The 215,995-nt window shown below is 40.8% G+C and overlaps 1 protein-coding gene across 1 annotated transcript; it reads right to left on the reverse strand.

The window, feature by feature from the left end:
* Window positions 1-9,457: 9,457 nt before the first annotated feature.
* Window positions 9,458-134,705, reverse strand: soga1 (suppressor of glucose, autophagy associated 1). The gene is made up of 14 exons (XM_059980704.1): window positions 133,701-134,705; window positions 112,560-112,784; window positions 96,577-96,735; window positions 68,577-68,639; window positions 64,740-66,026; window positions 60,649-60,795; window positions 44,100-44,225; window positions 33,363-33,593; window positions 32,280-32,444; window positions 30,378-30,545; window positions 19,660-19,911; window positions 15,586-15,656; window positions 13,083-14,526; window positions 9,458-11,294 (listed from the first exon to the last, which is right to left on the reverse strand). Exons 1-14 carry the CDS (start codon window positions 134,472-134,474, stop codon window positions 11,157-11,159), a joined length of 5,250 nt encoding a protein of 1,749 aa, XP_059836687.1. The 5' UTR covers window positions 134,475-134,705; the 3' UTR covers window positions 9,458-11,156.
* Between the last annotated feature and the right edge of the window lie 81,290 nt (window positions 134,706-215,995).

A 215,995-nucleotide genomic window follows, 5' to 3' on the forward strand; every position in this document is an offset into this window, starting at 1 on the left:
TTAGGCACTTTGCGTTGAGACCCTTAATCTAGACTGCACCCTCTCAGTCTTTTCTCATCAACCTTGTTCCTCCAACACATGCCCCAGCACTCCCATCATGCTGTTTCTTTTCCTCCACCACCTGCCCACCCCACCTCTTTATTTGATTCCATCTTCTGCAGCTCTTTATCGCCTCCACCTATCATGTCCCAGCCTTTGTCACTTTTTCCACTGATCATCTCTCTATTGTCCTTCCTCACCTGGACCCACGTTTTCACTTGCCAGAGCTAACGCTCCACCTTTCCGTACAATCCCACCTCTCTCAGTCCAGATAAAGGGTTTCAACTTAAAACATTGCTATTTCCCTCTGTGGATGGTGTTCGGTTATCCAAGTTCCTCCAGATTTTCGTTTGCTGCTTTAGATTCCAGCATCTGCCATCTGTTGTGACTACAGAAGAGACATTGTGTTCCAGTTACAGATATGAGAGAGGGAGAGGGAGAGGGAGAGAGAGAGGGAGAGAGAGAGAGAGAGAAATAAAGGGCCGTCATTTTGATTCTTGGGATGATGAATTTGTTATATGGAGATTGGTGTGAACAAAATTCTTAAGACTTGACAGTGTAGATGTGGAGTTGTTTCCTTTGTCTGAGATACTGAGAATAAAAGATTCTAGAAATAGTCACAAAACGAGAGGTTAGCCATTCAGAACATATGGGAATAAATTTCTTAACTGAGGTAATTCACCTTTGGAATTCACTGGGCAGAAAAACTGAAAGCTCAGTTGCTGAACACGTTCAGGTCAGAGATTGATGGATTTTTATATAGTAAAAAATTTCTGTAAGAGCAAGAAGAATGGCATTGAGAGAAAGTGTCACCAGTGATCTTATTGAAAGTATCAGCTTTATTTGTCACATGTACATTGAAACATAGTGTGAAGTGCATCAACAACCAACACAGTCCGAGATGTCCTGGGGCAGTCTGCAAGTTTTTCCATGTTTCAATGCAACTTAGCACGCCCACGACTTACTAACCCTAACCCATACATCATAGGAATTTGGAAGGAAACCAAAGCACCCATGAGGGTCACAGGGACACTGTATAAACTTCTTACAGACAGAGGCAAGAATTGAACTCATCCGCTGGTGTTGTAATAGCACAACGATAAGCACTATGCTACCCTGTTGCCTAGAACAGTGTAGCAGTGTTATTGAATAATGGAGCAGGCATGAGCCGGTGAAGGTCCTCTTTCTGCTTCTATTGCTTATAAAATATTTCCACTAGTATTGTATTGCCAATTTCCACTGCTTGAACCTTAGGCATTTGAAATCAATTCCAAAATAAGCTTCAGCTTTGCTACACCCAACTACTGTTTTCTTTGTATAATAAATCTTCCTAGCTGCGTTTCTGCTTTTAAATTCAGTTGACTTATCCGAATGTGGTTGCTATGCAAAACTTGTGTTCAGGAACACAGTAATAGTATAATTGCACATAGAAAGCTTAAATTGCTGAGGTCTTTTCACACAATATCTTGTTCTTTGCTAATTTGTATTTAATAATGACTTCTGCATTCTGAGTGGAAAAGGAATTTCAATGCCTATTTCTATATAAAGACACAGTTTCAAGCTCTATACAACAAAGTGGTCTAAATTGGGAAATTTCACCCAGCTATTTTTAGAGTTACCTTACTTGGCCATTTTGGATTATGGATTGCAGCTGAAAATGTTAAGTTTCTTTATGATGATTTTTTCATATAAACCCTAATTCCTTAATTTAGTGATCAAATTATCAGCTATTTATAACTGAGTTAGGACACAGGAGGAGAATTAGGCCATTCAGCCCACTAAGTCTGCTCCACTTGTGTCCAATCATGGCAGATTTTTCCCTCTCATCTCCATTCTCTTGCCTCCTCCTTCCAGCTGTTGAAACCATTACCGGGGCAGCATGGTGGCGCATGGTGTTTAGCACATTTCACAGTACAGGCGACCCGGATTCAATTTCCGTCACTGCCTGCAAAGGATTTGTACTTTCTCCCTGTGACTGCATGGGTTTCCTCTGGGTACTCTGGTTTCCTCCCACAGTCCAATGACGTATCCGTTGGTAGGTTAATTGGTCATTGTAAATTTTCCCGTGATTAGGATTAGATTGGGGGTTGCTGGGTGGCATAGCTCAAGTGGCTAGAAGGGCCAATTCCATGCTGTATCTCAGTAGAGTAAGAGTAAAAATTAAGTACTTATCAATCTCCGCTTTAAATATCCCCAATAACTTGTCCTCTGCAGCTAACTGTGGCAATAACCTCCACAGATTCACCACCCTCTGGCTAAAGAAATTCCTTCTCTCATCTTTTCTAAAGGGACATCTTTCTATTCTGAGGCTGGGCGCTCTGGTCTGAGACTCTCCTACTATTGGGAACATCCTTTGCACGACCACACTATCTAAGCCATTTATTATTTGGTATGTTTCAATGAGATCCCACCTCATTCTCCTAAACTCCTGTGAATACAATGGTTATTTGTTAACCCTTTCAATCCCTGGATCATCCATGTAAATCTCCTCTGGGCCTTCTCCAACGATAGCACAACCTGTCTTAGATATGCAGTCCAAAACTGCTCACAATACTCCGAATGTGGTCAGACCAATGTTCTATAAAACCTCAGTATTATATCTTTGCTTTTACAATCTAATACTCTTCAAAATGAAAGTCTTCCTTATTACCAACTCAGCCTGCAAGTTAAAGGGACTAAGACAAGCCTCTCTGTACTTCCGAATTCACTCACCATTCAGAAAATAGTCTATGCCTTTATTCCTTCTACTAAAGTGCATGATCATGCACTTCCCTATGCTTCATTCCATCTGCCACTTCTTTGCCATTCCCCTAATCTGTCCATGTCCTTCTCCAAACTCACTCTTCCTCGACACCACCTATCATCCACAAACCTGGCCACAAAGGCATCAATTCTGTCATTCAGATCATTATCACACAACACGAAAAGAAGTGGTCTCAACAGCAGCCAACCAGAAAAGGCCCCCTTTATTCCCACGCTTTGCCCTCTGGCAGTCAGCCAATCTTCCATCCATCCTATAATACCACCATAAGTTGCGATGTACATGTGATAAATAAGTCTGAATCTTATCAGAGGACGTTCACAAGAATGATTCTAGGAAGTAAAGGGTTAACCTATTATAAGTATTTGATGGCTCTGGAGTTTGGAAGAATGGGGAGGACCGAGTATTGAAATGTCCACGATAGCGTGGATATGGAGAGGATGATTCGCATTGTGGGAGACTCCAGAGGGTGGTGGAACTCTGAAATGCATTGCCACAGGCAGCTGTGGAGGCCATATCATTGGGTATATTTAAGTAAGAGGTTGGTTAGGTTTTGAATTAGAAAGATCGGAAGGGTAGAAAAGAAAAATAGAAAGATAGACATGATGGAATACCAGAGCAACTCAATGGGCCAAATGGCCTAATACTGCTCCTATGTCTTATGGTTTTACCTTGTTTAGCAGCCTCGTATGTGACACTTGTCAAAGGCCTTCTTAAAATCCAAGTAAACAACATACACAGACTCTCCTTTGTCTATCCAGCCTGTTACTTCCTCAAAGAATTCCAGTTCTTTCATCACTGATACTTACTTAAATACAAAAGGAGAACAAGGCAGCAAAAAAAGTACTTTCAGGAAACCACAAATCTGTCTGCTGATTAACTGGGACACCAGCTTAAATCAGCATTTCATCCTAGCTCTTAGAATTAGGAAACGGTTAATACAATTTGAATGCACCACTTACGATGCCAAAAGGACAGGAAGGAACGTCGTACTATTTAGAATAGTCAGTTTGTGGGTTGCTCAAGTGACCTCATCTGGATGAGTTCATTTCCTGAGGAGTCAGCTGTATCTTTGCCTTCATTTCTATTTCTGAGTTGAAGGCCACTTTGGATCATTTTCAGAAATGTGCTGAAGCCCTGCATTTGTTGATTGGGCTGCATGAAATAATCCCTTTGTTGTAAAGCTCCTTTTACCAACGGCAGCAGCAATTGCATCATCCTCAACACACTAGCATTCTTCATTCTAAAAAATGTGCTTTTATTCAAATCCTCAAAGCAGTTCAGTTTCATGGCACCCTCAATTTCAAGTCACAAGTTCCATTTACAGGGGCACCATTTTATAAGGAAGCCTGTGTCATCTTTTGATTCTATCACAGATTCTAAATAATGTACTAAGGATCTTGTTCCATATCCTTGGATGGCACAAGTTGATTTGTTAAGGTTGGCAGAAGCAAGTAACCAATTTCAATTACACAAAAGTGGGGGTATTTCTGCAATTATATTTAATTGGTTGCAAATAGTAAGTAAAAGAATCAGGACAAGGGCTAGGGAACGAAAAGGCAGTTGGGCCTATATCTCACTGATCTTGGTGTTACATTTCCAGGCTTTATTGCCTCCTGAATTAGTGAGCTGTGGTAACAGAATAATGGGTTGTGTTTGGTATTAGATACAAACCTTGCATCCAAAATGGTCCTAACAGTGCAGTGAGAAATATTTAAATTTTGAGGGAATGATATTTAAATAGTGTATTTATAAAATTATATTTATCAAGACCAAACTGCCCTAGGACGGGTTTAAATGTTGGCACTACATTTATATTATTGGGACTGCAACCAGGCATATAAAAGATTTGGCTGATAGAACATGCTCTGGAAATGTGTACAGGGAAAAATGCACTTTTAATTTTAAGAGTCAGTATAAAACAGCTTTTCAACAGAAATAATTTTATTAAGAAAACACATTACATAAGTTTTGCACTGTGAACTCCTTGACTTTAGCATTCTCTTTGTGACCAAAATTATCAATGGCTGCAAAGCAATCCTCTTCAAATTCTATTCCAAAATATGTGGATTAAAAGTTATCATTTCTTTTTAAAGAATGCTTATTTGATGTTTTCTCCAAGACATCAAAATAACATTAACCACAAATTTCACAGAGAATACAACAATTAATACATAACAATGTTATGTCACAATGCTTTTTGAACTTACACTAAGCTGTTAAATTAGTTTTAACTTGTTTCTGTAAACAAGCCCCTTTCTGTTTAAATAATTTACCACAAATTGATTGATTTTGGAAGTTACTTTAACAACAGCTCACCATATCGTTGAGTTCAATGTTGTTTCAAGGAGATGACAGGGTTTCGGTATTCTGGACATTGCAAGCAAAAACATGCAGGTAAAATGTTATACCATCATACAAAGACTGTTAAAACACTGGCGTGCCAGAATGGCCATTGAGTAGGTCTTCAATGAAATACACCTGACAGTAAATTAAGATTTTTTTGGTATTACCTTTGACCAATTATAGCAATGACTCCACCACATTTGTAACCAATGCTACTTATTTGTCCTTTTGGGATAAATACTATTACAAACAAAATGGTCCTATAAACCTTTCTCTTCATTTCAAGATATACAAAGACGTTAAGCTCGTAAAGCAGTTTCTATTTCATATTAAAAGTCACAGTTTATACTATACAGTTTCAAAAAATACAAAATTGTGTACAGAATGTAAACTCAAATGTAGAGAAGAGCATTTCAGTTTCTGATCTCCCGATAAATGCTACATAAATAATAATTGGTGTGTATCTCAATACACATTTGCGATAACGTAAAACCTGAAGAGTCAACTCAAAAGCCATTTTGGTTATACCAACATGTCCACTTCTTCCCCTGCACTGAGTAATGGATAAATGAAGTACAAATACCTAGATATGTTTTTCTTTCAATTATTATACACAATTTATTTTCCTATGAACAGTATAAATAATTAAAAGGCATTTTTTTTTTACAAACATATGCTGAACTTCTTAATATTAAAAGATCACCTAAAAACAAACATTTAAAAATCTAGTCTTACATTACAGAAATTAAAAACTAATGTTAAAAAACTTAAATACATCAACGATTATAAATGATAATCAGGTTTTCTGGAGTTTAAAATAGTTTTCATATGTACACATGACAAAGACTTAGAAAACATTGAAGCTTATAAAACTGATATACATTAATAACCTTTTATCAAGTAAATAAAGAATGGTAAGAGCAGTCTTACTGCTTTGAGAAGAGTATTTGTGTTTGTACTCTTCCTATAGTCACTCAAATCACAGCTCTATAATCCAACTACATTTCTGAATCCTGATAAATCTCAATCCGAAAACATGGAATCACTGTATAATGTAAAATTTACAACAAAGGGACAAATCTGAAATTGATTTTTAAAAAATTGATTAGTAAATGCTGTTGGATTGTTAATTCTGATTTATTGAGGTGAGACTGTTTTAAATTGCAGTGGCTGTCAAAATTAACTGCTCTCTTACATTAAGCTTTGAACACTTGGCCTTAAAAGCGATCTGATATTCTGAAATAAAATTTGAATGACTAGTTTGTGTGACTAGTTGAAATAAATCCATTCTCAACTGGATGTAGCATCATCCAACTGAAAGAAAAGCTTTTGATTTATTAGTGAACATACCTATGAACAATAGTAAATGTCCATGTTATCTTCATGCATGATTTAAAAAAAATATTTAATGTGATAACTACATCTAGATTAGGCAGTGCCAAGCATCATTGTGAAATTATAGTATTATGGTAAGTCATTTATTTGTGTAAAGTAGGGAACAAAATGAATATTTTTTAATCACTGTCTAGGTTACATATTAGATTAAACTCACATATTAAATTAAAGGGAATAACCAGTATCCTATCTGATATTAATTACCTACACTGACAGCTAGAAGGTAAGAGACTAGAGTATTGAGATGCGAGATCCTTCTGTGAAGGAAAGTAAGCAGGGAGAGAAGAGGTAGAAAAGGATAATGAAGACAATAAAATGTTAACAGGCAAGGAAAAATCTGGGCAAATTAGAGGAGAAAGGGGAAGATGCAAGAAAGAGTAAAATTGGAAGGATTACTATTGATAGAATGGAGAAAAATGAGTGGGTTAAGCTCAGGGTAGAAGGGAGCTCTGGTAGTAACTCCGATAGAGATAAGATTCATTACAGCTGGTATGAAACCTGGGAGATTTTTTGGGAAACGACAAGTGACAGGATGATGGGAACACAATATTGAAAATAAAAGGAAGTTATTGCTCTACAGAGTTTTCAGAACCCTTGTGGGAGGACTGATATGAAAACATTTCATTTCATTCTGGGTTTGGAGAAGCAATCCTCTTCTTTCAAATCTGCCAAGAAAGTTGTACCACAATTGCTTCTGCAATCCAGATACCATGCCTTTACCATTTCCTTCAGAGAGCTCAAGGGTGAAGTGACAATTGGTCCTAATGATAGCATACAGTGCATTGGGAAGAACCAGACAATTTCCAATTAGTCTGTTTAAGAGATGCTCACAAAACAAAGAGCGGTGGAGATAATGGCAAGGATTATCAACGGGAGAAACAGTAGCAAGGGGAGACAATGAACAAACATATAAAATGGATTGACAGAACTGAGCTTTTATGGAAAGCTTGGAGAACAAGCTAGTTCAGTGTGAACGGTCAGAAAACCAGCAGAGGTCATTCCATAAGAACTAAAGATAAATGAAGCCAGCCTTGTGAAACATCTAGAAATGAAGCAATGGGAAGATCACTAGGATAACCAAGAAGGAAAGAGACTGGGTGAGGGCAGGGGGCTACTGTAGAGGAAATAAAGACATCCAACAAAGATGAGTTAAGAAAGGCAGACAATTTAATACGAAGTAATTTAGAGAAAGAAATAAAAGGAAACCATAATGGAAAGCCAGCCAAAAAAATGGTTAGAATGACAACGAAAGTAACCCAGAGAGAAAAGAAAACTATTGAGGTGACCAAAACAAAGTCAACAAAAGGGAAAATCAAACAGCGGGACAACACCAAGGCAGCTGCTGACAATGCTGGTAGGGAGTCAGTTCTGTGAAAAGGAGAACAGGGGTGTGGTAGCGTAAGTTGGGGATGGGGCGGGGAAGGAGTAGAGAAGAACTTGTACATTCAAACAACAGAGGCACCAGCCAGGAGGGCTAATAAAAATGGATGAATAGGACAACGTATTCTGAAGGTCAGCCAAAGTAGAAAATATAGTGGGGCAAAATCAGCAAAGTGACAGAGTGGGAGAAACTAAAAAGAAAATGAATAGTGGCCACAATAAAATCTGAAATGCATGAATGCTGAAATAAAAACAAATACCAAACAGCCAAGCAAGAGAAGGTTCATGGTCCTTCACCAGAACAGGAAGAAGTTAGAAAACAGCTACATTCCAAGTTCCAAAGTAAAGAACAGGTTGTAAGAAATAAGGAAATGTCAGGAATTATGTGGGGCAGCATGGTAGCATAGTGGCTAGTACCACGCTTTACAGTATCAGCGACCCGGGTTCAATTCCTGCCGCTACCTGTAAGGAGTTTTACATTCTCCCCCAGGACTGCATGGCTATCCTCTGTGTACTCCCAGTTTCCTCCCAAGGTCCAAAGACATAGCAGTTGATAGGTTCATTCTGTGATTAGGCGAGGGTCGCTGGCTGGCATGGCTCAAAAGGCCGGAAGGGCCAATTCTGTGCTGTGCCTCAATAAAAAAAAATTAAAAAATAGAATCAACACTTATATTAATGACAACTATATTGTTGGTGGGGGCTGCAAACAATGGGAGAAGATGAGGATAGAGGAGAGAATCACTGGGATAGTCTCTCTTTCTGATAGCTGCTAAATACTGCCTCCCACAGTTTCACACTGTGGGATTTCCCTTCTACCTGTCTTCATTTACATCTCCACCAGTCAGAATAGTTGCTATAAGTATTCAATTTCTTCTTTCTTGGTTCCCAGTGAATGAAAAACATTCCCTTTGTTCTCTCTATCTGCATTTTAAACTATTCCGATTTTCTAACAAAGAACAAAAAAAACAGGGAACAATTACGGGGTGAATTAGAACTGGATAAGCCAAATTAATGCTAAAGTCAAAGAAGGGAACTGCAAAGTGGACGTAAATGAGACCTGGAGATGATAGTAAGGAATGATAGGTTAGGAATTTCATTGGAAAATAAAACAACTAGGAAACTTTAAATGGTGGCAAAAGGGGAGTTTGATTGGAATGAGTTAATTTGATTGCATTGGAAAAGAGAAAAATAAAACAATATATAGCTGGTCCACTGAAGAGTACTACCCCCCCCCCCCCCCCACCTCACAGATGTCCAGACACTCTCCAGAAGTTTTCCTACCTGATCCAAACAATGAACAATTGGTCCCCTCCATTCCCAGATGTGCAGCTATTATTTCCTCAAAGACCCATCTCCCCAAGCCACTCCCTCTGGTGTCATTGCAGAAAACTGCTTTATATTAGCAACTACTATACCTGTCTCCCCATGACTTCTCCCTACCACTCTAGGAGGGCTGGACTGATCTCCCACTTCACTACATGAATTCAAGAGTGCACCGATGAAAACCCCTCCCCTCACCCTCCCCCATGGCCAAAATCTGGTAAACGTCACTGGAGGCTTCAGTCACTCAGAAACCTTGATGTGGTGAGACAATGGCCAAAATAGCTGTTCCATCACATCAATGCTACTCAGAAGCTCTGCGGTTCCCAAGAAGTTACAAGAAACCAGAAAAACAGCAATAGACTACAAATTGGAGCTTTCTGTGAATGGTGGACATTGCATGTGAAAGCAACCATCAAAGACCAGGAGTGGAACATGGGCAAGAGCTATGGATCTCTGTCAACTCCCAGGTGAAGACGACTCAACAGTGGCTAGAAATTGCCTATACTATTTTGGTATGGTTTTGCAATGAAATCAATACATTGAAAACTTACCTTTCCGGTGGCAGCCTGTGGTAGCTTCTGTAAGAACCAATATTAGACCACAGCAACTCAGATGTAACTGACCTAGTGAGTTCCTCCAGCACTTTTGTGTGTGCTGCTATTTACAGTATCTGCAGAATCTCTGATGTTAATGTTAGACCGCCAAGGTTTTCCTTAACATTAACTGGCTCAATGATCTTTAGGGTAATGCAATAATCTACAGGGATATTAGGGGCACCTTATTTGAATGTATATAGAACCTAATACCTACTTGTTACATACTTGTTTTGCTAATACCAGTTGCAACCCATTTCTGGCTCATGTGAGCTCATCAAGGCCAATTTAAATTAGTAACATCTGCAGAAGCAGCACTGGATTAACACTCCTAATTGTTTACCAGGCTCTGAATCCAGAAGAAATGTGGGTGTGTTTATTCTTTTAAACACAATCAATTTATCACCTCTAGATGAAATACTTTGTTCAGAAAATGTGTGAAAAGCTTATCTATGACTGAAGCCTGCAATTTACAAGTTCTTTCAGTCAGACAAGTTTTCTATTGAACCAGAACTGCACCGTCTTTAATGAATGTTTAAAAATCTGTTTCATTACCTTACAAAAACACTGTGCGGTAGAAAAATGCTGCGCACTAGGCCAAAGCCAGTGGGATGAAACAGGCCACTTGATATCCGGTCGCGCTGACTCCAATAAATAGCAGGTGTAACAGGAGGCCACACAATACCGTTCCTGCTTAGTTTTCCCTTCCATTCATCTTCTAAGTTCTCTGACTCAGTAGCTACAGTGCCAGGGGTGACATACACAGGCATTTGTAATAATCTTTATGCAAACTGCACTCATGTCCAATACAACTGGTGGGTGGAAACTCCAAATTTCAGAATGGGGAATCCGGAGCACATTTCATCAGCAATTAATAATTTCTTGGTTGGATACATCTGTGCAGTGGCACAAGCGATTTTGGTTCTAAACACCTCTTGCTCCACGTACACCTGTAGGTCACAGAGTAGAGTCGTTTGACAGCAATGCTGTTGGGAGAATGTTTGCCGAAAGAAGTGAAGGATGATTTAACATTTGCTATTGTATGAATAACTAGGCAGTGCTATTGTAGAAATTATTCAACCATCTAAACAGTGCAACCCCAGATCTCTTAAGGTTTTTTTTGAGATTTAAAACAAATAGTTTGCTTCTGTTCTATAGTTTCAATTTTGCAGTCTACAGTGAACTCGACAGTACAACCTGAATATCTTCTACACATCTCCTCAAATTTCACCTAGGCTGTCAGATAAAGCGCAAGGTGCAACAATAGCTTCGGAACACGGATCCATGTCACTGCCCGGCTATGTGGCACAACTCACTCTTCAGCCTGATTTTTCATCCGAGGCATTTGGATCTGAAGGCAAAGAGCGTGATTTACACTGCGATAACGAATGTCGTGCTGATGATCTGGATGGAAAGCAGGAGGTGAGTGACTGGGATGCACAATCACACGATGCTTCCTGCACAAGAACACGAATGAGATTCAATGTCAAAGTTAAGCCAGAAAAATTTCACCTTACAAACATGTTCAAAATCAAAAAAGAGCTTTAATGTTAATTCAATATCTAAGCTTAGTAACTACTGTTGGTGATTAGCCACTCTCAGGACGGAGGAGCAACACTTCATAATCTGTCTAGGTAGCCTCCAGCCTAATGGTACGAACATCAACTTCTAGTTAATTTTTTTACCCCTCGCCCCTCTTCTACTTCCCACTTTGGCCTTTTACCTCTTCTCCTCACCTGCCTATCACCTCCCCCTGGTGCCCCTCTTTCTTCCCCTTCTCAAATGTTCGCTCTCCTCTCCTATCAGATTCCTTCCTCTCCAGCCCATTAACTTTATCACTCATCTGGCTTCACCAACCACCTTCTAGCTTGTCCTCTGTCCTCTCCCCACACCTTTTTAATCTGGCATCTTCCCCCTTCCTTTCCAGTCCTGATGAAGTGTCTCAGCCTGAAACAATGACTGTTTATTCATTCCATAAGATAGAGGAGCAGAAGTAGGTCATTTGGCCCATTGAGTCTGCTCCACCATTCAATCATGGGCTGATCCAATTCTTCCAGTCATTCCTGCTCCCCTGTCTTCTTCCCACACCCTTTGATGTCCTGGTTAATTAAGAACCTATCTCTGCCTTAAATGCACTCAATGACTTGGCCTCCACAGCCACTCGTGGCAACAAATTCCACAGAATTACTACTCTCTGTCTAAAGTAATTTCTCCGTATCTCTGTTCTAAATGGATGTCCTTCGTCGTGCCCTCTTGTCCGAGACCTCTCTACCATGGGAAACAACTTTGCCAAATCTAATCTGTTCAGACCTTTTAACATTTGGAATGTTTCTGAGATTCCCCCCCATTCTCCAAGGAATACAGCCCAAGAGCTGACAAATGTTCCTCATACAGTAACCCTTTCATTCCTGTAATCATTCTTGTGAATCTTCTCTGAAACCTCTCCAACGTCAGTATATCCTTTCTAAATTAAGAAGCCTAAAACTGCACACAATACTGCAAGTGTGGTCTCATGAGTGCCTTATAGAGCCCCAACATTACATCCCTTCTCTTATATTCTATATCTCTAGAAGTTAATGCTAACATTGCATTCGCCTTCTTCACAAACGACTCAACCTGGAGGTTAACCTTTAGGGTATCTTGCACAAGGACTCCCAAGTCCCTTTGCACCTCTGCATGTTGAATTCGCTCCCCATATAAATAATAGTCTGCTTGTTTATTTCTTCCACCAAAGTGCATGACCATACACTTACCAACATTGTATTTCATTTGCCACTTCTTTGCCCATTCCCCTAAACTATCTAAGTCTCTCTGCAGGTTCTCTGTTTCCTCAACACTACCCGCTCCTCCACCTATCTTTGTATCATTGGCAAATTTAGCCACAAATCCATTAATCCCATAGTCCAACTCAATAACATACATCGTAAAAAGCAGCGGTCCCAACACCGACCCCTGTGGAACTCCACTGGTAACGGGAAGTCAGCCAGAATAGGATTCCTTTATTCTTACTCTGTTTTCTGCTGACCAGCCAATACTCCACCCATGGAGTATTTTTTTAAAAAAAAGCTAGCACAGTCACGATAGGCTGAATGGTACCTCAGTGCTATTATACACTGTAGTCATATCTTGGTTCAGGAATATTAAATACAAAAAGCAGAAATACATCCGTTGAAATTCTGATGGATGTAGAGTAGCTTTAAGACATGGACATTTTAAAGGCAATAGAACTGCAAATACGACTTTACCTCAAACAGACCAGAAGCTCCAGTATCCCGTGCATCTGGATCTTTAGCTCCCTGGGCTGGAGTGGGTGTTGGTGGTTTTTGGTCCTCTTTGCTTGGTTGCTTGGGAAGCCTTTTGTTAATGCCACGGGACCCATTTTCTACTTGTGCATGGCCTGACGGAGTGGTCAAATCAGGCTTTCTGATGCTTTCATCAGAGATTGGGACTTTTATCGGTTTGTCCGCTCCATTTGCCGGACTCTGGGATCTGCCACACACATTCCTGAAAAACTCCTGAACAATCCCATACCTCGATGTATCCGCTTTTGTTTTCGCTTCATGCTGGCTTGATTTCCAAATTGAGTCAACACTTCCAGATGGGTGCTCAACAACGTTGAACAAACTGGAGAGACCATCGTTGATGGAACTAAGCACGGGACTATCCCTGGTGGTTGTTGACCTGGCCCAGGCAGACTCATTCTGCCCTCTGTGAGACATGGCCCATGGACTTCTCTCTCTTGCATGATCTATTTTTGACGAGCTTCTTCGCTGCAGCTTGGGAGAGCCGTATTTTGGTGAACAGCAAGGACGCTCAAACTTAGCTGGCACCTTTTCCAGAGACGAAGAGAGTTGTTTGCTACGGGAACTCTGGGTTGGCATTAGCAAGGAGCCTCTCGACGCCCAGGATCGGTGAAGACTGCTAGAGAGTGATCTTGGGCTCTCCGTTTGCAGCCCGATGCTAATAGTCCGGGTGGTCTGAGTACCCACACTGACAACTCCAATGGTCTGGCATGCAGTATCGTTAACCTTCCTCTCTAGTGGTTTTGTGCACATAACGTTCCTGACACAGTTGGCCACCTCCTTCATGTCGTCACTCATGTTCTCTGATATCTGCAGATCACGCAAGGCAGATGAAAGCCCAGAAGCTGTAGCAGCAGGAACCGAAACTGGTTGATCTCCGCAGCCATTTTTCAGGAGATCCTGGTGCTTGGAAAAGTTATTAAACCACTTTTTGCACACATTTTCTGAGCCGAGGTCTGAGCTGCCTGTTTGTTTTGGTTTTGCCATGGTGAACAGGAAACCTGGCTCAATCATAATTTTCCCTTCATTGTTTTGAACCAAAGAGCCATCCATCCTGCGTACGACCGGCGGACTGTAGTAGATCCGAATGCCCGTTCTGTCTGGTGCTGTGTAACTCCTCTGCATCTGTTTTTTGTTGAGTTGTGGATTAACCAGGTTGCTGGCTGTGGTGAAGTCCCAGGATGAAATTACAGGCATTTCTGTTTTTGATTGCTTTATTAGCTTGACCTCAGATTTCTCATATAAGGAATCGCCATCACCAGTTGTGTGTTTCCAATTCTTTTTGTTCAACTCCTCCAGATTCTTTAAGCTTTTTGGTGTGGGTGGTAAATATGGAGATGAATCGAGCAAGCTCTCAAACTCAGACATTGATGAAACTGACTTGGCTCTAAAAATAATGCATTTAAAAATGAATTACTTTTCCTTGTACAAAAGCATAAGATAATGAATAAATCATAGTGCAAACCTGACTTTATATTGGATTTGGCAAGGTCAAGTTACCAGGAAATTATGTGATTTACAACTGAAAGCATACCTTCTCTTTATTAAGAAAAGTTTGGACAGGTACATGGTAGAGATATGGAGGGCATGGTTCCAGTGCTGGATGATGGGAATAGGCAGCCTAAGCGGTTTCAACATGGACTAGATGGGCCAAAGAGCCTTCTTCTGTGCTGTACTTCCCTATATTGCACCGCTTTTGTAAAGAAAATTACAAGCAATCCTGTTAACTCCAAATCCTTTGCAAGAGTGAACTTCCTATGCCACTAAAGTCTGGATGTAAATGAAATAACAGCGTAGGTAGGTGGAGAATAGGAACAGAGGGTGATGCTGATGTTATATGGTGATGGAGAGATTAAGCTGCAGGAAAATCTGCTGTGGTTCTTTCAATGTACTTAGCACACTCCCACATTCATTATAGTTACTGACTCAGTATTTGGCTTACATAAAGGGGTTTTGTTGTTATTTCTGTAAAAAGTTAAGCATTGTTATAGTTGAAGTTGTTAAAACGATAAAGCGATTCCAGTGGGTAGATGTGGAAACAAATTCCTTTCATGGCAAATCTGCAAGTGCAATCGTAAAATAATGGTCAGCAGAATTTCACCCAAGAGATAGTGGAGATCTGAACCACAGTGCCTCGAGAGGGTGGAATGGTGCGTCAATTGAAAATTTTAAATCAAGGACTGTCATATTCAAAAGGGAAATGGAAGTTGGAGAATAATTGGGGCTGACCTATTGATCACCCAGGAGCGACTGCATGATCTACTTCTATTTTCCTATGGACCAGAATTTTTAAATTTTTATGATGATTCGCTCAATGCAAAGAAAATGCAAGTGAACTGGATTGTGGCCAAGTATTAATTAGGGTGAGCAAAGAAACTGCCTGATAGTGTTGATTTATGATAACCACATATGCTTACAATCTAATTTCTTGATCTACAATATTTACCGTTGTAAATTAGTTCCCTTTGCCTCCAATGCATCAGAAGTTTCCTTTATGCTGTTTTTGTGCTGCAACATCTGAAAAAAATTACAAGCAGGCAGAAATAATAAAATGGCTGCTTACAGGTTCTGGTTAATCTATTTTGATTTCTTCAAAACTGCAGAGGTTACATTTGAAGTCACTGAGCATGTGCAAAACCCACCTGATCCTTACACTAGGCTGACAATAAAACCCTTAAGTACCAATGCCACAGGGCTCCTGCAGGTCTTTGATCTCTGCTTTATTCAACTGATGCAGCAATTATTCTTCTAAGACATTCACCTCAGGGTCGAAGATGACTTAAATGCAGCAATTACACACAGCAGAGCTGAGTGGGGAGGGGGAGGATATCCCCTCAAATGCTGTATAATTTTCCAACACTATCTAAACCCATTTGCAAACAGTGCAGAGGAAATTTTCCACTATACTCTTTATTTTAAAAATCTGATTTAAAAAGGAAAGAAGATCTGTGATGTTCTGTCTTATGACCTGTGGGAATTAAGTGTAAACAAGACAATGCGATTTGGCACGGTGATGGATTTGTTCCCCTTTTATTATTATTTATTTATTGAGATACAGTGTAGAGTCAACCCGACCAGTCCTTTGAACTGCGCTGCCCAACTGTAGCCTAATCACGGGGCAACTTACAATGAAAAATTAATCTACCAATCAGTTTGTCTTTAGACTGTGGGAGTAAACCAGAGCATCTGGAGGATGCCCATCTAGTCACGGGGAGAACATACAAACTATTTCCAGACAGTGGCGGGAATTAAATCCCGGTTGCTGGTACTTTATAAAGCATTGTGCTAACCACTATGCTATTGTGCCATGCCAATATTACGACGGCAAAGCTTTTTGTAAATAACTGATAATCTGCAATGAATTTAAGCATTTTCACATATCTCAAAATTCCAAGTGAACTATTACAGAGAAGAAATGTGAGATTCCATTCCCAACCTCCCAATAAATAAGAAAATATTCATTGCATTGTATCTTGGAAAACAACATCTTGTTCTCATCTTCTATGCTGCAATCTTGTAGATTCTAAATATTCCTAAAACAAAAGTATTACTGTATTACTGTGTTGAACACTGGATATTTCCAAGATGACATAGTCATTTTTTTCCCTCCTTCAGAGAAGAGATTTTCCTTTTAGTAGATTTATTGCAATGCTCAATTTCCAAGCAAAGGGAAGAAACTTTACTTCACTGGGATCTTCACTGCCACAAATGCAACATGTTGAGACCTGCCTAGACAAGATGAAGACTCCGAAAGCTATGAATTGAAAGCAGGGGGAGTACTGGCAGTCTCCAATCTAACTGTTACTGCTGTTGAATCTCAGCAACTTCTGGCTGGTGGTTAGTGAAATAAAGAAAACAACTTCGTTAACTTCATTAATCACTCTTTTTCTAGTTAAAAAAAATCATCACAAACAATAGCCTGCAACTTCTCTTTGGACTTGGAAGCAATTCAACGTAGCAGGACTGAAGCAAGGAGAGGCAGGAGGCTCCTCACCGAGAGCAAGGAAGATCTGAGGTTTGATCGATTTAAGAGTCTGGCCAAATAGGAAAGATTGGGTACAGGCTGAATTGAGGCGGCAGTGTCCAGACCCCAGAGCGTACTAAAGTGAGTGAACCCGAGGTATGGTCGACAATTTAGGTGCTGGGCCACATTGAAAAGATCAGGGTGTCAGGAATGGAGCTGAGAGATGGGCTGGTTCAGTTCAGTTCTCTGCTCTGTGCTGAACTAAGGGTCTGTGGATGGACTCGCTTTGTGGACTTCAGTTCCGAACTCTAAGAGCCTGCGTTTATTTTTTTTTACATGATTTTTTTTCCCTCTCTTTCTGCACATTGTGTGTTTGATGGTCTTTTGTTTTAAATGGGTTCTTTTGGGTTTCTTCGTTTTAAGGCTGCCTATAAGGAGACGCATCTCAAGATTGAGCAATGTATACATACTTTGATAATAAATGTACTTTGATCCTTAATGCTGAAGGAGAAAGGCCCAGGCTCCTGAGGAAATCAAGGTACAGGAGCAGACTGAACATTGAAAATTAGACTCTGGCTTCCAAGAGTTAGTTTTCTAAGACTGCCTCCCTTACAATCTTTAAAACCTCAGGACCATTTAATTGCCATTTCCCGGAGCAGCTGGAGAGAACGACTGCAATAGCCAAGAACAACAGGTGCATTTCTCCTTCCATCGCGACTGATATGTGTGCCAATTCAATGCATTCCCATTAAATTAGGACACTGAGCAAGAATTTCCACAGAGTAAGAATGCTTTGCTTATGCTGTGGCAAAATACGTCAGGTCTTACTATGGCACGATACATATTCACTCTACATAAATACACAAATAACTGACAGGGAAATTAAAATGGGCAAATAAAGCTGTGTGTTATTTATATTTGCACTGGTGCAGTGACACCTATGATGCCATGTCAACAAGCAAAATGACTGAGTCACTTGGCCCTTTTTATATTAAACAATTATGAATATGTATGCTGCACAATATTGGATTAAGTGGAAATGTGGCAAGTTCATCCATTTTGTGACGTGTAAGTGCTGACAGCTTGATATAATAAAGTGCTGTCTTTTTGTGAACTTGGTCTCAAATATGTCAAATGTATCCGATCACTTATAATTAACTCCTTGTCAATACATTATCCAGCTGCAGGACTTCACTTGGTATTTTAGTGGCCTTGAACACACAGCTCAGCAGTAGATACAATGACTTAGATGCTAAACTTTCAACATGCGGAGCATGTGAGTGGTTTTTCCTGTGTCATCAACACATTTTCCTAAAAAGGTGGTGAGCAGTATTTATCCAGCAGCACTTCTGCCTTTTTCTAAGCAAAGTGTACACATTCCATTACTCAATAATGTTGCTGCATCAGCACTTGGCTAGACATTGTGGTAATGCTTATATCTAGTGGTATTAATTGCAGATAAATATTAGGATAACTGCACCATAATGAGACAACTCAATTTAGTACTGCCCGTCACATCAAAACTCTCCAGAGAACAGAGTTTAGTGACGCCAACAGTGTGGGGAAGATCAGCGTCTTGGGATACAGCGCACAGTGAGGACTGCCGAGCGCATCATTGGAGCCTCCCTGCCCTCTATTGTGGACCTGTACTTCCAAGTTGAAGAAGAGGGCGGGGAACAGCATAAAGGACTCCTTCCATCCTGCGCATGGACTGTTTGAACTGCTTCCGTCTGGTAGGTGCTTCAGATCCCTCCAGACTAAGAATAATAGGCACTGGAGAAGTTTTCTCCCTACTGCGGTCACTTTGCTGAACAGTTAACTGCCGGTTACCTGTCGGCTAACTATTACTTGGATTGCACTATTTGTCTGTATAATCTATATTTTCATTTATATTTATCATTGTTATTGTTACGAGCAGAGAGACAACATCTGCCGGAAGTAAATTCCTTGTATGTGCACAGGTACTTGGCGATTAAAGTCTGATTCTGATTCTGATACTGTAGTGCCTTCCTAAAGCATGTGTATTCCATTTTTTATAAATTTATTAGGAGGCAAAATCTTGCAGTAGCAGTGTCTTTTCTGGTTTGTTCCCTTTGTGCGATTCACTGTTGGGAAAACAAATTTGCAAACTCCACCCAGAAGTTGCACAAATATTAAAAACTAAATTAAAATCCACAGTGAGACAGCCTCTCATGCCCATAAAATAATGTAATGTTTATTATCTACTGGGTACACCTCACCAAAGGCAACAGCTCTTCCACTGCAACACATGGGGCCCTTGGTGTGGCTGGGAAACATTCATTGCTGTGCTGTTCCCCACACCAGCATTCAGGGCAGACAGGTTTATACATGATGGGAAACCAGGGAACCTTGGCAAAAAGCAGCGATCTTGAGTTTGCAACTGATGCTGCTGTCCGAACCAGCACCCCCATATATATATTTTGGGGGCCATGATTCTGGAAACTCAGGTTTCTTACAGAAAATGTTTACACACATCCAGAAACTGTCTGAAAGCAATAATTTTTCTTAATCAATCAGAAACTCTTTTGTACTTACCTGATTGATCTTGAGTTGCATTTCCTTCAGACGCTGCTCACTGTGGCTCCGTTCATTGTTAAATCGATCAAGAAGCTCCAACTTTTCCTGACTCCAGTTCTTCTCACTGATTTGAAGCTGCTGCGTTAGATCCATGACTGCGCTGTACGACTCTGCGAGTAGCTGCTGATGTTCCTCCCTCTCCCACTTCAGGGTGGCCTTCAGATCACTAGGAGCCTTCTCAGAAGCCAGTTTCCCAGCCCTACCTTCCAGCTGTTTAGGGACAGTTAAACATTCAGTTCCTTACTCTGAATCCCTCACAATTATACTTCGTTTTTTTTCCAAATAGCTCCCTACTTCTAAACTTTAACAGTCTAATGACAATGTGAACTGTTTGGCTCTTGTGATTTGATGGAAAGTATTCTATCCCTGGTGAGTTCCAGTGCTTTTCTGTACCTCTGTCACTTAAATAAAATGGATTGATTAAAACACACTTCTTGCTTTACTACTTAAAATAACTTTGTTTACTAATATAAGATAAACTCATGTACTTCCAACAATTACTGATACCCACTTATCTGATTATTCCAGAGTAAACCCTGGAGCCTTCTTGCTAAAAGCAGGGAACAGCAATAATGGAGGGGCCTCTATAATTCAATTGATCTGGTTCCCACTGCTGCAGTTACCATGACTTAAACATTTTCCCTGTGATATTCAAGGGTTTCCTTTGGGTACTCTGTTTCCTTCAATCATCCCAAAGATATGCAAGGTAAGTGGCCACTGTAATTGCCTCAAGTTTGTAAGTGGCAGAATCCTTTGGGGGCGGGGGCGGGTAATGTGAACATGGAGAAAATTAAATAGGGTTAGCACAAGTGGGTCGATGGTCAGCACACTCTCAGTGGGGCAAAGGACTGTTTCTGGGCTGTATGAATCTATGACAAATCCAATGTCCCTGATAATTCCAGGATTAGATTTTTGGCTCACCACATCCCCGAGGACAGAGTAAAATCTGTTAACTTTCAATGCACAAGTCCCTGTATTTGGAAGCAGGGCCTGTGATATGTAAACCAACTTGATTATTCATTGACTACAGGATATTGTCTGACGCCAGAAAATTACCTTAAGAACAAATTAAATTAAATGATTAACTTCACAAAGAATAAAATGGTGAGTAACTGAAATCTGCTTTGGACAGTTTCAGAACAAACCTGAGATACCTCCTCACTCACAGAAGTGACCCTCTACCACAAACAGGTGGAGAAATTCTCAGCTGACGTGGTAAGCTCACGGGCCAGGAGGATTTTCTACATTCACATTGACACAAGCCCAAAATTAACTGCAAGAGTGCATCTTGCATCATGCCACATTCTGTTTCAATGTTTAGACTCGATTTTTTTTTATCTCAGTGAAACTGCTCTCAAGAGAATGCATGCTTTATCCATTTCTAACCATGAACAAGTCTTGGATGACATCTGTTTTCTTCTGACTCACGCTTTATTGCCACAAAAATCCCTGATGAAGTCATCCAAGAAATGGAATGGTTTTGGCTTTTAACCCTGAACTACAAGACAACAGAGTAAAAGACCAATGTGTGGTGCTTTACATGAACTCAAGACATCACAAAATCCTTCAGATTGCAATGAAATGTATTTGATGTGCAGTCACCATGTTCGTCATAGGCAGTCTCTCAGGATCAAAGATCTACTACTCTGGTTTTGTGTACCCTGAAAGTACTGACTGTAATGGGTAAAATAACACAAGTCTGCTTGTCCTCCCAATGCATAGATTCAAGGACTCTCAATATCATGGTGAATACTCCTTCACTTTTAGAGATTGTGGGCCAGAGATTTACAAACGTCAACACCCTTGAGCCTTTCTCACTTAAAATCTCTCCCCGGAACAGAGCTTGCAACATAGTGTCTGTTTCAGGACCAAGACAACTGCGCTGCTCCAAACAGCAGGATATGAAGTCATTCTTACCCTCGGCCATTAGGCTCTATAATGAGTCGACCTATAGCCAGGGAAGTGGTGACCATTTGTTAGACAGATTGAGGTAACTTATTTTTCATTCTTTTTCATCTCTTCAAATATTTGTATATCTGTGCACTTGTAATGCTACTGTGACACGGTAATTTCCTTTGGGATGAATAAAGTATCTGTTTATCGATGAAAGTCAATTTGCCTATAAGGAGTTTTTCTGGACAACAGTGTGATAATAAATATCTAAATTCCTTTTAGCAATGTAGATAGAGGATGAAATTTTGGCCAGTATACTGGAAATATTTCCTTTCCTCCTCTTCACAACTAGTGCAAGGGATCTTTCAAGACCATTAGAGATAGCTGATGGGTCTACGTTTAAGATCTCATCTGTGAGATGGCAAGACTGATAGGACTTCCTCAACACTGCTCTGAATCATTGATCTAGTTTTCTAACATGACTTGAAAACTAGAACTTTCAAAGGTGAGAATGCTACCTATGGATCTATGAGTAGATACTATAACCATATCATATTAGCTATCATGAAGCAGAATGGATTGATAACTATTTGTTTCAGATTGAAATATTCTTTGTGGGAATGGAGTGAGGGAGAAGGTGCAAACAGTCTATGATTTTGGGTATATTGTCCATTTTAGGGCAGGATGGAAATGCAGGCATGTAATTATTTACAGCCTTGTTAGTTTAACATATAATAAACTTGAATATGTTTGGTTTGTCACATTTGGACCCAACCAAAAAAAAAACTATTTCGAAAGCTGCAAGTAATAAAGATATATGCTTGCATCACAATTTATACCAGGAAAGGCCGAATATGAATGCAAATTTAATTCTGCATTTATTTTCAGCATCAAGATCTTGATATTATAAAACTTCTCACAGACAAATAATGAACAGTCTTAGACTGTTTCAATGACTTTGTGGTTTCTTTTGTTTCTTGGCTGTGGGAGGACAAATCTCAGGACTGTATATTGCATATATACTTTGATAATAAATGTACTTTGAGTCTTTGACCTTTGATAAAAACGGTTTAGTAATCATAAAATAGATCAACTAATTTGTTGGAACTCAATGATCTAAAATCAAATTGTTCGAATCAATTTACAAAACGAGCAAATGCCTGGCAATATGGAAAATTAACTAGTTATCTCCTATTCACAAAAAGGCCAAATTCAATCCAGCTACTTATAGTCCAATCTATTTATGCTCAAGCATAAGCAGGCTGATGCTGCCAAAGATGGACTAAAGAGATGAATCTCAGCAGTGGAAGTGGGAGTGGCTGCTTTAACATCAAGGAAGCAATGTGGTGTTATAGATTGCCAATGAAAAAGAGTATCAAGACAAAACACTCTAGTTGTTGAGGTCGTATGTCAGACAAAGTAAGTGGATTATTGTTAGTGATTGATACTTCCAGCCACAGGATATCACTGAAGGAGTTCCTCACAGGATTGTCCTGAGCCTAGCATGAGAACGACCTCTGTTGCGGGACATAGAGAAAGTGAATGGTAATTGTCTATTTCCTGGGTAGGGGAGTCTAAACTAGAGGCACAAGTGTAAGGTGAGCGGCAAAAGATTTAAAAGGGACCTGAGGGGCGACTCTTTCCACACTGAGGGTGATTGGTACAAGCTTCAATTACGAAGTCTAAAATATATTAGGAGAGACATAGTGAGACATAGTGATAGGAATGGCTCAGATGAATATGGGTCAAACATCAGGAAATGGAATTAGCTTAGGCAGGCATCAAGGTTGACATGGATGAGATGGGCCAAAGGGCCTGTCCCTACTCTGTGCAACTCTGACCGGAAAATGTTTAATACCATGCCCACAATCTTGGACACTGTTCAGAAATAAGCTGAAGTTGATGCACTTTACGTTAAGAAACATACATATCACTGAATTGCCAGACAATGACCACCCCCAACAACACAGGATCTGACCTTTCCTGTTCAGCAGTATTATCACTGTTGAGTCCTTCAGCAGCAGCATCCCAAGGGTCGTCACTGACCAAAACTCAGCAGACTAGCCACATAAGTACCAATGCTACAAGACAGAGGCTATGTATCCTGTGGTTAGTGACTCACTTCCTGAAACATCCCCTAGAGGCGTGAGTCAAGAGAATGCTGGAATGTTCTCCATTAGACCAGGTCTAGCAACACTCAGAAGCTGGAAAAGCAGCCCATATAGTCAGCATCTCCTCCATTACCCTCATCAGTGCTCACTGGCACTTTTTTGATGGTGATTCCAATTACATTAGTGCAGCAGGCACATAGGAACATCACCACTTTCAGTTTCACCTCCACATTGCTGTTGTTGGCTCTAAGTCTTGGAACTCCCCTCCCAACCACAATGCGGGGGTACCTTCACTAGAAAGCTGCTGGTGATTCACACTGGCAGTTCACCACCATCTTCTCAAGAACAATTAAGGAATGGGAATGAACATCAACACAGTACACATATCAACAAACTATTGCCTAAAGTCTTGACTGAATATCAGCAGACCAATATTTCACCAACATGAGATGCTGGAGCAACAACACAGAATGCTGGAGGATCTCAGCTGTTCAGACAGCATCTATGGAAAAGAGTAAACAGTTGACGTTTCGGGCCATGACTAGTACTTCTAATGCAGTAATACTCCTACATCTGATGCAAACCAGCTAAGCGAAGAGTTTTTACATGACTTAAACCAGGGCTTCCCAACTTTTTAATGCCATGGAGCCTTAACATTAACTGAGGGGTCTGTGGACCCCAGGTTGGGAACCCCTGATTAAAACATAATGTTAATGCCCAGGCCTAGCTCTACCCAAACACATTCAAAATTGAAGCTAACTTTGATATAAAACAATAAAAGGAGTTAATTATTTTCACACTGATGCAGTTGTACATCACTTGGTTGCCAGGGTAACTGAAATTGATCAGATAATTGCATTTTACCCTCAGTGCCATTAAATTACAGTGTGGATAATGAAGACAGTCTGGTGTCACATGACACGGAGTCAAGTGGGACTCATTGTTAATCTGCACCAAATGTAATTGTGGGCAGATCAATCAGAGACTGTCAAAAGCTGATGTCTCAGATCTGCCATGCTCCAAACTAAAGCACAATATATAATCTGAACTTACTGTACTTGTTTTGCTATTCCTTTTGGCATATTGAGTGGAATTTTTGCCATTTTCGTAGTGTTTGACTGTTTCTTTGCGAGGCGGAGTTGCTAGCTCATCACTCAACCCAGCATGGATGGGAAGTGTAAAAGGAGCAGGCCAGAATCGAACTCTGGACCATTTGCCTTGAAGTTCTGTGGTGATGCCACTACACCCCCTTTGCTCTACTGTGCAGCATGGAAAATCTACACAGTACAGAAAGGAAAATCTACACAGTACAGAAAAGATGAGTCTCTGTCCAAGTTCCCTTTTAAATGGTTAGCAGTGATTATCGTGTTACCACTATTACAACTCATTCAGGTTTCAATTATTTGGAGAGTTTAGGAATGGTATTCTTTTATTTTTCAATCCCCTTATTTTCTTAAACCACATGTCATTTCCCTCACCAATTCTTTTCCACCTATGATATTGAACACAACAGTCGGAGGCCTCAAATGGTCACTCTCTCTCTCTCTCTCGATGGTGAGATTAACAGCATGAGCTTTCTGCCGATTCTCAAGTCGGAGAAACTTGAAGTAGCGATGCTGCAGATTGTAAGATCGAATCAGCGAGCTAATGGTCTCGCTCGCTGAGGCTGGAGTGATACCTTTCCCTCTCTCTCTCTTGTGCGCATGTGCGCGCCTTTGGCATGTCAAACTTGGGCGAACAGAGGTTTTTGACGGGACTCTAGATCATACTCTCTGGAGTTTTGCTACTGCCTGCATGCTGGGTGGGGGCTGATGTTTTTGCTGAGGCAGGTGGGGGGAGGAGGGGGACATTTGATGCTTTGCTGCTGCTGGTGCATGGGAGGGGGGTGGTGGGCTTTGGAGTTCTGAAGTTTTCCTGTCATTCATTCTTTTTTTTCCCTTCTGTTTTGTGGATGTCTCCGGAGAGTAAGAATTTCAGGTTGCATACCGTATACATTTTCTGATATTAAATGGAACCACTGAACCGTTCTACTTTATATTTCCTTCTGAATTCTTGTGCTGTTAATTTCACAATCTTTTGACCAGAGCAGGTATAGAACTATGTGGTTACTTAGGTGTTCATTATGGTACCAAATGGAGTGTTTTCTTTGCTGTTCCATTAGGAGATTACACAGAAAACTGCCACTATAAAAAATTAAACATGCAAGGTCAAGACTAGCTGACCTGTAAGTGCTGTTGGATGCCCTGGAGCATTGAAGAAAGACATAATGTAGAATAAATGATTTAAATTAGTGCTTCTAGCACTGACATTTGCTGTGTGAACTTTGTTAATGGAAAGAGAACAGTGACAAGTTCTAATGTGTAAGACTAGTCTTTTTTAATTTCTACCCAAGTCCTGGTCGAACAATCCCAAATGGATTGTATTTCTGCAACAAAATGAACAATCTGTCTTGAGGGATAGATTTCTCACAAGGCTTGCCAGACTATACATGGCGTATAAATTTCCATCTGAATCACAGCATTTCCATTCCCAGTGCTGGTACACGCAGCTGTGCCTCTGGGTCAGGCGAACGAAGGAAGCTGTGGTTTACTGAACTAAACCCTTGTAATAGTATGGTTTAGTTATATCAGTCAACACGTGTATGTCATTTTATAAATCAGTGCAGTTATCAGTGGGAAAATGAATGAGGGAGATGATTCCACGAGCAATAAGGCTGGAAAAATCCAGCATTTCACTTAAAGTTACCAGTTTGGACAGATACAGTACACAAGTCTTTTGCAACTTTAAATCAGCCACAAAATCAGCGCCCTAGATTTCCCATTACTTTGCTATGGTTTGGCCAGTTAAATTACCACGTTAAGCTTCAGCAAGAAACAACACCTCTATTTAATATCTTATGTCAGACATAAAGGAAGGTCGCATTAAGTTGGCACAAACAGTACAGTAACTTCAGACAAAGGCAGCTGCTTGGCTAAACCCAGACATCTAAAACACTGTCTGCCCAACTTTTGCCTCTCTGATTTTAGCCAACACAATATTTTACTGCCAAATAAATAACTGAACAATTTGAAGTTGCTACACTTACTGGCAGATATGCTAAACTCCCTTTTAATTAAGGGATAACTGTTGATTCTCTCCAAGTGAAACTACTTAGCACTGGAAAGCAGTTAATATGAATGTGGAAAACCATTTGTTCAGATCTTCATTGTTGGTGAAGCACATCAGCATGTCAAATACAAAATGGAGCAAAAACTACTGGAGGAACTCAGTGGGTCAGGCAGCATTGGAAGGGCAAAGCGACAGTCACTGCCGTGCGTCAAGATCCTGCATCAGGACCTCTGCAGGGTTTTGACCCAAGATGTTGGCCATCTCTCTGCCTTTGTAGGTGCTGCCTGACCTGCTATGTTCCTCCAGCAGTTTTTTTTTTACACCTAGATTTCAGCATCTGCAGATCTGTAACACAAAAACAAAATGCAAATTATATTTGAACTTGTTCTTTGCACCCTCTCTCTCCTCTCTCTGAATCTGCATTTTCCCTCCTGTTTCTCTTCCCACATTTGATTTGTCGTTGAATTCAACACCACCATTGCAGCAGCTGAGCAGCTTGTGTCTGCAGTCCCATCAATCTGATTAGTTAAATGCATGCACAGTTGATCGCTGCGTTTGCTCAGTTCTCAGATGACTCAAATCACTATCGAGTTTTACTTTTAGAAACTTGCCAAGCAGAAGTTTAAAAATTCTAAACAGGGCAAATCTAATTCACTGGAAACGCCATTGGATGCCTTGCCATAGCAAATCCCATGAATCAGCAACACTATGATACAACTGCAGCAGGAGGATATTCACATTTATGGTCCACGGTGCCAGCAGAAAAGACTCGACTAAATTGCACTTTAACATCACTATTGATCATCATCAATTTTATGCAATTTCACATTTTTCGCTTGTGATGTGATTTTAAGCTAAATGTTCATTAACCTGATAAAGCTACTTTCTTTATATTCCTTTTAAACTGATAAATCTTGCAATACTTAGCTGCAAAGCAACGTTTTTTTTTGGTTGCTTTGTAAATGCTTAATGTACCAAACTTTGCCTACATTGAGAACTGCGGTCAAGCAGGAACTCCTTGCTCTGAGGTGCTTTGGGATGCTCCGAGGATACGATGAGTCATTGTGTAGATTTGGAAACTTCTTCCAGAAATAATTTCTGGCAATATTAGAGAACAGTATTAAGCAGCACCGCGCAACATTTGCCTACTTTCTATGCAGGGGAGAATAGAATCTTGTAGAAATCACTGTAAATTCACCCACTGAAATCTGCAAGATGTTTTTAACTAAAGATATTGGTCATTAAAAGGAATCAGTCAAAATAATAAATCTACATAAACACTTAGTAAAAATACTAAAATACTGATCTGGATTTGAAGAATTACCCCAAAGTAAACAATAAAAATATAATTGCAGAACAAAGTTAAAGTGTGGTAGTTGATAAGAATCATTTATTGAAGTAATAATTTAGAAAATACATCTGAACTGAACATTAATTAAATAGTTGTTTAGAAAAGGAAAACTGGAAATTTACTCAATCACATGGTGTGTGGTGAGAGGCTGCCAATGCAAGTGGTGGATCCGGAGCTGATTTCAAAATTGAAGAGAAGTTTGGATAGGTACATGGATGGGAGGAGTATGGAGGGCTATGGCCTGGTGCAGGTCGATGGGACTAGGCAGATTAATGGGTTGAAGGGCCTGTTTTGGTGTTATAGTATTTCTATGACTCTATAAATAGGATCATTTTGGTCACCCACAGAGACCCTGGGCAAGTGCAATAAATCTGTTATCGTAAAAATAAAGCTGGGAAACAACAATCAATAGGTTTCAATAGGTCAATAGGTGCATTTAATGTCAGAGAAATGTATACAATACACATCCTGAAATTCTTTTTCTTCACAGACATCCATGAAAACAGGAGTGCCCCAAAGAATGACAGTTGAAACGTTAAACCCCAAAGACCCCCCAGCCCACCTTCCATGCACAAGCAGCAACACGGCAACGACCCCTCCCACCCCACCAACAAAAAAAGCATCAGCACCTTCCACCAAACTCTCAAGCATGCAGCAACGCATCATTAAAAACACAGATTTGCAGTACCCAAAAACTACACGCTCACCAGCATGATAATATGGGCAGTTACTTTTAACACGGACAATCTAAGTTACTCTTCAAGAGGATATAGAGCTGGAAATTTCCTGACCTTGAGAAACTCGAGCAGCGGCTGATAAATTCACATACATTATTACACTGCTTCATTTGCTCTCAGTTATTCCACTGGTAACTTGTTAAAACTTTTAAAATTTTAACCCCAATTGCTACATGAAACACAGTCTTAACAGTGATGTCATATGAAAAACTTGGTTACATTTTGTCTAAGCAATACACACAAAATGCTGAAGGAACCCAGCAGGCCAGGCAGCATCTGTGGAAAAGAGTAGACCATCAACATTTTGGGCCAAGGCCCTTCATCAGGAATGCAAAAAGCGACGAGGAGTCAGAGTTAGAAGGTGGCGGAGGGGAAGAAGCAGTACAAGGTGGTAGGTGGTGGGTGAAACCAGGAGAGCGGGAGGGATGAAGTAAAGAGCTGGGAAGCTGATAGGTGAAAGAGATAAAGGATCAGCAAAGGGGGAATCTGATAGGAGAGGGTAGAAGACCATGGAAGAATGGGAAGGAGAAGGATCATCAGAAGGAAGTGAGAAGGTAAGAAAGGGAAACAGGAATGGGGAATTGTGGAATCGGGGGAAGGGCAATTATCAGAAGATTGAGAAATCAATACTCATGTCATCAGGTTGGAGGCTACCCAGACGGAATACAAGGTATAGCTCCTGAGTGCGGCCTCATCGTGCCAGTAGTGGAGACGATGGACTGTCACGTCGGAATGGGAACGGGAAGTAGAATTGAAATGGGTGGCCACTGGGAGACCCTGTTTCTTTCTGGCACCTCCTGGTAGGTGCTCGATGAAGCAGTCTCCCAATCTATGTCAGGTCTCACCAATATACAGGAGGCCACACTGAGAGCACCAGATACAGTAGATGATCCCAGAAGACTCACAGGTGAAGTGTCGCCCCACCTGGAAGGACTGTTTGGGGCGCTGAATGGGAGTGAGGGAGGTGGTGCGGGGACCGTCATCGCACATGTTCCACTTGCAAGGATACATTTTACGCATCTTAATTCAGATCCATAATACTAATTACGAGATGCTTAAATCTTTAAAGTCTTTGCTGAATAGATCATTAGGTTTGGACAAACATTGGTACACCTGCAACGTACAAGTTGATCGCAAATCTCTTTTTACCATCTCAATCCCTTTTTTAAACCCACTTAAAAATAATTATGACAGCTATCAATTAAACACATAGTTGATATTCAGAAATACGTTTATTTGAAAGAACCCTTGCTCAATTAAGAAAGACACTGCTTCTCTTTTCCACTATGCTAATCCCGGTTATCAGAATAAAGCCTCTAATAAGCAAATTAGGAAAGTACCTGATTTAAATCAAAACAATTTCAAGGAGAAATGTTCCTTGATTTGCATTATATTAAAATACCTGTGCAACATTAATTGTGGCCGGCTGTTAACACAGTACAAGTAGCTGGAAGTCTATTCTCAATCTCTGCTTACCTGTGCAACACGACTCTTGAGTTCCACCCTTTCTATTTCCCAGGCTGATTTGGCATTTGCAAACTGAAGCTGAAGCTCATTGGTTCTCCTTCTCTCCTCTTTCAATTCTGTGCACAGGTCCTTTAAAATCATTTTAATGTCTCCGACAACCCTGCTGTATTCATTCGACTGGAAAATATAAAATCAGCCCAAAGTATTATTCCTGCTAAAGTAAACAACATTGCTATAACGTATATAATATTTAAAGCTCGCAATGCTCAGAATTACAAATACCACTCAACTGAATGAAATAGAAAAACCTACAGCTGAACTGCATGATAGCTGAACAAGCATCAATATTAGGCTGCCTTTATCAAACTTAATGACCCGACAAGCATATTTGATATTGGAATAATAAAATAAAAAGTAATGGATAGCATGGATAGGGGACTTAACATAAAAAACATTACAAACAAAATTCCAATGCTTCCCTGGACTATCTGAAAATGGAGTGGCGTAGTGGTTAGCTTAACGCTACAATCCAGGCATAATTCCGCTGCAGTCTATAAGGAATTTGTGTGTTCTTCCTATTACTGTATGGATCTCCCCTGGGTGCTCTGGCTTGCTCCCACATCCCAAAGTGGATGAGTTAGTAAATGAGCTAACCCAAATGAGTTAGTACGCTAAGTGGTCGTAAGGGTGGAATTGTGTGGTGCAGGCTCATAAAAAAAAAACCATACTTTACAAATCTAAAGCATCTAGAAGCTGCAATAAGCAGGATACTGGAAGGAAGAAAAACGAAACTGTATTTACTAGTACATTACAACAGTATACAGTACTAGAATATTACAACAGGAACTGAACTTCACTGTATGAAAGTCAGAAACTAGCTCACGGAATCCAAATAAAAAAAAAACTAGTTAATATCGTGAACTACTTCCAAAACATCAGTGAATCAACAAACACTCAGGAATCAACGGCTTATATCCTGCACTTTCTAAACCACACAAATAATATAAGTAAATAAGCTTGTTAATGACATTAATAAGTAGGACAAACAGGCAGTGCTATGACATACCCAAGACAATTGAATCTTTTATTAGGTGACAAAGGAAGTTTGCCAACAGATTTAGTCATCCAACTATAATGAAATCACATACACTCAGTGGCCACTTTATTAGGTACAGGAGTGGAACCCGGTGTTGTCTTCTGCTGCTGTAACCCATCCACTTTGAAGTTCAACACGTTGTTTGTTCAGAACTACTCTTCTGCACACCACTTCTGTAATGCATGTTTATTTGAGTTACTGTCACCTTGAACCAGTCTGGCCATTCTCCTCTGACCTCTCTCATTAACAAAGCATTTTCGCCCACAGAAACGCTGCGCACTGGAGATCTTTGTTTCTTGCACTATTCTCTGTAATCGCTGTAAATTCTGGAGACTGCTGGGTGTGGAAATTCCAAGCAATTAGGAGTTTCTGAGATATTCAACCCACCCTGTGGCACCAACAGTCATTCCACGATGAAAGTTGCATTACATTTCTCCCCCCTTCAGTCATTTGGTCTGAACAACAACTGAATCTCTTGATCTTGTCTGCATGCATTTATGCAATGAGTTGATTGAGTAATTAGATATTTGCATTAACAAGCAAGTGTACAGTTGTACCCAACAAAGTAGATTCTGCATATATATGCTGGAATAATACCTGCACCCTGTGGTTTGAAAACTCTTAAAAAAAAATTAATGCTGATATACATCAAAATTAGAGTAACAGTAACACACAATTGCTATCAAAGTTTAAAAAAGTGTCAAACCTACTTGAGCTTATAATTCAGATGAACCAAGTATGTACTTAAAATTTGATATTGGTACATGATAGCAAACATTCCTTAGAATTGTGATTATTGACCATTACTGTTGTACCTGCTTTGGATGTGATGCAAGGACAGATTTTTCCACTGGAAGAGTCAAAGCTCCCTCCAAGGTTTTCTGAGACTGATCATCTGTTGTCACTGTCTTATTGTCCACTTGGCGAGGGGTCAGCTCCTCTTCTTCAATCAGCAAATATAAATCCTTCACACTGTTAACCTGCCAAGCACATTGAAGCACGGGGATTGTTAACACAACCTCAAGAAAGGACATGAATCACACAGCACAGTGCACTCTGACACATCAACAATGGCAGTGAATCTTTTGCCATAGTGTGCAGATATACTAATGATCAATTTTAAAATGAATGGAGCTTGAAAAGAGGAAGTACTTCAGACTTTCTGCTCCTTAGTGACAAAAATCCTCTGCCAAAATTAATGAAGAATTTTAATGCACAAAATTACCCATTTTGATCAGAAATCTGTTCATTGTGTTCACAGAACTTTTCCTGAGTCTCTTTCAGCAGAAGTCCCAGTTCCCTCCACTTATTAGTATTTGTTCCTTGTGCTACATGCAGACCATGAGTTCAATCTTATCACTGTACTTCACTAAACTTTAATTTGTGCATCCATTTATTTCCCTGATAATTAGATGAATTAACAAGCAGATAGGAAGTTACACTTGTATTAATCAGTTAGTTAGTTACTGCCTGCTATGCCACTGGCATTAAGGGAAGCAGTGAAGGTCTTCCAATCTGTCTGTCCTTGGCCATCTTCTCTATTGTGAGACTCACAAGGATAGGATTCTTCATTGCTGTTTCCGTAACAAATTCTTTGACCGGCCATGGATTGTTAGCCCTGAGCTGAACCCCTGAACCCAGAGGAACGTTAGACCTCTCTTAGTCTGGCTTCTACACTTTGACCTGTTTGGCATGGGTGACTCTACCAAGAGTCAAAGCACAATGCCCTGCCTTCATCCAACCCAGGTCTCCAGATCATTGAGGTGTGCAAGCCTCCAAACCCAGTGACTAGTTTGTGGTACTTTTGGAAGTTGTAATTGCATGTATTTTATTGGATTGACATCGTGCCATTGGATTGAGATTTTGAAAAAGATTTTTTAAGAATTGAAATTATGCACCTCTAGTAAATCATCCCCATCATTATCCATCTTCTTGCCACATTTCCAGTGTTTCAAGAACCATTTCAGCTTCATATAAAGCAGGAAGAGGTTTTGCTTGAACTGATCAGCTTCTTTCACAAACATGTTTTTCTCTTGGCTCCAGAATTTCTGCTCAAGTTTGGTCTGCAAATTCAGGCTCTGCAGCTCAAAATCTCTTCGCACAAGTGCCTTTTGTTGCTCCTCCTTAAGCTATGGAAGGAATCATGGCAAACAGAAAAGCTTTAATCAGATTAGCAGTGAAAGCAACCATCTAGGTGTTCCCTATCAGCAGCTCACTTTGTTGGATCATGGTTCAGCGTATAAAACAGGTTTTATCACTATTGAGAACCAGTAGTCTCATTGAATTCCTGAAGTTCAAGCAGAAAAGAAAAAGCATAAACATACCTGTCCTGTTTCACATTTTGGATATTCTTAAAACAGAGATTAGTGTTATTTGGACAGAAGGAAAATTATCTATAAATGGGGTTCTCTGTGCTACAAATTTCCATGATTCTATCCAGCTGAATTTTACAGTCGTGAGATGTCATTTTCCTTTATTTATAGGACGTGCACTTTTTAATTGCCATCCTTAACTCAAGAAGTTGGGCTATTTCCAAGAACTGTTAAGTTAACTACATTGTTGGCACCTGAAGACAAGGAATAACCAGGTCGAGAAAAGACTAAGTTTTCCTCCCTTAAGAACATAAATAATCTAGTACTATACAGCCATTAATATTGATGAGGCTTTAAAAAAATTCTTGCAGATTTATCTGCTTGAGTCTAAATATTCCTCAAGTCACATAGGGGATTTCAACTCTTGTCAGCTAGTCCATAATCTAACAACATTGCCCTATCTGAAAACAACCTCAAAATGGATCCACAAGCCCGTCTGCCATTTAAGGAGATTAAGGCCGATCTGACCAGGTCACAGTTCTTGGGTATCTTAATATGACTCTTTGAAAAAAAAATGTATCCAGCTTCTCTTTAAATACTTACATTGATCTAGCCTTCACAATTCTACAGGGGGAGAATACTGAAGATTCTCTGCAAAAAGAAATTCTTATGCACCTCAGTTTTAAATAACAACCTCTTTATCTTGTAATGTATCCTTGCTCAAGACTCACCTAATAGTCTGTCCTGTTATGTTCAGTTAGGATCTTGCATGTTTCAACAAGAGCATCCATTATTCTCTAAACTCCTAAAAAAAAATACAGGTCTGATTCCAGCTGCTCATAATAAGGCAGCAACGCTCTGCCAAAGGCTCTATGTAATTGCAGAATTGGGAAATTAGTACGACAATTGGAAATTGATTCCCTAAGTGGTTTCTAAAATACTGGAAGTGTGGCGAATGATCCCTATCAATGATGGGATGATTTAATTGAGGTACATTAGTCGTATCTTAAAGACCACCATTGGCATTGCTTTCCCCAATCACCTGATTGCCCAAAACTTGAAAACACAGGAATGACATTTGTTTTCCTGATTTTCTTTCTCGTCTCATTGTTCAATGGATTCTAGTCATTCATAGTGTGTCACACCACACAGTTAGCCATTCTTGTCTGGCGCGTAGTGTCAGGGTTGGTCTCCTTTCGGATTAACTGGGACACAGTATGAACGTTTCTGACTCGACCCTTGTTTGTTTTACAAGGCCGAGTGGCTAGCTTGGCACTCAACTCGGCACAGATGGAAAGCATGCCCGGGGGGGGGGGGGGGAGGGGGACTGGGTTTGAACTTGGGAGCCTTCGCTTTCGAAGTCCGGTGCTGAAGCCACTGTGCCATCAGCTGGATTCTGGTAACCCAATGGAACTTCAATTCAATGCCCATTCTTATAAGTGGAACTTTACAATGAGAAATTTAGGTGCCCAAATCCATTTGCAGGAATCCAGAATTAAGGACAACAATCAAAAACTAGTTCAGCCTTGTGATAAGTAGGGTAAGCATCTAGGATTCTATAACAGAGTAATTACATTTTCAGAAATCAGATATTGAACTTGCCTACATTGTCCCAAATAGCCAGTGCAAAATTGATTTTCATTTTTTTAAAGATAGAATCATGGGAAGATATAACCCAGGAGGCCACTCAGTTGTCACATCTGTTACAGTTCTGAGTACACCAATTAACAACATATTAGAGATAGATTTGATGACCCTTCAGTAACCTGAAGCATTGTCTGTTCTCTGTATAACTGCCTTGTGATATGGTGAATAGTTCTATTAATTTCCATTTTTCTTCTAGATTTCTAACAAAAGTAATACTATGGTTATAATGAAGCTCAGATCATCTGATGAGGATTTTGCAGGATATGAAATAGAATAGAAACAAGAATGTATTAGGACATGACAACAGAGCAAAAGGAGTATTGACAAACTGATAGACAACAAGCTTGTATCTGAAAGCATTTGATTATACAAAACTACCTAGTCTTTGGAACAAAATTTTGACAAAGTATTCAAGAACAATTTGATATGTTGGGCAGAATTGATTTTTAAGTAAACATAAGCTATTTGACTTTTACTTTACAAAAGTATTGAAGAGCTCAAACTATGATCACTAGATTATTAAACACCTTCCAGTCCATTAACAAAATTAGGTCAAGTTTTCCCACAGTGCAGTCCAAATTCCTAAACTAAATGCTTAACATACACAGATCTGAATTGACGTAGAAATGCCGAGTGCTAAAATATATTTTGGTCCAAACACTCAAGGATTCTCCAACTGTCCATCTGTGCTTTGGCTCCATTTGCTGGAAATTATCATTACGCTGTTAGGGTTCCTACCATATAATAAAAAGAACCAAGACTTGAAACTGTGACTTGAAATCTTTGTCTCAATAAACTTCCGTCATCATCATCATGTGCCATGTTGTATGATGTGGATGATCATAGTATTATCCATGAGAATGATTCTTCTTGGCAAATTTTTCTACAGAAGTTGTTTGCCATTGCTCTCTTCTGGGCAGTGTCTTTACAAGACAGGAGATCCCAGCCATTATCAATACTCTCACAGATAGTCTGCCTGGTCACAGAACCAAGACTTGTGGTATGTCCCAACTGCTCAAACGACCATCCACCACTTGCTTCCATGGCTTCATATAATTTTAAGATTTCTTTCTTAAAAGTGGAGTGCAATGGCCAAATCCATTTTACTTCTTGAGAAACATTGGTGCATTTTGTGCTGCAAGTTCCAAGTTCAAACACCATTTTGTAAGGAATCTTGGTGGACAATTCTATACCCAATACCTTACCCAAATTAAAGACTGATTACCAGCATTAAGTGAAATACAGTGGATTCCGGTTAATTGGTCCATTGGCTAATCAAGCAGCTGCTTATCAGGGAAAACTCTTAAAGAACAAAAACTAATTGAGAAAATCACTGGGATTCCCTTTGTTTATTTGGGACACTATGCCACTTAACTGGAACAGCAGATTGTTGCTGAATAGTATCTAACTAGCATCAGTCGCATGAACTGGTGTTGCTATAAGACACTACAATGTGTTTACAGTGAAATGTTTTTAAACAACACAATTTACATGTGTGTTCAGAAAGCAGTGATTTTTGTCACTGATTGTTGGTGAGAAGTAAGTGGTAAGGCCACTTAGAATTGTTTTGCTCACTGTGGTTTTAAACATTCAGTCTTGGAGATGTCAGAAATGGCCAGGAGTAAAAATGAGACAATTTTACTCCTTCTAAGAACTACCAAGGATTTGAAGGAAGCAATCATTATATGAAGGCAGTCCATTATCTGCACTAAGCGTCTGTACTAATTTTGTTCACTTACAGTCAATCAAAAAACATGGCAGTGCGTAAGTTGTCTGTTGTATCTGATGATGACAGTGAAACCTGTGCTGGAGAGTTTTTAAAGTGGAAAAGCCATTGCACTGGGATAGTTCCACTCTCTGGACCTCAGCAGTCCAGATCCAATGGTACCAATAGCCGTCACAAACTGGGGTCTTCCTTGGTCACAGAGGGTAACCCTAACATCTTTTGTGCCCTGTCGTGCCTTTGCTCTCCTTGAAGTGTTGCAAAACTGCCTTCTTGGCTGTGGATCTCAACTGTCTAGTCCACTGGAGCGGACTTCTCATGCTAGGACAGGCATGTCACCTATGACAAGGTACCACACATGAGGCTGCTTACCAAGTTAAGAGCCCATGGTAATACAGGAAAGTTACTAACGTGGTTAGAGCATTGGCTGATTGGTAGGAGGCAGCGAGGGGAATAAAAGGATCCTTGTCTGATTGGCTGCCAGTGACTAGCGGTGTTCCGCAGAGTCGGTGTTAGGACCACTTACTTATGCTGCATATAAATGATTTAGATAATGGAATTGATAGCTTTGTTGCCAAGTCTGCAGATGATACAAAGATTGGTGGAGGGGCAGGTAGTGTTGAGGAAACAGGCAGGCTGCAGAAGGACTTCAACAGATTAGGAGAATGGGCAAGAAAGAGGCAAATGAAATACAATGTTGGAAAACGCACGGTCATGCACTTTGGCAGTAGAAGTAACTGTGCGGACTATTTTCTAAACAGAGAGAAAATCCAAAAATCTGAGATGCAAATGGGCTTGGGAGTCCTTGTGCAAAACACCTTAAAGGTTAACTTGTAGTTTGAGTTGGTGGTGAGGAAGGCAAATGCAATGTTAACATTCATTTCAAGAGGTCAAGAACACAAGAGCAAGGATGTGATGATGAGGCTTTATAAGGAACCGGTGAGGCCTCATCTTGAGTATTGTGAACAGTTTTGGGCTCCTCATCTTAGAAAAGATGTGGTGGCATTGGAGAGGGTCCAGAGGAGGTTCACAAGGATGATTCCAGGAATGAAGTGTTATGAAGGATGAACAACTCTGATGGGCAGAAGGGTACAGAGTTGCCTATATTTCCCCCCCCCCCCCCCCCCGGGAGAATCACAAACTGTTTCTGTTACCATGCTGCTAATGAGAGAGAAAGAGAGACAAAGGAAAAACATACTGGGACTGGAACATCTGCTTCAGACAAGGGAAAGATAACACCGGGGGAGAGAGACTTGTTGACCCACCTTATTATGACTCCTGAAAGACTTATGGCTCCGGAGAGGGCTGTTTACTTGGTTCCATTCTGTTCATTAAAATTTCTCAGTGGACAGCCGGAGTGAGCTGGTTTGATGGACTAAGCCATTCAAAACTGATCGACACCTGAGACCCCGTGAGTAGGGATAAAAGTGAGGTCTGGGGAGACACCACTCAGACACACCAGGAGACACACTAGTGAGCACTGCTTGAGTGTTGGAACCCACAAGAAGGTGTGGAACATCAGGGACCGAACAAATGATCGGTCAGTTTAACTCACAGGGTTTATAGCAGGGCCGGTGGGGGCTTGTGTGTGTGTCCACTCATGCCAGAGTGATGAGTCCACCACAGAAGAACGGTCTAGCTGAAGGACAGAGGGGTCATACCTGAATGGCCACAACACATTGATGGATCAAGATCGTAAAGGAAGGTTTGCCCGACTGTAGCTGTCACCATTTGCTCACTCTCTCTCTCTATATCGATTAAAATACAAGAACCAACTCCCTCAGCACGTATGAACTGAACTGAACTTTATATTCACATATGACAATTCATTATCCCCTAGACATCAATAGAGCTTGTTTATTATTGATTATTATTATACCCACACTTTTAGGTTTAGTATTGCTAACGTGTATTATCTATATATTTGCATTGTTGATATTGATTTGTATATTTTACTAATAAACACTGTTTGAAAATAGTACCACCAGACTCCAACGGATTCTTCTATCTTTGCTGGTTAGACACCCAATTACGGGGTACGTAACAGAAAGGGTTATCATACAAGGAACATTTGATGGCTCTAGGTTTGATGTTGTTGGAATTCAGAAGGATGGGGGGGCGGGGGGCGGGGTCTCATTAAAACCTTTCAAATTTTGAAAGGCCTAGACAGAGTAGATGTGGAAAGGATGTTTTCCATGGTGGAAGAGTCTAGGACAAGGGGTGTTCTCTTAAAACAGAGATGCACAGAAATTCCTTACACCAAAGAGTGGTGAATTTGTGGAATTTGTTACCACATGCAGCAGTGGAGGCCAGGTTATTGAGTGTATTTAAGGCAGAGATCGAGAGGTTCTTGATTGGACATGGCATCAAAGGTTATGTAGAGAAGGCCAGGAACTGGGGTTGAGGAGGAGAAGAAAAAATGATCAGCCACGATTGAATGGCAGAGCAGACTCGATCGGCCAGATGGCCTAATTCTGCTACTATGTCTTATGGTTTTATTTTACCAGGTATAAGGCCCGTTGGCTACCCTCACCTGGTTTAGCCTGCCAGCTAAAGCGATGTACCGGGTGTGGTCACTGTCGCATACAAAGAGCTACCTGGGGCTCAGGTGAGAGCTGAGAGTCCAATGGGGGTCATGGGTGAGTGATCTGTCACAGACTGGACACGACAAGCCCCCTCACCAGAGGTGCTACTCCCCCCCTGCACACCCCCCACACAGCAGCGTACACCGTTGATCATGAACTAATACAGTTTTACAGTTGTGTGGTAGCATTCGTTGTGTTCTAATTTGTTCAGTATTTCATTTAAATACATAATTTGTTACTCAGTTAAATGCTATTCTGTCTTTTCTATACCTTTTTAACTATTTCCATGAAACGTCAGCTAATTGGGGTAGCTGTTTAATTGGGCCAAAATGAAGTAGTCCTGATGTGTCTCAAATAACTGGAATCTACTGTATCTGCATGAGATGACCTACAACTGTAAACAGACAAAAGCCCAAGGGCCTCCCGTTCTCTATTTGGGATAAGGGTTCTTCCTCCTTGAATTCCCCAACTTACACTCTGTGACCACTTTATTAGGTACACCTGTAGTCCTGCTCAAATATCTGTTCAGCCAATCCCATGCACGCAATTCAATGCATAAAAGCATGCAGACATGGTCAAGAGGTTCAGTTCTTGTTCAGACCAAACATCAGAATGGGGGAAAAGTGTGATCTAAGTGACTTTATCTATGGATTGATGGTGCCATATTGGCGTAGTTTGAGTGTCTCAGAAGTCACATATCAAATGCATAGAAATAGAATAGCACAGCACAGTACAGGCCCTTCGGCCCACAATGTTGTGCCGACCCTTAAACCCAGCCTCCCATATAACCCCCCACCTTAAATATACCTGTCTAGTAGTCTCTTAAACTTCACTAGTGTGTCTGCCTCCACCACTGACTCAGGCAGTGCATTCCATGCACCAACCATTCTCTGAGTGAAAATCCTTCCTCTAATATCCCCCTTGAACTTTCCACCCCTTACCTTAAAGCCATGTCCACTTGTACTGAGCAGTGGTGCCCTGGGGAAGAGGCACAGGCTGTCCACTCTATTCCTCTTAATATCTTGTATACCTCTATCATGTCTCCTCTCATCGTCCTTCTCTCCAGAGAGTAAAGCCCTAGCTCCCTTAATTTCTGATCATAATGCATACTCTCTAAACTCTCTATACTCTGTACCCTTTCCAATGCTTCCACATCCTTCCTATAGTGAGATGACCAGAACAGGACACAGTACTCCAAGTGTGGCCTAAACAAAGTTTTACAGTGCTACATCATTACTTCGCGACTTTTAAACTTTATCCCTTGACTTATGAAAGCTAACACCCCATAAGCTTTCTTAACCATCCTATCTACCTGTGAGGCAACTTTCAGGGATCTGTGGACATGTACCCCCGATCCCTCTGCTCCTCCACACTACCAAGTATCCTGCTATTTACTTTGTACTCTGCCTTGGAGTTTGTCCTTCCAAAGTGTACCACCTCACACTTCTCCGGACTGAACTCCATCTGCCACTTCTCAGCCCACTTCTGCATCCTATCAATGTCTCTCTGCAACCTTCGACAATCCTCTACACTATCCACACCACCATCAACATTTGTGTTGTCTGCAAACTTGCCAACCCACCCTTCTACCCCTACATCCAGGCCATTAATAAAAAACACGAAAAGTAGAGATCCCAGAACCAATACTTGTGGAACACCACTAGTCACAACCCTCCAATATGAATGTACTTCCTCCACCACGACCCTCTGCTTTCTGCAGGCAAGCCAATTCTGAATCCACCTGGCCAAACTTCCCTGGATCCCATGCCTTCTGACTTTCTGAACAAGCCTACCGTGTGGAACCTTATCAAATGCCTTACTAAAATCCATGTAGATCACATCCACTGCATTACCTTCATCTATATGCCTGGTCACCTCCTCAAACAACTCTATTAGGCTTGTTAGACACAATCTGCCCTTCACAAAGCCATGATGACTGTCCCTGATCAGACCATGATTCTCTACATGCCCTCAGGTTCTATCTCTATGAATCATTTCCAACAGCTTTCCCACCTCAGACGTAAGGCTCACTGGTCTATAATTACCCGGACTATCCCTACTACGTTTTTGAACAAGGAGACAATATTCACCTCCCTCCAGTCCTCCGGTACCATTCCTGTGGGCAATACGGACATAAAGATCCTAGCCAGAGGCTCAGCAATCTCTTCCCTCGCCTCGTGGAGCAGCCTGGGGAATATTCTGTCAGGCCTCGGGGACTTACCCATCCCAATGTACTTTAATAACTCCAACACCTCCTCTCCCTTAATATCAACAGGCTTCGGAACATCAACCTCACTCATATTGTCCTCACCGTCATGAGTTCCCTCTCATTGGTGAAAACTGAAGAGAAGTATTCACTGAGGATCTTGCTCACTTCCACAGCCTCCAGGCACACCTTCCCAACTATACCTCTAATCGGTCCTACCTTCACTCCTGTCATCCTTTTGTTCTTCACATAATTGAAGAATACCTAGGGGTTTTCCTTTACCCTACTTGCCAAGGCCTTCTCATGCCCCCTGCTTGCTCTCCTCAGCCCCTTCTTAAGCTCCTTTCTTGCTACTCTACATTCCTCAATAGACCCATTTGATCCTTGCTTCTTAAACCTCAGGTGTGCTGCCTTCTTCAACTTGATTGGATTTTCCACCTTATTTGTCACCCATGGTTCCTTCACCCTATCATTTTTTATCTTCCTCACCAAGACAAATTTATCCCTAACATCCTGCAAGAGATCCTTAAACATCGACCACATATCCATAGTACACTTCCCTGCAACATCATCATCCCAATTCGCACCCGCAAGTTCTAGCCTTATAGCCTCATAATCTGCCCTTCCCCAATTAAAAATTTTCCTGTCCTCTTTGATTCTACCCTTTTCCATGATAATGCTAAAGGCCAGGGAGCGGTGATCACTGTCCCCCAGATGCTCATCCACTGAGAGATCTGTGACCTGACCCAGTTCGTTACCTAATACTAGATCTAGTATGGCATTCCCCCTAGTCAGCCTGTCAACATACTGTGACAGGAATCTGTCCTGGACACACTTAACAAACTCTGCCCCATCTAAACCATTGGAACTAATCAGGTGCTAATCAATATTAGGGAAGTTAAAGTCACCCATGATAACAACCTTGTTATTTTTGCACCTTTCCAAAATCTGCCTCCCAATCTGCTCCTCGGTACCCCTGCTGCTACCAGGGGGCCTACAGAATACTCCCAGTAGAGTAACTGCTCCCTTCCTGTTCCTGACTTCCACCCATACTGATTCAAAAGAGGATCCTGCTACATTACCCACCCTTTCTGTAGCTGTAAGAGTATCCCTGACCAGTAATGCCACCCCTCCTCCCCCTTTACCTCCTCCCTATCCCTTTTAAAATACTGAAATCCAGGAATATTGAGAATCCATTCCTGCCCTGGTGCCAGCCAAGTCTCTGTAATGGCCACAACATCGTAATTCCATGTATGTATCCAAGCTCTCAGTTCATCACCTTTGTTCCTGATGCTTCTTGCATTGAAGTCCATGCACTTTGGCCCTTCTACATTACTACTTTTACACCCTTTATTCTGCTTCTCTTTCCTCAAAGCCTCTCTATATGTTAGACCTGGCTTTGCTCAATGCACTTCTTCTACTGCTCTATTGCTCCAGGTCCCATCCCCCTTGCAAATTAATTGCTGATTTCCTGGGGTTTTCATGCACAATAGTCTCTATACTTTACAGGGAAAGGTGTGAAAAAAAAATCTAGTGAGCAGCTGTTCTGTGAGCAAAAATGGCAGGTTAAGGAGAGAGGTCAGTGGAGAGTGCCCAGACTGGTTCAAGCTGAGAGGAAGGCAACAGTAATTCAAATAACCACGCCTTACAACAATGGTGTGCAGAGATACTTCTCGGAATGCATGACACCTCGAACCTTGAATTAAATGGGCTATGGTGGCAGATGGCAGCAAACATACACACAATGGTCACTTTATTAGGTACAGGAGGGTAACTAAAAAAGTGGCCACTGAATGTACATTCCCACTGTTGGTTACAGAGTTCTATATATTCCCATTTCAGTCCCTCTCCCTTGCTCCTGCGGGAATGCTAGAGATTGATGGGTGAAGTTATGCTTTTGCCCATTCTGCAGGTGAACTATTATGAGGACAACATTGTCTCGGATAGATATTTCAATGCTTTATAACAGGACAATTTTCCTGAACGCATTGTGTTACTCATTTGTTCCATGTGAAATTAAAGAGAATTACTTAACTCCTCTAGAATTTGAACTGCGTAATAAACTTGGCAAAAAAATTATTTTCTTCAGTGTCTCTTATGAGTCACCTTATAAATCAAAAAATCGTATCACACACAGTTCAAAGAGCTCTTCTCAAACTGACCTGTGACATTTTCTGTTGAAATCTTTCTGCATCCTCATTCCGAAGCTCCCTTTCCTGAGCAAGCTGCTCCTGCAGTCCTCGGATGGTTTCCTTAGCTTCAGATAGATCAAGCTGGAGTTCTTTGACCTAGTTAAATAAGTAATCAATGTGAGTATGGCTGCAGAGAATTTTTTTTTCCAATAGTCTTCCTTTATCTCTCCATATATATGACACTGTCACTTCTTCTCGCAGACTAGGCAGGCTGATGTTAGCCACAATATTGTCACAGGCACTGCACAGGTTCTGAGATTATGAAAATGGAATTACTTGTGCTGAGGTAACTTTCCCATTTAATGACCAGCTGAAAACCAATGCTCCTGCAGCAAAGGTAGATAAAGAATTTTCAATGTGAGTCTATACACATTCAGTGTGATGAAAAATGCAGAACAAAATGCACTTAATCCCCTGCAAAAGGTCATGAAATGGCACTTCTGCTACACGCTCATTTCTTTGATTTTTGCTTCAAAGTGTTAATTTTTATTCAGTTTTGATTCTGATCTACTCTTTAATGCATGAAGAGTTTATTGATGGTTCTGGGCTTGTACTCACTGGAGTTTAGATAAATGAGGGGAGAATCTCATTGAAACCTATTGACTATTGAAAGGGTTAGGTAGAGTGGATGTGGGGAGGAGGGAATATAGTGGGGGGGGGGGTGGGAATTTTCCAAGCACAGAGGACACAGCCTTAGAATTCAAGGACATCCATTTAAAATATAGATGAGAAGGAATTTCTTCAGCCGGAGGGTGGTGCATCTGTGGAATTCATTGCCACAGGCTAAGTGATTGGATATATTTAAAGGGAGGTTGAAAAGTTCTTGGTTAGTAAGACAGCCTAAGGTTACAGGGACAAGGCAGAAGAATGGGGTTGATGGAATGGGGAAATTGACTTGATTGGTCTGTGTTCTTTTTGCTTCTATTCATTTCTTCGAGCTGCATTTCTGCAATGATTATTTAAATCTCCCAGCTTTTCTTCCTGACAGCATCTGTTAGTGGGATGTAATGAGGATTTGAGGACAGATGAGAGCAGGTCTGATTACACAGAAGTGCAATTCAATACTTCCAACCTCTATGGAGTACAGTTGCAACATAGTCAGGCGCTTGACAGCATCAAGGACAGAGATATATTGGGGTATGTATTATCTACATATGAAGTGAAGCAACCAGCCAAGTGTATTGTGACATTATCTGTTTTATAACTGCAAAACACAACAACAGTAGCATTATGGAAATGCCATTACACTCAAGTTACTTTCCAACTGCTCTGTGCCACAATTCCCACATTATTTATGGGCCAATATCTGTAATTCACAACCAGTGCCATCATCACCTAGAACTACAAGAGCAGCATTGAGAGCATCCTGACCAGCTGCATCACTATCTGGTAAAGGGGGAAGGGGGGGGGGGGTTGGAGTTGCAATGCAGCTAACTGCAAGACCCTGCAAAAAGTCTGCACCGCGGCCGCCTGCTCTCTGTGTGTTAACCCAGTCTTCAAGAAAGTTTTCAAGTTCGGGCCATCTGCTATGATTACCTCTGAAAGCTTTTGTCGTCTTTTTGCATTGACTCAGTTCTTCACGCTGGCGTCTCCACTGTCACAACATCAATTAATTTATGCCAAGATTATGTGCAGCAGCTCGATTTCCTTCTTCAACCGCCAGATTGATCGCCTTTAACTTAAAAGCTGCATCATATGCTTTTCTTCGAGTGTTTTCCATGTTGATGAGGGTGAGTACAAGTGACTGATTTACAATAATTTAATTGTGAAAGTGCGCTTGATTTATCGTACAATTTCATTGGACCTCTGTGAACTACTCATCAATTTTATTGGTCTACTGTTACGAGGCAAAATGTTTTTGGCGGCATGAAAAAAAACATGCATTAGCCGCACCGTAGTATAGACCGCAGTATTGCCGCAGTGTTCAAAGCGTGGGAAAAAAGTAGCGGCTTATAGTCCGGAATTTACGGTACATAGATAATGGGATTACAAACATACAAAATTAAAATGAACATAAAAGGATACATAAGCAATAAGTACATTATAGTTGTCTTCCCAAATCATGAATGATACAAATATCATATAAACGAGACAAAAAAAAACTAATTAATTCATGTTGAAAAAAAACAGAAAAGAGAAAAAGAAAAAAAAAATTAATACCCTAAGAAAAACTAAACTATTAAGAAAAAAGGAAGGAGAAAAAGAATTAAAAAAAATAAATGTGCTGCTTATAGTATCTATAAAAATAATTACAAAATCATCAGTGTCCCTAACTCCGATCCTCTCAACATATATATAAAATCAAAACCGGAAAAACAAATAGGATTGGAACAGGGTCAACAGGGTCAAACTACATCATGTGAAAATATTGAATAAATGGCCTCCAAATCTTTTCAAATTTAATAGAAGGGTCATATACGACACTTCTAATGTTCTCCAAATTTAGACATAACATAATTTGAGAAAACCAATGAAATATGGTAGGGGGATTAATTTCTTTCCAATTCAACAAAATAGATCTTCTAGCCATTAATGTAAGAAATGCAATCATCTGACAAGCAGAAGAAGATAAATGGATTGACTCCCTCATTGGTAAACCAAAGACTGCAGTAATAGGATGAGGTTGTAAATCAACGTTCAATATCGTGGATATAACATCGAAAATGTCTTCCCAATATTTTTTCAAAAGCAGACATCACCAAAACATATGAGTTAAAGAAGCTATTTCAGAATGACATCTGTCACATATAGGATTTATATGGGAATAAAAACGAGCCAATTTATCCTTGGACATATGAGCCCTGTGCACAACTTTAAACTGTATCAATGAATGTTTAGCACATATAGAGGATAAATTAACTAAGTGAAGAATTTTATCCCAATTCTCAATAGGGATAATAAAGTTAAGTTCTCTTTCTCAATCATTTTTAATCTTATGAACACATTTTCATAATTATATTGTAAACATTTGATATTACACCTTTCTGAAAAGGATTTAGTTCTAACAATTTCTCTAAAATACCCAAAGAATCAAGATTTGGAAAGGTAGGAAGTACAATGTTTAAGAAATTCCTAATCTGTAAATATCCAAAAAAATGAGATCTGGGCAAATTATATTTATTAGATAATTGTTCAAAAGACATAAAACAATTATCCAAAAATAGATCAGAAAATCGTAGTATTCCTTTAGTCTTCCAAGCTGAATAAGCTTGGTCCATAATAGAGGGATGAAAAAAGAAATTGGATACAATAGGAATAGTTAAAACAAATTGATTCAACCCAAAAAATTTCCGAAATTGAAACCATATACGTAAAGTGTGTTTGACTATCGGATTGTCAATTCGTTTATGCAATTTAGAAACAGCAAAGGGAAGAGAAGTCCCTAAAATAGAACCCAATGAAAATACTTGTACGGATTTAGTTTCCAGATTTACCCAATGAGGGCTAGGAGATAAATCCCAATCCCTTAACCAATATTTCAAATATTGAATATTAATTGCCCAATAATAAAATCTAAAATTAGGCAATGCCAATCCACTTTCCTTCCTTGCCTTCTGTAAATATCTTTCTCCTAATCTAGGATTTTTGTTCTGCCATATATATGAGGAAATTTTTGAATCAACATCATGAAAAAAGGATTTTGGAATAAACATTGGTACCGCTTGAAATATATATCAGAACTTGGGTAAAATAATCACCTTAATAGCATTAATCCGACCTATCAGAGATAAAGACAATGGTGACCATTTAGTGAACAAACATTTAATCTGATCAAATAAGGGTAAAAAAAATTAACCTTGAATAACTCCTTATGATTTTTTGTAATTTTAATCCCTAAATATATAAAAAAGTCATTAACTAATTTAAAAGGTATATTTCCATAAATTGGAACCTGTCTATTTAAGGGGAACAATTCACTCTTATTAAGATTCAATTTATACGCAGAAAAATTACTAAACTGAGCCAACAATGATATAACTGCAGGAATGGATTTCTCAGGATCGGAAAAATATAAAAAAACCAGTCATCTGCGTATAATGATAACTTATGTATATCCATCCCCCGAGTGATGCCAAAAATGTTAGGTGATTCTCTAATAGCAATTGCCAAAGCAATTCTCAAGCACGGTAAATAAATATGGCCATTCAACTCTATCAAATGCTTTCTCCGCATCTAATGAAATGACACATTCTGAGGTGCTGCGTGAAGGAGTATAAACAATGTTCAATAATCTCCTAATATTGAAAAACTAGTGATTTTTAATAAAACCAGTTTGATCCTCTGAGATAATTTGAGGTAATACCTTCTCCAGCTTGGTTGCCAGTAACTTGGAAAAGATCTTGGAATCTACATTCAATAAGGATATTGGTCTATAGGATGCGCAATCAGTAGGGTCTTTGTCTTTTTTCAATATTAAAGAACTGGAAGCTCTATAAAAAGATTGTGGCAATTTACCTAGTCTAATTGCTTCTTCAAAAACCTTGCATAACCAAGGAGAAAGAGTAGAGGAAAAACACTTAAAAAATTCCACTGTATACCCATCTGGACCTGGTGCTTTCCCAGAATTCATAGAGGAAATAACACCTTTAATTTCTGCATCCGTAATAGGAGTTTCTAATATTAAAAGTTCTTCTGATGATAATTTTGGAAAATTCAATTTTCCAAGAAAATCATGCATGATATTATGATCATGAGGAAATTCAGAATGACACAGAGGTATAAAAATCTTGAAAAGATTTATCTCATCATAGTCAACTGTCAGTTCACCATTCTGTTGACGAATCTTAATAATTTGATGTTTAACCGAAGCATTTTTCAATTGGTTAGTTAACAGTTTACTCGATTTATCACTATGTACATAAAAATCAGTTCTGGTTTTCATTAATTGATTTTCAATTGAAGATGTAAGTAATAAACTGTGTTCCATTTGAAGCTCAAACCTTTGTTTGTAAAGCTCTTTACTAGGAGCAATCGAATATTTCTTGTCAATTTCTTTAATCTTATCAACCAATAAAAGAGTTTCCTTCTTAATACGTTTTCTCAAACCAACAGAATAGGAGATAATCTGTCCATGTATATATGCTTTAAAAGTGTCCCAAAGTATTCCACAGGAAATTTCATCTGTGAAATTAGTTGAAAAGAAGAAATCAATCTGTTCCTTCATAAATTTAATGAAATCCGGATCTTGCAGTAAGGTAGAATCAAATCATCATTGCTTAGTACTAGAAGCTGTATCCATTAATTTAATAGAAAGTTTCATTGGAGCATGATCAGAGATGGCTATAATGTCATAATTACAACCAGTTACAGATGGAATAAAACTATAGTCAATAAAAAAATAGTCAATTCTCGAGTAAGAATGATAAACATGTGAGAAAAATGAAATCTCCTTAGGATGCAGAAATCTCCAAATATCGAAAATTCCATTATCAGTCAAAAAAGAATTGATGAAGGTGGCCGACTTATTTGGTAAAGTCTGAATGGATATAGATCTATCCAGCAAAGGATTTAAACAACAGCTAAAGTCACCACCCATTATTAACATATATTCATTTAGATTAGGTAGAGAAGTAAATAAAGACTTAAAGAAATCAGGATAATCCACATTTGAAGCATAAACATTAACCATAGCAATCTTCTTATTAAAAAGTAACCCAGTAATTAACAAAAATCTACCATTCGGATCCAAAATACTGTTGTGTTGAACAAAAGCAATAGAGGAGTCAATAAAAATTGAAACTCCTTTTACTTCAGCATTCGAATTCGAATGGTACTGTTGACCCTTCCAAAACCTAAAAAAACATTTTCCTCACGAGTTTCTTGTACAAAAATAATATACGCATTCAGTCTTTGGAATAATTTAAAAATCTTTTTCCGTTTAATTGGATGGTTTAAGCCATCAGTATTCCAAGAAACAAAATTAGTGGTCTGAGCCATATTTCTAAAATCAACCCTTTGGTATATAGAGTTAACCAAATATGAACTCATGCACCCGGAAGAGGAACAAAAATAAGGGCACGTCCCAGAAATGACGACACAGCGGACATTTTAGTAGCTTGAAATCAGCCCAAATGAAAAAACTAGAAAAACTAATAAAAAGAGCAATAGAATTAAAAGACAGAGCCTGAAAAAGGACAGGAGAAAATGAAATTGTGAGACTAAATCTACCCCCATGTCTCCAGAAGGCGACTCCAGATATATAAAGGAGAAAAAAAAAGATCCACCCAAAATCCTAAAAAGTAATTAACACTATACTAAAACAGACTTCTTAATATAATCGCTAGTAAAAAAAACCCAAGAAGAATATAAGCACTGGTAACTTATAAATTGGGTTAAAAACCAAACAAATAAAGGTTAGGATGTGGTAAGAAAGGCATTATAGGAAGAAGACGACAAAAAAAATGGCGAAATTAAAAAAAAGGCAGGAAATATTTTAGAAAAGAAACTGCCATCTTAGTTACACAAAAAATGAAAAAGATATATATCAAAATGTTTAAAAAAATTCGCCTTCAAAGGATTAATAATAATAACCAAAAATAAAATACAATGGTTTGTTACGAATGAGGAGCAACTCTGATGGGCAGAAGGGTGCAAAGTCACCCCCCCCTTTGCAAAATTGCTATTATTTCGGGTCTGATACCAAGGATAAACAGCTCATGTCAATAATGAGAGAGAGAGAGAGACAATGCAGGGATACACAAAGGTGGAATGTCTCCTCCTAACAAAAGCAGAACGGAACCACTGATTACTGCTATTGTCTCTTGGAGAAGGAATTGTGTATTGAGTACTGTTCTTTTCATCGAAACCCCTCAGGGGGCAACCAGAGGGGGCGGGTTTGATGGGTTGCATCATCCCAACCTGATTGACACCTGAGACCCCGTGAGTGGGGATAAAAGTAAGGTCTGGGGAACACCCGTCGGACGCACCAGGAGAGATGCTACGAGACCGGTGGGGGCTTGTGTGTGAGTCCACCCTTGCCTGGGTGACGAGTCTTCCACGGAAGAATGGTCTAGCTAAAGGACGGAGGGGCCATACGTGAATGGCCACAACAACAACCCATCGACGGATCAAGATCATAAAAGGAAAGTCAGCAAGTCAATAGCTGTTACTCTCTCTCTCTCCAACAATTGCAACACAGTGATCAACAACTACCGCAGCCTGCATGAACTGAACTGAGCATTGTATTTCCATCGGACAATTCATTATCCCCTAGACAACGATAGAGCTTATTTCTTATTGATTATTATTATACCCACACTTTTAGGTTTGGTATTGATGACGTATATTATCTGTATATTTGCATTGATATTATTTTTGTGTATTTTTAATTAATAAATACTATTAAAAATAGTATAATCAGACTTCAATGGATACTCCTATCTTTGCTGGTAAGATACCCAGTTACGGGGTTCGTAACAGGTTCGTAAGTAAATTAAAAAGATTAGTACGTCGATAAAGAAAAACTTTAATTGGAACATAAAATGTAAAATAAACCTACACCAATAGTCAGAAACAAAATCTGGTTTTGGAAACAAAAACTATCTTGTAACGATCAAAACCATACATTTATTAGAGATGAGAATCCGAAATAGTAGGACAGTTCTCATCCAGAAAGCTTTGAGCATCAGATGTGGAGAGAAAAACACGACGTGGTGCATTAGAAGGTGAGATTCTAAGTTTTGCAAGGTATAGAAGCGCTGGTTTTAGGTTCTTCTCATAACATTTGGACATCAAAGGTTTAAAAACGAGCCGTGCCTTCATTACTCCAGGGCTGAAATCCTCCATAAGCCGAAAGTGGAATTCTCTCAATTTAACCATCCCTAAACACCGAGCCAAACGAATAAGGTGCTCTTTAACATACACATAATGAAATCGAACAATTACAACCAGTGGTTTAGATGAAGAACTTGGTGATTGGCGCATAATTCTATGGGCACGATCAAGTAACTGTCTGGGAATACAGAAGGGAACGCATCATTTAAAAGTTGAGCGAAATACTTCGAGGGGTTCCCTTGTTCGATACCTTCCGGGAGACCAAGTATGCGTAAGTTCTGTCTTCTAGACCGATTTTCAAAATCGACACTCTTGGCTTTAAGTATTTCCAATTGTTTAATCGCCGACGATAATTTCTGCTCCAGTTTCTCGATTTTCAAGTCTTGCTTCTGAGCATCCTCTTGGAGTTGCGATTAAAGTTTGATGCTGTTTAACTTCATGATCAGTCTTATCCTGAGAATCCTGGAAAGCCTTTAAATCTGCTTTGAAAGTTTGTCGTTGTTTTTCAAATTTTTCATTCAAGAGCTCCAATATCGCATCATAAGTCAATTCAGTATGCTTAGGATCAGTCTTTTTTTTCTTTTCATTGCCGTTAGAATCTTTCCCAGGGTCTCGCCCTTTAGATCTTAAAAGCCATTTCAGTACTCATTTCTTCAAAATTCAGAGTACCTTCTCAAAGATAAGTCCAAAAAAGTAACAAAAATCTTCTGGTGTAGGTAAAAATAAGTTAAATAAGGGTGATCATAGGTTAATAAAGTAAAGGTTATGGAGCGAATCTAAAACAGTGCTCACTCCATGAGCGTCTCCTGGTGACCCCTTTGATGTTTTACCGCGCTCTCCTCAGTGGTAAAGCTGAGGCTGTGTTGTGCTCCGGCTGCTCCAGGCCTAGTGTTTGTGAGCTTTGTGGTGATTTGCCCCTTGGTGTGATGAACGGAGACTGAGGCTAGGGGCCTACCCCAGCTGCTCCAGGCTTCGGTTTTATGGACTCAGTTTTGGTATGAATGCTGATGCTTGCTTTATTGTTTGCGTGATTTGTTTTTTTTTTCTCTCTCTCTCTTTCTCCGTGCATTGGGTGCTGGTCTTTTCTTAAACAGGGTTCTTTCAGGTTTCCTGTTTTGTGGCTGCCTGTAAGCAGACAAATCTCAAGGTTGTATAATTTATACACACTTTGACAATAAATGTACTTTGAATCATTTGGTTAGACAGGGAGCCAATACATGGAAGAGAAGGTAAAGCTGGCAGGTTTATGAGAGTAATTAATTTTAAGATCTACAACATAACTTATGTTTGGAAAACCCAAGTGGAATACCCAAGATACACTCTGGATGTTCACAGTCAGCTGATAAGGCTGCACTTATGTATGGAATTTGCATATTCTTCCTGTGACCACGTGCATTTCTCGTTGGTTCAAGTTTAAGCTTAATTGTCATTCAACCATACAGGAGTACAGCCAAATGAAATAGTGTTACTCTGCGGCCAAGATGCAAACCATGGTACCAGCAATCACACACAGCACAAGGCACATAAGATAGCAAGCACATATAATATAGTGAGAGCATAATAAAATATCAGTAAAGCATTCACACAGAAGAAATACAGTCCAAGACCCTGAGTTCATGAATGCTGCAGCAGTTTGCAGTGGTACACAATACAACTCGTCTTCTGCTGAGTGAACACTAGGGTGCAGCGCTGATTCCAGCATGGACACCATACCACACTGCCTCCGGTGAAACCCACCGACTATGACATCGCTCTCCTCAGCTGCTGTAAACAGGCAACACCACGGTTTGAGGCCCACTCCTCACTACGACTGAGGCCACAGACTCGCGGCATTCCACACTAACAATCTCCAACAGGGTCTTGGGATCATAGGAAAAGCGACTGAGATAATCAATTGCTGTTAAGACTGCATGCTGCCTTCGTCCACTGGCTGTGCCTTCGCAGGCAGCAGCACCATCCACACCAAGTTCAGCTCCTTCAGTTTCACAGCCAGCTAGCAACTCACTGATGGGGTGGACCTGCAGTACTTTTAAGTTCTTAATGCGCAGCAGGGTCTCGCGATCGTAAAAGATATATATAAAAATACAATAGCATCTATGGTTGGCCCCGTAGGAGCCACAGCAACTGAACACTCTGCTATCCTACTGGAAGTATGATGCTCTGGCTCCTACTACATCGCAAAGGATCACTGTAAACTGCCCATGGTGTGAAGATGCAGGGTAAATCTAGCAGAGTTGATGGAATCGCGAGGAGAACAAAGAAGTAGGATTAGTATAGATGGGCATTTCAAGGTCGGCATGGACTAGGTGAGTGAAAGGGACCGGTTCCATGCTGTACGACTCACACAGAATGACACAACTAACATTTGTTGGAAGCTTATTTCGGGCAAGAAATCTATAAATACATGATTAATGATACTTCAGTTTTCACTCAGGCATTTGTAAAATTTTCCTTTTGCACATACATATGGAATAACTGGATCACTGAAATGATTTGCTTGCAGCCTTCATCATACAGTGAGCTGGTGACAGGAAGTACTTTGTGGCAAGTACACTTTACACGTTTATACACTGTCTTCTGGCTACTTCCAAAAAAATGGCAATGTACTAGAACGCAGCAGCTCCTATGGAGCCAACCAAAGGTGTTAATGTCTTTTCTAAACTTTTTTTTTTACAACGGACATTAAGACCTTTAAGTACTGCAGGTTACCCTATCATTGAGTTGCCCATTGGTGGAGAAACTGAAGGAGCTGGACTTGGTGCAGATCGAGCTGCTCCCTGCGTCAGAGAGGCATCAGAGGAGTCAGTGCACGAAGGCGGGGTGTGGTCTAAGAGCTAGTTATCGTTTTACTTGCGATTGCAAGAGCCCACTGCACATTGTTATTGTGGGATGCTGGTTCGATTTACTGGTTCCTTGGCAGATGGCTGGGGAGTGGCATGGCCTCAGTCATAGTGAGGAGTAAGTCTCAAGCCACTGTGTTGCCTGTTTACAGCCTCCCATGAGAGAGGCGGAGTCGGTATGCTCCATGGTGTGGCGTCCATGCTGGAGTTAGTGCTGTACTCCAGTGTTCGCTTGGCAGAGGACAAGCTGTATTGTGTACAACTGCCAAACTGCTGCAATGTTCATAGACTCAAGACACCCGGACTACATTTTTTATGTGTGTGACTATAATTTATGTTATCTTATATGTGCTATATGTGCCTTGTGTTGCTTGTGCCTGTTAGTACAGTGCTCTACATCTTGGCCCTGGAATAACATTGTATCGTTTGACTGTATTTAATGGTATTCATGTATGGTTGAATGCCAATTAAACTCGAATTTGAACTTGAATCATGATGGTGGTTCACCAGAGGCTGTGAACAAGATCCTCGTTTGCTCCAAGGCTGTGGATGTTAGGGGACCATATTCTCCAGTCTCTTTGTAAACCTTTTTCTCTGCCCCAGTTCTAGCATCTCAGGAGTTGCATCTAAAAATGGCCCAGTCCTTTTCATTTTGTTTATGAAACTGAATAAAATACCAAGATTTGCTGCATCAGACTTTGTAGCTGCTGAGATGAAAATAATGCACCTTTAGGACTATCTGACAAACAGGAAACATTGTTGCTCAAGACTCCAAATTCAGCATCAGTCTACACAGGGAAATTGTGCGTGCTTATTTAAAAATGTCAGAAGTTTGTGCAAAATCAGCCAGTGGGCGAGTACAAATGTCAATGAGGTCCAATAGGCTACAGGCCTGGACTGAAAAATCTTTTCTCATGTGTAGGCCCAACAACCATCATGTGTCACACCTCCTTAAAGGTAAATGGGTAGGGTTCACTGTTTGCTGGCAGGTCTTTCAGCCTTTTCTCCAAATATCCACTTTCTCTTCACTCAACAATGAGTGGAACTCCAACATAATCCTCAGGAGAGCCTATATAATAAAGTGCAAGTGAGAATTTTATACTTTCTCCTGGAGCATTTAGGTGGACTATAATTGTCTTTGGACAGTAGATGTAACTGGGATATATGAAGTCTGAATGGCATAGATTCTGACAACCCCGACAGCTGAGGGCCATTCTCTATATACTCCCATCATAAATGTGTAACTGAACAATGTCAGAAAATGAAACATACCTTTTGATAGCTTTCATTAACATATAATTTCAAAAGTCTGCATTTCCCTTTCTTTACTTTTCTAGCATCGTCATCCAACAATCCCTTGAGTTGTTAATGAAGGCCCTTAATGTCTTGTTCACCTTGTACAAGACAGGCATTCCACGATCCATGTGTGGGGCACTGAGTCACAGTCAATCCAGGCTGTGCTTTGGTTGGTTTGCCTGGTCTTGGAGACTCACATGACTGCTTTGTTCACCTGTGGCTGGTACTTGGAGCCAATAGTACAAGTGACCACCAGATGTGGAATAGACCAGGGTGATGTGCTATCCCACCGCTGTTCTGCATTGGCTTGAACCCCCTCAGCCAGATCATCTCAAAGAGTGGACATGGGTAGAGGGTCAAGAGTGGACTGATCATCAGCCACCTCCTGTACATGGATGACAGCAGGCTGTATGCCAGAAATGAAAGAGACATGGACTCACTAATCCACCTGACAAGGGTGTACAGCAAAGATATCGGGATGTCACTTGGACTGGAAAAATGCAGCCGGATCGTAGTGAGAAGAGCCAGACTCATTAAGATGGAAGGAGTAGAGTTACCTGAAGGCTACATACCAGATGTACAGGACAGCTACAAATACCTGGCGCATGGAAGCCACAGTAAGGACACAAGGAAGACTACAAAATCCAAGCACCTCTAAAGAATGAGAAAGGTCCTAAACAGCCAGCTGAATGGGAAAAACAAGATCAAAGCCATTAGTACATTTGCCCTACCAGTCATCTAATACCCAGCCGCAATAGTGTGCTGGCCAAGGAATGAACTGGAAGCCATTGACATCAAGATGCAGAACTACTAACTATACATGAGGATTCCATCCAAAGTCCAATGTTGAGAGACTGTACACCAGATAAAGGAGGACAGCGACTTGGAAGTGTCAAGGCCACAGTCCTGGAAGAAATGCGAAACATCCATGAGTACCTCAGGAAGACATCCCTTAAGGACGACCTGCTAGGAGAATACCGCAGACAGCAGGCCGGGGATATGGAAATGGAATTTCGTGAAGCAGAGCCAGAGGACCAGAGGCCATGGCAGGACAAGCCACTGCGAGATATCAGAGGTGGCTGACATGAGAAAGTCCTACCAATGGCCGGAAATGAGAGAGCTGGAACAGCACAGGGGCGCTGCTCATGGCTGCACAAGGACAGGTGCTGGACACAAAAGCAATAGAAGCAGGGGGTTATCTCACCAGACATGACCCAAGGTGCAGGCTGTGCAAGAAATCCACTGAAACCATGCTGCTCAGGGTAGCAGGGTGCAAGAACCAGGCAGGGACAGCATACACAGAATGGCACAACCAGGTTGCAGGAATTATGTACAGGAACATCTGCGCTGAGTATGGAGTAGACGTTCCACAATCCAAATGGCAAACACCTGAAAAGGTAGTGGAGAATGAGAGAGCTGAGATCCGGTGGGACTTCCAGATACAGACTGATAAGCAGGTACCAACCAGACATAGTGGTATTGGACAAGGAACAGAAGAAAGCAATAGTAATAGATGTGGGAACCCTGTATGACAATAACATCAGGAAGAAAGAATATGAGAAGCTGGAGAAATTCCAGGGCTTGAAAGAACAGATAGGAAGGTTAAAACCAGAATTATACTGGTGGTGATAGGAGCACTTGGAGCTGTGACACCTGGACTGGGAGAATGGCTCCAACAAATCCCAGGAATAACACCTGAGTCTTGGTCCAGAAGACAGCACGGCTAGGGAACAGGAAGGATATACTGCGCTGAACCCTCAAGCTCCCAGGCCTCTGGTAGAGGACCTGAGATTGAGGGCAAAATACACATACACACCACCCATAAGGGGTGAGAAAAAAATGTATTATATACAAAATAGTTAAATTAAATAAGTAGAGCAAAAATAGAAATTAAAAATTATAAGATAGTGTTCATGGGTTCAATGTCCATTTAGAAATCAAATGGCAATGGTTAAGAAGCCATTCCTGAATCATTGTGTGCCTTCAGCTTCTGTACTTCCTTCCTGATGGCAGCAAAGACAACAAGGCATGACCTTGATGATGGATGCTGCCTTTTTGAGGCTGTCCTGGATACTATGGAGGCTAGTGCCCATGATGGAGCTGACTTGAGTTTACAATGCTCTGCAGCTTATTTTGATCCTGTGCAGTGGCAACCCCACCCTCCACCCCCATTCCAGGTGGTGATGCAACCAGTTAAAACACTCCCCACGGTACTTCTGTAGAAATTCGCGAGTGTCTTTGCTGACATACCAAATCTCCTCAACCTCCTAATGAAATACGGTTGCTGTCAACTGACTGGAATTGTGTTTAATAGGCCAAAATGTTGTACATCTACAAAAACAGTGTGACCACCAGAAGTGCGAACTTGACTGTGTCTGTGTGTTGTCTGTGTGCATCAATACATATGATAATGAAAGTGCACATCTTATGTAACACATGCATAATCATATGGAAATATATTTTAATACAGGTAGTCCCAGAGTTACCAATGTCCGACTTACAGACAACTCGTACTTACGAACCGAGGAAGAAGAACGCCGTCTGCCAGTTTAAGTTGTTGCCGTTGACACTCTGTTGAGTGGTTAACTTTGTATTTGGTTTAAATTTTTCTTAGTAAGATTCGCCCTGACCCCCCCCCCCCCCACCCGTTCCGGTCCGCTGGTGGCACAGTGAGATCAGCACTGGGCTGGAGAATGGAGTTTCCCGAGTTCGATCCAGTGATAGACCGTTCCCGTGCCGGGTTGATGTCGATCCAGTGACTCCTGTACCAACCCTGCTGGGTAGATGTCGAGCTTGCAACTCGATCTCATAAAACAAAAACACTACCACCTCCAATTTAAATTCCCACACGGAATATTGTGGATGATCAAATACCCAAACCCAGCACAGCCCCCACTTATCCCATTTAGTCTGTCTCAATGTGGTGGTCCTTAGGACCCAGCAGACCTCGGGAGCTGGCGCCCGCAGTGTTTCTCTTCCATTGACGGGGAGCGATCGCGATTGAAAATAAAGTGGAAATAATAATGAGTTTGGAAAGAGGTGAAACACCATCGGTCATTGGAAAAGCGTTAGGCTACAGTCTGTCAATGATTGGAACAATTTTAAAGGATAACGGATAAAGTGAGAATAATGGAGCATGTGAAAGGCGCTGCCCCGATTAAAGCTACAATTATTACTAAGCAATGCAGTGGTTTAGTTATTGGAATACATACATTTCTTAAGTGTTTTATATGCATAGAAAGGTTAAAATATATACTATATACTAAGACAAACGTTTGAGTAACTGACGCTAAATAATACCGGATGTACTTGGTCCGACGTACATACAAATCCAACTTGAAGACAGACTCAGGAATGGAACTCATACGTAACCCAGGGACTGCCTGACCAGGGAAATTTACTGTAACATTAAAATATTTGTAATTTATATCTTTTGTCTTTGCACAGTATTGCTGCCGCAAAACCACAAATTTCATGTCATATTAGAATATAATTTCTAACCTGATTCATGATTCAAAGATTCAAAGTGCATCTTTTATTAAGAAATTTATAAGTTATATACAACCTTGAGATTTGTTTGCTTGCAGGCAGTCGCAATTAAACTGCCTTAACCCACTCTTCACATACGAACCCTCCACTCTCCAACCTGCGCCGCCAGTCCTCATTTACATCAGTTAGCCTTACAAGACCAAATTAGAAGAAATCAAAACCAAAAGTGCTGTCTGCTTGCAGTGAGTCTCCACACTGTCCACCTCACCAGCCTAACCCCAATCGTCAGAAGCAGCTTCTCCACACTGAGCCACAGGGCAATAAATTGTTTGGTTTGCCCAAATTTATAGCAGCACTCAGATCAGATAGCTTCTCTTCTTAAAATACAGTGGGGTATGTCAAGTCAAGCCAAGTTTATTGTCATTTCGACCAAAAGCTGCTGGTACTGTACACAGTAAAAACGAAATAACGTTCCTCCAGGACCCTGGTGCTACATGAAACACAAAACTACACTAGACAGCACAAGGTTACACGAGACTACATAAAACAACATAAAAAAACCGCACTAGACTACAGACCTGCACAGGACTACATAAAGTGTAAAAAACAGTGCAGGGCAGTACAATAATTATATAAACAAGACAATAGGCAGAGGGCAAATAACGATATAATGATAATAAGCGTCAGTCTGGACTCTTATTGAGGAGTCTGATGGCTTGGGGTAAGAAACTGGGGAACGTTCCAACTGGAGGACCAACAACACTATAACAAGTCAGCTACACGAGAGACCAGTATTTGATGAGAGAGATAAATTGCATTTCCTCCTAAACCAGTTGTAACACTGACTTATTTGCATTTTAATTTCATAAGTATGTACCACAACAAAATAAATTAAATGCCTGAACACTTTTCCAGTACTTTGAGTAGAAAGGTATTGTTTATTTCCAGACAGTTGGATCTTATAAACAAAAAAAAATTCTGAGACTAACATACCACATGTAGTAATATTCCTTATAAAAACAATGCATCTTCTCACCTGTTTTATATGTTTGCAACAGGACAACAAATGTTTCCACAATTAACTCATTTTATTGAAGAGATAAATAAAATTATGAAATTACCTCTGTAGCATAAGAGTCGCTTTCTTCACGGCTATAGATGTTAAAATCCTTGTTGCTTTCCCGATATTCCTTAGTGTTAGTTCCACAGTTCCCCGAGGCTTGACTCTCGTCTTGTTGCCAGTCCACTTGGTCCCTAAATTCAGGTTGCTGCATGCATGGGCAAGTTAATGAAAACAAAACAAAGGATAGGGAAGGAACAAAGAAACAAAAACTGGGTATAGTAAACATTGAAAAAACTACAAGACAAAGAAAAGTATGAAAAGGAAAAACATCTTTATTACAGTGGCATATGAAAGTGTTGTAAACAAAATCAAAAAGACAATGAGGAAAATTATGGGCTGATTTGTTTGACAAAAAAGAGAAAAGAGAAGAAAAGGTGTGCAAACACCAGTTACGGTGCTCATGCAGTGAATGATGCAGGGACTAAGCAGCAACATGCAGGCAATAGAGCTCTGATTCAAATCAAGAGTGTGCATGCACTCCTACGAAATATTTGCTCAATCAATAAAAGATTGAACTTGACCCAAGTTCAGGACTAAACTACAAAAGCAGCAGACTGGTTAGAAAGAAAGGCCAATATCCAGCTTATCCTACTTGTTACACTATTTGTTTGATGGTCAGGTTGAAAACAAATCTAATTTACAGTGCATTCCACTGTAAGTTTCATTTGCTCCTGTGTTAGTAGTAGGGAAAATGCTGGACTCTACTGAGCAACTGTAAACGGGCACATGGAAAATAATAGGACTAGACAGAAATAACTTAAATTTATTAAACAGTAATCATGTTTAACAGGTCATTTGGAAATTCATGGGGTGAAACTAACAAGGGATGTGTATTTGGACTTTTAGAAAAATATATTATTAAGAAAAATAGAAATCATGGCGAGGGCAACATTATGTTGTGGATTGAGAATTGGCCAATTTATAGAAAACACAGAAAATACTAGAAATAGACTAGTCACTTTCATGTTTCAGGTGATCAGTGGAGTGCAAAATGAATCAGACCTTATTGTTATAATCTATATCAACGAACTGCATGAGCCCATCAAGAGAGCATGCTAATAATACTGAGTGATTATCAGGAGGGCACAGAGATGCTTCATAGTCAAGCTCAAGAGAATGGGCAGGTGGAATACTACATGGGGAAAAATGTGATATCTTGCACTTGGTAGAAACTTAGAAGGTAATACTTTTAAACAATGGGTTTAAAAGATTTAGGTGTTTAGATATTGGTGTCACTGTACACAAATTATTGATATTAACATGTAGGTTTAGCAATTCATTAAGAACACAAACAACACATTGGCTTTTATTGCAAGAGAATTAGAGTACAAGAATGAAGAAAAACCTTAAGGCTGCATTTGGAACAATGTGTACAGGTCTGGTCTCCCAACCGAAAAATGAATATACTTGGAAAGATTCACCAAATTGGTCTTGGGATGTTGGAATTGTAACAGAGGAGAAATTACTCCAAACTGGGCTGACAGAAGTAACTCAATGGCTTTTAAAATTAAAGCCCAAAGAGCAAAAACAGATTTGAATTCTGTTACTTTAAAAGGTAAATTGCAATTTTTTTCTCACTACATTAAAAATATCAGCTAGCCCTGATGAAGGATCTTGATCCGAAACACCCTCTGTTTATTCCTCTTCATGGACGCTGCCTGACCTGCTCAGCTCCTCCAGCATTTTGTATGTAGAGCTAGCACCTGTTAGTATTTTTACTTTAAAAACTAAAATCCAAAATCAACACAAAGAAAATGTAATGACTAAGATAGGATTTTGAAATGCCAGTATGTATTTTGGTCAGCCAGGGAATGTAGGAGAAACACCAGTTTCATTTAAATCTAACGATTGAATTTAGGCTGTTTTTAACTAAAGTCAAAAAGCATCATCCAATATTTCTTTTACCTTCGTTAACTTTTTTCCGCTGTTCTCTTGAAGGTATTGACTGTATGCTGTAAAGCAATTTCCAAGAGTGCCATTCATTCTGAACCACCTTAAATAGATGACTATCATTCAAATGCAGCTCTCAACAGTAAATGTTAAGGTCACTTGAGCACAGGGGTAACTACAGACTGACTCTGTCATCATATAATGTTCATGTGAACATTATTTTTATAAACTATCTAACTGTGATCAAATGCATGAACTGGAGTAATTGCTGATCAAACATCAATGAATTTTTTTGTAATTAACTTAGTCAGATCACAGATAGTGGGGTGGAGATGTGTCTCTACCAAAGGAGGTAGGTGTAAGGCACTCTTTTCCTCTGTTAGCCTGCTGCTAGCCCCCGATTGGGGTCACGTGAAACCATGGGAGCAGGTGGTGGATTGTCATATGAGCAGCTGGTGCATATCACAAGGCAATCTCTGAAGAATACTGATAATGGCTGGGGTCACCTGACTTGTAAAGACACTGCCCAGAAGGAGGCAACGGCAACCACTTCTGTAGAAAAAATTGCCAAGAATAATCATGGTCATGGAAAGACCATGATTGTCCTTGTAGTACATAACATAAAATGACAAGATCTTGGATTTTTTTTAAATGGCTGAAATGTGACTAAACTTTGCTGGTTTTTCAGCTGTATCCTTTGACAGAGTAAAATAAAGTTCAGGTTTTAGTTCAAGTTTTAATTCAGGGTCTATGCGAGTTAACGAAGAGACATAGAGTCTTTTACTGTACTAATATTTGTCACGTCATTAACGTGTAGTTAAGGCTGAGTGCCATGTCTCCTAAGAGAAGCCATCAATTAAAGTAAGATCCCTGGTCTATGCTGAGTTATGTAATCTCAATAATGGAGGCATCATACTTTCACAGGAGATGGATATTGCCTTTTAACTATTCTGACAGGAGCACATCTTAATTGGCTTTTGTTTGTTAATTAAGTCATTCATGGAGAAGAATGAAAAATATCTAGTTTTTTTCTTGTCCTTATTTGTTAATTACAGAAAAACTTTTCATTCCACTATACTGGCCAGTGCAGGCCTTCCCAAAGTTAAATCTTTGCTTCATCTGAACCTGTTTATATTACAACTAATTGTAATTAATGCAACATTTTGAGGCTGAACCTCAACATGTTGATGAGAGAATAAAAATTGTACGCATTTTCAGCTGCCATTTTGAGATATTAATAAGTTGCTTTAATCAAATGATTAATGTAGCAAGTCGGTTTTATTTGCATCGTGTTTGCATGAGTGTTTGAAAAATGCAAATAGTTAAATCTGAACATTTGTGTTCGAAGTCAAGCACTGGCTGGAACAATTCTAATCCCATGTCAGGCATTATGCATGGGTCTGTTTCCCATTTGTTATTTTCTAGGCTGATGGGGAAGCTTCAGCACTGAATTTAAGAAAACACAAACTTAAATGCAAGTTGTACATGGGCATGAGATAAACAGAATGTACATCAAGGGAATTCAGGCTCTGATATACAAACACAGGGTCATTTTGTGAATTTGAGGTCTACACATTGAACCCTGCCTGCTGAAAGCATAGATTGGGAATTTGGTTAAAAATGCCAATTTTCCCAAATTCCAAATCTGCAAATGCTTAACTAGCAGAAGTCCACAACATGAGCACAAATTTGTAAAATGACATGAGCACATTCTACGATCCAGAAACTTACACTGAAGATTACAGCAACAGGTTTCAGAGCACTGAGACCAATCCATTTGAAATCAAACTGCTGGTAACTAAAAGAAATGACCGTCTAAAACAAAAGATCTAATCACCAAACAATACTTAATTTAGCAACAGTAGTAATGCAACTCAAGTGTTACTTTTGCGAACACAGTTATTAAAATCTAAAACAGATTTTACTAACAATTCCTGGCAACTCACTAGAAATTTATACATTTTCTACTCCTATGCATGCATCATCTTCTTGTACCATGCACACTTCATTGGTACAAAGCTCTATGCTGATTCAAGGTGTTTGTTACATGCAATGTGTTGTTAGTTTTTCTGTTAATGCCACCAAAGTTTAAATTAAGGAACAGTAATAGAAAACTTCTCTTAACTGGTCATTACACCACGTAACAGGACAAACCAAGGTGTTGCCACAGGTATTAAGAGCAAAGAAAAACATTTTTACCTTTAGATCAGCTGAAAATTCTTTTCCTACAGAATCCATGGGCAAGTCCTGAGACATTGAAGTCAAAGTGGACAAGAAACTTGCTGACTCCGTCAGATGGGGTAAAGGGGACAAACTCCTACTTTCTTCTCTGATGTTTTCACTGAGCCTATCAATTTTCTCTGTAACAGACGCCAACTCGGTCTTTAAGCCAAGAAGCCTTGAGTTAATGCTGCTCATTAAATTAGGATCGCTGACGTTGGTAGCTTCCTCGCTGTTCTCCTGGAAGGACTGTGTTGGTGTGTCGATGGCTGAACTAAGCCTGGCATCAGAAACAATTCCACTTGTGTCTGAGATTAATAGATCAATTACCTCGCTAACAAGTTCAGCTTGATCTTTAATGCCAAACAGAATTTCAAGATCTTTTGTTCCCAGTCGACCAGTGAAGTCATCATTATCAGCAGTTCTGCTGCTCCCACTTCCAGAGGTTCTCTCCTGAGTTTCTTTCAAATCATTTTCTCCTCCTACTGGTACTTCTCTTCTGGGCTGCGATGAAGAGATATTTAAAGAGTCACTAACCTCTGTATCAAATTCTTTGCAGCACTTTTGGCACTGGTAAGATGCCAAGTCGTAACGCTGAAGGTTTGAAACAAGCACACGATTTTCATATTCCAGTTTTTTGACTTTCCCATTGAGGTCAGTGATCTGGTGTCTTGCTGACACGAGCTCTTCTTGTGAAGGCTCGTTCAATGATGGACAACTGTCTGACCACACTGACTCTTGATTACACTCACTTTTGTAATGGTTTAGTTCATTCATGAGGTGCTTATTTTGGTCTTCTAACTCAATCAAGGATCGCCTCAGGAGTTCTGCCTCCTCTTCAACAAACTGAAGTTGACGCCGAAGTTCTCCAACGTTCTCCCCAAACTCGCCATAGCATGTGCTGGTGATTCCCAGTCTAATGTCCTGGCCTAAGGGTTCTTTCTCACAGTGACCTTTCATCTCATCCATTTCAGCTTTGAGTCCACGATTTTCCACCTCAAGTTCAACTATCCTTCGGCTTAAAATGTTGGCTTCCTCCTCAACCAACTTTAGATGGAGCTTTAGTTCAGCTTCTCTCACATGAGGAGACTCCCCAATATCAGCAACAGACACTGAGTTGTCTAAATCGCCATAGAGAGAGTTGTACTTCACCAGTTCCTCTCTCATGTTTTCATTCTCCTTTACTAATTTGGTCAGCTTTTTACACATCACGGCAGCTTCTTCCTTCGCAAAATGGAGCTGGCACTTCAGGTCAGCACTATCCTCCTGTTACAAATTATAAAGATAAATATCAATATTCACAAGAACCAGGAAATAATGCTCAACAGTTCAGAGCATGCTGCCAAATCCTTCTGGTTTTCAATTGTCAAACAAATTGAATGCATACAAGAATAATATATTGCAAAATATTGCACTGATATCTTAATATTGACAATGTCCTATCACGGGCAAATAGGGGCAAGCTAACTGAGGAGAGGGTGAGGAATCAGAGCTCCTCAGACACTTCACCTGCTAACTGGCTTCAAAACTGCATTGACAAGACAGTTAGGAAAAACAGAATATGGAAAGAAAGACAACACTCTCATCATCTTCATACATAAAAACATGAAAGATGTGTTATGCAAAGCCTTAATTGAAGTGTTGTTGAAAGATTCAAAAATAAAATCTGTCCTATTGTGTAAGCAAGCAACAGAAGACTAATACTGAGATCATGAGCTGGTCTTAACCTGCTGAATGTAACAAAAGGAGGATACAAGCATTGCCAACAAGTTACAAACTATCCATCTCATATTATATATGTGAAACAACTCATTTGCAAAAGTGAAGCCATGATCCTGCAACAAAAGATTTCAGGCATTTTTTTTAGGGTTTCCTAACTTCAACCGACAATTCCTACCATTTGGGCAAATGAACTTCTTATGTTGCAACCTAAACATTCTTGTAATAAGAAGACTTGATAATCTTATTAAACTGCAAAACTGTTGGCAACATGCCATTGTTGTATTTTAAAGAAGTTTTCATAGAACATAGAATAGTACAGCACATTACAGGCCCTTCGGCCCACAATGTTGTGCCAACCCTCAAACCCTGCCTCCCATATAACCCCCCACTTTAAATTCCTCCATATACTTGTCTAGTAGTCTCTTAAACTTTACTAGTGTGTCTGCCTCCACCGCTGACTCAGGCAGTGCATTCCACGCACCAACCACTCTCTGAGTGAAAAACCTTCCTCTAATATCCCCCTTGAACTTCCCTCCCCTTAACTTAAAGCCATGTCCTCTTGTACTGAACAGTGTTGCCCTGGGGAAGAGGCACTGGCTGTCCACTCTGTCTATTCCTCTTAATATCTTGTACACCTCTATCATGTCTCCTCTCATCCTCCTTCTCTCCAAAGAGTAAAGCCCTAGCTCCCTTAATCTCTGATCATAATCCATACTCTATAAACCAGGCAGCATCCTGGTAAATCTCCTCTGTACCCTTTCCAATGCTTCCACATCCTTCCTATAGTGAGGTGACCAGAACTGGACACAGTACTCCAAGTGTGGCCTAACTAGAGTTTTATAGTGCTGCATCATTACATCGCGCCTCTTAAACTCTATCCCTTGATTTATGAAAGCTAACACCCCATAAGCTTTCTTAACTACCCTATCCACCTGTGAGGCAACTTTCAGGGATCTGTGGACACGTACCCCCAGATCCCTCTGCTCCTCCACACTACCAAGTATCCTTCTATTTACTTTGTACTCTGCCTTGGAGTTTGTCCTTCCAAAGTGTACCACTTCACACTACTCCGGGTTGAACTCCATCTGCCACTTCTCAGCCCATTTCTGCATCCTATCAATGTCTCTCTGCAATTTTTGACAATCCTCTAACTATCTACAACACCACCAATCTTTGTCATCTGCAAACTTGCCAACCCACCCTTCTACGCCCACATCTAGGTCATTAATAAAAATCACGAAAAGTAGAGGTCCCAGGACAGAGCCTTGTGGGACACCACTAGTCACAACCCTCCAATCTGAATGTACTCCCTCCACCACGACCCTCTGCCTTCTGCAGGCAAGCCAATTCTGAATCCACCTGGCCAAACTTCCCTGGATCCCATGCCTTCTGACTTTCTGAATAAGCCTACTATGTGGAATCTTGTCAAATGCCTTACTAAAATCCATGTAGATCACATCCACTGCATTACTCTCACCTATATGCCTGGTCACCTCCTCAAAGAACTCTATCAGGCTTGTTAGGCATGATCTGCCCTTCACAAAGCCATGCTGACTGTCCCTGATCAGACCATGATTCTCTAAATGCCCATAGATCCTATCTCTAAGAATCTTTTCCAACAGCTTTTCAAGCAACTTGTCGCAATATAGTACCCTTGGAACCAGTTGACCAGCTACTAGCAGATTCTGAACTCCAGCAACAGCTGTAATACTGGCAGTGAAAACTTCTGTAACGTGGTATGCACAAGAATATTTCCAGATATGGATATCAGTGCCACACTTAATCACATCTGTCCATTTCAGTTTGCGCAGTCACTTTGCCAGGATGACACAGCAATGAACTTCTTGAAATATTACACCTCTATAAAGATGATCCCTTCAATTACCCTTCTAATTACAAGTCTGTGGCATCACTTCTATTCCAGTTTTCTTTACACATATTTTAGCAGATAAATTCAACAACCATCCTAACTAGCTTATATACAAGCATAAGTCATTGCTGCTGCCTCGTCTACTTGGAGGGTAAAGATTCCCACATGTAGCTTGTACAACTTGAAAAAATATGTAAAATGCCATTTCTGGTGTGAAACTGTACCTGTGGCAAGGGTTTCTTTTCTTGTTTTGTGGTGACACGGCTATTTCTCTTCTTCAAAGAATTCTGGAAAGAAGATTAAAAAAAGGGATGCTTCATTATATATCAACGGATTTAATCTGTCACAAAAGTCACCAAATCAATTGTCCACTGCTCACTTTCCACAAACTACGTCCCCTGCTTTCATTAAATCAAAATCATCTGAGCATACTGTAACAGGCCAGACCACTTAACTAAGGACACCAGCCATACACAAACTACACCGTGGATGCTCACTGAACAGGGAGGAGGTAAAAAGGCTGAAAGGATAAGTATTAGCTCATCAGGTTCTTGCAGAGCAGGGGTTCCCAATCTGGAGTCCACAGACTCCTTCTTAATGGTATTGGCCCATGGCATACAAAAGGTTGGGAACCCCTGTATTAGAGGAAGAGAAACATCACCATTTATTTCTGGTTGAATGTGATATAATACTTCATTTAGTTGTCTGACTGGTCATGGGCATCTGTAAGCATGGATAGAATACACAAAATTGGACTAATGATTTGTCAATCAAGATGCACTTGAACTTGGATAAACAAGTTTCTTTGATTTGTTCATAAATTAATCTGAGTTGTCAATTTCCACTGAAATCCACATGGTGACGTTGAGTCGTAACAGCTGCTTTAGTACAGGAAAAAGCTAGTAACTAAAAGCACATCTTCATAATTCCAATCATATAAGAAAGTGACTTTATAACCAAAAATACATTGGTATTCATTTATTATTGTCACATGCACTGAGATACAGTGAAAGGCTTCATGCAGATCAATTCATGGTGCATGGAGATAGAAGAAGGTAAAACAATAACACTGCGGAATAAAGCTTAAAAGCTACAGAGAAAATGCAGTGTGGGTAATTAGTGATGTTCAAGAGCACAACCAGGTAATGCCTAACACTTTGATGATGCTACACTTACTTTGAAACAACATGAGCAGCAGTGTAAAATTCTGATAATTTGTTTTCTTATTGTTTGGAAATCCTGATTGTTAGGCATTTGATTCATGCAGTTCTGTTTTCTACATTTCCCTTAAACTCACTGGGGACTTGTTCCCACAATCCCTGGAACTCACGGGGTTTACTGGAAAATTTGTTATGCTGTAGTGCTACATCTTTAAAAAAAAAGGGAATAAAGTGTGCTTATGTGTGATAGGAGTAAAATCCAGTTTGTAGTAATAATAGTTTGGAAAGTCCCCATTGTGCCTGATTAACCATATTACACTCTATTCTGAAAATACTTTAAGATATCCTCGTTGGTTTGTTATCTTTCCATCAACTCAACATTTTACTGGTTTGTAATGGAATAAATACTTACATCACATATATGCTCCTCTCTTTCATTTCTAATGATACAGCCAATATTTATTTAAGCTTTTAATTCTTTCCTGCTCAGGTGATTCATTTATTAGGACAACATTGAATGTTTTATGCCTACTTCTGCAAAAAGAACATCAATCATTGGTTTTGATCAATAAATTAAGGTGCACATGAAAAGAAAATGCTTCTGACAGATACCAATGGGCAATGCTTTACTGTTAAATGGGTCAAAAGAAAACTCAAGGTATTTTATTCTCATTACATTGCCTATCATTTTTCTGTTTGATGACAGACAATAGCTCTTGGTTTACCAAGTGCCTTTTTTAAAGAAATCTTTCAAGTTCAAATCACGGCATTATTTTGCTGCTGCTCGTTTTCTTAACCTTGGTGGTGCTTTTTACTTTATATTCCTTTTCATCTACTTTGACCTTATTGATTTCTTTGTCATCACTACATTCAATGACCAGAACCCAAGCTCTGGAACTTCTGCAGACAAAAGCCAAAAAAAAAGCAACAGCAGGCCATCTGGACTTCAAAATATTCAAGACAATTATGGATTACCTTCTCTCTCAATGTCATATTGTGCTCTCTTCACCTACGTACTGACACCTTGTGTTTAGAAATTTGTTTAACTCCTTAAATTTGGGTGGCAGGGTAGAGATTCATCTCTATTAAAGGAGGTATAAGGCACTTCTTCCTCTGTTTGCCTGCAGGTCACACTTGGGGAAGGTGTAGTACCCACCTAGCCACTCCCATTAGGGTCACATGAAACCATATGAGCAGGTGGTAGATAAACTGTATGAGTAGCTGGTGCAGATCACAAGTCCTAGTTATGCCAGGTAGTCGATCTCTCGAGAGTATTGATAATGGCTGGGGTCACCCATCTTGTGAAGGCACTGCCCAGAAAGCGGCAATGGCAAGCCACTTCTGTAGAAAAAAATGTTAAGAACAATCATGGTCATGGAAAGACCATGATTGCCCATGTCTTACGACACGGCAAATAACAAGCAGGGTGAACTGCCTCAATGTCTTTTCACCCAGTAGCACTCACATCTACTATGACAAAGTGCTTTGAGAGGTTGGTCATTGTGAGAATCAACTTCTGCCCAAGCAAGGACCTGGACCAGCTGCAATTTGCCTTTAGCCTCAAACTGTCTACAGCAGATGTAATCTCACTGGCTCTCCACTCGGCCTCGGATCACCTGGACAATAGAAATACCCACGTCAGGCTGCTATTTATTGATTACAGCTCAGCGTTCAGCACAATCATACTTTCAGTACTAATCAACAAGTTCCAAAACCTGGGCCTCTGCAACTGGATCCTCACCAGGTGATCCACAGTCAGTGCAGGTTGGAAATAACATCTCCCTGTTGACAATCAACACTGGCTCACCTCAAGGATGTGTGCTTAGCCCACTGCTCACTATACACATCACTGTAAGGGTAAGCACAGCTCAAATGCCATCTATAAATTTGCTGATGACACAACTATTGGCAGAATTTCAGATGATGACGAGGAGGCATAAGGGAGGGAGATAGATCAGCTGATTGAGTGATGCTGCAAAAACAACCTTGCATACAAAGCCAGTAAGACTAGGGAATTGATTGTGGACTTCAGAAAGGGGAAGTTGAGGGCAAACACACCGGTCTGCATCGAGGGATCAGCAGTAGAAGGAACGAGCAGCTTCAAGTTCCTGGGCAGCAATACCTCCAAAGACCTACCTGGGCCCAATATATTGATGCAATTACAAAGAGAGGAAGAGGTTTTGGGATGAGGGATCTGGGTAATATGCTGGAATGATTTTAAGAATTTGTTGACCAGCAAGTGGCTATATTTCATTATGATTTTGCGGAGAGTTGGTATGTCACCAAAGACTCTCGCAAATTTCTACAGATGCATCATGGCGAACATTCTAACTAGTTACATCACCGTCTGGTTTGGAAGGGCCACTGACAGGATTGGAAAAAGCTGCAGGAAGTTACTACCATCGGAAACATCTTAAAAAGGTGATGCCTCAAAAAGGCTGCATCTATCATTAAGGAGTTCCATAACTAAGGACATTTCCTCTTCTCATTGCTACCATCAAGGAAGTGGTACAGGAGCCCGCAAACACAAATTTAATGTTTTAGGAACAGCTTCTTCCCCTCTGCCCATCAATTATCTGAATGGACAATAAGCCCATGTATTTTTCACTCAATATTTTTTCCTTTTTTCACTCTTTTTTTGCACTACTTATAGAATTTAATTTTTATTTGTTTCTTACTGTAATTTATAGTTGTTCTTTGATATTATGTATTGCAATGTACTGCCGGCACAAAACATCAAATTTCACAACATATGCCAGTGATGCTAAGCCTGATTCTGATTCTAATTGTCACCAATATACGAGGGGTGATTAATAACTCACCTCCTTCTACCTTAGGCCACAAACTTATCAATCACCCCTGCTGGACACTTTCTGGAGGTCCAAGATCCGTATGCTCCACGGCCACTGGACTAAGTGTGTAAATGTTGAAGGGGACTATGTTGAAAAATAAATGTGCCAGGTTTTATAAAATTGACGCCGTCTACCTTAGGCCACGAACTTATCAATCACCCCTTGTACTATATGCCTCTGTAACAGATTGCTTTCAGAGACTGAAGTACAATGACATTCAGGTCCCTTTGTGCATCAACATTCTGCAAACTCTCACCTTTTAAATAATACTCTGCTATTCTTTTTTCTTTTCAAAGTGGTTAGTTTCAGATTTATCCTGATACTGAGTTTTGTAACCATTATACTTATACCTGCCTACGCTAGCCTCCTTGATTTCTCCTCACAACTCACAGCCCTATGAATTTTGCTTTACCGACAAATTGGAGAATATTTGGCAGCTTATTCAAGTCCATGATGTATATTGTGAGGAACCTGAGCCCACATACTGTAGTACCACCATAGTCACATTGTCAATATTTGGACATCCCATTTATTTGCTCTCTCCACTACAATAGACAATAGGTGCAGAAGTAGACCATTTGGCCCTTCAAGCCTGCACCGCCATTTTGAGATCATGGCTGATCATCTACTATCAATACCCCGTTCCTGCCTTGTCCCTACATCCCTCGATTCCCCTATCCATAAGATACCTATCTAGCTCCTTGTTGAAAGCATCCAGAGAATTGGCCTCCACTACCTTCCAAGGCAGGGCATTCCAGACCCCCACAACTCTCTGGGAGAAGAAGTTTTTCATGAACTCTGTCCTAAATGACCTACCCCTTATTCTCAAACCATGCCCTCTGGTACTGGACTCTCCCAGCATCTGGAACATATTTCCTACCTCTATCTTGTCCATTACCTACCAGTCAACAAAGTCTTAATCCATTCCAGCATATTACCCAAAAATCTCTCAGGCCAAACCTTTCCCCCTTTTCAATTTCAAGCTGCTGTGCAAAACCCATCTTAATGTTGCCTTTTTCTTTGGCTATTTTGTCTGACTACACTCCTGCAAAGTGCTTTGGATTGTTTTGCTATGTTAAAGGTGCCCAGAATAGCAAGCTGTTATTGATCAGACAATTGATAATGGAAATCATACCATTAACTGACCAGTTTAAAAATGTATTATCACCAAGCTGTTCCATTTTTTCAGTATTAAAGTTTCAACAGCAACTAAAAGAAATAAAAATAACCAACAGAACACTTGGGAATTTATATGCTATAAATATCTTTGTTCCCTGAGAAATATGTGATGAAACCTTTAACAATTTACAATAAGCATAACACTGGTGCATCTTGCCATATGTTAAATGAGGATTTCATCTCCCTAGTTACACAGCAGCAGCTTTGAGATGTCAGCTTGGCTCAGATCCCAGAAAATTGCTTGATTTTCTCCATACATTCTTATGCGGTGATGTTAAAATAACGTAGGTTTCAACTTGAAACCAAAATCTACTCACATGATCATCAAACTGTTCATTCAATGAACTAGACTATAGATGGGAAATTGCAAACGAACACATGCAGCTCCAAATGACACGCATATTCCTGAAATATCAATCACCACCAAATCCCAATGAGAAATTTAATACAAATTATAAAAATCTGCACAAGGTAGCTGAACTAAATATCTTATCCAATATCAGAAACATTCACAATTGTGCAGTCAGACATTTCCTTTGTGCATGTAACACTCTCAAGATAATAAATATTGATTGGCTGCATCATTTAAAGATTTGTGGTGCTTATGAGTCCGCAGAGATTTAGCATGACATCAAACTTCTATAGATGTGTAGTGGAGGGCTAATTACTGGCTGTATCATGGCCTGGTATGGAAACACCAATCCGTTGGAATGGAAAATCCTACAAAAGGTAGTGGATTCGGCCCAGTACATCAAGGGTAAAGCCATCCCAACCATTGAGCACATTGACATGAAACAATGTCATAGGAAAGCAGCATCCATCATCAGAGATCCTCGCTACTCAAGAAATGCTCTTTACTCGCTGCTGCCATCAGGTAGAGGGTATAAGAGCTTCAGGACTCATACCACCACATTCAAGAACAGTTACTACTCCTCAACCAGCAGGCTCTCGAACAAAAGGGGATAACTCCATTCACTTGCCCATCTACTGAAACGTTCCCACAACCAATGATCTCACTTTAAGGACTCTTTATCTTGTATTTTAATTTCTCATTATTTATTGCTAATTATTTATATTTGCATTTGCACGGTATGTTATCTTCTGCACACTGGTTGATCTTCCATTGATCATATTATAGCTACTAGTCTATAGATTTGCTGAGTATGCCTGCAGAAAAATGAATCTCAGGGTTGTATGTGGTGACATACATGTATTCTGATAATATTTACTTCGAACTTTTTGAACTCTGTATTTTAGAATGTCATCCAATTATTTGAGGGCAAGTTTACTAACCTGCAATAATCAAATGCATCATTCATAGATAGAGAGTTGAGAAGTAACAATGAAATGCTTCCCATTTACCACCTGGATCTTGGAGTCCAGTCAATTCAACTTTGTTTGAATAAAATCAAAGTTCAGATGCTGAAATATCAAAGGTTCAGAGGTCCAATTTAATGTCAGAGAAATGTATACAATATACATCCTGAAATGCTTTTTCTTCGCAACCATCCATGAAAACAGGAGTGCCCCAAAGAATGAATGACAGAACCCCAAATCCGCCCCCAGCTCCCCTCCCTCCTGCGAGTAAGCAGCAATGAGTGACAATCCCCCATCCCCCCACCAACAAAAAAAAGCATTGGCATCTGCCACCAAGCACTCAAGCGTCATCAAAGCAATAGCAAAGACACAGACTTGCAGTTACCCCAAAGACTTCACGTTTCACCCGGAATACAACATACCACAGGCTCTCTCTTTCTCTAATAAGGGAGAAGGAAGTGTCTTCGTTTTCCCAGTGAGTGGAAAGACATAACAAACAACTCGCTGGTTTACGACGTTACGTTGCTTTTTTCGAGCCCTTTGATAATCACAAAGATTATCAGATTCCAGACAGGCTGCTTTAGAAATTCTCTCCACAGAGATCATTAATAATGTTCAGAACAGTCCCATATTACATTCACATGCTAGAATTTATGCCCAACAGTATCACAATATTCCCAGGACTAAGCAAGAAAATGGCATTGTGTAGATGCATCGCTATAAATTTACTATACTTCAATTTGCAGTTCAGTCAGCAATTTCAGTAAATATTAGGTATAGTGTCTTTCTGGCTGAATACATGTGGTTATGTTTCTTCACATGGTAACATGAAAGTGGCCTAACAATCTAATAAAGTACCCATAAACCAAGGCTTTCTTATCCAAGTAAAAATAGGGGTAGTTATTCAAATTAGACCTCAATGTATACAATTCTGATTAAATAACAGCTTAGAGATTTAGTACTTTCTGTATCAGCGATGGGAAAAATTTTGTGGAAGGCCAGATATATAATCCAAACCACCCCCCAAAGTAAGACAAGAGAAAAGTATTTTAATTGTACGCAATTCCGATATTTAAAGACACCAGTTCCACTGTCCTGGAAGCTAATTTCAGTCTCCTCACTGCTGTTTTGTTGGCTTCATGCTGTCACACAAAGCTCTACATTTCTTGTGCTCCAATAGTCAGCAGGTCAGGGAGTATTTGAAGAAAGAAATACAGGGGTAAAGATTCAGGTCAATGTCTCAGCAAGAGAACAAACAAGTGGCCATCCATCAGGAGCTCTCAGTGTGGAAGTGGTCTGACAGACTGTATTTTCAGCATTTTGTTTTGCCTTTGTCCAAACTCGATTCGCTGGAACTATTGTTGTTCCTTTTCGCACCTTGTGGTCCATCGTTGCATTTTTGCTGTTTCTATAGCATGCAAGTGTTTTTTTTAAAATGAGGCCAAGTTATGAGCTCAATGCTCAATCCAGCACGATGGAAAGCACGTAAGGAGCCAGATTTGAACTCAGGACCATTTGCCTCGAAGTCCAAGGCTGATGCCACTACACCACCAGCCAGCATATGTGGAACTACTGAAGCGGAGATCACTCTACATTGTGAAATTAAACAGTTCAAACTAATTAAAAGTTAACTTGGTGTTAAATTGGCTGTTCACTACTTGCTCTTGGGGGGGGGGGGGGGGGCTAATGCTTCCCATTCCCAAGTTTTAGGAAGTGGTACCCATTTCCTTCCTGCCCACCCTCTGCAGTTCAAACCGGATTCTGAATCTGAGCATTAGTTCCTCCCCACCACCCCACAGGATCCCTTGTTCACAAACTCACACCTGTTTACATTAAGAGTAAACAAGGGGCTGATATTTGAAACAATCTTTCAACCCCAGACCTACACTACTAAATTAACTCCGTAAACCCAGTGAAATCTAGCATGAAATCTGCACTCAACAGTGTTATTCTGTCTCACCAGTACTGTATCCCTACCATAGTGACGTCAACTTACCACATCCCTATCATATCAACTACCATTCTCGTGTCACGTGGAAAAATGTCCATGTCTATCTGTACTGTATCTCTAAAGTAAAAAAGAACAATCTGGAAATACTGAGCAATTCAGGAAGCAACCTTGGAAAGAGATGCCACCAGACCTGTTGAGTGTTTTCAATATTTTCTGTTTTTAATTGTAGATTTCTCAACATAGAAGGACAGACCTGTGCCTGCCAGTGCAGTACATCCGTGTCTTGACATAGGTGCAGACCTAGATCTTACTTCGGGCAGAGGCGCCTGGACCAAGTCCAACATGGTCTCTGGGCATTTTAACCCTGTGCACCTGACTTCAAAACTAGTTGGAGTCCAGAGGACACTGAAGACAGCTAAGCTCTACCATCAATCTGCAGCTGCAGCCTCCAGAGTTGTCCCTCATACCCGTAACCTTTTGCTGATGGTGTCATCAGGACTTGCGGCCATCCTAGTGATTTGTGGGAACTAGCATGATGAATAGACAGCACCAAAGTGGATCTTGTGAGGCTACAGGGCCAGCCAATGGTAATGGACCACATGATCCTCCCCGTGTGCCGGGTAAAGCTTCTGGTTGTAGATAAAAATATCTCCACAGGCTTGGATTAGCTTTAGGTTGAGTCACTCAGGATCAGGAGAACCGACACTGACCTTGGACTTAAAGATATGGGTGTTATTTTAAACAGGGTCTTTTCATAACACCATCAGGATCCATCACCAATTATAATTTCACAACCTGAGCAGGAAACAGCATTTAACTATCAACTCAAGTTATAGCAAGAAGAGACCAAAACAAATACTTTAATGAACTTGGTAAATGAACACCAGAGATAAATAGCTTCTTTTTCCACCCTGCCCCTGCAGCTGTAAAATATTCCCTCCTGCTTCCTGCGACCTTATGTGTGGAACTATATGTTACATTTTTTTTTTGTAAATTGCCCGTCAAACTGGAGCTAATATTCCTGACTGAGTCATGCAATTGCTTACTGAAACAATGTTCCTTACTGAGTTATACAATTTTAAGTTCTCAAATGTGATATACACCTCCATGTTCCCCATTTTTTTTTAAAGAATTCTTCAAAATAAAACAAGGCTTAAAAACTGAATTACAGCATCATTCCTCTTTACATTCTGAGTTAGAATCTAGAGAATACCTTGTGGAACAGACTTAATGGGTCGAATGGTTTAATTCTGCTCCAAGTCTTACGGTCAATGGAATTGTTGTATGCTCTAAAGAAAGGACAATGCATAAACTTCATCTGACATATACATTTTGCCACACAGCAGTTTTGCTTCACTTCAAACATAACGTATTTTGTGTTCTGGGATGTATATACCACAAGATGTGGTGCTTTGTAGATGTAACTTATTCCTTTCTTATCCTTACAGTAAACCACTGCTGCCAAAAAGCTTTAGCTCAAATGCACTGTCATCTAACTAAAGGCTTTCGAATGACCACCCTGAAACCTAGATGTTTGGTTCACTTAAAGAGAACTATACCACTGACATTGAGAGCGAATTGTGCTCTTGTGATAAGGTTGCTTGAAAGAACGTGAATCATTGCTATCTTCAAAACATAATGAGAATGACAGCCAATTTAAAATTACAGCTTATACACTGGTGCATGAACAGAATTCATATGAGAGTGAATAAGAGATGCCTCACATAATATGCATGCCCTCTCACCCAATGTTAGTGAAGATAGCCACTTAAATTAAATGCCAGGTGGGTGGGTTGTATGCCAGGGGCAGGAGTTTTTAATACCATGGCTGAGATACTCAGAGGTATACAAATAATATTCAGTGTTCTTCTCTGACAATTTGCCTTTTAATTCAAGTTTTATTCAAACACTACTCTGAACTGATTCTACCACCCACAGGCTGTCTTTCAAAGACTCTTTAGAACTCATGTTCTCAGTGTTATTTTTATGTGCACAATTTGTCTTCTTTTCCACTTTGGTTGACGGTCTTGTCTGCTTATATACACTTCTTTTTGGGTAAATTTCTATTGTATTTTGCCTGTAAAATGAATCTCAAGATAGTATATGCCTACAAATACATACTTTGAAAATAACTTTACTTCAAACAAGAGAGAATCTGCAGATGCTCTGAAATCCAAACAACAGTGTAAAATTTGGCTGTTTTCTTCTTGATATTGCATAATTTCTGAAGGACTGGACTTTTTGTCAAAGCCTTTATTATTGTCATCAGAATTAAACTCAGAAAACAGAACAACCACTGATTCAACCAAATGTCCTCCCCACCCCCTTCCGCATTTATTTGGCTCACATTATGAAGTTGACTGTAAATATGTCCCAACTGTAGCGTTAATGTGACTCGGACACCGCAGTATTAAACACACACGTTTATTCACCAGACTTCCATTTTACAAAACCCTGCATTCTGACGTCATACGCACTCTGACCTACAAATACTCACATAATACATTACATTCCCCCTTCTCAAGTTTTTTTTTACAATACTGTGAATTACTAAAACAATGCCTCTAGGTATTACTTTCTAACATTACAACAGCCATGATATAAACTAATAAAAATCTTAACTTCTTATACTGTATTCTACATTGTATCTTACAATACTAACAGCAGTATATTTTCTTTTACTAACATAAATAAACCTTTTATTTCACACCTTGGAACATAACGTGTGGTTTTTGTCTCAAACTGTGCGAGACTGCAGGTAGATCTAGTCTCTATATCTAGCTGGAAGTTTGATTTGTCTCCCAGACCTTGTGCGATAGAACTGTGACTGTGCTTGTCCTTCAGAGTCAGTCTCTCGAGTAACCTCTGTGTCTGCATTTCCACCTCGGTCTGTCTGCGCCGAACTTTCACCGTCATTGCATCGTGGGGTTTCATCACGCCCTTCACTCTTGGTGTCATTTGTTTCCATGTCTGTATCTGTGGAAATGTCCTGTGTATCTGTACGTGGAAACTCCCTCTCGTCTGTCTTCAGCAGATGCTTCCTGTTCCTCCTGTAGACTCTTCCATCCGGCGTGCGAACTATGAAGGATCTTGGTTGCTGATGCCTGTTCACAACCACAGCTGGCTGCCAAGTGTCTCCTCTTTTATTCTGACATTTTCACCTCTATGCAGATCTGGTAACTGTCTTGTATGTCTGTCATAGTAGCTCTTTTGCTTTATTTGCTTGTACTTTTGCTTGTCATGTACTTGAGTATTACTTTCAGGAGTCAGTAGAGTTGTGGATGTTGGCGGTTTGGACTTCAGACGACGTCCCATCAACAGCTGTGCAGGAGAGAATCCCACACCTTCAATCGGTGTGTTGCGGTATTCAAGCAGAGCAATGTACGGGTCACTGTTGCTGCTTTGTGCCTTCTTGAGATGTTCTTGACAGTTTGTACAGTTCTCTCTGCTTGTCTATTAGACTGAGCGTGCCCAGGACTGGAAGTAACATGTTGAAATTCCCAGCTTTCTGAAAACTCTCTAAACTCACCACTGGTATATTGTGGACCATTGTCACTGACGACAATATCTGGAATACCATGTCTTGCAAATGTCGACTTCATTGCGGTAATGACACCTTGACTGGATGTGTCACTTAACTTGGTGATTCCCGGATATTTTGAATAGTAGTCCACACAAAGCAGATATTCTGCACCATTGTAGCGAAAGAGATCTGTGCCAAGCTTCTCCCATGGTCTTCCTGGTAGTGGATGGGGAAGAAAAGGCTCTCTTGAATTGCTGTTTTTATTTTCATTACAAACAGCACACTGAGACACAATGTCCTCTATCTGAGTTGACATGCCTGGCCAATAGAGAATGTCCCTTGCTCTTTCTTTACATTTCACTACCCCCAGGTGTGACTCATGAACTCTGTTGAGCATTTCCTGTCTCATTTGATTTGGTACTATGAGTTTTGCCACGTTGAACATTAGTCCTGATGCATAGCTAATTTCCTCTTTAAATGTCCAGTATTTCTGTATTTCTTTTGGAACATCTTTTCTTTCTGTTGGCCATCCATTCATTGTAATGTCTCTTAGCATTTGCATTTCAGGATCTTCTGCAGTCGCTTTCCTGAACATGTTCAACTTCTCCTCAGAAATAGGTAGCTGAGGTGTAACCCAGTTGACCTCCAACTCTCTTCCTAACAACTCTTCCTTTTGCTCTTTGAGGTAAGCACGGCTCAAAGCATCAGCAATGTACAGTTCTTTTCCTGGCTTATAGGTGACTGTGAGAGTGTACCTCTGTAGCCTGAGAAGCATCCTTTGCAGCCTCAAAGGAGCTTGATGAAGTGGCTTTTTGAAGATACTTTCAAGTAGTTTGTGATCACTCTCAACCTGGATTTCTTTGCCATATACATACTGGTGGAACTTCTCATACCCATAACCCATGGCAAGTAATTCCTTCTCGATTTGAGCATATCGGCGTTGACAGTCTGTAAGTACTCGTGATCCATACGCCACAGGCCTCCCATCCTGCAGTATAACAGCTCCTATTCCTTCCGAACTGGCATCCACAGACATTGTCACCGATTTAGTGACATTATAGAACTTGAGTGCTCGTGCATTGGTAACCAACTGCTTCAATGTGTCAAAACTTTTCTTTTGTTCATCTTCCGAATGCCATTCCGTGTTGCTCTCTAGTAGTTTTTGAAGTGGAGCACTGACCTCCGATAAGTTGGGAATGAACTTGGCAAGATACTGTATCGTGCCCATGAACTTCAAAAGTCCTTGCTTGTCTTCAGGTGGCGGTAGCTGTACCACAGCTTTTCATTATCTGGTTTTAGCCCATCAGCGCAGAGTACGTGACCTATGTATTTGATCTCTGTAGTTCTGATCCTACATTTACTTTTGTTCAGTTTTAGGTTGTACTCACGTGCTCTCTCCAGAAGCTTCCTCAATCTCTGATCATGCTCAATGGTGTCACCCCAGATCAGCAAATCATCAATGATACTGACCACTCCATCCAGGCCTTCAATCATTTGTGCCACTGACCTCTGGAATACCTCTGATGCAGAAGAAATCCCAAAGGGTAGACGCAGGAAACAATATCTCCCTATGGGAGTGTTGAAAGTGCATAATTTGGAACTTTCTTCATGCAGCTAATCTGCCAGGAACCTTGATTTGCATCCAATACTGAAAAGTATTTTGCATTAGGCATGCAGGAGACAACCTATTCAACCATGAGCAGCGGATAGTGCTCTCTTTTGATGGCTCGGTTGAGATCTTGTGGATCCATGCAAATCCTAATCTTTTTCTCTGTGAGCACTGTCACCATACTATTCACCCAGTCGGTCGGTTCTATTTCTCTTGTTATGACTCCCATCTGCTCCATTCTGTGTAGCTCCTCCACTACTCGATCCGAGAGCTACTGGAACATTCCTCAGAGTATGCACGACTGGTGCAACAGTTGGATCAATCTGGATATGGTGTTTCCCTGGTAAACACCCTAGTCCAGAAAACAAGTCAGCAAAGTCTTTGAGAAAGTCATTTTTTTTCTCAACATCACCGATTCGCTTCACCAGGCCTAGCTCTATGCAGGTTGCTCTGCTTAGTATTGCCAAAACATGCTGTTGCACAATCTCACACTCTATCTTGTGTTTCTGTCCTTTATACACACATGCGAGTGTTTTCTTTCCCAATGATGATCACATAATAATTACACCAACAACTTGTGTGTTTTTAAACAGGCAAACCAGAGAGTGGCAATGACATTTGGGGAAGAGCAACATCATAGAACATAAATCACAGAGGTGCAAACTAGAGGTCTCTACCCCAGGCTGGGTCATTGGCCTCATTACTACCATTTCCACAACAGTTCAACTTCCTACTTCCCAGCTAAAGAATCAAAAACTTCCCCTGTGAAGTAACGCACTGTTCATGTTGAGTTTGAAGCCACTTTTGATGAAGACACTCACTGAATTCCAGGTATACTCTATTTGTTTTATGTTAATGGAAAAGAAATGGGCATTTTCTGTAGCTGAGATACATCCCACCAACTGCAAGTAACATGCTGGCATACTTCTATATAACCATATAACATATAACAACTACAGCACAGAAACAGGCCACCTCGACCCTTCTAGTCCATGCCGAATGCTTACTAGGGCCCACAAGCCACTCGGTTCATCCATGAGAGCTACAAAGTGGGTTTGAGGAAATGTTCACAAACTTTTAAAATTAAATTGTCTTATGGGCAATAAACCAAGCTGGACCACTGCACATTCCTATGAACACACCTCATGCTGGCAGGCTTGCTACAATCAACACATAATCCCATAGTTATACAAGTAACATTACACGCAATGAACACTATTTTATAATTTTTCTTAAGAGATCAATAACCAATACAAAGGATATCAACAGAAGGATTTCAACTTCCTAAGCATCTCATCTGTCCACCAGTCGCTGGCTTTTGCTGAATCGCTCATTTAATACACCAACAATATGCCCTTCTGAAAGACTACAGTAAAGTTCCTACTGTTCAAATGTTATGTCTTTGCCAAGTCATGGTTTTATCAACGAAACAGGAAAAGAAATCTCTTAAATACAAAAAGATGTAAATGAGATAATGTCTGTGAAAGCTCTCTGAGAAAATCTCCTCAAAGGTTTGGTTAATATTATCAAAATTGCTCTGAATTGAGCCAGGAAGTGGTGTTAATCAAGCAAGCTTTGTTAAAGTAGAGCAGCGAGCCAGAATGGGTATTGGGCTGGGAAGTTTGAGGAAGTTCTATTGATTTGCAGTCTGTATATTGAGCACAGGAGATTTCCTTAAACTGAAGGGGTCATTTCCTGTAACAAAATTGTTGCTGCCAATTTAACACTGTTATTCAGATGACAGCTACATAATTTTTTTTAAAAAGTAAATATTATAAACACCCTTTTGTGGAAAAGTCTTATTTTCATACAAAAATGAATAAACCACTTCACATTTACTACCTTAAACAATATAGTGTGCAGAAAACTATCCCACCAGACCAAATAAATTTGTGCCCAGAATGCCAACGTACTAATATTTTGTGTCATATTGTGATAGTTTAATAATAATAATTGATGTTACATTGTGCATTATGACATATTTCCTTTGTAAATGTTAGGGTAATCTATCTCAACTTTCAAGTGCTACAAAAAGGAAGCTGTCAATAGAGGCATAAGGAAAGAGAGTAAAAGGAGATCACGAAAATGAGGAGGAGTCAAAAACAGAAAAAAGTAGTGTTTCTACTTTCTCAAGGTAGGAACACTAGAATGAGACCTGTATCCATGTCATTAGAACTGGATTTCAGGAGACCACCACCAGTGACAGATTACCAGCACAAAATATACAATTGGGAAAAAAATCCCTTTATTTCATTCTTTAACTTTCCCTTTCCTAGTTCCCAGCATTTATAATAGGGATGGCCTTGGAAAACCATTTAACTCCAGCAAAGTATTTACAGTTGTCACATTAGGTCTACTGTAGATTACAAAAGATTTCTAAAGAAACTTTGCAAGACATTATATACAAACCAATCAAACTAAACACAAAAAAATGTACAACACTGTACAGTAGTATTAGAGCTAGGGTGCCGAAGACTTTTCCACAGTAATGTAGTAATTTTATGTATTGCACTGTACTGCTGCCACAAAAAAAAACAAATTCATGACAGACATGAGTGATCTTAAACCTGATTCTGATATGGGTCTCTACTGTAGACTGAGAGTGGGGCAGAAGGCCAGTAGATGGGAATCATGGTTGGGAAAAGGGGAGGGGAGAGGGGAGGGAGCGGGAAGTACCAGAGAGAAATTCTGTAATGATCAATAAACCAATTGTTTGGAATCAATTCACCTTGCCTGGTGTCTCAGGGATTGGTGTGTCTACTCCTGCGTCTCCCCTCGCTCCTGGCACACCTTTTCTGCCACCTGTCCCACACCCCTCCTGCAGTACTCTACCCTCGCCATTCCAAACATTCTTTGCTCCCGCTAGTTTTATAAACTTGCCCTCCACTCCACATTGACAACACAGTACTGAGCAAATGTCTTAAGCACATTAGCTGTATACAATGCCAATAAAAAAGTATTCACCCCTTCCCCCCACCCCCGGAAGTTTTCATGTTTTATTCTTTTACAACATTGAAACACAGTGGATTTAATTTGGCTTTTTTTTTGACACTGATCAACAGAAAAAGACTCGTGTCAATGTGAAAACAGATTTCTACAAAGTGATTTAAATTAATTTCAAATATAAAACTCAAAATGATTGATTGCATGAGTACTCACTCCCTTCAAGTCAGTATTTAGGAGATGCACATTTTCCAGCAATTACAGCTTCAAGGTCTTTGAATTTTGTTTATAGGCACTATATATGTACCTAAATCTTTCATACAGTACTGTGTAGGCTGTCAATTCACAGGTATCAGCATATTCAACAGGAAATGCTTACTTTGACAGTGATGTCCATGTCACATATTTGATTAAAAAAAGCATGAAAAGAAACAGTTAATATTTAATGAAGTTCCTTCGTTCCAACAACGGCATGGAGTGACACAAACGTGTATCTTCAAGGTGACAGGATGTTACTCTATGTCATTTTAGCACTTCTCACACTCCCTTGAACTCTCAAAGTTGGCAGATGGCTGCACTTGTACAAGCCTCCCTAAACATGCATTAGGCATTGTTGTAAAGAGGAAGGGTGGAGGAAGTAAAAGCAGAGAGCACTGTTGTTTTGGGTTATTACTGTTAACTGGCCAAAGGCAACATTAACGGTGGGTGGGGAACTGGAAAACTGCCTTGCCAACTAGTTCACGAGAGGTAAATGTCTGGAGGAATAGGAAATGGGAACAATGGGGAAGGTCAGGCTGCTGAGAGGGTGTGATGGTGGTGGATATGGGCAATAGATAGAGGTGACTGACACATCAGGTGTTGGCTGAATCAGGAGGGTACAGCTAGACAAAAATGAAAAAAAATCTAAATGGCATGCACATGAAGCTTTCCAGTGGAAATAATGTTATCCAAGTAGTTCAAACAATGGAAAAATGGCCTGAAAACACATCCCATCTGGACATCAGTCTATGCTGAACAAAATTTTATTTTATTTTGTATAGCAACAGATCATAATAAAAATTGTATAGTAATTCATTTGTCTGCTGTATGAGATGGGATCAAATGTAGACCCAACTCAAGTTCTTTGATGGCTCCAAAGAAGATGCAAAATATTTCAGGAATTGGCATCTGCCTGCCTCATTCCTTCGAATGTTCAGACAATCACGTACTACCTCTAATGCAGAAAAGATCAATAACAGTACGTTGTATAAGCATCACTAAACAATAGTCCTTCTACTCATCACACTATTAATGAAATCCAATTGCAACAAAAAGTTATAATGCCTCCCTTTGACAGGGATGAAGTGCTGGAAAACAAACTATTTGATGAGAGTTTAATTTGTTTAACGGGAGCAAAGGCAGTTAAGGGAGGGCACAATATTTTGTTATATTGTAAGAGCAGAGCTGATTCAAGCATTCTGATTCAGTACTAAAGTAATCACTAGAACCATTCATTAGGTCAGGCAACAACTGCAAAACATTTGCTTTGACAGAGTTCTAATAGAAGATCTCTGTCCCAAAACATCAACTAATTTTCTCTTTACAAAGAAGCTGCATAACCTACTCAGTTTCTTCAGCACTTTTAATTTTCATTTCAGATTTCCAGCTTAGTCGTAGAAAACTACAGCACAAAAAAGGGCCCTTTGGCCTTTTGTCTATGCCAAACTATTGAAACTGTCTCCTCCCATCGACCTGCACCAGGACCACTGCCCTCCATACCCCTCCCACTCATGTACCTATCTAAACTTTTCTTAAATGTTTAAACCAAAATTGCATCTACCATTTGCACTGGCAACTCATTCCACACTCTCTTTCATCTTTCACCCTTGACCTCTAGTTGTAGCCTTACCCAATCTAAGTGGAAAAAGCCTGCTTGCATTTACCCTATCTATACCTCTTTCAAAATTTCCCTCAATCTTCGATGTTCTAGGGAATAAAGTTCTAATTTATTCAATCTTTCCTCATACTTCAGCTCCTTGAGTCCCAGCAACATTATTATAAATTTTCTCTGTACTCTTTCAATTTTATTTTCATCTTTCCTGTAGCGACGTGACCGAAACTAAACATAATACTTGAAATTAGGACTCAACAACATCTTATGCAACTTCAATATCCCATCTCCCATACTCAGTAATTTGATCTATGAAGGTCAAAGTACCAAAAGCTTTCTTTATGATCCTATCTAGCTGTGACGTCACTTTCAATGAATTATGGACCTGCATTCCCAGATCCCCTTCTTCTACTCCACTCCTCAGTACTCTACCGTTCACTGTGCAAGACCTACATTGGTTGGTCCTCTCAAAGTGCGACACCTCACACTTGTCTGCATTAAATGCCATCTGTTATTTTTCCAGCTGGTCTAATCTTGCTGCAAGCTTTGGTGGTCTTCCTTGCTGTTCACTACATACCCAATCTTTGTGTCATCTGCAAATTTGCTGATCAAGTTTACCATTCCATTATCCAGAATAGATAACAAACAACAATGGACCCAGCACCGATCCCTGCGGCACTCCACTAGTCACAGATCTCCAGTCAGAGAGGCAACAATTTACTCCCACTCTCTGGCTTCTCCTCCAAAACCATTATCTAATCCACTTTACTAACTCATATTGAGTACCAAGCAACTGAACCTTCTTGACCTACCTCCCATGTGGGACTTTTTCAAATGCCTTGAAGTCTACGTAAGCAACATCTACTGCCTTACCTCTATCATATTTCCTGGTAACTCCCTCAAAAATCTCTACAAGATTGGTTAGACATGACCTACCATACACAAAGCCATGCTGACCATCCCTAATTGTCCTTGTCTCTCCAAATACTCATGTATCCGGTCCCTCAGAATACCTTCCAATAAATTTCCCACTACTGATGTCAAGCTTACCAGCCTATAATTTCCTGGTTTATTCTCAACGCCTTTCTTAAACAACGGAATAACGTTAGCTACCTTCTAATCCTCCAGTTCCTAATCTGTCGCGAAGGGTGATTTAAATATCTCTGCTAGAACCACTGCAATTTCTGCACATGACCATACACTTCCCAACATTGTATTTCATTTGCCTCTTCTTTGTCCATTCCCCTAAACTATCTAAGTCTCTCTGCAGGCTCCCAGTTTCCTCAACACCACCCACTCCTCCACCTATCTTTGTATCATCGGCAGATTTAGCCACAAATCCATTAATACCATATTTCAAATCATTGACATACATTGTAAAAAGCAGCGGTCCCAACAGCCAGAATAGGATCCCTTTATTCTCGCTCTGTTTTCTGTTTTCTGCCAATGCTCCACCCAAGCTAGTAACTCCCCTATAATTCCATGGGCTCTTATCTTGCTAAGCAGCCTCTTGTATGGCACCTTGTCAAAGCCCTTCTGAAAATCCAAGTATACCACATCCACTGTATTTCCTTGGTCTACCCTGTTTGTAATTTCCTCAAAAAATTGCAGTAGGTTGGTCAGGCAGGATTTTCCTTTCAGGAAACCATGCTGGCTTTGGCCTATCTTGTCATGTGCCTCCAGGTACTCCATAATCTCATCCCTTACAATCGATTCCAACAACTTCCCAACCAATAATATCAGGCTAACAGATCTATAGTTTCCTTTCTGCTGCCTCCCACCTTTCTTAAATAGTGGAGTAACATTTGCAGTTTTCCAGTCATCCGGTGCAATGCCAGAATCTATCGATTCTTGAACGGTCATTGTTAACGTGTCCGCAATTTCTCCAGCTACGTCCTTCAGAACCTGAGGGTGCATTCCATCAGGTCCAGGAGATTTATCCACCCTCAGACCAGTAAGCTTCCTGAGTCATAAATTTCTTTGCACAGACTTCACTTCCTGAAACTCTTGAATGTCTGGTATACTGCAAATGTCTTCCACTGTGAAGAACGATGCAATATACACATTCAGTTCCTCTGCCATCTTTGCACCTCTCATTTCAATAACTCCAGCGTAATTTTCTTTTAGTCCTATATCTACCCTCAACTCTCTTTTACCCTATATATTCTTAAAAAAGCTTTTAGTATCTTTTTAGATATTATTTGCCAGTTTCCTTTCATAATTCATCTTTTCCTTCTTAATGATCTTCTTAGTTTTTTACTGAAAGTTATTAAAAGTTTCCCAATCCTCCATCTTCCCACTAGCTTTGGCTTTCTTGTATGCCCTCTCTTTTGCTTTTACTTTGGCTCTGACTTTACTTGTCCGCCAAGGTAGTGTTCTTCTTCCATTGGAAAATTTCTTATTTGGAATATACCTGTCTTGTACTTCCCTCATTTTTCACAGGAACTCCAGCCATTGCTGCTCCGCTGTCCTTCCTGCTAGTATCCCTTTCCAGTTAACCTTGGCCAGATCCCCTCTCGTACCATTGTAATTTCCTTTATTCCGCTGAAATACCGACACATTGGAATTTAATTTCTCCTTCTCAAATTTCAAAGTGAACTCGATCTTATTGTGATCACTGTTCACTAAGGGTTCCTTAACTTTAAGTTCTCTTATCACCTCTGGATCATTGTACAACACCCAATCCAGTACAGCTGATCCCCTAGTGGGCTTGACAACAAGCTGTTCTAAAAAGCCATCCCTTAAGACATTCTACAAATTCTCTTTCGAGGTCCAGTACTGACCTGGTTTTCCCAATCCACTTTCATGTTAAAATCCCCAACGATTATCATGACATTATCTTTCTGACACACCTTTTCTATCTCCTGCTGTAATTTGTAAGCCACATCTTGGCTGCTGTATGGTGGCCTGTATACAACTACCATTAGGGTCTTTTACCCTTGCCATTTCTTAACTCAACCCATAGAGACTATACACCTTCCGATCTAAAAGTTACCACCTTTTGTTTCTTGCAACAGTTTCCCTCCAATTTTTTTCCTCTAAGTCCCATGGACTGTTGGGTCATTATACCTTTCTTATTCCTCAGTTCCACTCATAAAGCCTCACTAGACAAGTTCTCTGGTCTGTCCTGACTGAGCACTGCTGTGGCATTTTTCCTGATTTGTAATGCCATGCCTCATCCTTTAATCCATCCCATCTATCACATTTGAAACAACAGAACCCTGGAATATTGAGCTGCCAGTCCTGCCCCTTCTGCAACCATATTAATGGCTACAATGTCATAATTACATGAGTTGATCCATGTCCTGAGCTCATTTGCCTTTCCTACAATACCTCTTGCATTGAAATATATGCAACTCTGACCACTTGTCCCACCATGCTCAACCTTTTGAGTCCTGAGGTCTTAACAGCATCTGTCTCCACAACTTCTCCACTTTCTGTTCTGGTTCCCAGCCCATTGCATCTGCAGTTTTGTTTTGATTTTCTTTTCATTCACTAAACTGTCATCTACTTATTCAAGAACATTTCCAAAAACAATCTAAAATTTGAACTTGAATTTATTTAAATTTGACATCCATCCTACAACTTGAGGGAGTAAAAATCTTGACATTATGACTCCATTGCAATGTACAGACACGTGAATTTATAAGTCTCATGGCTTGTAGAAAGAGTGAGTCCCGTAGCCTGTGGGTCCTGGCTTTAATGCTGTGATACTGTTTGTCAGATTGAAGCAGCTGAAAACAGTTTATGGTCAGGGTGACTGGTGTCCCCGATGATCTTCCAGGCCTTCTCTCTGCACCTGCTGATGTAAATGTCCTCAATGGAGGGAAGTTCACATCCACAGATGCGCTGGGCTGTCCATATCACTCTCTGGAGTGCCCAGCGATCAAGGTTGATGCAATTCCTGTACCAGGTGGTGAAACATCGAACACACACAAAATGCTGGAGGAACTCAGCAGGCCAGGCAACATCTAGGAAAATAGTACAGTCGACATTTCGGGCCAAAACCCTTTGGCAAATGATACAGACAGTCAGGAGGATCTCAATGGTGCCCCTCTAGAAGATCTTGAAGATTTGGGAGCTCATGATCCCATCAACAGTTGACCTACAGAGGTTGATGCTATCAGTCTTATTCTACAATGTCTCATTATTTGGGCTCAATTCCTGCTTTTAATATCAACTTGCTCATTTTACGCACCGTGGCAAGCATTTGGTCCGTGATGACAGTTGAGAAGAACTTCTTTATCTCAACTACTGATTTTATCGCAACAAGCACAAAACAGACAGAGCTCACTCACTCGGTGAGAACCCACTCAGTCACATACAGACGGGGCAGGTGATTACACACCCTGGTTACAGTCAGGGTGGCCCACAAAGACACACAAGCGAACTGTATAACCTGAGCTAAAATTTAACAATGAATCAACTTGAACATCTCACCATAATCCCATGAATGCATTCTAAAACATGAACAATAAGTAGTGCTGGCTGCTAGGAATGCTGGGCCAAGCTGTTGACCATGCCCAATAGTGCCACAATATATTTACAGCTTTGATAAGACAGCATGCAAGGTTGTACATAATATGGCCAGTAGAAACTTCAATTTATACTTTTATATTAAAACTCCAGCTTGCTTAGACCTTGACACTTGACATCTGTGAATACCTGACTGAATCGCTGAGTGGCTAAGTATACAGATTTGGAAGAAGCTTTTGCAATTGGCTATTTTTATCTGTTTACAGAATTCCTAGTTCAAACACACAATTAGGCTCCTAACTAATCATGAGCTTATTAGACTTTGATTGCATGCACAGACGTGTAAAATTTCACAATGTTTGTATTCTGCATTCACTTTATAGATCTGAAGATGAATGGAAGCACGCCAGGAAGCCTCTAAACTCTGACAGATAATTGAGTCCTGATAACAATCCTCACAAATTACTGATAAACTCAGCAGGCCAGACAGCATCTTGGGAAAGGAAAAAGAGGTAATGTTTTGGCTAGTAAGAAGCCAGAATAAGAAAATGGGGGGGGGGGAGAGAAGAGTATAAGCTAGAAGGTGATAGTTGAAACCAGGTAAGGGAGAGGTCGGTGGGTGGGGTAGGGAGGATGCGGTGGGAAACTGTGAGGTGATAGGTGGCGCAGGTAAAGTGCTGAAAAAGAAGGAATCTGATAGGAAATGAGAACAGACCATGGGAGAAATGGAAGGAAGAGGCACCAGCAGGGGAGAGATGGGCAGGTAAAGAGAAGAGGTAAGAGGGGAGCCAGAATGGGAAATGAAAAAGGAGAGAATGGAAAAGTGGGAGAAGTTACTGGAAGTTAGAGAAATCAATGTTGTGCCTACTCTGGATTTCCAGCATCTGCAGAATCTCTTGTGTTTTTGATAATAATACTACACCGTTCATAGTTTACTTCAGTTAAAAAAAAACACAAAAAAGAGGATGAAAAAATACTGAGAGGAAAGAGAAGAGAAACTGATTTGTAGAGGGAGATACAATGATTGTAGCTCCAACAATTGATAAGCTTACCATCATCAAGGATAATGTAACCAGTTCAAATAGCACCTCAACCAGATCTTAAACATTTAGTTCCTCCACCACTGTGTACTTACAGTGTGTACCAACTACAAAATGTTCTGCTGACATTTGTCAAGGCTACTCCATCAGTCAACTCCAATGACCTTTACCACCAGCAACGGCAGTGGATGCATGAAAATGCCTCAGTGTGCAAGTTGATCTCATAGCTGCATGCCACCCTGGCTTGGAATTATTCAGCCGTTTGATCAGCATCACTGATGGGTCTTAGGCAGCACTTTTGCACAGTACTTACTTTAAGTTTCAGAGCTCTTGATCTAACAGCATTACAGCTGTTCAAGAAGTACAGTTGCTCGCCAGCATCTTCTCGAGAATCAAGAAATGTTTGCTGGTTTGGCAATGCTGGTGCCCACATGGGGTAAATTAACAGAAAATATAAACAAAACAGAATCTACAGATGGTGGAAATCCAGAGCAACACACAAAAAAATGCTGGATGAACTCAGAAGGCCAGGCTGCATTTGTGTGTTGCAATGAACAGAAAGGCTGTACAAGAAATATTGAGAAAAGTTTAGAGAATGAAACAGAAAATTAAGGAAATGTGATAAACTAAACGTGACAGGGAAAGAGAACATGAAAGCAATGCTAGAATGGGGGGGGGGGGAGAGACAGAAAATTAATAAGAGGAACAGGAAGGGAAAGTTATGTTAAAAGTACCCTCAGTAATTTCTTTATTAGGTACAGCTGCTGGTTAATACAAATACCTAATCAGCCAATCGTAGCAGCAACTCAATGCATAAAAGCATGCTGACATGCTCAAGAGTTTCAGTTGTTCAGACCAAAAATTGGAATGGGAGAGGAGATGTTTTCTGAGTGACGTTGACCACGGAATGATTGCTGGTGCCAGACAGGGTAGTTTGAATATCTCAGAAATTGCTGATTTCCTGAGATTTTCATGCACAATGGGCTTGGTATGAAAAGCAAAGGAAAAGAATAGTGACTGGCACTTCAGTGGGCAAAGAAGCATAGTCAATGAGAAAAGTCAGAGGAGAATGGCCAGATTGGTTCAAGATGGCAAAAAGGTAACAGTAACTAAAATAACCACACGTTTCAACAGCAGCATCTCTGAACGCACAACACTTCGAACTTTTATGTGGTCAGGTTACAGCTGAAAACCATGAACATACACTCAGTGGTCACATTATTGGGTACATAAGGTACCCAATAAAGTGCCCACTATTGTAATGTATGTTGAACACCATTAAATGTACAAAGTCTTCAGTAACCTTCACTACAGGAAGGTGGTCTGTCACACCAGGAAGAACATCTGATGACACAGCTTCAGAATAGAGGGGCTTCCTTTTAGAACAGAGATGACAAGGAATTTCTTTAGCCAGAGAGTGGTGAATCTGTGGAATTCGCTGCCATAAGCAGCTGTGGAGGCCAAGTCTGTATGTATATTTAAGACAGCGGTTGATAGGCTCTTGATTGGTCAGGGCTGAAGGGATATGGGGAGAAGGTAAGAGATTGGGGTTGATAGGAAAAATAGATCAGCCATGATGAAATGGCAGAGTAGACTCGATGGGCCAAATGGCCCAATTCTGCTCCTATGCCTTATGGGCTTATCTCTAAGAATACAGAGTGAGGCAACTTTGCAGGGCAGAGTCAACCTTGAATATTTAGTTAATAACAGAAAACTCAATTTACAATTTTTTGCGTGAGACACCAAGATTAAATGTTATTACAAGGAGAGAGCTAGCTGCTGATCTGGAAAACCTACCCCTTGTTACTCATAACTGCAAGAGGTTTTCAGCATTTGTTCAACTACAATCACTCATTAGTGAAGTGCATCGTTTCATACAAGCCTCTCGAGAGTGAAGCTCCAGACAACAACAGCTGTCATACCCATGTGGCTGGCTGATGTTAAATAGTATAACAAAGGATTCACTGCAGATTGAAGATTTTTGCCTGGAAATATTTAACTACTTTGGAATTGAATGTCAAGCCAGTGCTCAGAATGATTGACAGGAGCATCTCGAGTCAAGATGAAGATAGAGATGGGCACACTACTACTGTCCCTGACCTCAGCTTCATTTCACTGAGAAAATTTGGAGAATAGGAAGGCAAATAACAGTTAAGAGTTTCTGTTATTCCTCTCCATGCCTTGTGGCAACCTTGCCATTTATTTAGCATTTGTCTTTTTTTTAAAATGAGGATGAGTTGCTAGCTTAACGCTCAGCCCAGATGGAAAGTGTGCAAGGAGCTGGCTGGATTTGAACACAGGACCACTCGCCTCAAAGTCTGGTGCAGATGCCTCTATACCACCAACCGGCAGTTCCTGTACATCTAACATATTCAAGAAGGCCTACCTTGATAGATCTGTAGGCCTTGAAATAGAAGTATTGGAAATAATTCTAGAGTTTGCAGTTTAGGCCACAATGTAGCACAAAGAAAATCAGGAATGGATTAGGAATCAATACTGAAGCAGGTCTATCATTGTCCAAGATGCCAAGTCTACAGAAATTTAAGGAGAAAATAATAAGGGGCTAAGCTAAGAAGGGGTTTGAAAATACAACTTTGTTCGATCTTGAAGTAATGTAGGTCAGCAAACACTGAGTTGAGACATGAACGGGACAAAGCTATGCTAAATCAGTCCCTGCCTTTCGAAAGCAGGTGTATCCCATCTCTCATAATCCCCTCCAGTAATTTTTTCACTGATTTAACTTCACCTGCCTGTAGTTCATTGGCTTGTCCTTGCAGCCCTTCTTAAATAAACACATATGTCATTGGTTTATAAATGGTGTGCCACCCTCTGCCTGGAAGAATATGTATACTATATCAAAATTAATTTCACCCAGCCTTTTCCCTTTACAAAATTTTGCCAAACGGAAAAAATTCTTGGAATGCATTCCATTTGTGAATCAAGCAATACATATTTCCTTCAAGTATTACAAGAGCTGAAAACTGATGAACACAATTGCTCATTTATCTAAACTGGTCAATGGACCAGAAGATAACAATATTTTTAAGGTTAATTATATAATTTAATTCACCTGATTTATAAATAAAACATATACTTTGTCCAAGTTGTAATCACAGCTTTCCTTCGGGTTTCTTTATAGATATTTAAAGTCTGCTTCTTTAAAACATAGCATTACATACAGTACAGAAACAGGTCATTTGACCAAAGTCTATGCTGGTGCTTATATTCAACTTGAACCTCCTCCCATACTTTTTCAACTGTGAGCATAATTTTGTACTCCTTCTGTCACATATTTTCATGAGGCTTACATTCACACACATCTAATTCTAACAACTATATTTCTTTTTTTTAAATTTTTATGTTTTTACAATGCAACAAAACAAAAAAGAGGTTTATACACTGCAAAACAAGCATATCAAAAGTACAGTTCATAACAATTAAGCAAAGCACCCATAGTAGAATCATGTAAAGTTAGTTAGCACCCCACCCTCCCACTTACCCAACTCCAAAGCCAACCTTACAGTACTTAAAAGTTAATCAGAACTATCTTACCATAGAACTGTATTTATAAAAAGGTACACTGCCTACTACCTAAACTATAATATGTTTACACATTAAAAAACCATAAATCTTAACCGTAAGAAGCTGGAAGTAAGGGATACAAGTATATTTCAAATCAAAGCAAGCTTTTCTGGAAGATCCACTGGACAGAAGAGTCTGGAATAAAGACACATACACAAAATGCTGGTGGAGCTCAGCAGGTCAGGCAGCATCTATGGAAAAGAGTAAAAAGTCAAACTTTCAGGCTGAGACCCTTCATCAGGACTAAGAAGAAAAGGGGGAAGATGCCAAAATAAAAAAAAGGTGAGGGGAGGAGAAAGAGAAAGGATGGAAGGTGATAGGTGAAGCCAGGTAGGTGGGGAAGGTCAAGGGCTGGAGAAGAAAGAATCTGATAGAAGAGGAGAGTGGACCATAGGAGAAAGGGAAGAAGGAGGGCAGCAGGTGAGAAAAATTAAAGGTCAGAGTGGGGGCTAGAAGGTGGGGGAGGGGGGTGTATGTTTGTTCACCGGAAGGAAAAATCGATATTCATGCCTTCAGGTTGGAGGCTACCCAGACAGAATACAAGGTCTTGCTCCTCAATCCTGAGGGTGGAATAAAGATCATTGAGAATGCTCCCCAGATTTCTAACAAGATGCTCCCAGTGGGTAAGGATCCAAGTTTGTGTTGACTAAAATAAAAATTGCCGTTCACATCAATATGATAATCAAGTCAAAATGGCAAGTGTAAACAAAGAGCCACATTACCTCTTTCATTTTGTCCATTTCACTCTGCAACACCTGCTTGGAAATGTCCATTTCAATTAGTTTCTGTCGAAGATCTTCATTTTCTCCTTCCAGCTTTACTCTTTTCTTCTCAATAGCTTCCAGCTCATTGTGAAGCCTTACAGAAACGTCTTTTGAAACCTGTACACAGAAAGTACAGTACTCAGAACATGCTCTGGCAGGCTGCCGTTTTTATTTAATAAAGCCTCATAAAGCCCCACTTGTCTAATGCAATACAATTAGTCATAAATTCTTTTCGAACCCCCAACTGAATTTCATTAGGCGCAGTCAGGGCAGGCATTTTGAATTTCACACACACAGACGACATTTATTAGTTCCAAAAGGATCTTGTTTTACTCCACTGCCAAAATTTGGTGAACAATGTGTGATCAATTGTTTAAGGTGGGAAGTTAAATTTAAATATTACAAAGATATAGATTGAAAGACTGACTTAAATGAAATAATGAAGCATCTGGGAATCTGTGCAAGTTCACAATCATTCTAACTGCATCACTTGACAAAGCTGAGTGACAATATTGGCATATAAAAAAGCCAAGACTCTGCCATTTGACTATGTGTAAACACATAGTTAATCTATCTCTGTGTTATTCAGACTTTCTGAGCTAAACTTTTCTCCCCCCCCCCCCCCCCCCACAAGTACAGATTTTGATGATTATCCTGGTCAGTTATCACGGGTTGAAAATTCTGCAGTCAAGAACAAAAAGGAAATGTTCTTGAGACAGAAGGCATGACATATTTCTCCTCAACTGATCGTGGAGCATAAATACAGCTGTCACAGAGTAATCCAGGCAGAACAACCATAACCTTCCAAGAGGAATAGTTTGAGACGGAGTGGTACAATCCAGAAGTTAAGACAAGGCCAAGTAATTTTAAAATAGATTAAAAAAATAAAAAGCTATAAAAACCACCCATGCAGACAATAAAATAGTTAGTAAAGTACAAGTTTCATAGGGATTGTAGTGCTAATATTCTTGTAATTATGAATCAATGATTTGGCTCTCTCCCAGAACACTTAAATCTGTGAGAATCCTGGTTGTTCCATTTCAAATTAAATTGCGAGAATTGCAGCTGTTGTTACCCTGCATGGTTGCTAATGTCCAGGTGTTGAAACAAGTTATAATATGTTTAATAGAAGAACAGCCATTTCACAGCTCCTGAGCTGAATCAATGTTGTAAAGAGGAATGCATATATTTTGGGTTCTCTTTTCCAACGCATTTAATACTTAAAGTGATGAGACAGTTTCCACAGACCATTTAACCCAAGTACATAACTATGCAAGTGAAAGCTGCCAATAATGAACTGATTGTGAATAAACTGACCAATCCCATAATAACTTGATTTAGATCAAAGCTTTGCAGCTGTGAATGATGGTAGACACATATCAGGGAGTATCATGAACATCCCCAATATCATTACAACCCAATATGCTAGAGGGATGACAAGGCTGAATGAAATCCACTGTCAAGCAGATGTAGTTAAGCAGATGATCTCACTCAATATGCTTCCAACAGCCCATTATCACAGAAGTTAGACCAAGCAAACATATTCACCCAATGAGACGTCAAGAAAGTTTGAAATAAATGCTATTGATCTTGTACCATCGTACTGTCCAATGAAGTCTTCGAACTCAAAGGGTGAAGTTGAGGTGCTAGCACAGCTGCTTCCTCACAGCTTCTGCAACTAGGATCACTAACTACGTGGAGATCACATGTCCTCCATGTGATGAGATGGATTTCGCCAGGGTGTTCTGGTTTTGACTCAGTGTAAAAGAAATGGGTGTGCTTCCTGGTCAGCATGGTGGAAGGAAGGACTTCCTTCTGTGCTGTACCTCTCTAAGGTTCTATACCACCATAACTTATTGCTCCAGTACAGCCGTCATGGCCTTTGCCAATGGGCAGAAGAGACGCAAACTGGCATTTGACAAAGTGTACATCAAGCAATCCCAGTAAATGCAAATTAGAAAGAAAACTCTCCAGTGACTAGAATAACAAAGACTAGTTTTGGTGGGCAGTAACAAGTTGTGGTTGCACAATCTTTTATTGCACTATCCTTGGCCCAACCACCTTTAAACATTCCACCAATGAACTATCTTGCATCAGTATATAAGGTTCAATGATGTCTGCGAAATGTTCAACTCTTCAATGTTCAAGAAATTCTCTTCTCGTCAGATAATGAAACAGTCTATTGTCTGAAATATATTCAGGCTTGGGCTGATAAGTGGCAGAGAACATTTGTGTGGCCAACGATTACAGTGAGAGTGAGAGAGAGAGAGAGGGAGAGAGAGGAAAAACCTTTCCTTCAAAATTCAACAGCATCATCATTCCCAAAGTCCCTCCAATATCATAGAGGAAAACAAATGGCCAGATGCTTATATAGTCTATGGAGATAAATACAATAGGTATTGAAGCTGGGTATTTTATGCAGAGTAACCCAGCCCTTTATTTTCCAAACCATTTCCACCATCTACAAATGATATGTCCGACTGTCTTGGAAAATTCTCAATCTTGAAGAGTGCAGCTTTGTTGAACGTTGAAGCTCAATGTGATATAGAACAAAGTCAGCACCTTATCCACCATCATGAACATCTTTCTCCACCGGTAAACTGTGCTTATAGATTCCTATAGGATTTATGTATAAGCTACAATGTACCCTGTAAGAACCTGCCAAAACCTCTTCAACAGAATGGTCCAAACTTACATTTTCTATGGCTTAGGACAGTGGCAGCAGGTATGAGTAGGTTATGTATGAAGATTGGGTTCCAAGAGATAAATCAACATGGTTTCAAAATATACTGAAACTCTTGTTATTGTGTCAGTGCCTTCAAATCCCAGCACAAGGGGCTGCTTTATCAGTATAGGTACCACAATAGCACAGCAGAGCCCAGTCAGTACGGATTGTCAACAAAACGGTATCATAGTTAGCATGATGCTTTTACAACTCGAGACATCAGAGTTAGGAGTTCAATTCCAGCGCTCTCTGTAAGGAGTTTGTACATTCTCCCTTTGCCCTTGCGGGTTTCATCAGGTGCTCCAGTTTCCTCCCATATTCCAAAGACGTTCCACTTAGTAGGTTAATTGCTCATTGTAAATTGTCCTGTGATTAGGCTAGGGTTAAATAGGTGGGCTGCGGGCAGTCCCGGATAGGCTTGTAGCTCGCTGTATCTTTTTTTTCCTCAGCAATATTTTTTTTTAAATCAAGAAAGCATAGTACAAAGGAAGTTTGTGCAGTACATAACAAATGTACAATTCACATCTATGAAAGAGATGCACCCATAGTACAATCATGCTTTGGTTCCTCCCTGCCCCAACCTAACCCTCCCAATTCCCATCTCCAAGCCATCATTGCATTAGCAAAAAGGGTTAAACAGAACCTTTATCCCTACAGAGCTGCATTGGTATAGAGAAGGTGTACTTTCCTAACACAAACTGTTGTACGTTTTCACGTCTGAGTTCATAGAATTTTACCGGAGAATGCTGAAAGTCAGGGAGTTATGTGCAGAGAAAAGGAAGAAGGGATGAACCTTTAGTTTGGCTGGGAATTCTGAAAATATTCAAGAAAGGGTCCCCACACCTTTTGGAACTTCATGTCCAGACTGAGGGTTGAATAATGGATCTTCTCAAGGTATAGACTGGACATGATGTCCCTAAGCCACTGAGCTTGGGTGAGCGGGGCAGCATCCCTCCACCTGAGCAAGACTGTGTGCCTGGCCAAAAGAGAGGCAAAAGACAGTTATGTGACATTTGGTCGGAGTTAGGTGCATGTCCCCCTCTCCAGAGGTGCCCAAAAGAGCAATCAAAGGGTTAGGTTGCAGATTGTAATTAAGTATTTAGGATAGAATTTGGAAAACATCTTTCCAGTATTTTTCCAAGCTAGGGAATGTCCAGTACATGTGAATAAGGGAAGCCTCGTCCCTTTTGCATCTGTCGCAGCAGGGATTAACGTCTGGTTAAATGCGAGATAATTTAGTTTTAGACATATGGACCCTGGGTAGGACCTTGAACTGTAACAGGCAGTGGCTGGCACATGAAGAGGTTGAGTTAACTAATCCCATACATTGTCTGACAGTGAAAAATTTAAATCTTGCTCCCAGGCAGTTTTAATTTTGTCAAAGGGGGCTTACCTCAGAATTGCTAGCTTGTCACAAATAGTATATATTAGACCTTTGCGCAATGGATTCATGCAGAAAAATGTATCAACGACGTTTGTGTTGGGTGCCTCGGGGAAGTTCGATAACTAAGGGCTGATATGTCTAATTTGCAAATAGTTGAAGAAATGAGTGTTGGGTAAATTAAACTTTGCAGACAGTTGTTCAAATGATGCAAAGCAGTTGTCTATAAAAAGATCTTTAAAGCGCTTGATGCCCTTTCTATACCAGTCTTGAAACGTTGGATCATGTATAGAAGGCTGGATGAGGGTTTATGTAGAATAGGACTTGAAAGAGAGAAGCCATAAAGACCACTATGCTTTCTGAACTGAGCCCAGACTCTCAGGGTGTGCCTGATAACAGGATTAGAAATTGGTTTAGGTGTAGGAAAGTGCGTGCGGATCCAAGAAGTGCAGAAATAGAGAAATTCTTAATAGAGTTCACCCATTATTGGGAAGTCAGATTGGTTGTGGAGCAAAAGATGAGATAGCGTGTGATAGCTGCCCAGTAATATAAGTGGTACTTGGGCAGAGCCATATCCCCAACACTTCTAGATTTTTGAAGATGGACTTTATTCAGTTGGGGTCGCTTGCCCTTCCATAAGTAAGATGATATGACTGAGTCTAGTGAGTCAGAGAAGACTTTAGGAATGAAAATTGTTATGGATTGAAAAAGGTCTAAGAATTTAGGAAGGATATTCATTTCGACAACATTAATTCGGCCCATCAGGGGCATGGACAGGGGTGACCACTGTGTTAGGCTCGGTTTTGTATGATTTAACAAATCAGTGAAATTTTCTCCAAAAAGACGCTTATAACTCCTTGTTACTATGATGCCAAGGTAAGTAAATTGGTGATTCACTAACTTAAAAGGGAGGTTATGGAACTCTGAAGCTTGTGCTTCTCCATTTATTGGAAAAAGTTTGCACTTGTGTAAATTAAGTTTATATCCTGAAAACTGGCTAAATTTGTTAAGGAGTGAGAACATGGGGGGGGGGGGGTAAGGTGGTGATCGGGTTTGATATAAAAAGTAAAAGATTGTCAGCATAAGGGAGACTTTGTGCTCAACTCCCTCCCTCCAAATCCGTCAGATGCACGCAACTGTGGAACGCAATCGCCCATGGCTCTATGGCCAGACTGAAAAGTAACGGGATTAAGGGGCAACATGGCGGGTTCCACGTTTGAGATAGAAAGGTTGGGATTGCTGAGAGTTGGTCAAAACAGAGGCAGTGGGACACAAATATAACAGTTTAATCCACGTGATGAAACGGTCCAAAATCTAATTTTTCTAAAACAGCAAAGAGGTAATTCCATTCCACACGGTCGAACGCTTTTTCTGCATCTAAGGAGATAACACATTCAGGAGATCCAACTGAAGGTGAGTATAAGATATTTAAACAACGGTGTATGTTAAAATAGGGGAGACGGTTTTTGACAAAACTGGTTTGGCCTTCATAAATAATAGGAGGTAGGATGTTCTCCAATCTACAGGCCAGAACTTTAGCTAAGATTTTGACATCAACATTTAACAGAGAGATTGGCCTGTATGAGGAGCACTCTGTTGGATCTTTGCCTCTCTTTGTTAGAAGAATGATGCTTGCCTCATTAAATGACGCTGGCAGTTTACCTTGTTTAAAAGAATCAGGTAAAACCAAAGTTAATTGAAGTGAGCAGTGATGAAAATGATTTAAAGAATTCTACAGGGAATCCAAGGGTTCCTGGAGATTTACCAGTCTGCAGTGGCGAGATGGTTGAGGGCATTTCCTCTAATGATATTGGCTCATTCAGTCTCACTTTGAGATCAGGAGAGAGCGCAGGGATATTTAAGCTATTTAAAAAAAAATTCTTGACAAAAATGTTATCATTTGGGGATTCAGAGATGTAACATCAGGAGTAAAAGTTCCTGAATGTGTCGTTGATTTCAGAGTGATTCGAGATGATGCTTCCGTTTTCCATTCGAAATTTTGTGATGTGTTGTTTGGCTTTGAAGCCCCTTACAGTCAGCCCTCCTTATTCGTGGGGGATTGGTTCCGGGACCTCTTGCAGATACCAAAATTCGCGGATGCTAAAGTCCCTTATTCAACCTGTCTCAGTGCGGTGGACGTTAGGACCCGGCGCCAGAGCTCTGAATACACAGTGTTTACGTTCACAAAAATAATCACGATCACGATTGAAAATAAAGTGGAAATAATAAAGCGATCGGAAAGAGGTGAAATGCCATTGGTCATTGGAAAAGCGTTAGGCTACGTTGGTCAACAAGTGGAACAATTTTAAAGGATAAAGTGAGAAAGGCTCTGTCTCGATGAAAGCTAAAATTACTAAGCAAAGCAGTAGTTTAATTATTGGGTTTTGGGTTTTTGATACTCCACATCAACCCGCCACGGATGGAGCGCGCACTCAGAAGTGGTCTGTCACTGGATCAAACTTGGAAAATTCAGTTCCCGAGCCCGGTGCTGAAATATACATTCTTAAATGTTTTATATGCATAGAAAGGTAAAATATATACTATATACTAAGACAAACGTTTGACTAACTGACGCTAAATTGTACCAGATGTACCCGTTCCGACTTAGTTAGTAAGAGAACTTCCAATTTTGTTCGATCCTGATGCACGATAACCCACGCACATCCTCCTGTATACTTTAAGTCATCTCTAGATTACTTATAATACCTAATACAATGTAAATGCTATGTAAAATGGTTGTTATACTGCATTGTTTAGGGAAAAGTAACAAGAAAAAAAGTCCGTACATGCTCAAACAACAAATGCTGGAAGAGCACTTCCGGGTTTTTGCGATTCACGGTTGGCTGAATTCGCACATGCGGAATCTGCGGATAAGGAGAGCCGACTGTAATTGTTTGGCTAAAATTTTACCAGATTTGTCACCATGAATATAGAACTGGCTCTTGCTCTTCAAGATTTAACTTTCAATTGGGTAAGTGGAAATAAGGTCAAATTTAGTTTGGAGTTCCACACGTTTTTTGTACAGCTCCGGATTTTTAATTTGAGCATATTGTTGGTCTATTTCTTTAATTTGATTGGCCAGGTCAAGTCGTTCTTTATGGTTCTTTCTTTTCACATTCACAGTGTAGGAAATTATTTGACCCCTGAGGTAGCTTTCAAAGCGTCCCAAACAATCAGGCTTGAGGTTTCAGGTGACATATTGGTATTAAGGAAAAAGATTAACTGGTCCTCCATAAATTTTACAAAGTCATTATCTGACAGTAAGGTTGAATTAAAATGCCAATGCTTATTTATTTGAGGAAGGTCAGGAAGAATTATAGACAGGACAACCGGAGCATGGTCTGATATACACAGGAACAGACCGATGGAATTAGCTGATTATCAATTAGAAAATAGTCACTTCTAAAAAAAGTGTGATGGATGTGTGAGAGGAAAGAATATTCTCTCTTATTTGGGTGGAGAAAGTGCCATACATCAGAGACACCATAGTTGGACAGGAAGGACTGAATTAATGAGGCAGATTTGCTTAGTACTCTGGGATTAGGAGACCATCGATCCAGCACTGGCTCTAATCAACAGTTGAAGTCTCCACCTAGTATGAGAGGGTATGAACTCAAATCAGGCAGCACAGAAAAAAAACGTTCAATGAAGTCCACATTATCTGAGTTAGGAGCATATATGTTAGCCAACGCTACCAGTGTGTTATATAATTTCCCCGAGACAATGACAAAACAGCCATTTGTATATGATATTTTGTTGTGGAGCTCAAAGGGAATGTTTTGATTTATGAGAATTGAGACCCCCCCTGGCTTTAGCCTGAAAAGTGGAGTGAAAAGTGCAGCCTCACCCATTGTGACATAAGATGGGAATTATCAGAACTGCGAATGTGTGTTTCTTGTAGAAATGCAATTGCTGAGTTAAACTGTTTGAGATGTGAGAACACTTTCCTTCTTTTAACAGGATGATTCAGCCCCTTGACATTCCAGCTCGCAGAATTTAACAGACTAACCATTCTCCTTTAAAAAGGATACAGGTTGATAGGCAGAAGCGGTGTCACTTTTTGGGTATTGGCTCTAAGGCAAAAGTGTAATACAAAGAGTAAAAGGGCAGAAATAAATCCTGTATAAGACTTCTAAGGTTCTTAAAACAAAACCGGCATTGGAGTACCCTCCCCTCCACCCCACCAACCCACAACAAGACAGCTGCCAGAGAACCTAGCAGCAAGCTCTTAAGAACAATAATCATCCAACAGTACAACTTCCTGTCACGCGTAGCGTCTTCAACGCTGTTATTGTTACTTAAAGGAAACAGTAAGCATTCAACACTCCTAAACTGACAATGTGCTTAATGAGAGATAAAACAATTCCCACAAGGTTTATTAGACATGGCTCTAAAAATTGAACAATAAAACAAAATATAAACTGATATTTGAAAAAAAAAACTGACTTTACCCAGTGCTCTTCCCACGAAAGGTTGGAGTTCACTGAATTGGAGGTTAAAGGAAACTCTCTCTCTCTCTCTCGAGCAGACAGAATGAGTATTATTCCACCTATCATGGCAGTGAATACCTAACACGACCAAGTCAGACCAGACCTCAGCATCCATGCACTGCAAACGTTACCTTGCAGAGGGTATGGGGAAAAATATATTTTATGAAGAATCCAGTTGTAGTGGGCAGGCTATCGATGTATTTCCGTGCTTCATCTACTGAGCTTAGCTGCTTCTGGTCACCGCTGGGAAGTGTAACGCAGAGCTATGCAGGGTACAGAAGGGAAGGGCTGAATCCTCGGTTGTACAGCTCCATTATTATTACTCTGCACTCCAGCTCGCTGGATCAAAACTTTGGGAGAATAGTCCTCCACAACCCAAATCTGCTGGCCACGGTATTCTAACTTCCCTCTCTGCCGAGCCTCTTTACCCAGGAGATCTTTAATCTGGTAGCGGTGAAGTCGAAGAATAACCGGGCATGGTCTCTGTCCTGGGGCTGGTTTAGCTGTTAGTGAACGGAGGGCTCTATCAATCTCCAGCAGGAATGGGAGCTTCTCCTTCCCAAAGATCTCACAAAGCAGGCTGGAAAAAACTTCAGTAGGGCACCTGCCTTCAACAGATCTCCGGCAGGCCCAGGATGCGTAGCTTCTGCTGCCTGGAGCAGACGTATTCCAGCTCACTGACACACTGGCTCAGGTCATCCATAGTGAGCTCGAGAGAGAAGGTAAGCAATGGCCATGGTCATCCACTTGGCATTGGATTTGATCAAGTTTTGTTTCCAGCAGGCTGAAAGACGACTTCAATTTGTCCGCCAACACCACGTGGTGTTGGTCTAGCAGCGTGGAGATAGCATCTACTGTCAGGCCAGCCGCTGAATCGTCTTTTTTTTCTGGATTTTCTTTGATGTCATTGTACAGCGAGTAAAGTTGCAGGCAGAGGGAAGGGTAAAAAAAGTCCAACAGTTTGGTATGAGAAAATGGGGAAGAAGGAGTGTGAAAATAGAAAGTAGGACCGAACGGATGTTCTCTGCGACTACTCCATTTGGCTGCCAACTGGAAGTCTTGCGGTATCTTTAAATCAGGGGTTCCCAACCTTGTTTACGCCATGGAGCTTTAACATTAACTGAGGGGTCTATGGACCCCGGGTTGGGAGCCCCTGCTCTAATAAAATAAATTAAGCAAACATTAAGACAGATCACCATTGTGTCTTCAAAGGCACTCCTGGACCGGTAATATTTGCTGGTCTTCTCAGGAAAGAATTAAAATGAATGACCGAATGGGTCATTTTGTAATACTTGATTATCTACATATATTAACATTTAGAACACCCACTCTCTGCTCTAAGTTGCTATGGATTTAATTCACCTCACATCACACCATCACAAAGCAGCTGACCTCAGAATCAAACTGAAACTTTGAATTTATGACATGGAACTCTCCCAGATTTTAATCCAGTCTGGAGAACTCAATACCACAGTCTGCAAATACATTTCATCCATCAATATTGAATTGTCAAGGTTTTATGAAGAAATCTAATAGATTGATAATTTATGGGGCTCTGTTATTTTAACCAAGAATTCCCACTTGGAAAAGTGGACTGATCTTGCTTTCCAACTAACATAAACATTTATCATTGTTTCCTTGCTTTTTTTTATTTTTTATTTTTATTTATTTATTAATTTTTAGAAATTACGAAGAATAAATGTAATAGTTAAATAGTAAGAAAGATAATATTAACACTCCCCCCTCCCCTTAACCCTTATCTAAAGAAAAAAAAAGAAAGAAGAGAAAGATTGCCTAGATATCGGAGGATCCCCACATGCTCCATGGAGTTCAAAATAATTTTGATATTTATTTTTTACTTTCCCCAATTACTATAATTTTATCTTCAAAGGACCTATGTATTTAATCCTATCTTTTGTAAGTATGGGAGCCAAATTTTCAAAAATATATCATATTCATTTCTTAAATTATACGTAATTTTTTCAAATGGAATACAACGATCCATAGTTAAATATAAATCAGATTTCCAACTAACTGCGATAATTTTTTTGGCTACTGCCAATGCAATTTTTATAAATTTTTTCTGATACTTGTTCAATTTAAGTTTCGGTATTGTCCCTTCAATGTCTCCTAATAAAAATAATAGTGGACTATTTGGGAGTTGTACTCCAGTAATTTGTTCCAATAAAAGTCTTAAATTCATCCAAAATGGTTGAATTTTAAAACAAGACCAAGTAGAATGTAAAATTTCATTGCTTCTGCAAAAATAAATTATTTTAATTTGAACAGTTGGGTCTTTACTGTGCTATTTAGAACTTTTCACTGGAAATGAGGAAATACTGGTTGTTCAATGTGCTCTCCACTATGACAAGTAGTTAACTGTCATTCCACAACTTGTCATTGTGGATAATGACGTAAATTTTAGTCCGCTTGAACCTCAATTTATTTAGAAGTGTATTTTTGCTAAGACGAATAAACACTGATTTTAAAGTTTATTTCTAGCACCAATGTATTGACTCTGAAATGTGGCTAATAGATTTAACACAACTCAGTGTAGTCGGTGTGGGAATGACTTCACTACAATATTAGTCCCCATTAGAGACTAATAATTAGTTAAAAAAAAAGTCAAAAGTAAAATGAGATTGCACAACATATAACCAGCATCTATTAGTTAGAACTCTGCAATTCTTCCTTTGCAATGGCTATGTATAAATTTTACTATGAAACAAAATAGTTTTATTAAAATAATACACAATACTTCCTGAAGGTGAAAATTTTAACCCAAACTATGACCATGTTGGTCTCCTTTAGTTTTCTGTTTTCTTGTTTGTCGCCGATTGGCATGTTGGAGGTTGGGGGTTTAATACTATTATTACCATTTTCCAGATGGGTGATATGTTAGGTTTTTGTTCGAGGGAGTGGTTTGGGATTTGGAGGTTGATGTTGTTGGTGTTCTATCATGTGGGCGATCTGTTAGTTTTTTTGTGTGTGACAGAGTGGATTGCGGGTTTGATGTTAATGCTGTTTTTTATCCCTCATGTGGGCGTTCATATTTTTGCAAAGGAGAGGGTTGGGAGTTTGAAGTTTGCAAGTTTTTGTTAATTTGACTTTTTTGAGCAGGGGGTGGAGTTGATGTCTTTTCTTCCAACAAGTACCATGGTTTTGCTGTTCATGGCTATCTGGAGAAGACCACTTTCAGAGTTCTATTCTGTATACATACTTCGATTAGAAAATGAACCTTTGAACAATCTGATTTATTAAAAAAAATCAATAACACTATGAATGGTAGGAGTTTGGTATGACATTAATTTAAATAATACGCACATTCTGACAGGCAAATTTACACACACTTATTTGGTGCCTGGAGCTGCCACTGTAGAAATTAAACCGGGAACTCATTTTTACTTCTGTTACAGTCACCTAATCTAAACTTATTTCCAGTGGGAGCATCATTAGGAGAGAGAGAATTTATTCATTAGAAAGTTGTTTAATTCAATTAGTTAAATTTGAAAGAAATTTGAATTAGCAAGACTGATATAAGAATAAGAAGCTATAAGAAATATTTCTTTTCGTTATTTATCCTGCTCGCAGTAAAACTGGTGAAACTGGTATAGCTTATCCTTGATAATTACTCCTTGGGGGTTACCACTCACTTTGCATTACATTATCTTTACAAAAATGGGCAAGGTTCAGTGAATACCACACAGTGTCCCTCAGTGAAATTCATGAGTTCAACTGTCATCCTTAAACATCTTTGGGCTCTTCGAATCTTACTTGTGTTTTCTGCAGTGTCAATGAACAAGCATGAAATGTAATGTATAAAAACAGTAATGAACTTTAAATCAGAAGCAACATCACCAGCATATTTCCTGGTAATTATTACCAACCTGAAGTATGAAATTAAATTATCATTTCAACATTTACAGTAATTGCTATCATAATCACTATGTATGAGAACGATTTGTATACCACTGCTTCAAAAGCTAACAACCCCAAATTCCCTTAATGTCTAGCAGTGTTCCTAAGATTGAGCAACCACCATCAATGCATAAATTGGACATCCTCAAACCAAGAGGCCCAGGCAAGAATACAGTTCAGTCTTTTGTAAATAGGTGGTGGCAGTAGAGGTTGCAGATTGTCTAATGAAGGGAAAAAGCAACTTAGTGACATGGCAACACACCAGCTCCCACTGCCTATGCAGGAAGGGCTATTTGGAGAACTTCAAAAATTCTATTTTGTTAGTTGTTGAAGAATCAAAGCAGATCAGTGCTCATGCCTGTCTCAATCATCAAAATCTCATTTGGAAAGGGCCTTCAGCAGTAGTTTTGGTCTTCATTAATGAAAGTAAGCTGCCCGCTGTATTTCTCAACAGTCAGTTCAGTATAACTAAAGGATCCCAAAAGTTTAGCAGTGGGACCACTGCCTACACAGATTGGGCCCCAGTCATTCCACAGAAACCATACTTCAGAGCAGAATGACAAATTAAGCAACTGAATTATTTGCTTAAAGCTTTGAACTTGGTAATTTAAAAACTTTCACATTTTTATAATTATTCCAGTCTAAGAAAAGGTCCTTAAAATTTAAGAGAATCTTTTTCACATTTTAATATTCAAAACTAGCATGTGTCTGCAAATCCAACCTGGTTAAATGCCAATTTGGCATAAGAAGTGAACCAGGATAGGAGTACAGTTGTGGTAATTCCAATTCTCACAAATCTCTGTGCAACACAAAAAGAAGGTATTTACTAGAAGATCTCTGCAGCAATTGTTATCGAATGATTTCTAACTGGACTACGACTCTTTGAATCTGCACTGGGAAGAGTGAAGACCATTATGAACCTTCTTCAAAGCCAACAATACGTTTGAAACTATCTTTGAGCTTTCAGCATCTTTAGTTGCACATCCCATCAATTCTCCCTTGAGCTTCTTTGCCATCCAGGGATGGCATTCCTTTAGCTCCATGAATAAGTCTGAGAACCAAACTCTCAATGCACTTGTCAGGAAAAGAAGAAAGAGATCGAGACCAAAAGCTCCAGCCTGCACTAGCCTGTTGAGGGGAGGAGGGGTATGAAAGGAGCAGTTTTTGCCAATTAAATCCAATACTTCAAAGAAGCTGGAATGTCTCAATCTGTGCTGAATAGATGTTTCCCTCACAATGTACACTGCATGGTATTTGTTGAGGAAGTACTAACTGTTGTAAGGCATCACTTGGATATCCAGGTTGTGAAAACTAGCTTATTAATACAGGTTGATGTTTACTTTGAGTGGCTACAAGATAAACGGTTGCGACTACAAGCTCTCAGTTGACGATAGCATATGTTGTTTATAACCATATAACAATCACAGCACGAAAACAGGCCATCTTGGCCCTCCTAGTCCGTGCCGAACTCATAATCTCACCTAGTCCCACCTACCCGCACTCAGCCCATAACCCTCCACTCCTTTCCTGTCCATATACCTATCCAATTTTACCTTAAATGGCACAACTGAACTGGCCTCTACTACTTCTACAGGAAGCTCATTCCACACAGCTATCACTCTCTGAGTAAAGAAATACCCCCTCGTGTTTCCCTTAAACTTCTGCCCCCTAACTCTCAAATCATGTCCTCTCGTTTGAATCTCCCCTACTCTCAATGGAAACAGCCTATTCACGTCAACTCTATCTATCCCTCTCAAAATTTTAAATACCTCGATCAAATCCCCCCTCAACCTTCTACGCTCCAATTGTTCAACCTTTCTCTGTAACTTAAGTGCTGAAACCCAGGTAACATCCTAGTAAATCGTCTCTGCACTCTCTCTAATTTACTGACATCTTTCCTATAATTCGGTGACCAGAACTGTACACAATATTCCAAATTTAGCCTTACCAATGCCTTGTACAATTTTAACATTACATTCCAACTTCTGTACTCAATGCTTTCATTTATAAAGGCCAGCAATCCAAAAGACTTCTTCACCACCCTATCTACATGAGACTCCACCTTCAGGGAACTATGCACTGTTATTCCTAGATCTCTCTGTTCCTCTGCATTCCTCAATGCCCTACCATTTACCCTGTATGTTCTATTTGGATTATTCCTGCCAAAATGTAGAACCTCACACTTCTCAGCATTAAACTCCATCTGCCAACGTTCAGCCCATTCTTCTAACCGACATAAATCTCCCTGCAAGCTTTGAAAACCCACCTCATTATCCACCTCCTACCTTAGTATCATCGGCATACTTACTAATCCAATTTACCAAAAAAAATCCAAAAAAAAGCTAATCCAATCCAGTTTATGGCTTTTGTGTTTGGAAGGTTAGTGGCAATGATCAATATGTTTTGATTTTGATGAGCTTTACGACCCATCATACAACTAAATCACATACAACTAAGGAGAACCAAATCCTCAGCTGTCTGACAACCAGCATGCAACTATAATCCGTTCAGATCCTTTTCAGAGTATATTTGGAGGGTATGTCACCTTAACGAAAACCTGAAGAATTGGGCAATATTGCCAAGGACCTGCAGCACTGTAGAATTAAAAACTAGATCTCATTATTGTTTTTAAGACATTGGGCTCTCTTGCAGGCCAGATTAGATATTTATTTACTAGCAAGTAAGTTACTTATAGGAGCCACGCATCTGTTTTCTATCTGCATTGTAGTCCGTTTGCACGTTTATTATGATAACTAGTCATGTGTGTGGGGGCATGTTAAAGAGAAGGGTATTCATGCTTTGTTTTGTGCAGTTTAGAGCTGGGGACCGCCAGGTGGGATATCTTGTTGACTGCTTAATTACATTTGAAATTACTTAACTTAACTTTGTTTAAGTCTGCTTAAGTATGTTGAATATTGCTAGTTTTAGTTTCATTAGCTTAATCACTTCAAGATTGGTTGTTTTGCTAGTAGTAATAGAAAATCGAATACATTTCTTCAACTTTTTGAATGAGAATATTGTTTCAGATTGGAGGGTCCATCGTACAGGATAACTCCCCGCACTTGGTCTCTAGCAATGGCATTGATTTTTGAATTTGGTTCCCAAGAAGAAAGCCAACCTGACCACTGAAAAATCAAGTAAATAACATACTCTCATTGGGGTTACAACAGCAGGATTTTTAAAAGTATGCCTAAACAATTCATTACACAGTATTAGCATTCACTCTTCTGTGAGCTTACTTATCGCAATAAAGCTTCCTTGACCAAACTCATTCAGCCACACTCTGTCAACAAACACTGAACAGGAAAAACATATGGAAAGATTTTTTACATAATTAAAGATGTGATATTTAAATTTTGCAAATAAAAAAAACTTAAATAAAGAATCACATGTTCCCTTTTGATATGATCCTAATAATTTTTCTTACCTTTACATCTTGTTCTAAACTTCGGATTAGTTCTCCATCAACTTGGCCCGTTTGAGCTGCTCTGAGGCTTCTCCGCTCAGTCTTTCGCAGTCTATATTGAAGGATCCGACACGTCTTATTCGCTCTGTCTAGCTCCTGACGCAGTTCCTGCAGCTGATACACATCTTCTTCCAAATAGATATCCCTCATTTCCAACATCTCTGCTCGAAGTTCTTCAATTTCATCCTAACATCAGGAAACATCAGTAAATTTTGTTTTAAAAACAAACTGAAACAAAAAATCTAAAACAAGGCAGAAAAATATTGTAATAATCCAAAGAACAATTAATTCAATGCAGTGTAATATTATTTTACATGTTATGCATCAATCCTCAAAGGTTGTTGATAATTTTAATGTTGTAATTGCATTTTTTCCAGTCCATCTGTGAACAGGAATGAAATAAGCAATATTAAGAGCATTAACAATTATTTAACTATAAAGAAAAAAACTGAACCATTTGTTCAATTGTTTGAGATATGCATGTAAAAGACCTAATTACAATTTTACTTTTCTTCACACTTAACTCAAGATTCTTAATTTTCCCACAATATTCTGTCACGTACACAGTCACGAGGGGATTGGATCAGAAGCTTATGGGATATCATCATAAAGTGTTAAGCTTTCCCCCCTCCATCATTCTGTACCTTTTCACTAATAATTTTTTTGTTATTTATTCAGTGAACGTGGATACCTCCAGCAATGCCAATGTTAGTTGTCCATTCCTAATTGGCCCTAATCCATTGACTGAGTTCAGCGTCAGCATACTGGTAGATCCCGAGCCACATATAGATCAAACGAGGCAAGGATAGTAGACTTATCTCCTTGAAGACATTGTTGAACCAGATGGAATTTTAACTACAAAATTCTAGTTTCCTTGCTGCTGTTACTGTGATGATTTATAATTCCAGATCTATTTGATTACTTGAATTTAAATCGCCTAGCTGCTCCTTGGATGAAAGTTGTGGCCGTTGCACCAAACACTTATTAAACAATTGTATACCCAACCACAATAATGCAAAAGGAAGGAAAACTTGCATGAAGTGATTTGTTGGTACTCCAGTATCTCTTAGAAAGGATCAATTGAAAAAAATAAACAAATTTAAGTTTCTTAAATTCTTAAAATAATTAAGCCACCAGATGGACGGTAAATTTCTTCAGATTGGGTGGGAAGGTGAATAGCAAAGTAATAAATAGCAGATTTAACAAAGCATGCTAATAACCTTGAGATGTCCCGGCTGCTTGAAATGCAATTAAATGATCGCGTGAGATGTGTCTTTTATGAAATGTCATCAGTACACTGAGCAGCGACGAGCATCACAAAAATAGGAGCTTCACATCCATGAACCCCACAGAGAGGAGGGACTGCATGAGAACAGACGTCACTGCCTCCTGTGATTAGCCCAGCTGTAGTCAGCAAGCAACTCAATATGCTTTTCATTTTACAGTAACACTGCACAATTTATTGGGGAAAAAGTTCTATCCAAATTAACCACCCATTAAAAGGTAAAGAAACTAGAATCATCATCTAACAATTGCTCCCACACTTGAGCTCATGATTTTTACTGGCTTTGAAAATTAATTCTACAGAACATCAAGTTATTGAGCAATGGAATCTTCCAAGGGACAACAAATCATTTTTAAATACTGAGCAACCAAATTTGAGTGCAGCTTTTCTGGCAGCCTAGCAATACCAGATGCACATACATTTGGGCTTTGTGTTGAAGTAGACAGAATTTAAATGATCACAGGCAGAATGATCAAAAAACCTCAAAACATACAACTTCCTGTGAGTGCAAGGTGGAATTTCAATGCCAAAGTGTGGGGTTAATTGATGAGGGCTACATTTTTGGTAAGGATTAGCAGATATGTTCAGGTCTATTCTTCAACTTCACGGAAATTAAACAAAGCTCCTATAAACAGTGTAAACACCAGGAGTAAGATTTACATTTAAAAGAATGCAGACTATTTCACAGACATGTTTCAAAATGATCACACGGATTTCTGCCGGGTTCTCCAATTTCCTCCCACATTCCAAAAGCAATCTAACTGACTACTGTAAATTATCCATTAGTGGAGGTTAGTGGCAAAAAAAACATCACAGTTGATGGGCAGGCCAAATAGAGTATGCTGCAGGACCTCAGGGAAGGACATAGCTGCAGAACAGGACTGATGGGATTTTCGCTTCTGACAATCACGACGGTGCCAAGGGCTGAATATCTTCTTTAATTTAAATGGAAGCTTGCCTTTTTTCTCTGCAAATACACAAATGTTTCCCTTTGATTTAATACCACCTTTAACCTCTCCTGTCATATACAGTTAAACTACTTTTCATTTTCTGTTTTGTGTCTCAAAAAAGAATGTAGACAGGCTACAAGCTATGCATTATTTCTTTAAGCACCTTAATTTGTTCACTGTCATGACATCTGACATACATTCATGAGTTAGGCAGATGCATTACTACAGCCAACCTGACCATCATACCTTCATAGTTTTCTCTGTTTAGACTGCAAACCCTGATTTTCGACTGAACATTTTCGAATGATGTAGAACCCTCTCAACATTATGGTCACTCTTTCCTTTTCATTAGGGCGGTACAGTAGTGTAGTCGCTTTACACCGCTAGCGCCCAATGATTGGGGTTCGATTCCCATCACTGTCTGTAAGGAGTTTACATGTTCTCCCCGTGACACTCTGGTTCTCTCCTACATTCCACGACGTACAGTTAGCGTTAGTGACTTGCAGCTATATTAGTGCTAGTTAACACAGTGACATTTGTGGGCTGCCCCAAGCTCAATCCTTGGACTGTGCTGGTCTTTGATGCATTTCACTGTATGTTTTAACATACATGTGACAAATAAAGCTAATAAAGATGATCCAAGATTTTCCATTATCCATTTATCATCGAGGATATATTTTTAAGGCAGGGCAGTGTATGACTAGGAAGGGTACTAGCAAGTTTTGTGCCCCTTGCCCTTTTTTTATTACAAAATCCTTTATTACAAATTTCGGTGCTATACAATATATACAAAACAGTGGCAAACACAATTACTGCACTACAAATAGACAATAGACATTACACCAGAATGTTGCCATCCCTATCTACGATGGCATTTACACCCCGCGGAGCCCAACGGTCTCGAAACTCCTCCAAGGCCGCTGTGGACTGCGCGTGTTCCTTTTCAATAGTTACCCGGGCACGAACATACCCCCTAAACATTGCCAGGCAGTCTGCCCGGGGAGATCCTCCCGCCACCCGCCCTTGGGTGTGGAAAGCACTGGCAAGGGAACAATGGGAAGTCACTGCAGTGTATCCTGTTAAATGTTTGGGGTGGCAGAGATTGCTTGATTTTTTTCCCGTTGGATCTGTTCGCATCTCCGCAAGTGGAAAGTATCCCAGGCAAATGGACAGGCAGCATTCTATCTCACTTCACACTTCTGCCTCGATAACTGACAGAAAGGCTTTGGGGAAATCATGAGGCAAGTCACTCAATGCAAGGACTCAATCTTTTGATTTGGTCTTCCAGCCATTGCATGAGGCTAGCCCAACTAATCTTTTGGCCAAAGGTGAGCACGGAGAGCTTGACCATTTGGTATGCTTCCTGATGCAGCCATAAAAGTCCCGTTTCTGCTGGTAGAATTGCATCCGATTCGGTTGACAACATCTTGGATTTCACCCAAAGTTGACTTAAATGATAATGATGCAGTAAGAATAATAGTTTCTGAAACGCTATTGTACAATAATGAAAACAAGTGCATCTACTTAACTGGTGAGATTTGATGGTTAAGAAAATAAACAAAGAACTAATTAGAATGTATTTAAATGAGCTGTAGAAGAAATAACAAGAGAAATATTACATTAGGGAGCAAAAAAAATTATTCAGATTCAGAAAAAAAATTTACAACAAAATAATTCTCCACACAGTTACAGGCAAGATTAAATAGACTGTCATAAGTAATTTTTATATTAGAACACAGGATAAGCCATTCAGCCTATGATGTTAAGTCAATCTTGATGCCAAATAATATTAAATGTTCACCGCCTGTATATCAACCAAATTGACTCTGGATGATCCCTCCAGCACATACCTTTTAGTAACACACTCAAAATGCTGGAGGAACTCAGCAGGCCTGGTAGCATCTATGGAAATGAATAAACAGGCTACATGTCAGGCCGAGGCCCTTCATCTTGAGACCTGAAGAAGGGTCTCAGCCTGGAACGCTGACTGTTTACTCTTTTCCACAGATGCTGCGTGGCCTGCTGAGTTCCTCCAGCATTGTGTGTATTGCTTTGGATTTCGAGCATCTGCAGATTTTCTCATGCATGTGGTCCTCTCCGAGTACTGCTGTGACATTTGCCCTGATCAGTAGTGCAGCCCCTCCACCTCTTTTACCCTCCCTCCCTCCCATATCTGAAACAAAATGCAGGAGCGTTGAGCTTCTGTCCCTCATGCAACCAGATCTTTGTAATGGTAACAACGTCATAATTCAACATACTGATCCAGGCTCTAAATTCATTTTCCTTATCCATAATACTCCAAATGCTGAAATAAATACATGAACCCCTGAGTTGAAATACGTTTATTAGCCTTGAATTTACCAGGTTTTCTTTCAGTTTAACTTGACATACCATCTCACTTGCCCTTCACCCTACCATCTACTAACTTGCTGTTATGGTTCCCATCCCCCCACTACTTTAGTCGACTAGTAATTAGCAAAACAATCTTATATGCATACTTATTTTACTCATTACTAGGAGACATCCTGTAGTGAACTTAATGGACATTTCTAATGCAAAATGAGAAGCTAACAGAACTACAGCAACCCACTGATGTTTAAATGGCTTACTGCAAAATTGTAAACTTTTCCATTAAAAGCTGCTGTCTGATTTGCATCTTATATAGATCATGTATCATTTATATGGAGTTAACCTTCCATCAAAATTTGGGCTAAAGTGATCTTCTAAATAAGTGAACAATTCAGCACAAAGTTATTATTAAATATCTCTGCTGTGCCGTGCCTAATAACCAGTCTTAATAAGTGAGCTGTGACTCAGATGGGAGCACCTTTGCACAGGTCAGGAGTTTGCAGGTTCATGCCCATCCCAGAAATTTAACAGCATAAATCTAGGTTAAAATTCTTTTGAAGGAATGAATGAGTCAAAGGTGTACTTCTTGAGCGAGATGTTTTACTGCCTTCAAGTGAAGGGAAGAGATCCCATGGCAGTACTTTAAATAGCAGAGGTTATTCCTGGTGTACAGCCAACATCACTAAAATGGATTATCTGGTCATTATCACCTTGTTTCCAAAGGAAGACAGCTGTGCACAATTTGCAGTTCAAATCAAGTTTATTGTCATTTAACTATATACACGTATACAGTCACACGAGATGTTTCTTTGGACCAGGGTGTAAAGCACAGTAGTACAGATAACACACAATAAATTGGGAAAGTAAGAATTAAATCTACAAATGATTTATGCATAAATAAACTGCATAAATTAAATACGTATTGTAGAGTAAAGAACAGAATCAGTGACTTTGACTGCAACGTGGCAGGGAGTTCAGAAGCCTAATATCCTGAGGGAGGAAGCTGTTGCAATCCTGACCTTTCTTGTCTTTATGCTTCAGAGTCTCCTGCCTGATGGTAGAAAGTCCAAGAGGATACTGGATGGATGGGTGGGATCGCTAATAATGCCAAGGACCCTGTGTAAACAACTTTCTTGCAAGTGTCCCCGATGGATGGTAGGTAGATCCCTATGATCCTCTTGGCCGTTCTAACAGTTCTTTGTAGGGGTTCCAGTCTGATGTTCTGCTGCTCCCATACCAGATGGGGATGCAGCTTGTCATGATGCTCTCAAATAGTGCTCCTGTAAAATTCAGTTCAGATTGGGGGGGTGCGGAGCCTTGTTTGCCTCAGTCTCCTCAGGAAGTGGAGGCATTGCTGTGCCTTCTCTTTTAGGGAGGTGGATATTGAGGGACCAGCTGAGGTAATCCGTGATGTGAATTTCCAGGAGCTTGGCGCACTTAACTCTCTCTATGAAGGAGCCATGTATTTGCAGGGACGGGTGTTTCATCTGCACCTTCCTGAAGTCCACGATCATTTCCTTTATCTTCTAAGTTAAGATTCCTTTGTTTCTTACTTCAGATAAGTGACTACTAGCTATCAAAACGACTTTGGGATGTCCAGAATGTCCAGAAAGACTGCAAAAAAATATTTTTGCTCTAGTAACACATTCAAAACGTTGGAGGAACTCAGCAGATCAGGCAGCATTTATGAAGGGAAAATAGCCGAGAAACTTAATCAGAAATCCATCAGCAGTGCATCAGACTACCCACCAGTGCCACATCAGAATGGAAATTCTCAGTGAATTTAAACCGCAAAAAACAATAAGAAATACCCATTTATGCATGGAGGGCTTTAACTTCGTGAGTTGGTTTGTCTGGACTAACATCGGAGGAGGGAATAAATCTGAAATGCTGGAATTGACCTTGAATATCCTAGCTCCTAGCTATTCATGGGGTGGATTCTGTAAAAGGATGGTTGCCTGTAATGCCCACAGTGCGCTGGTCCTTAACCTCTAGTGAGCAGAACTCCCAAACAAGTTCAGCAGGCAGTGCCTAAGGCAGCCAGGCACTGTATGTTGATCCTCAGAACCACTTCATAAACCAAACAAGAACTGAGCTAAGAAATGTCAGTTTTACAACTGAAGGAAGCACTTTTAAAAAAAAATTAACCTTGCAGCATCCTATATCTTCCTTTACAGCAGCACGTTATTCATCTCACCATGAAACCGAAGTTTAGAGGTCTTTCCAGCACCCTACCACCCTCCTTCAGACTGCACTCGCTCTAAATCACTTCCCTTCCTCCAACACCTCATGCCACTCTGTGAGTCCCCACTCACAGCCTAGACTTAGCTAGAGACTCCATTCAGGGGCCTCCTGCCATTAAGGGGATCAGGGCGCTGAAAAACTTCGATGCACTGTAGCTGTGTGTAGGTGAAGAACTTAATCTTCCAGCAACCTGGTTAAGTGGATTTGCAATGGACCCCTCTTAGGATATAAGGAACCACTCAGAATGTAGGCTGTTCACTGACCCCCCCCCCCCCCCACCCACTCAGGGGCAGGGGCAGATAACCAATGCAGCTTGTAATAAAAATAATCTACTCCATTACAAACAAATTAAAACCTTGACACATTGATAGTGATGTATGAGCCAACAGTGAAAGGTCATTGGTATTGATGGTGTTCATCAGACCAATAATACTCTGGAAAAGAGGGAAGAACCATCCCATCTGCAGCTACAATGCATCAGTAAACAGAACACTGACCAATACCTTGTATCAAATTCAGTTTGGAATAAATAATGCTGTTTAATTGTTAAACATTATAGCTCCATCATATGATACAAGGATATAGTACTTAAAAAATGGTTCCTATGTAAAATGTAGCAGGCTCCCCCCACTCCACAGAGCTGATGACACCAAAGGAACAGCACAGACTGATAAAGTTGTTGCCAGTCAGTGTTGAACTCAATGTGGGACTACCTTAGAGACTCCAGCTCGAAATTTCCCCCCCCTCAGGCTTTACTCCCGAAGCCTTCCCCATGAGTGGGTATAGCTGCAAGGCAGCGGAGGTTTGAGATCAACCACAGCTGACAAGCCCCATCTGCCTGAAGTGTCTGGTTTTAAGGTGCCAGTAATCTGCTTTTGCCCCTTCCTGTCAGTAAAAACAGTTCCGCCAGGCTTAGTAGCTAAGCCACATATGAAGGCCTGGCGCTGGACTTGGTTGTCAAAGGCTATTTGAGATGAACACTATTGGGAGCATTTAATAGGTGGTTAGAGCTTATCACCATTACCTCACCTGGCTATGACAACCTTAACAGACCACAGCAAAACTTTTACTATTCCAAATTTTGACTAGCAAGCCGTAGGGTTAGTATTGAAACTTTGTTAAATGCAGCACAACTGCCAAGATCAAATTTCATTTCTGAGAAACAAACATGTTAGTGGATGTCATTTTGGTTCAAAGAAAGAAATATTCATATGGATTCTTTCTTTTGTTTTGATTTTAAATAAGATACAACAATTGGTTATCTACTGAACAGTAGTATCATGGGGGGAAATCAAGACAACCAAATAGAAGAAATATACTCCATTTAAAGTATAAAACAATAAAATAAAATCTAACACGTCTAGTCTAAGTAGTGAGCCCAAAGTACAAACTCATTGTGATAATGAACATGGTCAAGAGCACTCTGACTCAGTTCCATGAACAAAAAAATCATATTTGAAGGATTAACTTTTGTGTTGCCATTTATCTGCTGGCTCCTACTGAAGTCAATACTTTCTCTTCCTTAAGCATATTTGAGTACAAGGTTGGCTGTGATAATTAATTAAGCACAGGAGGTTGGAGAGTGTAGATATCCATTCAGTTGCTGACTGGATATTAACACTCTAAAGTCACAGAGGTTGACAAGTTTGGGCTTCATTCTTCCCCAGTTTCTTCCTATCAAATTAACTTTGTGCCTCCACTATAACAACTTTTCAATTTAAAGGGTTTGATGTGAAATACAAAAGCCACATGAATGAGCATGTCAAAAGGTGTCAAGAAATTTTATCTGACAATACAAATGTGCTGCCACTAATGCCAAATGCCAAAATAATCAGCTACTTGTAGTTCTCTGAAGACATCACTCACTTTGCTTTTGATATTATGGTTTCTGACTAAATCTTAATCTTAACTGTTAAAGAAACGAGGCTATAAGCTCTAAATCTTTCATTGAAGACAAAATCTTTCTTCTGAATTTATATATTATATATATATAAATAAAATAACCCATTTTTGGTACATGATATTTTACAATTACCCAAGTCTTTAAACTGTATATTTACATTAGATAATTTTAAAACACAGCTCAGCAAGTCTCAAATAATATACTTTATAAAATGGGGCAACAATGTGAGCACCATCTAATAATTTTTCCAGCATGAAATATGGAGGGAAGGATATTCCCATTCTTAATATGAAAGAAAATGAAAGGAGATCAGAATCAGGTTTATTATCACCGGCATGTGACAAGAAATTTGTTAACTTAGCAGCAGCACTTCAATGCAATACTATGTAGATGAAGGGTAAATAAATAACAGTATATGTATATTGAATTGATTAAAAATAATGCAAAAACAGAAAAACGTATTAAAAAAAGTGAGGTAGTGTTAACAGGTTCAACATTCATTCAGAATCGGATGGTAGAGTGGAAGAAGCTGTTCCTGAATTGCTGAGTGTGTGCCCTCAGGCCTCTCTACTTCCTACCTGATGGTAACAGTGAGAAAAGGGCATGCCCTGGGTGCTGGATGTCCTTAATAATGAACATTGCCTTTCTGAGACACCGCTCCTTGAATATGTTCTGGGTACTTTGTAGGCTAGTATCCAAGATGGAGCCAACTAAATTTATGACCCTTTGCAGCTTCTTTCAGTCCTGTGCAGTAGACCACCCCCCCCCCACCCCATACCAGACAGTGATGCAGTCTGTCAGAATGCTCTCCATGGTAACATTTACAGAAGTTATTTGAAATGGTTAAAATCTCAAAAAGCATGCTATTTTAATACTGGCTCTCCTATGGTGTTTTAGGATAATAGCACTATAAGTTATTCCGTTTGGAGCCTTTTAGTTGTTAAGCAAAGATGAGAAAACCTGACGGAAGCTAATAATTTTTGTGTTGGAGAATTTTTAGATTGGGATATATACTTCAGAGCTCGGCTACTCAGCCTGCACTGATAGGATTATAAAGGTTCCAAAAAAATTATGTCCGCACAGAGAGGACAGAATGAGCCAGATCTTGACCAATGAAGTATCAATTTTGATTTTCTGTGTCATTACCTTCTGGCTTTGTTATTGCTTTTAACCAAAACCAATGACTTGCTTTATTAAAATATTGCATTGCAGTTACACCACTGAACACATTACCTCTGGTTAAAAGCAAAACCAAAGCCAAGAGTGGCCCGGTGAGGTGATGCATCTGGAAGTCACAGTTTGACTCCTGTTACCCTCCATTCACCATTGTGATTTGGATGCATTTTAAGCCTTCTTTCTGCCATATCAGGGTCTGATTGGGTGAAAATGACTAAACTTTCTACTCGTGCTTCCTTGATGTCAGCCTGGGCACTTTGTCATGTTGTCACTATGAGGAAACAGCAATTCATTGGACTGAAGCCAAGGTGGGGGCTCACAATTGACCAATGTGATTGAATTTGGAGCACAAAGCCAAAGAGAGAACATCTCCTTCTCCAAAGAAGATCTCCTTCTTTCTACCCAGTACTCCAATTTCTTCCAGGCCAAAGAAGAATTAACTTGTACTTTTTCCATGTTGGTACACACACTATGATCATGGCTCAATAATAGACAATAATAGACAATAGGTGCAGAAGTAGACCATTCGGCCCCTCGAGTCTGCACCGCCATTCTGAGATCATGGCTGATCATTCACTATCAATACCCAGTCCCTGCCTTGTCCCCATATCCCTTGATTCCCCTATCCATCAGATATCTATCCAGCTCCTTCTTGAAAGCATCCAGAGAATTGGCCTCCACCGTCTTCTGAGGCAGTGCATTCCACACCTCCACAACCCTCTGGGAGAAGAAGCTCTTCCTCAACTCTGTTTTAAATAACTGACCTCTTATTCTCAATCCATGCCCTCTGGTACTGGACTCTCCCAACATCTGGAACATATTTCCTGCCTCAATCCTATCAAATCCTTTAATTATCTTAAATGTTTCAATCAGATCCCCTCTCAATCTCCTCAATCCCAGCGTGTACAAGCCCAATCTCTCCAATCTCTCTGCGTAAGACAGCCCTGCCATCCCAGGAATCAACCTAGTGAATCTACGCTGCACTTCCTCAATTGCCAGAATGTCCTTCCTTAAACCTGGAGACCAAAACTGCACACAATACTCCAGGTGTGGTCTCACCAAGGCCCTGTACAAATGCAAAAGAACATCCTTGCTCTTGTATTCAATTCCCCTTGTAACAAAGCCCAACATTCCATTTGCCCTCTTCACTGCCTGTTGCACTTGCTCATTCACCTTCATTGACTGGTGAACTAGGACTCCTAGGTCTCTTTTGCATTTCTCCCTTACCTAACTCGACACCGTTCAGACAATACTCTGCCCTCTTGTTCCAGCTTCCAAAGTGGATAACTTCACATTTATTCACATTGAATGACATCTGCCAAGTATCTGCCCACTCACTCAGCCTATCCAAGTCTCCCTGTATTCTCCTAACGTCCTCTTCTCATGTCACACTGCCACCCAGTTTAGTATTGTCAGCAAACTTGCTAATATAGTTTTCAATGCCCTCATCTAAATCATTGACATAAATCGTAAAGAGCTGTGGTCCCAATACAGAGCCCTGTGGTACCCCACTAGTCACCTCCAGCCAGTCTGAGAAACACCCATTCACTGCTACCCTTTGCTTTCTATCTGCCAACCAGTTTTCTATCCATGTTGAAACCCTGCCCCCAATGCCATGAGCTCTGATTTTACTCACCAATCTCCTATGTGGCACCTTATCGAATGCCTTCTGAAAATCTAGGTACACAACATCTACTGGCTTACCCTCGTCTAACATCCTTGTTACACCCTCAAAAAACTCCAACAGATTAGTCAAGCATGATTTGCCCTTGGTAAATCCATGCTGGCTCGGCCTAATCCTATTTCTGCCATCAAGACGTGCCACTATTTCGTCCTTAATAATGGACTCAAGCATCTTCCCCACGACTGACGTTAGGCTAACAGGGCGATAGTTCTCCATTTTCTCCTTCCCTCCCTTCTTGAAAAGTGGGACAACATTAGCCACTCTCCAATCTTCAGGAACTGATCCTGAATCTAAGGAACATTGGAAAATGATTACCAATGCATCCGCAATTTCCTGAGCCACCTCTTTTAGAACCCTCGGATGCAGACCATCTGGACCCGGGGATTTATTAGCCTTCAGTCCTACCAGTCTACTCATCACAGTTTCTTTCCTAATGTCAATCTGTCTCAATTCCTCTGTTATCTTATGACCCTGGCCCATCCATACATCTGGGAGATTGCTTGTGTCCTCCCTGGTGAAGACAGATCTAAAATATGCATTAAATTCTGTTGCCATTTCCCTGTTTCCCATAACAATTTCTCCCAATTCATTCTTCAAGGGGCCAACATTGTTCTTAACTATCTTCTTTCTCTTCACATAGCTAAAAAAGCTTTTGCTATCCCCTTTTATATTCCTGGCTAGACTGAGCTCATACCTGATTTTTTCACTCCGTATTGCTTTTTTAGTTAAGATCTGCTGTTCCTTAAAACTTTCCCAATCATCTGTATTCCCACTCATCTTAGCCCTGTCATACTTCTTTTTCTTTAATGCTATACAATCTCTGACTTCCTTTGTCAACCACTGTGGCCCCTTCCCCCTCTTTGAAATGAACTGCATTTGCATCTTTTGTATTATGCCCAAGAATATCTGCCACTGCTGATCCACTGTCTTTCCTGCCAGGGCATCCGCCCATTTAACTTTGGCCAGCTCTTCCCTCATGGCTCCGTAGTCTCCTTTATTTAATTGCAACACTGACACCTCTGATCTGCCCCTATCCCTCTCAAATTGTAGATAAAAACTTATCATGTTATGATCACTACTTCCTAATGGCTCCTTTACTTCAAGATCACTTATCAATTCCTGTTCATTACACATCACCAAGTCCAAAATAGCCTCGTTCCTGGTTGGCTCAAGCACAAGCTGTTCCAAAAATACATCCCTTAGACACTCCACAAACTCCCTATCCTGGGGTCCAGCACCTACCTGATTCTCCCAGTCCACCTGCATGTTGAAATCTCCCATAATGACTGCATTACCTTTAGCACATGCCAATGTTCACTCCCTAATCAACTTGTACCCAATATCCACGCTACTGTTTGGGGGCCTGTACACAACACCCATTAGGGTCTTTTTACCCTTACTGTTCCTCAGCTCAATCCACACAGACTCTACTTCCCCTGTTCCCAAGTCACCTCTTGCTAAGGACTGAATCTCATTCCTCACCAACAGGGCCACCCCACCCCCTCTTCCCATATTTCTGTCTCTACGATAGCACGTATACCCTGGTACGCTCAATTCCCAGGCCTGATCCCCTTGCAGCCATGTCTCCGTTATCCCAACAATATCGTAGTTCCCCATTTTCATCTGAGCTTCAAGCTCATCTGTCTTATTTCTGACACTACGCGCATTCAAGTATAGAATTCTTAGCCCATTCCTCCTCTCTTTGCTTAAAACACTGTCTACTGTACCTAACCCAGCTCCTTGAACTTCCATCGGGCAAATTGCACCCTGAATTTTGAGGACCTTCTCAAGATCACCCAAACCTTGTACACATTTAACCCCATGCACCTTCTGACCAACCCTCTGGATCTGGATCCCTGCCCCCTGCACATCTAGTTTAAACCCCCCCGAGCAGCACTGGCAAATACTCCTGCAAGAATGTAGATGTAGACCATCCCTTCGAAACAGATCCCAATGTCCCTGGAACAAAGACCAATTATCCAAAAACCTGAACCCTTCCTTCCTGCACCATGCTCTCAGCCTTGTATTAATGTGCATAATCATTCTATTCTTCGCCTCACTCGCACGTGGCACAGGTAGCAATCCCGAGATTGTCACCCTGGAGGTCCTGCCTTTCAGCTTCACTCCTAACTCCCTGAACTAAGCAGGACCCCCTCACTCACCTTACCTACATCATTGGTCCCTACATGGACCACTACATCTGGGTTCATGCCCTCTTTCTCAAGAATAGCCTGCACCCGATCTGAGATGTCCCGGACCCTGGCACCAGGGAGGCAACATACCATCCGAGACTCCCGATCTGCCCCACAAAATCTCCTATCTGCCCCCCTAACTATAGAGTCCCCTAAAACTATCGCTCTCTTCTCTTCCCTCCTCCCCTTTCTAGTTGAGGGTTCAACCTCTGTGCCAGAGGCAGGACCACTACAACTCATTCCTGGTAGGTCATCCCCATCAACAGTATCCAGTACGGTATACTTATTGTTAATGGGAATGGCCGCAGGGGTGCTCTGCTCTCTCTGCCTGCTCCCCCTGCCCCTCTGGACCGTCACCCATCTGCCTACTTCTTGGTTTTTTGGTGTGACTACCTCCTGATAACTCCTATCTATCTCTGCCTCCACCTCCTGAATGATCCATAGTTCATCCAGCTCCTGCTCCAACTCCCTCACTCTGTCTGATAGGAGCTGCAGCTGGACGCACCTTTTGCAGGTGTGGTCATCAGGGACAACTGTGTTGACCCTGACTTCCCACATACTGCATACGGAGCACACCACTGCTCTGACCGTCTCCCCCATACCTGAACTGAATTAATAGAATTAGTCTAAAAAGCACCTAGCGACCTTACCTTCTTCCCCTCAGCGAGCAATCACACAGGCTTGCCGAAGCCCACTTAGCCAAAGCCCAGGACTCTGCATCCACGGACTCCGCTGCCCGCTCATGAGATGATCTCCTCTGCTCTTAGAAGTCGAACTGCTTGTCAGATTACCACTTTGTGTGACAGCTCCATTTAATTCACAAGCTCAACCCTGAGCTTCTGGAGGATTGCCACTTTCGTGAAGAGTCTCCGACCAAAGCATCAACTCTATTTCTCTTTCAACAGATACTGCTAGTCCTACAGTCATCCCAGCACTTCCTTTTTTTTTATTTCAGAATTCCAGCTGATACAACTGCCCAAAATGTTCACATCATCACTTCAAATTTTCCAGGCAGTTCCTAGTCCGACCTCCTACACATGTTCCAATAGCTGGAAGAGCAAGTTCATCTTTACAATTTCCTGGACACAAGAATGATTCAACACTTTTACATAATGACTCTGCTGTTTCCATTTATGTGATTTTTCTTAAGTTGTTCCATTATCATTGCATTTTCTCTTGCAGCGTCATCCCTTTTGTCATTTAATCTCTCCCATTTGATATAGAGCTTTCTTACTTCTCTTCTCCATCTTTCCCAACTGCCCTGTAAACTGTACGCCTGTATTTTATTCCAGTAAGTGTGAAAGGTACACTGTATTTTCCCACTCACAGCAGTCTCTAATATATATATATATATATTTTTAAATCACAGTTAATCAATGCAGAGTAAAGGGAAACTGGTGAATTAACTGAAGAGCCAATGCTGTTGTACCATTAGTAGTTCCTGCTACTGGCATCTTATTCCAAACGTCTGCTGTTTTTGGCACTTCTAAATGAGCCATTCAAGATAATTTGTCTTTAACATGACAGAATAAATGAAAAGCTTCACGGATATGTTCCAAAAAAAAATGCATAATACTAAGCAACATAGAAAGGTTCTAATAGAGGCAATCAAAAGCTTCATAGAGGTATTTTAGAACCATTTTAACATAGGAGAGGAAATATTCTAGAGCCATAGGTTTGACCACAAGACTTTGGAGCACAATTCAGCCATTCAGGCTATTGAGCTGCTCTGCCATTCCATCACGGCTGATTTATTATCCCTCTCAACCCCATTCTCCTGCCTTCTCCCTGGAACCTTTTGATGTCCTGATTTATCAAGAGCCTCTCAAATTCTGCTTTGAGACTCATTGACTTGGCCTGCACAGCTACCCATGGCAATGAATTAAATCAGATTCACAACCCATGGCTTCAATTCTGAGGGTATGCTCTCATGTTCAAGACTCCTCCATTATAGGAAACATCTTCTTCACATCCACTCTAGGCCTTTCAGTATTTGATAGGTTTCAATAAGATTTCCTCTCCCCATTCTTCTAAGCTGCAGCAAATAAAGTCCCAGCACCATCAAATGCTCCTCACACATTAACCCTTATATTGCTGTAATCATTCTCATGAACCTCCTCTGGATCCTCTTCAATGCCAGCACATCTTTTTCTTAGATAACTATTCATGATACTCCAAGTGTGGTCTAACCAATGCCTTATAAAGCCTCAGCATCACATCCCTGCTCTGATATTCTAGTCTCTCTTGAAATAAATGCCAACATTGCATTTGCCTTCCTTATCACCAACTGAACCTGCAATAAACCTTTAGCAAATTCTGCACAAGGTTTCCCAAGTCCTCTTACACCTCTCATTTTTGAATTTTCATCCTGTTCAGAAAATAGTTCACTACTTTATTCCTTTTACTGAAGTGCATAGCTATACACCTCCCCTACACTACTATTCCACCTGTCACTTAATTACCCATTCTCCCAAACTGTATAAATCCTTCTGCAGACTCTCTGCTTCCTCAACACTACCTGTCCCTCCAGTTATCTTCATATCCTCTTCAAACTTGGCCACAATGCCACAAATTCTGTCATCCAAATCGTTAACATATAATGTGAAAAGAAGTGGTCCCAACACTGACCCTTGCAGAACACCAGTAGTCACTGGCAATCAACCAGAATAGGTTCTTTTTTCTTGCTCTATCTCCAGCCAATCTTCTATCTATACAAAGTACCTTTCTTGGACTCTTATCTTGTTTAGAAGCTTTATGTGCAGCACCTGTCAAAGGCCATTTGAAAAACCAAATAAACAACATCCATTGATTCTCCTTTGTCTATCCTTCTTGTTATTTCCCCAAAGAATGCCAACAGATTTGTTGAGCAAGATTTCCCATTAAGGAATCCAAGCTCACTTTGGCCTACTTTATCATGTGCCTCCAAGTACCCTGAAATCAAATCTGTAAAAATGAATTCCAACGCCTTCCTAACCACTGAAGTCAGGCTAACTAGCCTATAATTTCCTCTCTTCTGCCTTCCTACCTTCTTAAAGTGTGGAGTGACATTTGCAATTTTCTAACCTTCCAGAACCATTCCAGAAGCTAGTGATTCCTAATGCCTCCAGCATCTCTTCAGGTACTTTTTCAGAATGCTAGGATGTAGTCCATCTGGTCCAGGTGACTTATCTACCTTCACACCTTTCAGCTTCCCATGCACCTGCAGCTTAGTAATGGTAACTACACTTACCTTAGTCCCCTGTTACTCTTGAATTTCTGGCATACTGCTAGTGACTTCCACAGCGAAGACAAAATATTTATTAAGTTTGTCAGCCATCTCCCATTACTACTTCTCCAGTCAGTTTTCCAATAACCACTCTCACCTCTCTTCTACACTTTATATATCTGAAAAAAGCTTCTGGTATCCTCTTTGTTATTATTGCCTAGCTCTCATATTTAATCTTTTCTCTCCTTGTGGCTATTTTAGTTGCCTTCTATTGATTTTTAAAAGCTTCCCAATCCTCTAACTTGCCATTATTTTTTGTAATATATCCTCTCTTTTCCTTTTATGCTGTCAGCCACTATTGGGTCATTGTCTCATTAGAATATTCTTCATCTTTGGGATGTATCTATCCAGCACCTTCTGAATTGTTATAACTTGTTATAATTTGTATCCCACATTGTGCCTACTGTTTAAAGGCCTGTATATAACTCCCATCATGGTCTTTTACCCTTGCAGTTTCTTAACTCTACCCAGAAGGATTCTACATCTTCTGATCCTATGTCACCTCTTTCTAAGAAATTGATTTCATTTTTTACCTACAGAGCCACCCCACCCCCTTCTGAAAGGCAGATACACTAGTGAAGTTTAAGAGACTACTAGATAGGTATATGGAGGAATTTAAGATGGGGGGTTATATGGGAGGCAGGGTTTGAGGGTCGGCACAACATTGTGGGCCGAAGGGCCTGTAATGTGCTGTACTGTTCTATGTAATTACCCCCAGAAACTCCAGCCATTGCTGTTCTCCCATCATCCCTGTGAGTGTCCCCTTCAAATCAACTTTGGGCAGTTTCTCTCACGTGCCCCTGTAATTCCTGTTACTTCACTGTAATACTTATACATCTGACTTTATCATCTCCCTCTCAAACTGGATGGTGAAGTCCAGCTATATTATCACTGTCTCCTAAGGGTTTCTTTACCTTAAGCTCCCTAATCAAATCTGGTACATTCATTACACAAAGCCAATTCCAGAATTGTCTTTTCCCTACAGGGCTCTCAACCACTAGTTGCTCTAAAGAACCATCTCATAGGTATTCTACAAATTCCTTTTCATGGGATCCATCACCAACCTGATTTTCCCAATATACTTGCATATTGAAATCCCCCTTGACTGTTGCATTGTTGTACTTCTGACATGCCTTTTCCATCTCTTGCTAGAATTTGTATCCCACAACCTGGCTACTGTTTAAAGGCCTGTATACAACTCCTATCACATTCTTTTACCCTTGCAGTTTCTTAACTCTACCCAGAAGGATTCTACATCTTCTGATCCTATGTCACCCCTTTCTAAGAATTTGATTTCATTTTTTACCTACAGAGCCACCCCACCCCCTCTGCCTATCTGTCTGTCTCCTCAATACAATGTGTTTCCTTGGATGTTAAACTCCCAACTATAATCTTCTTTCAGGAACTGCTCAGTGATGCCATCACACCTGTCAATCTCTAACTGTGCTACAAGATCAGCTACCTTATTCCATTTACTACATGCCCTCAAATATCATATCTTCAGTCCTGTATTCATCACCCATTTTAATTCCCCACATGTTACACTTCAGCTCAATTCAGTGATTGAAAATTTGCCTTGTCATCTGCCTGTCCTTCCTCACAGTTTCATGGCCTATACTTGTCTTGTATACCAGCTGCCTAATCTCTCTGGTTCCCATTCCCCTGTCACATTTGTTCAAGTGCTCCCCAACTGCTCCAGCAAACCTGCCAAGCACATGGTACTGGGAGAAATCCAGAGATGACTACCTTGCAGGTACTGCTCTTCAGCCATTTTCCTAACTCCCTGTTTACACTGCACAGGATCTCTCCCCCCCTTACTAACCTTGTCTGGCTGTTCACCTTCCTTGAGAGTCTTCTGCAGCAACTCTGAGACAACCAGACCCTAGCACCTTGGAGGCAACACATCCTCCTGACATCTCTTTCATGGCCACAGAATCTCCTGTTCATAACCCTGCTGCTCTGTAGCCTCAGAGCCAGCCACAATGGCACTGGCCTGGCTTTTGCCGCTGTGCCCTGATAGCTCATTATCCTGCTGAAGGGTCTCAGCCCATAAAGTCGACTGTACTCTTTTCCACAGATGCTGTCTGGCCTGCTGAGCTCTTCCAGCATTTTGAGCGTGGTGCTTGGATTTCCAGCATCTGCAGATTTTCTCGTGTTTGTGATTTGATTACAAAGTATTGGGCTTGGTTGTCAAGAAGTTGAACAGAGTAATAAAAATCCTAAATTTGACATTTCTACATTTGTCATCAATGTACACTTGGAAGAATGATGGATGAATGGCATATGGTAAAAAGTTAACTACTGGTGGAAGAATTTGGGATCATAGACCGGGAGGAAAGCTTGCTGTTTAGGCAACTTATCTCATCACCTTGGGATAGAGTTGAAGTCCAGTCACTATTCTCATGTAAAAAAATTTGGCAACCAGCCTGCAACCACCACCGTGTTAGCAGCAAGATGATAAATGTGTTGGTATGTTGGTTTAGGTACAAATATTGGAGATATCTCACTGCTGCTTTTCAAAACTATGCCATGGGATTTTTCTAACTGGAACAGCGGACTGGGTTTCAGTGTCACGTCTCCTCTGAAAGTGGCACATCTGATAGATGAGCACTGCAGTGTCAGACTACTCTGTGAATCTCTGCAAGTCTGCTGGGGAAGTTGAAGCCTAATATACTTAAGTCTGGTCAAAGGCAGAGGTGGCTTGTCCTGGGGGTCAGAGGACTGTGTATGCATGTTAGTGGGTGGGTGGGAGGTAGGGAGGGAGGAACAGGGCTTGCTTTGTTGCTTGTTGAGTTCTGTATTGTCCTGCCAGGCATGTGGGCACGCTATGTTAGTACTGGAATGTGTGGCAACATGAGGGCTGCCCCCAGCACATCCTCAGGTGTGTTGGTTGTTAACGCAAGTGGCGCAGTTTTGATGTACGTGTGATAAAAAACGAATCTAACTTGATGTGCTCAAGTGTTTGGAAAGAGATTAACAACAAACATTTTGACTCAAGAGGCAAGAATGCAAGCCACTACAATGTATCTCATAACTGGGCAAAAGCATATAAAAACACTTTTGGGTGTTGGTAAGATTATGGATAAAACAGGATCTGGATAGGATCTGCTGAGTCTCTCCAGCATTTTGTCTGTGCTGTTATGGGTAAATATTTCAACAGACGTGAAGTGTGAGACTGAAGTTTAGCATTTTGCATATGTGATAAAATACTAACAGTATTTCCTCTAGTCTCTCAGCCTACATAGTCTGCAGGTAGCCACTTTTCTCTGCCAATACAATTACTTTTGCAAGGATGCCAAAATAATTACTCGTTCAAAATTTCAAACAACTCCACAGATGGACATTAACATTTGATGGTGTAGCATTTGCACAGGTATACTTTGCCCAGTTGCTCACCTCCCAAATATTACAAGTAAGACATGTTTATGCAAAAAAAAACAATGCTCTAACTAAATTCTTTGAAAATAGAGAAATTGCAGTTCTGTTTGGATCCTCTGAAAATTCTGGAAAATCATCTCCTCTTGGCTTCCATCAACAAAGCAATTTCTAGAAAAGGGATCAGCTCTGGAACAGCAGTGAGAGTGTGTAGTAGTATTGTAATGTTGCAGCAGCCTCACATTCAGCAAACAGTAACAATTATTCATCACACATTCGGATCTGGGCAATCGCCAGGATATGGATGCAAGGACATCTGTACAAATACGACTAAACCCAAAAAGGGAAGGCAGCTGTTACGCCAGTCATTCCTCCGCAATACAATGCACCTGAAGGCAGTCTGCACCCAATAAAACACAAGCCTTGCATTCAATTTTCACCCAGCTGAATGAAATTCACCATGTGTGAATAAGAAACAAAACTGGTCTTCCACCCACCTCTAACGAGATTTATTTTCCACAACCTGCAATCTTTGCACGGTCCACGTATTAATTTGACCATATCTCTTGTTTATGCTTTGGGCTTCATACGAGCAACAAATTTCATTGCACCCTGGTGTATAGGACAATAAACTATTCTGAATCTAAAAATGAAATGCTGTACAAAAGGCCTCGCCCACCTTCAGGTAATCGTTCTCAGACCGCAACTCGTCGATTTCCTTCACGAATTCCTCCTGGATGCTATCAACAAATTCTTCGCTGAAATCCGAAAAGCCCAACGAGTTGCTGACGTGAAGCCGACTGTCCAGCGACGGCGATTTGGTCCCGCATGGTCCATCTGACTGGCCGCTGGCCGAAGCCAACGAGCCGTCCTCTCCGGGCCAGCTCCGATCGTCCTGAGTCGGCGAGCAAGCTCCTCGGCGGGATAGCGGGGGCTCGGAGCCGCCGGCGCCCCTGGCCGACTCGCTGTCGCTGGTGTCGGCGGCGGACGGCGGCTTGTTGTCCTCGGACAGCGGTTCGGACGGGCAATCGGACAGCTCCGAGCTGCTGTCGGTGGCGGGCGAGCGCTTGCCCGGGGCTCGCGGCCCATCGCCGGCCCGAGGGTTCTTCCTCTTGCCCGCGGTGCCGCCCGCGCCCCCTGCCCGCTCCGACTTCTTGCTCCGCGGGTCCCCCTTCCCGGCTCGGGACCCTGCCGACGCCCCGGCCGACCCTACCCCCGCCGACTTGCTCGCCGGCGACTTGCCCAGCTTGATGTCCTTGAGGCCGGGGCCGTGCCGGGACAGGCGGCACTGGGCGAGCCCCTGCTTCGAGCCCCCGGGGCTACACTTGGACTTCGCCACCGACCAGCCGCGGATCAGCGCTTTGGGTCTGGCTGGAGACGGCGCTCGATGCACTTTCTTCTTCTCCGCCGGCTGTTGCTGGCGAATTTCTGGAGTCCCATTCACCGCCTCCATCCTTCGCCCATCCACTGCTCAGTGAGCGGAATCTTGTGGAACAAACAAGAGCCAGCAGTCCTTGTCTGAGCCACGGTGTTCATCCCATCCCCTCCGAGTTCAGGGCTGCCCGCTGACCAATTCAAGGCAATTGCAAAGCCCGATCAAAATAGTGTCGAACCCTTGTATTTTTTTTAACTAGATAAATCTCTATATTTCTAGCAATCTCTGTTGTCACTGAAACACGCTGCCTATCTAATACACCACTCAGCTACTGGAGAAATAACATAATACTCCGCCCAAGCTCCTGATGTGGTGACGCATGATAGCTACCAAGAGCCAACTTGCTCCCCCCTTGCATCAGACGTCCTTCGCTGGAACTGCTGTTCAGAATCCTCCAAAGCCCGAACACGCACAGAATCGTTGTTGCTGTTCTCTTCACAGCAGCCGTCGTTTTTTTTAAAAAAAATCGTCATTGATTCCATTTCTATCTCCGCCCAGGCCAAAAAAAAATTAAAGAAACAACGGTCACATTTTTAAAAACAAATGACGCAAATTAGAAATTTTTAAAATTTTTTAAAATATCTCAGCGGCTGTAAAGCTAAGACAGTTGGAAGCGGGAGGATCTTTCGTCTGCAGATTTACATATTAGTCCATTGTTGTTTTTTTATTCAAATACCGTGATTTTCCAGCATTTTCTGCTCTTCACACGTTACCATGAGAATTCGAACCGTTTGGACAGCCAAATATAGTAATGCATTAATATTTGATTCTCAGTTCATTGTAAGATCAAATAAGTCGAGCCCTCAGTTCAACCTGATAAAGGATCTCGGCATGAAACGTAGACTGCTGCCTGGCCTGCTGAGTTTCTCTCCAGTATTTTGTGTGTGTTGCTTAAAAATTTTAAAAAGGGCACGAATCTGATCTTTGCTTTTTCTTCCCCCACTGGTCATTCTTCTTATAACTCGTATCTTAGAGTTGGATGCCACCAGTAGAGAGTGCATGGTGATACAGGCAGCCAGGTCAAATTAGAATAAGGAAGGTGTTAGAATGAAACCATCCAATGTAAAAGAATGGATATTGGAGATCTGAGATAAAAAATGCTGGAGATACTCAGCAGGGCAGGGGACATCTTTGGAGCAATGAACACAACTGTTATTCTAGTTCAATGATCTTTCGTCAGAGTTGGATTCCTATGTTGATAAAGACAGTAGGTTCAGTGATGCCAACTAGTTGTGGAAAGCTTCAAATAAACCATGTTCCTATTTCAAACTCAACCATGTAGGCAATAGGTCTTGGTGCAAGGTCAATCAATAACTGCAGTACAGATTTGATCCCTCTTGGGCCTGAGGACATTTTCACATGCAACTGAGAAAAACAAGTTGCTCAAAGGAGGTGTGACACATCATAGTCAAACTGGTACCATGCTTGTCCAATCTTTAAAAACCCTGACTTTCAATGTTTAACTATCAAGTATTCTTCTAGATCTTAAATGTTTTATTATGTGTCATAATATTTATAACTGACCCTGTGAATTATAATCATCAATCATTTTTCAAACTGATAGGTAGTTGAAGTTAAAATGTACTGTTGTTACAAAGGATGTGGGACCTGACATAGAGCAAGATCCTGATTAGGATGTCATTATGAAAATAATAAACAGATATATCAATATTTGCATATGCTAATTTGACAATATCTTTATCAATAAATATATATCAATTAATATTGTGCTGACCTTAACTGAATTTGGTCACTTTTTTTTAATTCCCGTTTGAGAAAAAGTATATCCTGAAAGATCTAATCCAACTTCAATTGAAATCAGTATATCAATGTATGTTAAACATATGTTCTATCAATAAGCAACTGTGTCATCCATCAAAGGCTTCTATTTTAAGGACTTGACCTTTGACATCACAGTTATTGTACATGTATTACTTACATTAAGCAATATATCAAGCTTTATCCAATCAATACAGTGTTTATTATTATGTCCTTCCTCACCTTGTAGAGAACTGTAGATTTCTCTGTGATCAACTACATCATATGTCTTCCAACAAACCTAATAAAAAGAACTCACACAAACTGATGTACCAGACATTAAACATTTGTCTGTAATCAATAACTTATGTAGCCTCCAGACCAATTAATTCGTGCTGCCTTAAATATAAAGTGTTCAAAAGCTGAATGTCATTCCAATCATCATGATTCTTTTGTACCTAAGATCAAACAGAATGAGATGATGCAACATTGATACCAATTATGTTACTGTTTGGTTTATTCAATGCATTGCCAATCGTAGATTCTTATAGTTGTTGCTAGTGATTTGGATAGGATATTAATGTTACTACCTGGTGACAATATGCAATGCTGAGAAGGTTAGCATTGTGCTGACTGATCGTAGTTCTTCAAGTAACTACTGTTTAACAGTTCAGGTAGATGTTTGTGGTTGGCTGGACTACAATTACCTGGGAACTTACCTGAACAATAAACTGAACTGGACTAAAAATACAGGGATTCTATACAAGAAGGACAGAGCTGACTGTGCTTCTTGAGGAGGCTCCATTCATTCAACGTCTGCAGTACTATGCTGCAGATGTTCTATGATTCAGTGGTGGCCAGCACTCTATTCTACACCGTAGTCTGCTGGGGCAGCAGGGTGAAAGCAGCTGACACCAAGAAGATGGATAAGCTCGTCAGGAAGGCTGTTTCTGTTCTGGGGGTGGAACTGGATTCCCTGGTGGTTGTGTCTGAGAGGATGCTGCAGAAGCTATGGAGCATTATGGACAATCCCTCTCACCCTTTCCAAGCCATACTGGACAGAGGAGAGCCTTTGGTAACAGATTCATTCTAGTGAGGTTCACTACCGAATGCCGCAGGAGATCCTTTCTCCCTGTGGCTATAAGACTCTACAACTCCTCCTCCTTAAGCATATAGTTTCATTGTACATCTGTATTTTGCACTGTTACTTATTAATGCACACTTTGTATTCTTTTTTGTACCTCAATGCTTAAAATAATTTCCTTCAGGATAAATAATGTTTCATCTTATTTTATCTGACCTTAAAAATATTTTGCAACAAGCAAGATGCTGGAGGAACTCAATGGACCAGGCAGCATCTATGGAGGGAAATGAACAGTTATATTTTGGGACGTTTACATAACCTGTTATGTTTTGTAACTCAAAAACATAAAACTAATTGAAAGAAAAATGCAGAGCTGCTAAATGTCAGTCTACTTCATTTTTTACTTTAGTAAGGAGTGCACGTATGACCTGGTGGTTTAATGATGTACTTCTACAGATAACCCATAATGAATTAGGTAAATAAAGAATGCTTAATGCTTAATCAAACAATATATATTTATGACATTACCTAACCATTGAATATACAACACTCTTCCCTGCTTAGCTATAAACACCAACACAATAGAGAATGCATCTCAACTTGTATTCTTTTATACTGTATATATACAGAATACTCTATAATACAACTACAGGTAGTATATCGACATCCACAGTAAACTTTAAATTACCCTATTCAAACCTAAAGATCCTCCTGCACAGTGGTTGTAAGAGTTGACTCTGTGACTACAGGAAGTGGTTCTGACAGCTCCAGACACCTTTCTTCTCCAGCAATTGACTCTGCTCTCCTCAACTGATCAACATGTCATTTCCAGATGACATCAGATGTGTAAGAGAGTGGTCCAGTTCTGCCCTTAATCTTTCCAAGTACCCACTTCTGATTACCTCTGTAGTCCCTGGTCCCTTGCCATGACTACTTGTCCAGGAGTGAAACAGTGAACCCTTTTATTTGAGGAGCCCTCAATTTGTCTCAGCTGTTAGTTCTACATGCTCCTTCTGAGACTGGGGTTGAGTAGGTCCAAGGTTGAGCACAAGGGATGGCCCAGGAACAGCAAAGCTGGTGAGCTGTTAGTTGTGAAGTGTGTCGCATTGCAATATGCAAAGAGGAAATTGGCGAGCTTCTGATTCAGTGTTAGTGTAGTGAGTTCTGCTGACATTGCTCGAAGTGCGTTCCTTTGCACTCAGGATAAATCTTTCCATCAAGACATTTGTAGCTGGGTGGTATGGTAGAGATGTAATATGTAATATTCCATTCACTTTCAGGAATGACCGAAACTGTTTCACAACAAACTGTGGCCTATGGAATAATTTTTCAAAAACAAGTTTTATAAATAATATTTAATTGTTTTCAAAGTAATTTATAAATACCAATTCCCTTTGGATTGCTTCTAAGAGAGATAATATTGCAAGTCCTTTCATTGCTAACTGTACACAGAATTTTACATGATAAATAATAAGCATCAATTTGAAGTATTTCATTTCAAATTAATACATATGTCAATACATTGAACTTTACTTTTGCAACATCTCCTTGGATAGTAAAGCTTGTCAGAGACTTGGGAGATTAAATTTAAAAAGGCAATCTCAACATTCCTGTAGTATTTTTATTAGTCTATTAGTCACCACAGTATAATTCCAATTTAGATATGTGGATAAGACTTCTTTATAGTTTAAACTCCTTCTACAGATTAACCTTCTTCAATATTGGCAATAAATTCAAGAACATGATACTATAACTTTTTATTCTGTGTGCTGAAACTTGTTGTACAGTGGAGAACTTTATGTTATACAGACTGAGCCCTTCGTGACATCTTTAAGCAATCTGCGTTCTCTCTGATGTCAGTTTATTTCCATGTTGGAAATCACTGATGAAGTAAATGGAAATATTGCATTATTCTCATTCTACTTTTGTATATACAGGATAATACATTTGAGAAATTGTTCCCAGCAGTGCTGGATTTGGTATGAAGAAAATGTATACTTTATGTTAATTGTATTTTTGTGGAATAACTACAAAAAAACAAGAGGGTATTACAAAAGGATTAGTTAAATTCTGTTCTACATACGCAGTTATTTTTCCTTTCAAGATCAAGTGTAAAAACATGCTGAACATTATACCTTAATATAAAGTACAGGTTAAATTTCATGAGCATTTAAGGGAGAAGTAAGAGAGGAAAGAAAATAAAGATATAACAATCTTGCTGTATTCAGAAAGTTTCAGTAAAGTCCAAGATGGCGGTGCGACACAGCTGCAGCGGCCACTCCAGAGCTGATATCTGTTATTTGTTAAGCGGGGTGCTGTGTGCAATCCTAATCTGATGAAAAACTGACGTGGGAGCACGGAGGATCATCTGGAAATCTCCAGGAAGGCCTTCATCGTTGCTGCTGCTGCTGTGAGGTCCGGGTCTCTGCTGAGAAGAACAGGCCCCCAGTCCTCAGGGTCGCGTTGCTGGTGGCTGTTGGTGGGGGCATTTTAATGCGCTCGGCAGAAGATGGTGCTCGGAGAAGCTGTGCCGGAGGGTATGGTCGGAGGCTCGGAGGTTCGACGGACTCGGAGTCCATTGCAGTCGGGGCGCTTTTACTGTTTGCTGCGTCTGCAAGGCTGAGTCCGGAGGCACCTTGGAAGTCTATAGCGGGGGTATTCCCTTCTGCTGATTGTGTGGGATAACGAGTCTATCGGGACCCTGAGGACTTGTGGAAACTGTGTGGTGGTTTCTTTCAAACTTATAGTTTTTTAACATTTTTGGACTATTTTTACTGTGCCCATGGTCTGTTTTTTTTATCAATTATGCTATTGTTTGCACAGTTGTGACTATATGTTGTAACTATGTGGTTTTGTGCAGGTCTTGTAGCTTTAGTTTTTGGTTTGTTGGGTGCTAGAGTTGGTCTCCTGACTTGGTGTGTCTGTGTAGTCCTGTTTTGTCTGGTGGGTTTGGAGCTCCTTTCTGGGAAACACGCTAAGGCAGTACCGCGATATTAATATGCAGCAGCCTCTCCGAACTCTGGATTGGGGATTACCAAACGTTATGTGGATTTTCTGGTGTCATCTGATTAGTCATGTGCTTTTGTGATATCATTCTGGAGGAACATTGTCTCATTTTTTTAACTGCATTGCATTTGTGGTTTCTAAATGACAATAAACTGAAACTGAACTGAACTGAAAAAAAAACATAATCTGAAGATGAATTTTTTCTGTAAAAAAAAGTATTATGTGAATGAAAAATAATAGAGGCTAGTGTTTTCTTTCAATTTTTGTGATATGATTGCTCTTTGGATTTGCTCAGAATTTTATTCTGGTGTACTCTTACTGTAAGTTTTGGAAGAAACAGTATTTTTATTGTTAATGTTATGCTTTTTGAAAATGTGATCTTAAACAAGTTACCTTTGTCCAGTGATAATTAAGGTCCACATTTTCAGAAGTTGTTTCTTAAGACCATAAGATATAGGAGCAGAATTAGGCCATTCAGCCCATTGAATCTGCTCTGCCATTTCATCATGGCTGATTTATTATCACCCTCAACCCCATTCCCGTGCCTTTTCCCTGTAGCCTATCAGCCTCCACTTTAAATACATCCAGTGAATTGGCCCCCGCAGCTGTCTGTGGCAATGAATTCCACAGTTTCACTAACCTCTGGCTAAAGAAATTCCTCCTCACTTCTGTTCTAAGTGGACATCCTATGTTCTGAGGCTGTACCATCTGGTCTTAAACTCTTCTACTACAGGAAACATCCTCTGGCAGAATCATACTTGCAAACCGCCTCTGGACCCTTTGCAGTACCAGCACATATTTTCTTAGATAAAGGGCCCAAAACTGTTCAGAATACTCCAGGAACAGCCTCTTATAAAGGATCAGCAGTACACCTTTGCTTTTATATTCTAGTCTTCTTGAAATGAAATTACATCCTTGTTTTTATATTTTAGTCCTCTTGAAATGAATACTAACATTGCATTTGCCTTCTTTATCACTAACTCAACTTGCAAGTTAGCCTTTAGGGAATCCTACACGAAGACTACCAAGTCCTATAGCACCCCTGATATCTTTGAGTTTTCCACCCTCTTAGAAAATAGTCTATGCCTTTATTCCTTCTACTAAAGTGCATGGCCATACACTTCCACTTCTTTTCCCATTCTCCCAATCTGTCCTTTTGCAGACTCCCTACTTCCTCAACACTATCTGTTCCTCCATCTATCTTTCTATGGTCGGTAAACTTGGCCACAAAGCCATCAATTCCATTATTCAAATCATTGGCATATAACCTGAAAAGAAGCAGTCTCAACACCAACCCCTGAGAAACATCTCTAGTCACTGACAACCAACCAGAAAAGGCACCCTTTATTCCTACTGTTTGCCATCTGTCAGTCAGCCAATCTCCTTTCCGGTAATACCACGGACACTTATCTTGTTAAGCAGTTTCATGTGTGGTACTTCATCAAAGGCCATTTGAAAACCCAGGTAAACTACATCCACTGACTCTCCTTTGTCTATCCTGCTTGTTTTTCCAGCAAGTTTTTCAGGTAAGATTTTTCCTTAAGGAAACAATGTGGATTTTGGCCTTTCTTACCATGAGCCTCCAGGCACCTGAAACTTCATCCTTAATACGGGACTCTGGAATTTTCCCAACCACTGGTCAGACTAACTGCTCTGTAATATCCTTTCTTCTGCCTCCTTCCCTTCTGAATTGAATTGACTTTATTTCATACAACCTTCACATGCATGAGGAGTAAGAATCTTTATGTTACGTCTCCACCTAAATGTGCAACATGCATTCATAGTCATTTCTAATAATTTATAATAAATAGAACAGTCAATTTAACATAGAAATATACTCACATCAGTGTGAGTTAATTAGTCTGATAGCCTGGTGGAAGAAGCTGTCCCGGAGGCTGTTGGCCCTGGCTTTCATGCTGTGGTACTGTTTCCTGGAGGGTAGAAGCTGGAATAGCATACACAAAATGTTGGTGGAACACAGCAGGCCAGGCAGCATCAAAAAGGAGAAGCACTGTCGACGTTTCAGGCCAAGACCCTTCGTCAGGACTAACTGAAAGGAAAGATAGTAAGAGATTTGAAAGTAGTGGGGGGAGGGGGAAATACGAAATGATAGGGTAAGATCGGAGGGGGTGGGATGAAGCTAAGCGCTAGAAAGGTGATTGGCGAAAGTGATACAGAGCTGGAGAAGGGAAAGGATCATGGGATGGGTGGCCTAGGGATAAAGAAAGGGGGAGGGGGGAGCAGCAGAGGGAGATGGAGAACAGGCAGAGTGATGGGCAGAGAGAGAGAAAAAAAACAAACAACTAGATATGTCAGGGATGGGGTAAGAAGGGGAAGAGGGGCATTAACAGAAGTTAGAGAAGTCAATGTTCATGCCATCAGGTTGGAGGCTACCAGCCAGTATATAAGGTGTTGTTCCTCCAACCTGAGTTTGGATTATGGTTTACAACACCTTATATACAATCTGAACACAGTTTGGAGGAACAGCACCTTATATACCGGCTGGGTAGCCTCCAACCTGATGGCATAATCCAAACTCTTAAAGAGTGGAGTGATATTTGCAATTTTTTAGTCCTCCAAAACCATTTCAGAATCTAATAAGTTTTGAATGATCATTACTAAAGCCTCCATAATCACTTCAGCCACTTCTTTCAGAACCCTGGGGTGTAGTCCATCTGGTAGATAGGTGACTTGTCTACCTTCAGTTGATGCTAGATCCCCTATGTCATTACCTTCTGGTACAGCTAGGAGAAGAGAAAAGAAGGAGAGCAAGGTTGACTATTTCGATTAGTTTAAAGGTCACAAAACGAAATTGCAGATTAAGGTGCAGATCTTATTACTGAAGATCTGTTACATGTTGCATCATGTAGTTTAATGTGGGAGTTAGTCATACTGCACTAAATTTTGCTTTTGTGGATTCTGATGACTAAACTGTCCATTCTTGACGAGTTTAGTAATTATTTAGTTTGCAATTTTTGCACTGTTGTTCGCTTGCACTCTTCAGCTCTCTTTAAGAGACTTTAAGACTAATTGCATCTTTTTGATGATCAGGCTAATTCTGTTTGACTAGCAGGCAGTTCTTTCTATTACATGGAAAACAAAACACTATGAAATGCAATTAAATGTAATGGTGTTAAAGTCAGAAACAGTAATACTATCTCTAAGTGGTTTGCTAAGAGTTCAAGAAAGTCTGAATGATGTGACCTGGAGTATAAATAGACAAAACTGAGTTGTTTAGCAGATCAGGCAGCAGAATTAACATTTCAGGTGATTGTGTATCAGAACTGAGAAAAATTGTAAATTAAACTTATTTTAGGTTACAGAGAATCCAGTGGGGGGGGGGCAGACAGATCATAGGGAAGGTCTGTGATAAGTTTTAATACCTGTTCTGATAAGAGGATCCTCTCAACTTCTACAGGTGCACTATGGAACGTGTCCTAACAGGTTGCATTTCAGGGTGCTCTGCTCTGGGCCATTACAACCTGCAAGCATTATAAGCACTGTCTGGTCCATCACAAGCTCCTTACATCCTACCATCTAGTCTATCTTCCTGGTACAATGCCTAACAGTATCATCAAAGATGCTTGTCACCCTGGCCCTTTTCTCTGTTCTACTAGGTGAAGATACAGAAGTCTGAAAGCCCAGAGGACAAAACTCAAGAACAGCTTCTACACTCCTGTCATCAGGCTTCTGAACCAATCACCTTGTCCACCTTCCCTTCCCGGTGGTGCTGTCACATTCCTGAACCCTTAATTCTACCTCTTCAATTATCATCGCTTCAGCACTTCATTTCACACTACCTCCATTTACACTGCTATACTTTGCATCATTCAATTGATTTTGCACTTGTTGCTGTACTTATTGTTGCATTTATTATTATCATGTATACTGTTCATTCACACAAGCAAGGAATATCATTGTGCCCTGGTGTATATGTGTGGTAAACAATGTGTATACCTGTCTGGACTCGCCACTCTGCTGACTGCTCCTGTGGCTCCTCCCACAGACCCCTGTATAAAGGCGATTGGAGACACTGCTCCTCCCTCAGTCTCCAAGATATAGTGGTCATGTTTGCAGCTAATAAAAGCCTATCTTTTGCCTCCCGTCTCCGAGAGTTATTGATGGTGCATCAATATGACAATAAATTTAGCTAGTTAACTAACTAATTCTGTTTCTTACTCCAGATATGTTGCGTAATTTGTTGGGTATTTCCCGTTATTTTTGTCTTATTTAGGATACTAGGCATATTATCTTTTCTTTCAGATTTTACTTTCAGCTTTCTTGCTACTTGAAAAAGATATCTGGTTTGGAGATTGGAGCACAAAAGGCCAGGTTGACTATGCAGAGTGGTACTGAGTAGGTGCAATGGGATCAGAAGTGCCATTTTTGTGGTGGGATACCTCACCAGATCTTTCAAATAAAAGACTGAAAGGTATGAATTCAAAGAAGAGCAGGGAAGCTGCTCATTGCTTATCTTTGAAACAAACCAGACTAAAACATAGCTTACGCTGATGAAGAATCTAGGTCCAAAACATTGACTATTTATTCCTCTCCGTAGATGCTGCCCAACCTGTCGAGTTCCTCCAGCATTGTGTGTGTTACTCTGGTTTTCCGGCATCTGCAGAATGGCTTGTATTTACAAATTGGTCATGATCTCCCATCCTTTAGGAAGAAGTATTAAATGAACATTGAGCAGGATTTCTGATTTCTTTCAGAAAAAAATTACTCTGATCTTATTTAATTTTTAACTTTGCTACTAATTCTAAGGGTAGGATGTAATTTTGTTGGAATAGAAGTATGAATGGGAATCAGGTTGACTTTAAAAGAGATAGCATACAACAAAATACAAAGCCACACCACCAACCTTTGTGTTGTCTGCAAACTTGCCGAACCACCCTTCTACCCCCTCATCCAGGTCGTTACATCATGAAAAGCAGAGGTCCCAGAACCGATATTTGTGGGACATCATTAGTCACAACCCTCCAATCTGAATGTACTCCCTCCACCACGACCCTCTGCTTTCTGCAGGCAAACCAATTCTGAATCCACCTGGCCAAACTTCCCTGGATCCCATGCCTTCTGACTTTCTGAATAAGCCTGCTGTGACGAACCCTTGGTACCTATGTGATATACAGTAATACATAGAACAACATTCCTGTAAAAGTCATTTCTGCTTCACTTACTGTTTTTCGGTGATCAGGTTAATAGTTTGAATAAATCTGGTGGTCAACTAACTGACTTCTTACAGTTAATGTGGTGCAGATCATGTACTATACCAAAGTAGATCAAAAGGACACTGTTGATAACTTTTGGATTTGTATATTTCTGTCCTGTTCAGCGATTGAGTGCTTTACAGTGAGTTTTATTTAGCTCCAGTCATATTTAAATCTGTTATATACCAGATTGACTGCAGTAGTCATGGATTCAGGACCAGAGGTTTAATCATGTGAAAGGCAATGTTTACACCATACTTTTTGGCAGATTCAAAGCATAGGAAGGTTTTGATGTTGCTAGAGCTTGTAGGTGATATCTTCAGTGCACAGTTGTTGGTGCTTCTCTCTGGGAGTGCTTGCCTTTATATAGGCCCTGTTCTCTTGCCCTGGTCCTGACTGGCTACCCCATCAGCTGACCTCTGAATTCTATCGGCACAGAATGATTTTAAAAATACAGTAATTAAAGATCTAAAGTATCTGCAGATGTGTTGGAAATCAGAAATAAAAATGGAAAATGCTCGATAATAAAATACATTTTAGAGGTTCCTTTATTGCTATTTGGAGCAGTAGATTAGATTAATTGATGCCAGTACTATACCATGCCTACTGAGTTTGTGTGTTGCAGTATTTTGGGTTGTTGTAAGCCCATGAGATGGTCACAAGGTTTTTGATTATGCTCCAATCTTAAAATATCAACAGCATTCCACAATGGCTCAGCTGAGGCAAACACCATAGTGAATCAGTAAGTATGCCAAATATAATTACTTTGCTTGAAGATATTTGGGTTAGGAAACGAACCCATGTGAGAGCGTTTTAAAGGAGAGGGAGAATAAGTAAACTCTAGGACTGAAAGTTTACATCTATTTTGGCTATAATTTCAGTGGGAGTGTGATGTAGTAAGTGGAGACAAGGATGAGATCTTGGGGTGTGTTTCCTGGATGGCCTTTCGGTGCTATTTTGGCACCTATTCCAGCATCTGTAGTCTCTTACAACAAACTTTTGGAGAAGAAATGCTGCAGACATGGTGAAAATTCCAAGCATTGTAACTCCTAAGCAGAAGGGGGCCTTGTCAAGGCAGCAGTACCTAACCAACAACCATTAATTGGGAGCCCTTTTTCTACACACACTCATGGGAGCACTAAAGCCACATTTGTTTCATTTAAAGATGTTTCAAAGCAAGTCATATGAGATCTAGTCATGTGAGCTTCATTCCAAGGAACAGAAAGGCAGTGTATTTTGTAATTCTTCCACTTGGTTCCCCTTTCATCAGTCATTATTGTCATTAGGTGAGTTAGAGAAGCATGACATGATTACAATACACTTACTCGTCAGATTTTGTATATGTTCCGGAATATATGTTGTTGAAGAACACACAGATCAGAAGTATCAGCATGTCAGCTAACATCTGCGTAAAATCAGGTTGTGTGTCTCTTTTGCTGGAAGATATTACAGATGAACAAACTTAAAAAGGAATCAAAGAAGGGAAGGGAGGAAGAAAGTAAAAGCATGATAAAATAATTTGCAGCATTTTCCTTGATAGAGTCATAGTCATAGAACACTACAGCACAGAAACAGACCTTTCAGCCCATCTAGTTCATGCCAAAATATTATTCTGCCTAGTTCTATCGAACCAAATCTGTACCTTAGCCCTTGCTACCTGAGTTTGGATAAAGGGTCTTGGCCCAAAATGTCCACTGTGTCCTCTTTTCCAGAAATGCTACCTGGCCTGCTCCGTTCCCCCAGCACCTTGTGTGTGTTGCTTTGGATTGCTAGCATCTGCAGAATCTCTTGTGTTATGTGTTTAATATTTCAGTTATATTTGAGTAATCTTGTATATATATATTGGTTAATTAAGCATTCTCGCTCGTTTAAATAATTGATAATGGGTTATATGTACAAAAATAGAGTAACACACATATTTTGGACTCCAGTGTCATTCTTTGAATTAGTCTAATGTTTTAAAGTTACAAAGCATAACACTACCCCTGCTAAGTTTTCTCTTCATATTCCCTATTGCATTGTGCGCATCACTGGCGAATTATGTCAGTCATCCCTAGTTGTCCTGGAAGAATCCTGATGGACATTTTTTAATAAACTGTATACAAATAAGTAATTCACTTGGCCAATTCAGACAGTTGTTAGGAATCAAGAAAGCTGGTATGGGAAGGCACAAAAAAGCAAGACTGACTAAGAAAAAAAGGCTTCTTTGTAAAAGTGAGATTAATGAATTGGTGGTACTGTTATTCAGAATCAGAGGTCCAGGGTGCAATTTAGAAACAGCAGGAGCAGTTGGTTCAAGAAAGAAACCACCAACAAGTCTGCTCCATGAATCCCAGATATAATAGTAATTACAGCTGTCACTCAGAGTCTGCCCTTGATGCAATAAAACATTTGAAGGGCTTCTCAGAAGCTTTAGCAAACAAAATTTGACAATGAAGCATTTTGGAAGATAGTAGGAGAGATGGGCGTTAACTTTTAGGGAGTCCCTTAGAAGAGAAAAGGGGAAAAGAGATGTGGATCAATTTAGGGAAGGAATTTGAAAGCTTAGGGTCTAGGCAGCTGAAGATACAGCTGTTAATAATGAAGTCATTGAAATGGGAGATGATCAGCAGACCGGAAATGGAGGAATGCAAAAATCTCGGGGGGTTTTAGGGCCAGGGAAGGTTACATAAACATGGAGGGGGAAGTGTCATGGAAGGGTTTGTAAACAGAGAAGAGGATTTTAAGATCGAATTATTTGGATTTGTTCAAGGTTACATAAAGTAGTAGATGGAAGGCTGGCCTAGGAAGCACTAGAATGGTCAAGAATAAAAGCAACAAATACTGTACTGGGTGTGTGTTCAGCCACATTTGGAATTAAATAGTATTGGTAATGTACTAAACATAGAAATGGAAGCATAAAGTGAGGTTTTTTGACCCAGTATATTTATGTAGCTGTGCTTTGCACATTATAACCTATAAGTGTGGTAAAATCACATCGTTTGTAAATGAAAACTAACTTTCTCAATCTTATGCTTACTGTAATTGCCAAACATTGCGAGTCATCTCTTCTGTACATGCTTTAGATACTTTAGAAATCTCAGATCTTAGGTCAGTCGCATTTATATTCAATTATTTAACAAATAATTAATATCAATTAACTTCAATATACGGTGTAATATTTATAAAGAGAGCATCATTTAAGACTTCAGCAAATATTATATGTCCCATTGTAAGCTGTTCTGCTTTTGAGGTAAATGGAAACTATTGCTGAGTTCTGTTGGGGTACATTTTGAATCCTTAAATTGTTCAGGCTGTAGAAAGTAATGAAAACTGGATAAATGGTGCTTCCCCAGTATCCCATTAGCACTACAACTGGGATTAGGTGAGACATTCAGTTGTTTTGAACAGCATCAAAAAAAGAGTTATTACTAACCTCTTGGCAAGGTTGTTTTGCCTCACTCTACCTTATTAAAACAAACATAAAAATGATGTATTAACTAAAACCATGCACTTGCTTTGTATGAGCATTGGAATGACATTTCATATGCTGTATCTGGAAACTGTTGTAATAATGACACTGGAATGTTACACTATAATCAAGTTTCTGGAATTCTGAAGCAGAACATAAAATGTCTGGCCTGTTGAGAATTTCCAGTACTTCTTGTTTTAGTTTTAAGTATTTCACAAACTTGATGTTGATGACTTCAGGGAGGATATTGTGAATTAGGGAGTGGTTAACCCGAAAGACAGCATGTTCTTAATTCCACTCTAGTAATCAATGTTCTAAGTGTATGAGAAAGAAAATAGTAGGGAGAAGAATGAACCATCTATAAATAATTATCTTTTCAACACTCATTACGTAGTCTCTCACATGAAGAATAACAGAGAAAATATCTAACTGCTTGGTGCAAAAATGGAATGCTAATCTGAATACAGAGAAGGAATTCATTTCTGATACAAAAATTCGGGATGATTGGTCTGAAAGACACTCAGCATGGTCTTTGCAGAAGTATTGGAAATGACTGTTGAGGCTTTCATCGAGTTATTTATGCTGGGCTTCATCCAAGATGTTCAAAACATCAACTGCTGTCACAATTGTCCACAAGCCAGGCAAATACTAGTGTGATCCCAGCTTAATGGATTTATCAGATTGCTTGAAAAGTTGGCAATGAGCCATCAACAAAGCCGTGAGAATAGAGGAGCAAGAAGAAGTAAGGTTTTAGGAAATGTCTTAAACTAAATACAAAAAAAATATTTAGGAATGGAATTTCAGAGCTTAGGACCAGTTGGGTCAGACTAGATGGCATTGACTAGATGGGCTGAAGAGTCTGTTTCTATGTTGTACTTCTCTATGACCAGACAGCTGAACCAACGTTGACCACTAATGTGTTTTTCAAAAAAGAACAAAGCATGAGGTAAACAATCATCTGTTAAACCTGTAAAGTCGAAAGTTCTTCTACATAGCTCTGCAGAGCAATGTAGCATGATTATTGCCTATCACACCAATACCACAGGAGAGACCAATGTGTCACATTTGTTGTAGAAACATAGTTACCCCAGAAATTTATTTATAAAGATCAAAAGAAACTCATGTTAATTATTGGATAGCAGACTTGCATAGAATTAGTTAGCAGCAGATTAAGTTATTGAAGGAAACTTGGAAAACAGTCAATAAGGGAAGAATAATCACAAGAAAATCTGCAGATGCTGGAAATCCAAAGCAACACACAAAATGCTGGAGGAACTCAGCAGATCAGGCAACATCTATGGAAAAGAATAACCAGTTAATGTTTCAGGCCGAGACCCTTCTTCAGGACTGTGGAAGAATATCCCTTGTTATTTTTTCCTGTCAACTGAGTTGTGAAGAGAAGCTTAAGGAGTCTCCAGTGGTATTGATAGGCTAAATTAGTGGTGAAAGGTATGGCAAATGGAGTACAATGTAGGAGAACACAAAATGGTTCAATTTGGCTGAAATAAATGAAAAAACAAACATGTTATGAGGAATTGCAGACTCTGAAAAAGCGAGAGATATTGGAGTCAGTCCTAATGCATGATTTGAAAAAAATTTTATAATACCAGTACTGCAAGTAATTAGGAAACCTAGTAGAATGTTATAATTTATTGTAAAGGGGAAATGGATATGAATGTGTAGTTATACTGTATGTGACAACAATGAAGTTCTGTAGGTCTGTGCATCTGCAGATCCATGTACATTTAGGCATCATTATTTAAGGGTGGATGTTAATACTTTGGAAGCAATTCAAAAAGAATTAGCAATCAGGTCCTCAAGAGAAGGTTGGATAGGCAAGGAGTGCATCCACTGGAATGCAGGAAAGTGGGAGGGCACTTGCTTAAAATATGTAAAATCATGAGGCATCTTGATGAGTCGGATGTGTACAGAGTCTTCCCTCTTGAAGTTGAATCCAGAGCTAAAGTTTTCCATTTAAGATAGAATGAGATGAAGCTTTCTTTCTCTCAGAAGGTTCTAAGCCTCCTTCTCTTCCTCAAAATTCAGCAGAATCTTTGAATACTTTAAGGCAGAATTATATAGTATAGTTACTTGATAAGCAAGGGGACAAATGTTATTGCAGATTAATGGGAATGTGGACTTCAGAGAAGTTTAGATCAGCATAATCTTAATAGATGTCACAGTAGGCTCAAAAGATCAAATTACTTATGCCTGATCACGTGTATGTTCAGAGGCACCTACCAGCATAACATTTTTCAGGCTTAACTGCAGAAGAAAGACTTGTGAACTTTTGATGGAATCTGCTCAAGGCAAGAAGTAAACTGTTGTTATCACATTTAACAAATTAAATACCCAGCCCTTTGCATTGGAAATGTGCAAAGACTGTTGGTCTGCTAGGAATGGGGAACATTTGTTGCATTCATTCATGGGTGGTGATGATTGGGTCATCTGAGTGGTACCAATATCCAAACCCCTATTGTATTAACTGATATAGGAGCATAACTAGGCCATTTGGCCCAGCCAGTCGGCTCCACCATTTTATCATGGCTGATCCAATTTTCCTCCCTGCCCCAATCTCTTGCTTCTTCCCGTATCCCTTTATGCCCTGACCAATCAAGAATGCAACAACCTCAGCCTTAAATATACATAAACACTTTACCTCCACAGCTGCCTGTGGCGAAGAATTCCACAGATTCACCACTTCCTGGCTAAAGAAATTCCTCCTTAACTCCGTTCTAAAAGCATGCCCTGTATTTTGAGGCTGTGTCCTCTGGTCTTAGACTCTTCCACCATTAGAAACATCTTCTCCAGATCCACTCTATCAAGGCCTTACATCATTTGGTAAGTTTCAATGAGGTCACCCCTCAGTCTTCTGAAATCTACTAAATACAAAACTAGAGCCATCAAACGCTCTTCATATGCAAAGCCATTCAATCCTGGAATCATTTTTGTGAACCTCCTTTGAATCCTCTCCAGTTTCAGCACATCCTTCTTAAGATAAAGGATCCAAATCTGCTCACAATACTGCAAGACAGGCCTTACTCGTGCTTTATAATGTCTCAAGATCATATCCTTGCGTTTATATTCTAATCTTCTTGAAACGAATGCTAACATTGCATTTGCCTTCCTCACCACAGATTTAACCTACAAATGAACCCTTAGGGAATTCTGCACAAGTCCCTTTGCACCTATTTTTTTGTATTTTCTCGGCATTTAGAAAATAGACACCTCTTTCATTTCTTCTACCAACGTACCTAACCAAACACTACCTGATACCACATTCCATTTGCCATTTCATTGCCCATTCTCTTAATCTGTCTATGGCCTTCTGTAGTCTCTCTACTTCCTGAAAACCACCTGCTTCTATCTTCATATTGTCTGAAAAAACAAAGCCATCAATTCCATTATCCAGATCATTGACATATATTGTAAAAAGGATCAGTCTCAACACAGACCCTTGTGGAACACCACTAGTCACTGGCAGCCAACAGGAAAGCCTTCCTTTATTCCCACTCTTTGCCTCTGGCTAATCAGCCACTGCTCTATCCATGATAGAATATTTTCTGTAATATGATGGGTTCATTGCTTGCTAAGCAGCCTCATGTGTGGCACCTTGTCAAAGGTCTTCTGAAAATCCAAGTAAACAACATCAACCTATTCTCTTTTGTCTATTCTATTTGTTATTTCTTCAAAGAGTTCCAACAGATTTTTCAGGCATGATTTTCCCTTGAGGAGACCATACTGACTAAAGCCTATTTAATCATGTGCCTCCAAGTATCCTGAGACCTCGTCCTTAATAATTGACTCCAACATCTTCCCAACCACTGAGGTCAGGCTAACTGGCCTATAGTTTCCTTTCTTCTGCCTCTTTCCCTTCTTGAATAGTAGAGGGACATTTGCAATTTTCGAATCTTCCAGAACCATTCCAGAATCTAGTGATTCTTGGAAGATCATTACTAATGTCTCCACAATCTCTTCACCTGCCTCTTTCAGAATCCTGGGCTGTAGACCATCTGGTACCACTGGCTTATCTACCTTCAGACCTTTCAGTTTCCCAAGAACCATCTCTCTTGTTATGGTAACTTCACACACTTCATGACCCCTGACACCTGGAATTTCCTCCATATTTCTAATATCTTCCACAATGAAGACTGATGCAAAATACTTATTTGGTTCATTTGCCATTACATTGTCCCTCCCATTACTACTCTCCAGCATTGTTTTTTAGTGGTCCGATAACCACTCTCACCTCTCCTTTACACTTTATGTATCTGAAGAAATTTTTGGTATCCTCTTTAACATTATTGGCTAGCTCAATTTCATATTTCACCTTTACCTTCTTAATGACTTTTTTAGTTGCCTTCTGTTGTTCTTTAAAAGCTTCCCAATCCTCTAACTTCCAACTAATTTTGGCTCTATTCTATGCCCTATCTTTGGGTTTTATGTTAGCTTTGACTACTCTTGTTAGTCTCGGTTGTGTCATCTTTCCTTTAGAATACTTCCTCCTCTTTGGATGTATATATATCCTGAGCCTTCCAAATTGCTTCCAGAAATTCCAGCCTTTGCTGCTGTATTGCCATCCCTGCTGGTGTCCCTTTCCAATCAAATCTGTCCAACTCCTCTCTCATGTCTCTGTAATTCCCTTAACATCTTCTCTCAAATTTCATGGTGAATTTGATCTTATTGTGATCACTACTCCTAAGGGTTCTTTTACCTTAAGCTCTCTAATCAATTCTGTTCCAGTTTCATTGCACAACACCCAATCCAGAATAGCTGACCTCCTAGTGGGCTCGATCACAAGCTGCTCTAAAAAGCCGTCTCATAGGCTCTCTAGACTTCCTCCCTCCTGGAATAAAGCACCAACCTGCTTTTCCCAAACTACCTGCGTATTGAAATCTACCATGAATATCGGCATATATTTTATGTTTCTCATTGTAACTTGCAGACCACATTCTTGCTACTGTTTGGGGGCTGCATACAACGTCCTGCAAGGTCCTTTTACCCTTGCAGTTCCTTAGTTCTTTCCACAATAATTTGACACCTTCCGGCCCTATGTCACCTCTTTCCAATAATCTAATTCCATTTTTACCAACAGATCAATGCTGCCCCCTCTGCCATCCTGCCTATCCTTTTGATACAATATCTATCCTTGGACATGGAGTTCCCAATAATAATCTTCTTTCAGCCACGATTTATTGATGCCTACAACATCATACCTGCCAATCTGCAACTGTGCTGCAAGATCATCTACCTTATTCCATATACTGCAAGCATTCAAATATAACACTTTCAGTCCTGTATTTACCCTTTTTGATTTTATCCACCTTTTAAGTTGCAACTCATCCTGTTGACTGTAATTTTGCCCTATCATTTGCCTCTCCTCACTACACATTGCCTCTACTTGCAAACCAGCTAACTCATCTTCAGCACTATTATCCGCCTTTCCTGCGATACTTCTTGCATTGACACCTGACCTTGCATTGAACATGACTAAACACCAGTGGATTCAAAGTTCAAAGTTCAAGGTCAATTTTTTAATCAAACTACACGTATGTCACCCTGAGATTCATTTTCTTGAGGGCAAACTCAATAAAACTATAGATTAATAACCATAACAGAATCAATGAAAGACCACACCAACTTGGGCATTCAATCAGTGTGCAAAAGACAGCAAGCAGTGCAAATACAAAAATAAAGAAATAATAATGGAGTTCAATCTGGACAAGTGTGAGGTGATGCATTTTGGAAGGACAAACCAGAAGACTGAGTACAGGATTAATGGTCAATTACTTAAGAGTGTGGATGAACAAAGGGACCTTGGGGTTCAAATCCATACATCCTTCAAGGTCGCTGCACAGGTTGATAGGGTAGTTAAGAAGGCCTATGGGATGCTAGGCTTCATTAACAGGGGGATTGAGTTCAAGAGTAGAGAGGTCATGTTACAACTCTACAAATCTCTGGTGAGACAGAGTATTGTATTCAATTCTGGTCACCTCATTATAGGAAGGATGGGGAAGCTATGGACAGGGTGCAGAGGAGATTTACCAGGATGTTGCCAGGATTGGAGAACAAGTCATATGAAGCACGGTTAGCAGAGCTGGGACTTTTCTCTTTAGAACGTAGAAGAATGAGAGGAGAGTTGATAGAGATCTACAAGATTATGAGAGACATAGATAGGGTGGATAGTCAGTACCTGTTTCCCAGGGCACCAACAGCAAACACCAGAGGGCATATGTACAAAATTAAGGGAGGGAAGTTTAGGGGAGACATCAGGGGTTTTTTTTACACAGAGGGTTGTGAGTGCCTGGAATGACTTACTAGGGATGGCGGTGGAGGCTAAAACATTAGGGGTATTTAACAGCCTCTTGGACAGGCACATGGATGAAAGAAAAATAGAAGGTTATGGGTTTAGTACTTTTTTTTAAGGATTATACGGGTCAGCACAACATGGAGGGCTGAAGGGCCTGTACTGTACTGTGTTCTATGGTTCTATGTTAATAATCGTCATAAATAAATAAGGAGTAAATATTCAGAGCATGAGATGAAGAGTCCTTGAAAGTGTGTTGTGGTTGTGGGAACAGTTCAATGATGGGGCAAGTGAAGTTGAATGAAGTTAGACCATAAGACCATAAGACATAGAAGCATTTAATTGAGTAACAAATTAGAACACAACCAATGGTACCACAACACTATAAAACTGCATTAGTTCGTAATAGTTATTGACAGTGTATGCTGCTGTGTGAGGGGTGTGCAGGGGGGGGGTGTAGCACCTCTGGTGAGGGGGTTTGTCGTGTCCAGTCTGGGACAGATCACTCACCCGTGACTCCCACTGGACTCTTAGCTCTCACCTGAACCCCAGGTAGCTCTTTGTATGCGACAGTGACCACACCCGGTACGTTGTTTCAGCTGGCAGGCTAAACCAGGTGAGGGTAGCCAACGGGCCTTATACCCGGTAAAATAAAAGCACAAGACATAGGAGCAGAATTAGGCCATCTGGCCCATTCGAGTCTGCTCCACCATTCAATCATGGCTGATCCTATTATCCCCTTCTCTGCCCACTCCGCAGCCTTCTCCCCGTAACCTTTGATGCCGTGTATAAGACCATGTTATCCCGTTTGGTTCAAGAGCATGATGATTGAAGGGTAGTAACTCTTCCTGAACCTGGTGGTGTAAGACCTGAGGCTCTTGTACCTTCTTCCTGATGGCAACAGTGAGAAGAGACCATGTCCTGGCTGGTGGAGGTCTCTGCTGATGCATGCTGCTTTCCTGCGACAGTATTTCATGTAGTTCTGATCAATGGTGGGGAGGACTTTACCCTTGATGGACTGAACCTTATCTATTACTTTATGGAGGATTTTCTGTACAAGGGCATTGGTGTTTCCATACCAGTCTGTGATATAGCCAGTCAATATACTCTCCACTACACATCTATTAAAGTTTGTCAAAGTTTTAAATGTCATACCAAGTCTCCACAAAGAAGAGGCGCTACCGTGCTTTCTTCGTATTTGCACTTAAGTGCTGGGCCCAGGATAGGTTCTCTGAATTAGTAACTGAGGAACTTGAAGTTGCTGATCCTCTGGTGAGCATTGGCTCATTAACTCCTGGCTGCCTTCCCCTGAAGTCAATAATCAGTTCTTTGACATGGAGGAGGTTGTTGTTGTGGCACCAATCAGCCAGATTTTCGGTCTCCAGCCTACACACAGACTCATCACCACCTTTTATTTGGCCTATGAAAGTAATTCTAAGTAAATAAGATCCATTGAGCCTATTAATCCTTGGATCATGCTTTGCTGGCTCTTAATCTCATTAGTATGACATATACAGACTTCTGTTATCTGCACTTAAATAACAAAATATGGAATTTCTCTGGTTTCTGCCAATCAGAGAATGAATTTCTTATGTTAACCACAGCAATTTAAAATCAAACAATTTTACACAAGGTTTTTGCTTAATTTAAGATTTGTTTTTAATTCGGAGCTACAAAGGAACTGCATGATACATCAACTGATTTCACATTGCATTTACTGTTCAGCATGTTTTAGTTGTGGTTGCTTACTATTCTGTGTAAAATATAATACTGGTGTTATTATGGGTTAAGTATTTTACTGGTGTTGTAATGTACTAAATCTGATGTAATGCTCTTAAGTCTTCAATTAACATTTGAATGCATACTATTAATATGACATGTATAATTTTTTTAGATTTCACATACATAGATTTTTTCAAGGATGTGGATTCATATACTGAAAAGAAGAATGACATCTTTTTGAATCTTTTCTTTTGATATGCAGTTGCAAACTTGACATGGTGTACTTTCACCAAAAGTTGCAGTCGGAAATACTTGACATCACCCAGGAACGCCCTAACAGCTTTGTGAGAATTCCTGCATCTCACAGATGGCAGTGATTCACACATAGAAGGCCAACCACTGCCACCTCATGGACGACTGACACAGCAACATGCTGAAAAGGACTAAAACACAATCTGGCGCTTCATTCTGACTGAGTTGTTCAAGAATAGGGCATATCCAAGATTAGGATATATCTGACATGGATGTATATATTCTCAGTTACAAGCTGAAACACAAAAAGCAATCTCCTCTGAAGTCAATAACACTGCAAGCCAACCATCCAATCTTTCCTACAGGGGACGTCAATGAACTGTGTTGTAAAGTTTCAGTCACTAACTAATGAAATACGAACACTGCAGCAGTTGATATTATACATAATGATCTTACAGGTTTAAAAAGTAAATACTGAAAATTCAGGGAAAGCCCATGAACATCTATAAACAGAATACATTGGATTCACTGAAATCTGATCTGTTTTCAGTCAGATTCTGTCCTGAAATATATATTGATAGCATGACCAAAGCCAAGGTTTATAAGACCATACTTTTAATAGAGCTGCTAAACCAAACTGCTCTGTAGTTGCATTGAAGTAACAGACAGGGATTTTAGACCATAAGATATAGGAGCAGAACTTGGCCATTTAGCCCATTGAGGCTGCTCCACCATTTCATCACAGCTGATCCATTTTTTTCTCTGCCCCAATCCCCCTCCTTCTACCCATATCCTGACCAATCAAGAATCTTTCAACCTCAGCTTTAAATATGCATAAAGTTTTGGCCTCCACAGCTGTCTGTGGCAAAGAACTCCACAGATTCACCACTCTCTGGCTAAAGAAATTCTTCCTCATCTTCGTTCTAAAAGGATGCCCCATCAATTCTGAAGCTGTGTCCTCTGGTCTTAGACTCTCCCACTGTAGAAAACATCCTCTCCACATACTCTCTCTCTCAAGGCCTTTCACCATTAAAAGGTTTCAATGAGGTCAACCCACATTCTTCTGAATTCTAGTGAATACAGGACCAGAGCCATCAAACGCTCTTCATATGACAAACCATTCAATCCAGGAATCACTTTCGTGAACCTCCTTTGAACCCTCTCCAGTTTCAGCATATCCTTTCTAAAATTAGGATCTCAAAACTATCCATAATACACTCACCACTGCTTTATAAAGTCTTAACATCACATCTTTGTTTTTATATTCTAGTCTTCTTGAAATGAATGCTAACATTGCACCTTCCTTCATCACCACAGACTCAACCTGCAAACTAACCTTTAGGGAATCCTACACAAGGTCTCCCAAAATCCTTCGCATCTCAGTTTTTTGTGTTTTCTTTCCAGTTAGAAAATAGTCAACACTTCCATTTCTTCTACAGAAGTGCATGACCAATCACATCCCAACACTAGCTAGGTGCCTAGGACTTTAGGAGCAGAAAGCAAGTTTGTAAATCTGGTGGAAGCAAAGGATGTTGGGAAGGGTGAAGGTGGAGTGCGTGGGAGGAACCTGGGACAGGGGGGGAGGAAGGAGTGCCAGGGGCAGGGGAGGCCATTTCTTATCCCATTCTCCTAATTTGTTTAAGTCCTTCTATGGCCCCTCTGCCTCCTCTCAGATACCTGCCCCTCCATCTTTCTTATCTGTTAAATGCATGTCTCAAGTGCAAACCTTCTTTTGTTGTCCTGGCACAGTTTTTCTTCACTAGTTGATCACTGTAGTTCTTCACTCTTGTGAGTCTACATTTAGAGATATTTTCAGCTTATGTTCGCATTAGGTATACAGTACTGTGCAAAAATCTTAGGCAAATGTACAAATACCTAGGGTGCCTAAGACTTTTGCCCAGTACTGTAGTAATTTTATTTGTTGCACTGTACTATGCCACAAAAAAAAACAAATTTCATGACATATGTGAGTGATGATAAACCTGATTCTGATATGGGTCTCTGTTATGGACAGAGAGTCGGAAGGGGGCAGGGTGTGGGGAATTGTGGTTGGGAAAAAGGGGAAGGGAGAGGGGAGGGCGCAGGAAGCACCGGAGAGACATTCTGTAATGATCAATAAGACAATTGTTTGGCCTTGACTGGTGTTTCTGCACCTGAGCCACCCCCCTGTCCCTGGTACTCCTTCCTCCCCCCCCCCCCCGTCCCAGGTTCCTCCCAAGTACTCCACCCTCACCCTTCCCAATATCCTTTGCTTCCACCAGATTTACAAACTCACTTTCTGCTCCACACTGACAAATACAGTACTGACAAAAGTCACATATGCATATATGTAAGTCTTTTGCACAGTGCTATACACTTTTGGGAAGATTAATTTATTTGGGGCTACATGTATATAATTAGATTCTTTTTAAAACAGCACATTATTTCTTTTGACCTCTGTAGTGACTGCCCGGATAAGTCAGTGTCTCCTTAAGTGTTGCAAAAGCAAGCCTTCTGCTGGAGTTGCCTGCAACAATTATGTTGTAAACTAATTATGCATCAATTATGAGGAAAATGCATGTGAAACAAATGATGACAAAATGGCATTGATTAGCATTTGATGCATATGCTGAAGACTGTGTGGCTGTGCAAGCGTAACATACACAATAGAAGGAGGCCAAATTAGTATCCTATAAGTAGTGTGCATCAAGTGCCCTGTTTTGCTTAGCAATTTATTATGTAACATTCAAGACATTCTGCTGTGTACAGTGAATGGATCTACAGGGGGCAATGCTTTGTAAAGTGTTAATTGATTGGGAAATAATTGTTGAAAAATATAGTTGCTGTCAGTTGAGTGTAATTGTAACATCTGTGCTAAATGTGAAGGACTACTTTATTTTATGTCTGTACTTTTTGTGATTTTCAGTATAACGAGATATTAAAGCTGTAGTGCCATCTAGTGAACCCAGCTGGTGTTAAGGTTGCTGTGAATTGCTATCCCCTGTCACCATCGCATTTTCACAGAAACAAATAATTACATGACTCTATTGATTTGATTGACGCTGGGTGAATAGAGTGAGGGGTATATGTGTGTAGGGAGAAGGGTGCATGTGAAGTGGAATGGTTCGGGATTTTATGGGCTATCAATGCAAACATTGCGGGCATGAGGTGAGCACTTAAAATACAAGTTTTGGATTACAAAACCACCCAGTTTTTGGTTTAGTAGATGCTTGGATGTCTGCCTGTAATCTACGTGCTGCGTTTCAGAGCTTATATAATATGGTGAGTGAGTGTCTTTAGGATTCATTATTATTCCTATGAGTTGTTAATTCTTTCTATTGAATTTCTATGACCTTCAAAATTAAGGCCTCAAACACTCATTTGTGATAAATCTCTCCAGTAAAATTTGTGTGGTTGAACCACTGTGTGAGTGATATTTAAAATTTGAGATTGTCCATCTGCATGAAAGCTCACCCACTGCCTTTGGTAAGAAGGGCGATACTTAGGTTGATAAAACTTTGTAAGAACATTTCAGTCTCACAGACCCATAGAGTTATATAGAACAGAATCAAGTTCTTCAGCCCATCATGTCTGTGCTGACTGAGATGTCTTCCTGAGTTATTCCTGTTTGCCCGCTTTTGGCCTTGATCTATTAGGTGAAGATGTTGTGAATGGGTTCCATCACTAAGTGGGTGTGTAATGAGTGCACTCCAGAGGACGCTGCAAACATAATATGCCCATCCACACAGTGAAGCACTGTTGCCCTGGGGTCTGCATATGCACAGAATCTGGAGACCTTCAGAGAGGACGATAGAGATGAGGGAATAGAATTGCAGAAGGTACTGCTCAGGTAGACAACAATTGTCAGCTCGAACTGTACAGAAGTTTGCGGTCAAACTCAGTCAAGCCGTTCTTGTTCCGAGATCTGCCTCACTGAGGTGTACCCTAAAGAAGCACAACAAGACATTACCAAGCGTAAAGTAACCGACGAGACGCTAGGTCAGTCAGTTTTCGTTCAAACCGAGGACGGAAACAAACTTGCACAATCAGCTCAAGATACCATTTCTTTAAAACCCAAAGACACCAAGGTCTTCAGAGATGAAGCAAATAATGGGGTTGCCCCATTGCCAATCAGAGAACCACGCCAGCGCTCACCAGATAACAAAGAGCAGGCAGTCAAACGGTTCACGTCCTTACGGAAAACCTGGAAAAGGAAACCTGAGATACAGCAACGCACCCGATTGGCCCACGAGGTACTGTGCACCCTAATGGCAGAGGTCACAGCCATTATAAACGCACAATCATTCCTACCTGTGTCTTCTGACCCAGAAAACCCCTTTATACTTTCGCCATCAATGCTCCTTACGCAGAAGGCAGGAGCACCTCCGCCACCAGGAGACTTTTCAGACAAAAAGCAATGGAGACAAGTCCAGGCTCTGGCAAATCAGTTCTGGCCTCGCTGGAGACAAAAATATCTACCTTTGTTGCAACAGAGACAAAAGTGGACAGAACCCCGAAGGAATCTTCAAGTTGAAGACTTAGTCCTGCTCAGGGACAAGCAAGCCACCCGCAACAGCTGGCCAACGGCCAGAATCACTGCTACATTCCCTAGCGAGGATGGACATGTCAGGAAGATCGAATTGAAGACTACCGACCAAGGCGATGTGAAAATTTACCAAGGGCCAGTTACAGAAGTTATTCTACTTCTACCCAATGACTGATTAAGAGACTAAGTTTTGTACTCTGCTCATTGTGACCTTACGAAGGTCAAGCGGGGAGTGTGCTGTCTTTACGACAGTTATTTAGTTTATAATATTTTCGCTTAGTAATTCATTCAATAGTATTTTCTAGTTAGAATTAGAAGTGTTTAAAGTATATTCATTGCATGTAAAATATATCGGCATGCGATGACGTCACATCCGGTTTCGCCGCGTCTTGTGGGAAAACACCGGTTTGAAATTAGCGCGAGGGTGGGGGCTTTCCACGAGGCTCACCTGAGCACAAGCAGTTTTGCAGGCATGAGAAATCACAGTGAGAGCAACGCTGTAAGTTAATAGATAATCGATATATTGAACTAAGATGTTAATGCTGATCCTGTTAGAGGTAACGTCGGTAGATAATGTTTATGCTTTCGTTAGTTAAAGAGTCGCGGATAGTTTGCATGGAAGTGTATTTAAAGTAGTCAATGGAGCAGGTAAACTCTCCCTGTATACTGCACCTTAGTGTAATGTAGTTATAGTCACCTTTGCAAGTATTTACACTTGAAATGTGATATTAAGGAAGGAACAAATACTGTATCAATCTTGTATTGTTTTATCAACAGTTTTCACCATATGTTAATGTGAAGAGTGAACAGTAAATGGTTAATCTTACTGCGATCTGGTTTGCATTGGCTGTGGTTTATCCGGACGTTAAATTCGGCGTTTCGTTACACCCGAAGGAGAACGTGACAAGTATACAAAATAAAGTGTTACAGTTACAGAGAAAGTGCTGTGCAGGCAGACAATATGTTGCAAGGCCATAATGATTTTGAGGGAAAGAATCCATCTTATATTAGGGAACTGTTCCATAGTCTTATAACAGCAGGTTAGGAACTGTCCTTGAATCTGGTGTGTTGTGTATTTAACGTTTCAGTGAGTATTATTGTGAATATATTTTAAACATTCTTGTTCATTTCAATAATTCATTACAGGTATATGTAAAAGTATGTGAATGACATATGACCTCAAGCCACCATGTCATTACTTGCACATCTGATTTAAAGTAAAAACAAAGTTAGACACTTTATTCCCAGCTGCATGTTCTTATTTGGATTAGTTTTGTGTTTTGGAATCACAAAACATAACATGGTGTGCATGTTTTCAGGCATTTATATCTTTTGCCTAATGGGTTGGTCTGGGGAGGATACTTTACGAGGCAGGAAAATATATAGACAGAGTCCATGAAGAAGAGGTTGGTTTTCATTCTCTGCAGTTCCTGGTGGTGATGGTCCAAGCAGATGCCGTGCCAAGAGATGATACATCTATATAGGATGCTTTCTATGGTGCTTTGATAAAACTTGGTGAGGAGATGGAGTTGATGAATCTTTGTTGTAGAGATGATGTGACAATTCTAATTATCTTAACATTGCTATTCAGAACTTCCTGTTCTCTCAATCCTACATCTCTTCCTGGTTGCATGCAATCTTTATTCTTCTGTTCTTAGGAAATCCACCATCTCCTCATCTCTAAGGTTCCTGAACCTCCCAAATCTATTGAGATACTCAAATAATTTTCTTTTACTGACATAAACTATACCTCAAAAGCTGTCTACTTCTAATTCTGGAACATCTTCCACCTCCACCTTTTCCTCTACTCTTTTCAACAAAGATCTTAGTGGTGGAGCTGGAGGAAGATGATAACACATCACAACGGCAGAGAAGGCGGCAGAAGGCTGTGGCAGTGTGGTCTTGCACTCCATGCCACTGGACACTGATCCCAATCTGTCAAGGACTATGTGGTGGCTACCGGTGCATTAATGCTCCCCACATTAAATGAAGTCACACACAGACATACTCCATTAAGGGTTCCATCCGAACTAACATCTGAGATTAAGTCCTGTGACAATCAACAAGTGGTTAAGGAGACAGAATTATGATGTTTGGAAGTCTAATCATGAGCAGGCTCGTTGAGCAGTGGGTGTTTGATTCATTTGCTGGGCTCTTGAACTGAGGCAGAAAGAACCCTTTTGGCAGCTGAACCCTTGACTCTGCAGCCTTATTTAGAATCCACCCTGCTCATCCCACTCAGGGAAGGAGCTTGAAAAGGTGCCTGAGCTGCACCAGTATATGTGGATCTCAAATAGGTCTCTACAGCCACTTGATGACCTACCAATAGCCAACCCCTTATGAGAACATCATACTCTACTTGAGTGATCATGAGGAAGGAGACCCTTTTCTATATAAATCCCATTGGATTGGGGAAGTCCAGAGATGATGGTACAAGAGAGTAACTTTAGTCAAATATCCATCCTCAACCTTTCAGTCTCCATCTGATGGAAGCATCTTTTCTGACATATTCTCCAAAATTTTGTCCTTTATGCCTCTATCTCACCAAGATTCTGCCCTTCTTTAAATGCTCTGAAGAAACCCAACTCTTCACTTGTAGAAATAAGCAATTTTAAATCCTTCCTTAGGTTGACATATGTTTCTCATTAGCCTTTCTGGTAAATTAGGGTTGCTTTATAAATGTAATGGCAGAGAAATTCATCATCGACCTGAGAGGCGCAGAGTCTATCAGTGATCCTACCTCTCAAAATTTCAGAAGTGCCCAAGTGCCAACTGCAAGAAACATTCTTTACATATGTGGTCCCTTGTACATATTCCTTCTGTACTGTTCAATAATGGAAGACAGCAGGTAACTCTGGAAGTGGGGTCAGATGTGGCTATCTATCACAGAACCAAGATACTTGCTGGCTAAAGGCCAGGACCTGTGAGATACTTTGATCAGAACATGAGTTGTGGCTATAGATTTAAGCTTGGAAGTCAAGGACAATTGCAGATTTGTTCCAGGGAGGTGATGGGGTAGGAATGAAAAAGTGGATAGGGTGGTTGTATTAGAGTGTTAGGGCTTGAAGTCATGGATTGAGCCTGCTGTATGTCAGAGGATTGGGCCATAAAGGAAGGTTCAAGTTGGAGAATTTGACTTGGATATCAGAGGTTCATGGCCAGAAGGCTGATGGTCCTTATTTCAAGGGGTTGGAGGAACAGGGCCTGAGTTTCCTCCAGAGTCTAATCCTCTGATATACTCTCAGACTCAATCCTCAATGCCTGACGAGAGTTGTGGATTGCAGGTAAATAGTCATTGGCTTCTTATTGTCATATGGCTTTCAATAGTGAAAAACTTTGTTTAGCATGCCATCCCTACTGATCATTTCAAAATATAATTGCTTTGAGGGAGTACAAGAAGAATGAATTAACAGAATGTAAGATATAGTCCAATCACAAACAAGAGAAAGTCTGCAGATGCTGAAAATCCATGCAACACACACAAGATGCTGGAGGAACTCAGCAGGTCAGGCAACGAGTAAACAGTCAACGCTTTGGGCCAAGACTCTTCATCAGTCCTGATGCAAGGTCTCAGCCCAATACGTCAACTGTTTACTCTTTTCATAGATGTTGCCTGGCCTGCTGAGTTCCTCCAGCATTTTGTGTGTGTCGCAGAATATAGTGTTACATTTACAGAGAGGATGGTCAGGATGATAAATTGGAGATGTGGGTGGGGGACACAAGGAGACCAGGTAAGCAAATATATTGAAGAGTATCTACATGGAGCTGCCAGAGGTGATCACTCTTAAACTGGAATACTGCAGAGACAGCAATGCTCCCAATACTGTATGGTTCAAGGAGAGCCCAGTAACAGCCACATCTCAGAGCTATTGAGATGAATTTCTCTGTCCAGGCTGTAAGGAACATTGGACAGTAATGTCATCATAACATGAACTTATGAAAACAGAAAACACATCTTCAGCCTGAGTGCAAGATATGACCAGTTCAATTTCTTGACTGATAATTTGACTCTAAGGTGATTTGTAATCTCAGTACCTTCAGTAACTCTAATTTCTCTCTATATAACAGTGATGTAAGAAGAGTTAATTCTCCAAGTTTGTTTAGCCAGCATCCCATTTAGTTCACAGAAGTTAACAAATCATTTAAAATTATGCTGATTTGTCTTTGGAGGTAAGTACAGTTAGAAGTTGAAATGACTCCAGGGATCAACATAAAGATGTGACAATTTAACAGAAAATAATATTTGCCAATTATGTCCTCTAAATGTGGAATAAAAATTCATCTTGTAAAAGTGTTCAGTTACAGCAGCAGGAGGATGGGACTTATTTATGATATTACATTTTGAATTGGTTAACCTGGTATTTCAATAGAAACAAATATTGATCTAGTCTTTGTCAGATTTACAAAGAGCATCAAGCAGAAGAAAGAGAAAAAATATAGAAACTATGGTAGTCTAACATAATTTCTACAAAAAAAAAGGTTTAATATTTGTTGTATAGAGGGAATCAGCATTGCCTTAGAAAGTCAAGAGATAAATGACTGAACATACATGAAATGAGATTTCTGAAGAGTTAAGGCAGTCGGGGATTTGGGGTTACCCAATGGATGTAGCTTAGCAGAGCTTTCAGTAAGAATATATGAGACATTTGGGGAAAAAACTTCTATGTTCACAAAATTCATTTCACATTAGCTGACAAAAAAAAATGTCTTGGAGATTGAATGCTAAGAAATAGGAGTTCATCTGTTTCCTGAGGGCTGATCACACAGCAGTCGCGCCCAATTGATTGACCGATAAAAAGCTTGTGAAACTGGTGAACATTGTTGGGCTATTTCTCAGTTTGAATCCTATACAGAAGTTTGAGCTGTGCACCTCCTTATTATGGCGGCTGCCCGCAGAGCTCGCTGCTGCGGCTTCGATGCGTCAGTGGGAAGGGAATCAGAGCTCAAGAACACAGCTCACTGCAGCCTCAGAGTAAGAGTCTGCCTTGGACTTGGGAAAGTGTGGGAGAGGAGGCAGTGAACTGTGCGTCTGAGCAGAGACCCACCCCGCATTCTGCAAAGGCTCCTCATGCCACAAGCATTATCAGCAAAGAGATTCCCTGATAGAAGGATGCTTCTCAGAAGGAGCCTGCAAACTCCATGAGAGTCATACAGCATGGAAACAGGCTCCTTGGCCCAAATTTTCCATGCCGACTGTGTTGCCCAGCAAACCAGTCCCATCAGCCCATGTTTGGCCCTTGGCTTTCTAAACCTCCCCTATCCATGTACTTATCTAGATGTCTTTTAAATGTCGCACGTGTGCCTGCCTCGACCACTATTTGCTGTTGCTTGCTTGGTGGCTGGTGGCTGTTGATGATTTCTGCTGAACTAAGTGAGGGAGTGTTGATACTTTGCTGCTGCTTGTGTGTGAGAAGGGAAGTGGTGGTGTGTTTGGGGTTCTAGTGTTTTTACTGTCACTGGGGTATTTTTCTGTTTTTGTGGGACCAAAAATTTCAGGTTGTATATTGAATACATTCTCTGATATGAAATGGAACTATTGAACTAATGAACTATTTCTACTTCATTCCAAGAACAGACTACCATTTACACGGAGAAGCTGCCACTGATATATTCCTTTTAAATCTCTCTCCTCTTGTCATTGCCACCAATATCAAGGGCTACCCCTAGTGCAGGTAGAAGTCTCTCAGTTACCTGAAGTTTGTATCATCTCAGGAGTGGGAATGGTACCTTGTGCTCAAAATGTCCTAACAATCCCAATGCATAGAACTGATATCAAAATGATTGTATAGACTGAATAACAGTATGAATGTTAAGAGAGTCATGCACTATGTTTTTTTTTTAACTGCTTGTATGTATATATTTCTCATGACAAAGTTTACTTTTGAGGCAAAGATTGTGCACTAATGAGTGGGTGGAAGAACTGACTTGACTAAAATCACCTCCCAGCCTTTAACTTTCAGCATGTCATTTTCCCTCCAATTGCTATTTGAATGTACAAGTCCTCCCCACATTGTGCCAGGTTTCCGTTCCTGGGAACTGTTTGCAACCTGAACAGTTCACAAGTCAGAAAAGAACAAATGAACTGAGCTCCTACCCGGCAGAAGGTGCCTTCAGTCAGCAAATCCATCCAGCCTTTCTCCCAAATACTCACTCATATGACCAGTCTGTTTAGCAGCAACCTCATGCCCAGTGTTGGCAGGACCAAGGAATTGATTGTGGACATTGGGAAGGGGAGATTTGGAAAACACCCACCGGGTCTCGTCGATGGTTCATGAGTGGAAAGGGTGAGCAGATTCCAATTGATGGGTGTCAGCATCACAGATGGTCTGTCCTGTGCCCAACACATTGATACAGTCACAAAAAAAGCATGCCAACAGCTAAACTTCATTCAGAGTTTAAGGGGATTCTACAGGTATACTGTGGAGAGGTTTCGGACTGATTGCATCACTGCCTGCCGTGAAGGCCCCATTGCGCAAGATCAAAAGAGGTTGCAGAGGGTTATAGACTTAGTCAATTCCATCACAGCCACAACCCTCACCACTACCCAGGACATCTTCAACAGGCAGTGCATCAAGACGGCAGAATCCACCATTAAGGACCTTTACCATCTAGAATATACCCTCTTCTCATTACTACCATCAGGGAGGAGATACTGGAGCCTAAAGACCTGCACTCAACATTTCAGCTTCTTCCCCTTTGCTATCAGATTTCTGAATAGTCCATGAACCCATAAACAGTTCACTACTCTTCTTCTGCACTATGTATCTACCTATCTAATATTCCTGTAAGTTATAATAAATAAATGACTAATTACAGTCAGCCCTCCTTATCTACAAGGGATTGGTTCCGGGACCCCTCGCGGATACCAAAAAACGCAGATGCTCAATTCCCTTATTCAACCTGGATAAATGCAGTCGATCTTAGGACCCAGTGGAACCCCAGACCTTATTTAACCTGTCTCAGTGTGGTGGGTATTAGGACCCGGCGGTGGAGCTCTGAACCCGCAGTGTTTCTGTTCACGAAAATAGTCACGATCACGATTGAAAATGAAGTGGAAATAATGAAGCGATCGGAAAGAGGTGAAATGCCAACTGTCATTGTAAAAGCGTTAGGCTACGTCAATCAATGCTTGGAACAATTTTAAAGGATAAAATGAGTAAGGCCTTGCCCGATTAAAGCTACAATTATTACTAAGCAATGCAATGGTTTAATTATTGGGTCTTGGGGTTTTGAGTTTTTGATCCTCCATATCAACCCGGCACGTTCCTGAGCCCGGCACGGAAACACATGTTCTTAAGTGTTTTATATGCATAGAAAGATAAAATATATACTATATACTAAGACAGACATTTGACTAACTGACGCTAAATAATACCAGATGTACCTGTTCCGACTTACTTAGTAGGAGCAGTTACGATTTTTTTCGATCCCGATCCACAATAACCCACGCACATCCTCCCATATACTTTAAATCATCTCTAGATTACTTATAATACCTAATAGAATGTAAATGCTATGTAAAATATTTGTTATGCTGCATTGACAAGAAAAAAAAAGTCTGTACATGCTCTAACAACAAGTGCTGGAAGAGCACTTCCAGGTTTTCTTGATTCGCAGTTGGTTGAATTCATGGATGTGGAACTCGTGGATAAGGAGTGCCAACTGTAGTACACTATACTGCAGCCATAAAACAGCAAATTTCTCAACATATGTTTGTGATAGTAAACCTGGTTCCAATTCTGACTTCAGTACAGAGAAATTGGGAGAGCACATAACAGTCCCCATCGAGGGGTCACTGGTGGAAAGGATGAGCAGCTTCAAGTTGCTGGACATCAACATCCTCGAGGATCTATCCTGGAGAATCATGAAGAAAGATCTGCTTCATTATAAGTTTGAGATTTGGTATGTCAGCAAAGACTCTTGCGAAGTTCAGCAGATGAAGAGCATTCTGGCTGGCTGCATCAATCCAATGCACAGGATGTCAAGCTGCAGATTCACCCAACTCCATCTCAGATACAACCTTCCCCCACATCGATGATATCTTCAAGAGGCAGTACCTCAAGAAAGCAGCATTCATCACTAAGGGCCCTCACCGTTCCGGACATGCCCTCTTCTCATTACTACAATTGGAGTGGAAGTAGAGGAGTTGAAGATTCACACTCAGTTATTTAGGAACAGTTTCCTCTTCTCTGCCATCAGATTTCTGAAGGTCCATGAACCCATAAACAGTACACCATTTCTTTATTTTTTTGAATACTTATTTATTTTGCAACTTACAGTAATTTTATGCCTTTGCATTGTACTGCTGCAACCAAACAACTTTCACATATTATAAATCAGTGATAATAAACCTGATTCTGATTTGGATGAATGTAAGCTGGGGAGGATTGTATGGAGGGTTTCTAAATCTGTTTTCCTGTACTTGCAATGTGTTCTTGAAAGTGAGTTTATAGTAGGAACATTTCACTGATGGGGCAAGTGAATCTGAGTGAGGTTATCCCCTTTAGTTCAAAAGCCTGATGATTGAGGGGTAATAAAGGTTACAATCGAAATGGTAACACTGAGGAATTTAAAGTTGCTGACCCTTTCCTCACCTGATGCCTTCGATGAAGACTGGCTCATGGACCTCTGGTTTCCTCCTCCTGAACCTTGTGGTGTGAGGTCCTGTATCTTCTTCTTGATCGCAGCAGTGAGAAGAAAGTACGGCCTGGGTTGTGGGGATCCCTGAAGATGGAGGCTGCTTTCCTGCAATAATGCTCCATGTAGATATGTTCAATGGTGTGGAGGGTTTACTCATGATGGACTGAACTGAGTTCACTACTTTTTGTGGGAGTTTCCATTCACGGGCATTGACTCTTCCATACCAAGCTGTGATGCAGCCAGTCAATATACTCTCCATCACACATCTATAGAAGCTTGTCAAAGTTTTAGGTGTCATGCAGAATCTTTGCAAACTCTGAAGGAAGTACAGTTATTGTCATGCTTTCTTCATAATTGCACTTGCGTGCTGGACCCAGGACAGATCCCTTGAAATGATGACACCAAGGGATTTAAAGTTGCTGATCCTCTCCACCTCTGATCCTCCGATGAAGACTGGCTCATGGGCCTCTGGTTTTCTCCTCCTGATGTCAAGAGAAAAGATGCAGACTCTGTCAACTCCATCTCAGGCACAACCTTCCCCCACATCGAGGATATCTTCAAGAGGCAGTGCTTCAATTCACGTCGGGATTGAGAGGATAAAGAGATTTATTTCCACATTGCAAACTCTGTGTCAAAATGATTGTTGTGATGCATCTGGTACGTTGGTTTAGTGGGTAGTGGTTGGCACTGTCCCTTTCAGCTTCCACCACTGGTTAGCAGTCTTGTGAAAAGGAGAGCTGAATGTGTCAGTACGTAGCCCCTCCAACAGCAAGCTTCATGTAGAGTCTCCTCGCTGGAGACACACGAAAATGAAACACCTTTTGGACTCAGACTGAACTACAGAGGATGGGGAGGAGGTCTGGCCCCTGCACACGTAGCACGCAGACCCACCGGAGTGCGGAAGTGACTTGGTGCTCATGAACCAGACCCTCCAGCTATGGGTAAGTAACCCCACTGCCTTGTGGGCAGCCTCAGGATAGATGAAGGCAGAGAGCAAATCGTGAGTGGAACCCTAAGGCTGTCAATGAGCTTCCTTCTGGCAGCTCCTGCAGCCAAGCTGGTGTCAAACGTATTGCTTCATAAGCTTTTCTTTGGACTACACTGGTGAGGCCGAGAGGGCGGATCTCGGCAACTGGACATCTCAGGAACTCCATACCTTCCGCCCAGGCTTGTGATGATGATCATCATCACCCACTGTCCACAACCAAATCCTATATATTTTTATTTCTGCCTTAAATGTGTAAAGAAAAAGCCTGTGCCTGACAAGGAAATATGCAGGCCTTTCTTTGACATCTGTTGTAATTTACAGGATCCATTGTTTTTGATTAAATCCAGATCTTGCAAATGTAAGGCATTAGCTCTCAGATAAAAAGAAATTTAACTTATCAACTCTGCACTGTCATTTTTCTCTGTGAGTCATCCAGGCTGACACCACTTCTACTCGCATTCATAACAAATTCATATCCACTGCAGATACCTCTCTTTGTTTAGGGATTTTCACGTCTCTCTGAAGCAAGTTGTTTGATTCCGTTTAAAGAAATTTGACAAAGAAAGAGCTATATTTAACAGCAGTACCTAGAAATTCACTCATGTCCTTTGTTCATGGTCTGCCTAGTTAAGGAAAAAAAGGATTTATATAGTGCCTTGCACATCCTTTCTTGGAATTTCCAATGTGCCTTATGGCAAAGGAAGCACCTTGGAGGTGTAGTTATTATGGTAGGGAATGAAACAGCAACCTACTGCACAAAGCAAGCTCCCACCTACAACAATATGATATTAACCAGCTAATCTGTTTTGGTGATAGTGATTGATGAGCAAATACTTGCTAAGAAACTGGAGATGACACTATACTCGCTTTGGAGAGAGTCATGTGGATTTTCTACATGAAAGAGCAGACATGACCTCAGTTTGGTGTCCCAAAGTTCAAAGTACATTCATTATCAAAGTATGTATGTTGTATACAACGCTGAGATTCGTCTTCTCCACGGACAGCCATGAAATAGAGAAAACCATGGAACCTGTCAAAGAAAAGTACCAACCCTCCCCCATGCATAAAAAAAAACAAATTGCGCAAATTGCAACAAAAACGTCAACCCCCTTATGCGCAAAAAAGCAAATCACACAAACGACAACCTCAACATCAAGCCCTTTGATGTGCAAAAAACAAATCATGCAAACGACTAGAAAGAATGAGTGAAAACACAGAATATAAAAAAAAATTGAAAGAGTCCAATTGAACTGCAGTTTAATCTGCAAACCACAGGCCCGGAACTCCGAAAACATCGGTGGGGGGGGGGGGGGAGAGAGAGAGAGAGAGAGAGAGAGAGAGAGAGAGAGAGAGAGAGAGAGAGCGCATTTGAACACAGGGTTCTTCCCTTGGGATTTGAGAGTGACAGACTGTCACACAGACACCTTCATCTGGCAGCAGCGAGTGCAAGGCTGGTAGATGGTGCTGAATGCCCGCAGGCCTTCTGCACTCGCCTTGGTGTTTCAATCTTTGTGGAAAAGATGAAGCTCAGGGTTGTATACAGCATACATGCTTTGATAATAAATGTACAGTCGGCCCTCCTTATCTGTGGTGTCAACGCTTTAACCAGTGAGGTCGGTGAGAAATAGACTATCATGGCCTTGAGGCCGTTCACCTCCTGGAATCTTCTTGGAGATAGCAAAGTGCCAAACCATTCAATGGGCTCGAAAACACACCATCAAGCTGTCGACCCTGGGCTCCATCAGTACCAGACCACACTTAAAAGTAAAGGACGATACAAACGAAGTGAAAGCAACAATTTTGTGGACCATTTGGAGAATATCACCTGAGGTAGTGTTGTGCACTGGCTCCATCTTGAGCAGATGATCAATGTGGAAACCTCCCTCAGTTCTGCCATGGAGTGCTCTTGTATTGCAGTCACTTGAGTGGCAGTTAAACACACAATATTCTTACTGAAGGGGGATCATTCTGTCCCTCTACAGCTAACAGCAGACAAAATGAGTTTGGTTTCATAAGCAAGCTCTTAGGTTACAGAGTTAAGCAAAACATGCAGAAAACTGGGTGAGAGGTACTTGGTATAATTAGCATAATTTTTGTTCCTGTACCATTAGGAAAATAAAGATCCACTTCAGTGAGCTCCTTCCTGCATGTGAAGCTGAAACAAGTAGAGATTTTCCTCTTCAGCATGCTGCCATGTACACATATTTGTTTTCTTTTTCTCTTTACAAAGTGTTTCTTCAAGGATTTGCAGGAATCAAAAGAGTTTCTGAAATGCTAGGAATTGCTAATGAACTGGCCAAATGTTTGGATCCATTCAGCACTACTTATCTTGTATTTGAAAAGCTCTTTCCCTGCCAAGGTATCTGCCACTCAGGGTGCAACCCTCCCAAAGGGTTACCACCTTTCAGACAGTTCTTGCCCAGAATACATAACGTGTTTTCCGGCAGAGAAATGGCCCAAATATTCACAAATGCCACACTCCTGAAGTTCTTTAATATTCCTTTTTCTGAGCTGTTCCATTTTAAATGAATTTATAGGCTTAGGATCAGCAATGGCCTGTGGCAAAGAATACTACATTCCAACTATACACAAAGAATTGTTTTTCAAAAGTCCTTTTTAATCCCTATTTAAATGCATAAATGTTCCAGCAAAGCCACTAAATCTAGAATTTCATTCTTTGTCTATATTATGACATGAAATGTTTATGAGTATATCAGGATTCTACTTCTGCTGCTGAGGTCGTAGCTAATTCTTCGAATTCTGTGACAAAGCAATATACAATCTTGTCACCCATTTCCTTTCATTTTCAGACTCAATGCTTGTTACAATTTCCTTAAGAATGAGCGTCAAATATTACAGATAACACATTTATGCAGGAAGCAAAATATATTCAGTCTGAACAACTTCGCAGTGCCTAGCGGTTGTATTCCATAATGATGTGAAGCCACTAAGCACTTGATAATATTTCACACACATAGAGTCTAAAATACAGCCACAGATGACAGCAGATGTGGAATATGGAGCAAAATATAAATGGCTGGAAGAAATGAGTAGGTGAAAAGATAATAAAAAGCTTGCTTAAAGAGGTGTAGATTTTGAGGGGCAACCCAAATTGTGAATTTAAAATTGCAGAAATATTTGCGTAATCTTGTAAATATATTGTTCGTTTTTCTTATAATCATGATGGTTATATGCAAAAACACGTGAATTGCATACAGACAGGCAGACAGGCACACTTTAATGAACCTGAGGGAAACTGGGTTTCATTACAGCTGCACCAACCAAGAATAGTGAAGAAATATATCAATATAAAACCATAAATGATTAAATAATAATAAGTTAATCATGCCAACTAGAAATAAGTCCAGGACCAGCCTATTGGCTCAGGGTGTCTGACACTAGAGGAGTTGTAAAGTTTGATGGCCACATGCAGGAATGAATTCTTATGACGCTCAGTGTTACATCTCGGTGGAATGAGTCTCTGGCTGAATGTACTCCTGTGCCTAACCAGTACATTATGGAGTGGAAGAGAGACATTGTCCAAGATGGCATGCAACTTGGACAGCATCCTCTTTTCAGACACCACCGTCACAGAGTCCAGTTCCACCCCCACGACATCACTGGCCTTACAAATGAGTTTGTTGATTCTGTTGGTGTCTGCTACCCTCAGCCTACTGCCCCAACACACAACAGCAAACATGATAGCACTGGCCACCACAGATTTGTAGAACATCCTCAGCATCATCCGGCAGATGTTAAAGGACCTCAGTCTCCTCAGGAAATAGAGACGGCTCTGACCCTTCTTGTAGACAGCCTCAATGTTCTTTGACTAGTCCAGTTTATTGTCAATTCGTATCCCCAGGTATTTGTAATCCTCCATCATATCCACACTGACCCCTTGGATGGAAACAGGGGTCACCAGTGCCTTAGCCCTCCTCAGGTCCACCACCAGCTCCTTAATCTTTTTCACATTAAGCTGCAGATGATTCTGCTCACACCATGTGACAAAGTTTCCCACCGTAGCCCTGTACTCAGCCTCAACTCCCTTGCTGATGCATCGAACTATGGCAGAGTCATCAGAAAACTTCTGAAGACGGCAATACTCTGTGTTGTCGTTGAAGTCCGAGATGTAGATGTGTGGTGAACTACATATACCTGTCTGGACACGCCCCCTGCTGACTGCTCCTGTGGCCTCTCAGTCTCCAGGATGTAGTATGGTGATCAACCACTGCTTGTTCCTTCTTCCAGTCAATAAAAGCTGATATCTCACCTTTACGTCTCAGAGTGAGTTATTGATGGTGCATCAGTTTTATTGACTGGAAGTTTTAAAACATGGAAACCGTTTTGCGTCCGGAAAGGTTGGATTTGGACCCTCAAGACCCTGAAGCAGCTCTTGCCTTTGAACTCTGGCTTGCATGCTTCCAATCATACTTGGAGGAGGTTCGTGCAACTGACCCTGCCGTTATGCACAGAATTCTCCTTTTGAGGGTCACCCCAAAAGTTTATTCATTTATCAGGGACCTGTAGACCTACGAAGGGGCACTGGATGCCCTCAAAAGACAGTACCTGTGGCCGGTGAACACCGTCTGTGCAAGATATCATTTAGCTACGCGACAACAGCGGCCTGCAGAATTGAGTGCCGAGTTCGTCCGAACTTGTGACTGCAAAACGCTCACGGTGGAACAACATGTGGAACTGCTAGTACGAGACGCCTTTGTTACAGGAATTAGGTCAGTGTATGTGTGTCAGCGGCTGCTGGAAAATGCCGATCTTACCTTACTCTCGGCGATCGAGACGGCCGTCACGCTGGATGCCGCTCTGCACAACACTGACGCTGTCCAGCCGCATGATCCCCTGTTCGCCAACCTGACCCCTGACTGTAAACCGGTGGCAACTAAAAGCAGGAGGTACAGCGCGGGGGACAGGGCCTTCATTCAGTCAGAGGTGCAGCGGCTGCTCAGGGAGGGGATCATTGAGCCAAGCACAAGCCCTTGGAGGGCCCCGGTGGTCGTTGTTCAGACAGGGCAGAAAAATAGGATGATCGTGGACTATAGTCAAACCATCAATAGGTTCACGCAGCTTGACGCGTACCCTTTACCCCGCATCGCGGATAAGGTCAACCAGATAGCTCAGTACAAGGTGTACTCGACAATAGATCTGAAATCCGCTTATCACCAGCTCCCCATCCGCCAAGAGGACCGCCCCTACACCGCCTTCGAGGCGGGCGGCAGGCTCTATCACTTCCTGCGCGTCCCCTTCGGTGTCACGAATGGTGTCTCGGTCTTCCAGAGGGAAATGGACCGGATGGTGGACCAGTGCCAACTGAAGGCCACGTTCCCATATCTGGATAACATCACCATCTGTGGTCACGACTGGCCGGATCACGACGCCAACCTCCAACGATTTTTCCAAGAAGCCGAAGCTCTGAACCTTACTTATAACAGAAACAAGTGTGTGTTCGGAACCACCCAACTCGCTATCCTTGGGTATGTCGTGGAAAACGGGGTTATTGGCCCTGATCCCAAACAGTGCCTGGGTTTTTTTCCTATTACGCCCAATGGGTCCCCCATTTCGCAGACAAGGCCCACCCCCTGGTCAAGACTACCACTTTTCCCCTCTCTGCTGAGGCCTGTGTGGCCTTCTGCTGTATTAAAGGGGACATTGCCAAAGCAATGATGCATGCAGTGGTCTAGACCATTCCCTTCCAAGTAGAGAGTGACGCCTCCGATTTCGTGCTTGCTGCTACCCTCAATCAGGAAGGCAGGCCAGTAGCATTCTTTTCTCGTACCCTTCAAGGCTCTGAAATTCGGCACTCCGCGGTGGAGAAAGAAGCCCAGGCCATAGCGGAAGCTATTAGGCACTGGAGGCACTATCTCGCCAGCAAAAGGTTCACCTTGCTGACCGACCAGTGCTCAGTTGCGTTCATGTTCAGCAACCAACAGCGGGGCAAAATCAAAATTGATAAAATTTTGCGGTGGGGAATAGAACTCTCCACCTACAACTTTGACATCCTGTACCGGCCTGTCAGACTCAATGAGCCCCCTGATGAACCTATCCCGGGGAGCGTGTGCTAGCACACAGCTCAACCAGCTATACGCCCTTCATGCACATCTTTGCCATCTGGGGGTCACCCGATTTTACCATTTTGTGAAAGCCCGGAACCTGCCTTACTCCCTGGAGGACATCAGGACGATGACTAGGGACTGCCAAATCTGCGCTGAGTGCAAACTGCACTTCTACCATCCTGAAATGGCGCAACTTGTCAAGGCCACCCGCCCTTTTGAGCGACTGAGTGTTGACTTTAAGGGCCCCTTTCCCTCCACCTACCGCAATGTCTATTTTCTCAATATTATTGATGAATACTCGCGGTTTCCCTTTGCCATTCCCTGCCCCAACACCACTACCACGTCTGTCATAGAAGCCCTGCGCCAGCTCTTCACTCTTTTCGGATACCCCTGCTATATCCACAGTGATAGAGGGTCCTCACTTATGAGTGACGAGCTGCGCTGGTACCTGCTAGCTAGGGGCATTGCTACTAGTTGGACTACGAGCTATAATCCCCGGGGAAATGGACAGGTGGAGAGGGAGAATGCCACAGTGTGGAAGGCCACACTTTTAGCCCTTAAGTCAAAAGGGTTGCTGGTCTCTCGATGGCAGGAGGTCCTCCCTGAGGCACTCCACTCTATCCGCTCCCTGTTATATACGTCCACCAATGCCACCCCTCACGAACGCCTATTCTCTTTTCCCAGTAAGTCTGTCACTGGGACCATCCTACCAGTTTGGCTGATGACCCCAGGGCTAGTGCTGCTCTGGAAACATGTGAGGAGTAATAAGTACTCCCTGCTGGTTGAGAGGGTTCACCTTCTACATGCGAACCCCCAGTATGCCTACGTGGTCTTACCTGATGGGCGGGAGGACACGGTCTCCGTCCGCGACCTGGCGCCTGCAGGAGCAGCAGACCACTACCCCGAACAGACTCCTCACGACACTCATATACCGGGCGTTTCGTACGCGTATATACCAGGCGCCTCGCACACTCGTGAGGGATTACTGACGCCTAGTGGGCTGACACCTCCAGTTAGGCCGGAACCAGCGCAACCTCTGTCTCCAGTGCAATCACCACCGGCAGCTGTGCAATCACAACCGGTGCTACGTAGATCGCAGCGACAGATTCGACCACCTGATAGACTTAACCTGTAAGAAACTTCGCCACATGGGGACTCTTTTTAAAACGGGGGGGGGGGGGGGTGAATGTGGTGAACTACATATACCTGTCTGGACACGCCCCCCTGCTGACTGCTCCTGTGGCTCCTCCCACAGACCCCTGTATAAAGGCGATTGAGGCCTGAGCCTGGCCTCTCAGTCTCCAGGATGTAGTGTGGTGGTCAACTACTGCTTGTTCCTTCTTCCAGTTAATAAAAGCCGATAACTCACCTTTATGTTTCAGAGTGAGTTATTGATGGTGCATCAAGATGGTGAAGAGAAAGGGAGACAGGACAGTCCCCTGTGGAGTCCCAGTGCTGCTGACCACTCTGTCTGACACATAGTGTTGCAAGTGCACGTACTGTGGTCTGCCGGTCAGGTAATCAATAATCCATGACACCAGGGAAGCATCCACCTGCATCACTGTCAGCTTCTCACCCAGCAGTGCAGGGAGGATGGTGTTGAACCCACTGGAGAAGTCAAAAAACATGACCCTCACAGTGCTCGCCGGCTTGTCCAGGTGGGCGTAGACACGGTTCAGCAGGTAGATGATGGCATCCACAACTCCTAGTTGGGGCTGGTAGGCGAACTAGAGGGGGTCTAAGTGTGGCCTAACCATAGGCCGGAGCTGCTCCAGAACAAGTCTCTCCAGGGTCTTCATGATGTAGGAGGTCAATGCCACCGGTCTGTAGTCATTGGAGCCACTGGGGCGCGACGTCTTCGGTACAGGAATGAGGCAGGACGTCTTCCATACATCATGACACTACCTAATGAGATGTGTGTGCCTCGCTTAAAGAACAAACTAAGACTTACATCCCTCAACTCTCTTTGAATTAGTTTAATGTTTTATAGGTACAAAACATAACAGAGGGAAGCGGTTCAAGGACTGAATTCCAGACAACAAAGGAGGAATAATTAAAATTGGAGAAGCTCAAGAGGTCAGGAATGGAGGAATTTGATATCCTTGAGCATTGTAGAGTGGACAAAGTTGCAGATATAGTGAGGGACGTGGATTTGGAAACAATGACAAAAATTTAAAACTTCACCTTCACTGGGATCCAAAAGCAGGTTCAGAATTATAGACTTGATAGGAGATTGATGCATTGTGTGATTTAGGATGTCAATGTAAAAGCAAAATCTGGAGGTTGCAAAGGCATAGATTCAAAGTACATTTATTATCAAAGAATATGTAAATTATACAACCTTGAGATTTGTTTCTTTACAGGTGGCCACAAAGTAAGAAACTCAAAATAACCCAATTAGAGAAAATATATATTTGGCAAACACAAGAGAAAGGGGGAGAAAACAAAAATCATGCAAACAATTGAAATAAACAACAACATTCTGAACCAAATTGAGTCCTCAGCTCCAAACCCTGGAGCAGCTCGGAGTAGGCCCAAAGCCTTGCATATCAGTTCATTGTATTAACAGGCGGGGCACAGAGATAGTAGAGTGATTCAGATTCAGAATCCGAAGAACATAGAAGTGATAAAAGGGAGTGCTGGGGGAGGTGTGGGCGTGTTGTGTAAAACTTACCTTCAAGCCAAATCAGACAGTTACTAGGGAGGTGGATTATATCAGAGGTAGTTGCCAGTGGGAACAAAGGCAGCTGCTTAACTGAAGTAAATTTCTAGTCATCCAGTAACCAGATAAGCAGGTGTGATTGTGTAGGCAGTTAGCTGATAGTTGAAGGAAGGATTAATTGAGTTGGTGATGAAGAGGCACTGTGTATTACCTGCAAATATTTGGAAATGGCACTCCAGAACTTTAATCATTTTAGGTTTACAATACTGAGTATAAAAGTACATCAGACTTTATAATTATTTATGTCATATGACTCCAGTGGTATAGAATAGGCTTTGCACATCCTGAATGGCCAGTGGGTAAACAGAGGTCTGATGCATTTTAATCTACTGTAGGTCTGAAATTTCCAATGCAAACTTTTACTGTCCTACGAAAAAGTGGCATAAAACCAGCAGATGGCAGCAGACAGCACAGAATGGGAAAATGTCCTTGAAATAAGCTGGGAGCAAGTTATCCATCAGAACAAGAGAGTGCAGTTCCACATCAGTGCAGCACAGGAACATGTCCTTTGGCCCAACAAGACTGTGCCAGCCATGATGCCAATTGAGATTACACATCTGTCTGCACATGGCGTACACCCCTCCATTCCCTGCCTGTTCGTTTGCCTCTCGGTTTGAGATTGTGAATAATATAATGTAAATAAGAACATTAGTTGTGTAACTGGACCAGGGATACATTTATCTACTTTTGGCTGTTGCCAGAATATTGGATTGGAAACCTGAAGCAATCCGACCTGAGCTTTTCTTCAACTAGCGTTCTTAGACCCCAGACTTCAGGCTTTGTCACAAGTTACTTATGCTTGCTACTGAACACTGAAGAAAGATTAGACTTATCATGCACAATTTCCATGGTAGAATCTGCAGCCCCAGATGGCTCTATTCCTTCCATCAGAATCAGGTTTAATATCTCTGGTATATGTCAAATCTGTTGTTTTTGTGACAGCAGTACATTGCCGTACATGATAATAAAAACAGTGAATTACAGTATATATATAGAATAGTTAAATTAAATAAGTAGCGCAAAAAAGTAGTGTCCATTCAGAAATCTGATGGCAGAGGGGAAGAACCCATTCCTGAATTGCTCAGTGTGTTTCTTCAGGCTCCTGTACCCTCCCCCCCCCCACCCCCCGATGGTAGCAATGAGAAGAGGGCATGGCCTGGGTGATGGGGATCCTTAATGATGGATGCCGCCTTTTTGAGGCTTTGCTCCTGGAAGATGTTTTGGATGCAAGGGAGGTTAGAGCACACGATGAAGCTGACTGAACTTACAATTTTCTGTAGCTTCTTGCGACCATGTGTGAGGAAAAGAGGAATTTGTGATACCTTGTCCTTTATTTATTTATTGTGTAGAGATACAACGTTGGACAGGCCCTACTAGCCCGATGAGCGACACTGCCCAGCAACTCACCTACTTAACCCTTGCCTAATCACAGAAAAATTTGCAATGGCTAATTAACCTACCAACCGGGATGTGGGAGGAAACCAGAGCACCCGGAGGAAACCCACATGGTCACAGGAAGTATAATAGTATTATGCTAACCGTTACCTGCCGTGGTACCTCGCAGCTGTGCAGAATGAGTTTTACCTGCAGAGTAACTGAATTGATTTTGATAGCCATCCAGAAACAGAATTAGGTTCATTTTCACCCGCTTGTGTCATGAAATTTGTTAACTTGGCAGCAGTAGTTCAAGGCAAAACATAATACAGAAGAAGAAAATCAATCAATCGATCAATTACAGTATACGTATATTGAATAGATTAAAGATCATAATAAGACAGAAATAATTTATATTAAAATGTGAAGTAGTGTTCACAAGTTCAATGTCCACTTAGGAATTGGATGGCAGAGGGGAAGAAGCTGTTCCTGAATCACTGAGTGTGTGCCTTCAGGTTTCTGTACCTCCCACCTGATGGTAACAGTGAGAAAAGGGCATGTCCTGGGTGCTGGAGGCCCTTAATAATGGACGCTGCCTTTCTGAGACGACACTCCCTGAAGATGTCCTGGATACTTTGTAGGCTAGTACCCAAGATGGAGCCGACTAGATTTACAATCCTTTGCAGCTATTTTCGGTCCTGTGTAGTAGCCCCCCCCCCACCCCCCATACCAGACAGTGATGCATCCTGTCAGAATGCTCTCCACAGTACATCCAAGCCACACTTTTGCTCTGACAAGAAAGGATCAAAGATGTATTTACATCTTTATTTGTAACTTTATTTGTTACACGTACTTCAAAACATTGAAACATACAGTGAAATGTGTTGTTTTAAATCAGCGAGGGTTATGCTGGACATCCTACAAGTGGGACTGTGCTTCCAGCCGCAACATAGAATGCCTACAGCTCGCCTCACCATACACCCTTGGAATGCGAGAGGAAATGTACATACTCCTTCCAGACAATGGTGGGAATTTAACCCCGAATGCTGATTGCTGGCACTGTAATTGTGTTGTACTTACTGCTAGGCTCCCATGGTGCCCTAAAAGTGATTCCCTGTGCCAGGTCCAATTTGACACTGGCTGTTGATGACAATTCTCATTGTAGATGATGGGGAGATTTGATTGTTGGACTCAATGGGGAATCTGGTGTGGAAGAAAAGCTGCAAAAAGAAATATAGATTACTGTCTGCAACTTTGGAACTTTTATATTCATGCAGATATTCAGAAATCGCTGACAGTAGTTATGGGGCTAAATTATGCTATGACAAAAATGTATTTAAATGATAACTTTCATAAACTCTAGATGTACAAAAGTATTTTACAGCCAATAAAAGTTTAAGGTGGAGCAATATGCACCCATGAAACCAGACTTGGTCGTAACTTTGATACGGGTGTTGTTTGGGACAAAATGATGTCTGCTGCTTGGGTTTACCTGTTGGCCATGAACAACACATTCCACTAGATGTCACCTTTGCAAAGGTGTCTCTATGTGTCATGACCATTTACACTCCCGCAGGGTCCGTGCGGCCTTACAGGTGGCCTGCGGAACTGGCTCGGCACTCGTGCTCGTGGGTACACACACTCCAGCTAATTCCTAATCACCAGTCATCAGCTTTATCAATACACATCAATCTGATTGCACATCTGACTGCATACATGTATACAAAACAATTATGTATACAGTCTTGGTGTTTGGGCAATATTCTCCCACATTTCCCTTCCTTATTTCTTGTACATAGCCATGGAGATGCAACATAAGGATTTTCACTCCCTCATGTTGTGAGATGGATGTAGGAAATAAAAAACAATGACTAATTCTGATTCTAATTCTGGTGTTTCACTGTGGTGGTGTTTGATTCCCTTCCTCTCATTCCAGTCTTGATGAGACTTGACCACAAGCACAGCAACGTCTACGCTCCCTGCTCAGCCTCATCCTTGTCCAGGAAAGAAGACTAACATTTCGATTGACGCTGTAAAGGAGCTGTATTCATTTCTTCTAGCCACAGTTTGAGAGTTCTGGTTAATGGCCCTGTTAACCTAATATTATTGACTTTTACAAAATTCTGCACAGTTCTCCTTAAAGTCAGTCAATTGTTGATCCGTTTCAGTGTCTCTCTTTGCCCTTGGTCCATAACGGCAAATTTGTGTCTTTACGTGCAGAATAAATGCTGCCAGAACTATGAAGAACAGGAATATCATGACATCAATGTATGTGTAATGATAATTTAACACCAACGTATTACATACCCCTGCTGATCCCATCTCTTAAACTACCACAGCTGAAGCACACAAGTACATGCTAAGCAGCTGGATGGACACCTGACCAATGCTATTTGGAGAAACTGTCAATTACCTAAAGACTAGTTCTTGATTAATCACTTCTGGCTGTTGCTAAAATTGTACAAGTGCTTACTGCTTTGCAGAGTGATGTCAAGTTTCATAAGTCCACAGGAAACGGTGCAGCAGGTGCAGAAGGAACTACTGCTGACTTCAAGGTTTCTGCACAGATTAGTTGTTGCATCCGAGGAGAACATTTCTGCAAGAGTAAGCAGATGGCGTATCGAGCTGGTTGTGCCAGTGAAAAGGGAGACTTAAGATGCAGAGAAGGGCAGATGGACGTAGAGTCATAGAACATTGCAACACAGAACTAGGCCCTTCAGCCCATCTAGTCTGTGCCAAACTATCTAACTGCCTAGTTTCATCAAGTCTTCTAAAAGGACTGAGGGAGTACCCTCAGTCTCAATATATGAGATGTCTGCAATTCAATGATGATATCCATACTGAAATCTTCTAACTGCTGGAGCCATGAATGAACGTCAACTATCACATTCACATTGATATTTACTGTGGCAGTGCACTGGGCTGTAGCTGAAAGTGTTTCCCTTCCCCTGTTTCATGGGAGATAAATAAATAACCGAGTCTTTCGACTGAAAAGGCATTACCATCTCTTGTTCCCTTGAGGCAGGCAGGGAGAATTCAAGGACTGCAGGTCTTCCGCTTAAGCAGGGCACCATTTATTGTACACATCTCTGATATTGTGCGTGGTCGCTTGTCACAGTCAGAACCAAAAGGCATTCCACTCTCTCAGCATTCAGCTGGGAGTCCATCACTGCAGCAGTGAAATTCATTCATTCTGGAGAGTTCACTGTGCTAGCATCACTTTTGCCACTGCAGCAATCCAAAACAGGGCGCACAGCAGAAGCTCAGGGCAATTCTCTTTGATGCACGTTAACTTTAAACAGTGGAGGTCATTTTTGGAAGCCAGGCAATGTGCAGCAATTTAGCTAATCAGCAGATCACATCGAGAGTAGGGGGTAAATCATCGATCACAATACAACTAATAGAAGTCCCTTGCACACAGCACAATAAGAAAGAAGCTTAAACATTTTAACCAGGGCACAGGGACAGATACTTTTACTGCAGGACTTGCATGTGTTCAGGATAAAAACTGGGCAGGAAAATCAGTGCACATATTCCTCACCCAGCAAACTGGAAAGAGCTCTTCTGGAAAGAGCTATAGTGCTATTAAAACAAAAACTTCATGCCATCTTGAAAGTTTCTTCTCCCAGGCAGTTAATCTGATCAATCTTTCTAGTTAGCCCCCCCAACCTCTTCTATCTGTACTTTTGACTTTATTTTTATACAATTCTTTATTTTGTATGATTGTTGAGTGTTGTCATTTTTATTCCGTGTCATGCCAGCACGCTACAGCAGTTTCCTAATACATGTGAATGTGTATGGTAAATAAAGTTGAACCGTCAGATCTTCAAAATACTAGCATAAGACCTTTTACTTTCACCCTAGAGGGCAGATGAGAACTTGGTTTAATGCCTTACAATAAATTTGGCATCACTATTAGTCCATATATAACCATATAACAATCACAGCACGAAAACAGGCCATCTTGGCCCTCCTAGTCCGTGCCAAACCCTTAATCTCACCTAGTCCCACCTACCCGCACTCAGCCCATAACCCTCCACTCCTTTCCTGTCCATATACCTATCCAATTTTACCTTAAATGACACAACTGAACTGGCCTCTACTACTTCTACAGGAAGCTCATTCCACACAGCTATCACTCTTTGAGTAAAGAAATACCCCCTCGTGTTTCCCTTAAACTTCTGCCCCCAACTCTCAAATCATGTCCTCTAGTTTGAATCTCCCCTACTCTCAATGGAAACAGCCTGTTCACGTCAACTCTATCTATCCCTCTCAAAATTTTAAATACCTCAATCAAATCCCCCCTCAACCTTCTACGCTCCAATGAATAGATACCTAACTTGTTCAACCTTTCTCTGTAACTTAATTGCTGAAACCCAGGTAACATCCTAGTAAATCGTCTCTGCACTCTCTCTAATTTATTGATATCTTTCCTATAATTCGGTGTTTTCTCTATGTTTTCTTTTTGCTTACACACTTCTTGCACCAATGACCTGAGAGCAGTGCAGAGAATGAAGCTTAGCTAACACCAAAATTAATAAGTACACCTGCAGGAGAGTTGAGAGATTTCCCGACTAACACCCTAGCCTCAATCTCCAACAACATACAGTTTTTAGCATGAAGGAGACTGGTTGATCCATCACACTTGGAGGCAAGCCCTGTAAAACAGCACCTTACAGAGTGCCATCTGCTCCTTGCTTCATTTAGCAGGCAGCACATTTAGGTCCTTAGAAAAGTTTATTGGTGCTGTAGAAAGTAGCTGTAAAATTCATTGCCAGCACCAGAAATGAGAAGAATCTAAAATAACTTATAAAGGAACTGCATAAATATCTAGTTATAGAAAGGCGTTAAAATGGCTTTGGGGCACTGGGACTATGTAAGGAGCTTTTTTTAAAGAGTGGCGGTAGATGCATAATGGTTCAAGTAAACTTCCTTTATTCTGCAAAAATTCCCTGATGTTCCTGGTTCGGGAGGGAATGTTGGCCAAGATTCCAAGTGGATCAATTGGAATCTGTATGGGCCAGCAGGCAGATGCAACAAGGCTTCTTGAGAGCAGCACCAGCAGCTCAGTGGTCAATAAGCGCTCCTATGTGCATTACTCTGGCGATTGAAACTGCAATTCTCTGACTCGGAGAGCAAAGCATTACCAACCGACTGAGGATGAAATATTTTATAAATGAATGCTGAGTCCTTATAAACATGTAACTGGTTTCTAGGAAATGCCATTCTTCACTGTTACTATTCATATAAATATTGTGTCAAATAATGGATACTGCTGTGGGCCTTATTGCTGCAATTCAGCTGAGAGCTTTTGTCATGCTCTCTTAAAATTGATGGCAGTCAGTAGAAACAGAAGATCGATTATAGTTGCCTCTGTGCCCTCTGGTATTTTATATGGAATGTATGGAACGTCTTTTCCATTTTATTGCTGATATCACATTTACTTCTGTCACTTTGCAATTGTTTGCAGAATAGCAGCTGTTAACTCTACAAGCCAACTTTGGGAATTCTTCTAATACCTTGGACAAGTCAACGTTTTTATTTAGCAGCTCAATCCTCAGTAGCTTACACTTAGCTGTTAGCTCTAAAGCAAAACTGCAACTGTTGTTCCAGTGAGCTTTCTAACAAAACGCAGCCAAGTCCGGAAGTGCTGAGCCGCTCACTGGCTTGATCTGCTTTATTCCCAGTCTTTCATATTTAAATTGATATGGGCTAGATGAATGACTTTCCTGTGCCGCGTCTCACAAAGCTACAGCTGGGCATGAAATATCCATTTACCATTGTGAGGCTGTATTTCATCCAATTAGCTGCATTGAAATGACAGAATGTAATGATAACCCCAATAAATTATTCTTTCTTCTTTGCGAGACTTACAAGATTTAAGTAGTCAAATAAATTGTCAAAGCTGTCAAGTTGGAAGTTTTTGAAGAAACATTGCTATTCTTGTTTGCTAATGTTTTCTGACATAAATCATGTGTCTACACAGTGTTGTTGATGGATGTTCATGTGTATAATTTTGCCAGTGACTCTCCTTGTCTCAGTATTTTAAAGTTGCTGAGCCCAAAAATTAGACACGCCTTTTTCTACTGAGTCTTACACATTATACTTTGTTTATACTCAGCGCCTGCAAAGAGTTGCAATCAAATGTCCCATTGCCTTACAACGAGAGTAACATTTTATAGGAGAAACAGATGTATGCACAGTGAAGGGGGTTGGAGGTGTGATAAGGTGAGATGAGTCTCTGGTAATAAACCAGAAAAAAAATATTAGTCACATTATGGGTAGGGGTGCATATGTTCCCCACAACATTATAGATACGCATGCGGAAGCAGCAGTCTACTTCTTCCCTTTAACACAGGAAGTTGTTGGGTAACCATGGTGACAGGAGCCATTTGAGGGTCGTGCATCAGCTGAGGAAGCGGTAGTGATCGTGTACACGAGGACCAGGAGCAGGAATAACCCCTGGTGCCTGCACTGCCTCTCAGTGAGATCACTGCCAATCTGATCATTGGTTTCAATTTCATCTACTGCCTGTTCTGTGTTACCCTTGATTGCCCTTTTTGGTTTCCTTGAATGCACTCAATGACTGAGCATTTACAGCTCCCTGGGTTAGGAAATTTCAAAAATTTATGACTCTCTGAAATAAGAAATTCCTCCTCATGTCTGTCTTAAATGGGTGCCCCTTAACCTGATATTATGCTCATTAGTTCTAGATTTTTCCCTCTCCCCCAGCAGAGGAGGAAATCTATCATCATCTACCTTGTAAAACTCCTCTAATAATGTTATATGTTTCAATTTTATTCTTCATTCTTCTAAATCCTCAATAGGTTCAATAGGTACATTTAATATCAGAGAAATGTACACAATATACATCCTGAAATACTTCTCTTTGCAAACAGAGGGCTGCCCCAAAGAATTAAATGTTAGAACCCCAAGGCCCCTCCAGCTCTCCCCCCCATGTGCAAACAGCCACAAGCAACGACACCCCTACCCCACCGTGCACTCAAGCATGCAGCAAAGCATCAATAAAGACACAGACTTGCAGTACCCCAAAGACCCTCGTTCACCCAGTAATTTGACATACCACAGACTCTCTCTTTCCCTAATAAGGAAAAAGAGATGTCCTCATTTCACAGCGAGAGGGGAGACAGAACATACAGCTCGCTGATTTATGATGGTAAAAGTCTGTTGCGTTGCTTTTTCCGAGCTCTGCACTCAGAGGGTTGGCCACCAAAAGCGCAGCTCTCTGGACACCCACCCCCACCCCCCAGCACCTGACCCGCTGCTCCCGATGTTCCATTTTCTCCCGCGATGCCTCAGTCAGGGGAGCCAGCCTAGAATCAGCCTGACCCCAGAGCCACGAAAATCTGGCGCGCTAGTCTTCCAGGTCGTGTCCCTGGAAAAGCGGCTGGTTGTGGGGCCCTGAGAGTGGGTACCATTTCCCACAGAGAACCAAAGTCAGAGTGTAACACCAGGTCAGCGTCTTCAAAAGAAACTTGAAAAAGAAAAAAAGATATCAAAGTTAGAAATAGAGCTGAGAATATAAGCCCAACTTTCTTCAAAAGACAATCCAACCACTTCTAAAGCATCGGCAAAAAACTTGGATAATGTTTTGCATATCTCCCAGGCAAATACATTTGTCCTGAAATAAAAAAGTATCTGTGGCATTCCTTGTATGTATTATTAGTGCCTGTACAGTGGCAGCTAGACTTCCTTACTTTTATATTCCATTTCTCACATTTTATGTGATAAAGGACAGCATCCTCTTTCTTCCTCTTACTTCTTGCTAACATTGTCTGTTTCTAATGCAAGGGTAGTCTGAGATTAACTTCATTAGTTTCACCACCTCTGCACACGCTTCCAAGGACTCTATGCCTCATGTTCTCAGTATTGTTTATTTACTCATTTTTATTTGCACATTGGCTGTTTGTAGTTTGTTTCATTGATTCCATTGGATTTATTTTTTTTCTTGTGAATGCCTGCAAGAAAATGAATCTCGTTAGTATATAGTGACATATATGTACGTGTTACATATGTGTACTTTCTGTTTGCCAACACACATAACCTGTTTAAATCACTTCACGGAGTTTGTTTCTCCTCCTCACTATTTACTCCCCAACCCTTCTGTCTATTTCCAACAAGCTTGACTTTGTGTTTATCTACAGGGGGTTCACAAGTAGATTTTGAATTACAAAATACATGGTAATATGGTAAAAAGAGTTCACAGAGAAACATTTGATATTGTCTCTTTTAGGGCATGTGTTCCCTAAGCCAAAATATAATAATGGCTTCAACCTTAGGTTTTAGGATTTGGACGCACAGAGAAGTATTACAAGTAGTGGTTCAAAATCCTAAATCACCTTGGCTTAAATTGATTGATTGATTGGTGGAGCAGACTCGATGGGCCAAATGGCCCACTTCTGCTTCTATATCTTATGGTCTTATAGTCTAAATTTCCTCTACTAAGCATAGTAGTTTGATATAATACTTAGTTCTCAGAACTGGTGTCCTTCAAGGATCAAAGGAAGTAATCACTGTATTTTCAATTTATCTTAATGTACCCAAGAACCAGCTACCCAGTTTCAAATCATTTTGATAATATTCTATTGTTCCATTCAGATTCAGATTCATTTACCACATGTACATCGAAACATACAGTGAAATATGTCACTTGCGTTAATAACTAACACACCTGGGGAGGTGCTGGGGGCAGCCAGCAAGTGTTACCACACTTGCCAACACAGCATGACAGCAATGCTGGGCAGAACAACAAAGAACAGAGGAAAACCGAATACAACGAGAGGAGGCAAGCCCCTTTTCTCCCACTGAGTGGAGCAGTGATGCCCACATCATTGGACTTCGAGTGTCCTTTGTCACCCCTCCACGTTGCTGGATTTTGAATGCAGAGCGCAGAGTGGAGACCTGACCTCGAACTCCTCCACACCCCTATCCCTAGAGCTAATCAGACCCCTAACTTCCCCGCATCACTGTGCCTAATCCCGAATGACCGCTAAATCCCCTCTCTGTCCCCTAAATCACCCTATGTCTGAGCCATGTTAATGTAAGATAAATGCAACAAAATATATTTTCAAAAGGCACAAGTAATTCAGAAATAATTTTTCTGACAGATGTGAAAGACTGTGTTTTGATAGGCAGAATGAAGAACTTATATACTCCTTGAGTAAATGTCAGATGGATCTGCAGGAACAAATGGATCTTCTGGTAAGATTGCAATGTGCTTGGTCACACCAGCTTCTTAGGAGCCAACCAAAGGTGTTTTGTCTTTTTTTAAATATATTTCTTTGCAATTCCAGGACCATGATGTTCATATAGAACTTAAAGTACTGCAGGTCTATGCTATAGGCGAGTTGCTCATTGGTGAAGAAGCTGAAGGAGCTGGATTTGGTGCAGGTTGAGCTGCTGGCTGATCAGAGATGTTGGAGGAGTCAGTGCGCGAAGTCGGTGTGCAGTCTAACAACGAGCGATCATCCTAGTCGCTCTTCTTAAGATTGCAAGGCCCCATTGCAGATTGTGAATGTGGAACACTGAAAATTTGACTCACTGATTTATTGATGGACTGTGGGGGGTGGCGGGGCAGCTGTGTGCGGCCTTGGTCTCAGCAAGGGCGGGGCCGCAGGTTGCAGCCGCCCAGGACAGGGGTGTTGGAGTTGGTCTGCCCTGTCGAGTGCTGAGGGCAGAGTGGTGCGGTGTCCAAGCTGGAACGGGTCTGCTCCACCCCACTCAACAACCCCCACTCTAGTTTGTGCTTGGCAGAGGACAAGCCATATCATGATCAACTGCAGACTGCTTCAACCTTCACAGGCATAGGGCCTGTAATTTACTGATCGCTTTTATGTGCTTGCTATCCTACTTGTTTTTTTGTGCTGTGTATGACTGTTTGTACTGTGTTTCTCACCTTCACCCCAGAGGAATACTATTTTGTTTGGCCTTATTCCTGTATGGTTGAATGACAATTAAACTTGAACTAAGGGTGCCGATGCACAAATCATTGTAAACCATGATGCATGTTAACAGGGCACTGGGACTGATCTCTAATATCATAAAATTGAAAAATAGCGAATTAACATTAAACTTACTTCACGGTTTAGTTAATTGACATTTATTGTCTGTCAGAGGGTATAGGATATTGAGTACAGAATAGAGCGGATACAGGAACATTGGGGAAGGTGCAATTGGATCACAAGGGAAAGACTGTTCAGGCTGGGAAGCTATTCTACATGCAAAAAGCAACTTGAAATTTTTAAGACAATGATAAGACAATTGATAGGTTGGCTCGATTTCTGTGCATTGACATAGATTCAGATCAAACTGACAACAGGCACTTTAATGATAAAAATCCAGCTTTCACACATTCTACCAATTCTGCTGTTGTTGATGGGACTGATTCCTGAAAAACTGGTAATGCAGATGAATAATGAGACATAAAAATTTATTGATTTTTTTTCCTATAATAAAGTTCTTCAGTCCAGTAGCAATTAACGCCTGGATATTTATAAATAATAACTGTTCAAATGATGTTATCATTACTCAAATTAAGGTAAGATTAATAAAAGAAGACTATTGAGGGTGGTTTTTGAGAAAAGAAAGTGAATCTGAGTATCATAAGATACAGCATATAAGGAAGCTGTTTAATCCACTGAATTCATGCTGAATTTTGGTAGAGCAGTCCCATCAGTTGTATTGTCCTGTTCCTCCCCCCCACCTCCTAATACAATCCCTTAAATGCCTGCTCAGCTCCCTGTTAAAAACATGCCCTGTCCCTTTCCAACACTTGTGCATGTACACCAAGCATCTCTGCTCCTGGACTTTGTTAAGAACTGTGCCAGTTCGTCTATATTGTCTCTGAAAATTCAGCAATTATCGGAGTTCAATCGCAGACGTTCCTCTAAGATAGCTGAAAGTATCTTGCAGCTATAGGGACCCCTTACCTTAACAGGGCAATTTAATTTTCTGTTAATACTTACATGGGACTGATTAATATTCCACTTGGTGCATTTCTACAAAAGACTAAATAACTTTTTTTTCAGCAAACTGGGAAAAGAAAAGCCACTTTTTCAGCACAATTAACCATAAAGACACATGCAGAGCAGAGCTTCTCAAGGTCATTATAGAATATGAACACTTAACATTTGTCAAGAAACGAGCACTGGGGATATCATTGGGAAGAAATCCTGTACTTGGAGATAGTTTTATTTTTTGCAGAATCTGGGTATGATGGAGAGGATGAATTAAATACCAGATAAAAATAGAGAGAAAGGAAAAAAGAAGTAAAACATAATGATTAACAGAGGAAAGTCAAGTCATGTTTTAAGTTTATTTTTGTTCAGCTGTACGCACCACAACTATACAGCTAAATAAAACAACATTCCTCTCCGAGCATGGTGCAGAACACAATACGTGTGTCATATACAGCACATAAAGTAATGTTAACTCAATAATGTTAACAATAATAAACGTGTTCTGAAGTTGACATAAAGTGCATGTATGATATATAGTTAAATATACAACAGTACAATGTTGTTGCATATTTATGACTGGCACTGTCAAAAACATAGCTGGCCAGTGGCATGGTGGCATCCGGCATTGGACTTTGAGGCAAGTGGTTCCTGGATCGAATTTTGCTGGCTCCTTGTATGCTTTCCATCTATGCTGGGTTGAGTGTCGAGCTAGCAACTCGTCTCATAACAAAGAGACAACTGCTAAAGGAATGGCAGTTGCTGCCTGATGCACCACAAGGCATTGAGAGGATCAACTGTCATAAATACTGGGTGATAGCAGGGTAGGGAAGTGCTAACACTGGATATGATATAAGTAGATGCACCGTCAATAACTCACTCTGAGACGTAAGACGAGATATCGGCTTTTATTGACTGGAAGAAGGAACAAACAGTGGTTGACCACCATACTACATCCTGGAGACTGAGAGGCCGGGCTCAGGCCTTGATCGCCTTTATACAGGGGTCTGTGGGAGGAGCCACAGGAGCAGTCAGCAGGGGGCGTGTCCAGACAGGTATATGTCGTTCACCACATTACTAGTGTGTGTTTCTGAATTGTCTCCACTTTACTTCCTGAAGTATCTTGCTAAGTCACTTTGGAGCCATGTAGGCCTTCTTGTTTTTGAAATTAAAGTGAAAATCTTTCTCTGGTAATATCATTCTATCATACTTTCAGCATGTTGAGTATGCCTGATGCACCTTCAATAACCCTCTCTGAGATGTGAAGGCGAGATATCGGCTTTTATTGACTGGAAGAAAGAACAAGCAGTGGTTGACCACCATACTACATCCTGGAGACTGAGAGGCCGGGCTCAGGCCTTGATCGCCTTTATACAGGGGTCTGTGGGAGGAGCCACAGGAGCAGTCAGCAGGGGGCGTGTCCAGACAGGTATATGTAGTTCACCACAATGCCTCTGTCTGCTTGGATGGGATGGCATTCTGAATGTAAATTTTCTTGGTTAAAGTAGCTTGAAAGAAGGGAGGACAGCATGAGGAATGCAGCACCTCCTTTCCATGTCAGTTTCAATGACTCTCTCGGTCCATTAGCAGCAGGTGGGATGTCTGTTGCTGCTGCAAATTCACTTTGCATGATTAAAACACAACTACAATGTAAGGTCAATGTTACAGCTACAGTTACAGGCTACAAGTATCAATTGGGCATTAGTAAAATCTGTTTGAATGCCAAACCATAAAGACTTTCCATAACTCACAAACACCTTTCTAATTTTTTTTTGTCATGGTAAAAAGATTGAGACATAAAAGAGACAAAACTGTGAGAATTACTGAGCAATTATGGGCTGATGTACCATTTACATGCAATTCTGCTGATTGTTGACAATGAAACATCTGCTGCCATTCATCATCTTGCATTGTCCCGCGGATGGCTGGCATTCATTTTCCTGCCTGCTCTCACCACACAGTGAGGAGGGGTACAATTTATAAGGGATCACTAGAGAAGTTTGGAGAAAATGGAAGTGCGTTTCAGCCCAATCATATATAAAACGACTTACATTAACATGCAGACCATTCGGGCAGCATCGTGGCGCAGTGGTTAGCACAACACTTCACGGTTCAGGCGACCTAGGTTCAATTCCCACACTGCCTGTAAGGGGTTTGTACGTTCTCCCCAATACCGTGTAGGTTTCTTTTTCCCTCTGTGAGCTCCAGTTTCCTCTCACAGTCGACTGGTTGATTAATTGGTCATTGTAAAATGTCCCGTGATTAGGTTAGGATTAAACTGGAGGATTGCTGGGCTTGAAGGGCCAAATCGCAATAAAAAAAAATAAACTCAGTCAGATCTGTATCAGTTTGCAAAAGTGTAGATTTGAGATTTGTTTATCCAGTAGCTAGAGGAAGGAGGACATGAGTAATTGACTTGAATGCATTGATTTCCACTACACAGGCATCAGATTAATTGACCCTTCTGACAGATGCAAGATCCTGTTGACACTTGGCTAAAATGAACAGCAGGAATGATCAGCTTGTTAATTAAAAAGGAAGATCTAAATCTTGAAATGGTTGCAGAAAAGATGCAGATGTAGTGACCTGGCAAAGAGAAACAAAGGTAAATGTTTGATAGTCTTATGTGCAACCGACAACAGTGAGAAAAGTGTCAGTTTGGCCCTGAAGTATTTCTGGATTGATTTCATTGTGACACTAGCTGCTCACGTCACATGTCATTGGGCTCGTTAAACGAACTGCATGTGGGAACATAAACCACAGGGCTGACCTGCAACTCTGGTCAGTCTTGAACTCTAAATACTTCAAACGTTCCAAATAAAATCCTTTATCCTTCCAGATTTTTAAGTTAAAAGTTTTTTCCTGTGTCAGTGATCCCATCATGGAGGAAATGACTGGATTACCCGATAGCAAACTCATATGTGATCTCGTGTTTGCCTCAGGGGCTGGAAAGAAGAAGAAATTTCATATGGTTTATTGGATCTTGGGTTATCTCTGCGTTTTCCTTAACCTCTGTCAGAGGCATTTCCTGACAAATAGTTACCACTTGCTGGAAGTCCATTTAAATATTTAGGATATTCTACTAATATTCTTCTAATAATGATTCTTTTGAAGGCACTGGGATGAATTTGTGAGATGGGATAAAACATACAATGCTACAATTAGCACCAATGATTGTTAATGAATTTCTGGGCATATCCCTAGCTGAAGAGATGGCAGAGCACCTCAGAAGGTGCTGGGGCAGGTTTGGGAAGCTCGAGTATGCTGTGCCGGCCATCTAGACGCGAGGCAGAGTCGATGAACAGCAGACATTTTCTAGATCAGCAGTTCCTCTCATTTGTTTTTGCACTGTGGCCCTCGATATGTTTTTGTCTAAAATTTATTTCCCTGCTATCCAACGACAGCTACCGGCTTGTTCAGAATAAAAGGATGAGCAAATTGCAGAGTGAGATGAACACATCAAGTTCATGATATAGATCTCATAGTGTGTTTCAAGGTTATATCATATATGTTTTTCCAGTCACATAAGATTAACATTGAGAAGGCCGTCTCAAAGGTGGATAAAGATTATTTCCAGTGCTTCAAAAATGAAATAAACATTTGCATGCAATCTAGTCCTTCTAGGATTCATAGTTTATATTAATTATGCCAAGGACAAAGAATTGTGCATAGGTCAGCGATCTTAATGTTTCCTGCACTTGTGCTGATGACTATTTTTAATAAGCGTCTCACACTAGGAAATTAATATGCAGATAAGATTTATATTCAGGGCACTGACAGCATTGTGAATGTGTAGTAGTTCATGGACTGATAATCATAGGAGCCAAGTATGACTCATATCCACAACAGATGTTTAAGCTTGGCTGCCCTTTATTAGATGAATTTTGCTGTTCTCATTTGAGCACAGAGATCTCAAGGGACATGAACCTTGTGTTCCCAATTCCTCCCTGTAGAATCACATATCCTGTTGTGAATTATAACGCTGACAATGCTGGTCTTTAGCTGGTTCTTGTTTTTGTATATTTGCATTCAAGCACCAACACTTAGCAATATTTTTTCCACAATACTTCTTCCTTTGCTGTTGTAACACATGATAAACTGTTTAAAAAGGAAAAGGTGAAGAGCTTAAGCCTGTGTTCTGGATATCACTTTGGTTCGTAAAGGCTACAATATTTCCAAACGCCTATTTTTGCCACACGAGGACGAAAGTGCATTGGATGATAACAGTATTAGTTATGAATAAAAACAACGGACAGAAGCGGAGTAAAAGGAGTCAAAGTACAAATTTGATCAGGGATTCCGAATTGATATTTACACTACTGGAAATTTTAACACTCTCCTTGCCCCCTCTCCTCCCCTACTTTGAGTAAGTTGGCAGGTGGGCAGATTAAAAAAAATTATTATATTTGACCCTACCCCAGCTAATGGCCATCACTCTCAGTTTCAGTGGAAGTAACCCAGTCACCAGCATCTTCACAGTGGTTGCACACTGAATTTGGATTGAAGGTTTATTTTGGTCAGTGGAAACTGCAAGCTGGGATCTTGGCAGATATAAGCAGGCACGGATGACCTGATCCATGAGTCTTACATACTAGGCTACCGAAGCAGGAGGAACAGAAGACTTAGAAGATTTTGTTAAAGGAAAGTATAGTAATTTTGTACAGGATTTTGGAGTATTATTGTCCCTGTCGTGAAGATTATACTTATACTTAGGCAATTTTAGGTATTTTAGGCAAGGTTTTTGTTCTTGCTAGAGCTGTCTTCAATGACTGCTTTACCAATTCCAGGAGTGTAGTGGACCACAAAGGAGCTTGGCTGCTGAAAATTAAGTTGCGCTGTATTAATCACTTAGGCAGCCCTTTGGCTGTGTCTCTATCATTGTCCTGAGCCCCTGTGCCCTGCATATCCTGGTCACCAGAGGAATTCAGTCTGAGAATCAGCAAGAGAGGACCAGCAGCCAGTAAAATTGAGATGAACAGTAGTAACAAGATGATCAGAAGAAGCTTCTGAAAAAGGGCGAGGGCCGGAAGCCAGGCCTCAGATACAGGAGACCTGTGACAAACTTGCTTGAAGAGAACACCTCTCTGTATTTGCTGTGAGCTACTGTTTGCTCCATCCCTTCTCAGCACAGATTCTCAAATCACTGACAGACTCTCAGGTTCCTTTAACCCACCACAGTATTTTAGGAATAGTTTTCTGTCAGTGTGACAGAATCAATTACTTGCAGCTTACATTACAGCCATACTGCAACTAGAAATGATTTCCAGAAAGTTTCTTAACTTAAAATGGATTCAGACTTTCTCTCCAGTAGACAAGGGATCAGAAGCTGTCAATTCAGTTCTTAGTCTGTCAGACTCTGCAGCAGGGACTTAAAGCTAAAGCTTTAATTGAATGAGTCTATTTATTATCATTGTCTAACCAGAATCTGAATCTGACTTTGCTGGAGGCTGGGAGGAAGGGGGGAAGCAATGAATCTTGGGTTTAGAGGAGTGTGCGTGTGTGCGTTTGTGTGTGCGTGTGCGTGTGTGTGCGCACTTTGGGGGGGGGGGCTAGGGAGGAACAGTGCTTGTTTTGCTTTTGTTGCTTTGTCTCTTCTTGGATTCTGCTTGGCTTTGTTCTGTGCTGCTCCGCCAAGCATTGTGGGCATGCTGTATTAGTGCCAGAATGTGTGTCAACATTGTGCCCCTAGCACAACCACGGGTAGGGTATGTAGGTAGTTGATATAAACAAAGCATTTAAATGTATGATAAATAGACTTTAACCTTGAATCTTGCCAAAATTTGAATGTTCTGCTTTATTCAACCCTAACATCTACAACGTCTTGAATATATCTCAAAACCTTCATGGCAGACCGATCTTTGATTTACCAAACTTACAGGTAATCTAATTTAAGAACAACTGCTATCAAGTAAACTAATGAATATTTAGGGTCAGAATAATGCATGAACTTCAGTTCTATTCAATGAGATAAGATGGATGCTTAATAATCTTCTCTTGACTGAGTGGAATACTGAGGCAGATGCTTCAAATGGTCACCATTTCACTTTGTTTAAGATGTGCACAGAGTAGCCTTATTACTTGAAACTGCAGCCAAATCTCCAAACACGCAGTCCATTTGGAACATTAATCTATTCAGTTACAGATCTAGCTCCATAGTTTAACCGTCACATCCTAGCTCTGAAACTCCCTCCAAGCTTCCAGAAAGAAATACAACATTGGAGCTGTGTAACAAAGTGCTTTGAACAGATGGCTCTGTCTCTACCCTTCTGTGATTCTTCAAGCACCAATAACTTCTCGCACCTAGAGGCACAAGGGCTAGCATCATTTTCTGCAATTTGTTATCCGTCAGTCCAATCAGTAACTTGGGATTATCCTTACTTTTCCAGTGGCAACGTATTCTTTCCTGTGGAATCACGCTCATCGTGGCCTCTCCATACAATTTCTGAGGAACTCCTTCCACTATGTTTTCGCCATTGTCAACCTCAGAACAGTCAGCTATTTTTGCCAATATAAAAGCTTCAAGCTGTCAGTATTTGCGACAATAGCAAAATGCTGCTGCCAGCATTGATTGCTTTCCGAGACAAGAATCGATAACGCTGCCTGGATGACTTCATGTGGCCCTCTGACCTAGAATACAGTACATAGAACGGAACAGTAGAGCAGGGGCCCACAATGTGGTGCCCAATTTATACAATCCGAATTCATGATCAATCTCCCCCCCCGACATGGCCCATTTTATTTCACCCATGTGCCTACCTAAGAGTCTATTAAATGTACTTAAGGTATCAGCCTCATTGACAACACCAGCAGTGCGCTCCAGGTACTTATTACTCTTTGTGTGAAAAACCTACCTGTGGTATCTTCCCTAAACTTTCCTCCACTCACCGAGAAACATGTCCTCTGGTATTAGCAAAAGGCACTGGCAGCCCATACTATCTATGCCTCTTACCTCTATCAAGTTGCTTCCCATCCTCCTTCACTCCAAAGAGAAAGCCCTACCTCCTTAACTTTTCCACATAAGGCACATTCTCTCATTCAGGAAGAATCATGGGGAATTTCCTTTGCACCCTCTAGACAGCTTCCACATCCTTCCTATATTGACTGCCGCAGCACAGAAACTGGCCCTTTGGCCCATCAAGACAGTGTTGAACTGTTACTCTGTCTAGTCCCATCAAATCACACCTGGACTATAAACCTCCACGCCCCCCCACCCCCTTCCCCTCCCTTGAAGGAATGCATGCTGTCCAAAGAATGGAAAAGCAATGGACAGGAAAGGAAGTTCATTCTCTTGTAGTGCAAAATGATAGGGTGCAACTGGCATTTTTACAAAGGCATTCCTCCTGGGCTTTTAAGTGGCAGCATCACAAGTACAACAACTCAAGCTGCTGACTTACTTCTGTGAAATAAGGGGGAAGAAATAAAGGTTGAAGAGAAAGAGCATTTAGTCAACATGGAGCTGACTAAATGAATCAACAGCGTTAATGGAGTTACACAGTTTAATCAGGGTGTTTGGTTGCAAAGAAAATCTATTACAAGATGGAATTGAAGTCTACTTATCATTAATCCCTTATCATTTTACAGTTATGTGGCTATTATGTTGTGTTGCTCGCTCTGAATGCTATTGAGTTACTGGATCTCACCACCAATATTATTTTTCCCAACACCCACCCACCGCCCCACCCCCGTGAAGGTTATGCTGCGACTGCACAAGGTACTGGTGAAGCTGAACCTGGAGTGCTGCTGCTGCATACCATTCCTGTCTCCTTACCTGAGGGAAGATGTGCTGGCTTTGGAGGTGGTGCGGAGGAGGTTCTCCAGCTTTGATTCTGGAGATAAAGGCAAGGTACTGGTGAAGCTGAACCTGGAGTGCTGCTGCTGCATACCATTCTTGTCTCCTTACCTGAGGGAAGATGTGCTGGCTTTGGAGGTGGTGCGGAGGAGGTTCTCCAGCATTGATTCTGGAGATAAAGGGTTCAGCTTATGAGGAGAAATTGAGTTCTTGGGGAATATACTTGCTGAAATTCAGGAGAATGAGAGAGGATCTTATAGAAACATCTAAAATTAAAAAAAAGACACACACATTCAGATGCTGTTCATAGACTTTAGTTCAGCATTTAACACAATCATCACTCAGAAACTGATTGGAAAGCTGAGCCTACTGGGCCTGAACACCTCCCTCTGCAACTGGATCCCAGACTTCCTGACTGGGAGACCTCAGTCAGTCCGGATCGGGAGCAGCATCTCCAACACCATCACACTGAGCACGGGGGGCTCCCCAGGGTTGTGTGCTCAGTCCACTGCCGTTCACTCTGCTGACCCACGACTGTGCTGCAACACACAGCTCAAACCATATCATCAAGTTCGTCGATGACACGACCGTGATGGGCCTCATCAGCAAGAACGACGAGTCAGCTTACAGAGAGGAGGTGCAGCGGCTAACGGACTGGTGTAGAGCCAGCAACCTGTCTCTTAATGTGAACAAAATGAAAGAGATGGTTGTTGACTTCAGGAGGGCATGGAGTGACCACTCTCCGCTGAACATCGATGGCTCCTTGGTAGAGGTCGTAAAGGGCACCAGATTTCTTGGTGTTCACTTGACGGAGAATCTCACCTGGTCTCTCAACACCAGCTCCATAGCAAAGAAAACCCAGCAGCGTCTCTACCTTTTGGGAAGGCTGAGGAAAGTCCACCTCCAACCCCCCATCCTCATCACATTCCACAAGGGTTGTATTGGGAGCATCCTGAGCAGCTGCATCACTGCCTGGTTCAGAAATTGTACCATCTCAGATCACAAGACCATGCAGTGGATAGTGAGTGTGGTGAACTACATATACCTGTCTGGACACGCCCCCTGCTGACTGCTCCTGTAGCTCCTCCCACAGACCCCGGTATAAAGGCGATTGAGGCCTGAGCCCGGCCTCTCAAGTCTCCAGGATGTAGTATGGTGATCAACCACTGCTTGTTCCTTCTTCCAGTCAATAAAAGCTGATATCTTGCCTTTACGTCTCAGAGGGAGTTATTGATGGTGCATCAGTGAGGTCAGCTGAGAAGACCATCGGGGTCTCTCTTCCTGCCATCACGGACATTTACACTACACGCTGCATCCCCAAAGGAAGCAGTATTATGAAGGACCCCAGGCACCCCTCATACAATCTCTTCTCCCTCCTGTCATCTGGGAAAAGGGTCGAAAGCATTCGGGCTCTTATGATCAGACAATATAACAGTTTCTTCCCCCAAACTATCAAAATCCTCAATACCCAAAGTCTGGACTGACACCTTGCCCTACTGTCCTGTTTATTATTTATTGTAATGTCTGCACTGTTATTGTGCACTTTATGCAGTCCAGTGTAGGTCTGTGGTCTAGTGTAGCTTTCCCTGTTTTTTTTTTATTACATAGCTCAGTCTAGTTTTTTGTACTGTGTCATGTAAACCATGGTCCTGAAAAACGTGGTCTCATTTTTACTATGCACTCTACCAGCAGTTATGGTCGAAATGACAATAAAAGTTGACTTGACTTGACTTGACTTGACTGGACTTATGAAAGGAGTAGATAAAATGGAGCCAGGAAAGTTGTTTCCATTGATAGGTAGACTAAAACTAGCTTCTGGTTTTGGGGGATAGATTTAGGATGGAGATGAAAAGGATCTGCTTTTCCCAGAGCGCAACTCAATCTGTGAAATTCCCTGCTCAAGGAAGCAGTTAAATAGAAAGATTTTTGCAATGAGGAGAATTAGGGGTTATGGGGAAAAGGCAGGCAGATCAGCTCTGCTATTATTGAATGGCAGAGCAGTTTTGATGAGCCAGATGGTCTACTCCTGCTCCTACTTTTTACATCCACAAAATGGAATTGCAATAAGTTTATCATATTAAAATTAAAAAAAGATTTAAGAATGTGATCTTGTTAGTATGTACAATTAAAAATTGGCCAGCATGCAATGCACCATTAGCCACAGCAGCAAAATGATTCCAAAATGTTTAAATAAATGCATTTGAGTATTCCTTGATTGTCTGTTCACAGTGGTCATATCCTGACCTGTTTTGCCCATGATTTGTTGCCAAGACAAAGGAAGGACTGGTGACAGCACCAACTTGATATGAAAATTGTGATGAGGATTTAATTGCCTCATCTGGTCCTTGCTTAATGTTTTAATTAGGCTCCTGCCTGTTGTCAGCAGATTTTAAACACGGAATGTTCAACTAAAGCCAATGATTTGGAAGCAATGTCTAAATGTATGATAATGGAAATAAAGGAGCAATGGGGAAAACTCAAGCAAGTTAAATTCCTCATTTGTCTGTCTGACAGTGGGGTTTCAGACTTTGGATGCATAAATGCTTATATTGTTTCATTAACATTTTTTAAAAACCTAATGCTTACTTAGCTAACATCCCATTTTTTTGTTAAAAATTGTTACCATCAACAGAGATGGATTATTGATGGAATCGAACAATTAATGAATCAATTGCATTGAGTTGCTTGTAAAATGGAAAATTACATGTATATCACACAGTTACTTCTTGAGAGACAATAAGGGTGAGGGCAAAATAGGAACAGAAATTAAAGTAGTTATTTGGAGAATAAAAGAGTAAATTGATGGAATTAAGACTTACAGGACTGTGCAAAAGTCTAAGGCACATATATATAGCTAGGGTGCCCAAGACATTTGCACATTACTGTATTTGTCAAAGTAGAGTGGAGAGTGAGTTTGTAAATCTGGAGGGAACATAGGGTGTTGGGAATGGCGAAGGTGAAGTGCCACTGGAGGGGCGTGAGACAGATGGCAGAGAAGGGGTGCCAGGGTTGAGGGTAGAGCGGGTGCACTCACACCCAGCCCTGAGACACCAGACAAGGTAATTTGTTTCCAAACAATTGGCCTATCAATCATTACAGAATGGCTCTCTGGTGCTTCCTGCTCCCTCCCCTCTCCCTTTGCCTTTTCCCAACCACAATTCCCCTCTTCCTTCCTCTTCCCACTCTCAGTACACAAGAGAGACCCATAGACCCATATCAGAACCAGGTTTCCCACATATGTAATGAAATTTGTTTTTCACGGTGGTAGTATTGTGCAAAAGTCGAGGCATGATAGCCTATATAAACACACACACACACACACACACACACACACACACACACACACACACACACACACACACCACCCCCCCCCCAAGAATTTTGCACAGTAATATATATACAGAATTTCTAAGAAATTTTGATGAACTCAATTCAGATTAATAATTACCTTTTTGGAAGTTAATTATGCAAAGATATCCCTGTTAGTTCTTTTGCCAGCTAGCTGTACTGACATCTCCAATTCAGATCATGATGAGGAAGAACTTCTTCTCTTAGATGGCTATGAGCCTTTGAAACTCTTTGCTTGGAAAGGCTGTGGAGACTGAAGCCTGGAATACATTCAAAGCTAAGATTGATTTTTAATCACCAGTGGAATTAAAGATCACAGGAATAGGGAAGGCAAGCAGACTTGAGGAAAGTTGTATCAGCCATGATCTTATTGATTTTGATATGTTTTAATGAGGCTCCTGTCTGTTGTTAGTAGATCTTAACTATGGAATATTCAATTGTAATCACTTCCTGGAAGTAATGTCTGATAATGATGCACCTCTACTCCACACTTCTCCATCGCATCCTCTCACAAACCCTGCTCCCATGACAAAGATTTCCTGCTTCTCAAATGGCCTGTGGGAGCTCTGCCGTTAAACTCCCCAGGACAATCTGGAAATTCCTGCAGCAGGGAGCAAACTTGGAGCCAACCATAAGCATGATGTCAAAAGCTTTGATGCCAAATTTGACACTTTGATCAACTTCAGAAAACAATGATTGCCATGATTAGCACTATTTTGAAGTGAGACAACAGGACAGCTGATGTTTGAAGCAGGTGGTGAATTGATGGCTTGTTTGATAGATTGAAGAACTACACTCAGTGCATCACTGTTAGCAGGCTGGAGTCTGTAGATTGCAATGCAGAGCAGGCAGTGAATTTTTTTACTGGATACTGAATATATGTACAAATCAGTACATTGTATTTCCATTCACATTATCTCTCTTCCAGTTCCAACACACATAAAAATTCAGAGTACAGAATGGGGAATGCATATCCCTTGAAACATAATAAAAATGTACAACATTTCTTCAGCAGTGCAAAAGCCTGGCCACATTTTCGAAAGTTTATTCTTTTCAATATTTTTATTAATTTTCACATATAAGAATACAGAGTACATGAGGATATATGTTATGAATCAAAAAAAAAGATAGAATAGTACCAAATACATTATATTTAAATCACACAATCGCAGTACCCTATATTTATAATCAAACAAGTACATTAATTAAATTGTAATTTGAATTGTAACAATTTTATTATAAAAAAAGAATCTAAACCCACTACCAAGGTTGATGCTGTCTGGTAAAGAAAGACAGACAGAAAAAAATCCTTATCCCATAGTGATTTATGTTATTAGCCAACATCAATACTTTAACACCCAATCAAAGGTTTTGAAAGTAGTTTAAAAATGGTCCGCACGATGTTTGAAAGTCTTGGTTAGAATCAGAAATTGAACAACAAATTGAACAACAATTTAAGCATGACATAACATCACGTAACCATTGAGTGTGAGTAGGCGGAGCAACATCCTTCCATTTAAGCAACGCCACCCTCCTAGCTATAAGAGAAATAAAAGCCAATATATGCAAATCAGATGTCTCCTAAGATATGCCTTTTTCTCAAACAATACCAAACAAGGCAGTCAAAGGGCTAGGCTTTAATAAATTGAAGTTTATTAAACAAATTGGTTCTAAGATTCTCTTCCATTTCATCCAGTGGCACACTTTTCCAAGTGAGAATAAGGAAGATCAGATGTGTGGCTATGGCAGCATAATGATAAAGTTACTGCATTAGTAAGCAGAGACATGGTCTATTGATCAGGAGACACAAGTCTGAATTACAACGTGGCAGATAGAAACTTCACATTCAAGTAACTAAATAAACATGGGATTAAAAAAATGGTTTCCGCAATTGTAATAATGAAGCTACTGAGGTATCATAAAAATAACATCTGGTTTCCTTTTGGAAGAAAATCTGCCATCCTTAATGGTATGGCTTGATTTCAAACTCAAGTTTTGAATTGGTGTATATTACGTTTTAGCAAGTGACTCAATTTGGTGGTGATTAAATGGACTATAAATTCCGGGCTTGCCGATGAAGCTCATGTCCAACAGTCAAATGGAAAATGGATTAAGAGTGTTCTAGTGATGTGTTGCTGATTTTATGTGGTTAACACAACACTCCAATCCGCTGAAGGATAAGAGACAGCGTTTCAGCAGCTGAAACTAAGCAACCTGCAAGTCAGAAAGATGTCATGCTTGTGACACATGGTCAGCAGTCAGCAGTTTCCTTCCCATTAAATGTTGGGAAAATTGAAGGCCAGTATGGAAACAGAAATTGCTAGAGGTAGAAATAATTGTCAGCAGAGTTTGTGATGGGTCAATGGGATGAGACAGGCTGCAGGGCCTGTTTCTGAGCCGTAGTGCTCTTTGAATGGTTTTTCCAACACTCAGCTGGAGCACATTTCTTCTTATCCAGTACGGAAAAATATTGGAGGTGCTTGTGAGATTGAAATGAATGCCAATGGCATTGAAGTGGCTCCTTGTGTTTTCAAATGATATCATCAAACGACAACAGCAAAGTTAGAAATAAAAAAAAAGGGCCAAGGATAGGTACCAGAGAGATACTAGAAATAATGCCAAAGGAACAGGAAGAGAAGCTGTTTCAGATGATCTAATGCCCGTAATTTGTTAGGTTCAAATAGAAACATTTCCATCTGTGGAAGACCACAGTCTGTGCAGATTGGGGATAACATGTCCTCTTCACTGACGATCAACACTGGCGCACCTCACGGGTGTGTGCTTAGCCCACTGCTCTACTCTCTATATACCCATGACTGTGTGGCTAGGCATAGCTCAAATACCATCTACAAATTTGCTGATGATACAACCATTGTTAGCAGAATCTCAGGTGGTGACGAGAGGGAGTATAGGAGTGAGATATGCCAACTAGTGGAGTGGTGCCACAGCAACAACCTGGCACTCAACGTCAGTAAGATGAAAGAGCTGATTGTGGACTTCAGGAAGGGCAAGACAAAGGAACACATACCGATCCTCAGAGGGATCAGAAGTGGAGAGAGTGAGCAGCTTCAAGTTCCTGGGTGTCAGGATCTCTGAGGATCTAATCTGGTCCCAACATATCGATATAATTATAAAGAAGGCAAGACAGAGTCTATACTTTATTAACTTCTGTAGTTGTACCGTGGAGAGCATTCTGACAGGCTGCATTACTGTTTGGTATGTAAGGGCCACCACACAGGACCGAAAGAAGCTGTAGAAGGTTGTAAATCTAGTCAGCTCCATCTTGAGCACTAGCCTACAAAGTACCCAGGACATCTTTAGGGAGCGGTGTCTCAGAAAGGCAGTGTTCATTATTAGAGACCTCCAGCACCCAGGGCATGCCCTTTTCTTACTGTTACCATCAGGTAGGAGATACAGAAGCCTGAATGCACACACTCAGCGATTCAGGAACAGCCTCTTCCCCTCTGCCATCCAATTCCTAAATGGACTTTGAAGCTTTGGACACTAACTCACTTTTTTTAATTTCTGTTTTTGCACATTTTTAAATAATTTATTCAATGTGCACGATTGATTTACTTGTTTATTTATTATTACACTTTAATTTATTTATTAGTTTTTTTTTCTCTCTCTGCTAGATTATGTATTGCATTGAACTGCTGCTGCTGAGTAAACAAATTCCACGTCACATGCTGGTGATAATAAACCTCATTCTGATTCTGCAGCTTATTAATTTCCTTGCAGTCTTGAGCTGGACATCATTTCAGGGTGAAGCATTTGCTAACTTGATGCCAGATGTGACCTTTGTCAAGTTCTGATTCCACCATCCTCTGTCACCAGTCCTGGTACTCCCATTTTGACACTTGGGCCTAACTCACCTGTTGCTTAAAACTTCACCCATGCTGTTATTAAATCCAGATTCTACCAAATCAATGGTTTCTTTATAGTTTTTCCACCTTGGAAAAGTGTAGAGAAAAGAAACAGATACAAACTTTGTAGCTTTAGTTATTAACAGCCCTGATTTAATGTTCAAGTAAGGGAAACACAAGAGATTGCAGATGCTGGAATCTGGAGCAAGCAACAATCTGCTGCAGGAGCTCAGGACTGATAAGTACAAGAGGTTCTGCAGATGCTAGAAATTCAGAGCAACACACACAAAGTACTGTACCCTAGAGGGAGCATCTATAGAGAAAAATAAATGGTTGACATTTTGGGCTGAGGCCCTTCAAAGGAATGATACAGGGCTTCGACCTGAAACATTGACAATTATTTTCCTCTCACAGATGATCTTTGAACAATTCTTTTAGCGCCTTCCTATTACATCCTTCTTTAAATGATCAAGCATTTCAGCAGTGGAACAATATACTCAATAAAATTTTGACAATGGCTTTCTGCTCATGCTATTGAAATTTCAATAGGGACTATGCAGAAGAAGTTTGTTCCCCTGTTGCTTCATATAAATAAAAGACATCCTTTCTTAAAGCAAGCCATTCTTAATAGCCTAGCTGTCAGAGGGAGGGAAACAATAAGCACAGCAGAATGCCAAAGGGAAGTAAATTTTAATTGGCAAGTAAAATTTAAAAGCATTTCAGCAAAGCAGAACACAACAAAAAAAGATAATTACAAATTATGCTCATCAGCATGCACTGCAATATGGTTTAATCTGGTAATTTAGTTTTGTATCCAATATAATCTTTATAGCCAGAGTATAGTGAGAGGGCTGAGTACATTATTAAAAAGAGAAGCACAATTACAATATTTCTTTGGTGATAGCTTTGAATAAAAGCCAACATTTTGGGCAGTTTATCTTGTTCTTAGGGAGTCTTTTGGCAGCAAAAGGATAATTTGCTTCAACTCCTGATCCATCAGTTCTAATGTGACTGGTCAGGCCAATGTGGTATCAACAGACTCCCCCAGAGATGGTGCAGGAGATTCCCATGGAATGGGTGGGTTGGTAGTATGTAGGCGGATATAATCTTTCCATAGTTTACATTGGGCTTCCACGTTTTACATCCGTGTCTTAGGTTAAGCTTCTGGGTCTTACAGCTTGAGGTTCTGAGTGCCAGCATGAACGTTCCTTGGCCAGTCTGAGCAGTCTGTGAGGATATTGCAAGAGTTCTTCATAAACCTCAAGTTGTTTTCTGCCTGAGTATCATACTGATGTTCATTAGAGACTGTTGCTACAGCTCCCAATTGCAAAGCTCTTTCTTGCAGCTTCCTTTTATCTTATTAATTAACTTTAGACAAAAGATGATATGAGGAACTCTGTTCAGTAATATTACCATTCTGTTTAGAGAAGTCAACAATCTGAGAAGAATTCTAATCAACATAGGCACTTTTGACATTAATGGTCTAGACCTTGCTGATTGTGACTCACTGTACATCCTCATAGCATGCATTCCCCATAGTCTCATACTAACCTAATTTGCATCATAAGGTCAAACCTGCCATCTAAGAGCATTCTGGACTGAATCTTTATGTGTTGTTAGTGTCTTCATGTAATGATGTCACGCAGTCAGGCCAGAATAAACTCTCCCCATAATTATGCTGAGAACAACATTAAAAAAAACTATTACAAATAACATCGATAATCAACAATTTTAAAGATAATACTACTTTGAAAAACAAAACCAACAAAATAATTTAATACACACTTCAATAATTAAATCATTACTGCAGATATAAACAATTAATTAGCAACAATGTAATTTACCTTATTCTTACCTTTCATCCTCGGCTTAAGTCCTATTCCAGGATCCATCAGCAGGTTCCCCAGCTGTGAAATCCCTATCAACAGATACCAAATGGCAGAGTGATGAGATAGACTTACCTGCTACAATCTGACATCAATTTTGACACTTCTTAAGTTGAACTTTGAAGTCTGAACTTGCAGGCATTTATAGATACAAATGCTGGCATTTTCCTGTATCATTGCTGGCAATGGATACTGAGATTTAGCTTTGGAGGGTTTCTCTTAGACTGACATAGGGTCAAAGAACACTACACCACCAAAGCAGGCCCTTCAGCCCATCTGGTCCACCGACCCACACCTGGACAATAGCCCTCCGTACCTCTCTCATACATGTACCTATCCAAATTTATTTTAGATGTTGAAATCGACCACACATTCACCATTTACGCTGGAAGCTTGTTGCACACTCTCACTACTCTCTGAGTGAAGCAGTTTCCCCTCATCTTCGCTTTAAGCATTTCACCTTTTGCCCTTAACCTGTGACCTTTAGTTGTAGTCTCCCCCATATCAGTGGAAAAAGCCTATCTATACCTCTATCAAATCTCCCTTCAATCTTCAATGTTCTACTTAATCTTTCCCTCTAACTCATGTCCTCAAGTCCCAGCAACAAACTTGTAGATTTTCTGTGTACTCTTTCAATCTTATTTACACCTTTCCTGTAGGTATGTGACCAGAACTAGACACAACACTCCAAATCTGACTTCACCAACATCTTACACAATTTCAATATAACATCCCAACTCCTGTACTCATTACTTTGATTTATGAAGGTCAATGTGCAAAAAAACTTTCTTTATGATCCCATCTGCCTGTTTTGCCACTTTCAATGAATTATGGATCTGCATTCCCAGATCCCTCTGTTCTACCACACTCCTCACTGCCCTACTGCTCACCATGTAAGACTGACCCTGGTTGGTCCTCCCAGAGAGCAACACCTCACACTTGTCTGCATTAAATTCCACCTGCTATTTTTCAGTTTGTTTCACCAGCTGGTCCAGATCCTGCTGCAAACTTTGATGGTCTTCCTTGCTATCCACCACACCCCAGCCTTGGTGTATCTGCAAATTTGCTGATCAAATTAACCACATTTTCATTCAGATTGTTGATATAGATGACAAGCAACAGTAGACCCAGCACTTATCCTTGTGGCACACCACTAGTCACAGCCTTCAGTCAGACAGGCAACCATCTACAGCCACCTCTGGCTTCTTCTGTGAAGCCAGTGTCTAATCCAATGTACTATACCATCTTGAATGCCAAGCGACTGAATCTTTCTGACCAACGTCCCATGTCGAAGGCCTTGTTAAAGTCCATATAGACAACATCCACTACCTTGCCTTCATCAACTTCCTCAACAAACTCTATGAGATTGGTTAGATATGACTTACCATGCGCAAAGCTGTGATGACTATCCCTAATCAGCCCCTGTCTGTCTAAATACTTATAAATCTGGTCCCTTGGAATAACTTCCAATAACTTACCCACTATTGATGCCAGGATCACCAGCCTATAATTTCCTGGCTAAGAATATAATATTCTTAGAACCTTTCTTAAATAACCAAGTTAAAACTGCTATTAGGCCCTCTGAGGAGCAATGGGATACTAATGAAATTTCATCTGCTTTGATGATATATCTCACTTTGGAGGTAGCCTTTAAAGTATCTCACCAGGATGCAAGTAGAACTCTTCTGGCTGCTGGGAAGTGTTGGTAAGGAATTGGAAAATGCATGAGGGAGTTTGGGGCCATTGTTGGTCAAGTCCTCCCAAGAGAGCATCAAAACCTGCACTCAGTCCTGAAGAACAGTCCCTTCTGAAGGCAGTGTGCTTGAGAAAGGACACCATTGTCAGGAAGTTTCCAGGGAAGTTCTAGTAAGGACATGAGTGCCTTCTGTGAATGCCTGCACTTTGAGAAATTCTGCAGTCTAGCCTTAAGTGCAGTCAGCTCTGAATGGTAAAGGTGGATTAAACAAATGTCAAAGGCTATCCACTAGCTCTTTCTGACATCTCCAAAGCAGCAGTAAATAGCAAATTGTCAGATTGACATCATAAGTGGTCACCTTGAAGGGTCCTGAGATCAAGTTTCTGAAAGTGAGAGTACTTTGAGTTCAAAAGTAGTGTAGACATTTGTCTGAGGTTGAACTGAAGATTTTCTGATGTCACAGATGTGAGTGATGACAATGTGGTGAAATACACACCCAGAGATTGGTCTGCTAGAAGTGTCCATACACGGCTGCCTGTTAAGTCTAACAGATAGATAAGGTGTTAAATATCTTTCTCAAGTTTCATTACTCATATTTCAGTGGATGAACAGGGAAGCACTTTTCCATTTGCAGAGTTTTGTCTGGCATTTTAGGCCACTGACTTTGAGGGGCAAGTTCCTTAAACTTCCTAGTAGTTTGCTGACTGAAAAGCATTTTGGGTCAGGCTACTTCAAATTTATTTTACAGAGATTTGTGGCACTCTGCTTTAAATGCAGGAGAGATGTATCTGACTTCTGAACAGCATTGTGGGAGAGCGATCAGCATTGAAAGTTCATGAGGGATTAGTGGATGAAAATCTTGAATTTTAAGCTTTGCAATAATGTTAGCATCATTTGAGTGAGTTAGAAGCCAGAAATATTGCACAAGAGATTCTTGCACCAAGACAAAAAATATAATACATTAGCTTTCCTGGATATGAATCCAAAATTTCTTATTGCATTTGAACTTCTATGCCTTTGTGTTCTGTTTAAATACTGCAAAGTGTGTCCTTGGACTGGAGAATTCAGAGCCCGTCTATTGCAAGCATATTGCCTGTGGCTTTTTGAGAAGTCTTTAGTTCATATATTCATATTACACAAAAGTGTACTCCATGAGACAAAATTTGTCTGCATAGAACAACCAAATGACTTAGATCACAGCGACACTCAGTCACACAGCTGGTGAAACTATCTTTTCACAGCTTCAGTTACCTGGGTTCAAATCTGACCTCTAGTGCGGTCTAAGTGGGTGTTCCTCTTCTCCCTGTGACTGCATGGGTTTAATGCTGGCATTCTCGTTTCCTCCAGTATCCTAAAGATCTGTTGGTAGGCAGGTTAGCTAGCCACTCTAAATTGCCCTCCTTTTGGTGAGTGGTAGAATCCAAGGGAATTGGACGGGAGTGTGGGAAAATGGGTCACAGAAACAATAGGATTTCCCTTGAGCTGGCATTGACACAATGGGTTGAATAGCCTCCTTCTATGTGGTATGTAAATATGGTAATCAAGAATACTGAAAAGACTGACAATAATTTAAATTACAGTACTGTCAAAAGTCTTAGGCACATATATATAGCTAGGGTGTCTAAGACTTGTGTAAAGTATTCTATTTACAATAATGAGCTGGTGTACCAATGTACCTAATAAATTGGCCACTGAGAGCATTTCTTTTTGTTCAGGAAATGGACTTTTTTGTTAAAAAAAGATTGTATAATTTTCAGTGCTGTGCAAAAGTCTTAGGCACTCCAGCTTTAGCTATGAGCCTAAGATGTTTTGCCACTATTGTTCCAAAAATATTTGAAAATATTAATATGCTTTTAGCATAAGTTAGGAATATTTATCGGCTGACTTATTTTGCTTTAGTGTAAATTTAAAACTTGTATTTACAGGCAATGTATTTTCTAAGCATATGGGAGAAATATAAAAAAAGCATAGGATGGGTTCCAGTATGAACATTGAGAACAGGGTATCATCAATTCTATGGCAAGCTTTCTTTAGTTTATAGGAAGCATGGAGAGCGCCTTTTGGTTGCAAGCATGAACAGCGTTGGAAAAAAATCAGAATTATAGCACCATAAAAATGAATTCTTTTGTTCTTTTGTGCTATACATGAAAACAAGCTGCAGATTTAACTGTTCTGCATAGCTCAGTTAATAACAATGGGCAGATAATCTCCCAATAACCTTGATTTTTGCTACATCCATTTAATTAGGAAAGTGAAATTAATAATTGTTTCTGTTCCTTATTAAATCATAGTGAACAGACCTCTAACCACAGACTGCAATTGCTTTTTTTCTTTTGTCAACTGTCCTCTGCTTGAAATCCTATTTTCTGCAGATCAATATTGAAACAGCACTCAGCAAATCTTGTTCATTGGAATTCACTGAAAGTGCCTCATCTATTCATTCTTGGAGCTTGCTCAGTGTATAGGCAGATGGAACCGGGGGCAACAGGGTTGGGACAAAGGGAAAGAAGTGATAGGTGGTGCCAGATGGGGAGAGAATGATGTCACTCTGTGGTGGCCTCAACTCTCTGTTGCCCTGCCCAGGCCCCTGATACTTGATATGGGTATTTGTTCTTTCCTGTCTAAATCTCTTTCCCTCCATCCTCCTGTTCAAAAAGTTTAAAGCTCAAAGTACATTTATTATCAAAGTATGTGTACTGTATACAATCTTGAGATTCATCTCCTTATAGACAGCCACAAAACAAAGACTGAACCCATTAAAGCCCATTTAAAAAAGACTGTCAAACACACAAGTGCAGAAAAACAATCATATCATGCAAACAATAAAAGTAAGCAAAATAACATTCAGAATGCGTTCATGAAAATGAATCCACAGCCATGAAGCCAGTCACAGCCAATCCAGGGGTTTGTTAGTTGCCCGAGAGGAGCTCCTCAGTTCAGTGCAGAGACGAGTAAACCTCACGTAGCATTGAACTGAACTGGCCTATCTCTTGCCTCTGGCCCTGACACCCTGACCTTTTCAATCTGGCCCAGTGCTTCGATTGGCCAGATAGTGGGTCATTTCTTGCTCTTGGACCTGGGCTCTGCCACTTCCATATGCTCTTGGGCCTGGAACCCGCCACCTCGATTTGGCTTAGTGTTTAAATTGGTCAAACATTGGCTTGTTCCTCTCTCTCAGGCCTGGGCCCTGTTGCCTTGACTCTGTCTTTTCTTGATTCTGTCACTTCAATTGCCTCCAAGTCCACCCCAGCAGCCAAACATTGGCCCGCTCCCTGCTCTTGGGCTATACCATGTCGATTCTGCCCATCCACACGATGCCGCAAATGTACCGCAATTTCAAGACTTCAGTTCACATCGCAAAAAAAAATACAAGGCCGTACAAGCGGTTCAAAAGCACAGCTCCGTAAGGAAAGTTACAGGCTATTGGTTGCAGTGACTGCTTTCGAGAAAAAGTGTGAGAAATAAGATAGTCAATAGTTGTGTTCACAGCCAGCAAGTTACCAGTGTACATCGCCAGCTCCAGAAAGAGCCCTTTCTTCCCACTCTCTCCTCTGTTCCTCTCCCTCACCCGTGCTTCAATAACTGCGATGTTTCTCCCACCTTACCTGACTGTCTCATCTCCAACCCTGAGCACCTTGCACTCCTATACCTGCACCTGAGCGAGCTCCCAGGCCTGACATGATGTTGAGCTCTACTATCATCTCTCTATTCCTATTTCTTTGGAAAGGAATCCCTAGCACCCTTCCGTCAACGACAAACCAGTTCACATGTCACCACCACTCTCCTTCCACTAGAACTCCCTCTACTGGCTTTTTACCCTGTCTTGATCTTTTCATTTCTAATTGCCCAATGAGCCATTTGTCCCCTTGACCTCACTAATTTTCTCTCTTTTTACACTATTTATTTGTTTTATACATTTCTTATCGTAATTTACAATAACTTTTTATACACTGCACTGTGCTGCTGGTGCAGGTTATTACCACGACATATGTCAATGATAATAACCTGACTCAGATTCTGATTTCAGTCTCCTCACCTACTCCAACTCTGAATGTGCAGCACTCTGTGTATTTCATACCAATCCCATCCCTGCCATGAAAGCTGCAGGTAAGGAGGGATGCCTTTGTCATCTGGTGCACTGAGGCCAGACCCCAGCTTTCTGTCATAAATCCCTCCCATCCATAACCCCAGTAATGAGTAACAGGGAACCAGATTCTGGACTAATAGACTTCATCACATCAGAATATCTCCACAGCCTTTCACCTCATAGTGCCCCAACCGTCTTTGTGCTCTTTCCACAACAGTCAGCTTGAACTATTTTGTGTCACTTAAGCTCTGCTAACCAGTCCTTCTCCAAGACTAAAGAGAGGCCAAGTGCAAATTGGAAGAACACATTTCATATTCGGCTTGGTTAGTTTACAATCCAGTGGTACTAATATTGCACTTTCAAATTTCATGTCACCCCTCGAACTTTCTTCTTATCCACAGTCACCTGTCCACCTAGTTTTCTTCTCCCTTTGTTTATCCCCTCCATCCTTCCCACCACCTGGTTCCAACTGCCCATCATCCCTTCCTCATCTACTGATCACCTACTAACCTCCGCCCCAACTCCCCCACCACCTGGTTCCATCTGCCCACTATCTTCTGTCCAGCTGGTTTCACGGAGCACCTATCAGCCTCTATACCACTCCCTTTTGTGCAACTCTTTTCTCTCCACCCTGATCGGCATCTCAACTCAAAATGCTAACTGAAAACTTTTTTGTTCCACTTGTTGATCAATCTGCTTAGTTCTTCTAGAATTGTTTTGTTACAGTTTATATGCAGGCTCTGCTATTTTAATCTTCAGTTTACAAGATCTGAATTGACCTAAG

This window comes from Hypanus sabinus, chromosome 9 (assembly GCF_030144855.1).
Source record: "Hypanus sabinus isolate sHypSab1 chromosome 9, sHypSab1.hap1, whole genome shotgun sequence".
In the NCBI taxonomy this organism is placed as follows: Eukaryota; Metazoa; Chordata; class Chondrichthyes; order Myliobatiformes; family Dasyatidae; genus Hypanus; species Hypanus sabinus.

What these genes read in the sequence shown, in the direction of transcription:
- soga1 (XM_059980704.1), bottom strand. Translation starts at nt 134,474, where the DNA reads ATGGAGGCGGTGAATGGGACTCCAGAAATTCGCCAGCAACAGCCGGCG. An exon ending in GCGACTCTTATGCTACAGAG is followed by an intron (nt 44,226 to 60,648) that starts GTAATTTCATAA and finishes TTATTTAACTAG; the next exon opens with GTCAAAGAACTCCAGCTTGA. An exon ending in AAGGGAACTAATTTACAACG is followed by an intron (nt 14,527 to 15,585) that starts GTAAATATTGTA and finishes CATTATTTTTAG; the next exon opens with AGCCAAGTCAGTTTCATCAA.